Raw genomic sequence first — 288,358 nt, 5'->3', positions numbered from 1 at the left:
TTTTTTGCCTTGGCCTATAGTACCACCTCCGAAAGTTGCATACTCTACATTCTTAGCCACAACAGTACCGTTACATGTATTCCACTGCCACAATGATTTTCACTTGTAACTTTCGACTCGTCCGTTTCCAAACTAGGGACTCGAGGTCAAGTCGAAACATTTACCCTTCTCCATCATCCTAGAAAGTTCGTAACATCGTCACAGAATCACGCTGTTTATACACTACGGGCCATTAAAATTGCTACAGCACGAAGATGGCGTGCTACAGAGGCGAAATTAACCGACAGGAAGAAGATGCTGTGATATGCAAATGATTTTTTGGAGTATTCACACAAGGTTGGCGCCGGTGGCGACACCTACAACGTGCAGACATGAGGAAAGTTTCCAACCGATTTCTCATACATAAACAGCAGTTGACCGGCGTTGCCAGGTTAAACGTTGTTGTCATGCCTCGTGTAAGGAGGAGAAATGCGTACCATCACTTTTCCGACTTTGATAAAGGTCGGATTGTAGCCTATCGCCATTGCGGTTTATCGTATCGCGACATTGCTGCTCACGTTTTTCGAGATCCAATGACTGTTAGCAGAATATGGAATCGGTGTGTTCAAGAGGGTAATACGGAACGCCGTGCTGGATCCCAACGGCCTCGTATCACTAGCAGTCGAGATGACAGGCATCTTATCCGCATGGCTGTAACGGATCGTGCAGTCACGTCTCGATCCCTGAGTCAACAGATGGGGACGTTTTCAAGACAAAAATCATCTGCACGAACAGTTCGACGTCGTCTGCAGCAGCATGGACTATCAGCTCGGAGACCATTGCTGCGGTTACCCTTGACCCTGCATCACAGAGAGGAGCGCCTGCGATGGTGTACTCAACGACGAACCTGGGTGCACGAATGGCAAAACGTCATTTTTTCGGATGGGTACAGGTTACGTTTACAGCATCACGATGGTCGCATTCGTGTTTGGCGACTTCGCGGTGAACGCACATTGGAAGCGTGTATTCGTCATCGCCATACTGTTGTATCACCCGGCGTGATGGTGTGGGGTGCCATTGGTTACACGTCTCGGTCACCTCTTGTTCGCATTGACGACACTTTGAACAGTGGACGTTCAATTTCAGATGTGTTACGACCCGTGGCTCTACCCTTCATTCGATCCCTGCAAAACGCTACATTTCAGCAGGATAATGCACGACCGCATGTTGCAGGTCGTGTACGGGCCTTTCTGGATACAGAAAATGATCGACCGCTGCCTGGCCAGCACATTCTCCATATCTCTCACCAACTGAAAACGTCTGGTCAATGGTGGCCGAGCAACTGGCTCGTCACAATACGCCAGTCACTACTCTTGATGAACTGTAGTATCGTGTTGAAGCTGCATGGGCAGCTGTACCTGTACACGCCATCCAAGCTCTGTTTGACTCAATGCCCAGGCGTATCAAGGCCGTTATTACGGCCAGAGGTGGTTGTTCTGGGTACTGATTTCTCAGGATCTATACACCCAAATTGCATGAAAATGTAATCACGTGTCAGTTCTAGTATAATTTATTTGTCCAATGAATACCCGTTTATCATCTGCATTTATTCTTGGTGTAGCAATTTTAATGGCCAGCAGTGTATATTAACTGGTGCCGGCGGCTGTAATTCTGACGCTCTGCAGCGTCTTTGGATGACGTTTCCGAGCATGGGTTCCTAAGTCACCTCTTCAACCTCTAGTGTGTGACACGAATTGTGAAGCACCCTGTATCGCCCTTGCCTCCGCGACTTCTTTCGAAGGGCGGAGTTGTGGGTTCGACTCCTGCGACGGCCGGGCGCCCGCTTTTAAGGGAAGTGGAGTGTGTCGGCCATCAACAGGTAGGCCCGGCGCATGCGGAGCGCGCGTGGGCGCTTATCGGCGCGTGACGCATCTGGCGCCGCCGCCGCCGCCGCCGGCTGCTTCCGGCAGATAGCGATTACGCGTCCGCCGGCCGCATTCTCACCCGGCGAGCCGCGGCACACTACCCCGTTTTTTGCTCCGCCTCCTGCCTCACCCGTGATGACATTAACCAAAAAAAGCGCAGATAAACAGAAAGCGTACAGAATGCTCCACTAAGCGCCCACTCTGCTCTGCGGCTGCTTTCACGCTCTCCTCCCTTCAGCTCTGCTGACGACTGTTCCAACTCTGCAAACTGTTATCTTCCGTTGCCCTCCTCTCTTTTTCGTTTTCGCTCTTCTTCCTTATCACTTTCACTTCAGCCTTATTCTTTTCTTCCTTCTTGACCTCCGAGTTATCGTCTTTCTTTTCCGCCCGTTGTTACTGTACCTTCTCAGTGTCCACCTCTTCTTCTTATTAATTTTCCTCGTCCTCTCCTCCACTATTTCCATCAAACCGGAGAATCCACTTTCCATCTGTTGTCATAGCATGAGCCCTGTGGTGCCTAAACAGACTCCCATTTTATTCTGAGTTTTCCAGCCAGATAATTTTCATTTACTTTCCTCCCCCTCCATTCGTAATATATGCGACATGTTTCTATTGTGACATGATACACTAGGGCCTCAGCTAGCAAACACTCATCAAACTTCCTGACAGATTAAAACTGTGTGCCGGACCGAGACTCGAACTCGGGACGTTTGCCTTCCGCGGGCTAGTGCTCTGCCAACTGAGCTACCCAAGCACGACTCACGACCCGTCCTCACAGCTTCAATTCTGCTAGTACCTCGTCTCCTACCTTCCAAACTTCACAGAAGCTCTTCTGCCTTTCCCGAGAAAATGCTCTGCTGACAGACACATGCAAGCACACAAACTGACCCTTTACAGAAGTTCTTCTCCAACCTCACGGGCACTTGGAAGAAAGGATATTACGGAGAAACGGCTTGTTTCAGAATCAGTTTTCAGTCAGTAGTGGAGTGTGCACTAATTTGAAACTTCGATCTAATTCCACTGCCACAGAGAACGGTTAGTATGCGCTTATTTTCAATTACACGAAAAGAAGATATTCGCCACTCGATAGATTACGCAGATAAATCTCTTCAGTGTGAATAATCTAGAGGCTCTAACAAAGCTACAGTCTTTTTACCGCTATTTTGTCGAAAGTCGACATGTTGAGAAACGTGGCTGTTGTACTTAAGGTTTATAATTTATATAAAAAACAGCTACCAGCCACATGTATGGTTTAGAAAGGTTTATTATCTTCAGACCATGACCGGTTTCGGATTTATCTTTACAAATCCATCTTCAGATGGCAGATTACAAGCGTTCTTAGTTGGACCCAGTTTTGTTTATGTTATTCATTTGCTGCAGAGCTGTGTAGTTCTGCCTGACGAAATATTCGTGCGTTTATGTTTTCGAACGCAAGCTTGATAAACTTTTCAATATGCACTATGTGAGTGCTATTCCAGTCTATGGATGTCACTTTTAACCTCATCATCTTAATTGACACGCAGCACACACGAATAACGTTTACAAAACGTGGCCCATCTTCACATTACAAACGAAGAATAGCACTCACATAGTGCATATTGAAAAGTTTATCAAGCTTGCGTTCGAAAACATAAACGCACGAATATTTCGTCAGGCAGAACTACACAGCTCTGCAGCAAATGAATAACATAAACAAAACTGGGTCCAACTAAGAACGCTTGTAATCTGCCATCTGAAGATGGATTTGTAAAGATAAATCCGAAACCGGTCATGGTCTGAAGATAATAAACCTTTCTAAACCATACATGTGGCTGGTAGCTGTTTTTTATATAAATTATAAACCTACAGTCTTTTTATTTGAACTTGATTTATTGCATCCTTTGGACGCTATTGAACAAAACGCCTGTAAAACTGATCTACACTGATACGTATTTATGTGAAGAGCAATTACTTTACAACTCAGTTTTTCACGATGGAACAACTACGTTTTCACGATTGTCGAATGCTGTGATGATCACGTTTCAGTTTCCCCGTATCAGATTGGAGCATTGTCGGAATGTTATTGATGTCTAGGGAAATGTAACGCGTTAGAATTCACAAGGAACGTTTAAGAAAAAATAATCTGAGCTCAGACGAAACGCAATCTACATAGAGACAGTACCGTAGCAAGGGATCAGTCAATAGATCAGCATGTGTTCAGACTACTTTTGGGTTTCATTATCAGTGGTCTTGCTAATTTTAATAAACAAACGGAACTAAGCCTGTTTTAGAAACAACTAAAAATAAAAGATGTTGCTTGTAACGATAACCATATTCTACGATTGTCTGTGTCTATTAAGCAACATTTTCTGAAATGTGACAAAATATGAGCCATCTAATCGATAACGGTAATAACTGTTCCTCTTGCCTTCTCCCCTGTTTTCTCTGAACAGTGCCGAACGAAGTAGCGTAGTGTTTAGAACACTGGACTCGCATTCGGGAGGACGACGGTTCAAATCCGCGTCTAGCCATCCTGATTTAGGTTTTCGTGATTTCCGTAAATCGCATAAGGCAAATGACGGGATGGTTCCTTCGACAGGGCACAGTCGCTTTCCTTCTCCAACCTTCCCCAATCCTAGCTTCTGCTCCGTCTCTAATGACCTCGTTGTCAACGGGACGTTAAACACTAATCTCCTCCTCCTCTCTCGGATTAGCGTTTATTCGGCTCTCATTCCTTGGGAAGGAATAAAATCTATAAAAATTTCGTACTGTCTTTCTCTCAGACATCACGACGTATTCTATCAGCCTACGATCTTTCAACTGAAGCCAGGTCCTACTAATGATACTCTTTCTCTCACACAAACACTATTATCCTGACTTAATAAAATAAGCGTACAGATAAGGAGATACGACGCTCACCCGGGCCAAAAACAAGATTTTTCAATTGCAGAAACAATAGGTAAAACTTATAAAACGATACATTTTTCCCTTGCCGGAATACAGTTTAGAATTTTGGAGTTGTTCTACATCCGCCTTCGCTGAGCAAAATATTTCAAAAGATCAATTTCAGCACTACGATTTTGCGCCTTCCTGCTAGTTGAATGATATTGCGGTTTAACAGATTCACACGTCTTCTGTATCAGCTTCCACAATCTAGCAACGAAAAAATTTATCGTACGTATATAGATGCAGTATTTCAAGTGGAATACCCTCAGTCATGAGACAAAATATCCGTTATTACGGAAACATTTATTTTCGAAAGCACAGATGGGAAGCACCTAATCAAAGGAACTAAATTTGTGTCAGTAATACCAACATACAACTGTTCTATTTACTACCGTTGTTTAAAAAAGACATCAGAATTTTTATCCTGATTGCCAAATGCTTTGTGTAGATCGATGGAGAGTACAACACCACACTTGTATGGGAACATTTGAGACAAATGTGTATTCAAACTGAAATCCCAAGAAACAGTTCAGGCAACTGTGTACACATATAAGATCGCTTGGTATTGCAGTAGACTATGCCAGATTATAGTTTCAAATCGAACGTAAATCTTCGACAATACTAACCACTTGTCCCGGTCAGATATCAGAAAGGCTACTAAATATTATCCGAAGGTGCAGCAGGTAACATGAAATAAATTCAAACGGATCAAATGTATTCCCTCATGATCACTAGCATTTTTGTGCGGCTTAACATGATCTGCCTCTCTGGCAGGGCTTTATTTACATGAAAAATGGGCAGCTGAGCCGGAGTTCAGATTGTGTATTAAACTGTGGATTCTTCCCACATCTCTCTCATAACTGGCCTAGCGGCCCTGTTCCAAGGTAGGAGAAAGGAAAAGCTACACCTCCTCCAAAAGACCACCCTTAATTAAGCACAGTCATAGTCATTTCTTACTCTTGGACATTAAGACCAAGCTCAAAAGAAAGTGACAAGATCCCCAACAGTACTGTCGTAGGACAGCACCAGAAAATACCGTCGAATCTCGAAAGTATTACCATACAGAGCGTTCTCCAGCTGTCGCAGATGCAGCCTTCTACGAATCATGCTCGTAGTCATTCCCTGCATGAAATTTCCCTTGTCAGTGTTTTAACATATATTAATTGGCGCGAATTTTTCAATATAACAGTAATGTTTTGTTTTCGAAACATAGTGAGAAACGGACAAAACTAAATCAATGATTGAACATCTACTTTAAATAGCTCTTTTGTGGTTTTATGTTTAAGATATTGGTTTTCTGTGTGTATTCAGGATCTGGTAATTTTATTCTAGAGGATGTAACGGGTGTAAGTGTAGGTATTTTAATATGTGGTATCTTAATATGTACACTCATCAATGTATTGTTTATTTTTTTTGTCGACCAGTCTTCCCACAAACACGTCACAAATTTTAATACCTATTGTTTCGTGCACAGCTGTAATTGCACAACTAAGTGGACAAAGGCTGTCAGTGTAGACTGACCGATTTGCGTCCACACTTCAACACCTGACGTGCTGCCCAGGGAAAAATAAGCATTAATGGCTTGCTCTTGCCACATGTAGGCTACTTGGAGATACTAACCAGTTTAAAAACATACGACTCCTAACAGCTACAATTATTAGTTTGCAAGTGGAGTAAGTGGTGGCGCAATGTTGTTCAGTACACCGTCCTCAGCCACCAATACAAATATCTGCACTTATACCCTGTATATTGGCGTAATGCGTTCAAAATAAAAAATAATGTTGCCCAGAGCGCTAACTTTGTCGTAATTCTGAAATTGGCTCAAATTCAAAAGTGAGTTTCCTGGCAAGGTAAACAGAAACTCATTGGGTGCAATATTTTCGATCTGCACTGCAGGAATGAAGTCAGTAGCGCAAATCTCGTTCAGGCCTTCAGAACTAGTTAACATATGCATTCGGTATTTTAATCTCTTTGAGAACGATACATTCGTCTGTGTACACGAAACTGCACAGGTGTAATGGTCACACTATGAAAAGCCATCATAGAAATAGTAAACGGCAGGATGTAAGTTTTACCCGAAACTTTCCTAGGTAGTGGAAATGTGAAACCGTTCCTCGAGGACTTTGCAAAGAACCTTGCTTTCTACGGGAGTGAAATGCACGTTTCGCCAAATTTACGTGATTTATCTCGACTCGACAACCGCTCCGTTACTCGCACGCTGCCTGTCATCAGTACATCTGTCCTAGCAACGCTCGTAGGCTCCGCATCACACGGCCATTTTCATAAGTAACGAAGCGTCCCGGCGCTGGCCATTTATACCTGCCGCAGCTTATGGTGATTAATTGGCCGACCTCATTCCATACCTTGAAACGCCAGGCACGGAGGACTGCTACGCAGCGTTTCTCCTCCCTCGTTTCACTGAAATTTCAAGCAGTCTGAATCTAAATAGTCGATCACGCCTTGTGGAGGTATTGCGCGCTACTCGACTGGCATCGGTCACTGATTAAGCGGTCGGCTTCTGTTGCATAACATGATTCATTTACGTGACATCTGACAATGAAGCTCAAACGACGCGCGTTCTCCACCTGTCAATACAAGATGTTTTACGTGCGTTCAAAAAATAATTTTTGTACACTGATTTTCTAATCACGAATATCATTGATTCTTACATGTCATCCGATTTATCGCAAGTGGTTCACAATGGTTCTCCTGAAAATAGCGTGGAAAGAAAAGGGAGACTATTTTGTAGTACATAATTTCTGAGTTCCTTTGATACATATTTAGGAAAAATTACTCCACATAATCACACCAGTGTCCATACACTCTTGTGAACTTTGGACACGATCTGCTCTACGCCAACGATTTCCTTTATTTTCAGCTACGTTACAACTCCAGCATTACGAAACTCTTTTGGTATTAGCACACTCCGCCGACATTTATTATCCGGGAACTACTATAGTTTCTAAAGGCGTGAAAGCGTAAAACACCCCCACCCTCCTTCCCTCCTCCCGGCTCTTTTCAAACTTTTCACAGTGATTGACTACCAGTCTTTTCCTGTTTCCATGAATTACATTTTTCTACCAGAAACATGTGCATCGTTCTTCTCATCAGTAATTTTCACCTTTCGAAATGTGTCAATTTTTATGAGAAAGTCAACGGTACTTCTGCCAAAGTGACTGCGACAGAATCAGTCTCTAACAATCACATAAGCCACTGACCCTGAATCACCTCGTCGGATTTAAACTTGGAAATGAACTGAAGCTAGTGTTACAGCATCACATTTTATACGCCAGTTACGCCTTGATCACATTGTTCATTATTGTATCGGCTATTTCTTTCGATTGCTGCACTGTTTGACGACTGAATGTACCGAAAAATTCACAATGATTGTATTAGTAGTTGCAATACATTAAGTTTGGAATTTTACAGTCCACAAACAGATACATCCATCTGGTAATTATGAATATAGAATCAGTCTGTTGTTCCAGATATTAAATATCGAATTCCTGAGTCTTTCATGGACTGTCATCTTGCTGGTAACTTTATACCTGTGAAATCTGCCCAGTATTAAGAGAATTTCCTTTCTTAACCGATTATTGGCTAGTGAACCACAATTGAGTAGTAGCGATATTCACGCATTTCTGCAAAAATCAGGTAAATTCGAGCTCGTACGCAGTCTTGCAGACAGTCGGTTCTCCCATATACATTGGCGAATGGAGCTTGAAAGGGGGAAAAATATACTAATACCATAAGTATTCTCCGTAACCCACCGTAAAGTGGCTTTTGGAGTATTGTAATAGATGTATGCCAGTAGTATCGTAATAAGCTGCACAACGGGGACTCATCGATGGAAGAGCCGTTATCCTCAATATTAGTTTTTCTTTGGCACCGCCACCTAATTTAACGCTACACTCTACATGCAGTCATCACAGACATCTACATGCGAAAAATATAGAACCTGCATGAGACATGGCGAAGGGAAGACGTCAATATGCTTAAAATTCTTTCTCGGTGGCCGAACAACGCTTTGAGGCATCCCATTCAACACTGCCACAACACTGCTTTTTTTCCCTCCCTTTCAGTTTCCTTAATTCACCTCAGACGTGTATCTGGGTGACACCTTGAACAGAGACTCTTTTGAGCAGAAGGTCAAACTGGAGCACTCGTCCGCCTTTTGCCACTAGGGATTCGTTAGCTAACCCCATCGACGATTGTCGCCCACGACGCCATGGATGTGACCTTGCGCCGGCGTAGGTGTCTGGTTTCCGGCGCCGTCTGGTACCAATTATGTTGCTAGGCGACTGGTTCAGCTGCTGCTGCGCGGCATCTGCACAGCACGTAGTTTCTTGCGAAAGTCTGTTCGCTACCCCGGCTTTCAAGATAACCTAGAAAAATTTTTCAACTGACAACTGAAAGGCCTTGATGTTCCGCACAGCAAATTGCTGGTGATAGTCACAGTTTCGCCCCTGCCTTCGATAACGTTCTTATTGCAGCCTTTAACGCCAATTAAATCTTTTTCATACAAGCGCAAACAGCTATGTAATCCGGCAGATATTTTCTAAATTTTGAAGGCTAACTTCTGAAATCTATTCTGTGCTGGAAGCTCGAGAACGTCTATTTCCGTCGTGATTTGCCAGCTTGCCTGTCCATGCAATGCTCGTGGTCGTCGCTATGATGTAAGCTACGACACCCAACACTTGTGAAACATCAATGTCGATGAAATATACTAGTTTATGGAAGAGCGGATTTTATTAATACAATAAAATGAAGGTTTTTCACATCGAAACCACTATGTCTGTCGACAAACTCCAACAGAGCACGACGAAATCACTGACGACGGATTTTATCTAATAATGACGACAAAATATTTCGTTACAGAAAGTATTCTATGCATAACTTGCGGGAAAGTGGGAACCACATCGAACAAATGCTACATGCAGTTTACTGGTACGATGCTCTAGAATTTATGATTACGCATTTTTCACTATTCGTCATATGTCACTTCAGCCAAACTGAAACAAGCATCAGTTGTGTTCTTCTACGAAAGAAGAAAAGGAAAAAGCCTCTTGGTGCAGACTTACAACTCAGGTTCTTTAACGGCCTGCAACACGTATCTTACGGAAACGTTCTATTGCTGGAAAATTTTATGAGTTTTCTTCTGTTCTGCGTGAATGTAATTTTATTATAAACGAGAGACAGACCAACAGAGAGAGAACGGGAAAGCGAGAGAAAAAAAAAACTGTACTTGGGGCATGTGAATACCGTCGTGTCTAGCTCAGTCAGTGTACGACGTCGTAACTTCCATTCCTCCACCACCACCAAAATTAGTGCCTAACTGAACTTTAGAATAAAAAGAAAGCATTTTCTTTGAACACTTTTTAAAATGGCGAAAAATAATAGTTTTTTAAGTGTTTCATTATCACTGGGACGATTTGTAGCACTTGTTACAGAACATACTTTCCCTGCATCATTCTTCTCCCTAGCAACACTTGCTTCACGCACGCCATGCAACACCATTTAAAAGCAACCAAATTAAAATGTTTACACTATTCTTTAACCTTTTGTTTTGTAATTCACTTGATTGCTGAATTCCTTATTTCTGAACTGGCAGGAATAGAAAGACTTCAAGATGCCAGTCTTTTGTGTCTAACCGTTGCCAATAACAATAATAATAATAATAATTCTGTATAGGTCCCACAACAATGTAGTAGATATTACATAATTACGGTTGTGTTGTGCTGTCAATTAGTTCGTTCATTGTTGCAAAGAGTATAATGAAGCTATTTCTCGTCTATCGCGCGAAGTACCTACAACTTGGAGAAGGAATTTTCATGAGAAATTTCAGCTTATGTGATGTATATGACTCAGTGTTGCTGTCATTAACGCTTGGTACAAAGTGCAAAGTACGTGTGTAGTGGGTGGACAACGGGAGGAAGATCTTCTTCATACATTAGTCTCAATAGCTGTAACCTACACAACATTGTGTCACCTGTTAATGCTAGTATTTGAAAAAAAATTAATTATTGTTAACTTTTTCAGCATTACAATCTTGCGAAGCAGTGAAAATATTAATAATCTTTTAAAAATAATTTAGTTTCCAGATCGAAATAGAGCTGAATTTTCACACTTCAGAAAATTATATTTTATCCATCATGGGGTAGTTACCCCAGGTTCGGAAGCACTGTTGTATACGAATTGAACCTGGCGACGAGACCTAAAGTAACGACCTTATAATTGGCACTTACATTAACGTATTTCACTTAGTTTTAGGTTTCATTGCGTATTGATTACAACTAAATCCTGTACATTTCCGACTACTTCAGAGTTACGAATTACACCATTCTTTATACCGTCATAGAAGGAATTAAAAAATAAAGGAACAGTATGACAGTATAGCATACTTAGAATTATAATATTCTTCCCGGTAGCTTCGGAAAGAGACCAGATGATACTCAAAAATGTTCAAATGTGTGTGAAATCTTACGGGACTTAACTGCTAAGGTCATCAGTCCCTAAGCTTACACACTAATTAACCGAAATTATCCTAAAGACAAACACACACACCCATGCCCGAGGGAGGACTCGAACCTCCGCCGGGACCAGCCGCACAGTCCATGACTGCAGCGCCTCAGACCGCTCGGCTAATCCCGCGAGGCACCAGATGATACAAATTCAAAAATTTATCATTTCATTTTCTGAAATAGATAGCAAACCTGTATTTACTCAAAGGTCCCTTCCTTTTAGAAGATAAAATAGTTTGGGGTGAAAACCTGTCACGTCATACGTAGTGAAAGGTGATGTTTCTTCTTTTTCGGAAGAGGTCGCCACTTGTCTTGAAGCAGCGTCCTATTCTTAATTGTGTTTCGAGCTACTGCTTTCCGTCAGAGTGGCTGGAGGTACATCCGCTGTGGCAGAATAGTTGGCTTAAGCTGTAGTGCCTCATTCTTATTCCTAAGCTGTGAAGCAGTCTATTGTTATTCGTGGGCCTCGAGCTCGTTTCATCTTTATCTGCTGAAGTTTCATCATTTTAAGTGGAAAAGCGTAACAACCCGTGATGTACCAGAGAATGGCACCAAACGAAAAGAATTTTTAACATAGGTCCCGTCTAGTCTTTTCTGTTGCTCTATCGAGTTACTTCATCTAAGTTTATGAACCAAACCACTGTACAGTGCATGGCGGAGGGTACATTGTAAAAATTTTATCAATTATTTTGTTCTATTCTGTTCGTGTATTGAGCGCGGGAAAAAATAACTGTGGCCTCTGCGCGCGCCCTGATGTCTCTCGTCTTATTCCCAAGCGCTTTTGCGAGACGTACGATGGTGGCTTCATAGAGGACACACAGTCTTCTTCGAATACAGATTCTCTAAATTTGTCCAGTACGGTTTCGCGGGAACGGCGTCGTATTTCTGGCAAAGATTCGTGTTTAAGTTCCCGCACTTACACATCCGTAGGGGCTATACCGACCTGTACGGTGTTACGAGCACGCTCGTTTCTGGGAAAAGGCAGAGGCCCGCAGCTCCTAGAATAGAGCAGAGTGTCACAACTGCGTGGCTGCCTCGCTGGCCGCTGGCCGTGATAAAGACGCTGGGAGCTGGGAGCCGGCGCCTCGGCAGCGGAGGAGACGAGTCGGTCGTTAGGTGCGGTCAGCGACCCGCGAGGGCCCACCCGGCCCGGCCCGGGCCAGCGACCAGCGACCAGCGGACAGACTCCTTGCCGCTGCCGGCGCTGCACCGCACGCCCCTGGTTGCGCCCACTCCGGCCGGTCAGCTGCCGCAGTGCCCTTCGTGTAAATTACGACGTGCAATAAAAGTAATCGCAAAAAGGGCATACGGCATACATCATAAGTGAATTCCAGAATTTTACGTGACTGTTACGTGAGATAGAGCCCTAACTTCATACTTGTTAATACTAAAATATTGACGACTTGTTACTACTTCAGTATTGACGACATGGCGAAAAAAGCTTACATGTACCAAACATAATGCGATACTCAGTTTTGGAGAGATCCACTGTCGAATGAGGTATTTTGATAATCAAAGACCAAAAAGCACAACAGTGAGTCCCAATAGTTTTGTGCGTGAGACGCGATCAATTTCAAACTGGTCCTAATTATAATGAAAAAACAAATTGAAATGCGTACGGGCATTCTACGGTGGAGAGTTTCCTCCGTATATTGTACCGATTCCTAATTCTTAAAAAAAATGTGTGTGAAATCTTATGGGACTGCTTAGGTCATCAGTCCCTAAGCTTACACACTACTTAACCTAAACTATCCTAAGGACAACAAACACACACACCCATGCCCGAGGGAGGACTCGAATCTCCGCCGGGACCAGCCGCACAGTCCATGACTGCAGCGCCTTAGACCGCTCTTTTTTTTTTTTTTAATCTCGAAAAAATGGTTCAAGTGGCTCTGAGCACTATGGGACTTAACTTCTGAGGTCATCAGTCCCCTAGAACTTAGGACTACTTAAACCTAACTAACCTAAAGACATCACACACATCCATACCCGAGGCAGGATTCGAACCTGCGACCGTAGCGGTCGCGCGGTTCCAGATTGTAGCGCCTAGAACCGCTCGGCCACTACGACCGGCTTTTAATCTCATTTTGTTCATTTTCGTTCGTTGCATCTGCTCGGTGTGGACGTCGCAAGACACCAGTTTCAGTTCGTCGTTGATCCATTAACTCAGTTTTTTATTTATTTATTTTTTATTACAGAGGGCAGCTAATCCTCTGACCGAACACGCTGAGTTACCGTGCCGGCTAGCTCGGCTTATCCCGCGCGGCCCTAATTCTTACCACCACCATAAAATTCGTATCTCTTGTACTATGCGACAGTTAGTAAGTCAAGGTGAACTACGTGCTTCGTGAAGCCACATTGTCAGCTATTAGTTTCTGTGTGTTGAGGAAATAGCGCTGATTTTTTTCCAGTTTTTATCTTTTGTGTCCGCAGTGAAGATAATTACTGTACTAAGGTAAGTTGCAGCAATAACATTTTATTTATTTACGGTGGGCAAGTTATCACTGCCTTAGGAGGAGGTTACGGGACACAAGAGAAAAACATAAGCTGTACATATTCAACTGACGTGAGGCTAGCTTGCACGACAGCAGTAGAGTTTACCTCAGTGGTGTATTTGGGAAGTCCCTCAAACTACGTACCTAGGTATAGCGAATTAATTTTTTGTTAAAATTCATTTACCCTCACGTCCATCCCGGTCATCCACTGTTCCGTTGCTTCGTGTCTTGTAAAAACAAGGCAATCACGTACCACTGTTGCCTTATGTCAACCATAAAATCCTCAGCGGCGTTCTTTCAATATTCTCACCAGTCCCCTAATTGCTAACCAACCAAGCAATTACGTCCAGTTGCACGTGATCCGGGTAACCTCAATACTGCGATTAGAGTTGTATTGCACCACCATGTTCGCAATTCCTGCTTTGGTAACTATTTAATTTTCAGTTGAAAACTGATGGAATTTAATTGTATAAATAATGAATAATTACTAGAACTTAGAACTACTTAAACCTAACTAACCTAAGATCATCACACACCTACCCGAGGCAGGATTCGAACCTGCGACGTGGCGGTCGCGCGGTTCCAGCCTGTAGCGCCTAGAACCGCTCGGCCGCGCCGGCCGGCTAGGTTGGGCACTTGGTCTCTAATATGGCCAAACAGAATAATTATTAACAGAATTCAGTAGAATAGTAAACACATTCGAGGTGATAATAAGACTCTGACCAACGTACTGTGAGCAGGATACCAATACAGAAAGCACATTTATAAAATTTAATATTTTTTATCAGGAAACATATTTCTGGAGAAAACTCAAGAGTGGAACAAAAGTTAGTTTCATACTCCACACGCATTTATTCCACATTCACATCTTCTACGACGTATCCCAAAATTGTAGTCAAGGTTAAATCCAGGTAGTAATTAAAAATATAGGACAACCGTGGCTTCGAATTTCTACATCTACTCTTCCAGCCGGTAAAAAGTGCTTGGCAGTCGTGCAGTTGTACACCGACCCATATCTTAGAAAGGAGCTGAGTTCTTTGTTATACGTATTAAAGACAGTAATATGCCAAGTTGGCTCTAAGTTGAAAATTTAAAAAATAAAATTTTTGGTTACACAAAAATAAAAATTTGTGAGAAATAGCAAACGTTCCCTACAATTCGTAACTTCCTACAAACTTGTATAGCCTTAATTAAAAAGGGCAGTGGAAAAGCCGTCTAGACCCTTTAGTATATTATCAGATCTATAATTAAGATTAAAAGAACATAAAAGTGAGAGGTTTTAATTATACATTACCAGGCGACAAAACAAAAATTATAAAAAGTTAAAAAAATGCACTCACCAAAACTTTGAAATCGCAAAACAAAGTTCAGTGACAGGTGCAATAAAACCTACGCTTAGGAAGAGGCATCGCTGCCAGCTCGGTTTAAATTATTATCTGATGGTGGCGGTATCCGAAGCACCGTAACAAATAAATAAACGTATTAAGCCATCTAGATGGCTCTGTTATCAAACATTCACAGTGATTGCAGACTCATCTGGCGATTTTATTTCCTTTATTGACAAGTTAAAGACTGCGGGGTGCATCAGACGTAAGTCGTGTCTTCTCAAGCGGAGGAACCCCCTGTCAGTGGCGGGGCGTAATGACGTTGTCCACGTGGAGACGCGCCTGCGACCGTTGGGCCCCCTGCTCGCTCGCCTGCGAGTGCGCGGCGCGGCGCAGCTCCATTTGCCAGCGGGTCAGATGGCGGATACCATCTAGACTGCCAGCTAACTCAGATTTATCCCCTCCGCTTTAATAAGCTCCGCGCCAGCCCGCGTTAAATTGGTGCAGAAGGCTTTCTGGAAACTCCGCTCCGTGAACAACAAAGCAGCGCGGCAAGGCGCACGTCCGAGCTCGAGCCGTAGTTCGAACCGACTGCGTTCTTACAGCGTAGTCGTGTTCTATCACCAGTTTGGAAAAATCCTGCCAACAATATGATAGCTTCACAATCACCGGCACGACTACAGCAACCTGAAAAGTACATCGATATCTGCTGCGGTTCACCTTCACTTGCTTCATCCAAAGTGCTGCACGTTGCTGTGACGAGATACGGAATGGGTATTTCGGCAAGTCTAGCGAGACGCCCACACTATGACGTCTTTACCAATCACTAATCTTGTGGAATTTCTAAGTATCCTGAAATTCCATTTTCACTGATCAAACTTAGTTACGTAGGTAGAAAAATACGGCAAATCTCCCCTACTTTCTCTCAACAATTTCCGAATAAACAGGGGTGTCGCGACCATAACCATTTATTTTTTAGTTGCAGTTAAAATAACTAACGATAAATATTTTTCCCGAAACTTTCTAGCATATCAAATCTGTGTGCTGAACCGAAACTCGAACTCGGGACCTTTCCAAGGTTCGCAGGAGAGCTTCTGTGAAGTTTGGAAGACAGAGATGAAGTACTGGCAGAATTAAAGTTGTGAGGACGAGTCGTGAGTCGTGCTTGGATAGAGCACTTTTCCGCGAAAGGCAGAAGTCCCTAGTTCGAGTCTCGATCCAGAGCACAGTTTTGATCTGCCAGGAATTTTCATATCAGCGCACCCACTCCGCTGCAGAGTGAAAATTTCATTCTGTATTTACATTTTTTGGTAACCCAACTGTACATCAAATAAAATTTTCGTTCCCCATTTGTGCCTACCTGTCCATAAATTTTCTTCAATATTTCTTCTTCTAATGAACGTCTGAATTTCTTGTACCCATGTTGCCAGAGGCCACCCTTTTTCCTTCCTTCCTGGAGGTTCCCATTACGTGATCCGACGTGGGAGTATGTCCTCTGGCTTTCTTTTTCGTATGACCATGTCGTACGAGTTATTTTTCTTCAACAAAATCTATACTCGAACTTGCGACATCCATGTCCTTCTTGATGACTTCATTTCTGGCCCTTTCCCGCCTAGATATTCCTGCTGATCGCCTCGAAAGTCCATTTCAGTTGCCATCAATCTTTTCTATTAATTGGGATTTAATTGCTCATATTTCCGATCCATGTCATAATCCTTCTAACATCATTGTTTTGAAAATTTTGTCTTTTGTTGTATTCCTAATCTGTTTATCTCATAAAATACCATTTAATGACCCACTAGTGAACAAAAGTTAAAAATATCCGTGCAAAAAAGTCGTTATTAATCACACGTTATTGACACATGTCACTTAGACCAATGAACTGTATCTAAATTGTAAACTTGGCAGAGAAAATGCGTTATTATGGTAATTGTCATATTATATTGAAGAAACGGGAGCATTTTAAACGTGGTGCTATGGACGAATGTTAAAACCACGTGGACAGATGACGTTGAAAATGAAATAATACTGGAACGAAACAATGAGTAAACGCGTCTATGGAAGATTCTTACCCAAAGAAAAGGCAAGTTACTGGGGCGTCTGCTACGTTATGGAGGAAAACATCGGAAGGGAGAATTGGAGAGTAGACAAAGACTAGAAAAAGCAGAACTGGTTATAGAGGATGCAGGGTATAATAGTTACGTAGAGGTGAAAAGATAAGCACAAGTCAGTGGCAAATCTGACGACTTAAATGAGAGAATAAATACTAAATAAACTTTCGTTATTATTTCGTAGAATCGGACAGTACCACACACACCATTATGACGAAGACTACAATATTGAGATGACCAAATCATTCATGGCATGTGAAATTTGTTTTACACAACCATGGCTTGCTCGCTAACGGTGGCGTTGACAAAGTTGTGTTGGACCACTCGATAAATCATAGGCTGTAAAGTGCTAACAGACGCCAAATGAAAGGGTCTCTAGCGACGCGTAATCGTAAAAACTCTTTGTTAGTGCATAGTTTTTACTGTCGTAAAAACGACGTCTCGTAAGGTACGAAAGTTAAGAGATTTGTGTCGAAGCTTAATGAAATAAATTCCGCGTCATATGTGCGACACTACTTGTTCAGTGGTTATTTGTGTTGGTAACGACACTGGAAGTACCGTTGGTTTAATCTTCAGAGTCGCGAAGGATAGCGTTCTGTCAGAAAACATGTTTACATGACGACGTACAGGTAGTAAACGACTAGTTGGTCTTGGAGGTGTCCTGGTCATAGCCGCATTAATCTCGCCTAACAGCTGCGTAAACAAACACGGATCCACGCTGAAAGCTGGGCGCGGGTCAGCTTGACGCTTTACGGGAACACAGCATGAGAGCACGCTTCCGGTAGTGGCAACTTCGCTCCATCACCCACAACACGCCTCCGTTTGCACGGTTTAGCTGCAGTCCTCCGTGATTAGATTGCAGCAAAATAACTATACCACAGTCTCAAAATAATATTTATAAGTATTATTATTATTCGTGTGGCTGACGGCCTTGTATTAATCGTCTTACGTGTAACTATTTAGTGTAGCTGACAGTGGTGTATCCGTGTGTAACGTAAAGTCGTAATTGTGTCGATGACGAAGAGACAGAAGGATAAAAGGGTAAAGACGATGCATTTTTCTCTCCGTGCAGCACCAACCGGCGCGTGTATCACCATCAAGAGTGTCAAATGTAGCCCTGTGGCACTTTGTAGGGGGCAGGGGGTTGAGTTTACTCGTGGACACTGGTACAATGTCTGTTGATCATTAACTACATTACCACTTCTACCGCCGGCCGGAGCGGCCGAGCGGTTCTAGGCGCTACAGTCTGGAACCGCGCGACCGCTACGGTCGCAGGTTCGAATCCTGCCTCGGGCATGGATGTGCGTGATGTCCGTAGGTTAGTTAGGTTTAAGTGGTTCTACGTTCTACGGGACTGATGACCTCAGAAGTTAAGTCCCATAGTGCTCAGAGCCATTTGTACCATTTTGAACCACTTCTACTTACGTTGCCGGCCAAATACTGACGATGAAAATTTATTCCACCTCCAGGATTCAAATTGGAGAGCCCTGAGCAGTGCGGAGTCGAGTATATCAACAAATTACAGGAGTCGATTTTTATGCAGCCCATTAATGTCTTCTATAGCTTTCATGCTGGATACTGCATTAATGCAAAAGCCACAGTGCAATTTACGGAACAATATTGGCGCCAAGTGACAGCAACGTTAGTCACTGCGGGAAAAGAAATAGACAGAACTTGAATTTATAAAGTCTCATTAACATCACCATGGCTACTTGAGTGCCTTCGTTAATCTCGTGTAGAATTCTTTGTAATTTGTTTCGCTGGTTGACAAATTACATTTTAGGCAACTAATTCTTTTCGCAGTTCGCATCCTAGCAATTTGTTCGCCTTAATTCCTTTCGAGTACCCAACAGAGGCTCTGTTTGATCGTCTTATTTAATTGATAAATCTCATGAGTTTTTTAAATTAAGACTTCTGATTTGCCGTGTAGGAGCTCTTTATTGCATATTGTCAGCTTTATGCGACAGGAAACAGCGAATTACCCAAATGGGAAGCTGCACCCACAAAGAGAATAATTCGAACGCATCCCGGTCTAGATTTTCAATAGTTTCCCTAAATCGCTGGAGCAGAATAGAGTAAAAATCGGAAAAAATTGAAGTTTTTAAGAAGAAAACAAATAATCCCCATACACTCAGAAAACTAAGAACAATCGTGATAACAGTGTATGACTAACAACACTCTCTCTGCTCAGAACTTCATCATCATTAAACTGCTAACATTATGATTTAACCGTGGTCGCGCCCCTTTAGGATGGGATTCTATCTCCAGCTGATTTCTGATAATACTATTGTATGTCAATAATTATCGAGGTGTCACAGAAATACTGTGGGATTTTTTCCTTCTTCAGAGGGGCTAGTACGTCACTGATTAATGAGTGCGTAAACAAAAGCCACGCGGCGCCGGCTTACACTGCGCATGCTCTGAACGGGGGATGCGCGCGCATCTGCCCACGTGTCACCCTCTACAGCTGAGTCTCGTCCGTCACGCGCTCACGCACAAACGCTTTAATCGAGCTCGCTTCTTAAGTCTGATATAATGCTCGTCAAATCTATAGAACCATCTGTTACTTTCTCAATACTCCATGGCTTAGATTGGGGACAATAATTATTTCAGCTCGGTCTCTACGGGGGTAGGAACTCCAATAGTGGCAACTCGTTACTTATAGCTTATACAAAACAGATACACGTTTCCAAGTTTTACTGTCGTTCAGAGTAGTCACCAGCATTGTGTATAATCCGCTGCAAGCGAAGTGAAAGTCTTAGGACACCCTTATCAGCGCCATTTGTGTTGATAGTGCGAATGGAGCGATCTATTGCCCGACGAATCTTTTAACAGTTCTGAAGCGAATGCATGAAGTGTTTTCTTCATCCTAGGAATCAAGGTGAAGTCACAGGGGCTCAAGCTCGGGGGTGTGTTAGGTGGTGGTACACGCCGGCCGGAGTGGCTTAGCGGTTCTAGGCGCTTCAGTCTGGAACCGCGCGACCGCTACGGTGGTACAGCACTTCTCAGCTCCGTCGAGAGAACAAATCAGTCATAACTTCCGCCACACACGCCCGAGCATTGCCCCGCAAAATGATGGACGGATATTGCAGGAAGTGTCGCCACGTCTTTCTCTATGCTGTTCATTTTTGGGCCGCAGCCCGTGACCAGGTTAGAGAAAGAAGCACCGATACCTGTTGCAGGATCCGTACATCATTGTGTAGGACAGTGCTCGGGGGCACATGGCGCAATTTGAGACTGATTTGTTCGCTCCATGGGGATGGGAAGTGCTGTACCACCCACGACATTCCCCTGGCTTAATCCCACGTGATTCCTAAGACGAACAACACGCTATTCGCTTCACAACTGTTACAGAGATCCGTCGGGCAACAGATCGCTCCGCTTGCACTGTCTGTACAACCGGCGCTGCTAAGCATATCCCTCAATTTCCACACTGCTGGCAACGGGTTTTACCCAATGCTGGTGACTACTTTGAAGGACAGTAAAACTTTGAAATATGTATCTACTTTGTATAAGGTGTAGGCTAAATAAATAGTTGCCACTATTAAAGTTCCAACCCTTGAATGTGTTCTAAATTACGCCGTTTTCTGTAATCAAGACTGTGTAATTGCTAGATTCGAATAATATATGTTTTATTGGAGTTATTAAGCTAGAATCTGGAGCCGGGCTCAGACAAAAAGGAACCACAATTCACCATCTGCGATGTAGAGAAATCAATGGAATTGTGCGTCAGAATGACCGGAAAAAGGTTTGAGAACTTGTTCCTTCCGTATAACGAGGCAGTCTCAAAAAAAGCCAAGCCACATTTAGTGAGCAATATTGTATTATGTACCCATCTTTCCACGTCTCTGTATGCTTTTGAGTTACGCAGTCCTGTTGTTTTAAAGTATATGTAAGAAATCAGAATTAAAGCATTAAGCATGGTACATCGTAACCTTCCTCCGACTTTTGAATCGGTAAGCACAGCCAATTATAGGAAGAGTAATAAAAGTGGAGAAAAGCAATCTGATAATAATTTCAGAGCAAGGTAGTGGGCGTCGAGTCGACCAAAATTTTCAAAATAAATGCACCGTTGCGAAGCTGCGGCCATAAAACGACAGCCAATTAGCGTGGAGTGCACAGTAGTTCGTCCGGTGAGCGAACATGTTAGGGAGGGTGTAGCAACGTCGTTTTGTCCGACTAAACTGCTGCCGTGTTATGCTATTGACGATGTCAACTCGGTATTGTTACTGAAGGCAGGAATTCTGAGTATTTGCTGTAAATAACGTGATTTTTTTCCATTGACTTAAGTCACGAATGTGATCCACTGTACTTAGAAGTTCATTCATTCTCTCTGTGCATTACCAAAAACTGAAACATGAGGCCTCTAGATTTCAGTAATAACAACACTGCACCTTATAGTATCATGTATCGTCTATTTTACTGCTACGCTGTTTCTGCAATGCGACTTATCATCTTTAACAAAGCAATGGCGTTGGGATATTTTTAGCGTAGTTATTTTAATAGTCTAGTTTTAGCGAGTAAACGTCAAGGAAAAGTCGGGTCTAACAATCCTTAGATAGAAGTATGAATTTTGTTTAGCTTTGATTGTTCGAACGAAACCATTATCTTCAGCTGTATGCAAATCACGTATTTTTCAGCTAATTTACTTATTAACTGTGCTCTTTAGCAGAGCAGTTACTACTTGTAGCTGGGGAAAGTTTCGTTTACATACAGACGCTTCTGCCCGATCTTTGCTGATTGGCTGTCGTTTTACGGCTGCAGCTCCGCAGTGGTGCTCATTTCCAACCTATGGTTACCTGGAAATTTTTTTTCGCTTCGACGGCCTATTCTTTGTTCTTACCTTAACGTGTTTTTCTCCACACTGTAGTGTAACGGGAATAGAAACCAAAGCGCAACGTAGGCTGTAAACAGTGGCAAGGGACAGTCGATGAGAAACAGATTTACTGCATGTATAACGTTGTATTTTATGTTTTTTTAATTCATATAAGTTGATTGTTCCATGATAAACCGAGAAATAGTTTCAGATTCTCACTAACGGGAGCTTTGTAACGATGTGCGCATGTAAATAGTGGCAAGTGCTAAAAACATGGTTGCTAGTAGTAGTAACGTGTGCGGTTTTCGTGCCAGGAAAATGCTATTCAGGGGTGATTTGGAAAAAACCGAGGATGGTGAGGATAAATATGATTCAGATATCAGTCCTGAACGCAAATGCGCTTCAGAAGTTGTTGCTGATCAGGTAAATGTGAATAATTCTTTAAACAAGCGAACAATGTTGTCTCCTACCATTGTTTGCGTGAATTTACGTGGCAGTTTAATGACAGAAATGTTTTAAGGCCCATGCTTAGTATCATAGACTACTTCTTGAGATTGTTATACTTCATTAATTAAAAACGCGGGACTACAAATCTTAGCACCATAAACTGAGGCAATTCAGCCATTTTAAATTTGCTTTTGTGAGAGGTTTCACAGTAAATCTTCGTTAATTCGCCCAGCAAGTAGACAGTAGGAAGTCAATGGTATCTCACGTGAAGTGCACACAGTTTTGCTAGTAAACTATAATAAGTACCCATCGACGTGTTTTTAAGATTAAAATTTTGGGCAGAGTTACGATTTTAAAGATATGTGAAATTCCTGAAAACACTGGTTTACCTAAATAAAAAAAATCACAATTGATGTAGTTGAAATATCTTATTTATGAGATTTTATAGAAACTTTACTGTATAGCATGAATACACGACAGCCAACCAGTTGCAAAAAATGGTGGTTTTCAAATAACCTTGACCACGAGTCGGCACGTAGCTACTAACATAGTCTGTTATTCTAAGTGATTGGTTTTACTGATGTGACAAGCCCTTAATACTAGGGACCTTAACTTTTACGTATGGACATACAGACCGTAGCCGATAAATGTCATGTGGAGACAGCTTTTACTGAGTGCATTGCTAATGTGAAGTTTGTCTGTAATTCTGAAGAAGACGGGTTCAGATCCGTCGAAACCGTGGTCAAGGTGATTTGAGAACCACCATTTTTTGCAACTAGTTGGCGGTCATTTATTCTTGCCGTTCTGTAAACGTTGCTGTAGTGCAGTCATGTTCAAAAATTAACTTTACTGTATAATTTTTCAAGCGAACGGCTTGACTCTTACCATTGCTTACAGCCGAGATTTTCACACAAAAACAACTGGTGCACGTGAAATTGAGAAATAGGTGGACTGAATGGGTGTCGAATACAGAACAGTAGTTTGGTTGCCTGAGGCTTATCGGCACAGCCACCAATCACAATATGCAATCTTTAGGAAGCTTTCCGCTTCACACCGAATCTTCAGTATTCGTCGCGCTGCTCAGACAGTACGAGTACCGTCAAGTTTTAGATGAACAGTATTCGGAGTCTTCGCTCTCTGCCCCTACACATTAACCGTCGCCTTTTTCGAGCCACTAAGCAATGGTGCGGCTGCGCTCGCTTAGTGACCTATCTGAATTCTGTAAAAGCCACTGCTGGTAAGAGCTGGTACGGCCATGGCCCCAGGCTGCATACCAGACCTCTCCGCAGTGTCGTGCAGAGTGGGAGAAGCAACAAAATCCTATAACTTTGCCATTTGCATTCGACTTTTCCAACTGAAACATGGCAAGGAGAAGCAGCCAAGTGGATTTTTTTCTACGCACTGAAGCCAAAGTGTATCCACCTAAAAAATCTACGTATCGTATATGCGACTTCGCACTGTTTGCTTGATTTTCTCGCATATTTGCTGACATCCAAAGTGATTTTTTTCTGTGTTTATTTAAGCGTCTTACAGGAAAGATGTTTCGTGCCTGGAAGTCTTCACGAAAAAAAGAACCTGTATGTGCGCGCTCCTTGCCAAGGATTATGCTGGCTCTTTCCTCTACTGATTTCTGGGAAATCTTAGGTAAATCAGCATCAGACATTTCAGAAGAATAATCGCACACCGAGCCTCTTGGAAGCGTGTCCGACATCTCGCCGATAAGATTAAACGACAATATCGTAGTGCAATCCGAGTAGATGCTGGCAACGCTAAAAGAATACTAGAACCGAACTGTAACACGCCGTTGCTTCCTTCACAATATATCCTTCGGCAGAGAAAAAAAGTATAGCGTTTCGTGGATAACGAGGTCAGTATTGACGGAGAGAGACGTTCTGACAAGAGTATAACAAAAAGTTCTCAAGTTTCGTGGATGATTCATTAAGGCATTCAAATGTAATGTTTGCGGATACTGAGGTAGCCATATTAGGGTGGCAGGATCGGGGTTAGAACTGGGCTCTTCTTGAGCGATTTAACATTCTGACAGCAATTTTCGGTTAGGGATTAATATTTTAACCTGATCCTACAGTTAGTAATTGACATTCGACGCTACGAACTAGTCTACTTTGTAGTGGAATTGGATTAAACTATAATCGCTTTACACATGCAGGTAGACACACATATTCTATATAGATGTCATTCTTTAATGTGTGAGACACCAGTAGACGATTGGAGAGCTCATATAATAATCATTATATTTACAGCGTCGGACTCTCTTTTTCACATATCTAGAGCATTCGGGAGATTTCCGCCTAATTCTCATCGGCAGTACAGTGCCTCCACTGGATGTGAGAGCGTCTGTTAGAACAAATTTTGTAAGGTCAAGCACAGATATGTATCTTGCGAATAAGAAATGGTGTACTGTTCTTGCTGTGGTGATGCAACTTTCCAAGCTAGTCTATCATGTGTAAGTCTGTTTACCTCACCATAACTATGGCAGCCTACATCCATCTTAAATCTTCTACATCTACATGGATACTCTGCAAATCACATTTAAGGGCCTGACAGAGGGTTCATCGAACCACCTTCACAATTCTCTATTATTCCAATCTCGTATAGCGCGTGGAAAGAATGAACACCTATATCTTTCCGTACGAGCTCTGATTTCCCTTATTTCCGATTCATTATTTTAAGCAAGTTTTGGATTAAATTTCTTTTTTTCCCCAATTTGATTCTCTGCTTCCTAACTAGCTTTTCGCACTACTCAGCTTATCTTCAAAAATGTTCAAATGTGTGTGAAATCTTATGGGACTTAACTGCTAAGGTCATCAGTCCCTAAGCTTACACACTACATGACTGTAGCGCCTCAGACCGCTCGGCTAATACCGCGCGGCAGTTTATCTTCAGCATTCTTCTATAGCATCAATTTCAAAGGCCTCTATTCTCTTCTTGTCTGAATTGCTTATCGCCCATGTCTAACTTTTACTGCCAGTCTATATTTTATCCTCTCTACTTCGGTCTTCATAAGTTATTTTGCGGCCCAAATAGGAAAAGTTAACTACTACTTTCTGTACTTCATTTCCTAGTCTAATTTCCTGAACAATGCCTTATTTCATTCGACTAGTTTCCATAAACCTTTTTTACTTTTGTTAACTGTCTGTTCGTCTTATAATCTCTTTACAAGACGCTACCCATTCCGTTGAGCAACTTCTCGAAGTTCCGTGGCATCGCAGACAGAATGACAATCTCATCGGCAAACCTCAAAGTTCTTATTTCTTCTCCATGAAGTTTAGCTCTGTTTCCAGAGTTCTCGATGGTTTTCTTCAGAGCTCTGTGCAAAATTCTCCCAGGTAAAATATTCCTGAAGTAAAATAATTCCACATTCGGATCTCAGGGCGGGCACTACTCAGGAGGCAGTTATCAGCAAACAAAACTGCCATTCCACCGGTCGGATCGTGGAATGTAAGATCCCTTAATACGGTATGTAGGTTAGAAAATTTAACTACCTACAGAATTTCGTTCGTATGCGGACAAATAATTTGCCTAGGTGCAATCGGCGGTATACTATAGCGGCCTTGGATCGTGTTAGACAGCATACGTTTCAGCTGTGCTCCTTCCTGTTTGTCAGTAACATTTTGGAAGGCCCTATACCAAGACAATAGTGAAGATAGAGCGGCAGGCTGTCTTTCACATTCTCGCGGGATGCGTCAGGTTACGACTCTACCATCTCTTAGATTACAACACTTGCGCACTCGTGCAGCAGAGCTCCTTCGTGAGCGCTGAGATACCCGGACGTGTCGTGGCCACATTGTCTGAGAAGAACATGCATGACTACTACCAGCTTGCTTGCCGCTCCAAGGTCTACCACTCGATGACGGCGCCAGTTAAGCCGACGATAGTGAGAACTCATTTGCATCCCCAAGTGTTGCAGAGTTTGCCTGTTGTTGCGCAGACAAGCTGTGCAAGATGCTCCGCTGCGCCGACTCTCCCCGTGAACTCTTGGGATTTACCCGACAAAGAATTTATAAAATTTTCATATTCAGACACCATATAAAGGAGATGCGGCCCCAGGTCCTTTTGCTCTTTTATGCAGGATCTTAACTTCCTGCTGACTCCGAGGGCATTAGAGACGGACTGGGGGCTAAAGTTTGACTGAACGTTAAGTTACGAGTAAGAAACGCGTATCAGCCATTTCTCCAGAACACTAATGCGGACTGGTTAAATGGAGCAGTTAGAAGGATAGCTCTACGTCTGCTACAAGCCAACAGCGACTATACAGTGCGTGGCAGAGGGTATTTGGCACCAATATTTGCAAGTTTCTGGTCTGTTCCATTCGCATGTTGAGCCAGAGCTAGTTGACTACCTACACACCTTTTTACGAGCTCTGATCTCTCATTTTATTTTCGTGATCCCTAAGCAGAGCGGTCCCATAGCCTTTCTCGAAGCAGGTTCGTTAAATTTATAACACATAGTTTCGCGAGAAGAACGTTCTTTCTTTTAAAAGTTCTCAATTACGAGGGTTGGAACTTTAATAGTGGCAACTAATTATTTACAACTCGTACAAAATAGATACGTGTTTCAAAGTTTTACTGACCTTGAAAGTAATTACCAGCATTATGTATAGCCGCGCGGGATTAGCCGAGCGGTCTGAGGCGCTGCACTCATGGACTGCGCGGCTGGTCCCGGCAGAGGTTCGAGTCCTCCCTCGGGCACGGATGTGAGTGTTTGTCCTTAGGATAATTTACGTTAAGTAGTATGTAAGCTTAGGGCTGATGACCTTAGCAGCTAAGTCCCATAAGATTTCACACACATTTTTTGAGCCTTATGTATAACCCGTTGCCAGTGATGTGGAAGACGTAGGATACTCTTAACAGTGCCAGCTGTGTTGACAGTTTGAGAGGCGCGGTCTATTGCCCGATGAATTTGTAGCAGTTCTGAAGCGAATGCCGTGAAGTGTTTCCTTCAGTTTAGAAACTGAGCTGAACTTACGGGGGCTTAAGTCAGAGGAGTGCATTAGGTGATACAGCACTTAGCAGCCCCACCAGTCAAACAAATCAGTGACAGCTTGCACTGTACGTGCTTGAACATTGTCCTGCAAAATGATGGCCAGGTCCTGTAGAAAGTGTCACCAGGTCTGTCTCTATGCTGTTGATTTTGCCCAGTTTAGAGACAGAAGTGATGACACTTTCTGCAGTAACTGACCATTATTTTGCAGTTTAACCTACGACCTACAAATTTGTGGTATTTATTGTGTAACCTGAATTCAATGGAAATTTTTTAGTACTCATGTAGAGAACCTTACAATTCTCAGCGTTTAGTATCAATTGCTACTTTTCGCCCCAAGCAAACGACTTCTCTAAAACATTTTGCAATTCGTTTTCGCCTTCTGATGACATTACTAGAAAGTTAACGAGAGCATCATCTGCAAACAATCTTAGAGGGCTGCTCAGATTGCCTCCTAAATCGTTTGTATAGAAGATGAACAGCAGAGGGCCTACAATATTTACAGTTAACATGACGGTAGCAAAAAGAAATTACCGTGCAAACTCTGGTCAGTTTATTACTAGCGGCAATCAGCTCATTGAGAGTCTTCTTAAATTCAGGGCGAAAATTAATTCAGCTGTATGTCTTCGTGAACACCACAAGAAGCTCGGCAACTGGCCATAACCCTGAGATGAAGTCAACCCCGGCGGAGCGGCAGTGAAATTTCATGCTGGGCCGACGAGCGAGCCGGAAACGTTGCCTGCAAAGAGGAGCAGCTTTCTCGCGGTTTTTTGGAGCGAAAACTTGTCAACCGGCTCCGGGCGATTTATGTGCTGGATGGTTGCTCCAGTTCATTTGCTGTGTTCCCGCTCGTTCCGACCAGCAGCCGTGTTTTTCTATCCTTTCTTTAAGATGCCCACTGGCCCATATCAGACGAACCGAGCGAGTAACTGTGAACTTGATGTCGTACGACGTCGCCTGAACTGCTTGCTAGTCGGCAAATGCTAAGAAGTATCCTTCGTAGTTCTTCTATACTGGCGATGTTTTGAAATCGATTCTTGAAAAATTGATGAGTCTGTTTTCGGAAAACGCACTGGTGCCACAACTGTGTGCTGCGGTTGGGTACTGTGGAAGCTGTAATGGAACCTAAATTACCGATTCAAACGATGTTAATCAATAAATAAGAATGCTATTTTCTAAAGTCTCTTCCGTATTTGAATTTAGGCGAAGTCCGTTCAAATCTTAATATTTCTTTTGTTTCTCCAGTGCCTCAGATAATGGCTCGTTTTAAAGCGCAAGACATAGTTATCTTTCAATTCTGCAACAGTTTTATTCCGTTAATAGCGTTCTAAAGTTCACTGAAGTTCAGAAACCCACATGTGTTTTAATTGTATAGATATAACCAGTTCTAATACACGTAGCGCTTCGGTACAGTAGGTCATTAGATGCAGTAACTTAGGGGGAAGAACACTTCCACTCCATTCCGTGCTTTACCAACTCAGTGGAAGAGTATTATCTGGTAGAAGCTGTACCACAAAATTCGATGCATGGGGCAAAAAAAAGAAACCTCTTACTTTTTGCAGTTCCAGCGCAGTCTCAGTCCTGTCTTGCGATGTTTACTTTCCAATGGAAGTGAACTACTCTCCGCGAACAGCCTTCGTCCTCATATATAACACATTTAGCGGATATTTTTGCGAAGAATTCGGAAGCATGTATATTTACAAGCATTGCATCACTGTCAATCCAAGAGTTCTCGAATGTCGTTAAGAGACGTACGTCGTTCCGTGAAAATAAATAGTGATTTAACATCTCGATTTATAAAAAACTGACACGGAAGAAGATCATACGCATACTCCGTAATCTCTGCATAGTGTATGACGCAGGGTACCTGATGATGGTTCAAATGGCTCTGAGCACTATGGGACTTAGCATCTGAGGTCATCAGTCCCCTAGAACTTAAAACTACTTAAACCTAACTAACCTAAGGACAGCACACACATCCATGCCCGAGGCAGGATTCGAACCTGCGACCGTAGCCGTCGCGCCGTTCGAGACAGAAGCGCCTAGAACCGCTCGGCCACTCTGGCCGGCGCACCTGATGACACCTGTATTGACCACCCCTTATATTCCGTTCGTATGTCGACTTTCCCAGTCATGCCGACATTTGTTCTTCTTTTTTTTTAATTTTCAGTTTCAGTCTAACACAATGAATATACGAATTCATTACATATATGAATATTTTCTAGATCTATTTCATAACTCGTTGGATACCCTAAATTTAATCATGTGATAATGTCATTTCATATAGCTGAATTAACAAAGGTGCCATCAATAGTCAAATCAGTAACGCAATAAGACGGCATTTGCTTATACTATTGATTTATGCTTTCCGTTTGGATACCAAAGTAATTTTCCGTCGGTTCTTGGCCGAACGCAACAATATTACATGGAAAACACTTTCCTAATGTTCTGTAAAATATATTAATTATCTGGTCACAAAACAGCCGTCGGCTTCTTACGCCATCGTCAGGTGACAAGTGAATGTCGCAAACACAGATAAAACGGGATGCGACTTAACAGGTATTACTAACACAGAAGATACAAGAGATACTAAAAACTATGACATATAGAGTGTAATACTTTCCTTTATAAACACTCTGTATGTCCTCAGTTTTGTATCTTCTGCTTCTTGTATATAGGTAATATCAGTGAAAGTCGCACGCCGTTTTATCTGTGCTTGTGACATTCAGTTGTCAGACGACGATAACCCAAGAAGCCGAAAACCCGTTCGTTACCTAATACATGATATATTTTGTAGAACATTAGTAAAGTGTTTATTTGCACCACAGTAACGTAACTTAAAAATAATTAAGTCGTTTAAGGTACACTAAGTTCTGCGTTCTTTTCGTCGAAGTTAGCTCTTTAGGGCACGACATCTTTTCAAATTCACCGGATAATTTATGTCAAGTGTGTTTTTAAATTACGGGCAACCGCAGCCAAATTTCCACATTTGGAAAAAACGATCCGCACTTGTAGAAACTCACGACTGTTTCCGCACCACCAGAAGACACATTTACATCTACATCTACATGGATACTCTGCAAATCACATTTAAGTGCCTGGCAGAGGGTTCATCGAACCAGCTTCACAATGATTCTCTATTGTTCCAATCTCGTATAACGCGCGGGAAGAATGAACGAGCTCTGATTTCCCTTATTTTATCGTGGTGCTCCTTCCGTCGTATGTAGGTCGGTGTCATCCTCAAGCGATCTGTACGAACAATGAGGAAAATTTCTTTTATAAAGAATCCTTACCGATGGTGTAAACAATAAAGGGATAGCTACTGAAAAGCAGTATTATAGAGTTGTGCTTGAAGAGTACTCACAAAGATACTCTTTAACAAGTCGTCGCCGAAAGGTAACTGCCTTATAGCCACTCCCCATCGTTCACGTCAAATCGTAAACAAACAGCGTGCTAGAAGCGGTAGTGCATATTAATATTTTACATTTTAACTATCCACTTCTAGTATTATTATAAACTGTGTATGTGGAAGAGGGAATTTCTTGTATCATCACTCAGATTGATTGATATGTTGCGTTTTATTGTCCACTTTCAGTATTTTTACAAATGGGATTCTATCTTTTCACATGTATTTATTAAACAGTTTAGCACGTCTATAGCCGCCACGCACTCTTCACACCCTCTACAGGGACGGATTTGTTTCCGCCGCCTCTGACGTCACAGTACTGCCTTGCCTGCTGCCACTCAGCCACCATCCTGCTAGTGACGCTGTAAAGCTCTTCCCATTTCCTGGGTGCATATTTCGAAACAGTCTCGGTGCACTACTAGTCTACAGCTTGGGTTTGGCCCGTTTAATTTTTATCCAGATTTTATTTTTATAGGTTTTCCTACCAATCCCCTTCTAACAGCCGTTACTGCAAGTCTCTAGAGGAACGGAAGGTTCCAAATGATTAGTAAAGAGCACAAGTAGTTCCAGGTTTCAAGAAGGGTCGTCGAGCAGATGCACAAAACTATAAGCCTATATCTATGACATCGATCTGTTGTAGAATTTTAGAACATGTTTTTTGCTCGCGTATCATGTCATTTCTGGAAACCCAGAATCTACTCCGTAGGAATCAACATGGATTCCGGAAACAGAGATCGTGTGAGACCCAACTCGCTTTATTTGTTCATGAGACCCAGAAAATATTAGATACAGTCTCCGAGGTAGATGCCATTTTCCTTGACTTCCGGAAGGCGTTCGATACAGTTCCGCACTGTCGCCTGATAAACAAAGTAAGAGCCTACGGAATATCAGACCAGCTGTGTGGCTGGATTGAAGAATTTTTTTTAGCAAACAGAACACAGCATGTTGTTGTCAATGGAGAGACGTCTATAAACGTTAAAGTAACCTCTGGCGTGCTACAGGGGAGTGATATGGGACCATTGCTTTTCACAATATATATAAATGACCTAGTAGATAGTGTCGGAAGTTCCATGCGGCTTTTCGCGGATGATGCTGTAGTATACAGAGAAGTTGCGGCATTAGAAAATTGCAGCAAAATGCAGGAAGATCTGCAGCGGATAGGCACTTGGTGCAGGGAGTGGCAACTGACCCTTAACGTAGAGAAATGTAATGTGTTGCGAATATATAGAAAGAAGGATCCTTTATTGTATGATTATATGACAGCAGTTACTTCTGTAAAATATGTGGGAGTATGCACACGGAACGATTTGAAGTGGAATAATCATATAAAAATAATTGTTGGTAAGGTGGGCCCCAGGTTGAGATTATTTGGGAGAGTCCTTATAAAATGTAGTCCAAGAACAAAGGAGGTGGCTTACAAAACACTCGTTCGGCCTATACTTGAGTATTGCTCATCGGTGTGGGATCCGTACCAGGTCGGGTTGACAGAGGAGATAGAGAAGATCCAAAGAAGAGCGGCGCGTTTCGTCACAGAGTTATTTGGTAAGCGTGATAGCGTTACGGAGATGTTTAGCAAACTCAAGTGGCAGACTCTGCAAGAGAGGCGCTCTGCATCGCAGTGTAGATTGCTGTCCAGGTTTCGAGAGGGTGTGTTTCTGGATGAGGTATCGAATATATTGCTTCCCCCTATTTATACCTCCCGTGGAGATCACGATTGTAAAATTAGAGATATTCGAGCTCGCACGGAGGCTTTCTTCCCGCGAACCATACGCGAATGGAACAGGAAAGGGAGGTAATGGCAGTGGCACGTAAAGTGCCCTCCGCCACACACCGTTGGGTGGCTTGCGGAGTATAAATGTAGATGTAGAAATATGGACTACCGCTTTTGGCGCGCTATTTGTTTACAACTTGACGTGAATAATGGAGAGTGGCTCTAACGCAGTAACGTTTCGGCGATGACTTGTTAAAACAATATCAGTGAGTACTCCTCAAACACAACTCTATAATATTACTTTTCAGTACCCCTTTATTCTTTACACCATTGTTAAGGATTCTTTGTAAAAGGATTTTTCCTTATTATTTGTACAGATCATCAGAGGACGCTTCTTATAGTGGTGCGAGACCGGTCGTGACTTTTAATAAAGAGTATTCTATAGCGAGTGCAGACGCCCATGCGGCTGGCCGGTACGTCATTGGTCCTGACGGAGGCGGTGTTGTGGTTGCTGTTGCAGCAGGCGGCTTCCAGCAGTCGCCGTCGCCGAGCGGCGGCGCGGGCGCCGGCGGAATGCTGGGCGCGCCCCCGGGCTCGCCGTTCCGCGCCGGGCACCGCGCGCCATGGCCGCCGCCCTCCGTGCCCACAGCCCAGCAGGCCGACGGTGAGTGGCCAGCTTTAAAAAACTCATATGTACACACTCATGCTCATAAATTAAGGATAATGCTGATACATGGTGAAACAACGCTCTAGTGGGCTGTTTGTGGGTTTAAATCACCTCGGGGTATGACCGTGCGGTGCATTTGACCTTCGGTCGTCGCACGGTGGCGCTGGTAGCAGTCCACATACGCAGAGGTGTGTTGGTGCGTGTCAGAGTACGGTGCAGCGAGTAAATGTGCAGACGGTTTCAGACGTGCTAATGGTGACTGTGCGTTGAAAATGGCTCAAAGAACACATATTGATGACGTTACGAGGGGTAGAATACTAGGGCGGCTGGAGGCTGGTTAAACACAGTAGGTCGTAGCACAAGCCCTCCGTGTGCCACGAAGTGTGATCTCAATATTATGGCAACGATTTCAGCAGACAGGAAACGTGTCCAGGCGCTACAGTACGGGATGAACACAGTGTACAACACCACATGAAGACCGATATTTCACCACCCGTGCCCGCAGACGGCCACGTAGTACTGCAGGTAGCCTTGCTCGGGACCTAACCGCAGCCACTGGAACAGTTGTCTCCAGACACACGGTCTACAGACGACTGAGCAGACATGGTTTATTCGTCCGGAGGCCTGAAAGGTGCATTTCACTGACCCCTGGTCACAGGAGAGCCCGTAAAGCCTAGTGTCAAGGATACCAGTACATGGTCATTGGAACAGTGGTCCCAGGTTATGTTCACGGACGAGTCCAGGTATAGACTGAACAGTGATTCTCGGTGGGTTTTCATCTGGTGTGAACCAGGAACCAGATACCATTCCCTTAACGACCTTGAAAGTCCCCTGTATGGAGGTCGTGGTTTGATGGTGTGAAATGGGATTATAATTGGTGCACGTACACCCCTGCATGTCTTTGACAGAGGAACTGTAACAGGTCAGGTGTATCGGGACGTCATTTTGCACCAGTATGTCCGCCTTTTCAGGGGTGCAGTGGGTCCCACGTTCCTTCTGATGGATGATAACTCGCGGCCCGCCTGTTCTCCAGACCTAAACCCCATCGAGCACGTCTGTGATGCTCTCGGTCGACGTATTGCCGCACGTCTTCAAACCCCTACGAGACTTCGGGACCTCTGACAGGCACTGGTGCAGGAATGGGAGGCCATACCCCAGTAGCCGCTCGACCACCTGATCCAGAATATGCCAACCCTTTGTGCGGCATGTGTACGTGTGCATGGTGATCATATCCCATACTGATGTCGGGGTACATGCGCAGGAAACAGTGGCGTTTTGTAGCACGTGTGTTTCGGGACGGTTTTCCGAACTTTCCACCAAAATCGTGGACTTACAGATCTGGTCATGTGTGTTCACTATGTGCCTATGCCATTAGCGCCAGTTTTATGTAGTGCCACGTTGTGTGGCACCACATTCTGCAATTATCCTTAATTTATGACCATGAGTATATATATATATATATATATATATATATATATATATATATATATACGGACGCTTACATAGAGACTAAGGTGACAAAAGGCATGGGATAACGATATGCACATACACAGATGGCGGTAGCATCGCGTACACACGGTAAACGAGGGCATTGCATTAGTGGAGCTGTCATTTGCACTCAGGTGATAGATGTGAAGAGGTTTCTGACGTGATTATGACGGCATGACGGGGAATGGTAGTTGGTAGTTGGACATTCCACTTCGGAGATCGTGAGGGAACTCCGTATTACGAGGTCCACAGTGTGAAGAGTGGGCCGAGAATTTAGGGCATTACGTCCCACCACGGACAACGCAGTGCCCGACGGCCTTCACTCTGTGTGTTTAAGTAGTCACCGCTAACAGACAAGCAACACTGCGTGAAATAAGCCCAGAAATCAATGTGTATCCGTTAGCACAGTGCGGCGAAATTTGGTGTTAATAGACTATGGCTGCATGCGACCGACGAGTGTGTTTTTACTAACAATACGACATCGCCTGCAGCGTCTTTCCTGTGCTCGGCACCATAACGGTTGGATCCTAGACGAATGGAAGATCGTGGCCTGGTCAGATGAGTCTGTTTCAGTTCTTAACAACTGATGGCAGAGTACGAGTGTGGCGCAGACCCCACGAAGCATGGATTCAAATTGTCTTCAAGGCACTGTGCAAGCTAGTGGTGGAATGGGCTGAGGCCTCTGGTCCAACTGAACCGATCATAGTCAGGGAACGTTTATGTTCGGCTACTTGAAGGCTATTTGTAGCCATTCATAGATTTCATGTTCCCAAACAACGATGGAATTTTTATGGGTGATAATGCGCCATGTTACCGCGCTACAGTTGGTTTGAAGAACATTCGGGACGATTGGAGTCAATGATTTGGCCACCCAGACCGCCCGACATGATCCCATCGAACATTTATGCGGCACAGTGAAAAGGTCAGTTCGTGCACAAAAGCCTCCACCGGCAACACTTTTGCAATTATGGAAGGCTACAGAGGCACAATATTTCTGCAGGGGAGTTCCAACGACTTGTCGAGTCCATGCCACTTTGAGTTGCTGCACTACGCCGGAGAAAGGTCCGACACGATATTACGAAGTATCCCACGACTTTTTTCACTTCAGTGTACCTACAGGTCCAGTTTGACCATGGTGGGACAGGTAGTCGGCCATGGCGTTATAGCAGAAACCACCCACCATTTTAATTTAGGAAAACCTAAATCATGGTTGCTGGATGGAGACTTGAGCCTCCATTCTCCCCAATAAACGTCCAGTCTGTTTAAAATAGTGCATTTTCATTCAGTTTATCCCTAGTGAACTGTACTGTTTCCCAAAGAAGGTATTTAATAATGTATTAAGCTAGCGGTATACTGTTACACTGTTCATTTATCTCAGCCCCCCCCCCCCCGCCCTCCGGTGTGGTATGGTCCCAAACTACTGCTAGATTCCCAGGCGTAGCTTCAGTCGCCCAAGAGACTGCAAAACAACGTGTCATCTCTGTAATTTGGATCTTGTTGTTGTGGTAATAAGTCAGTTAAACCTTCCAGTATTTCACGGGTTTCGTACAGGGGACTTCCCAGTCTCCTCTCAAACGCCTCAATAGTCTGATCCTTGCAGTCACAACTGCTTAGCGACAAGTTTCAAGAACGCTTTACGAGCCATATTTTTCATCTCGTGTCAACAGCGTGTCTCGCCACGAAACCTTCGTACGCTCTGCAGTTTTCCAGGAATAAAGTCCACACTGAACTTTTTAAATTTTTTTCATGGAGAAATATCATTTACATGCTTTTATCAACACAAATACAAAATTACAGGGAAAGGACACTTGCCAACGTTTGACAACACTCGATACTTGATATAGTATTTACAAAATGCACCGTCGTTTCAACGACACATTTCGTATCTCGCGACAGTTTTCCTATATTCACTTCAACAGTACATTCCTAGTTACTGCAGCTTTCCCTAAAACCTACGAAAACCTCTCACTTAAGTGTTTCGATAATTAGACCACTATATTGGTTGTCCAAAACCACAGTCTTTAAATTAGAGAAAATGACCATTTCTTTGGTGCAGTCTCCAAGCAGTCAGCACAATAACATTAAAACATACGACGTGCCATACCGAGTCTGTAACCGGACGTCAGGCCTAGTCGCAATTATGCATGAGCCGGTTCTGAGGTCTGTTGCTGTAAATTCGTTTTGTTGTAATGTGTTTTCGTCACACTGTACCATGTGTTATATGTTTATCAATAGTGAAAAGGATAGTCACCAGATAGCAACAGAAGGACGGTTCCTGCTTGTTGCTTGAGGTTATTGGTATGAGAACCTACCTGTTTTATCCATGTTCAAGACTGCAAAAGGCAGTAGAGGAAAAGACGACGCCTTCTACAGTTCTTACGTAGACGAACGGAGACGACAGTAGTCGTTCGTAACAGTGCGCACCTGATCTCGCAATAAAATCACAGCAGAATTAAGTGGACAGCGACATACAACACACATGTATAGGTTGTTTGCAGAAATCATTTAAATTATTTCCGTTTGCCATTCTATTTTAAAACTAGAGCACTAGTTAAGGTTACGATAGATCAACAACAGTGAAAAACCTGACAATTTCGTCAGTACGCGAGAGGGTCGTAATTCTCCGTTGCGAAATCTAGACATTTGAAAAATAGTTTGATATATCTGAAGGATAACTCTAATCAAAAAATCCTAACTTAAGAATAGTTATTACTCTGACTGGGATATTTACATAAGCGTTCTTTGATGTTAGGTAATTGAGTGTGTCCCCTTGCTAGGCATGGTGGCTCAAGAGATAATGGCATCTCCCATCCTCCACACAAGTACCCTGTTGTAAACCTCCTGCAGCTGTTCAATACGTCAGTGTATGTGTGGTGAAATAGGCCTCAAAATTTTTCTACGTAGTGTTCGAGCAGCATGGGAACTCGCCGTCCGATACAGCACAAAAGGTATGGCGAAAACACACAATAAACATATATTTTTCATAGGTAAAAATGAGAATAGAAAGAAAAGAGTCGACCGAGAAATTATCTTGCAAACGAGTCTATTATTGCAAGTGTCATGTGCTTCAAGGCTGCATCCAAGGCTTTCGAACTAATGTCACTTCGTCGACCTTTCATTCCAACACGATTAGATTATACCTCACATTACAGAAAAATCAAATATGACTTGGAAACTACTTAGTCAAAAGCTGAACCAAGTTCTTAAGGCGCTTAAGACCCAAAGTGCTGTATGCATCGTCTACATTAAAAAGGCGATACGTTTCAAACTATCATTTATTATTATTATTTAATTTAATGAGGCATATTTAATGTAGTAATGCTGTACTATACATTTCACACCAGACTAACACCCATACAAGTATTATTATTATTATTATTATTATTATTATTATTATTATTATTATTATTATTGACAAACACACTACAGTACTCATATGGGTTCACGCTCTCTTTAGACTGCAAAACGTCATAAGTTCAATAAGCGTAAAAATAAATACAGGAAGTAGGAACTTCGAATTGTTACTGCACAACGAGGCCTCAACAGCGAATCTGACAAAGGCTAGATAAATGACGGTATCACAGAATTTCATTCAGTGAGAAGATAATTTTCGTTATTAAAGGGTTGTTTATCAAACACAAGAAAAAATGCACCGGCACGATGCCATGTTCTGTTAATGCTTTCTCTTTCTGTGGACGACAATCGCTCTGAAAAACCAATTCCAGCGCCTATCATTCGGTAAATTCAGTAACAACATATTCTACAGAACATAACGGATATAACGTTAAGGACACCTGAGAACTGATACATGGTAACTGACGACACTCAGCGCTATTAAAGCGAAATCAAGTAATACTGAAGTGCATCCTGGTCGTTTACTAAGTAACAAAGAATCCGAGCCAGTACAAGAAAACAAATGCCTCAATAGCTGCTGCTTGTCTAGGGGAAAAACAGCTACGAAACCAGGACAACCTCCACGACTCGGAAGCGTTGCCAACGTTACACTACAGAGACGACGCTTTCCCAACGAGTAGCCAAGAAGTACATACGGAGCCTGCAAATGAGCAAGTCGTAGTAACGAGTACGAAGACATGTCCCCCACACTTTCTTACCCAATTGTCTCTCTGTCCAATCATCTGACTTCATTGCTACTGTTTCACTCGGTTGACTCCTCGATTCCTGTCTTAATTTATTCATCGAGAATCTTTAATCCAACTAAGCAGATTTTCACGCCTCAGAAAACACAATAAGGAAAAATAAAATCATAACATCTAGAAACAATTAACGCAGAGTAATGAAATTTCAGGAATACATTTGTCTAGATAACACATTTAAGTGATTAATGTTGCAAGCTCACAAGTTACTGTGAGCACAGGTTACTGTGAGCGCAAGAAAAGCCATTCCAAACGTGAAATGCTGGTATATAAATAGCCGGTGTAGCCGCCAGAATGTTGACTGCAAGCATGCAAACGTACATGCATTGTGTCGTGCAGGTGACGCAGCTGCGAACCTGTTGTACTTGGTCCGTCAATATAGGGATGGTTAATACTGGTTATGCCGCGCGGGATTAGCCGAGCGGTCTTAGGCGCTGCAGTCATGGACTGTGCGGCTGATCCCGGCGAAGGTTCGAGTCCTCCCTCGGGCATGGGTGTGTGTTTGTCCTTAGGATAATTTCGGTTAATTAGTGTGTAAGCTTAGGGACTGATGACCTTAGCAGTTAAGTCCCGTAAGATTTCACACACATTTGAACAATACTGGTTATGATATCGCTGGAGTTATCGTCCAATGATGTCCCACATATGCTCGATCACAGACAGATCTGGTGATCGAGCAGACCAGTGCAACATGTCGACAATATGCAGAACATGTTGAATTACAACAGCGGTATGTGGGCGAGCATTATCCTGTTGGAAAACCCCCCCTTCGAATGTTATTCACGAATGACAGCGGAATAGGTCACGAACAAATTTGCAGTGAGGGTGCGAAGAGTAACCACGAAAGTGCTCCTGCTGTCATGCGAAATCGCGCCCCAGACCATAATCCGAGGTCCAGTGTGTCTAGTGGGGAGACAAGTTGGTTGCAGGCGTTCACCTGGCCTCCTCCTAAACAACACCGGCCATCACTGGTACAGAGGCAGAACTGGCTTCCATCAGAAAACACAACAGACCTCGACCCTGCTCTTAATGAGCTCAGGCTCTAGACCACTAAAGTCGCAAACGGCGGTGGATTGGGGCCATTGGAACGCACGCTACAGAGCATCTGGCTCAGAGCAGTCTTTGAAGTAACCGATTTGCAACAGTTCGTTGTGTCACTGTGGTGCCAACTGCCGCTCAAATTGCTGCTGCAGATGCAGTACGGTCCGACAGAGCCATACGCCGAACATGATGGTCTTCATCTCGATAGTGCCACGTGGCCGTCCGGAGCCTGGTCTTCTTGGGATCGCACCTTCCCGTGACCGCCGTTGCCAGCAATCATCTACAGAGGCTACATTCCTTCCAAGTCTTTCTGCAGTACTGCGGAAGGAACATCCAGCTTCTCGTGGCCCTCGTTCAAACACGATGAGCTGTTGATAATGGCGTCTTTGTCGCCTTAAAGGCATTCTGGATTAACATCGGCTCACTACGTACTATCTCGAACGGTACACCGCGTATTTAAAGCAAACGTGAATTGTTTACTCATAGTGGCGCTACTAGCGCCATTCTTATGCGACTGGTGCGAAATATGAACTGACGTCATCTTTCACATTTAGAAACACGTCTACCAACTTTCGTTATTTTGCACAAACCTTCTTGGTGCTGGAATTTTTTTTTTTCCTTTAGTGTATTAACTTCCTGACTTGTGCACGTAGCGTAAGGCTCTGAGCACTATGGGACTTAACTGCTGAGGTCATCAGTCCCCCAGAATTCAGAACTACTTAAACCTAACTAACCTAAGGACATCACACACATCCATGCCCGAGGCAGGATTCGAACCTGCGACCGTAGAGGTCGCGCGGATCCAGACTGTAGCGCCTAGAACCGCTCGGTCACCCCGGCCGGCACGTACCGTAAGGGTTTAAGGCATTGGACCACCGCTCGTGAGTAGCAGGGATGAAATCAGCGGTCCAGAGTGAGGATTTTTATTGTTTCCCTAGATAAATCAAGGCAAAAGGCGGGATGGATAGTGTGCCTTACCCATTCATGTCCTGTCTGCAGATGTGCTCTGACTATGATAACTGCGTAGGTGACGAGAAGTTAAACCCTGATCTTCCTACCTCCAAACTTTTTGCTGTGATTCATAGGAGGTAGATGCAGGTCAAAGCCTCATTTTTTTAAATAAAAACTTCGAATAACACAACACTATCTTATTTCTTGATTATACCAGAAATTACATAACTAATGTTAGTTGCATCAGAGAACACATGCGCTTACTCCGTCATTATTACGTAAGTGGAAATCTGTAACAAATAGCGAAAGTTGCATTTTAGTGTAAACCAGTGACGGTGTGACCGTAGAAGAAAGTTGGGTTTGGAGGTATAATCGCCTGTTCCTCGTCAGACAATCTGAGCTGTGAATCGAGGGAACATTACAGTAATCGAAACTGATGTGAAGCAAAACCGACAGTATCAATGAACAGGACTGAAGCAAATTTGGATATTAACCACAATTTCGTACACCACATTATATAGAAGACACATTGCGATTTGACAAGGTTCTATGTAAATGTACCTCTCAGAGAGTACATTTGGGGACACTGGGTATGGTGCTTTAAACGAGAAGGTCATAGCATCTTAGGAAAACTCCTTGCAAGTAGCGAAACCTGTATGCGTTACCATTAATCCGAAACGACAGAGGCTACATATCGTCGCCATTCTTCTAAACCAGAGAATAGTCGTTTGCAGACGATACATGTAGAATCTCTCTCGGGATGACAGAAGTGAATATTGTAGCATTCCACATGAGAGATAATATTGGTGCCTATACACCATAGATTTTTTTTAAATAATTTTCCGCGTGAAGTCAGTTCCGAGCGACGCTGCTTTCCCTAGCAAGATACGTAACGGTATCAGCTTTAAATAACACGAAGTTAAACTAGAATACATAAATGTATTTTCAGATGATTATGATCTACAAATCTGAAGCATTGTAGGCCTGAGTATCTTATAGTCGTGCGGTCGTTCCTTATCCAAGTCGAAGCTGCGTTTCTGTACCAGGTTCTTAGGGGTTTGTTCCACGCCATATCAACTCTGTCCACAGGGTTCGTTGAATACAAGACTAAAGCAGAGACTGAGAGGTTGTTCCCTACCATAGCTTGACGAGACCAACTCACTGCGTACGGCAACCCACAGCACTATGGAACAACATGAGACAACATCAACATCGAAGAGCTGGGATGGTATTAGTTTCTCCCGCTTCTACTAGTTTGATGAGCACAGTTTGAACAGTTATCAAGTGAACACAGATACACCTTCAGTTTTTCAGATACACCCATTACGCATTTCGTGCTATATAAAAGGAAACGCAATGTTTCAAAACAATTTTTCACTGACCCGTCGAACGTGACTGAAATAAAATGAGTACGATTCTGCTGTAAACCTATCAACCTCAGAAATAGATTAAACATGTAAAAATGAAAAGAACAAGATAGCTGTCATGTAATCATCAACTGTTTAACACAGAAATACGCCATCTCCCCTGTTGTACCGGTCTTTGGTGCCGTAAAACTGCGAGCTCGAACATCAGCCATTACAACGACACTAAAATGAAGATAACTAATAAAAGAGCCAGAGGAGTTCTGTTGCGGATGCGTACGGTATTGTGGGGCAAGAATAAAAGCTCGTCAGTCAGGGAAAATAACTAGTCCACTACATTTTGAATCACTCTCGGCAAATCACTCGAGTAAGATCTTCATTTCGGGCATATATTTCGACAAGTTTCCTGCTTGTCATCTCCGCCAGAGAAAAACATATCACTACAATTCGCTGAGAAAGCCTACATTCGCACTTATTCTACTACTTGGCTTCTTTTTTCACATATTCGTTCGAATTTCTAATCGCATTGCAGCTATGACGTAGACACAATTACATACTGGTACTGTTATCAGCGAGTAAGGCAATAACGACCTTCTAAATGACTTGGAGCGCAACACTGGTAAACTACATGCAAAAATCAATATTGCAAGTGAATGTAACCACATACGAAGCAAAACTAATTACTAATGTGACTTTTTACTTCTTCAGTCATAAGATAAAGACAAGATAACATAAAAAATTATCGGTTTTGTGCAGATTTCTAGATTTTGTGTAAGGCAGACGAGAAGATATTTTGCCACAATTCAGTAGAAGCTAATAGTTTTCAACTTTAATAATATACCGCAGGAAGGTGCGCTGGGATTTCATTTCGTACATTATTCTTGGCCGTATTCAGCATTCACTTGTCAAAGATATGACCACCGGGAAGCTGGAATATTACTTTTCTTTATTCAACGACAAGTCCCGATAGCATTATCATAATCTTGTAGAACGCAACTGAGCAAACTGGCTAACTATGACGAGTCAAGACACATTACGACAACGGCTCGCCGTTTAGTCGGGACCAGGAAACTCCTACCACCGATTCTTAAAGAATCGAACTCCCGCGTTTAAAACGTCAATCCCCAACTAAGTGTGGTAAAACTGTGTGCGGATACTGTCTGAAAAATATGTTACGAATAGAGGTAACTGTAAAAAAGAAATAAATCAAAATGTAATGCGTGATTCTGCAATTTTACTGCATGAACAACGAAAATTAAGTAAGCGATAAACGCTTGTCCTCTCATCACCGTCATCTTGGGGGAGTAGGGGGGGGGGGCGGAGCTGACAGCGAGAAAAAGGTTGTGGAGGGTTGAAATTATGTATCAAGTTTGTTAGAAGTCCCTGTCTCCTCTCATTCTCAAATACTGGATGAATACAATCTGGGTAATTTGTGCGCCACGAGTTATGCTGCCGGAAGACACACAGTTTCTAACAGTTATACTTGACTTACTGTGTTAAACTTGTAACATAGGTAAGGTAATAGGTACTACTGAGTAGATTATAACAGCATTTTAACTCTTTAAATTCGATCAATAACTGCGTGAAATAGTGAAAATCAAATTTTTGGTGCCCCTGGAAGCTGATAGTTAGGCAACCTGTAACTGAAACTGAATGACTGTGCCCCGGGTTAACCATTTACTAATATACTGGGTGCCACTCTTACGGCTCTCAGTTACATTTTCTCTGGTGTGATTTGAGACTTTCTCGGCGTATTCCATTCGTGAAATCTTCTCGGGTGATCAGCCGAGTAAAGGCGTCGTCTTCTCGCAACGTTTCGAAGGGTTTCGTACCCATCACCTTCAAGCGAAGTGATGAAGATGAAGTTTTAACAAACGTTGCATTGACAACTAAAAAGCGTAGACGACTGAACGGCAACAACGCACTACAATATACTGATTTGGCGACTTGTGAAGACGTACAACGCAGCTTAAAACACACAAGTACTGGAAACTGTAGCGTTACAGGGGGACGCGAGGACAGAGGCCACCGCGGGCTAAGGCGAGCTGAGGGCGCCGCTAATAACGCGACAAGTCCCGCGGAGGGCAAGACGCGGTGCCCTCATTATGCGAGCCGCCCGTGGGCGCACAGTCGTGGAAAAAGGGCGCAGAAAGATTCGTCTGAATAATGCAGCGCCAACCACCAACATTATTCTTCCCCCGTCTAAATAGTCAATAGCAGTTTCGCCGATCCTCTGGCGTGTTCTAGAACCGTGATTGGAATAAGGGTCGCACAGCCGCATACTCTGCGTAGCCTCGCTTGGCGACTGTGCCTTTCTTGCCATCTGTTCTGGCATCAGAAGGCACGTTCATTACGAATCCCTCTGTGACGTTTCGGTGTAATGGAATGTAATAAAGGCTTCGCTATTTATTTAAATCTCTCCTCTGTAATACGTTGTGGGACATGTTTGCAAGAGGTAATATTCTGCAGTGTGTGTCAATGGAGTTCATCTTACAGAGATTTTAATTGTATACGTACCATGTAGTTGCAAAAGCACAACTGAATAATTCTGGTATCCTATACAAATCCAAACAGATTCATCCCTACGATGAATGGACACACAGAATTTGTGCAATCACCTCCGTGCAAGAACCACTGTTCATCGGAAGAAAAAAAAAACGGAGAGCTCTATTCCACGAGACGTTGAGGGCTGCTCGGAAAGTAAGGTCCGATTGGTAGCGGAATGGAAAACACTCTGAAAATAAAAAAAATAAAAATGCGACAGTTCTCTACACTTTCCAGCTACTTCTCTACATAGTCGCCTCTCCGACTAAATGTCACAGCAGGCACCCATACTTAGATGGAGACACCATTGTTTTAGGCATTTTTACGTGCTCACTGTGCGATCAGAAGTGAAACGAGCGACGTGACACGATCAATGAGCATACTAGAGACTGCCCAACACATCTGCGCAAAGATTCATCGGATTTTCACAGAGATTTCCATTTCGCGCCCGATCAGACCTTACTTTCCAAATAGCCCTCGTATAAAATCAGAGTTTGAGGAGGTGCCCAAAATCTGTTGTTATTGACGTGAGTTATGGAGGTTATGGATTTGATCCTGATGCCCATAACAATGGAAGGGGCGAGATGGAGCTCGGTAAAGGAGTCTGTGCATTCTCGTAAGACCAAATGAGAAGCCTCTTGAAAACATGGCAGTGAAACTGAAATGCAAGACGCCGAATAGTGGCCAAGTAGTGCTTTACTAAAAAACGATAAGCATCTAGAGAACAAGACAGACTGGTAATCACAAAAAAGTTCTCTACCAAGTCATCTTCGACATTGTTTAGTCCTACAAGCTCCTGTTTACACATGAATAACACTCAAAGAAAACTTTCCTCGATGGAAACGAATCTTAAGAAGTTTCCTTTTAAAAGAACATTGCCGGTTTCTTCCTTTATCGTTGTTCAGCCCGGGCTTATGCTCCATCTTTGACGACCTGCTCTTCGACGGGATAGAGAATATAAATCTCCCTTCTTTCATAGGTCGCTTTCACGCTTTATTGATCACCAATATCTGCTGCGGGTAACAGATCTACCGGCGAATACAATTTAGTGATGAATCGCATACGAGAAGTAACTACAACATTTCAAAGAAACGTTGTACAACGTTTTTCTTCCGCCGAATGACGTCTCGCCATTACAAGATTTCAAACTCACTGTATATGCGAATACCAAGCAAACGCTGAAGTTTGGGTAAATTGTTGCGTAACGTTTCATCCAAGTGTTCTAAGTTCATTTTATTCGTAGTTTTCCAGTACATTGTATTTTGGTTACAGATTTGATGATGGCTGCAAGCGGTGACTAGTAACGTATTGAAAAAGTGAAAGAGACTGCTAAGTAATAATGTTTAATAGAGATCGCTCTCTATCAGTTCCATTTTATCCCAACATTTGAATATCCCTAGAGTTGAATAAGGAGCGCTGCGGTGCACTGGTTAAGATACTGATTTAATATTCGGGAAGAGTGGGGTACAAACTCCCCTCTCGTCATCGTGGTTGATGTTACCCATGACTTTCCCAAACCGTGTGACGCGAATACGAGATGGTTCCTTCAATAAAACAAACGACTGAACCTTCCTCCATCATTCTTCAGAGTCAATCCTCTGTCTCTAATGACTTCGAGCGATGGGATTTTAATTCTAACCTTACTTACTTTCCTAGAGTAAATATCAAGATGCATTTGGCGTAATTTTGGAGTCTACTCTCTTATTAAAACTCTTATTGCTATCGATTCTAAGAAATGAAGGTTGGAAAAGTGAAGACAGCGCAGTGCTGTTCAACAAGGCTGCGGAAAGAAATCTTCCATGGTATTTTTTTCACAAATTTCGTGTCAATCAGCTAAAGTAATTCAGGCAAGCAGCAGAAACCTCATTCATTCAGATAGACGGAGAGGATCTGCCGAATACGTGCTTAGTATGATAACCATTGCAACACGTCGCTCTTTAAACATTTTAACGAACTACAAACGTCATCGCCTATACGTTTCTCATACAATTAGTTGTTGGTTTTAGGCAAATTACTGTTGTCATTTAAGTATTTCCAGTGATAACGCATTTTCTCAACTTCTAGTCATTTACACATTCATCTGTGTCGCCCGAATGAGGTGGTGCAGTGATTAGCTCATTGGACTCGCATTCGGGAGGACGACGGTTAAAATCTGCGTCCGGCCATCCAGATTTGAGGCATGCCTTGATTTCCCTAAATCGCTCCAGGCAAATACCGAGATGGTTCCTTTGAAAGGGCATGGACGATTACCTTCCCCTTCATGAGCATCCCGAATCTGTGCTCCGTCTCTTCACCCCGGTGTCGACGGGACGTTAAACCCTAATATTCCTTTCTTCCTTAATCTATGTCGACAAGGTTTTTATTCAGATGAACTCTAATTCCATCGAAAACATTCGGAAGCTGTTTAGAAATATTTTCTGAGTATTTTGGTATAAGGAACCAATGGTTTCCGGCGACTCGTTACAGAGGAACATTGTAATTATGATTTATTGTGTTTGTTACCGAAGTCACCTTCCTTTCTGTGAAAATCCCTTCATAACAGTGAAAAAGCCTGTCATATGACAGAATCTTCCACTCTAAAACGGTAAAGTTGTGTTTTCCGTAGACGCCTATGTACAGTTGAAAAAGAACCATGATGTGGTTTCTGTCGAAGCGTATCGCTATTCTACCGCTCTCATTGCATTCTGTGAACCCACACACGAGGCGCATATCGGTCAAATCTTCATACTTAAACGCATCCATACTGATGCGTATCACAATTAACGTAAAACTAACACTGCCGAGACAGAACCGAGTAGTTCTAAATGCAAGCTTGAGGGCCGGAGAAAAGTCAGCGTTACCGCGCATAACTGCAGCGTGAATGGAACAACTGTGTTTCCAAACATACACGCAGTATGTTCGATCTACATTTGCACTCTTGCGCAGATATTTTCAGTGCAATGCAGATATAAAGAAGAACGAGCCTAAAAATTAAACGAGATTTACTTTGTACTACGGTTCCCTTACACTAAAACACTCAGAAAATATCCCTGAACATCCCCCAAAAGTTTATCGGTGCAGTTCGGATTCACGCAGTATATTACGCTGGCATCCGACGCCGGAGCTATCACCTACCCAGAGCATTAGGGAGAAGAATTCTCGAAGGACCACATCGTCAAGTTTTGAAACAGGCCTTTGACTACGAAATGCGAACACATTAACGGCGTCGTATACCAAAAACAGAGAATGATGCTGACACATTTGTGCAGGAACGTTAGAGCGGGCTGAAGACTTCACTCTGTATGCGCGAAGTATGTAATACAACTGATTTATGTTTCACGAGGTAACACACTTCTGTGCAGCTTAACGCAGTATAAACCGCCAAATATTTGCGAGTAATTTACCGTCTCGAAGCGAGCAATAGTAAGAAGCGCTCATTACTTCCGCGCCGACTATATCTTCGTCAATGTAACATCAAACAGCAGGATTTGTGGCACGCCATTAATCTACACACACATACACACACCACGGTAACGTGCACGCAACATCCCACAAAAGAAAGGTGGAAGCTCCGGGGCCGGTAATTGTGTCCCGTGTACGCCTAGGACTGACGTCGCAGCACTGAATAGGGCACGTGCATTTCAGGTACCTCAGCAACTATCATTACACGACAACGGATTCCACCCGCTGAATAGGCCATTAAAATGTAATTAAAGACACCAGAAGGAGGAGTAATTAACGGGAGAGAGAGAGAGAGAGGAGGGGAGAGAGAGATGGAGAGAATTGGGGGGGGGGGGGGTGCTAGAAAACAGTACTGGACGGGCGGTGGGTGCCCGGCTGCACGCAATACGGGCCACGTGCCTGTCGTAGAGACATCATACGCGGTAGCGCCACGGCGATGGCTGTTATCTGCGCGGTAAGGATACACATTTCTGGTCGCCCTATCCCGGGCCCGCGGCGGCCAGGTCGCTGCGCCTTTTTCTTCTTCCGCAGGAGCTTTTCCGATCCTTTTTTTGCCGCCGCCTCCCGGCTTGCCTTCAATCTCTTTCTCCCGCAGGGAGGTCCCCCGCGGAGTCGCTGCCCCCCCCCTCCCTCCCTCGCGACCCTTCTCCTCTTTCGCCTAACCTCGTTCCTCTCCCTCCTGCGCTTCCTCCTCCTCCGCCGGCGGTGCTTTCTCATTTCCTCCCGGTTCCCTCGCCCTTCGCCTTTCACAGCGTGTTTACGAGCTCGCTGCGCCACTCCATCTTCGTCCGCCCCGGCGGAACTCTGCCCCAAGAACGCGTTCTTCATCTAATTAGCTGTTAAACATGTACCTCCGCTGGACCGCGACGGCGGGACAGACCCAATGCACACTGTACCATCCCAATAAGTAAACGTGCGATGTACAAGCAAAGGACCAACAGCCGTATCGAATCCAGGATCACGAAACGGAGGTTTTAAATCTGCTATATTTGGTGTTGCTCTCAGGCGGATATTGAAACGGTGTGAGGAGCAAGGGGATCGAGAACCCAAAAAAGTATTTTAGTAAAATAGTATGCAACCTAGATGGGTTCTTTGCCTTGCTCTTTAACCGCGTCCTTGATAAGGTGGTTGGGGAATGGCGATAAGAAATGAATGAAGTGGCCGGAATATGCCTGGTATGCATGAACAAAGGAACACAGGTAGACTGTTTGGTTAGTTAGTTATATGTTCCACGGAGCATTTGAACGATTTATTTATCGAAACGATGTAGAACGAGTCAGTTTACAGGCTACGTATGCTTGATTAGTCCTAACATTAGTGAACACATTATTTTATTCCTACTCATTCTACCACATTTAAAAACGGATTTTTTTTTTTACTGGTTACCTGTTTTTGAATAGAAATTCCTCAATGGAATAGGAGGAGTTGTCCAAGAGAAATGATTTTAAATTAGATTTAAAACTTGTTCCGCTACCTTTCAGACAAAATGGTTCAAATGGCTCTAAGCACTATGGGACTCAACTTCTGAGGTCATTAGTCCCCTAGAACGTAGAACTAGTTAAACCTAATCAACCTAAGGACATCACACACATCCATGCCCGAGGCAGGATTCGAACCTGCGACCGTTGCGGTCTCACGGTTCCAGACATCAGCGCCTAGAACCGCACGGCGACTTCGGCCGGCCCTTTCAGACATTTTATGTTATTGGGCAAACGATCAAAAATGTTTCTGCTGCATATTGAACTCCTCTCTGACCCACTGACAGCATTAACTATGCGTAATAAAGGTCATTTTTCTCCTCTCGTTTTATAGGTACGTACTTCACTGTTCTTCTCAAATCGTGATGGATTATTTACGACGAATTTCAGTAACGAAAATACGTATTGTGACGGCGCAGTTAAAATGTCTAGCTCCCTGAAGAGGTACGTACATGACGTTGCAGATGATTATGTGATACTGTCGTAATCATTATAAGAGGCGGCTAATCAAACCACACAACAACAGAGACAAGCGGCTAAAGCACGACTACAGATTATCGAGAAGTTACAGAATACGACGAACATAAGACCGCTCCTAAGTGGATGGCAATAGAAGGAAGTAAAATACAGAAGGCGGAGAAATTTAAATACCCAAGACAATTGATAAATACGGGTTAGAGAGAAAAAGAAGCAACGAGAGCATAAAGAGACAAGATGAATTTGGCATACAAAAGTAATGGCACTGGGAGAAAAAAAATGAATAAATAAAGCTGAATGGAAAAGTGTTAGTACAAGTGCAAAGCTTTAAATACCTCGGAAGCAGGATTGAAACCGACTGGAAGAGTAGGGAAGAAATGAAAACCACAATAGCAATGGCGAAAGAGACATTTCATAAGAAAAGGAGGATTTTTTATAGCAATGTGGATGGAGATTTGAGGAAAAGGCCAATAAAATATTTTGTATGAAGAGTCGTTCTATATGGTACGGAACTGTGGAGACTGAGGAAGAAACGTAGAGCAAGGATAGAGGCTTTTGAAACGTAGACATGGCGGAGGATGGAAAGAATAAAGTTGGATGGACAGAATGAAAAATGAAGAGGACTGAGAAGAGTGGGAGAGCAAAGGCAGTTATTGTACGAATAGAAGGAAACGAAACTAAAAAATGGTTCAAATGGCTCTGGGCACTATGGGACTTGACATCTATGGTCATCAGGCCCCTAGAACTTAGAACTACTTAAACCTAACTAACCTAAGGACATCACACAACACCCAGTCATCACGAGGCAGAGAAAAATCCCTGACCCCGCCGGGAATCGAACCCGGGAACCCGGGCGTGGGAAGCGAGAACGCTACCGCACGACCACGAGCTGCGGACTGAAACGAAACTAGTTTGGACATGTATTGAGGAGGAGTGTATAAAAACAGTCTTCGAAGAGTATGTGGAGGAAAAGAAGAGGCGAGAAAGAAAAGTCTTGGATAATGTGATGGGCGGCAGCACATACAGCAGCAATGGAAGCAATAGATTGCATGAAATGGAGACGCAAAGAATATGCTAGTAGAGCAGAAAAATGATGATGATGAACAACTACAATAAGGAGAATCTTTCGACCACTGCAAACTTTAGACGTTACCAGACAGTGATCTTCCCAGAAGCCTTATGAGGAGCAAAACGTCAGAACCAGTAAGAATAGGATTACTTACGAGGCTAGAAACTGTGGAATGAAGAATTCTCTTGAACACATTGTGATGTCGAAGAATAGGAGTTGGTCAGTATAGAAGACGAGCGAACCGTTTACCCATATGTGGCATCGTCCTGAAATGGCATAAAGACCAAAGCAAGACGAAACGCCTTCCACTGGAACGAATGTAAGTGTACGCAACTATTTCATTTTATATCTTCTTAAATGCAGGAGCATTATATCTACACAACATATAAAGTGACGTTAAATATCCAAATATTGTTGTGTGGGACAGGGGCGGACCGTATGCAAGTGACGAATACATAACTGTAATTGGAAAAGTTCGGCATCTGAAGATGAGCATCGTAACTCGAAACACGTAATGGGAAAAAAATAAAGCTTTTTACAAGTCTCTGTGGCTGGTTGCGTTCTTCACCAACAAAAGCGTCAGAATTTTTGCAGGTATCAGTTTGGAAATTTCTCAGTTGTCGGAAAATAAAACAGTAAGAAAACTAATGCCTAGTCACTCTAAAGTTTACGAGCTATATTTAACAATAAATACTTTTGAGTTGCTTGTGTGAGGGCTTGCCCACATGGATGCGCTTTCAGCGTGCCCTCCTGCGGAGAACATTCTTGACAGGAAAAGGGCTGTCAACAACTCTCACACGGTCCTTGAGTCCACAGGTAGAAAGGGGTCGGAACACGTGTGGATACTTCTGTGAAGCCTGGGGCTGTTGCTGGGATAAGCGGCTTTTCGCAGGTAGCGTACAGGCACACACACAAGAATTTGTTTCCTGTCCAGCGTACTGCACTCTGCAACATGCGTTAGTAGCAATTAGTTTCAACATACGTTTACGATAGTTTATTTTGCCTTTACTAGTATCAGGTTGGTGTGCCCTTATTCGGACAAAGTGTAGGTTAGGCCGGAATCTTAAGTTGGTGAAGCCGATCAATGTGAAAGCAAAAAACGTGGTTGTGGTGACAAAGTGATCTGTAGCTTAGCCCAAAGTCTAGGTTAGGTTGGAAGATGACGTTCTGTATGTGAGCTGCCTTCGTTGGTCTGTTTGTGCGTTGGTGAAACCAACAAATGCGAAAGCAAAAAACTGCCTGAAGTGTTTTATGCTCCACAGAAATGTCAACACTTTCCATCTCTGCACAAGGGTGGCAAGCTCCAGAGATAACCGCCAAACCACAGGCAGTAGAGTAAGCCAGGCCAGAAAGGGAAGTACTCAATAATAAGAAAAAAATTACAGGAACACTGACTTCCAAACGTAGGCAAAAACACTTACACACCTGCCTCGCAAGCCATCGCAGGGTGCATGGCGGAGGAAAGTTTGTGCCACAACTAATCATTTCATTTTCTGTTTCACTCGCATATGGAACGAGAGAAAAAAACTGTCTATATGCCTCCGTAAGAGCCCTAATTTCTCTTATTTTACCCTCGTAGTCTGCGGCAATAAAATCGTCCTGCAGTCAGCTTTCAAAAGCCGGCCCTTTACATTTTCTCAGTAGTGTTTTGAAAAAGAACGTCGTCTTGCCATTTGGGTTCCTGAGGCGTCTCCGTAAGCGATCGAACGTGGCGGTAACAGAGCAGCCTCTCTGCTTCATTTATTCCTTTAATCCGACCCGGTGGGGATCCCAAACACTCGAGCAATAGTCCAGAATGAATCGCACTAGTGTTATACAGATATATGCGATCTCCTTTACGGATGACGGACGCTTCTCTAAAATTCTACCAATAAAGCGAAGTCGTCCGTTTGCCTTCCTACTGCCTTCCTCACGCGCCCGTTCCATTTCACATCGCTTTGCAACGTTGCGCCTGGCTATTTAATCGACGTGACTGTGTCGAGCAGCACACTACTAATGCTGTATCCGAACACCACAGGATTGCTTTTCCTACTCACCTGCATTAACTTACGATTTTCTACATTTAGGGCTAGCTGCGATTCATCACACCAACTAGAAACTTTGTCTAAAGTCATCTTGTTTCCTCTTAAAGCCACCCAGCGACGACACCCTCCCGTACTCCACAGCATCATCAGCAAACAGCCACTAACTGCTACTCACGCTGTCCATCAGATCATTTATGTAGACAGTGACTGAAAGAACCTGCATTCCTCGTACTGGCACGCTCGCGTAGCACCACCTGCGGGCCTCTGTTCGCAATCGTAGTTCTAAGCGAAATGCTAGTAATGGTGTGCGTACACTAGGAGTTTATGATGCATAAAATATTACGATGACAAAATTGTTGGAGATTGTTGCTTAAATCAAATGCGTGACAAATGTATTTCGCAGATTCTTAGACGAATAATTTCCAAATGCTGTATTGCTCTTAACGGCAATTTCTTTGAAATTTTGCTTAAGTGATGCACTAAGCACGGTGTACACGAGTAATAATAATTATTATTATATTAACAGCGTTAAAGTGCCAGACTGCAAAACGTCTCGTATTCGATCCCCCGGTCAAACCTGAAATTTTTATTTGTCATTTACCACTTCTTTCAACTCTGGCAACGTTTGTTGATGTGAAAAATGCCGAGTTGCACCGTAGTTCGAACCCAGGTTGAAGTGTAGGTCCGCCTATAACTGTCTGGGTCAGTCAGTTCAGAACTTCGGAGGAAGGCATAGGCACAGCACCTCCTGCAGCATCTTGCCTAGCAAAGCACTGTGTTGTTCAAAACAACCTTCGGACTGAAGACTGCTTTACTTTACTCATTATGTTACAAGTTGAAAATTTTAGGCAGAAAATTCGCAACTTGTCATTCGGACGGGCCGAAAGCCCAAAGAAGACAGGAACAATTCTGCCTGACGAACGTAAGAGAGCCCGTTCTGAGAAAATAAAAGTATTATGAGTAGAAAGAAAATCCAAACCAAAACTTTGGAAATGCCTCTTGCTGTACAGTCCAGTAGGGCCAAAACATGAATAATAATAATAATAATAAAAGTTTCGTATATATTTACTGTAATTAAACAATTTATCAATGTAATATTAAAACAAATTAAGTATATAATGATATTAAAATGCGACACGTTAAAAGTGTGGGTGACAGATGGTTATATTTTTTTTATGGAGGTGGCAGTAACAACCTGATAACATTTGTGCACAAAGCTAAGTTTCTCATACGTCAAGCCTATGTGCAGGTGTGAAAATGCCTCTTGCTTTCGTGCCCGCATCTCGTGGTCGTGCGGTAGCGTTCTCGCTTCCCACGCCCGGGTTCCCGGGTTCGATTCCCGGCGGGGTCAGGGATTTTCTCTGCCTCGTGATGGCTGGGTGTTGTGTGCTGTCCTTAGGTTAGTTAGATTTAAGTAGTTCTAAGTTCTAGGGGACTGATGACCATAGATGTTAAGTCCCATAGTGCTCAGAGCCATTTGAACCATTTCGAGCTTTCGAATCCAAGGCGAAATGTAAGTACCATGTAATCGTGTGGTGGATGTTGAATTATATGGGGTGTATCATAATTTCATTATTAATAGAGGCAAGTGGCATGGATGAAAATGTTCGATAACACAAGGAGAAATATTCCACTAAGCTTTTCTCTGCAAAAAGAACCGTTTGGGGGATGATTGCTAATGCGCGGTCACGAGCTACCGCCGACTTCAGCATCAAATATTGTCCTAGTTAGTACAAATGCATTTGAAGCCTGCTCTTTTCTATTATTTCCTGTCTAATTGGGCTCAAATTTCGTCCATTTCATATACAGAAGGCCGATCAGTAAAACTGCAAATGAAGTATTGTTACTGGCAAAGAGCATAATTGTATGCGTCGAATCACCACTCTGCAACGTTCAGATGTACTGTAGTTACGACTGGTTGTAGCTTATCTACATCTACATCAATACTTCTCAAACTACTCTTCAGTTGACGGCGAAGAATACTTCGTGCTGTTATTTGCCACTCCCTCTCGCGATCACAATGCAAGAAAAATAATGCTCTGGTCTAATTGCCATGTCCTAATTTGTCTTTGCCTTATTCTTGTGGTTCTTGCGTGAAATATGGGGAAGAGGAAGTAGAATCGTTTCGTACGTATTTCTCAAAGAAAATAATTTTGTTAACTTGCCCAACCGCCTTTCTCGTGACGTACGTCGTCCTTCTTCCAGAGTTTCCCGTACATCTTCCATGGAATATTACAGCAATCTTCTTGTACAGCACCGAATATGTACGAATAGAGTCGTCAGCAAGACCCAATGAGATTTTTCCTCAAAGCTCGACTGTATGGTACACGTACGATGTGAATGACGGAACAGGGTGTGAACTTTCAACCAAGTGCAGTGCTATTCGTAATGGCCCTGTTTCTGTTGAAAAGGAGCGTTGTAGAGGCATTCATCAAGGTCCTTACGGAAAGAAGGTCACATATGGAAACGTAAAGGCGGTAATTTTCTAGAAAAGAATAAAGAAAAATGTTGATAGCATACAGCGTCATGTCGATTACAGATGCAGTGCTGTTGGTAAAGATGGTCGTGGTCTTCTGGAGGGAACCAACCTACCTTTCGTGTTAATGATTTGGAAAAACTACGCGAAATCTAAACCATGCAATGGTGAGGCATGATGGGAGGGAGAGGAATAATTCCAGGCCTTCCGTACGTATCTTAACTACACCAGAACAGGCGGGCGCCCGTTAAAATCCTTACCTCATCAAACAAGTGCAGCGCTTCGACCATCGCGCCACCTGGATCAGCAGTTTCTTTCATGTAGCATCCCTGAATGGAACAGGTGGGCAAATAACACTGCTGCAAGGTGCGGCAGCTAGCGGGGGACAGTTAATCGCTAAATTCGCTCACGATGCAGACTGCGTGACAAACTGCGCTAACGTCGATGACGATGCAGCTTCGTAGTTTTGTGGGGGGCTAACGGGATTCGGGGTCTGTGCACGTTAACTCAAAAAGTAGCTGCTCCCCTTTCAATTATCTGGGGCTTGTTGCTAAAAAAGTAAACACACCATTTTGGAAGTACTGCAGCCAGATGAAGTATACCACTATTCCAGAATGGTCTTTAGTGAGGGTTTTTTTTTGTTGTACTTAAAACTGTCTGATATAAATGGGTGCCTGGATTGAGGTTCGAACGACGGATCGATCTTTCCCGATTGGGCCGTCACAGAGAGGTCGAAAGACCCATCTCAGAACTTCTAGGCTGAAGTACCTCTCTCTGACCGAGTAAGGTGGCGCAGTTGTGCGACACTGGGGAGGGCGACGGTTGAAACTCCGTCCGGCTATGTAGATTTAAGTTTTCCGTGGTTTCCCAAAACCAATTACGGCAAATGCTGGCATGGTTCTTTCCCAATTCAAGTTTGTGCTCCGGCTCTGATGACGCCTCGTCGAAGGAACCTCAAACCCTAGCCCGGAAATTTTAAGTAATGTCAGTACCGGCCATGAAAGTTACACTGTATGACCTAATCTTCCTTCCTTTTAACTCCCTCTGAGTTTTTCATAGTCTATAGGACCTCCTGCGTATCTCACTGAACTAACATCACTTTAAATCTCATCCTCTGGGTAGTTTAAATTGTTCGTTGTAGCCATATGTGTCTTATTTCAGAAACATCAGGAGCATGTGTGTTCAAATGTGTGTGAAATCTTATGGGACTTAACTGCTAGGGACATCAGTCCCGAGGCTTACACACTACTTAACCTAAATTATCCGAAGGACAAACACACACACCCATGCCCGAGGGAGGACTCGAACCTCCGCCGGGACCAGCCACACAGTCCATGACTGCAGCGCCGAGACCGCTCGGCTAATCCCGCGCGGCTCTGCGGGTGAAAATTGCAGAGGGAGACCAAGGCTTAAATGCAGCAAGCAGATTCAGTTAGACGTAGGTTGTAGCAGTTATGCAAAGGCCACGAGGCTTGCACAGTACAAATTATCATGGAGAGCTACATCAAACCAGTCTTCGTACTCAAGATGACAATAAAACAACAGATTTGGTGAAAGAGTGTTTTATAGCATCTGCTCAGAACAGTTTACCACCATCGGTACTTTACACACCAGGACAGATTAAATTACGGTGAGGAACGTACAGAGTTTACTCAAACAGACGCAGAAAAGAAGGCATTTGAAGCTTACTTAATTGTGCACGCAAGAAGTTCCCCAGGCAGATTAATTCACCGCGCTGGAAAGTTTCTAACAACCGGAGGTGAATAACGCGTTGTTTCCTACGAAAACAATCTCGAAGAGAACAATTTGCTCAACGTAGGATACAGATTAACTTATTTTCTCTACATACTTCCCCCGAGTCGATTTGTTTTGGTCGGAAGTGTATGCAGGAAAAATATATCTTGGTACGATCATGGACCAGAAGACGTAAGTTACTGTAGAAGCTCCCAAACTGCTGGATACGCAAGGGCATTTTTCTCACTCTGCTTTACTCTCCTTTCCTTCCAATATTGTATTGCTTACAGAATCTTTTAGCCGGCCTCGTGGCCGAGCGGTTCTAGGCGATTCAGTCTGGAATCGCGCGACCGCGACGGTCGCAGGTTCGAATCCTGCCTCGGGCATGGATGCGTGTGATGTCCTAAGGTTAGTTAGGTTTAAGTAGTTCTATCTTCTAGGGGACTGATGACCTCAGATGTTAAGTCCCATAGTGCTCAGAGCCATTTGACCCACAGAATCTTTTACACTCATTTCGTCAAAATAATAAAAATACGAACTTGGTAGCTACTTCTATAGTAAAGTCATTAGTTCACGACCATTACTTTCCCAGTGACGCAGGAAAGGGCAACTGTGAATGAAAAATCTTCCTATAGCGTTAAGCTGAGGTGGAGGTAACTTTGGTAGATTAAGAACTCGCCAAAACGATATGTAACTTTGATAGATTAAGAACTCGCCAAAACTATATGTCACTAACATTCCAACCACAAAGATGCATTTTTATAACAGTTACATGAATACACTTGCGTTAGCATTATTTCTAAGACAGTGCTCCACTGACGATGGTGGACGTGTGTCAATGGCAGTAGTAGCTGCTGCGCTTTAAATCCATTGAGAGTTTGAGAGTGAGGGAAACGGAGAGGTAGATAGAGTGAGAGAGAGTTGGAGACTGCGAGGGGGGGGGGGGGGGAGCGAGGGGGTGGGTGAGATGCAACGAGCAACAGGTCTTCGGTAGCCCGGCACGTCTTAATACGAGGTGCAGTTTGCTGGCCGGCCACCTGTTAACGCGCCGCTTGTTTTGGTCGTTGGTTCAGGTTTCGGCCGCTACGGAGTGAGCAGCGGGCTGTATTCGCTGTTTCCGGGCGCGTCCGAGGCGAGTGCTGCCATCTACTCGCAGGCAACCAGCACCTCGACGCGCTTCAACACCTTCCACAGCTTCATCGGCGCCCACAAAGGTCAGTACCGCCGCAGTCGCAACCTCGCGCATGCTCAAACTCTACCTATTGTCTCTTCTCCGTTCACCACTCTTTTCATGCATGCAGTAAAAGCAATCTATGACTCTCATACATTGCCAGAAGTGCCGGAGTAATAAATATATCTGAAAAACTGGCTTCCTTTTATGCGTAATGGCTTGAGGACTCTTCGGCTACACAGGGTGTTTTGAAATGCCTGTTACAAACTTTTAGGACTTATAGATGGGAAAGAGTACATAAGTTTTTGAATAGGAACCAATGCCCGGAAACGTACCGTTCCCGTTCAATGACGGATTAAATTCAGATGTTTGACGCATCCATTTCTGCTTGCGGAATTGGATAAGGCATGACGCAGTACAATTATTACGTAATAATTCGAAAGGAAACATCACTTAAGGACTTTTTTGTATTAACACTTAACCATTACGTGTTTACATTATTCCAAAAACTAAAAAGAATCCAGCACTCATCTCATTAGAAACGGTACGTTTCCGGACATGGGTTCCTATCCAAAATCTTATGTACTCATTCTCTTCAATAAGTCCTAGAAGTTTGCAACGGGGAATTCCCGAAAACCCTGTATATAAATGTAACCAACTTTAAAACTCCTATCTGAATAGCATGGTAGAAATACTCGTTTTCAACAAAGCAAGATCCTCTCCATATTACATATCACAGCCTTATTCTTAAAATTTATCTCTGAATCGGGAACACTACTCTGGAACGATATTCGCCTAGAAATCGGAGAAATTACGCCCCTTTCCAACAATCTGCAGGCCAATATCGTCAAAATCTTCTCTTCCAGCCCCCACCTTCCGTCACTTCTTCCTCCTCCTTTGTCTACCCTACTGAAACAGTCTACTTACCCTTTCTTAACAGTTACTATCATTACAGCCTTCTCTACCGTCATTAACCCTCCTGTTTTAATCTTAATGCCAGCTGTTAAAAATTACATATAAAAATTAGAAGCTTTGCTAAAAAAAGGTTCTATAGTGGTTTTTGATATGTACAGATCCTCCTCGTATGTAACAGATGGCCTGAAGGCCCCAACCTGTTTAGTGTAAGTAAAAGAATAAATAAGTATATAGTACAACAACAATAACAACAAAAAAGGCTAAAAAATTTAAGTATCTAGGTGAAATAATCTAAACTTATTCTATGGAAAATGAAGATAATTCGACGAGGGCAAGGAAATTGGAAATAGGTCTATAAAAGGAATTCTTTAGCCTTAAATGCAAAATTCCGACACCACAACTCCGTAGTTAGACGAGAATGCCTTTATGCTTAAGAATGCCGTCCGTTAAATACATCCACACAATAGGATGAAATATAAAACAAGGAAGGGAAAATCTTGGAACAAAAATATGACAATGGCAAATGAAAATTCAGGAGTAATAAGGAATTTTTTGGAGGAATATTAGACACAATGAGAAAGAGTTTTATTCTATAGACTTATCAAAAAACTAGATGAAAAAATACGAAAAACAATTTTTAATTTTTTTGACAGAGACCCGAAAACGTCAATGACATGGATCAAAGAAGTTAAAGCAGACCTGACGTAAATGGAAATAACAGAGCAAGAAATAGGAGAAATAGAAAAATTGAGAGCAAAAGTAAAAAAATTCAAGGGCTTCCGAGAGAAAGGAAAGCAAAAGACGGGCGCAGTATGAACTGGAGAAGGAAGAGAACTACATAGAGATACAGTGAAAAACTTTTCGAAAGAAAGAAAGAAAGAGAGAAATAAGTTATTTCAAGTGATTTACGATGGGCCAAATAAATAACAAATAACAATAAGAATCCATTATTGTAACAAGTCATAAATAAGTGACACAATCGTTTCATTTATCCATAACTAGTTTCACTGCCAAGCCTATTTTCAGAGAGCGGCCTAGCAAGTTTAGGCAAGTCCGAATTTTTTTTTTTTTTTTTTTCGCCAGCCGATAGCCTACTCGGAACAGCTAGTTTCAAGTACAAAGAGACGGCGTTTTACCCCACAATGGAATTAGTTTGCACATTCTTTCAAAGTTAGGTGAATTCACTTCGAGATTCCTAATTACTGTCACTTGAACCCAAGTACAAGATTTTTCCCCAGTTTACATAGTGAGACACTTCCGTTCGGCATATTTACGTGAAACACTTTTTTTAATAAACTTATAGAAACTGTTTTGCCCGTTTTTGTAGGGACGTACTGTAGAGGGCCGACCGCGGTGGTCTAGCGGTTCTAGGCGCTCAGTCCGGAGCCGCGCGACTGCTACGGTCGCAGGTTCGAATCCTGCCTCGGGCATGGATGTGTGTGATGTCCTTAGGTTAGTTAGGTTTAAGTAGTTCTAAGTTCTAGGGGACTGATGACCATAGATGTTAAGTCCCATAGTGCTCAGAGCCATTTGAACCATTTTTTTGTACTGTAGAGGAAACGCAAGTTTTGCTCGACACCGCCAAACGTTTAACGTTCATAGTGCGTAGGCTACACAGGGTAGCGCAAGAATACCCAAGACATTTATGTGGCCGCAGCGTCATTGTCCTAAACTTGCACTGTTGGCCCCGCAGAGTAGTGAAATACACGTTTATTACCCTCTGCTGGTCGTAAACGAGATAAAATATATTACTCGCTGCAACAGAACACGCGAGTTACTGTAATTATCCCTACGCGACGACGATGCCTGCAGTAATCTCGCATCGCGACTGAAGGCAGCAAAGTACGTTTTCAATTTGAAGTTTTATGCGCAGAAAGTATATTGCCATGACCTTAAAAATGTTGATTTGAGAGAACTATTCAGTCATGTCATGCCACAGCTTAACCATTTTCTGCGAATCCTAAAAGAATAACTGTGCTTGTACGTGATCTACTAGAATCCTCAACGCTTTGCAAGCACTGTTTCTGTACCAACAGTTCGTACCTTGAGCATACTATAATCACAGAATGATATATTAGTGTTTTTAAACTCCGCCTTCCGCAAAACATAATGTATTTGTTTTTTCTGTTCATCCATACATGTTTCTACCTATGTGTCAGCTTCTGTGAATTCGCGTTTTTTTGTGTAAAAAATATACCTTTTTCATGGCTGTTTTCTATTTTAGGCGTAAAAACTATAACATGTGCGTATTTTTGTTTTCTTCTGATTGCTCACTTGACACTACAATAATTGTGGAGATGAATTTGTATGAGTTCAACTTTCTTTTATATCTTATCGTGGCTTGACAGTATGTCATCTGCAATGTAGTCTAAAAATTATTATTTTTTAAAATTTTTTTGTGAGGGTATTAGTGGTTTTTTGTACTTGAATGCTTTCAAGGCATAGAAAGATATGAAAGCAAGCTAACTTGTACAAATCCATATCAAAAGTAATACAGTTTCAAATGGGTAATAAAAAGGAAAATAAAAAATGCACATTTTGTATTTTTTGTATAATACAGAAAAACAACGATGAACACTGCACAGTATTTTTACAGAAAGTAATGGAGAACCCATAGAAGGTGAGAAATAGGTGTCGAAATGTGAGTGGGTAAGTAGCAAAAGAAATGTATTGTTTTGTAGAAGGCAGAGTTTAAAAATCCTAATTTAATTCGCGAGCAGGATAAAACATCAGTGGGAGTTACCAGACCCAGAAACATGACATGAAGACAATTGCCACTTCATAAGACCGATGCAATTATGTGTGCCACTGGCAAAACTTTTAATTGTGGGCTTAAAGGTACAGAAGAATTGGAAACTATTAGGAAAGAGCTACAATAATTGGCACAGCCTAGGCATACTGCATTAGAGGAACAATCGCGTAAACGAATTAATATATTTTTACACCTCGGGTCTTATTGTGGTATCATAACCGCTTTGAAGTCTTAGTAAGTCATCACCAGGTAATTTGTTTAAAATGCAAGAAAGAAAGATAGTAAAATACTGTGAAATCAAGTGACAAAATCAAACGTCTAAACACAGCACGATATTTAATATATGGCGTTGTACGTTGTACTTATTCAAGTACGTTGTATTTGACGAGTTACAATGCAACGTATTCAAGTCCGTGTAGTTCTCTTATGACTTAGCCTGATTTGGTGGTTTAGTTTCCTTGCTTTTATTATCCCTCCTCTGCTTACTTTTTAAACAGATCACCTGGTGATCACCTAATAATACGTCGCAACCGATTAAAAAATCACAAGAGTATCTCGCTTACGTGGCCGAGCTGCCTCAGCGTCTGCCAGTAATGAGCAATTTCTGCCTTCACAGCTAAGGCGAACGGGAATATTCGGCTCTTCTGCGTGCTACACACGTAAAACCGGTATTAAACTTCGTTGGGAAAACGTTCCTAATTCATTTTACTCGTCGAAATTAATACACTGAAATAATAAGCGGATCAGGGAGGCGACTGAAGGAAATAACCTGTTTCAGAAGTGCAACCTGTGTAGGAAGCACACATATTTTGACTGAGTGTATTACCTACAGCAATACAATCGTAGTTCCTTCACACTGAAGACACGAAATGAAAAGAATGACCTTTGGAAAATTGTCAATGTAAATTTGGTAGGAAAACTGAGGAGACGGATAATCCAGTAAGGCCATGACATCTATCATTTTGTGGATGGCGAATGGCGCACAGAATATGGCAAAGAAGTGGAGCTAGGTTTCGTCATCGTGATTTTGTTGTAATGTCAAGGACGCATATTTGTTGCTGAGTTGGAGGGTGTTGCCGGGACCTGGCAGTAGCTCGACAGAGAACCTGGGTCGCCGTCTTCAAGTCTGAAGTCTGCCAAAATACTGTACAGTTTCAGCGACGTCACTCGATGCCGCTCCCTAGAGCCTCAGCAGAATGTACTGCGTCAGCGAAGCACTATCGGAACGCAACTCATCCCCGATACTTTAATATCTGTGCCGATGGATCAAGGGTAAACGTTTTCTGCGTATGGTCTTACCGTTAATTACAAACAAAATTTGCTGAAAGTTCCATTGTTCGAGAGAAAGTATGCCGCTAGTTTAACTGAAATATAGTTGCCAGGAATTACGACTCGACATCGTTGGCCTATAAAAGGAAAGTGACAGCTTTTAACGAGCATGGGCCGGCCTCTGGCAAAATCGCAACGACCGAATAGAGCAGCCCGATATTCGTGAAAAAGGAAAGTAGGAGAGATGAAACAGAAGCAGTAAACGGACTGAACTGGATCAGTGGAAGGCATTGCGGATTTCTCACTGTAAATGAAGCGTCGATAATGACATCTGCATAGATTTTGGGGAGAACGGGGGGACGTAAAACACCCCGGACACGAAACAAGGCATAGTAACTATCCAGTAATTGTTATATTTTCATTCAAAGCGGTCTAAATATATTGAAGAGGAGGTGAAAAGGCAAGGAAAGGTAATAGAAACTAACAGAAGTATAAAGCACGGAGAAAAAGAACTTGACGTGGTCAGAGTAGAAAGGTGTATGTCGCACTGAGCGAAATTTTCCCAGTAATCGTAAGTCGGAGGTGCACGACTTCCAATGACCGACGAGCCGGCGTAAGTTTGCCCAGTAAACGAACGTGTGTTTGAGTGTGGCTAGCAGTGCCGATCTGTCCGACTAAGCTGCTGCTTTTACGGTATGCTCTGGTTCTTGTTTTTCTTCAGTGGTAACTTCGCAGCGATGTTGGAGGCAACATTTCGCTTTTTGATGTGTGTACCGTGAAGCGGGAAAATTGAAAGCGACCTTATCTTCAGTCTTCTTTTACATTCAAAAGGTACATTTCCAGACAATGGTTACTTTCAAAAATTTATCTACTACGTTCGCTCTACATCCATGAAGCGTCTAACGGGAATTGTGAAAGAGCCTGTTTATATAGTGACACTATTATTCACTCTAAGTAGTGTCGCCATTCAAGTGTGAAGTTGCCTACGTAGCACTAACCACTATACTAAATTAGTTGCCGCTTGGTATCACAAGGGGCAGCAGAAAATACACTACTGGCCATTAAAATTGCTACACCACGAAGATGACGTGCTACAGACGCGAAATTTAACTGACAGGAAGAAGATGCTGTGATATGCAAATGATTAGCTTTTCAGAGCATTCACACAAGGATGGTGCCGGTGGCGACACCTACAACGTGTTGACATGAGAAAAGTTTCCAACCGATTACTTATACACAAACAGCACTTGACCAGCGTTGCCTGGTGAAACGTTGTCGTGATGCCTCCAGTAAGGAGGAGAAATGTGTACCATCACGTTTCCGACTTTGATAAAGGTCGGATTGTAGCCTATCGCGATTGCGGTTTATCGTATCGCGACATTGCTGCTCGCGTTGGTCGAGATCCAATGACTGTTAGCAGAATATGGAATCGGTGGGTTCAGGAGGGTAATATGGAACGCCATGCTGGATCCCAACGGCCTCGTATCACTAACAGTCGAGATGACAGGCATCTTATCCGCATGGCTGTAATGGATCGTGCAGTCACGTCTCGATCCCTGAATCAACAGATGGGGACGTTTGCAAGACAACAACCATCTGCACGAACAGTTCGACGACGTTTGCAGCAGCATGGACTATCAGCTCGGAGACCTTGGCTGCGGTTACCCTTGGCGCTGCATCACAGACAGGAGCGCCTGCGATGGTGTACTCAACGACGACCCTGGGTGCACGAATGCCAAAACGTCATTTTTTCGGATGAATCCAGTTTCTGTTTACAGCATCATGATGGTCGCATCCGTGTTTGGCGACATCTCGGTGAACGCACATTGGAAGCGTGTATTCGTCATCGCCAAACTGGCGTATCACCCGGCGTGATGGTATGGTGTGCCAGTGGTTACACATCTCGGTCACCTCTTGTTCGCATTGACGACACTTTGAACAGTGGACGTTACATTTCAGATGTGTTACGACCTGTGGCTCTACCCTTCATTCGATCCCTGCGAAACTCTACATTTCAGCAGGATAATGCACGACCGCGTGTTGCAGGTACTGTACGGGCCTTCCTGGATATAGAAACAGTTCGACTGCTGCCCTGGCCAGCACATTCTCCAGATCTCTCACCAATTGAAAACGTCTGGTCAATGGTGGCCGAGCAACTGGCTCGTCACAATACGCCAGTCATTACTTTTGATGAACTGTGGTATCGTGTTGAAGCTGCATGGGCAGCTGTACCTGTACATGTCATCCAAGCTCTGTTTGACTCAATGCCCAGGCGTATCAAGGCCGTTATTATGGCCAGAGGTGGTTGTTCTGGGTACTGATTTCTCAGGATCTAAGCACCCAAATTGCGTGGAAATGTCAGTTCTAGTATGGTATATTTGTCCAATGAATACCCGTTTATCATCTGCATTTCTTCTTGGTGTAGCAATTTTAATGGCCAGTAGTGTAGTGTAGTGTGGTGGAGTCCTCCGCGCCACAGTCACATAGGGGTGAATGAATCAGCTGTAGTAGTAGGAACCGTCCGCGGCTACAACTTAGGCGGAACATGGTGATCAGAAACTTTCCGTGGGCAAGAGCTGGACACGTGAAGAAGCATTGGACGATTGTGTGAGTGCCGGCAGAGAGAGGTACGTACTCTGCCGCCTGGCGTGCGGTACCCGCGCTGGACGCAGGCACGAGCGCGTTGTTGCGCAACGAGTGGGGGTGCAGCTAGCAGACGAGCGAGTATAATTTCCAGCGTTTACTGGGGATTAGGCTGGGCAGTAATGGCCCCTCCCCAGCCCGGCAGCTGGCTTCCCGTGACACCTGGCCGCCTCTCCTCTGTACTCGCCTATGCATTTCGGACGGCTAGTCGCCGATAAGCAGGCACGTCAACAGATTTTTTTCAAAATTCCGCGCCGGGGACTTAATAACCGGTTTTGTTTCACTAATTAAGGTCCTTCCGGCGCAGCTGACCGGCAGATACAATCTAACCATTAGAGTCGACTTCCTGTAACATTACGAAAAGAGTTGCCGGTGGAAGTATGTGTACGGAAAATGAGCAACGCATCTCGATACGCGACCAGTTGACACATGTTCACGTACACTACGCCCGATCTTGTCATTTCACCACGAATATGCATGTTTCCTGTATCAGCCACCGGAACGGCTAAAGAACCTGTGAGTATTAGGTGTCCAGTTTTTCGGAAGTAGCAGCCCTTCTTTTTTACTACCGATAGTGTTTAGTGTCTACTTTTGTACTAAATTTTACTCATTTTTATCAGCTTACGTGAGGAAACAAACTTGCCACAGCGAGCAAGACTTGTATTTCTTAAAATACCGACATCTCGACTAGAGAAACCTGAGGATATAAACTCTAAAGTGTAATAGATAAATAAGGAACGTGTTAGAAAGACGCAGTAACAAGGTAAAAAGGCTTTCTGTGAAAATCGTGTTTGGTGGCTCTGTGGCCCACTCTTAACTGTGTCATAGATTTAAGAACATGTTAAAACTGTACACATAAAAGTAAGAACATGAAATATGTAATATTTCCCTTTAATGTAATATATTAATATATAAATACTTTATAGAGCAGTTTCCGTTAAGCCTATTAACCATATCCGTGACAAACGTCAAAGAAGTGCAGTTGAAATCAGAGACTGCATTTCAAATTAGAGCTGTTTTTGTACATACAATTTGCATACATATATACTGTGTGGATTATAATGGTAAAGTGACAAACTAAAAATCCAAAGGTCTCTTGTTCGATCACCGGTAAGTCTTATAATTTTTATCTTACCACTTATCATTTCTTTCATCTCTGCAATGTTGTTTGTTAATGTGAAAAATGCCTAGTATCATCGATGTTTGGTCTCCACGTTAGACTACAGGTTCCCATCCAACTGGCTGTGTAGGTCAGTTCAAAGCTCAGAGGGAGCCAACGGCATGTCACCTCCAGTAGGATTATGCGGTGTTCAAGTCAACCCTCGGTTTGCCTACAGATTTTGTACAAAAAACAGCTACTATCATCCAAAAATATAAGCCTAGGAACCAGAAAAACTATGTTTGGAGCATATATCTCAGTTGGTGTGAAACGAGGACAATGGGGAAGACAGAAAACGATTAGAGACATGTGAAATTTAGTTCACGAGACTGTCGAAGACCAAATGATGAAGAATTACTCCAACGAATCAACGAAATGAAGCCTAATGAAGACCATAATAAATCGACGAGGTAGGATGGTAGAGCACATACCACAGGAGTTACTGCTGGAAACTGATGTTTAAGAGATGATGGAAAGAATGAACCTGAGGGACGGGCTTAGATATGAGCATATATGGCAAATGGTTGATGACGTAATATGCACCAAGACAGTATGAAGTGGATAGCCGGCAAGCTACAGGAAAGGAAAACTGCACAAACCAACGTGAGGGTTTCTAGCAGAGAGAAAAATAATGCGAACACTCACAACAGCTTTTTTCTGTCTTCAAAATCTTCTTTAATCCCTAAGTGTTCACCGACAATAGGTGACTGGATCAACTTTTCGCATAGCCATTAAGGAGGACAACAAAGGAGCGACTGACAGATGCATTAAAATTCACTGGCAGGACGATGTTGAGTTGTCACACGAACATCTATAGACCGAATATTTGGCTAACACAGACGACCGGGACTGCTAATCACGGGAAGTTAATAACAAATTTTGTTATAAATAACACTGAAAAGTGCGCTTCCCGCCCATTCGAAAGCAGTTTAGTTAGCACTTTTCCTCTAAAATCGGTTCCTAGCTGACAATGATGGCTCTTTTCTCGCAGATTGTGAGAGGCACGAGAAGTATCAGGGCCGATTATGTCTAGGACGCTTTCTGAAATCCACTTTACCTTCATGTGTTATTTTCATTATTGGATCTGTCTAACCTGTCCTGGAGACCCTCTGTACAGGTCCAAAGCGGCATCTAAAGAAGTTTGTTGTAACGAAAGAGTTAGTATGAAACTTCTTGGTGGATTAAAACTGTGTGCCAGACCGGGACTCGAACTTGGGACCCTTGCCTTTCGCCGGCAAGTGCTATATCGACTGAATTATCCGAGCACGACTTACAACCCACAATCACAGCTACACTTCTGCCAGTACCTCTGCTCCTACCTCACAAAGTTACTTATTGGAATATAGCTCACTCGTAGAGCATTTGTCCGTGACATGCAAAATCCTGAAATTCGAGTCCCGGTCTGGTATTCAGTTTTACTCGCCGCTGCAGAGTGAACATTCATTCTGTTAGTATATTCTTTAGATGGAATATATACAGGGCGAGCCCAGGTCGACCTATGAGGCCGTCAGCCAGTCGAGGTGGTCGTCAAAAAGGTGCTTTTAGTACCGGAACAAAGTCAGAGAAATAAGGAGAACAGGACAGATCTCACGTCACTGTTAACTGAAACCCGGTCCCAGAGACGGCTTGTGCACGAAGCCGACGCGCTTCGGCGGCGGCCAACAGCCAACTGTTAACACGTGACTTCTCTCCCACGCTTCCTACTGGCTACCGAGAATGGGTGAACAGTGAGCATGTTCTCTCCCACGCTTCCTACTGGCTACCGAGAATCGGTGAACACTGAGCAAGTTGTCAAGAAGCTGAAGCGACGATCCCAGACGTAACGTAGGCCACAACGAACTGTACTTGAACATTTCTTGAGAATCTGAAGGTGAAAAATTACAAACAAAATAAAAATTTGAAGTATCAATTAAACTGATTAGGAGGTCTGCACATCTCTCTCGTAAGTATGGCTTCGCCGTCGGTAGATACGAATGTCAATGAATTCATTACTTCACGCTGAGTCCTTTCAACTTCACCACAGCGTCTAGATCAATTGCTCAAAAAGAGTTTTGCGTCACCTTCATATCTGCAAACATATGGGGGCTTAGATTCAATGATAACAGGCATGAAACTAAAAAAGAACACTGTGAAAGAAATACAAAAATATGTTCAAAATAAAAGCAGTCTTTCGAAAGTGGACATTTGTGAAATCAAAATCTTCTGCTGGGTAACATTCAGTACCGTGTTTCTCCACCCACAGCATTGTAACATTCTTCGATCGTTCTTGGCTTGGTGTCCGCACGGTAGTCGTGCTGCTGCCCCCACGCCTGGCTCACTCTTCGACGGCGTCCCTGTTGATGTCGTCCAGTATGTGATGAGGTTTCTTGTGAGATATTCCCAAAGTTTCAGCTAGTCGCAAGCATGCTTAATCGTGTTCACGTCAACAGATAACTCAGACATACCGTTTGGTTGATTCGTGCCACCTGAGCGCGAACCCGCCACCAAAACTGTGTGTTGGACAGGAGGATAGGTTTTTGGATCCTGTTCCAATACTACGCAGCCCTACGATTGCCTTCGATAATGGTGGGCCTCTCAGTTAGTGATATAATAAATATGACTGGTTACGGCAGTTTGTAATTTTCAACTGATATTGTTAGGCTCACAGCAATGTACACCTCTAAAATTACTGTATTTATTGATGGCCTTGTATAAGAGATTATCATTTTGCTTTAATGTGGAGTTGCGTCGCTTGACGCCGGCGGGACGCGGTGCTTACGCGCATGTACCGGTATGTGGCGCCGACTGCGTTCCAATATTGTCCTTATCGCTTGGGCTCCCGTAGTGTTGAGCGAGGTTTCTTTTCGGTGGCGTTGTTTTGGCTCATATTTGCTCTTCCTTCTCCATTGTATGTGGCGGTGGTTCTTTGTGGATGGAACTCTTGCTTCTGTACGCTGAGTTTGTGTGCGGTATTGCACTGTGGGCAGGTGTACTAGTGGTTTTGTACGTGATGTGTGCCTGTGGCTCTGTTGCATTATTGGTGGTGTTGTGGAAGAGATTTTCATTGTTGGTTTGGTGTGGAACACTGTTGCTTGGCTCGGGTAGGGCGTGGTTCTTGCCGCCTATGGGTTTGGTGCCTTCTGCGTCCCGACTTTCCTTGTCGCTTGGGCCTTTACCTTTTGGACAGTTGGCCTAAGCCACGGCATATGATGTTTCTGGTACTTTTATGTCAGTTTAGTGTGACAAGAGCCGCTTGGCTTCAGCTAGTGTGGTTTGCCACGTGTGATGTGGAAAGTTACTACGCTTGCCACACACATGTTTTTCTGTTGTTAACGATTGGTTATGATTGTGAGGGTGGCTTGTTACCGTTTGTGTATATTTTTGGGGCTCACCCCTTTTGAAGGAGATATTTTTATAACATCGAAACCTAGATCAAAGGCTAAATAAACATTTGGTTTGCGACTGGTTGGCTTATTTTTCTTCATCCTCTTGAAATTTGTACAGTTGCTGAACCGCAGCCATATTTCACATTCTGTTGAGGAAATTTAGAAAACCGGCATCTGAGGCTGACTGCTGAAAAATTCTTCTGCCGCCAACATACATTCCGCGTAAGGACCACGAAGATAAGATTATACAAATTAGGGCTTAATGGAGGCATGTAGACAATCGTTTTTCCCTCGCTCTGTTTGCGAGTGGAACAGGAAAGGAAATGACTAACAGTGGTACAGGGTACCCTCCACCATGCACCGTACGGTGGCTTGTGGAGTATCTACGTAGATGTAGATGTAGATGAACCACAAAGTTTCGCCTTTCAAGGCAGAACAGAGTACATACACAGCAATATCCCATTCATGACTGGAGACACAGCACAGTCTATCAGGACTCTTCTTACTTCCATTACACATCTGACTGTACGGAGCAATTTCCTCTGTTCAAGAAAGAATTAGAGGAAGGGGTTTCCATTCTTTCGCAATTTATAATAAGAATGTAGTTGTACACAGCCCGCTGTTGAGCTGGGACCCGTTGCTGTGCAGTTGCCGACTCGCTGTTCTCGTCCAACTACTCGTTCGGCGGGCCGGGCGGTGGCGGCGCGGGGGCGGCGGGCCCGTTCTCTCCCGCCGCCGGGGGCGGCCCGGTGCCGCTGGTGGAGCGCGGGCTGGCCGGGCTCGAGCTGATGGCCAAGGGCTTCGCCACGTCGCAGCCCGCCGCCATCGCCAGCCTCGCCTCCCCCGGCTCGGTGACCGCCGCCACCGCCGGCGCCGCCCCCGCGTCCGCGACGCCGTCCGGGTCGCGCAAGCAGCGGCGCGCCAACGCAGCCTCCGCCGCCGCCTGGGACCGCCACGAAGTGAAGACCGAGTCCAGGCCCAGCTGCGGCTGCCGCCGGCAGCAAGCCGCCTCAGGTAAGCAGCCGAGCCGCACCTCGCAGTCAATAGTTTCCTCGTATGGGACCGTCAGTTTGGTAACATGCTTCCAAGAAACTTCCTGGCAGATTAAAACTGTGTGCCGGACCGAGACTCGAACTCGGGACATTTAGCTTTCGCGGGCAAGTGCTCTACCAACTGAGCTACCCAAGCATGACTCACGCCCTGTCCTCACACCTTTACTTCTCCCAGTACCTCGTCTCCTACCTTACGAACCTTGCTGCGAACCTTGCAGAACTAGCACTCCTGAAAGAAAGGATATTGCGGAGACATGGCTTAGCCACAGCCTAGGGGATGTTTCCAGAATGAGATTTTCACTCTGCAGCGGAGTGGACGCTGATATGAAACTTCCTGGCAGATTAAAACTGTGTGCCGGAACGCGAAAGGCAAAGGTCCCGAGTTCGAGTCTCGGTCGGGCACACAGTTTTAATCTGCCAGGAAGTTTCATATCAGCGCCCACTCCGCTGCAGAGTGAAAATCTCATGCTTCCAATATCTTGACCTCTATCGTTCTGAGGAGGGTCGAAGGCAGGATGGATGCAATGACCAGGGTCGATCTAGGCGCTCAGTCCGGAACCGCGGGACTGCTACGGTCGCAGGTTCGAATCCTGCCTCGGGCATGGATGTGTGTGATGTCCTTAGGTTAGTTAGGTTTAAGTAGTTCTAAGTTCTAGGGGACTGATGACCACAGATGTTAAGTCCCATAGTGCTCAGAGCCATTTGAGCCAACCAGGGTCGATCAGTTTGACTTTAGAAGAGTTGAGGGTGCACGAGAAGCAGTAGTCAGCTTGCGATTAATTCTTGAGAAAAGACTAGACAAGGCTCAAGATACGGGTGATGGATTCGTCGACCTAAAAAGGGTTGACTGGCGGCAGCTTTTTCAGATGCTTAGAGAAAAAAAATGAAGATTAGAGCTTAACGTCCCGTCGACAGGGTCATTAGAGATGGAACACAAACTCGGATTGTTTTCAGGATGGGGTAGGAAATTGGCCGTGCCGTTTCAAAGGAACCATCCCGGCATTTGCCTGGAGCGATTTAGGGAAATCACACAATGCTAGGCCAATATGTTGACCATTCCACTACCTTGCTCTGTAGGCGCTAAAAGAGAGTCTCATAAAGTATAAGAACACAGTTCTAGTGCAGAGATTGTATAGCGAAGAGTTGGCTATGATAAGATGTGGAGATCCTCAGGGAGAAACTGCCATTAAACACGGTGTACGACAAGGTTGCTCACTCTCTCCTGTCTTGGACAATAGATACCTTCAGAAGGCATCAGATGCATTCAGATGGAAATTTGGAGTTGTAGGAGGTATTATGGTCCACGATGAAAAAATAAACACCTTGAGACTCGATGATGAAACCGCAGTGTTAAGCGAAGATGCGGAACAACCAGAAGCGATGCTGGTGCAGATGGTAACCACCCTCAGATCTTTCTGTAACATGAAAATTAATAAAGCTAAAAAAGTGTCAGTGGTGAGCAGACTGAATACCATTGCTCAGTGCTCACTTACGAGTGACTGAAGACAGTCGAGTCCTTCGCCTTCGGAGGAGCAACATTACATCAGATGAAAGGTCAAAGAAGGACGCTGAAAGCTGAATCTATTAGGCAAAGGCGGCTTGTAACAAGAGAAGAAACTTTTCGTTTCCAGCTGCATAGACAAACATCTCATGAAAGACTTCATAAAGACGGTTTGTTTTGTGTGTGCTGCTATTCAGAAGTGAAACATGGACACTCAGAGAAGCACCTTTAAGATGTGGTGCTGCGGCAGAGTGCTAAAGATTGCCTGGGCACACAAAGTATCAAATAAAGAGATGCCCCACCGAGTGAAGGAAAAGAAGACATGTCTTTGGAAGATCTTGCAACACAGAAGAGCGGCACTGGTCGGCCATCTGCTGAGACATGGTGGTCTCATTAAAAGCGTAATTGAAGGGCAGTAGAGCGGAAGAACACAAAAAGCACGCAGAGACTGGAATACATCAATCAAATCGTGGAAGCCTACACCACTCTCAAGAGGACGACTGAAGACAGAAAATGACGGCGAGCTACTGTCAATCAAACTGATGTTTGAATACCTAGGAGTGAGAGAGGGGGAGATTAACTTAAAACATCTTCCGGGAATGCGTGAGAATAGCCAGGGCGCTAATGTACCAATAGCATAAACAGTTTCTAAGGTTGGTACCGAATTTGAACGGTATTCCACTATTTTAGGACGTAGCACACATTATGCCCAAAAGAAGAGGGAATACACAGGATTGGCCGAATAAGAAAAACTACTGAGAACGTGCTAAATGTCTTCCTTTTCATGAGAGCGGAAAGACAGGAGTTTAGTGTATGTGTTTGCCACATCCCAGTGGGCACTTGAGGGCTAAGGCACCAGTGCGGCTGGGATTCAGTCATTAACTCTGAGAAACACCAACTTCAGAAGACGCGGAACAGGTAACATATTTCGAAAACACAGCAATCTAAATCTCATTTTAATAAAACATTCAGGCCTGATGGGAAATTTTCTATTAATTTATGGTGACCCGTTTCAGTCTTGACAGACCATCTTCACACCATAGGGAAACACCAACGGTGACTCGTGTAGATGCTGAGCAGACCTGTATTTTGTGGTTGGAAGGCGCAGTTGTCAACATTTGCAAACACTACAGCTCTGCTCAGCGTTTACACAGGTCGCAAGAGGTGACTGTCGTCTGCAACTCAAACCGTCACCCGTCTGATTATTTTATCAACGCGCAGATTCCTGTACGGTAAGTTGCTGCTTTGTTTGGGTTCAACCACTCCTCTCTCTTCCTTATGTTAGCATGAAGAAACAGTTTATCGTCACCAGTAACGATATAGCGATACACGATAGGAATGGCCGGTGTTCTTCAAGAGCAAGCAGAGATGCATCTAGAGCCAAAAGCTGTTTTTTGTGATTTCGACTTAGAGCATTCGGTATTTTTGAGCCTTCCCCTTTTCATGCAAATGTCACACGATGGTGGGATGAGCACAGGTCATTTGACAGCTCTTGAATACATCATGGATTAATGCGTTTAAAGGATCTTCGTCAAACCCCGAAGTTCTTCCTGAACATGGAGAGTCACTAATGTCGAAACGATCCTCCTTAAAAAGAAAAAAAACCATTTTCTTGCCGTGCAGTGCCCAGTAGCAGTACCCCATATACAGCGCAAATGTTTGTGGCTGTCTTCGGTGTTGTCACCACCCTCCTCCCCACTGAAGTCAAAGAGAAGAATATGTCGGAAATGCTCCGATTTCTCGACGTGGCACTCAATTTTCTAGCGTTCACAATTGCACTTACTATCTCCAAACGACAAAACTCGGATAGCAACAGCGAACTACAAATAAAAATGACAATCGATAAATAAACAGCCGGCCGGAGTGGCTGTGCGGTTCTAGGCGCTACCGTCGCAGGTTCGAATCCTGCCTCGGGCATGGATGTGTGTGATGTCCTTAGGTTAGTTAGGTTTAAGTAGTTCTAAGTTCTAGGCGACTGATGACCTCAGAAGTTAACTCGCATAGTGCTCAGAGCAAAAAATGTTCAAATGTGTGTGAAATCCAATGAGACTTAACTGCTAAGGTTATCAGTCCCTAAGCTTACACACTACTTAACCTAAATTATCCTAAGGACAAACACACACACCCATGCCCGAGAGAGGACTCGAACCTCCGCCGAGGCCAGCCGCACAGTCCATGACTGCAGCGCCTCAGACCGCTCGGCTAATCCCGCGCGGCGTGCTCAGAGCCATTTGATAAATAAACCCACAACAAACGGAACACGAACATGCAAAACAATAACGATACGAACTTATGCGCCAGCCTGATCAATGTACGAGGGCTATCCACAAAGTACATTACGTTTTGGAATTAAAAATAAATAAAGTATCGGAAATTTTTTTTATTATATACAGATGAAAGCCACACTTAAATACTACTTTTCTACATAGTTTCCATTTAAATTAAGGCACTTATCGTAGCGATGGACGAGCTTGGAAATTCCTTCGTCGTAAAATTCGGCCGCCTGCGCCTTCAACCACATGGTTACCTCTTCTTGAAGCTGTGCGTCGTCATCAAAACGCTGCATAGCCCACCACTTCTTCATTGCTGGGAATAAGTGGAAGTCGCTCGGTGCCAGGTCGGGACTGTACGGCGGATGAGGAAACAACTCCTACGTAAAAGATTCGAGAACTTCACGAGTGGCATTTGCCGTGTGGGCCCGGGCGTTGTCGTGAATCAGCAAGATCTTTGAGCCCAACTTTCCCCTCCGCTTGTTTTGTATTGCTCTTCTGAGGTTGTGCAGAGTTTGGCAATACCTTCGAGAGTTTGTTGCAGTGCCTCTTTCCAGGAAATCCACAAAAATCACACCTTTTCTGTCCCAAAAGCAGAGGTAACCACGTGATTGAAGGCGCAGGCGGCCGAATTTTACGACGAAGAAATTTCCAAGCTCGTCCATCGCTACGATAAGTGCCTTAATTTAAATGGCAACTATGTAGAAAAGTAGCAGTTAAGTGTGGCTTTCATCTGCATATAATAAAAAAAATTTCCAATACTTTCTTTACTTTTAATTCCAAAACGTAATGTACTTTGAGGATAGCCCTCGTAACTGAAATGATACAGAATCATGTAGCGCTCTGTACCAGTCACGTTAAGCGACACTTAGCCATATAGCATTTCAGAGTTGCACACCTGTGTACTGAGGCCACGGCCAAACGCAGGTGGCGCTGAGGACGAGCGCCGCGTGCCCGCGACGCAGCACCAGCAGCAGCACCAGCAGCTGCAGCTGCAGCACCAGCACCAGCACCAGCAGGTGCTGCAGCCGCCCCCGCAGCCGCAGCAGCAGGCGCCCCAGGTGCAGCCGCCGCCGCCGCAGCAGCAGCAGCAGCAGTCGCTGCAGCTGGCGGCGCCGCAGCAGCTGCAGGCGGGCGGTCTGCTGGTGGCGGCGGACGGCTGCAGCCGCACCACGTGGCCGCCGCCCATCAAGAAGGAGCCGGGCACCACGGCGGCCAGCACGCCCTGCCAGGTGGCCGAGGTCACCACCAGCATCTCGCCCATCGCCACCATCAAGGTGGAGGCGGCGTCGCCCGCGCCCGTCCACCACCACGCCGCCTGCAAGAAGGACGTCACCAATGGTCAGTCCCCAATGTGATGCTCGTTTCACACGATTTAAATACTGAAACTAAACGTCGTGGCCAAAAATCACGAGAACAGGTTGGGTATGATGTCGGCAGTCGGCTGCTGAAGCTCGTGTCGTGAATTTTTGTCCGTACAGTCCTGACACGAACGAGTTCCTGCCACCCCACATTCAAAGTGGTACCCAGTACGTTGTCCTCGATGGTGAGTGTTCATCGGAGGTGAGGGTATCATCTGGAGTGCCCCAGGAAGGTGTGGTAGGTCCGCTGTTGTTTTCTATCTACATAACATCTACATCTACATCCATACTCCGCAAGCCACCTGACGGTGTGTGGCGGAGGGTACCTTGAGTACCTCTATCGGTTCTCCCTCCTATTCCAGTCTCGTATTGTTCGAGGAAAGAATGAATGTCGGTATGCTTCTGTGTGGGCTCTAATCTCTCCGATTTTATCCTCATGGTCTCTTCGCGAGGTATACGTAGGAGGGAGCAATATACTGCTTGACTCTTCGGTGAAGGTATGTTCTCGAAACTTCAACAAAAGCCCGTACCGAGCTACTGAGCGTCTCTCCTGCAGTCTTCCACTGGAGTTTATCTATCATCTCCGTAACGCTTTCGTGTTTACTAAATGATCCTGTAACGAAGCGCGCTGCTCTCCGTTGGATCTTCTCTATCTCTTCTACCAACCCTATCTGGTACGGATCCCACACTGCTGAGCAGTATTCAAGCAGTGGGCGAACAAGCATACTGTAACCTACTTCCTTTATTTTCGGATTGCATTTCCTTAGGATTCTTCCAATGAATCTGTCTGGAATCTGCTTTACCGACGATCAACTTTATATGATAATTCCATTTTAAATCACTCCTAATGCGTACTCCCAAATAATTTATGGAATTAACTGCTTCCAGTTGCTGACCTGCTATATTGTAGCTAAATGATAAGGGATCTTTCTTTATATGTGTTCGCAGCACATTACACTTGTCTACATTGAGATTCAATTGCCATTCCCTCCCTGCAGATCCTCCTGCATTTCAGTACAATTTTCCATTGTTACAACTTCTCGATATACCACAGCATCATCCGCAAAAAGCCTCAGTGAACTTCCGATGTCATCCACAAGGTCATTTATGTATATTGTGAACAGCAACGGTCCTACGACACTCCCCTGCGGCACACCTGAAATCACCCTTACTTCGGAAGACTTCTCTCCATTGAGAATGACATGCTGCGTTATGTTATCTAGGAACTCTTCAATCCAATCACACAATTGGTCTGATAGTCCATATGCTCTTACTTTGTTCATTAAACGACTGTGGGGAACTGTATCGAACGCCTTGCGGAAGTCAAGAAACACGGCATCTACCTGGGAACCCGTGTCTATAGCCCTCTGAGTCTCGTGGACGAATAGCGCGAGCTGGGTTTCACACGACCGTCTTTTTCGAAACCCATGCTGATTCCTACAGAGTAGATTTCTAGTCTCCAGAAAAGTCATTATACTCGAACATAACACGTGTTCCAGAATTCTACAACTCATCTACGTTAGAGATATAGAGGCATATAGGCAGTCATAAATGATCTTTTGGATAGGGTGAATAGCAATGTGCGGCTGTTTGCTGATGATGCTGTGGTGTACGGGAAGGTGTCGTCGTTCAGTGACTGTAGGAGCATACAAGATGACTTGGACAGGATTTGTGATTGGTGTAAAGAATGGCAGCTAACTCTAAATATAGATAAATGTAAATTAATGCAGATGAATAGGAAAAAGAATCCTGTAATATTTGAATACTCCTTTAGTAGTGTAGCGCTTGACACAGTCACGTCGATTAAATATTTGGGGGTAACATTGCATAGCGATATGAAGTGGGACATGCGTGTAATGGGCAGTTGTGGGGAAGGCGGATAGTCGTCCTCGGTTCATTGGTAGAATTTTGGGAACATGTGGTTCATCTGCAAAGGAGACTGCTTATAAAACACAAATACGACCTATTCTTGAGTACTGCTCGAGCGTTTGGTATCCCTATCAGGTCAGATTGAGGGAGGACATAGAAGCAATTCAGAGGCGGGCTGCTAGATTTGTTACTAGTAGGTTTGATCATCACGCGAGTGTTACGGAAATGATTCAGGAACTCGGGTGGGAGTCTCTAGGGGAAAGGAGGCGTTCTTTTCGTGAATCGCTACTAAGGAAATTTAGAGAACCATCATTTGAGGCTGACTGCAGTACAATTTTACTGCATCCAACTTACATTTCGCGGAAAGACCACAAAGATAAGAGAGATTAGGGCTCGTACAGAGGCATATAGGCAGTCATTTTTCCCTCGTTCTGTTTGGGAGTAGAACAGGGAGAGAAGATGCTAGTTGTGGTACGAGGTACCCTCCGCCACGCACCGTATGGTGGATTGCGGAGTATGTATGTAGATGTAGATGTAGAAAGAGGCGGAGGCAGTCTGACTCACAGTAGATCGTCGATCGCCCCATATGACTCTGCAGAAGTGACACGAGTCCGTTCGTCAGACAAGTGCGGTTTACTCCTGTGAATTCAGTCCGGAACCGCGCTGCTGCTACGGTCGAAGGTTCGAATCCTGCCTCGGGCACGGATGTGTGTAATTTCCTTACGTTAGTTAGGTTTAAGTAGTTCTAAGTCTAGGGGACTGATGACCTCAGTCCCATAACGCTTAGAGCCATCTGAACCATTTTTGAACTCCTGTGAAAACATCGTCTCTGTGGTACCGAAGATCCACCCAAGACAGCGTTGATACCGGAAGCCCGTATTTTTGTGCAATCTCCGGTATGTTGCAACCCACGCGTCGTGCGCCGATTATCATTCCATGTTCGAAGTCAGTTAACTCGCTACGGGCTGGCATGTTCATTGCATATCAGTCTGTAACCGTCAATTGAGCACTGTGTCTACACTCACACAATACGCCGCATCAAGCCGCAACATTCGGGCCTCATACACGACAGATGTCTGAATCTGACAGCGATTCCCGTGACTTTTGGGCCACTAAGTTTAATGGTAGTAAGTAATTCGCAATGCATGAGGGTAGTTGGAAAAGTTCTCGGAATGGAATTGTAAGAAACGACTTACTTCAGTGAGACTTTTGTATTTTTCAATGTAATCTCCCTTGTACACTAATGCGCTTGGTCCAGCGACGTTACAATGAATGTTGGCTCGTTTTATGTGCTCATGTTGGAATTATCTAACCACATGTGTACCTGGGCGACTGTGTTTTTGACGTGTGTTTGTAAGCAACAGCTTATGTTTCTCATTTACTTATTACCAGATACTGTTGGTCATCAGCAGCATTCAACACTTCGCCCTTAGGAGCCTGCGAGTAGAATATATAATCACCTCTGGTTTCCAATTTCGGCCTGATGATAAAGGAACATTATCCTCTGATGGAGTCAACGAGACACCAGAGTGACGAAAACGCATACTAATCTGCAAACAAATGCTCACAACTCACGAGGACTGGTCATAAATGAACACACCGCCATTTGACTGTATTGTTGTTTATTTAATAAAGACCCAGGTGTCGTCCTTCTATGCCATTTTCAAGTGATTGAGTTGGGTCGTAATTAAACAAACAATGTTGTTGTTGTGGTCTTCAGTCCTGAGACTGGTTTGATGCAGCTCTCCATGCTACTCTATCCTGTGCAAGCTTCTTCATCTCCCACAGTCAAATGTCGGTGCGTTCATTTAAAAATTATTGTATGACTGTTGCTCAGCAACTTCAAAAATAGCCGGCTGCTGTGACCGAGCGGTTCTAGGCGCTTCAGTCTGGAAACACGCGACCGCTACGGTCGTAGTTTCGAATCCTGTCTCGGGGATGGATGTGTGTGATGTCCTTAGGTTAATTAGCTTTAAGTAGTTCTAATTTCTAGGGGACTGATGACCTCAGCAGTTAAGTCCCATAGTGCTCAGAGCCATTTGAACCATTTGTTTATAATAGCATCCAATATGTGTTTTTGTTACTGAAAGCAATTAACCTTGACCGCCAGAGTTGTATATTCCCGAACTTGGCGAGTTTTCCGAAACAGGGTGACAGATTTGGGGAGCGTTGAGGTGGTACAAGCGATGAGGTGCACTGCCTGGCACTAAATACAAGTCTGCAGCAATACGATGTGGGTGCGTTTCAGTATGTATTAAGACAGCAGATTCAGCATTTCCAACCGTCCACTAGCGGTGTCACTTTTTACGTGTTACACTCTGAGAAGCTTTAAGTACCTGGACATAAAGGAGTTGAGCAATAACTGAAACATTTCGAAAGCCATCCTCTGTATTGACGGAAGAAGATAACTGTGGAAGCGAGTCGCGAGAGTAGCTGATGAGAGGCACTATCCGTACACAGGACGACAGATTTACAGTTTCTTTTCAGTCTGTGGGTTACACTGAAGAACAGACTGAATTCTGTACATCAAATTTTATTCTGTTTGTGTTAGAAGTATAGATAAAAAGAACTACAAAAATGCATAAAACAATAGCTAAAAGTAAACATTTCCGGCTATATGTGCATGAAAGGCTACACCATGGATGACAAAAAACGGAGCACGCCTTCCTCAGTGTTGGACACGGGGCAGAGCCGTCAGCACAGCAAGTGGTCCATAGTTTGCAGTTCTCCACAACCGCAGTTGGTACTGACGACTGGAAAATCCCATTTTTGGAGATTACATCTGGATTTTCTGACTCCACAGCGTACACGACTGAGAGATTCTTGGTGACCAGGGGAGAGATTTCAGACAGTTGCCATCAATAAGAATCGTTTACTACTTGTGCTTTGTACATTTCCGTTCTTACTTCGAATCGACTGATTTGCAAATGTTGCTGGTTTTCATGAGACCCTAGTCTCTGGACGATTAGCATATAACATGTAAAGGATGGCTAGGCTTGATGACTGTGTTTGTTCTTTCCGCCCTGGCAGCAACTTCACGGTGGGTCTCTGAGGAGCAGAACCTGACAGATGATATAGCTTGGCAAGTGGTGAAGGCCTGAGGCATCCAATAATAAACGTGCACGTCCTATTTTGTGCCTTGCTTGCTTATTTGCTTTTACTCTAAGACCAGATAATGTTAATAAAGTAAGAATGTGCAAAATGTGTGCAATTATCATGAGGTTTAACTTTTCTCAAATTTTATGAAGAAAAAATATTATTAAGGTTGTGTTGCCAGATTTGAGGTGTTCAACTGGATAACAAGTTATCATAAAGCGAATAGTGATCTTCGTTGATTACGTATACACCATGAAGAGCTGAGTTATTCATTGACAGTTATCTTATACAGCACTTGTACGACTTGGTTCTGAAGATGTTTCTCTCGTATAAACCACTGCACAGCAGTTCAAGCGAAGAATTCATAATTCGCTTTCTGCCGTGAATGCGGAAAGCGTGGGAGTGCGAGAGAGCAGCGGGGGAGCGCAGAGTGCCGAGCTGTGAGTGCCGCGTCGTGTTTCAGCAGCGTCCGCGGCGGCCAGCATTCCAGTGGGCATCGCCGTGGCGCGCCAGCGGCAGCAGCACGAGCTCAAGGCCATCGCCGCCCCCGCGCCGCCCCCGCAGCAGGCCGCGGCGCCCGCCCCCGCGCCTCCGGACCAGGCCAGCGCGCTCTCCGCCATGGGTGAGTGTCTCGCAAAGCGCCCCGGCGACAGCGTCGCAAACGCCCGCAGCCGTGGCCGACGCACTGCCGTCTGCCGGCTCGAATGAGGCGAGAGCCCCACCACGAGTTCAGTCAACGTCCTTAGCGCTGGAAGCGACCTCTAATAACAAAAGAGCTCGTCTGTTCTCCGTTTGAGAGATGCTGACTGCTGATGCGGACAGCGAATGCACCAAGTTTTAAGGAGGAGGATAAAGCGCGGGGCTCCAATAGCGATAAGATTCACGAAGAAGGACGTCAGAGCTTCGCGTCCCGACGGTATAAAGGTCAAGAGCGATGGGGCGCTAACTCCACTGGACAAGGCTCGAGAGAATTAACCTTAGTGGCTTTTGTGAAAGGAATTATCCGAGCATTCCCTCGAAGTGCGATAGCGTGCTGAAAAGTAATGTCTCCGAATGTTTTATGTGAAAACGCTTAAAAGCTTCTTAAACAAAACAAACGTTATTAACACTCTACATCTTTATTCTTCATCTCTACACATTTATTTCTCAACATGGACACCTTGGTGACGAACGCATTTCTCGCAACGAGAGATCAGTTTCTGACATCGTCAATGTACTGTGTTTTTGTTGGAAGAGCCACAACCTCACCTCTGCCTACCCCGCTTCAGCTTTATCAAAATGAAGTCTTCTAAGATGCTCTTCAAGTTTTGGAAACAGATGAAAAGCGGATGGGGTCAAGTTGGGACTGAATGGAAGATGATGGATGACTATGACCCTAAGGTGTCAGACTGTTGCAGATGTCGCAGCGCTCGTGTGTGGTCTGGCATTTTTATGCTGTAGCAGGGGGTCCTCAAAGTGTGGACGAACTCTTCGAATTCGAAACTCGATTACTGCACGTTGCTTCTCACGCACCGCCAAAGTTAGGTTACACGTTGTGCTGTTACATGCTACAATTCTGAGCCATCCAGCAGTAGAGGGCTGCAAGTATGTGGATAAGAAGAACAGAAATGGAGAATGTTAATAACGCTTGTTTTATTTAAAGAGCTTAGAGAGTTTTCACATAAAAAATGCGGGGACATTACCTTTCAGCGCGCCGTCGTGTTTAGGAAACCACGACATGGTTCAATCTGGTCAACAAACACAAAAGGATGGAGAGAGATGTCGGCCGTGGCTTCGTTGAAGGAATCATTCCAGCATTTGGTTAAAGTATTTAGGAAAGCCATGGAATACCTAAATCTCGATGTGGGTGAACCCCTTAAAATTCTTTTAGTTCCAATGTTTTTACAAGAATCATTACTTAAATCATGTTTGCATTTTACAGAACTGCGCAGAAGGACCCACTGCCGAAACGTATTTGGATGTTAAGAAGAACGTTGTTTCCATAATAAGCAGACGTCAATTTCCATAAATTGGAGTTTCAAACCAAATGATTACAGCGTCCTAAGCTCTTTAATAGTATAAGGAAAGTGAATTAACCTCTGACATCAACCAGCAGTCGAGGTCGCTAGCTCACCCTTCTCCAGCGGCACTCGTGTTCGTGATAGTCTCTTCGAATCCTGGTGGTGGAAGACATTTTTCCGTCCAGTATTTGGCCGGAAAGAGGAAAGGTGGGGGCGTAAATGTTATCATCATCAGACTCTAGGTGCGCCCCTTAACTGTCGTGCGGTTGGCATCCCGCAACACACTGGTTAATTGTACTTGCGCGATCACTGCAAACAAGACGTTCCTGTTTACGTGCAGGTTGGCAGTTCCCGTCGTAAACTTCCATCATTACTTCAAATAAGATAATGAGACCGCTCGCCTACCCGATGTAAACGTCTACCCCATCCTGATATCTTTCCAATATTACGCCTGGTAAACCGCCACTGGCCTGGTAAGGGCGCCGAACCGGAAACACTCAGAAGATGGTCCTACGCAGACCGTGCGCAAGTAGAATCACTTGTCCTCTGTCGCTGATCAAAAAGTTAGTAGTAAGAAGAAAGACCAAAATCATGACGCGCTGCAATGTCATTGCTCGACTCTTCTCACCTGTTTCCATCCTAATTTAACCCGCTAAGTTTCCGCTTTTTAGTTAACGCTACGAAATTAATAATGCGTTCGAGATGTAATTGAAATAATGAGTAAAAAGGTAGCCATTTCATTCGGAGTGAGAGCTTTATATCTTTTTTTTTGAGCGGTCGGCAGTGTTTTGTTGAGAGGGACAATGGGCGTCGCAGACAATGGCGATAGGGGAAGCTGACCGGCATCCTCGCTGGGGAACGGCCGATGCGCGCCACTCTTCAACCAGCCGGGGTTTCCGTATTGTTCCACTCGTCTGGCGACTCTCACCAGCCCTGCTAAAAATTGGGATACGCTCTTCGTCGGAGACATCTAATTAAATTAAACCCGCAATCGACAATAGCATTTAATTTCAATTCATCGAACAAAAACTCATTCTTATACCCAAGCAGGATATATTCTACGGGCAGTGCATCAGGCTGCAGTAATATAAAGGTAGCTTATTGTTTCTGAACAAAATGCCAATAGTCAACCGCTGAGCCGACTGGTACGGCCTTCAGATACAGATATCACTGAGACTGTAGCCAGTGGATTCTACCGGCGACTTCTTCGCAAGTTTCAAGAGACAACAAATCGAACTTCGCCTGATAATAGGGCTGAGTCAGTGAGCGAGATGGAACCGTGATGAAGACACTGCTGCAGCACTCCAGAGATAGCGGCTTATTTAGGGAATGGCAGCCAGGACGCAGACCGTGCGTGTCATTTCCCTGACAGCGCTGTGCGAAATGCATGAGGAAGAGGAAGGGGTAGGTCGAGACAGGAGGAAGAAGAAGAAGATGGTAAAGCTGAAGGGCACTAAAATGGGAATGGAGATGGGGAGGAGATGAACGGAAGGGAACAATGAGGATATTAATGTCGGACTGTGTTGTGCTACAAATGGTTCAAATGGCTCTGAGCACTATGGGACTCAACATCTTAGGTCATAAGTCCCCTAGAACTTAGAACTACTTAAACCTAACTAACCTAAGGACATCACACACACCCATGCCCGACGCAGGATTCGAACCTGCGACCGCAGCAGTCCCGCGGTTCCGGACTGCAGCGCCAGAACCGCTAGACCACCGCGGCCGGTGTTGTGCTACAGTTTCATAAGACTTCGCACTGGGTGGGAAGGGCTTGTATATCACTACTAGACGGCGCCATTCTTGTTATACCATGTCGGCCGACGTAGCGAAAGAGTCAAGAGTATATACGGTGTCCCAAAAAAAACCCTTTACGAACATGTTTCGTACACCAAAACAAGAAAAAAAAATAGTAACGAAGGATTCTAAAGCTCATACCTTAAGATATGCGAGAACGTCCTCATCTTTGATTCTATGAAACACATCTCCTCTTCTGCAAGCTCTTTGGTTTTCATACTTTGGGAGGAGGTAGTATGGACCAAAATTGCGGTGTTGGCCGCCATTCGGTCGGCTGCACTTCCAAATTTGGGTGCCGCCAGTTACGCCGCCGCAACACGAGGGCGCCGCCAAGAACTATAACTCCGCTGCCAATGAGATGCAAGCATCTTCTCTGCGGAGATCCTGTGGCGGCTGTACCTAAGTTCCAACATTCACGCACTGACCCAATTTTGTGTGCTTGCCAGTTGAATAACATTTATGGATTTCCATAGTGCCCAGGACTCGTGATCAACTGAAAGTTATTGTATTGAAGATTGATCCGTAAATCTGCGGTATCTGTATATGTTTCAGCATTCAAAGCTACTGTCAGTAACTGACGCTACAACTATAGCAACGAAGTTATGTATTATTTTTACTGTTTTATGTTAGACGCAGAATAAATTAATATCTGAATTCTCTGTTCATGAACAGCATCTGTTCCTCCCTCCAGTATCCACTACCACACAGAGTGCAAGGAAGTTACGACAAAAACATGAAAAAATGTCGAGCAAACATGGGCTCTAAACTGCATACCCCGAGTTATGCGCATTGCTTCAGTAGAAGACATGTTTTACACTTGCAAAGATACACAAGTGCTCTTAGCTTTTAAAGTGTGCATTTTAGACCCCATGTTTACCAGAATTTTTTTCTTGTTTTGGTCAATACTTACTAATCTCAAAACAACGAAAGCAAAGACCTTGCAGTAGACGATATGTTTCATAGTATCGAAGATAAACAGGTGTTCATACATAAGATATATGTGTTCATGCATAAGATATGCATTTTAGAGCCCATGTTTACTACGCATATTTTACTTCTTTTTGTGTAAGGAACATGTCCATAAAGTTTGTCGGTCTCTCTCTCTCTCTCTCTCTCTCTCTCTCTCTCTCTCTCTCTCTCTCTCTCTTAAGGGACTTCCTGTATATTGCGTCTGTCGTTTTGTTTGTTAGGGCTCTGCATTGATCGGCAAGAAGTGATGAAAAAGGGAAACGTGCTGATGTTTGCAAACAATGTTACCTTGGACAGTTTGTTTTCCATATTTTGTATTATATCGTACAAAAAGCAATTCGCCCTTCTCCGGGCCAAGTCCAGAAGTGGGAACAAACGATAGATATGGCTCTCTTACAGGAAATAGTGACAACTTTATTTGAGCTATAGAGTATAATCCTGTGTCGGGAGATAAGATCTTTGAGAGTGACTCCGGTATCAGCACCAGGCAGATGGCTCATCAGCATGGGGTAAGGCAGACGACCGTGTAGAACATTCTTCACGACAGCTGTCTTCATCCGAATCACGTACAACTCGTGTAGGCCTTCTTACATACGAACTTGCCTCCACGGTGATGGTTTTGCCGCTGGTTCGTCGCACAGGCAACCATGTGTTGTGATTTCGGTCATCCGTTCTATTCGCAGGTTGTACCTTTAAGAGGGTCGGTATCGTCAGCCTTCAGAGCATCCACCTGCGGGCTCCGTAGACTCTCAATTGGTTTGATGGCAGCGAACCATCCGTGCCCGTTCAGCCTCAATGAGTGGGCGGCGATTATTGGTGACCGCCTCGTGGTACCAATCATCCATAACGCCTCACAGGCGAGGTATGTCTGCGGGTGACTCAGCTTTCCTTGCTGGAGGACGTGTCTCTGGTGTTGCGAAGGGTAATGTGGCTACTACATGATAGTGTTCCACCTCACTGCCCTCTTGAATGGAACTAAAACACTAGTGCACACACAACGTACCCACTTGCCTGGTGTTTTCTCATGTGTTCTTCCAATCATTGGAACAACATTGTCAAAGATCTTTAATCTCCACCTTCTCTGCCACTGTAATCTTGGTGTCCGCTGACTTATACGCCATCCGCGGAAGCAAGTCAGCGAGCAAGCCTGCCGGAGTTTAGCGACTCGCTGAAGTCTTTGTTGTTAGATACAAAGCATTCACTCACAGGAAAAAGAACCAGTCACATGTCTATATAGTTTTCCTCCTTTCCTGCAGTTTGCTTGCATTAGAAGAAATCACCCTGTACAAATGTCTCCGGTTACAGTGTGGAAACTGGACTTCAAATCTTCTCGAAGAAGAACGAATTATTGCAGTGTCTATTTTTACTTTATTGTAAAATAATGATCTTAATAAACGAATGAACAGGCTAAGCGGCGATATAAAGGTTACAAAAAAATGGGGAAATGTTGGCAGTGAACGTGCAGGGGGAGTGAAGGCGTGAGATTGGGGGAACGGTGCAAATCAGTGGTTTCCTTGGGCAGCACTGTTCAGATTGTGTAGCTCAAGTACCCATACTGCCTTTCTGACTTGCATTTTCCGCAGTTTCCCTATAAATCACTTGAGGTGAATGCCAGAATGATTCCTTAGACAAGTAATGGCTGGTTGTTTTCCCTCTGAATGAGTGCTTGTACCTAACACAAAGACATCATTGAGTCGCTAAACTCCTTCCGACAGGGTAGTTCTGTGGCAGATTCCTTGGATGGCGTATCAGGCAGCAGAAATCAAGACTGCAGTGGCAGAGGATGATGGTTCAAATGGCTCTGAGCACTATGGGAGTTGACATCTCAGGTCATCAGTCCCCTAGAACTTAGAACTATTTAAACCTAATTAACCTAAGGACATTACACACATCCATGCCCGAGGCAGGATTCGATCCTGCGACTGTAGCAGTCTCGCGGTTCCGGACTGAAACGCCTAGAACCGCACGGCCACCGCGGCCGGCGTGGCAGAGGAGACCACAGGAGTTGCAGAGTACAAAGATACCTAAGGGACGGGGAGGCTAAGCTCCGAGCCACGATCTGGATCACAGGCTTGATATGGTAGCAATCGTATAGCCACATTTCCGCAAACAACTGGCTTCTCTGGGGAGACCTGTTACTGAAGCCGACGACATACCTGGAAGGACTAAGTAGGACGAGTAGTGAATCCCAAAAAGGGAAACTACTTACAGATACCACGTTTCCTAATGATGTCGGAGTCGATTTAAGCTATTACGGCAGTTTAGATAAGAAACTGCATACATGAGCTTAATGTAGTAATAACGTCCGTTTTAGATCCGACTCTCATATCATGTATGCAGAAGAATCAACTACGTTGACAGGCTGAAAACTCGTTGTTATTCTATGTTTCACAAAAAATAAAAATAAAAAAAAAGTCAAAACCCGAAGTGCAGATACGGAATGATATTCGTCTTTCCTATGAAGGCTTTAAGCAACAAGAAGTCCCTTTTGCTACCTGGTCGACAGCTCGTGGTCTTGTGGTTAATGTGCTGACTCTCGATCTCGGGGCCTGGGTTTGATTCCCGGCCGCGTCGAGAATTGTCTCCTCTCGGGACTGGGTGTGTGTTGTCCTCGTCATCATCTCATCATCGACGCATGGCGTAACATAAGACTTGCACCAGGCGGACCAACACTCCAGATGGGGACTCGGGGCCAACAATTCCTTACCCACTTCTTTGTTACGTGGCCAGGAAAGAACGTTCTTTGTAAAATGAACACATGTTATTAACATCTGAAACATAGGAGAGGAGGGTGACTGGCATAGGGAGATGAAGCACAGAAGAGGTAAATATAGGACGAGAAACGGCGTTATTGTTAAGGTAAAGTGACAAGAAGGTGCGCCTAATCCTGCCCTCGCTCTCAGATCTGTTTTGGCTGTGTTTGAATTATTTAGGTTTGAAACAACCTGAGCAGCAAGCCATTGACATCCGTCGTTGTTCAACCATTGTCTTTAATGATGGCAGCAGATGGGAGGTAACTAGGTACGTCATGTAAATGCTCTCATGTTTGCTGCAGCCACACATTCATCTGTAAGCTGAAGCAGTCTTCTGTGCTCGTGAAAATGCATGCATGAACATTAGGTCTAATGATGTCAGTAATACGTAAAGGGTCAGCCGGCCGAAGTGGCCACGCGGTTCTAGGCGCTGCAGTCTGGAACCGCGAGACCGCTACGGTCGCAGGTTCGAATCCTGCCTCGGGCATGGATGTGTGTGATGTCCTTAGGTTAGTTAGGTTTAACTAGTTCTAAGTTCTAGGGGACTAATGACCTCAGAAGTTGAGTCCCATAGTGCTCAGAGCCATTTGAACCATTGGTTACACGTGTATGAATATTACTGGCGCCAGAAAGACATAAACGTGATAATGAGATCATCAAACACTTAAACTAATAGCTACCTATACTTGAAATGACTTAATCGCCGTGCTAGTCATCTTTTTTGTTGTTGCTACACGGGAGGATTCCGACGCGCAGTACATTTGCGTAATCGACAGACACTCAGCATGTGCAAAGTCCAAAGTTCCAATGGTGAGAGGCTGGACAGACGGTGACCAACTACCGATGCCCTAGCTCCTGGATAAGGGCGGACACTACAGCTTTATAATCAGAGATGAACACAGCAATCAGTCGCATATAAATCTGTGTTATATTGCAGATGTAGCTAGAGTCGAGCTACACTACAGCCATCGTCAGTGCACTAATGATAGCTACAGACCTACTGTAGCTCAAATATTGCCAGATCTGCGGTACAGACTTATGTGCGACTGATTGTTGTGTTCACGCCTGATTATAACACTCTCACAGTCGCGGAGCACAACAGCTCCTGATGGAATCCAACCACTACAGCTTTGCTTTCATGGAACATAATTAGTAACTACGGTTCGCAGACTAAACCGAACCCACTGACTTCGTGAAACATCTGAGTCACAACCAGTGTTTAAGACCATATTACTTTCGCATACTGTAGTTCATTCAGAACTGACAAGAAGAGAGTCGCGTAAAGGCAATCAGGGGTTAATGGATTTTTCCATCGGTACCTGACAGAGCAGGATAATAATGTTAAAAAGGAAAAAACATTCTAATTTTCTGAAAAATTTTGCAGAATATTAGGAAGCATTTTCCTTTTTAATATTGCAGTCACGGATTTCCACGTACACATGCCTTCACAGCAGAAGAGAACACGAATCAGGATGCCTTCCACATACTGAATTCATCATCAGTAAAAAACATCTAGAACGAAAAATTTTGAGTTGCTATTTCTTGAAAGCGAAGCAAATAGAGCTACTAAGGCTACATGTATTACAGGATTGTGCAGTTAGATCTCAAAGAAAGAAAGAAGCTGGGGAATTACTTCATAAGATCAGATTTGGTATGGCCGTTGCTAGCATCAAGGTAGTCAGAGAAGGTGACCAACCATCTAGGTGGTCAGAGAAGATTACCATCCTGAGCTAATAACGAGAAAGGTAAGTGTGAAGAAGCAGTTTGATGTGAAATGTACGGCGACAGAACAAATATAGTTCATAAGACAAACTTTACCTGCAACTACCACTTACTTTTCAGCGGCTACTTTCTCTATGGGAAAAAACTTATGGCTCTTAACTGAAGATAAGCAGGTGGGGACTTCAGAACGCTACGGAAACTGCACACGGTGTTCGAAGTTAAGTAAGCGCTGAAATGGTTTGCTCATCAAGGGTGCAAGACGCAATTCCTCTAACCTATATTTCCGGCGACGGGATAATAAATCACAGCCATCGATTTTTACATCCTCTTTGGACTACAGAACTCTTTATCCATCTTTGCTGAACTACATCTGCATTCACACTTCGCAAGTACTGTACAGTGCATGGCTTTGGGTACCTTGTATCACAACCAGTCGCCAGTTTCCAGCTGCAGGGGAAATGAATTTTTGTTTGGCGTCCGAAACGGGCTGTGGGTAGCCGAAGCCATCATGGCTGGCTTACAGGCTGAATAATATTCCCACGACGGTCGGTGTTTCCAACATTCGTTGCAGTAAGAGTTGACAGGAAGCAGCACGTTACAGAAGCGCTGCAGTCCGGAGCAGGAAATGACCAATGATAAGGCCTACATTCTGCTCCTGATTCTGATTGGCTGAAAGATCTGTATGTTAAATAATTTCGTGGAGCAGCCTGGAGCTCATGAAACCGGAGAATCAGTCGACAGTCCTCATGGGCTGACGTGGCAAGTCGTGAGTCGTCTGGGGCAGTGTTTGTGTTTTAATGTGATGCTCATTTCGGAAGTCTGGAGATAGTGATCCTTCGAGATCAACGAGGTTACCTTCCCGGGAACAGAAACCCTACAGAGCATTTGGAAACGTTTTCCCGAAAGCGGGCTGGAACTCATCACAGGCATTTTTCTTCTTTTCTTGGAGTGAGTGGCGGACTAGTGAGCGTGTACTTGTTCGGTAGAAACAGACCTCAGAGCAGACCATGGGACCACTAGTTAGCTGGGGGTGGTGGTGTATAAAAGTGATGGACTTGACTAGGATTAATTCATGCCAATTAATTTCGTTTCCGTGCAAATCTTAGAGTGATGTTTTTGTCTTACTTTGTCTCAGTTGATTTTAAACTGTATTACTGTATTGTTGTTGTTGTTGTTGTGATAGTTATCGGCGATAACTGCTAACAGCCAGATGGGATGGTATACGGAACTTTTAGCGGTGTAGACATCTCAGTCCAGTGGTCGCACATCCGAACCTTCGTGAATGTAGTTAGGTAGCTACAAGGCTTTCAATTACAGACTTCGGAGTTGTGAGGAAGTTAACCTGTCTCGCGAGTCAAGAGTGAGGCTGGTGACCCTTATTCAGAGTGACTGACAGCGTAACAGAGCAGAAACTTAATCCGAATCCGCCAAGCGTAACAGAGCAGAGACTTAATCCGGATCCGCCAATAAAAGTTCCCGACATACTCCGCGGAGCAGTGCGTCGCGTAGTTCTCGTCTAGCGCGCCGCACATCGCCTAGAGTTTGTGGATTTTGGCAGCGACAGCGACTGTGTTTCCGCGCAACGTCACAGAAGCTCCGAGGTACGTACGAAAGGAATGTTTCACAGTGAAGGACGAATCATTGCGTGTATACCTTTGTACTAGTATGACAACTGAGGAAAACTCGACAAGACAAGCATTTTATTGGATGACCGGTTTCTACAGAACTACACTGTCGTCATCGGATCCGGTCGTCCAATAAAATGCTTTTTTTAGCGATCTTGGCTTGTCGAGTTTTCTTCAATTATCACAGGCCCTACGTTGCAGATCGGCCTCGGACTGACAATGTCAGGAATATATATATACACGAGTCTTAATGGTGCCTGCAGACGTCAGCTAGTCGTAATGATGCCTGCACACGTCACATCCGCATTGTAAGCAAGAAAAGGTCGAGGAAATCCTTTCACTGTCAATTTTTTGTAGAAGCGAAACGTGTATACCGACGAAAACACGGGTTTCAGTGGTGGATGCGTATAAAGTATCATTATTAACAAACAGGAGCTACTGGTACCAAACACGCGCAAAATGACAATTTCACCGATATTAGCCAGTTTCTGAAAGATCTGTGCACTCTGTACGTGAGACAATTTAATGTACTTACGGCCCTAGTCTTCGACGCCAGGAGCGCAAACGAACTATCTTGCCTGTTCGTAAACGATGGCTTAAATGGCTCTGAGCACTATGGGACTTAACATCTGATGTCATCAGCCCCGTAGAGCTTAGAACTACTTAAATCTAACTAACCTAAGGACATCTCACACATTCATGCCCGAGGCAGGATTCGAACCTGCGACCGTAGCGGTCGCGCGGTTCCAGACTGAAGCGCCTAGAACCGCTCGGCCACAACGGCCGGCTCGTAAGCGATGACCCGCTTCAGTTTCGAAACACCGTCGAGTGTTCGACACGCCGCGGAAATTTCAAGATTTAACTCAGTAATAGCTCTAATAGTGACGGTAACTGCATTCGTGAAAATGTCTTCAGAATTGTATTTACTGCTGCGTTCTAAACGAGTCGCTGCCTCATTCCTATTGCGCGCATTCTTCTGTGCAATCTAGAGTACCCGCGAATAACCGCCTTCTCCAACTTTTCGATGCTTTGCGATCTTCAACTACATGTAGTCTAATGTCATCCACCAACCCTCCATTCCGTCATCACCTCAGTCTTTCCATATCACTAGCAATGCAACTAAGCACGAGGGCTTTTTTCAAGGCCCGATCGGTCGCGAAGTGGAAACTACAACGAAAATAAAAAAAATTTATTTGCTGTATTTAGCTACATCCTCCAGCTACTTCTCTACATAGGCGCCGCTCCGATTTCAAGCATCTGTCCCAGCGTGGTACTAACTTTCCAAAAGGGCCTATCCTCGTCGTAGGAGGAAGCCGCCCGTTCTTTCCGCCAATTCTCTACGCTGGTCTGCCGGTCGTTGGCTGTGGAAAAATGCTGTCCTTATACCAGTAATGAGGTGAAAACCAAATGGAGCCAAGCCCGGGCTGTTGGTAGGCGATCGAACACTTCCCATCGAAAACGGAGATCTCTGCTGCAGCTGCAGTGTGTGGCCGAAGGCCGTCATGAGGGACAGCACTGCATCTTCGCTAGATCCACTCGCTGAACAAGATCATCAGGTGGCATTCGAATTCTTCCACCCTTTGCTATCAAGCATGAAAGTTACGTTACGTGGGCTGCATGAAATCAGCCGGAACCCCTCAGCATGAAGAAGTTGAATGACAGCACGCACTTCATACTTGGGGGGAGACTCTATTGTCCTAGGCAACCTTACGTGCTCACTGAGCGCTCACAAACGAAAAGTGCGTCGTGATGCGATCGACGGGCATACTAGACACTGCTGCGCAACACATCTGCGGTAAGCTTCATCGGATTTCATCTTAGTTTTAATTTGGCAACTGATCGGACCTTTTTTTTTTTAAAAAAATCCCTCTTACTTCCTTGGTTTGTCTAGCCACGCTAGATACTGCAGAGACCTGCCCACCTTTACAACATTAAAAACTAAAATCTTACTGTCTCATTATTACTATAGACTACGCAGTGCGCATGCAATTTTGGCACATGAACTGGACACTATAAGCTGTCACAGTCCCAACTGTAAAACAGTCTCGTCGACACTACGATGATTAATTACGAAACATGTATGGCGGAAAGAATGGCCATGTTTTGTAGGAAGCTGCTCAACAGAACCACGGGAAACACAAGCCTGGGCCGTCGAGTTAAGACTTCTCGAACACGGGCACACCGTCTTAAGCACTGCACCTCACCCTCAGACTGACCATGTAAGAGAAGGCCTGCCGTAAATAAGTGTGTAAGACCAGGACTCAAGCCCAGAAGCTTGTCTTTCGCAGGCAGTGGTCTTGTCCATTTTTCCGGGAGTCTCAAGATGGTTCAAATGTCTCTGAGCACTATGGGACTCTACGCCAGTAAGAGTTGTCCCCTAGAACTTAAAACTACTTAAACCTAACTAACCTAAGGACATCACACACATCCATGCCCGAGGCAGGTTTCGAACCTGAGACCGTAGCGATCGCGCGGTTCCAGACTGTAGCGCCTAGAAACGCTCGGCCACTCTGGCCGGCAGTCTCAAGATATGCGGGAAAAAAGTCTGAGAAGTTTGGAAGGTAGACGAGAGCTACTGGAGTCGCGTCTAGATTGCTCAGACGGCACAGGCGAGGTACCGGTTCGAGTCGCGGTCCGATATGAAGTTTTCCTTCTCCAGGAAGCTTCATACTCCGCTCAAAAGTGAAAAATTCAATCTGGTAACAAGGAGTTACTGATGGGATACATATTAGTGATCTCTGACGAAACATGCCCTGTTTGAAGCCGTAGACTCGTGGACACGAGACAGCAAAACATAGTAGCCTACGCCATCATATAAGCTACAGAGAGCACGAAGGGCCGGAATGAATAATTCTGCACGTTTACTTGGTGAAACCTGCCACGACGGCAGTTGCTGACAATGTATGGCGGGCAACCAAACGAAAACCGAACATCCGCCAGAAAAATGGTTCAAATGGCTCTGAGCACTATGGGACTTAACATTTGAGGTCATCAGTCCCCTAGACTTAGAACTACTTAAGCCTAACTAACCTAAGGACATGACACACATCCATGCCCGAGGCAGGATCCGAACCCGCGACCGTAGCAGCAGCGCGGTTCCGGACTGACGCGCCTAGAACCGCTCGGTCACAGCGGCCGGCCATCCGCCACAAGGGGACGAACCATGGAATGGTTCCATTCAAAAGTAATCACCAAACGCGCTAAGACACCTGTCCCATTGGGAGACGAGACGATGATCGTTTCCTTCCTGTTTCGTAAAACGCAGCCTGCCTCTCACGGATCCACAACCGCACGCACTCTTGCACTTCCTAGTCCGACTGAAACCGACGCCCACGCATGTGTTTCTTCTGGTCACCGCCATTTTGAGCCCGAGGGTAAACGGCAGAACAAACAGAGGAAACAGCCAACTTTAGTAACTTCCTGGCTGGTTAAAACTGTATGCCAGACCGAGACTCGAACTCGGGACCTTGGTTCGCAGAAGAGCTTCTGTGAAGTTTGGGGGGTAAGAGACGAGGTAGTGGCAAAATTGAAGCTGAGGAGGGGTCGCGAGTCGTGCTTGGGTAGCTCAGTCTGTAGAGCACTTGCCCGCGAAAGGCAAAGTTCCCGGCTTCGAGTCTCGGTCTGGCTCGCAGTGCTAACCTGGCAGCAACTTTCATATCAGCGCACACTCCGCTGCAGAGTGAAAATCTCATTCAGCCCACATCTCCCCCATCCCTGTTCGCACAAGTTCCGGTAAGGTCATGATGACCTCCTCCACCTTCAGCAACCCTCTGCTCGTCGAGTTCCGCGAACGTGGAATCAGAATCAACGCACTCTGCAGAAACTGCTCCATGAAATCAAAACGCCCAGGAATGCTGTCGGACGCAATCATCCTGTTGTACGATAACACCTGCCTCCACGCTGCCATTCCGACGAAGGCTACGCTACGCTTCAGCGATGTGATTGGAGAACACTGCAGCATCCCCCACACAGCCCGGATCTTTCACCGTGTGATTGTCACTTCTTTGGCGATCTTAACAAAGACGTGCATGGAGGTCGGATTCAGTCGGACGAGGAAGTGTAAGAGGGTGCGGTTGCTCATCCGACAGCGGCCGACCGCATTCTACGAAACAGGAACTCGTCGTCTCTCTCCCAATGAGACAAGTGTCTTGACGTGGTGATTACTTTTGAATGGAGGTATGCCACGGTCGTGTGGTGGCGGGTATTCGGTTTTCATTTGAGTGCCCCTTATACCTTCTGTGTGACCTCCTTTCTTTGTGACGTCCTTCTGCTATCAACGTTTATGTTCTTAATTACTGTTCGCCATACATTTTCCGCCCGTCTCTGTCTGGCTTCTACTGTGTATTGTAGCACTTCTCTGATCTGGGGTCTCGAGCTTGCAGATAAGCAATAAAATAGACCTACTGCGAGGTAGGCTACCCAGAAAACTGGTCACATACGGTAAGGAAACATCTGTAACAATGTAAGCCATGTTGCATTGTTGTCGCATTTTTTTCAGATAGTTCAGAGCTAAAGTACCACACCACCAATTGTAAGGTCTGCGTTTCGATTCCTTGCCTGCCCGAGAATTTTTATCTGTCTCTTATCGCTTCATTCACCTCTACCAACGGTTGTTAATGTGAAAAATGGGGAGCTGCGCAGTAGTTCGTATTCCACGTTAACTTGTAGGTCCCTCTGTATCTGTTTCCATAAGTCACTTCTAAGGTTGGAGGATGGCAAGAACAAACCAACAAGACCACGACGAATAAAACTCTGCGTTGTTCGAACAAACCTTTGGGTTGATGAAAGCATTGTCAACAATTCTTCTTTCAACTTTAACATTGTTGTCTTATAGCCCCCCGTTACAAATAGCACGACGCGGTTGTATTTATTACATTGTACCCAGTTTCGTGTTTACCTTGCTTAACTTCCCTGACTGTCGCAATGTGAATGAACCACAGTTTCCTCTTCAGAACCATTACTTCCTCAGAAAGACTACCTCCTTACAGGAACCACACATCTACGCTCACACACAGGCAACAAAGTCTGCATGCATCAAAGGAGATATCTTTCACTAATCTCGCTCCTTGAGTTAAGGCCAAGATAAACTTCCAGAAGTTGGTGGGTCAGTGGCGTTGCAGACGCTGTGATACATGAGAAGCGCCCAAGTTGTTCACCAAGTCACTGTCGCTCTAATATTCCCCGAAACGCGCTTCCTAGTTGTGTAGGCCTACTTATCAGAAGGGAATGACAAAAGCTTCAGACGACTTTGCATTTGTTGTATTTTTTATCCTCCTAAGCAATTATTTTTCCAGAAAACAACAGTACAGGCACAACCGAAATTCTCTTACAAATAAAGCAATCCCCGGCTGAAGATTGCCTTATTGCGACATTCACGCGCTTGATAGCAGCCCCAAATATCAGGAGTATCTCAGTCTTTTTGCAATTTTGAAAACTGCATACAGTCGTCTGACATCAAAACTATGATGTATTTTCTGACTAGACGCTTGCGGCAGCCAGCAGTGTAGTTTCGCGTTACGCGGCAGCGAACTACCGCCCGACGTTGCAGCAGCGTGACGCCGTTTACTGAGGAGCCTTCTCCATCTTGGTGGTGTTTCAGCGGCCGTGCTGCAAGCCCCGCCTTGCGACGACCGGACGGCCAATGGCGTGGCGCCGTGGGCGGCGGCAGCGCCGCACGGCTCCACCCTGACTCCGCCCTCGCTGTGGCAGTACCCAGGTAAGAAATGGCCGCCACGCCGCGCCGCCACGCCGCGCAGCGCAGCGCCGCACGCGCCCGATACTTATCGGGCGGCCTGCGTATCTCCAGCCGGTTCTGCCGCCGCTGATAACTCTGCCCACTGGAAAAACTTGCCGTTTCTCTCCCGCGCAACCAGTCCCGCGACGGAATACTTCCTACTCCATTATTTTAGTGCCGAAAGTTGCGTTACCGCTCTAACTAGTCGCATTTTGCGTCACGTCTTGCGCTCCGCAAACCTGCTCCGCCGACTTCGTTTCCTGATCGTTAATCACAGTTCCTAGCATCAGCAAAAACTGACTCCGTCCATTTATCACTCAGGTATCGTAACACATGACCATCAGATGTTTTCTTATGCCATCTACTCATCAGCACTTGCCACTCACATCACTGTCGCCACATAAGCGAAGAGAAAAATTGGAAAATCATCAGCGGAAAACATAATGTGTATCATGTTCGGTATAATAGAGATACATCATTCGTATTAAATACAAGGCGCATGTAGAAAACTGGTGCATCAATACCGTAAAATTAGGCTAATGCATAAGTTCGTAGCGTTTTAGTTTCGTATATTAGTAATCCGGTTGCTATAGGTTTATTTATCCAGTATCATTTTTTATTCCTAGTTCACAGTTGCTATTTGAGTTTACATATTGTCATTTTGTCATTTGGAGATAATGAGTGGAGCTTTGGACGCTAGAAAATGGCAAGTCAGCTAGAGAAATCGGAACATTTCCGACATATTCTTCTGTTTGAGTCCTATACAGGGGTGACGGCAGCTAGAAACACTTGCGCCGTATATAGTGATAATGCTACTGGGCAGAGAATGGCAAAAAAATGGTTTTCCCGCATTAAGGGGGATCGGTTTTGACCTAGTGACTCTCCACGTTCGGGAAGACCTTCGATGTTTGAAGATCGTTTAAACGCATTAGTCCAGAATGACCCACGTCATTGTAGGTCTACTCGAGAACTGGCACATGTGGTGAACTGTGGTCATTCCACCATCGTGCGACATTTGCATGCAATGAGGAAGGCTCAAAAATCGGGTGTGTAGGTACCGCCAGCTCTACGGCAGAATCACAAAAATCAGCCGGTGGTCATGTTTGCATCTCTGCTTACTCATCATCAATTGGCTAGTGAACAAGACCAACCATTGCTATCCTCTACCGTTACTTGTGTATGTATGCTAACATAAGGATAAGAACGGATTGGGTGAGCCTAAGCAAAGCAGCATCCAATGTTCTGCATCTGGTGGAAGAGCGACGGTATGGCGTACAACGAAATGCTTCCCCGAATGTAACCATCACTACTGACATTTATTGTCAACAACTGAGACGCCTTGTAGAGGCAATCCAAGAACAACGACCAGGAAGACTGCGCGAAGTGAAGCTAATCCATAATACCGGCCGCCTGTATTCTGATAGAATGACAAAAACACTATAAAAGAGTTGGGTCGAGAAGTCATTCCGCACCCATCTTATTCACCTGACCTTGCGCTCTCAGATTTTTACCTCTTCCGCTCTCTATCGATTAACCGTCTGGGAACTTCCTTTCCTGGTGAAAATTCGCTCTGAACATGTCTCGACGAGTTTATCGTCTCAAAGCCACGTGATTTCTACAGTCGCGCAATCGAAAAGTTACCCCATCGTTGGCAAACTGCCGTAAATAGTGAAGAAGAAAATATTATTGACTAATAAAGTCTCCGTTACGTGTATCTCTTGTGTTTATTGAACTTATGGAGCAACACTACGAACTTATGCACCACCTCAATACAAAGAAAAGATATAGTAACTTGCGTAAAACCTTGCAGAAGTTCGAGGTTTGGCTCGGGGGATGACATTACACGTTCGACAGAAACATATGTAAAGTATTGTTCATAAATGGTCGGAAGTACCAGTTATTGGATGATTACCCGTTTGCCGAACAATCACTGGAAGCAGTCACATCCATTAAATTGCTGGGGCTACGTTTACGGAGTGGTTTAACATGGAACGATCACATGAAACTAATCACAGGAAAGAAAGATGCCACAGCGAGAATCACAGGAAAAATCCTCTAGAAGTGTAGTCCAATGACGAACCTGGTGGCTCACCCTTCGACCGGTACTTGAGTACTGGCTAGTCAGCCTCGAACTTTTACCGTAAGTATAGGATTGATAGAGGAAGTTGAGAAAATCCATAGAAGAGTAGTGTGTTTCGTCACAGATTCGTTTAGAAAGCGCGGTAGCGTCAAGTAAATGCTCATCCAACTCAAGGACAGACGCTACAAGAGAGGCGCTGTGCAGCACGGTGTGGATTACTCTTGAAACTGCGAGCGCACTCGGTCCCAGAAGAGCCAGTCAGTTTCGCGAAAACACAATGAAGGTAAAATTAGAGGGATTCGAGCTCATACGGAGCAATACCAACACTCGCTCTTCTCGTTCAACATACACGAGTGGTACAGGAAGAAGGGGAGGGGTGGAGTGACTCTGGTACAAATTGTTTGCTGAATATGGATGGAGATGCTGATTCTTACTCATATAGTAAGCAGTTTCCATTGGCAGTGATCCACTTTAAGCAACGCGTACAGAGTTTCTGGAAACTATTAACGGAATCTTCTTTTGGAACTGCCCGAAATATTGGTATTACACGCCTTGGAACGTGAATCGAAATGTGATACAAGCAACTGTGCACAGCAACCGTGGTGGTTGACAACCCTTTCCCCCAATTGAACTTCCATACCGCCAGGTCTCTTCTCCTGTAATGGTGGTTCACAGAAAACATGGATCTCTCACATGAGTCAGAGAAGTCTCCAGCAGTTATTATTCGTGTTCCTTTCTTTTCACCAATCGATTTATGCGGCCACTTGTCCCAATCTTTGTAAATGATGACGTTAAGACTGTTCTTACTAACCCTCAGTTATTCCGATAGAGTTTCATAAAATCACCAACAGTTTCACAAGGGTCTGATACACACATTTTCTGTTAAAGACCAACCGTATTTACAGCAAGGGGCGGAGAGGCTCCCCCCCCCCCCCAAATTTGTCCAAACAAGTCTTAGGAAGTCGAACTCCCGTCCTTCTAGCCAGACACGGGAGAAAGCCAGAGCGTATATTGGGTACTGAATATTAAGATGTGTACCCAGAGCTATTTGTCGTGAAATCTCACAACTATTTCGTCGAAACTTCCTGGCAGATTAAAACTGTGTGCCCGACCGAGACTCGAACTCGGGACCTTTGCCTTTCGCGGGCAAGTTCTCTACCATCTGAGCTACCGAAGCACGACTCACGCCCGGTCTCACAGCTTTACTTCTGCCAGTATCTCGTCTCCTACCTTCCAAACTTATGCAGAAGCTCTCCTGCGAACCTTACAGAACTAGCACTCCTGCAAGAAAGGATACTGCGGAGACATGGCTTAGCCACAGCCTGGGGGATGTTTCCAGAATGAGATTTTCACTCTGCAGCGGAGTGTGCGCTGCCCCCAGGCTGTGGCTAAGCCATGTCTCCGTAGTATTCTTTCTTTCAGGAGTGCTAGTTCTGCAACGTTCGCAGGAGAGCTTCTGTAAAGTTTGGAAGGTAGGAGACGAGATACTGGCAGAAGTAAAGCTGTGAGCCCGGGCGTGAGTCGTGCTTCGGTAGCTCACAAGGGAACCTCCCCATCGCATCCCCCTCAGATTTAGTTATAAGTTGGTACAGTGGATTGGCCCTGAAAAACTGAACACAGATCAATCGAGAAAACAGGAAGAAGTTGTGTGGAACTATGAAAAAAATAATCAAAATATACAAACTGAGTAGTCCATGTGCATGATAGGCAACATCAATGACAGTTAAGCTCAGGAGAGGCGTGGTCCCGTGGTTAGCGTGAGCAGCTGCGGAACGAGAGATCCTTGGTTCGAATCTACCCTCGAGTGAAAAGTTTAATTTTTTATTTTCAGTTTATGTGACAAACTCTTATGTTTTCATCACTTTTTTGGGAATGATTATCACATCCACAAGAAAACCTAAATCGGGCAAGGTAGAAAAACCTTTTTACCCATTCGCCAAGTGTACAAGTTAGGTGGGTCAACAACATATTACTCTCATGTTACGCACATGCCGTCACCAGTGTCGTGTAGAATATAACAGACGTGCTTTCCTGTGGAGGAATCGGTTGACCTATGACCTTGCGATCAAATGTTTTCGGTTCCCATTGGAGAGGCACATCCTTTCGTCTACTAATCGGCGGTTTTGCGGTGCGGTCGCAAAACACAGACACTAAACTTATTACAGTGAACAGAGACGTCAATAAACGAACGGACAGATCATAACTTTGCGAAAGTAAACTTTTCACTCGAGGGAAGACTTGAACCAAGGACCTCTCGTTCCGCAACTGCTCACGCTGACGACGGGACCACGGCGATCTTGAGTTCACAGTCTCCTTGATCTAGCCTATCTTCCGCATGGACTACACAGTTTGTATATTTTGATTATTTTTTTCATAGTTCCACACAACTTCTTCCTGTTTTCTCGCTAGATCTATGTTCAGTTTTTCAAGGCCTATCCACTGTGCCAACTTATAACTAAATCTGAGGGGGGTGCGATGGGGAGGTTGCCTTGTCAGATGGTAGAGCACTTGCCCGCGAAAGGCAAAGGTCCCGAGTTCGAGTCTCGGTCGGGCACGCAGTTTTAATCTGCCAGGAAGTTTCATATCAGCGCACACTCCGCAGCAGAGTGAAAACCTCATTCTGGAACTATTTCGTCACCCACCGCGAGACTAGCAGAGTCCGACCGCTTACCTCACGTCCATGACACACTCTTGCTCAAGACTTCTGTTCCACACAACTGCTTCCACATAGCTTGCATTTATGCCGTGTTTTTTCACTATTTGAGACGAAACTGGATATTTACGCAGTATGACAGGTCTTCATACAGAGGCAAACCGGCTACAGTTTAATGTCCTTGACGCTACGTAGCGATCCCCAACATGTCCGTTTCGCGCATGTGCATGCAACATTCTTAATATAAGTTGCTGTTCAGATACTCGTCTGTTTACTGGACTTTTTAGACGCAAATTGTCAAACGTAATTTGCACAAACTGTTTATGGCCATGATTGGCTGACGGTTTTGCGTCGATTCCTCACAAATTTTCCTCCCTCTGCTGAAGGTAAGTATTGGTGTTTTAACCTGGGAGTGCCTAAGGCTAAGCACACATCCAGTGGAAAGTGACTGCCTGTGAAAGCTTCACTATGCGACGTCTCTTCATATCGAGGTAAGTGCAGACGAAAAGCCTTTCTTTTCACCGTAGACGTCAAAGAATCTGAAAAGACGCTTGCCTCACGATGGAGAAGTAGACAATTGTGGTGCAGATAGCGTATAGCTGTGACTGGATTTGAAGTGGCTCTCTCGACCAGGATAACGACTCAAACAATAAATATAGGACGTAGTTATAACAGGCACAGCCAAGTACGCAAATGCAAGGAAATAAAAGTTAGCCCGCATACAACCTGCTACGGCAGAGAGAGCTAAAATACTACTCTGAAGGACAAAGAGTCTGTCATAACTGTCCACGACTCTCATTCCAAAAGATACACCGGCGAACTTTCGGAAATAGCTTAGAATGAGGAAAGGATGTGGTGGACAAAAAGTTGGAAACACGAAAAACGCATTACTATTCTTAGTACGGCGTAGGAAAACTGCTGGCGTTCAAAACAGCTTCTTGTCGTCTCGGAATAGATACAGGTCCTGTATGGTTTTCAAGGCATTCTTATACCGTTCTTCCTACAAAATAGTGGCAAGATCAGGTGAATGAAGGTAGCGATCACACACCCTTCTCTCCAAAGCAGACCACAAAGGCTGTATAGTATTGAGATCTGGTAACTCTGGTGGCCAGGGGAGATTGGACAATTTATCCTGGTGCCCACAAACAAGTTCTGGACGACGCAAACTGTGTGATCAGAGGCCCTGTCGTCTTGGGTAAAAAACATTTTACCATGGGATGGACCTGATCAGCCAGAATGATCATATAGTCTTTGGTAGTAAAGCAGCCTTGAAAAGTAATTATGGGGCCCACGGAATACCACGGTATGGCTGTCCAAATCATCACTGAACCCCCACCATGTTTCTCTGTTGGCAGCAAACAGTCTGCATCGTAGGCTTGGGACGGCGTACTGCAGACGTAAGTTCGGCCAGAAGATGGAAATATTGTGAAATAAGACTCATCCTATCATATGACATTCTTCCATTTCGTAGTCCAAGTTTTATGGCTTCGGGACCATATTTTTCTGTTACCGGCATTTGCATCACTGATTAGTAGTTTTGGAAAATCCAGTTCGCCCTCCAGTTTCCAGCTTATGGAGCTTCCTTCGTGTCTTTTTTGTGCTAACAGGGTTCGGGAGGGCGCCATTCGGTTCAGCAGTGACTTTTGCAGCGGTCGCCCTATTTTTCGTCACACCCCTCTTCAACAACCATCTATCACGATCACTCAACACACACTTTCGTCCGTGTTGTGACTCAGTGGATGATGGTTATCCGCTTTCCCTATATGCGCTATAACCTTCGATACGCCGTCTCGAGCAATACCAAACATTTCGGCTACCTAGGTTACGGAACCTACAATTTGCTCGCGTACGAATTCACTTTCCTCCGACATGCTGTACTCACAGCTACACAGAACAACCTTTTGACCACGACTGAAACTGGCAACGCATTGAGGGCATTGCTCAGTGCCGTTCGTGGTCAAATACGACAGAAGGGTTGGCTACTATCTGCGTTTGTGTTGAAGCATACATTCCTCGCGTTGGTTCCACGTTTTTGTCCTACCCTTGTATGTCCCCTAAACTGCAGACCATCATAAGCTCAGTAAAAGTTCACCACGGCCCGAAAGTCGGTTGTTATAGTCTTTAACGAAACACGTGAAATGTAAAGTTCACGCTTAACGCGAATGATAGCTACTGTGAGAACGGATTTCAGATATAGCCAGCGCCATCTGACCATTACCCCATATGCTGTGGTACCACAGTCTCCTTGAAAAAATAAGCAAGATTTTAGATTAACGTTTCGTAGAAGATGAGGTCACTAGAGAGGGAGCAGAAGCTCGGGTTGGAAGAAAATGGGGGAGGAAATCTGCCGTGCCCTCCCAAAAGAACAACCCAACCAATTGCCTTAGATTTTGGGAAGGCACGTAAAAGATAAATTAGGGTGGCTAGACGGGGATTCGAAACTCGGCGCTCCCGAGTGGGCCTGTCAGAGGCTCGCACTCGATGACGTTCAGAGACTCATACTGTCGTGCTAGATTTAAAACATAAAAAGAAGTAAAGGCGGAAAAGAGACGTGTTCAGTGTACGTTATCGTTCTCGTTTTTGTCACTTCTCGCGCGTCATGAAAGGAGAACTCGGTGTGTGAGATGAGGCAGGCGGTTGAGTGATCCCGTAATCCGAGATGTGAAGCCGCGAGACCGACATCAGAGACCGCCGACGTGGAGGGAAGTAGCAGCCAGGTAAGAAGAGGCGCTGTAATGTTCGAGTATAATAAGCTGCGGCGGCAACCAGCCTTGTGGCAAGTCTAACGCAGAGCTAGCCATTAGATTGTGAGTGGGCGAAGAGTCAGTGACAACTCCTTCTATGAAAAGTCCTTCCATCACCGGCGCTTTAGTCGGGTAACGTCGTTCCCAGCCGTTTAGCAACATCATCTACAAATATGAACTAATCGCTGTCCATACTCATACTCGTTTGCGCCATTTACACGATTCGCATATTGTTACGTAAGAATATAGTGCTAAAGATAAATTTTTAGCCAAGCCATTTTATCAGTTTTTAGTGATATGTGCAACTACACAAAACAAAATGGACAGTCTGACGAAGACATAGTTTCCAGCATGCTGTCAGTTAAAATGAATACCCTTTTCAGTACTACTAACTAGCGTCGAACGTCTGCTATTCTCCAGTGCTCAATACACGTGAACACATTATCCTCCAAAGTAGTATAAAATAGGAATCATATGTCAAGCATTGTTACGGACGACCATACCATGCGTAACTGTGCGTACTACGCGATACCGCTTTAGTACTACTTACGAGGATGATCCACCCATATCCAAGTAGAAAGCGTCCTATGCTCCTTAAGATTGTTCGCAGATGATGCGGTTGTCTACAACAAAGTAGCAACGCCAGAGGACAGTACCGATTTGCAGAACGAGCTTCCGGAGGACTGATGGTCATTGACTCTGACAATAGATAAATGTAGTCTACCTCCTTAGCTGAGTCGTAGAAAAAAAAAAAAAGTCTCAGCGCTTCTGCCTGCTATGCAGCGTGCCCGGGTTCGGTTCCGGGCCGGGTCTAATTTTTTCCCCGATCGGGGTCCTGCGTGTTGTGTTGTCCTTACTTCATTTGATCATTGTCGACACGCAAGTCGCCCAATCAAGATCCACCTTAAGTGGAAAGACCACATGAAACAAATAGGAAAAGCAGATGCCAGACTAGGATTCGTAGGAAAAATATTAAAGAAATGTAACCCATCTACGAAGGAATTGGCTTACAAAGCGCTTGTACGATCGATTTTTTAATATTGTTCATCAACATGAGATCTTTACCAGACAGGACTGATAGAAGATATAGAGAAAGTCCAACGAAAAGCGGAGCGTTTCGCCATGTGATGGTTTAGTCGGTGCGAGAGCATTACCGAGATACGCAACAGACGTTACAAGAGAGGCGTCGTGCATCGAGGAAAGGTTTACTATTGAAATTTCGAGAGAGCACTTTCCGGGAAGAGTCGGGCTACACACGTAATGACCACGACGGAGAAATTCGAGAAAACACAGAGGCTTAGCGACAATCATTGTTCCCTTGCACCATCCGTGAGTGGAACAGTTAGGGCGGACCAGTTGGAGGCACCAGAAGTACCCTCTGCCACACATCATTAGGTGGCTTGCGGAGTGTTATATAGCTTTAGATATATAACTTGCACTTGAGAATGAACACACGTTCGAAACTAGCTAGCAGTGCTAAATAAAGGACTCGTTTCAACTGACAGCGTGGTGGAAACGATGTAGCCGTAGCCCTTAAAATGTATCAGTACTTTTGTGGATAGCCACAAGAAGTCAGTCGAAAGACAATTTATTTGAAACTATGGTCGGGACGGGGAGGAATATGGAGACCTGGAATTGTGGCTTTTTGTATCATACCAGCTTTTTTAATGAGACCTTAGAGGAGAGGTCCTCCGTAAAGATCTGATTCCTTAAGCTATACCTATCAGGATAAAGGAATTGAACCATTTCTCTTAGGTAACGCCTTTGTGCGGACGGAAATTAGCTTAAGCGTTTTTCAAGTCTGTAACAGGTTTGTAAAATATGGTACAGTTCTAAAAACAATAAAAATATATTACTAAAAAAATAGGAAGGAGGACGGGAGATAAGGGTCATCAGAGACAGAGGTTTAGCAACGGATAGGGTAATAAGGGGAAGGAAACTGACCGTGTTTTTACAAAGGAACCATTCCGGCATTTGATTTAATCGGCTTAGAGAAGCTATGGAGAACCTAATGGAGATTGGAATCCCTCCCTTCACGACTGTCACCGAACGTGAAGTCATCTCTGTAAGGGTCTTACAACGTTGAATACATGAAATTTTCTGGCCTTTTAGTAACCATTACAGTGATGCTACAGACGAACAGATCTCCGGATTGTAAATCGTTTCTGCATGCACTCAGATTTTATTCTCTGACAATGATACTGCGTGTCGGAGGAACAGTACTTCTCAGCATGCTTGGGAAAGCCAAGCACTAATGTACCGCAACGCTGTCACCAGCACGGAGCACAACGAAACACCCAGATCAGTTGTTTCTCCGAGCCAAAAAAACGTTATCTGCGGTGGGGAGGTGATGATCAGCTGGAGAGAAGTAAGTCAAAGATGAGATGCAAGGTATCAGTGCCTAAGTGAGTTGCTACCTTCCTACCCCCAGGGACGCAGCGTGGAAGCAGTGTCATGTTCAGATATGAAAGCTGTGAAATATTCCTGTGCTGTCCCGGGCTCTGTCATGAAAATATTTTTCAGTGTTTTGTCACGACCTTCCGTCACGTTGCCTACTCAAGAGCGACTCTACTACGGCCGAAGTCGAATCAGCCTGCGAGGAACGAAGCATCTGGAAACTCATAAAGTATCCTTTCACTCTGCAGCGAAATATGCTCTGTTGTGGAACTTCCTGATAGATTAAAACTTTCTGTCGGACCGAGAGTCGAACCCAGAACCACAGAGTCGTGCCCGCGTAGCTCAGTTGATAACATTGCCCGCTTTTGGCAAGGTTCCACATTCGAGTCCGATCAGACACAGTTTTAATCTCCCAGGAAGTTTCTCAACTTAAACGCCTTTTCAAGAAATATAATGCCTCGATAAATCGTGTTAGGCAACAGACTGGGACGGTGTGCAGCACGCTCTGCGCACTGCTCGTACAGCCGGCGATGCGTGTCCGGCAGCCCGGGCCAGCGCCGGCGCGGCCAGCGACCTCAGCAAACCGGTGTAACCAACGCACTATAGCCAGCCGAGGGAACGCATGGGCGATTCTCTCGGAAATAGTCAGCACGCGCTTATCGCTATCTTGCCACACCCGTGCTCCAGACCTGCAGCGCGTTCGGCTAAGAACCTTTAAATTGTCGAGTATCGAGCGAATTTTAGCACCCAGAATAAGCACCATTCGAAACAATGAAGTTCTGCTGAATAGTTATTAAAACTCTTCTGGGCGAAAAAATGTTTTTAACATCAGTATCGTTGGCTGAATCAGAAGAACTACAATTCATCACGGAGAGGATCGTAAAAGCTGAAAAAAGAGTACGCAATGACAAACATATGACAGATGAAAACGACGAGAATAAGCCAACTTGAAGGTTCCGTCAAAATATAAACAGCAAAAAGCCAAAATGTCAGAGGAAGAAAAGACTTCGGCACAAACAAAATCTTTTAGGTTTTTGGAACAAACAGTTGAAGCTGTGTTGAAGAAATAAGAGGAATGTCTATGAGTAAATAAGATTTTGACATGATGACAGCAAAAAGGATTCCAACAGTGTCAAGAAAAATATTCGCCTTGAGTTTTTCCTAGAGTGTACTATGGTATGGCAGCGATCATAGACAGTAAAAAGAGGGTTGTTTGGGGGAAGAGACCAAACAGCGAGGTCATCGGTCTCATCGGATTAGGGAAGGATGGGGAAGGATGTCGGCCGTGCCATTTCAAAGGAACCATCCCGGCATTTGCCTGGAGCGATTAAGGGAAATCACGGAAAACCTAAATCAGGATGGCCGGACGCGGGATTGAACCGTCGTCCTCCCGAATGCGAGTCCAGTGTGCTAGCCACTGCGCCACCTCGCTCGGCGACAGTAAAAAGAAAGAGGAAAAATACTAGGGTGGGTTTGAAATGTGGCAGGGGAAGAAAATTCTACGAGTGGAAAGTGCTGACATAATGACGAATAAGGAAGAACTTCTAAGAATAGGAGAGGAAAGAAAACCACTGGAAATTTTGGGACTACACATTGTCTGGGACATACAGGGTTTTAAAAAAGTGCATTTGTTTTTATTTATGACCGAGATGATTTTGTACTAATACTATTACATCAGCATGTACTTCATTTGCAGACTTATAATTACAGTCATTATGAGCAGTATGGGCTTCAGGTTGGTTAGTACCTCCATGTACGCAAGGCACAAGTAAGCTATTAATTTTTATTTTAACCTGGGCAGCAGGTCAGTTTTCACGGCGCCGATACGTGGACGCAAAACGAAAGTCTACACTGACTGGTGTAGTCCACTTAGTGGTGCTTTTATGACCCTGAAGAAAACATCAGGTAGTAGATTATGTGAAGTGTTTGCGAGAGGAGTGTAAGGCACAGAGCAAAAACAACACACTAAAAAAATGGTTCAAATGGCTTTGGGCACTATGGGACTTAACATTTGAGGTCATCAGTCCCCTGGAACTTTGAACTACTTAAACCTAATGAACCTAAGAACATTACACACATCCACGCCCGAGGCAGGACTCGAACCTGCAACCGTGGCGGTCGCGCGGTTCCAGACTGAAGCGCTTAGAACCGCTCGGCCACACCGGCCGGCCAACACACTAAAGTGGGAACATATCCAAGTACCAATAATCACAATATCTCTATTTGTGCCCCCAACATCTTGTATATTCCGAAGAAATTATCTGCAACGAAGAGTCAGTGAAAGAAAGATTGGGAGGAGGAGAAAAAGAGGAAGAAGCACAGGGCAGATAAATAAGAACAGCATTCAACAGATGTCTATCACAAGACAGGTACACCAAAGAAGATCATTTATGAACCAACTCCCTACCAAAACATCGTTGAGATATATGAAAAAGGACTTTTGAGTACTTACAGTGGTCTTATATAGTGGCTGAATAACGGTCCCAAGGTACAAAGTTCGTAGTTTTGTAACGTTCTTGCTACTTGGAACTTGGAAGGCTTTTGAACCACATTTGTCTTCATACGTTCGTACGCGATGAGATGGTGTGCAAATATCCGAGAAGAGTGCATCAAAATTTTGTTTGTAGTATTGCTGAAGTTTTTTCAGCGTTAAACCTACCCACAGAACATATTATAGGACAATGCCAATGCTTGTACACCAACAGAATATTTCTCAACAAAGCGACTGCGACCCAGGCCAAGAGTTCCCCGACACGCCTGTCGTGTTACATAACCATTAAACAGCAGTGAGTCAACCTGAAGGAACTTTCCTCTGTTTTTTAAAAACACTAAAGACGAATATCAAGACGGTTCACTCGGCTGCCATTCGTTCCGCCACGCCTGTGCAACTGAACTAATGCTCAATGAAAGCCACTGCAACCATTAACATCATGCGTCTCGGTTCGAGATAGGTACTGTATTTCAATCAGCAAGGAAGACCGGCAATTAGTTGTTATCATTTGTGTCTGGAAGGAAGAGTACTGTTCAGTGAAAGGCTATTACCAAAACCTGATTACAACTTTACAAAGGCGACGCCATTTCTTGGGAATATAATTTAGCGCTGGACCAGGTAGAGCACGCTCTGCCCTTAGTTGGACGCTCCAGCAAATCGCCCTGACATCACTTCCTCTGTGCCTAATCTGGCAGAACACATCTTAATTAGGTTTAATTGACAAGCCACTGAATCACAAAACCACACGAAACACATAGGTAACAAGTACAGCATTCCTTCTTTCTTCGACACCTGACGAGTGTAATGACATTATTGAATGCTGCAGTAGTGACGCAATCAGCGCAGAAAACTTTCACCGCTGTTTGCCCTTCAGTCCTTCATTCGGTCTAGTTTGTTATGAAAGTAAGCCGATTCGCTGTGCATAACTTGTAGTCACGTTCTCTCCATCACTGTAGTGAGACCAGGTCTTTGCTTCCGTAATGATGTCGCACGTGACTTTACTCTTTGGTGGCTAGAAAGTAAGACTTCGCCTGCGCCGCCTAAGCTGCTATCACTAAGCGAGTTGAGATGCGGCAGTGTGCGGATTTATCTACGTAATATACAGCAGGATAACGGATTTTCCTCCCACACTCTGCCTACACAAGGCGGGCAGAATGGAAAGTAAGGACAAACTTTCACATTTCGTCGATAGTGGGAACATTACACATGAAGCGTTAACTCATTTGGTCGAGGATGAAGAACTAATCGGTTGTTGCTTTGCCAAAGCAACTGTTCTAGCATTGGTGAAACCAAGGAAAAAGTATATTCGGCTATCCAGACCGGACAAATGAAAGTGTAGTACACTATCTGCAATGCTAATTCACTTAGTCACAAAGAGAATTCCACCTATTTTTATATAGTTTAGAGCTTTAATTTACCCCATTAAAACTGTATCTGTCTCTGTACCTTCTTAATCTGTCTGACTAATGCATTTTGGTCATGTATCTAAGCTTCTACACCCTTTTGGGGAATGCATTTTATCTGCCATCCACTGGATTAGACAGGAGAGATCGTAAAATTAATCTCCTCTCTTATATAAATTACGCTATACAGGATGTCCCAGAAGTGTTGCGACAAACTTCGAGGGGCTGTGGAGGGTGTCCTGTACACCGAAAAACGTTGAAGAGTTCAGAGGGTTCCACAACAAAAGTAAACTTTGGATGGAAACCCGTGTCCGAAACAGTGATCCATCGATACATCTTCTCCACTGGAGATAGTGGCTATCACTGAACAATGAACGACATTGCGAGACTATCCACCTACATTCCGTCGGAGTACAAAGTAACGTTAGCTGCCGAAGAGGGGGGCGGGGGGGGGGGGGGGCTAGCAGCAGGCGCCAGGCCTATCACTTCGACGCTCCGTAGCGTTGTTGGATGACGTTTCTGGACAAGGGCTCCTATCCTCAATTTGTTCCTCAAATACCTTCTACAACCCCTCGAAGTTTGTCGCAACATTTCTGGTGCTACCTATACAACATTACTTAGAAAGTTCTGTGCCCGCTGCACTGGGTTAACTTCCGTATTACTGATGCTATCATTCAGACATCACAGTCGCCGTACTTACAAAACACAACACAAATACAACGTTTGTACTTGCTGGCTTTAAAGTGACCCAAATTATAACTTTCTTTGGGCGATCACTTACAAATGAGTATGGTGTCTAAGTATAAGGGAAATTATAGGTGAACACTCAGCCCAGATCGTGATGTTATTAATATTCTACCACTATGTTCGCAAGTAAATACGTGGAGGCAAATATTATTTACCCTTTCCCTTGTGCTATTTTCCGCTGCTGCAAGCTACGTTTATTCTTTCAAGATTCCTGTTCGTTAAGTGGTTCTTCTCAAGATTGGGTGATTACTAAGGCATGTTTTCCATTTCTCAACAACGTTGCTACAGTGCTTTAGGTTACCTTACCTCTATTTTCGATCTCCAATATGGCAACTGGCGCAAAGCATCTGCGTGCTTATGGACTATTTTACGAGGGTCACTCCAAAAGAAATGCACATTTTTTTAAAATCCATTTATATTCTACATGTTTGCAAGTTTTACAGTGTGTAGATACATCCTTTAGGAACAATATTTTCATTTCTCCACATAATTTCCATCCCTCTCAACTGCCTTACACCATATTGGAATCTGCGCCTGTATATCCCAACGGTAAAATTCTGGACCAACCTGTTGGAGCCACTGTTTGGCAGCGTGCACAAGGGAGTCATCATCTTCAAACCTTGTTCCACGAAGAGAGTCTTTCAGTTTCCCAAAGAGATGATACTCACATGGAGCCAGGTCAGAACTGTAAGGCGGGTGTTTCAGTGTTGTCCATCCGAGTTTTGTGATCCTGGTAACCCACCTGGCACAAACCTTTTTTAACGCCAACACTTCCAGTATTCTGCAAACACTTCCTTCCCCTATCCCAACGTAGCGTGACAAATCGTTCACTGTGATGCGTCTGTCAGCAGTCACCAATTCGTTAGCTCTCTGCACATTGTCTGGAATGTGTGCAGTACGAGGCTGCGAGGACAATTCTCAATATTGCCGTGCCCGCTTTCATCACGTAACCTGCTTGCCCACTGACTATCTGTACTGCGATCGACAGCAGCATCTCCATACACCTTTTTCAACCTCTTGTGGATGTTTCCCACTGTCTCGTTTTCACAGCACAGGAATTCTATGAAAGCACGTTGCTTCTGACGAACGTCAAGTGTAGCAGCCATCTTGAAGACATGCTGTGACGGCGCCACTCACGGGAACAGGTTGAACCAAGTTTGAAAACAAGCGGGAAGGATGTATCTACGCACTGTAAAACTTTCACACATGCAGAAAGAAAACTGTATTTTTACAAAAATAGTGTACATTTCTTTTGGAGTGACCCTCGTATATACCAGGTATAGCACGTACGGGATCCGATCGCTCCTTCTCTCCTTTCTGCATCGTGCGAAACATGCTTTACGCTCAGTTTTCTCATATTTTGCTTCACATTGACTCCAAAGACTTTCCTAGATCTTTTCTGCACGTATCAGAGCCGCCCGGTGTGGCCGAGCGGTTCTAGGCGCTTCAGTCTGGAACCGCGCGACCGCTACGGTCGCAGGTTCTCTTCCTGCCTCGGGCATGGATGCTTGTGATGTCCTTAGGTTAGTTAGGTTTAAGTAGTTCTAAGTTCTAGGGGACTGATGACCTCAGATGTTAAGTCCCATAGTGCTCAGAGCCATTTGAACCATTTTTTTGCAGTTATCATCAGCAGTTTGCGGACTCCTGGCCGACATGTAACTCCACTTCATACGCATTCAGATCTCCAATGGTAACACAGTGGTAAGTCAAGACTTCTTTTGACAGTACTTTACACCAGCCTGTGGATGGTGTACAACGGACTGTTCACTGGAGACCACCGAACGACTAAACTCATTAACTCGACAAAAATCCAAGCGACAAAACCGCACTGTAGAAAGCTATGAATCTAAAATTAACAGGTGATTCTTCGGTTTATCTCGGCGTACTGTTTGGTCGGGTTGTGCTGCTGGTTCATAGTCCCCAGCGGGCCTACTGGACACTATAAGGAGGCAGTACAGTCGTGGACATTGTAATTGAAGAAACTTTGTCACATTTTCCTTCTCTAACCAATATGGCAAATTAATTATATAAACACATGAAAACAGAATGAAAGAAAGAAAGAAGTCATGAAAACAAGAGTTCACGAAGGATTGCGACGGTAGCAAATGAAATGTAAGTTGCCTAAGAGGACCATTAGCTGGACACATACGGTGTTGCTGTAAAATGAGTAGTATCGCTCCCCACTCGGTGGAAATGGAGCCCTGGGTGCACCTGTTTGCATGTGCATCGTTAGCCGAGAGGCACGCAACTGCGCAGTTCTCCAGAAGCCTTGACCTACACGGAGAATGGCGGTACGGAGTGAAGATCGATGGTGCTGTCACAAGAACCTGCACCGTGGTGCTCGATACGGGCGAGGTCAGTGCCGCCTGCACCGACTAGAAAGCACAGATGGACCCACGGTATAATGAAGGACGGGAGAAAAATTTGTGCTTAAGTCCTGCCTACGACAAGGCCATTAGAAACGGAGCGCAAGCTTGGATTGGAGAAGAATAGGGAAGGCAACTGGCGATGTCCTTTCTAAGGAAAGCATCCCGGAACTTGCATTGAGGTCTTTAGGGAAACAACAGAAAATCTAAATCTGGATGGCCAAACGAAGATTTGAGCCGCCGTCTTTGCGAAAGCGAGTCCAGTGTCTTACCACTGCGCCGCTTCGCTCGGTACGGTAGAACAGTACCTGCCTTCCGTTTACTTTTCTCGTCAACAGCTGCGTCTCCTGTGTACAGACTGCATGAAAAAGTAGTGGGAGGCGAGGGATAGAGTAGAAAAAGTTACCATCTCATTTATATAAACTCTAGTTAACACCGGGGTTTGTTTATTCCAATCTTCTGTTAGTCAGTCTTATCCTTCCCCATCTCTCTCTGTCCCTCTGATACTCCCCATCTCTTTGTCCATCTCCTATTCCCTCTATCTGTCTTTCACCTTCTCCCTGCCTCTCTGTCCATCACCTTCTCCCTGCCTCTCTGTCCATCACCTTCTCCCTGCCTCTCTGTCCATCTCCTTCTTCCCCTCCTTCTGTCCATCTCTTCCTCCCCCCCCCCTCTCTCTCTCCATCTCCTCTTTCGGCAATCCGTGTCTATTTCCTTCTTTCCCTTCTCTGTCTGTCCTTCTCCTCCTCCTCCACTCCTTTTTTTCTATCGCCACGATACCTTCCTCTCCCCTCCCCTTCACTTAAGAGGCTGGTGGTTCTTACCCTCACAGTATTTCTTTCCACATATTAAGTAATATGTGTACCAAGTTTGGTTGAAATCGACCCAGGCGTGTAGGAAGACTTTTTTACCCACGTTTTTGCCCGCATACGCACGTCACATATATTTCACAGACATTTGTAGACATATTCCACCTGTATCCCTGGGGAATTTCGCTCTGCAGCTTCGTTTTCACGCAGTTCAATATTTATGACGTCATATCTCCGGAACTATGCCTCGTACAATGATATAATTCTGCAGGTATATTCAGTGGTATATGTGAATACTGTCTGCAATTGTGCTGCGCACACAGTTTGTAGTAAATAAGTAACAAATTAAAACGTCATACCTCATGCGGCAGATTCAATGGACGAACAGGAAAAATGTAGTAACCGAAAAACTCTTTTCCTTTCATCACAATGTTGAGGGCGTAAGCTAAGAGAAGTTTCTTAAAGGTTTGAAATTATGTGCTAAGTTTGTTGCAAGTTATTAAGTGTTCTCATTCTCAAATACTGGATGAGTATAATCTGGGTATATGCATGTCGTGAGCTACTCTTCTTTATCCAGAACCCCCTCCACACTTTGAGAGGTAGGTAATTCTTATACCCACAGTGCTTCTTTCCGGGCAACAAGTGACATGTGAACCATGTTTGGTTGGAATTGATGCAGTGGTTTGGGAGGAGATGTGGAACTTATATTTTTTATAATATGTATGATGATGATGATGATGATGATGATTGATTTGTGAGGCGCTCAACTGCGCGGTCATCAGCGCCCGTGCGAAGTCTCAGTTTTTATCCGGTCCAGTTTTTACACAGTCTAATCTAGCCATTGTCACGAACGATGATGATGATGAAATGATGAGGACAACACAAATACCCAGCCCCGGGCAGAGAAAATCCCCATTCCTGCCTGGAATCTTACCAGGGACCCCGTGATCCAGAGGTAATACGAGTAATATGTATGGATTTCATCATTCGCTCTTTCTTTGTTTTCTTTCTTTTTTATCAACAACCCAGTGAAAAATAAAAAATGACCAAGCGGGGACATTAATCTCATGTGTCCCGGACACAAGTTTACTTATGACAGACCGATAGGTGGAATGAAGGAAATTTCTTTTGTTGCGATGTATTTACGTATTAGTGTACGACAGATTGTAGTATTTTCTGGCCGGACTTGGCTTAAGTTTATCCGTCAGGTAAAAGTCTATAATTCAGATACGAGTTAAACACTTTTTTTTTTTCAAATTTCAGTGACAGACCTTCAGTCCGCAACAAGTTCTGAGACTGCAGTAAATTCCGTATCTGTCTAGCTTTTCTGTTCGAATTAATACTAGGCAGTTCGCCGCTTTTCTCTCACCCTGATTCCTCATCCTCTTCGTGACACACGGTTTGTGCGTCGGAGAAACAAACAGACGCCCATTACCATTAATGACATCCGTATAAGCGGAGAGTAAAATAATTCTTGTTGTCAGGTTACCTTCCATCAGGAACATGGGTGCACTCAGCGACTGTGACCTGATTTATAAATTATAGAGCGCAGCAATCAGTCGTCCTTTTTATCTGCAGGTTTTGTTTGACAAATCCAGTTTTCGGCTAGTGCCTAGCCATTATCAGTGCACTATTTTCTAGTCTCAATGCATGTCAGTTCCCTATTGTTCGAGCGTCAGTCACAGCTCTTTCTAGTACTGTTCAAAGAACTATGACTAGCGCCCGAACAACAGGGAACTGACATGCATTGAGACTAGAAAATAGTGCATTGATGATGGCTAGGCACTAGCCGAAATATGGATTTGCCAAATAAAACCTGCAAAAAAAAGGACGACTGATTGCTGCGCTCTGTAATTTATAATTCTTGTTACTCATTTGTGAAATACACTGACTGTGTTATACCTGGACATATATTCGTTTCATAGCAGTGTTCATTAGCGTGCGCTAACCTACAGTCAGGATATATCGTCCAAAGGAAAAGTTTGGAAGTCACGTGCGTGAACGGAGCTTACACGTCATATACAAAAGCATGGTAACACAGTGAGAAATGCATGCTCGAAAATACACTCCTGGAAATTGAAATAAGAACACCGTGAATTCATTGTCCCAGGAAGGGGAAACTTTATTGACACATTCCTGGGGTCAGATACATCACATGATCACACTGACAGAACCACAGGCACATAGACACAGGCAACAGAGCATGCACAATGTCGGCACTAGTACAGTGTATATCCACCTTTCGCAGCAATGCAGGCTGCTATTCTCCCATGGAGACGATCGTAGAGATGCTGGATGTAGTCCTGTGGAACGGCTTGCCATGCCATTTCCACCTGGCGCCTCAGTTGGACCAGCGTTCGTGCTGGACGTGCAGACCGCGTGAGACGACGCTTCATCCAGTCCCAAACATGCTCAATGGGGGACAGATCCGGAGATCTTGCTGGCCAGGGTAGTTGACTTACACCTTCTAGAGCACGTTGGGTGGCACGGGATACATGCGGACGTGGATTGTCCTGTTGGAACAGCAAGTTCCCTTGCCGGTCTAGGAATGGTAGAACGATGGGTTCGATGACGGTTTGGATGTACCGTGCACTATTCAGTGTCCCCTCGACGATCACCAGTGGTGTACGGCCAGTGTAGGAGATCGCTCCCCACACCATGATGCCGGGTGTTGGCCCTGTGTGCCTCGGTCGTATGCAGTCCTGATTGTGGCGCTCACCTGCACGGCGCCAAACACGCATACGACCATCACTGGCACCAAGGCAGAAGCGACTCTCATCGCTGAAGACGACACGTCTCCATTCGTCCCTCCATTCACGCCTGTCGCGACACCACTGGAGGCGGGTTGCACGATGTTGGGGCGTGAGCGGAAGACGGCCTAACGGTGTGCGGGACCGTAGCCCAGCTTCATGGAGACGGTTGCGAATGGTCCTCGCCGATACCCCAGGAGCAACAGTGTCCATAATTTGCTGGGAAGTGGCGGTGCGGTCCCCTACGGCACTGCGTAGGATCCTACGGTCTTGGCGTGCATCCGTGCGTCGCTGCGGTCCGGTCCCAGGTCGACGGGCACGTGCACCTTCCGCCGACCACTGGCGACAACATCGATGTACTGTGGAGACCTCACGCCCCACGTGTTGAGCAATTCGGCGGTACGTCCACCCGGCCTCCCGCATGCCCACTATACGCCCTCGCTCAAAGTCCGTCAACTGCACATACGGTTCACGTCCACGCTGTCGCGGCATGCTACCAGTGTTAAAGACTGCGATGGAGCTCCGTATGCCACGGCAAACTAGCTGACACTGACGGCGGCGGTGCACAAATGCTGCGCAGCTAGCGCCATTCGACGGCCAACACCGCGGTTCTTGGTGTATCCGCTGTGCCGTGCGTGTGATCATTGCTTGTACAGCCCTCTCGCAGTGTCCGGAGCAAGTATGGTGGGTCTGACACACCGGTGTCAATGTGTTCTTTTTTCCATTTCCAGGAGTGTAGATGCAGATGCCTGCAGGTGGTGCTGTTGTATTTGATGTCGAAGGGCACCTGAGCAATGTCCTCAATATTTCGCAAGTTTCAGTTGTGATCAGAAGGTTGTTCTGTGTAGCTCAATTCTTCAGGAATAACGGTATAAAATTCCCTCGAAAACCTTATAGGACCGGTATTTATCCACACCGAGAAGGTGTGTTATAAAATTTTTGTTCAACCCCTGTATGCCTGTTGTAGTAGCAGGACACCAGCATGTAGAACATTTCAACACTAACCAGCTTAAAAGTAGTAGCCAGAATAGAAGGCATATCGCAGAGATTTACGTATTACATGTGCATTATTTATTATACATACTCCGCCAGCCACTGTATAGTGTGTGACACAGGGCACTTCGGGCCACTATTAGCCATTCCATTTGTTTCGTTCTTGAGAGAGAAATATGTATCTGTATGTCTCCGCACTCTCTTTACTTTGGTACACGATGGTGGCAAAGGAATCGTTTTACAGTCTATCGAAGAATGATACTTTATCAGTTACCTTTTTGTGATAAAAATGTTTTCGTTTTCCAGTGTTTGCATTAACGTTTTACAAGCATCTCAGTGGCATTACCATTTTGACTAAACCGTTTGATTACAACCCTGGCAGCATGTCTCTTAATTTATCCAGTATCTTCGTTCAGCCCGATTTGGTGGCGATGTCCAATACGTGATACTGAAGTAGGCTTTTTTCTTTTAATTTATTGTTCTTCGGGCATAACCCATACAGGCAGTTACTATGTCTTTTAACTAAGCATTGTGCTGTGTGCGTCTAGTATAATATATTATGTAGTTGAAACTTCGTCTATATCTTTGACGCTCTACTAGACAGTCTGCATGGGGTTATACCGTTTGTTGCTCATAAGGTTTCCATGTTCGATGGTAGTTCCACTTCCTGCAATAATTTACTGGCCTTATGCTGTCTTCAGGGGCAACCGAAGAAAATGTGATTGAGGACTTCTTCGAGACCGCTGTAACATTAGGTAGACAGGACCACATTGAGACGATGCCGATGCTGGCGGTTCTTCAGTGACTGAATATAAGGGGAAGAGGGGAGTATTGTCACAGTAAAGTTCCTACTGCAATTAATCTTTTTTATATCTAAGATGTTTTGGCAGTTTAGGGACCACTCGTGCATAATCTCTTCACTTACTACCGTCTGACAGGTGTAGCTTGTCATCCCACTGATACGTAATTCAAGTCCTGGTGGTACAGAAGAAGCGGTAACGTGGAGTTTGTCATATTTCACTGATCCGGAGTACACTGTTTCCCTAGTCGTTGACTTTTTCATTCCCCTTTTTCATTCCCTATGAGCCTTCACTCGGATTGTGATGATTCCGTTTTGGTTTGTGAGTTCCAGCGTCCTGTGCTGCTTCTAAGACGCGGTTCACAAGATAATCGTTTCTGTTGTTCTCCCGGTGATATTTCAACAGTATCAGCGCCAATCGTTATTCTGACTATATTATAGTCATCTCCTCCGACAGTCATTTTGTGTGACTGAGGCGCTTCAGGATTGCTGATTGTTCAGCAGTAAGGTTAGATGCTACTGCTGGAAGCTTAAATCTGCCTTCCCGAAGCGTCACAATATCGAGGCATGCTCTACCTATCCCGTCGGACGGAAACCTCCCGAGATCATATTTTGCTGCAGACTATTGCATCATTAGAAACAAACCGAGAGTGTTTACTCCTGTATGTGAACGGTCCTTTCATGTTTCTCTGGGGCACTTAAAACGTTATCTTAACGTACGACATTCACCGCACGATATAAAGTATTGGGTGCTCCACGGGAATGATTCTCGTGCTGCTTCTCAGGGAAAACTGCACTACGGTTCTATGCCACTCCAGTTCTCTACCGGATACTACTCACTTATCTACCTGCAGAGAGCGTTTTGAACGTTAAGAGGGTGGACGCGTATTATGTGACAGTCTTTTCAGATCCTGGGACTTATGATGTTCGTAAATATGCTAAATACCTTTTCGCTAGGTGCTAATTGAATATTTTTCAATGGAAATCAACTCACAAAAGCTGCACAGTCAAATCTTGACAAAAAATTTCAGAGTGGGGCAGTGTCGAGTTGTTCATGGTTTCCAATTTTTTTTTTTTAATTCTTGTGAATTTCACCTCTGATCAAGTTTTGAATCTGTGAAGAATACTAAATTACTCCGTTGTTTGGATTCTATAGCACAGAGTGACAGTTATTGAACAATATGAAAAATAACATAAATTAGTTACAAATTATGACGTGCACACACTTTATTCAACATGTTAATGTCACTTCAGATATGCATGTCATCACTGGTGAAGATGTGGCGCAGACGAATGGCGAAATTCTGCATGACCCACTGAAGTGTCGTAACACCGATGCCGTCGATGACCCCATGAATGGCTGTTTTCAGCTCAGCAACGGTTTTTGGGTTACTGTTGTACACCTTGTCTTTAATATAGCCCCACAAAAAGATTCGCATCTGGTCTGATCCGGAGAATATGGCTGCCAATCGAGGCCCATGCCTGTGGTCTCTGGTTTGCCAGAACCAGAATGCGGTCCCAAAAGTGCTCCTCCAGGACATCAGACACTATCCTGCTTCGATGAGGTCGAGCTCTGTATTGCATGAACCACATCTTATCGAAATAAGGGTCACTTTGGATAATGGGGATGAAATCACCTTTCAAAATCTTCACGTACCGTTCAGAGACTTCTCGATTGCGAAACGCGGATTCTCAGAACCCAAATGTGCCAATTTGCTTCTTGCCGAAGCTTCTTGCCAAGCCATTCAAGCACAACAATTCACATCATGCCCCGCAGCCAACAGTGCAGTTTGAACGTCCTAAAGCAAACCGTCCAGAAGTTATGACGATTTTATGTCATATAGTCCAATAATTGTCACCCTGTAAATAGCAGATTCCTCTGCAGCCAGATAAATAGCGGAAATAGGAGCGATACATTTTTGCGGACTACGTAGTTGAGAAACTAATTACTCGCGATGTGCGCCTCACATTCGAAATTCTGTCAGTCCGATCTGTTATTCCACAAACTGTAAAAACTTTCAAATGCGTAAAAAGTAACGTTGTTACTGTACAGTGCAGCGCAACCGTAAGAAACTTCTCGAAATTAATATATAAAGATGATCCCTTGGCATGTATTTGCGATTGAATAAGTTTTTGTATAGACTCTTGTCGTACGAGTCATTCTAACGGGATAGCTGGGAAGACTTTGTGATAGATGAAAGGAACGTTGGGAAAACGACAGTTTGTTACGTCAGGTAACATGATGCAACCGGGCGCTGCTGCTGGTCATAATTATCTTACATGATCTTGGCGCAAAGGTTAAAAAGTAGCTCGTAATACAGAGAAATATAAACTAAAAATATATAGTAGCCTTTGACTATAAGATTAGTGACTTACAACTAAAATCAATCGTGTCGCATAAAACCCTGTGAGTAACAACTCGTCGGGATGTGATGTGAATCTGTTTACGTTCTAGATCTCCTGCATCTCCTCAATAGAGACTGTGAAGATGCAAGTTAAACTAATGCCAACTTACATTGAGACCAGTGACTAATCATTCCATCGACATATTATTCGTAAATGAAGAAGGAACAAATTCATGATAGAAAGAAGAGTGTCCTTTTCTTACGCTTACTACGATTTAGTTACTACGGATGCTCATGCAGAACTCATCTTCAGGGCTTTTTTATCTTACGCAGACAATAAACGTATACGTTTCAGTTGTTTACTTGTGTTGCGCATTTGGCGGTAAAAGAGGCAAGAGCCGATGCCAAGTAGTTATTGCCGTAGGCGAGAGGTAGCGCTTGAGTCGGCTGTCGGCAGAGGCATCTAGGAGGTGACGTAGAAACTTCGTATCGATTCCCCCACCTCCACCCCCTTCCTTGTGACCACCCGGGCGCTCAGAGCAGCAGTGTTTGAGTGGCAGTGAGGGAGAAAGCATTGGTGTACGCTTCAACAGTCTGTTCACCTGCGCCAGTTGTTATGACCCGCTGCAGTTGTGTGATACATCAAGACAAGAAATTTCGTCCGCACGCGAAACATAGGAGCATCTCAGTAAGGCACTTTCTGCAACCGTATTTGCTGTATAACGCGATAAGCGCGCTTGTTAGTGCTTCCGAAAAATGTCCGCCGGAAAATATTTCTTTGTTTGTAAAAGGGGATTTTTACCTGTGATGTTCTTGTAGATTAATTTCATTGTGATAAAAAAATCCAGGGAGACAAAAGGAGATATTGTATTCGATTTATTTCTTATGGATAGGAATCATCCCACCTGCTTCATCAAGAAATTGCAATGAAACGTTGTAGCCTTTACTTTGTCGTTAGCTTTAAGACCCGCGATTATATGTAAGAAAATGAACAAAATAATTGTGACGTAGTTTGCCGACTGGACATATGGGAATTCGGGGTTTCTTATGAGATCATAAGTTGTTTGTGTTGGATTTGTTGAAAATTAGAGCGTGTGAGAGGTAATGCTGTTCAAAGGACGATTCCTGTTTGTCATAGATGTATTCGACGCTACGTTAAATAGCACTCAAATGCCCCAACAATAAAATCGTAGTGGATATTAACTTTGATGTCGCAGTTGCATTCCGGGCCTGCGCAGGACGAACAGATAGTGCCGGTTGGAAAATACCCGGCTCTCGGAAAGAAGTGAGCTTATTTTTCAAGTGCTATACATTCGCTTACAAAAATAACATTTATTGAAGTACTACGCTCGATGACAGTGTATAAAGTTATAGGATTACTAACAATGACGTTAGTGAGGTATGTTATATGGTAACTACTACTTACAGCCATAAGCGGTAATTTCCGTGTTTAATTTTCTAATCCGTTGTTTTATGTTTGGCGTAACAATCGATACTTAAGAAGGGTGTGAAATTCACGCTCTTTTTTTTAATAAGGGTGCAATACGAATGTAGATTTATTAGTTGATGTAACAGTTTAAAAGTGCAATGAAGAGAAGCTAAATAGCCCAAGAATAAATTACTTGATATCGAGGAAGCATCTGGCCGGTTTGATAGTTTGAACTACTCAACTGCGTAGCAGAAAGCTATCTATAACGTAAAATTTCACAACAAGGTATCTGGAAAATTTCTATACTGCGGCTCACATTCAACAAAGTTACTGTTATAATTTAATGCTTATCTATGTTCAAAGCTTACTAAGTATTCTACGCAGTAGCTAGGCACAACAGACGTATCAAAACAATGTACACTACATTATAATAAAACTGAAAGCTCCTATCACGCCCAAACTAAAAATATTAAAGAAAAACAAAACAAAATATCCTTGACTGAACCCTGGACACGAAGCAAAACCAGTGTTTCGACCGCTCATTAATGCACTATTTGTAAGTTTTCAATAAAGTATTCCTCTTTCCTACGAGAATAAAATGAATAGTTTCACGAGTTGCGAGATAGTCGCAGCAAGTTCATATCATCCAGCAGGATATTTACATGTTTTTTTTTTTATTCCAGTTACGGATCACAACATATTATAAATCAGATTATTAATTTCAATCGCTCATGGGCGTCTTCAGACCTAAGTAGACTCAGTACGCTAATCATGTCAACTCGGCATATGTAAAAATGGTACGCTTCTTAAAAAAAATTAAGTACCACATTCATAGTTGTTACATACATACTGCCACTGAAGAAACTATAGACACTGCTGGGCGATGCAGCCGTGAGTCGTCTTCAGAGTACAGCACGTTACAACTATGTATGTGGTACTAATAATAACACGACGAAACTAGTTTGCCTACTGGTTGTACCATTTTTACATAAGGCGGCTTGATATGATGAGCATACTGTCTACTCGAGCCTGAAGACGGTCATTACTGACTGAAATTAATTACCTGATCTATAAACTCACTTTTTCGACAATGCGCAGTAATTTCGATGGTGCATTCTGCCTTGATCACAACTGACCTAGTACTGTGTGCTTTGCTAGTGAAGTCGAAGAACTATTGTGTGATGTTAGCGCCTTCGAATTAATAAAGAAATTGGCGGTCTCCCAAAACACATTTCCTAGCAATCAGTAAAAGGATACACATCAAATACACTGTATTAATGGAAGTTTTTTTAGACATACCCAGATTATGATATGAGGAAACGTTGTTAAATCTCCCACAAAGACTAGAACTTACGACAATTGTCGATCCTACATTTGTATAAAAAACTAACATGAATCTCCTGCCCGTAAATTTGTGGCCTATTACAAATCAAGTAAGGTTGTCGATCATGCATTGAAAATGACCAAGCGAGTCGTAAAACACCTACAGATCCCTTGACTCACGATCAAGACGGAACGGAACGGCTTAAGTGTATCATAAAAGTACACGACTTACAGTTGCAGATCAACGAAAGGCCCTTACGTTGACACCAACGTGCAGGCAATTGTCGGACTTTCATAGGCTTCCTTCCATTCCCAGAAAGGTTTCCACTCACAACATATGTTGTATAGAATACATTTCCGAGTTGCACCATGTTTGCCAGAAAGTCTGAGTTCTGAAAGAAAACAGTTAAATATCGGTTACAAGATAAATAGTCCAAATCTGAAGGCTGTCAGTTTAACTAAATACCTAGGATTTACAAATACTTAAATTGGAACGATCACACAGATAATGTGCGGATGCCAAACCAAGATTTCATTTTATTGCAAAACAGCTGGAAGATACAACAGGTCTACTAAAGAAACTGCCTACACTTCGCTTGTTTGTCCACTACACGAGTTTGCAGTGCGGCGCAGTATGGGTTTTCAACAGATGTGATTGGCAGTGGACATCGAAGAAGGGTAGCCCGTCTGTATTATCGCTAAATATTGGAGAGAATGTCACTGATATGATAAACGATTTGATGTGACAATCATTAAAACAAAGGCGTCTTTCGTTGCGGCGAGATCTTTTCACGAACTATAATCACCAACTTTCTCCTCTGCGAAAATATTTTACTGACGCCACCCAACATTGAACTGTGTGTCATTTCATAGTTCACATTCGGGGCACTTTGCGCTACAGAATGTTTGGAAGACGATATTTATACTTTCTTTTCTCGTGGATGTGAGGCTCCCGAGAATTTTCTGGTGCTTGATGGTGTTTGTGAAAGAAGATTGTGTGTGGATGAATGAGATCTAGACACGACCGGTTACAGTCGACATGGCAAAGAAATAGAACGTGAAGAAGCGCCGATTCGCTAGGAACTAATAGCGCAGGAGTTGCTAAGCAGTTCGTGTATAGAAAACTCGTGAAACGAAATGAGTCCAAACGCTCTAATCACGCGTGGGAGAAGCTAGGTGTAAACTCTACTGTGAACTTTTTATTCATGTCCTATGGTCTACCAGCCCCCCCAAAGCAAATTTCGAAATATTTACAAAGCAAACCCATACATAGAACACACAATGTATGAAGATCGAAAATTCTCAGCTCGTGCGTATGTTGTCACCACATTTTTGAAGAGTGTGTGGCTAATGTCAGGTATTACGTAACCATTCACCATGCTAGCTAGCGACGAAGACCACTGTGAAACAGCTTTTGTTGGCACCACTGACACTTTCACGATTTTTATTGTCGTAAACAACTTGCTAATGAATTGCTACATAGTAATTATAAACTCAAAACTATTTACCACACGGTCAAGAACATCCGAAACACTATTACATGCCACATACACCAGGCAGATCTGATTATATCAAGTTTGGAATGTTCTCTCGTGTAATGAAACAAGACAAATATTTGTTGGGCTATGTGCGATTCTTGATGTCTTCATTTAGATTTTACGCCAGACGTTTTATCGATTGTCATACGTCTTTAGTGACATGCTAAATTATGTTCCCTCTCTTTCCTTCATTAGAAACTTAGGAGTAAAAGTGTTTAGTCCCTCTGCGTCAACAGTGAAACAAACGTGCCATTGTTCATTGTTAGAACGCATTGTAGAAAATCAAGAAAAGCAAGGCAGTATCGAAATATTTGTTATTGCACCAAGTAGATGCTATGCATGCTGTAGTCCATTAGCGTCTTTTTTTAAAAATATATCCACTGGCAATATTCTCTGGAACGAATCTTGCCGTCACTGAAGCGAAAGATAAAACTTAATTTTCCCCCGCTCAGAGTGTATAAGGTACTTTTTCAGTTCCTCTGAGACACTACCTATAACGCAATTGAGTTCACAGAATTGCTCCTTTATAACGACAAGGGGAGTATAATGAAATATACATTCCATTCTACTGTAAGCAGTGTTACTCTTACGTAAGTCAGTGCTTCCAGATGAACTAGCAACTTGGAAACCAGAGTGGAATAGTTATTTGTTAACGGATATTTCTTCCAGCAATATGCAATGTGACGCCAATCCTAAAACGAATTACCAATATTAACAATAAATTAAAAGTTATCTATGAGCGTGTATTACCTCATTTAAACGCTGTCGGAGTCGTCTCGTGTACCGTCGACAAAAGTAACTGATTTTCAGCTAAACTGAATTGAGCGATTAAGTCATAACAGCCTCGCATCGCTATTAAGCCACCAGAGAGATTAGCTAATATGCGTCGCAAACGATATATCTCACTGCCCTCGTGATTAAGATTTCTTCATAGCATATTTTATCTTTTCGTCGGTGTGTACGGCGACGGCTGAAATATTTTTTTATTTTCAGTTGTTGGCGTCGACAGTCGTTTGGCCATTCTATTGACTGCAGCTGCACTGTTGTAATCGGCTTCTTGGAAATAGTACACCGGCCGATGGTTTCCTCACATATTACTACTAACACTAAGTTTCTTCACGTGTATTGCGAATAGGTGGGTTTCCTCTCATAATCTGAACATTAAAATTCTGTTCTTCCTTGATCAAATTGATGGATTGTTGACCTTTCAGTAAATATTCCCGTTATGTCTTGTACAGTTTGTATATGGTCTTCGCAGTTGTCTGCAATAGTGAATTATTTAAAAGGTTTTTTTTAGAAGCTTCACAACATTTACCAGTCTTGTTGCAAAAGTGAAGGTGGAACACACATGTGGAGAGACATTTCCGAGGAGCTTGGGACTCTAGGCTTGGATAAGCAGCTTTTTGCCCGAAGCTTATAGGAACACTAAGAATTTGTTTCCTGTCGCATATCCAGCGTGCTGTAGAGTCCGACGTGTTGCTAGGAATTAGTTGTAATATCTGTTGAAAGGTTAAAAAAAGTCCAACCAGTCACTCTTTTATGATAACTTATTTTGGCTTTGCCAATTTCACGCTGGTATGCCAATCTTCAGATAAAATCCAGGTTCAGTTGGAATGTAACAGTTTGTGAGTTGCCGAAGCCAAAGAATGGAAAACAAAAAAAAAAACCTGGTTGAGGTGAGAGATTGATGTGTAGAGTAGCCCGAGGTCTAGGTAGGTTGGTATGTAATAGTTTGGGTGTGAGCTGGTGAAACCAGCAAATGTGAGAGTAAAGAAAACTTCCTGAAGTGGTCTAGGTCCCGCGGAAATGTCGACACCTTCCATCTTTGCACAGGTGTCACTCCACACAACTGTAACAAATACGTAAAAAGTGATTCCCTTCTCCGTTGCCGCGAATTTTGGCAGAAGCTGCTGGTCGCATGCGCTAACTAACGCAGTATTCGCCATATTGCCTACGTTCTCATTTATCTAAGGCATGAAATTTAAATTATTATGCGCCATGTGCGTGTTTTTAAGTTTCTTTGTATTTTCTATGTTAATATCGTCTACCAAAGAAATCTACTGCTTATCGTTTCACAGTTATTGGCTATTTACGAGTTACGTGATGTTTGCGATGTGTTCTGGTGATGACTTTACAAACACGTCGCAAACATCACACCCAAAAATGTTAGAAAAACGCGATTGATAATGGAAATTATTCCCCGAAACGCGTCGTGCGATAAATAAAGTGAAATACGTGAAATGTATTCGCAGTATGGTCTACCATCGGTTGTATAATTTACAAACGACAATGAAAATTTGTGTCGGACCGGGATTCGAACCCAATTTCCTTCTTATCACAGGCGGTCGCTTTACCACTTCTACATGCCTTCAGCCATGTGTCTGCAATCTGTACTCCTACATCCATTATGTGTATTCCCATACAGGGGAGACATTTTACTTCAAAGTCGCATGCCCGGCGTCGGCGGATTAATACAATATTTCAGTGCCTGTATTGTTCCGAACACGCTTCTTGTCAAAAGGAACTTCGCGTCGTAATTCGGAATAATGCAGTGCTCTGTCAAACTCTTCACGCAGTATCGTATCTCCCATTTAATCTTCATGTACATTCTCTTCCATTTCCATAATATTGTCCTCAAGTACATCGCCCTTGTACAGACCCTCTATATACTCCTTCCACCTTTCTGCTTTCCTTTCTTTGCTTAGAACTGGGTTTCCATCTGAGCTCTTGATATTCATACAAGTGGCTCTCTTTTCTTCAAAGGTCTCTTTAATTTTCCTGTAGGCAGTATCTATCTTACCCCTAGTGAGATAAGCCTCTACATCCTTACATTTGTCCTCTAGCCATCCCTGCTTAGCCATTTTGTGCTTCCTGTCGATCTCATTTTTGAGACGTTTGTATTCCTTTTTGCCTGCTTCATTTATTGCATTATTATATTTTCTCCTTTCATCAATTAAATTCAATATTTCTTCTGTTACGGAAGGATTTCTACTAGCGTCGTAATTCGCATAAAGCGAAATCGTGAATGGCAGCAGGAAATGATATTTTATGGCGAATACCGTTTTAGGGAAACTTTTAAATCCTGATTAGTCTGTGAGAGCAGAAGGGAAGCGATACGCTAGTTTGTCGTAGTGAAAGAAGACAGTTTTTATACCAGATCTCGCCACAAACATGGTGCTTTGTGCGAATTCGAGAGGAAAGTGATACGGATAGGAGTAGGGAGAGCAACTGTTGATGGGTGAGTGGCTCGCTCGAGAAGCGGAGAGGCGGGGTCACGTGACTGATGCGTGCTCGCCCACTTGTTGGGCGGCTGCTGCTGCTACTGCGATAAGGCCCCACGAGGCTCAGCCGGATGCGGCATGCGGCAGCTTCCGGCGGGGAGCGCCCGTGGCTGCGAACGCGGCTGGATCTGCGCCTTACCTGCCTTGCCGGCACACACGAAAGCTCTCCTGCACAGAACGCGCCGCCTCCAGATCACTTCCTGCGATGCGTGCAGATAACGTTCTTTCCTGCAGATGCAGGAACCTAGACTGAGGTGATAAAGTCATGAGGTAGCGATAGGCACATACAGGGTGTTACAAAAAGGTACGGCCAAACTTTCAGGAAATATTCCTCACACACAAATAAAGACATGTGTCCGGAAACGCTTAATTTCCATGTTAGAGCTCGTTTTAGTTTCGTCAATATGTACTTTACTTCCTCGATTCACCGCCAATTGGTCCAATTGAAGGAAGGTAATGTTGACTTCGGTGCTTGTGTTGACATGCGACTCATTGCTCTACAGTACTAGCATCAAGCACATCAGTACGTAGCATCAACAGGTTAGTGTTCATAACGAACGTGGTTTTGCAGTCAGTGCAATGTTTACAAATGCGGAGTTGGCAGATGCCTATTTGATGTATGGATTAGCACGGGGCAATAGCAGTGGCGCGGTACGTTTGTATCGAGACAGATTTCCAGAACGGTGTCTCGACAAGAAGACGTTCGAAGCAATTGATCGGCGTCTTAGGGAGCACGGAACATTCCAGCCTATGAATCGCGAGTGGGGAAGACCTAGAACGACGAGGACACCTGCAATGGACGAGGCAATTCTTCGTGCAGTTGACGATAACCCTAATGTCAGCGCCAGAGAAGTTGCTGCTGTACAAGGTAACGTTGACCACGTCACTGTATGGAGAGTGCTACGGGAGAACCAGTTGTTTCCGTACAATGTACAGCGTGTGCAGGCACTATCAGCAGCTGATTGGCCTCCACGGGTACACTTCTGCGAATGGTTCATCCAACAATGTGTCAATCCTCATTTCAGTGCAAATGTTCTCTTTACGGATGAGGCTTCATTCCAACGTGATCAAATTGTAAATTTTCACAGTCAACATGTGTGGGCTGACGAGAATCCGCACGCAATTGTGCAATCACGTCATCAACACAGAAATCGTTAGGGAATTCAATATTCCGCGATCCACGTTGTCGATCGAGATCAGCAGCGTTGGCTTAGAGTTGTCAGGAAATAAATGTCGTGTGACTAGGGCCTCCCGTCGGGTAGACCATTCGCCGGGTGCGAGTCTTTCGATTTGACGCCACTTCGGCGACTTGCGCGTCGATGCGGATGAAATGATGATGATTAGGACAACACAACACCCAGTCCCTGAGCGGAGAAAATCTCCGAGCAGCCGGGAATCGAAACCGGGCCCTTAGGATTGAGGTTCTGTCACGCTGACCACTCAGCTACTGGGGGCGGACAGAGTTGTCAGTGCTAACGGACAAGCAACACTGCGTGAAATAATCGCAGAAATCAGTGCGGATCGGACGAGGTGTGGCGAAATTTTGCATTAATGGGCTGTGGCAGCAGACGACCGACGCGAGTGCCTTTGTTCAACACGACATCGTCAGCAGCGGCTCTCCAGGGCTCGTGACCATATCGTTGGACCCTACACGGATGGAGTAACGTGGCCTGGTCAGATGACTCCCGAGTTCAGTTGGTGAGAATTGATGGCATGGCTCAGTTGGCGCAGATCCCACGAAGCCATGGACCCCAATTGTTAAGGCAATATGCAAGCTGGTAGTGCGTCCATAATGGTGTGGTCTGGGGTTACATGCAATGGACTGGGTCCTCAAGATGTTCGATTACTTGAAGACTACTTGCAGCCATTCGTGGACGTCATACTACCAGATAACGATGGAATTTTTGTTGATTACAAAGCGCCATGTTACCGGGCCACAATTTTTCGTGATTGGTTTGAAGAAGATTCTGGAAAATTTCGAGCACCCAGATCGCCCGACATGAATCCCATCCAACATTTGTGGGACATAATCGAGAGAGCAATTATGGATTTCTGTAGAAGCAGTGTGGCTCAGTATTTCTGCAGAGGCTTCCAAATACTTCTTCAGTCCAGGTCACGGCGAATTGCAGCTCTACGGCGGGCAGGTGGTGGCTTGACACGATATTAGAAGGTATCCCATGACTTTTGTTATCTCAGTGCATATAGTGCGGACACTAAAACGTGGCAGTCGCCTACAAGCGTAAACAAACGAGAACTCACACCGCCCGAGCGAGTGTTGTTAGATAGTGATGCCAGATGTCCCAATTTTTGCGGGATGCTGAGATTTTTAGGGGTGTCGAGATACGTAACGCGCAAGTCTTACGCGAGACGCCAAAAGTTCCCACGTTTGGACCCGGCTTACAATTCAAAATATCTGGTAAAAATGTCGTGTGACAAGGGCTTTCCGTCGGGTAGACCGTTCGCCAAGTGCAAGTCTTTAGATCTGACGCCACTTTGGCGACTTGCGCGTCCTTGGGGATGAAATGATGATAGATAGGACAACAACACCCAGTCCCTGAACGGAGAAAATCTTCTATCAGCCGGGAATCGAACCCGGGCCCTTGGGATTGACATTCTGTCGCGATGACCACTCAGCTACCGCGGTCAGACAGAATATCTGGTGATGCAAGAAGAAGGAATAGATTTCAGTTGTTTATTACTAGACAAACTAAGAAAGTACAAAACATATTGCATTGGCACTGCATAAAAGAAGTTTCAAAGTTTTGACGCAGTTACGCTGTTGTTAGTATATAGCAACATGACGGTTGCACCAAGAGAGAAATCATTTTGTGTGTTAAAATTTGCGCAGTCAGTCCATTGTTCAAGTGCTACGTGCGTTCCGCCGTCGATTCAACAACGGCAGATTTATGACAGCTGTGAAAAAACTCTTGGAAATTGATTGCATGTGCAAAGGGAGGACCCCTGATGTGACGAAAACGTCGAGCGTATTCAAGATGCGTTCACACGGAGCCCTCGGAAGTCCACAAGACTGACAGGCCGGGAACTTCATTTTCCTCAGACAACGGTGTGGCATGTTCTGAAACGAATGCTGCATATGAAGCCCTTACAAGTTGCAGTTACTGCAGCAGTTGCGTCCCAGTGACCATGACAGAAGGTACTAATTTTGCCTTTTATTTCTCCAGAATATGGCTGAGGACAATTTTTCCGAACGACATATTTTCGGACGAATCCCCGTTTCATCTGTTGGCTAAAGTCAACTGCCATAATGTAGGAATTTTGGGGTCACGTTATCCTTGCGACGTCATCGAACGTGAGACACTCGCCGAAACGAAGCGTTTTGTGCCGTTACTGTTCACTAAACTTACATTTTGTGGAGGAAACGGAGACAGGAATGTCATGCTTGGACATGTTGCAAAATTGGTTGTTTCCTCAGATTCATGAAGATGCTACTGGTTTCAGTTTCAAGCATGACTGCGCCCACGCCTCACATTAACTTTGAGGTGGGGTGTTATCTTAACAACGCCACCCTCAATGTTGAATTGGAAGAGGTGGACAACAAGATCTTGTTCATTGATTTTGGCCTCCCCGGTCATCAGACCTCTCACCTTGTCGTACATAAGACAGTCTTTGGCCGACCTACTCTTCAAGAGCTGAGAAATCTAAATTTGAAGCTGTCGATTCAATAAACAGGAACCTGTTTATTCGTATGTGGAATGAAATGAAGTACCGTTTCGATGTTTCTCGAGCAACGCTTGGTGCAGATGAGTGGATTGTCAGTTCGAGCATAAAACTTTGAACCTTCCTCTATCCAATTACTTGCGCAACGGTTTTTCTTTCTTTCGTAGTTTGTAATAAAGAAGTGAAATCTTTCTTTTTGAATCACTCTGTAGTGTGCGCATTCGCTCAAAACTGGTCTATTACGTGAATGTTCCAGAATGTGTTTTTCTGAACGCGTCGATGGCGGTAACCAAGGAAGTTATAATACGGTGCGCCAGGCGCTCGCGATCAACTGATCAAACTGAGAGACGCTTCAGCGCATGCCGGCACTGCACGTTTCCAAAAAGGTCAGCCGCGTGGCTTCCATTGTTGTACGGTTATCGCCACACCGGTGTTCCCTGCGCCGTGTTTCTCCCCGCTGGCCCACTGGCTGGCAGTGACTTCTCTACCATGGCGGTGGTCGCCCCTCGGGCTGCACTACACTTTACCAGAATCCATTCTTTTGGAGTGCGACGTGTGTGCTCTCGACCAGAGGGAGACAGGAATAACTCGACAAAGACGAGTCTACATCTCCGTGTGTACTACACAAGTATCTGTAGGTATGTGTGGAGAACAGTGCTTGTAAAGATATTATCGATTTTCTGCTCTATACTCTGAGCGAGATATATGACGATGCCTGCAGAATGGTTGCACAGTCATCTTCAATACAGATTCCCTAAATTCACCCAATGTGGCATCGCGTCAGTTACGTCGACTTTCAAAGATTCCCGAGCATTTCTGTTTATGGCCAATTTTGAGCGTAATGTCCTGCAATATGTGTTAATGGCATAAACTCAATCACTTGAAAATGGCATAAAAGGCCGAAACCTGGGCCGTAATTAAATAAACAACAGTCAAATGACAGTGTGTTCATTTAAAAATTATTGTATGATTCTTGCTCAGCAACGTCAAAACCTCATTTGTGTTACACTTGTATTGCCGATGCCGACCTACGATCCTAGCAGCGCGTCTCTGAATTCGTTCGACTTCAGTTGTCGTACCTGCTTGACATTGCGGAGCTCTAGAACAGGTCGCACTAGTGCCTCGTATGTGATTTCCTTTGTAGCTGCACTACACTTTACCAGAATCCTTTCAACGAAAAAAAAACCTTCCATTTGCTGCATTAATACTGATTTTATGTGATCGTCCCATTTCATATTGGTGCTTAGTTTTAGTCGTAAACACTTAGACGTTGAAGTGACAGATGTCTTGGGGTAGCTACAGCCTAATATCGTGTCGAACTTCCTTTTGCCCGGCGTAGTGCAACAATTCGACGTGGCATGGATTCAACAAGTCGTTGGAAGTCCCCTGCAGAAATGTATTTAGCCATGCTGCCTCTATAGCTGTCCATAATTGCGAAAGTAGTGCCGGTGCAGAATTTTGTGCACGAACTGACCTCTCGGTTATGTCCTATAACTGTTGGACGGGATTCATGTCGAGCTATCTGGGCGGCCGAATCATTCGCTCGAACTGTTGAGAATGATCTTCAAACCAATCACAACTGCGGCCCAGTGGCATGTCGGATTGTCATCCGTAACATGAAGTCCATCAGTGGCTGCAGATGGTCTCCAAGTAGCGTAACATAACCATTCCCAGTCAGTGGTCGGTTAGGTTGGACAGAGGATCCAGTCCATTCCATGTAAACACGGCCCACACCATTATGCAGCCGCCAGCAGCCTGCAGAGTGTCTTGTTCACTCGCGGCTTCGTGAGGTCTGCGCCTCAGTCGAATCCTACCATCAACTCTTACCAACTGAAATTGGGAGTCAAGTGACCAGACCACGGTTTTTCACTCGTCTAGGGTCCACCCGATATAGTCATGATCCCAGGAGAGGCGCTGCAGGCGATGTGCTAGCTGTTAGGAAAGGCACTCGCGTTGGTCATCTGCTGCCACAGCCCATTAACGCCAGATTTGGCCGCACTGTCGTAACGGATACGTTCGTCGTGAGTCCCAAAATATTTCTGCGATCGTCTCACGCAGTCTTGCTTGTTTGTTAGCACTAACAACTATACGCAAACGCCGCTGCTCTCTGCTGTTAAGTGAGGGCCTTTGGCCACTGCGTTGCCCGTGGTGAGAGCTAATGCCTGAAATTTTGTATTCTCGGCATACTCTTGACACTGTGGATCTCGGAATATCAAATTCACTAACGATTTCGAAATGTAATGTACTATGCGCTTAGCTCCATTAACCATCGGCGTCCAAAGTCTGTTAAATCTCCTCGTACGGCCGTAACATGTCGGAAACCTTTTCACATGAATTACCTGAGTACAAATGAGAGCTCCACCAGTGCACTGCCCTTTTATACCTTGTGTACGCAATACTGCCGCCATCTGTATATGTGCATATTGCTATCCCATGACTTTTTGTCACCTCAGTGTATGATAACACAGACCCAACATGTTCACCAGTAGTCGTGTACCCAGATTCTTTCTCTCTTATAGGCATTAGCTTACATTTATCCACATTAAAAGGGAGCTGCCATTCATTAAAAACTCAAAAGAAACATTGTTATTCTGTACTTAAAAATCCAAATATAGCAACTTAAAGCTTTGCAGTGCGGCGAAGATAAAACCTAATAATTCATCACGGTAGAGGACCAGCTGGAGCTTTTGCAGTTCCTACATCACATTCAACTGTATTACGTTCCAGGCGAACGTTTGCTTCAGTAAATATTGCCGCTTAGTTTCCTCCAACTAGTCCTAATTCTTCTTCAACGACAATTTTGGCGATCTTTCTTACTTCGTCGGCTCAGTAGCATCACAAAGTTCTTTGAGTTTCGCGTTGTTAATGTCACCATAGGCCAAACGATAGTGATTTAGCCATTAGTTACTATATTGACACCCGTTGTCATTGTGGCAATTCCGTCTTTATAATAACCCTATTTTAATTATTTGTTTCAAGTTTCTGCTACCAGTCACTTTCTATTTTATGCTTAATCTAACATAATGCAACGCATTTCGAACAGATTCTGTTCATCTTCAAGCGTTTATACATTCATACACACATAGAGAAATGTTACTTAAAAATAAACGGTGTTAAACTAGATTAATCTAGAACACTTTGTTTTTTTTTTTTTTTTTTTACTGTAGCTGCTGGGTGTGGCATTTGGGGGAAAGGAGGGCGTGCAGTGTATATCTAGAAATCGAAGTCAGTGAGCCGACCGCGGTGCCCATGCGGTTCTAGGCGCTGCAGTTCGGAACCGCGCGACTGCTACGGTCGCAGGTTCGAATCTGCCTCGGGCATGGATGTGTGTGATGTCCTTAGGTTAGTTTAGGTCTAAGTTCTAGGGGCTGATGACCTCAGATGTTAAGTCCCATAGTGCTCAGAGCCATTTGAACCATTTTTTTTCCCTCGAAGTCAGTGATGTCTTCTGTTGGTTTTCTTCTTCGTTGTTGACTATGCACATCACAGCCTGTATCGGATGCAGATAGACTTGCATCAGTTATGTGTTACGAAAATAGTGTGAAAGGATTTTATATGACAATTGGACCACTCACAATTACATCATCTGTCATATAAAATCCTTTCACACTATTTTCGTAACACATAACTGATGCAAGTCTATCTGCATCCGATACAGGCTGTGATATACACAGTCAACAACAAAGAAGAAAACCAGCAGAAGACATCACTGACTTCGATTTCTAGATATACATTGCCCCCCTCATTCCCCCCAAAGTATGTATGTATGTATGTGTAAACGCTTGAAGATGAACAGAACATGTTCGAAACACGTTGTATTATGTTAGATTAAGCATAAAATAAAAAGTGACTGGTAGCAGAAATTTGAAACAAATAATTATCCCACACAGTCACGGTCCACAAACATAGCCATTATGGCTGAAAGCCGAAAATTGTCACTGCACTAAATAGGTATGTAAATGTCAAATAACAACTAAGAAATTAGAGATTTTTCTGAACGCCTCTACGAATTTAGTTTCGGTAAAAAAATCTGCAAATGACTAGTTAATTGATTAGAGCATCCGGCGGTTATTTATGATAATTGAAGGACTAATCTTTCAGTTCTTACGTACAGCTGCGTTCTCGCACATCCTAAACACCCTTCCTCAGGTGCCATTCGCTTGGCAGTTGCAAGAGTTTCCTCAGTATTGCGCTCTTCCGCTACGTCAGAACTAAGACGTATCGCTTTCCTTGCCAAAGCTTCCGCCCAGACAAAGCCTTCCATGTCGCCCTGATAATATGCTCTGTGCAGGCTTCTCCTCTCCTACTTGATGAAACAGTTTCGCAGAGAAAGAAGTGCATTGAGAAGATCAAAGCTGAACTGCGGAAAGCACTCAGCAATATCGAAATCGCAGAGATTAAGATACCCAAAAGGGAATAGCCGTGACCGTTGCCTATAATTTTAATACTTGAAATATTACCGCTAAACTGTCTCCCACTGATGTTTAACCAAGTCTTACGTCTATACTGGAGGTAAATAAAACTATTGGTTGAAGTTTTAATGTGACTTAATTTTCCTGTTGTTGAAAGTGTAGTAGTATTACGATTTACTTGTTGACAAAGTCATCGTAGCAGACAAAAAGAATGAGTACTATTAAAAAGGCAATTTGTGTTGATGGACACGTTCGTATAGGAAGTAATAAACTTGAATGCTTTGTAGAAACTAGCGTGAGGTGTTTCCGATTGTAAAATGTGTTGAGAATCACATGTCTTGGGTTAACTGTGCACCCAGCGATACTCTGGAAAAAATGTATTCAAACCTGCCGTTGTTCAGAAGGGCCGGGAAAACTTTTGCTGGCTGTCACAGCCTTAGGTGGCTCATATCTTCAGCCACAAAGTACGGAGCCTCATTATCGTAGCTTTCGGGAAAAACAGGTTTTTTCGTGTATTTTCTGAAGTTAACATAGGAGCATTATGCCAGCCACTGGCTAAGTTCAGTGCCGGCACCTTTAGTGCTGCATACGGGCTGTTGCGTGTCAACTTCACTGTTGTAATCAGGCAACTTTTTTTTTCGGTCTCACTATGCTGAATCATGGATGCGGTCAAATTCCGCGTGTCTCGCAACCTGACGCATAATACTATTAACATCGTGCAGCTAATAGTTTTGCGCAAGCGTTTTGACTTGCCCCGCCTTGGCGCCTTGCTGGTGAAGGCCGCTGTTTATTAATTCAAACAACTTGGCCCTGGGTCAGAGTAAACACCCATCCACACGTCTTGAAATATCGATTGCATGGAGTAAGTCGTACAATGATTAAAGTGATGATTGATGCCGCGTTTAACTCTTAAATACTAACTTAAAACGTGTGGGGTAAACCAACTGCTGTCCGCTAGGCGTATAGAAACTGTAAAGAAACAGTTAAATGTTTCAAGTAGAGTAATAAGTGATAAACGAGGAAATTGTCATTAAACTAGCAGCACTAGAAACAAACTCCTTATGGCTGGGTTGAGGTTTTCTGGTTACGGAGGCTGCAGCATGTTTATCTTGGACGGAGATGCATTGACGGATGTAGAAGTGCCGTTAAGTCGTGTCCCACGGAAGTGTGTTGCACCCTTGCTGTTCATGTTGTCTATTAATGACCTGGCAGACAATTTCAATAAGTAAACTCAGAAAAGTTGCTGATGATGCAATTATCTGTAGTGAAGTAGTGTCCGAGAAGAGCCGCAAAGATATTAGTCAGACCTTGACAAGATTCCAGAGTGATGCAAAAATTGGCAACCTTTTTTTTAAATTTTCAGAAACGTAAAATTGTGCACGTCACAAAACGGCCACATTGAGTCATAACGGAAATCAGACAATTCTTATAGCTCAGTGTAACAGTTCAGGGAGATATGACACGGAATGATTACATAGGCTCTGATATAGGTACAGCAGGTGGTTAAACTGCGGTTAATTGGTAGGATACTGGGTTAATGCGATCAGTCTGCAAAAAATAGTACTTACAAAACGCTCGGGCGGCCCATCCTATTGCTCAAGTATGTGGAACCACTATCAAGTAGGATAAACAGGGGAAAATGAACATATGCTCTTACAAAGAAGGGCAGCATGAATGGTTGCAGGTTAGTCTCACCAAGAGAGAAAGTCACTGAGATGAGATGTTGGAAAACGTAAACTGGCAGGCGCCAGTATATACACGCCATTTATCCCGCGAAAGCCTATCGCGTGGTTTCATGAAACAGCATCTAGGACTTCAGTGTCTGGTCAAAAATATTAGTGGACATTGATAAGGGGTGTGTCCATCCTTTATGACGTCTCGAATTCTGTTAGGAATTCACTCAATTAGGTGTCTGAATCTCTATGGAGGAATTGTAGCCCATTCTTTCTCAAGAGCCGAAGCCGGGGAAGGTAGTGACATTGGACGCTAGAGTTTGGAGCCAAGTGGACTTTGTAATAAGTCATCCCAAAGGTATTCTAGTAGGCTTAGGTCGGGAATCAGGCAGGCCAGTCCACTTCTGCCCACAAACGATTGCCTCACAAATGCTGCTTGACGACAGGGTGCGTTATGTTGATGCAATCAGTCATTGTCACCGAACTGTTCCTATGCTGTACACAGTACAAACACTGTAAAATGTATTCAGATCCTTCTGCATTTTGTGTTTTCTTAAGCGCGATAAGGGGATCACACCCTAACCACGGAGAACACCCGCTTATCATAACATCGTCTTCTCCGTATTTCACTGTTGGCATTACGTATGACAATAGATAAAATTTTTCCAAGCATTCGCCAAACCCATACCTTTCCGTCGGATTGCCACAGAGTAGTGTGAGATTCGGCAGTGCAAAACATTCGTTCCGAGTCATCCACTCTTTACACTATCGCTTAGCAATGACTTCAGAAATGCGTGGCTTATGTACCCCATTCTCTTTAACCCGATACTCAGTTATTGTGCCAGCTGGACTGCTGGTAGCATTTTGGAACTCACGGGCGATTGATGCCGCAGATTTTATTCGGTTTTTTTTTTTTTTTTTTTTTTTTTTTTAGAGCCAGCCTCCGCAATGCCCGACGGTCCTTCATCATTTTCTTTGGGCCTTTGTCCCACTTCAACGCGGGATCGGGCTTGTTACTATGGATTTGGCGATGTTAGTATACCCCCCTTGGACAGAGTTAGTATACCCCAGCTGTCTGCGTCTAGTGTAAGCCATTAAACAGTGTGAACGTTTTCAAATGTCTGCGAGTCGTGTAACTGAGGTCGGACATGGGGACCAGCCCGGTATTCACCTAGTGGGATGTACAATAGCGCCTAGAAACCACATCCAGGCATACTGGCCCTCGTCGTTAATCCGCCGTGCGGATTCGATCCGAATGCCCGTCTGTCCCTGTCCGTTAATATGAGATGTGCATGGTCTTGTCTTAGCTGTGTGATTGTTTCTTCGTGTTTCACTTCACAAGCACAACAGTCGGCTTGGGCAGCTTTAGAAAGAAATGTCCCTAATGGACTTAAGTCACATCCAATGACTAGCCCACGTTCGAAGTTACTAAGTTCTCTTGACCGACCCATTCCACTGTTACTGCTTCCCTATTGACGACACAATACTCCCCGCCTCCTTTTACATTGGCGCCCCTCGAGACGTCTAGTGGTCAATTCCACATAACATGGGGGTGTCAGGATACTTTTGATCACATAGTCTATACAACAGACCTGTATATATCGTCCCCATAGGGACCATATGAGGGTAAAATGGAAAGCACCCTCTGCCGTGCACTTCTCAGTAATTTTTCAGAGTACAGACGTAGATAGATTAGCTGTGGGCTTTAGACTGCAACCACCAAGTCGTTGAAGGCAGAGTCTTTTGGATTTGTATCGGAATGCATTTATTCCCGAACGCCGTATCGCCGTGTCCCGTTTCAGAGATAGGCTGCGGGCTATGGGAGAATTCCGAGGAGCAGATAAAGCCGCGGCCTTTTGGCACGGCGGCGCTGGGCTTCTTCCAGCGTCTCCTGCCAGCGCCGCTCCCCCAAAGGGACCTCACCTTCTGACCACACCGCTCCCCGCCTGCTTCATTTTCGCGGACTAAATTAGTCCCAAAATCAGCAGAGATACTGGCTACAAACAGAACACGCGAACGTTTGTGAGGTCTCAGATATGCAGTAGCACGAAGTTGCTTTAACGCCAGACCCGAATCAAACGCGCCTTTTAACTTTCCTCCACAAAACCAGTATCTTGCATCGCGTAGTTCTCGTTTTTTTTTGGGTTGCACAGGCGAGACATAGTTCATTACGTAATACTTGGAAATTCTAGGGCTTCTTTTGAACTGTCTAACGTATACTTGTCGGTGTGGAGGTATTGTTATTTACTTCTTCTATCATACGGGAAAATTAAAGACTTGTTTCAGAAATATGACACTTATTGCTTGCTAGGAGTCAGGACTGTCCGCGACCAACAACGTAATCAAGGAGAATTTTGACTAAAATCACTTTACGTGAATGTTGTTCGCGAAAGAAAAAAAAAAGACGTCTTTACTTCTAACATTATACTATAGGTTCTCTCTGCGTTCAAGTGACCGCTGAAGAAGAGTTGTACTTCTTGTGTTCCTTCCTTCGCCGATTCTGCGGAGAACCTTATCAGTCGACCTGATTTTCAGTATTCTTCTGTAGCACGTCTCATACGCTTCGAATCTCTGTCATTCCGGTTTTCCCATTGTCCATTAATTACTAACATGCAGGTGCTGTGTCCCAAACCTACATTCTTTGCAGTTTCTTCCTCAAATTAAGGTCTATGTTTGGTATAAGTGGACTTTTCTTGGCCAGGAATCCCCTCTTTGCCTGTGCTAGTGGGCTTTTTATGTTCTCCTTGTTTCGTCCGTCAAAGATAATTTTGCTTTCAAGGTAGCAGAACTCCTCAACTTCATCTACTTCCTGAGCCCCTTACTTAATTTACGCGATCGGGCCTAGGGATCCATGCACAACTACAAGGCTCCTATTCACCGGATTCAGTTTCGTGTATTCCGCCGCCAGTCATTCTGTATGCTAAACTGCAGGAAGCCCTCAAGGATTCCATTGCACCACCTTTTCTTCGGTCTTAGGTAGTAGTCGTCTTCAGCTGGGAGAAAAATCAGTCGTTTTGAAGGGCCGTCGATGTTCGGCCATCCCTGTGATGTGATGTGATGTGATCTGCGTGTACAAGCAGTTTGGGTCTTAGGAGGCGTACAGTATGTAGGCTGTTGTAGATCACTTCCAGCTCTCTGTATTATGTCGGATCTTCCTTTCCCCAGTGATGCCATCTTGTCAGACCAAAGGTTTTCCTGAAATGGAAAATAGTCTTCGCTACTAGTGCCCTTTCTGCAGCTAAGAAGAAAGCTCGTGACAGGAATGTTGCTGCGAGTGGAGTGACGTAGTCTAGTGCAGGGGTTCCCAAACCTTTCATCTGTGGCACTGGTACTTTGATGGAACACTTGTTCATTTTGAGGGTTATTATTTTTTTAAAAAATGAGAAAAACTTACTTTATTCAGTGATTACTTCAATTTTAAATCATAACGAATAACACAGAAAGGAGAATAAAATTTAAAAAATAATTATTGTCGTTAAAAAAAAAAAGCTTGCTCACTTCCCGTGGAACGGCAGAGTTCTGTAGAACACAGTTTGGGAAACCCGAGTTAGTTACCATTGAAGTTAGCCAATGAGGTCGTTGCGCACATAAATTCAAGCGGCCCGCTAGATGCAACCACACTCCGCTGTTCGTTTTCATGAATATCAGTGCACTTCAACTTACGACATAACGTGGGTCAAATTCTATATCTGTGTACTGGTATCAGTAATGGCTATATTAATAATTTACTACTGAAATATGTTTTCACTTTGTCGTACACGTCTCGTTTTATTTATCAGAGCATCGCAAATTGTAGGATTTTCTCGTCAGTTTTTGTTCTTAATGTGGATGCGATATGAGTTCGTGTTTCACAAGTCTTTTCCCATTCGGCAGTTGAACAACTGTGAATAAAAAAAAGGAAACAAAGTATGAGACCTTAACCGGCGAACGATGACACTTAACAATGTTGACAATCAAGTCTTCTGGGACGGCAATATTTTTCGGACCTTTTGTACCTATCTGTGAAAGGACGAAGATATTTGGAAAAATGGTAGCTTTACCTAAAATGGGTGTGGAATATGAAAAGATCTACTGTCAAACTGAAGCACAGGAAAATTCGTGTGTAATACTTGGTTGGATTAATTAGTAGGAACCAGTACGCAGAAGTGGAATATGTAGATGTAAATGTTCATACCACGGTTTTAACGTACAAAGTAAAGGGTGGTCAGAAGCAGTCTGAGAAGCTTATAAGCGTATTGCAGGGTAGGTTGTGCTGAGAAATAATTACTAAGAAACAAATTCGATTCGTTGCCCCATTTCCGAGTTGATTAGCATTGAAGTTATCCAATCAGGTCGTTGCGCGCGTAAATTCAAGCTGCCCGCCAGATACAACTAGATTCCGCTGCTCTCATAGCGTAGATCATAGCGGACGAGACTGCTCAGCCTTTCGCTCGGGTTCGATCCTTCCCATCGTACGATGTCCAGTTTTTGTACTGCTCTCTTGTTCTGTTTTTAGTGAACCAAACGAAGAACACGTTTTGTGACACCGTCTGTGACAGGCCGCTTGAATTTGCGCGCGCCATGGCCTGATTGGCTGACTTCATTGCTAATTAATTCGGAATCGGTCCAACGTATCGAATTTTTTTCTTAAGAATTATTTCTCAGTGCAACCTACTCTACAACTCTTTTCCAAGCTTTTCAGACTCTTTATGACCACCCTGTGTAGCCGGTCATTGTGAGGACTTTATGTATGCCTGTATGCTGCTGTATTTCAATACTTATGTCAGTACTGGTGCGGATAAGCGGTAGTGTCGATAATTGTTTTTTTATTCAACAACTTTTTCTGCCGCGCAATGTAATTGACTAGACATGGTGGAATGTGCTGGCACCGGGAAAATTGCGACTCATACTCGATACACGTGATTTTAGCTATTTGAGATAGTTACGATGAACCGGGCACAGGGATCGTAGGCGAGAGCGCTGTTGCGCAATGCGATGGTGACGGCAGAAGCCCCGGCGTTGGGCTGCCAACACGGCTCCTGAAACCCGCGTAGTTGTTCGGGTCGGCCTAGCCCATTCCTGCGTGCGGGCGCTACACGCTTGACCTGTGAACCGCACTGAAAGAGCAAACATTACATTTTAAGACCCGTCGACGAAGTTGTCGAATTTACATTTTCTACTTAACTCAGCCCCAATTTCAGAAAGCGATTACCAAGACTATAATTGCAGAAGTTTAGCTTCTGCTGTGAGCAAGATAAGGCACTTACAAAAATTTTATGTCGATAGGGGTGCACCCAGAATCGAACCGTGTTACAAACTGTTACCGTCTATCCGTTGTAATCAAACTGACGTTGAGAACATTTCGTCGCATATATTGCAGCAGTTGGAACTACGTAAGCGAAGGGTGATCTCGCTGCCAAAATTGATACCAGTATGTAAATAACATTCCTGTACAGCTCAAACTTTGGTGCGTCCCAGACAAAGAGGAAGGAAGAGTAAAATTTAAGTCACGACGACGACAACAACGACAACGACGTCGACGTCGTCGTCGTCGTCATTAGAGAAGTCGAGTTCAGACTGGGGAACGAAGTCTGCCGTGACCTTTTCAGAGGTACTATTCCGGCATTTGCCTTAAGCAATTTAGGGAAACTCCAGGAACCGAAATATGAATGGGCGGGTAGGGATTTGAACTTCGTCTTTTCGGATGGAAGCCTTAGCACTGCGTCATCTCGCACAGCGCATTTTGGGTGAGAGGTGGCACATTCCATTAACGAGAATTGACTCACAGTGAGATGATATTGTTGCACAAACAAAGAAACACAACGAAACTGAAGTTTGCAGTCGCTTCGTGCGCTACCCTTCTTTTGTTTTTTCTTTCTTTATTTCTTTCTTTTAAATATGCATGCCTGTGCCAAAATGTAAACCGAGGAAATGCAGCTACCTTCGTTTACGAAGGAACTAAATGTGAATTAAAATAACAGGGCATCTGTTTTGGGGATACGGGGACACTATAGTTCACTTTCATTCCTCTTAAATTCTTTCTTCCGTATTTCCGGCGACGGAAACCTGCCCCTTAAACCAGCACGCTTACTTTATACAAATAGTATCGCTACATCTACTTGTTGATCAATTTTGATGACGCTACAAACAGTGGTTCCGTATCATATCCCAAAGAAGGGATAACTTCATTGTGATAGAAGTAGGTACACAAGAAGAGCCATATTTTTCCGCAGGTGACGTGGGCCGTAAATTTGGTGGTGGAAAATTAAGGAAAAGTATGGAGATATTTGCTGTAAATTTCTTTCCTGCGAGTGGAAAAAATTAGTACGCGGAAAGATCAGGAGGGCTGAGTAATCCGGCTAAAGAAGCAATGGAAGATGTCGCTACTGTGCTAGTCATAATGTACATTGTTGAAGCCCGAACGGTCACTTTTACAACAATATATTTTGTCGAGTTTCGTGTCCCGCATTAGGCGGCGACGGTCACGTTTAAAGCACAGTGCATGGTAGCGGCACATCATTTGCTGTTGTGCTGCGAGTGCCACTCTGCACAGGGGCAGACGACTTAATATGCAGTGATTGCTAGGTGTGTCTAGCCACCCGAAGAGGGACACAACTACTCAAAGCTAGTTACGAATTGAATTACGTGAATACATAAGGACTGCTGCTGATTCATTTCAATCCAGATATTTGTGTTTATCGTCTGCCCATATTAATAACGGGACATCAGATAATCTTTTGGTTTAGCACCGCGTGCTTTTATTTCTGGTCTTTTTAAGGGACAGAGAAAAGTTAGAATTTAGTGCCCTTTGGCGACGAAGTCACTAGAGACGAATGCCATCTCTAGTTGGACAACGGCGTGGAAGGAATCGGTCGTGTGCTTTTCAAAGGAATCTTCCGAGTATTCGCGTCAAGTTTTTTTAGGGAAACCATAAAATCCGTGAATTTGCATGATCGGACGTCGATTTGAATCGACTCTGCTGGACTGCCAGTCCAATACCTTAAGCATTGCGCGGCTTATTATGTAATATAATGTTATCGGATAACCCCTTTAGATGTCGCATGGATAGCATTGAAATCACACGATCGATTTTGAAATTACACAATTTTGTCTTCAGTCGTGTTGTGGCATTCCCACGCAGCCGAAAGACTGAAGCATATGCACTGAGGTGACAGAAGTCATGGGATAGCGAGATGCACATATCCTGATAGCGGTAGTATCGCGTACTCATGGTATAAAAGGACTGTGTAATGGCGGAGCTATCGTTTGTAATCAGGTGATTCATGTGAAAAGTTTTCCGACGTGATTATGACCGCACGACGGGAATAAACACTTTGACTGCGGGATGGTAGTTAGAGCTAGATGCATGGGACACTCCATTTCGGAAATCTTCAGGGAATTCAATATTACACGAGTCTGCAGGGAATAACAAATTTCAGACGCTACCTCTCACCGTGTACGACGCAGTAGCCGACGGCCTTCACTTAACGAGCGAGAGCAGCGGCATTTGCGTATAGTTGTCAGTGTTAACAGACAAGCAACACTGTGTGAAATAACCACAGAAATCAGTGTGGGGCGTACGACGAACGTATCTGTTAGGACAGTGCGGCGAAATTTGGGGTTAATGGCTATGGCAGCAGACATCGACCGCGTGCCTTCGCTATCAAGACGAAATCTCCTGCAGTGCCTCTCCCGGGTTCGTGACCGTATCGATTGGACCCTATACGACTGGAAAACCGTGTCCTGATCAGATGATTCCTGATTTCTGTTGGTAAGAGCTGATGGTAGGGTTCGAGTGTGACACAGACCCGACGAAGCCCTGGACGCAAGTTGTCAACAGGGCACTGCGCAAGCTGGTGGTGGATCCTTAATGGTGTGTTCTGTGCTTACATGGAATGGACTGCTTCCTGTGGTCCAACTGAACAGATCATTGACTGGAAATGTACTTCAGCTACTAGGAGACCTTTTGCAGCCATTCATGAACTTCATGTTCTCCAACAACGATGAAATTTTTATGACTGACAATGCGCCATATTACTGGGCCACAATTGTTCGCAATTAGTTTGGTTTAAATGGCTCTGAGCACTATGGGACTTAACATCTGAGGTCATCAGCCCCCTAGAACTTAGAACTACTTAAACCTAACTAACCAAAGGACATAACACACATGCCCTAGGCAGGATTCGAACCTGCGACCGTAGCAGTAACGCGGTTCCAGACTGAAGCGCCTACACCTGTTCGGCTACAGCGGCCGGCGCGATTATTTTGAAGAATATTCTGATCGCTTGGCATGAATGTCATTCAGCGTTTATTGGGTGTAATCGAAAGGTCAGTTCGTGCTCAAAATTCTGCACCGGCAACACATTCGCAGTTTTGGACGGCTGTAGAGGCAGTACGGCTTATAATTTCTGCAGGGGACTTCCAACAACTTATCGAGTCCGTGCCACGTCGATTTGCTGCATTTCGTCGGAAAAATTAGGCCCGACACATTATTAGGAGGTATTCCATAACGTTTCACCTCACTGTACAGTCATCTTCAACATAACATCGAAAATCGGCATAAACACGAAATGTAAGAATAAAATTAGCCAGTTCTCATGTGCACTGCAGAATGACTGATAAAAATATAGCAACCGAAGTTCCATACGTATCAAACTCAGTTTTCGTCTAAAGATGAAACTGTATAATTCGAACTCGATCGTTTAAGTACTATCAGTGAAACAGCTGAATGAACATCCAGTAACGGTATATTAATGAAATAGGCCCCTACGGTTTCATCTATGATGACGAATCACACCAAAATAACTGCTCTTCTGTCTTTTGGTTGAACTCCCTTGTAGAGGGACGTCATAGAAGACGGATTACTAATCGTTTATTGACAAGTAAGGCCGACGGAATTGGTTAAGGATATTTCCAGATGAAATGTTTTCACGCAGTGACGTAAGGAAAGCACGTGAAAGCTAGAGAATGATTTGTCGCCTACCAGTCTCCGTGGTTCTGGTTTTGCCGCGCTTTCCGCCGCCTCTGCGGCAGGCGGAAGCCAAGCCCCGCCAGCGCGAGTGCGCAGCGCGCAGTTCGCCTCCCAAGGCCCTGGCGGCCATCTAAAAATATGCCGCCCACTGGCCTCGAACTAGAGACCCGCCCCGCGAAGCACCCACTGGCGCACGCCAAACCCATTCCAGAGAACCAGAATGTTCCTCGGTGAATTTCCCCCCTTTGCTTATTCGGTCTCGGTCAAAGGAGCTGAAACGCCTATCCGTCTTAATGAACTTCCTAAACCGGTGAAAGGTTTAATTGCGAAGGCTTCCGCAGCCCGAGTCAGGTAACTTGAAAATCTTCTGGATATGGTACCGCGTCATATTGTAAGAAAGTGTTACTGGTGAATCCATCGTTTCGGCAGCTGTTAACAGTGGCCGAAACGTTGGTTTCATTAGTGATAATTTATCTGTTTTTAAATCGACTTATACTGCATCATCAGAGATCCAAGGCAGAAGCAAAGTTTAGTTTAGCCTAGTGTTTTGAGTGGTCCATGGATCATATTAGCAAAAACTCACCGCGATATGAAAAGCGTAGTACTTTTATAAATAGGATAAGTATAAACATGGCTACATTCTTACAATTTACATTTTAAAATCTTAACCTACAGCAAAGTTGGTAATTGTAACCCAACCACATAGTATCTACTCGGAAATTCATCTACGGAGTAGAGGGAATTTTTTAGTAGTAATGATTTCAATTTGTTTTTTAAGCTACAGTTATCAGCCAGCGACATTAATTCACAAGGGAGATGGTCAGATATTTATATGAAATTTCCCATTATCAAATGGGAGCACGCTATTTATTTTAAACAGAAAGAAATAAGCGACAAATGCACAGGCGTACCAAGGCCGGGATTCGAAACTGGGAGTCCTATCACTACGCAGACGTGCTGTAACCACTACGCCACCCTGACATAGTATATTTGTAGATTTGCGTGGACTACCCTAGCACGCCACCCTCCACGATCCCAATTCCCATTCACGCCTCAGCACTCTGTGTTTCCCCTTAATGGGAACAGCATTGCGCGGACCGTCACTGTTTTGACGTCTGGTGTACAGATTTATATTTGGGAGGTACGGCATTTAAACTTTAACATTTCCAGTCAGCCTTTGTGAACCATATTTCCTGTGATTTTACAAAGTCATTACAGACAATTTCTGAGATGATAGCCTACAGAGGCCTTCAGTCATCCTATTTTGCCCTCCGCTCATCCTTTCTCCACGCCAACGTGAGTGAGTTAACCACATCTCGTCTCAAAGATGTCGAAGGAACGCGTTATAACAGAGCAGGAAAGACGTCAAATGTCGATAACTGATAAAGGTTTGGGAAGGGGTTCGGCTCGTGAATGCGTCATTGCCAGTAGCCATAACTTGGCGCTGTGTCGCAACTTTACCTAACGACCGTCCGGAGAACCGTTCGACTATTTCTAGCGCAAGCACAACCACGGTTCCTAGAAGTTGTTTGTTTCCGAACTGGATAACCAAATTCGTTTACCTAGTAATCGTGCCAGATACCTAAACGTAATGCGAGCACCGTGGTGCTGTGGTAAGACGCTTGACTAGCCTTCAAGATATCCGCGATGCAAATCTCCGCGTGGTAAATTCGGATTTAAGTTTAGTGTGATTTTTGAAAATCGGTTACAACAGTTGCCCTTAATAGAACACGACCTATCCTTATCCAATACGCGCTTCAAAAAAATGGTTCAAATGGCTCTGAGCACTATACGACTTAACTTCTGAGGTCATCAGTCGCCTAGAACTTAGAACTAATTAAACCTAACTAACCTAAGGACATCACACACATCCATGCCCGAGGCAGGATTCGAACCTGCGACCGGAGCGGTCGCTCGGTTCCAGACTGTAGCGCCTAGAACCGCACGGCCACTCCGGCCGGCAATACGCGCTTCAGGTTCGTCTTTAATAACCTCGTTGTTGACTGCATATTAATCCCCCAGCTTACTTCCGAGTCGAAACAGTGTCTCGCCCTATTTACCGGTGTAAAGGTGACTAAAAATTTCGCCGCGCATATCTACATTACTTTGTTCAACCTAGAGTCGTGCAACCTCCTCACACCGAGCAGCGTGGCGTTGTGTTTGAGCTCGTATTAAAGACATTGACGAGGTTAAAATAGACGCCTGCACGTCTTGGTTTCTGCGGATTCTCTTTAGCCAAGAGTTGAGATAATTTCTAAAGCTTGGCGAGGTCTCATCCTTCATACATCCTTCTCCAAGTGAACTAGCTTTCCGTCTTTAACGACTTGAACGAAACGTTACACCATACGAAGTCTGTTCAAGAAATTCCCGAACATCCGTAATTTCGCGCCAATGGTATGTTGGAGCGAAATGCGATTGGCATCCCTGCACTCACCTTTGTTTAATGTTTAACTGCCGGGAGTTTCATTGTTGTAAGTCTGTTAGTTATTGTCGCACAGTTTGCGAATTTCGAGATGGCAGATATACAGAAGCAACGGGGTCTGCATTAAATTTTTGCGTGAAAATCAAGAAAACCTTTACAGGACCACACCGAATGATGCAGAAGGCCTATGTTGTTGTGTGCTTAAGCCGTACTCGGTGTTACGAATCGAAGTCTACCGACGATGCTCGTGTGAGGAACGTCAGCGAAATTGTGTGTGCCGGTGGAAGACTGACCGTCCGAGAGATTGCAGAATAATCCAACTTTTGACTTGGATCGTGTCCATGAAGTCCTGACACAGCATCTTGGAATGCATCGTGTTGCCGCCAACATCCCATGGCTCATGAGTCAAGATCAGAAACACTTTCGCTTTACCATCTGTGAACAGCTTTTAGATCGCACAAATGAGAACGAGATGTTCCTTAAGAGAACCACAGCTGGTGATGAGACATGGGTCTACGGTTATGATGTTGAGACCAGTGTTCAGTCTTCACAATGGGTCGTGAAAGGTACTCTAAGACCAAAAAATCTCGTGAGATCAGGTCAGATGTCAAAGCCATGCTGATAGTTTCCTTTGATTAGTTCATCATGAATTCGTGCCACTGGGACACACTGTTAATCGATGGTACTATCGGGACATACTGCGATGCCTGTGAGAAAATGTGAAAAGCAAACGACCTGAAAATTTGTGGCTCTTGCCTCATGATAATGCGCCCGCTCATTCATCCATGTTGGCGCGTGACTATTGCACAAAAAACGAAATCACTGTGCTGGCTCATCTTCCGTGCTCTCGAGGTCTGGCCCGGCGACTATTTTTTATTTCCCAAGTTGAAAACGCCGTTGAAAGGACTTAGATTTGCTACGATAGGCGAGATAAACAAAAATTCGCAGACGGCGCTTCGCGCGATCCGGCAGGAGGCGTATCAAGACTGCTTCCGGGATTTGAATCGGCGTTAGGAGCGCCGTATCAATTGTGGTGAAGAATATTTCGAAGGAGACCATGCACAGTAAGTAAAAGGTAGGCGTAGAAAAAATTTGTGGTCAAAGTTCCGGAGTTTTTTTTAAACAGACCTCGTATTTCTCTTTCCCTGTGGTCGCCGATCTGTGCGTCGCCTTTCATTCACGAAAACTTACCGTACCAGTGTTCATTGGAATATGAAACACAGGAAAACAGAATTGAACACGAAACTGCTCATAAATATTTTGTCACACTTCTTATACATAAGACAGAGAACAGACTACACATCCTAGTTTTAAAAAGTTCAAAAAGACTATTGAAGTAAGCATAAAGAAGCCAAAATATGTTTATGATCCAGAACTAAAACTCATTTATCGGCGCCAAATCTTGCAAAAGATTATACCAGGTATTGGACAGTGTCTCATGCTTGTTATTGTAATCACTTCAAGGCAGTGTAAAGCTTTCTCACTGGAACTCTTTCGGTTCCGATCCGATTGATTGACATTCGGATAAAGGATGCCCTGCTGTACTGATGAACGTAGTGGGAAAGGCATTATTGTAGCTTTAGTTATAATTTTTCCTCCAAATATTGTCCTTTGTGCAGTTTTTTATTGCATGCATGGCGAGAAGACTGGTGATATTGCTTGTCTAGCAGTCTTGTGAAGGAAACAATGCGTTTAGATTATGTCGTGACAAGCTGTTAAGCTTCAGCTTACATTGCGGTTGATAACGCGAACTGCTCTGTGGTCCGCCGTTTGAAAAGAACGAAACAACTTCTGCTGACATCGCAGCGGTTGTAGCAAGCACATCTCGGACGTACGTTACTGGTAGTTCGCTCTCGGAACGCCGAAAACTTAGCGGAAGTATTTTGGGAGCTACCTTATACACAAGTTGGCGAACGTAGTCTCCGGTGTTTCGCATGTCACGAACAGCGTTACCTGCCTCCATGCGCCCCGTCAAGGACACGGGCTACAATAGCTAGCAGGTCGCAGACGGTAACTCGCGTACATGAGGACTATCACGTTTCTCTGAAGCACTGTGTAGGATGGCGCGCGACTCTAGACGACTCGCCGCTTTGAGAGGATGGTGACACTACGTGCATCTTGCCGTTTCTAGAGCCGCATAACTCTCCTTCATGAATCTCGAAATTACTTTCGCATGTGACGATTCGTTGCTGTCGAGATCAACGTGCCGAAATATTATATCTTCTAGGATGCCCTCACTCAAGATTACAAAGCTAGTCTGCTAAGGGACATCGCATTACACCACGCGGTATTGGAATCAAGAATATAAGCGAAACTTTCGTTATGGAAGCCGTGTACAGCTGATTTCAGTAAGGCTAATTGGATGCAAAGTGGAAGGCATTTATTAAAACTTCGTCTCACATCTTCGACGCTTGTTCAATCACCTAGTAAGAGTTGTTCGCCTCTCTGCGTAGTTTATCTTTTAAAAACTCCCACAATCTTAACTGTATTTGCGAGTCTTTCGAATCAAAAAATAATGCCAGTCAGCAGCTCTGAGTAAAGCAGAGTTTCCGAAATGCACTTAGTTCCTGGGAGTAACAACTGTAACTGACTGGCCGACATTCCTTATGCCGATGGAAATCTGCCAACCTGTCTTTTTACTCATACCATCCTGTTTCAATTTAAATCATACCATCCTGTTTCAATTTAAATCAACTTCATGTTTTAGCGCTGATGATGACCGTCACATTAAGCACTTTTCCGTAAATGAAGTGTGTTTTGGCATCCTTTTCCTCTGAAAGGTACAGAGGGCAAAAGCGGATATCCTTATAGCTATAAAACCGAGCTTGTGCTTTCCTCACATGTCATTTTTGGGACCCATTGATCAAGGTAATTACTGCATCTAACTATTTCTTGGCCTTGGAAAAGAATTTTACCCAGTACCACCTTAATATGTGGTACAATGGGAAGTATCCTATACCATGCACTTCACAGTGGTGTGCCGAATGTAGATGTACGAGGGGCGTCTGAAAAGTAGGTGCAAAAATGAAAACTACTTACGTGTTTGGGGTAAACCTTTTTTATTTTTCGACATAGTCTCCTTTTGGAGTTATATACTTCGTCCAACGGTGTTCTAATTTGTTGATCCATTCCGAATAATAGGAATTGTCCAAGTCTGCAAAATAGCTATTAGTTGCTGCACTCACTCCCTCGTTTGAATAAAATCTTTGTCCCGCCAGCCATTTCTTCAAATTGGGGAACAAATAATAGTCCGAGGGAGCCAAGGCTGGAGAATAGGGGGGGGGGGGATGTGAAACGAGTTGCAATCCTACTTCCATTAATTTTGCGACCACAACTGCTGAAGTGTGTGCTGGTGCATTGTTGTGATGCAAAAGGACTTTTTTGCCGTCCAATCGCCGGCGTTTTTCTTGCAGCTCGGTTTTCAAACGGTACAATAACGATGAATAATATTCACCTGTAATAGTTTTACCCTTTTCCAGATAGTCGATGAGGATTATCCCTTGCGAATTCCAAAAGGTCGCCATAACCTTTCCGGCTGAAGGAATGGTCTCGCCTTTTTTGGTGCAGATCCTCTCTTGGTAACCCATTGTTTACATTGTTGTTTGGTCTCAGGAGTATAGTAATGTATCCATGTTTCATACACAGTGATGAAATGATGCTTAAAGTCCTGCGGATTCTTCCTGAACAGCTGCAAACCGTCCTTGGAACACTTCACACGATTCCGTTTTTGGTCAAGCATGAACAATCGCGGTACCCATCTCTCGGACAGCTTTCTCATGTCCAAATGTTTATGCAAAATATTATGTACCCATTCATTCGAGACGCCCACAGCACTAGCAATCTCACGCACCTTAAGTCTTCTGTCATCCATTACCACATCATGGATTTTATCAATGATTTCTGAAGTTTAACCTCCGCAGGGCGTCCAGAATGTTCAGCATCACTTGTGCCTTTATAGCCACTCCGAAAATTTTGAAACCACTTTAAACTGTTCGAATCGAAGGTGCAGTCACCGTAATGTTTATCAAGTTTCTCTTTAGTCTACTAAGGCGTTTTGACTTTCATAAAGTAATGTTTAATCACCACACGAAATTCTTTTTCGTCCATTTTTTGACAATCACTCGACTTCCTTGATTCACACGAATTCCAAACACGAACAAATTGACCAATATAGCTGTAACTTTGTGTGCTTTCTTTCCAAAGATGCTACTAACTGAATATGACCTTGATACGCGCCGGTGGTGCCATCTCTCGGACTTTGCGTGGACTTTTCAAACGCCCCTCGTAGATAAGTTTCTGAGGATCAGAAAATTTTCTCAGGGAAATTCTGCGACCTTTGAGGCTAGTAGAGCGACAGAGCTTGTTAGGTGACGGCCGCTGCGAGGTGAACCGCCTCTTCTGTGATGTATGGCTCGCTTTATTGCCGTCGCAGCGGACGTACGTGCATTGGCAAGATCCTGGTCCTCGGCCATCGAACAGCTTTACTCGTGCTCCGTGGACGACTGGCGGGCCAGAAGCACCGTACAAGGGATCCGTTGAGTCCCTCGCCCACTGCTTCCATCTTGTTGTCATCTTTGTTTCCTACTTCTCTCACCAATAGCGCTGTAGTTGCGTGTCTATTGTCTGAGCGAAAACAGTATCCATCGCATTTGTTCAAAATTTGCGGTCGTAGATATAGCCTTCTATTTTGTATGTTGTGTACAACAGTACAGAAATGGACAAACGAGAGAAATTTGAATTTCGTAAATACGACTAATCTACAACCAGAGTGATGGGATGTCGATAGTAATTTATACGAAGATGGCTTGTCTACAAAACGACAATTGTCAATCTGTTGCCAATGACCCCGAAATCAGGCTTGATTAAGCATATAAAAAATTCCGAAGTCTTCGAACCTATGCCAAATGCGAGGCAATAAGTTGCGCAGGAAGAGAGGAAGCGCAAATGACTCCTCATCCACAAGATTCCATGAGTTTAAGATACTATCTCGACACATGCTGAAGCAGGAGCTGATAGCGAAAACAGTGGTGTCTGCTGATAAACAAAAATAAACAATAAATCAAAACTGTATTCGTATTTCAAACTTACCCTAATGAAACCCTCCAGTCCTTCTGCCAAAGGATTGCATACGTAAATTGTTGTCACTTTTTGCTCGTTTCACTCACGACCAAAGAGATTGTAGAGTGGTTCACTCCGGAGACATGAAAAGATCGGTCGCAAGGGAGCCAGACTTCATGTCTTGCATCGTAACAGGTGACGAGTGGTTTCATCAAGAGCCACTAACAAAGCGCTAAAGCTCGGAATGAGAAGACTCTCAATCTCAACAGAAAGTACACTTACAGAGATCCCATATCAAGACACTGCTCACTGTTTGCTTTGATTCAGAAGGAGTGATTGATAAAGAATTCGCTCCAGAAGGTCAAATGGTGAGTGCAGATTCTTATATGGGTGTTTAAATCGTTTATGGGCTAAGATTGTTTGGGTTGGACGTGAATGTCTGAATCAAGGAATACAGTGTTTGTTGCCTGACTATGCTCTGGCACACACAACCAAGATCCTACATGATTTCTTGGTACTTGAACACCCTCATTACGCAGCTGATTTGTCGCAGTGCGACTTCTGGTTATTTACATAGCAGAAAAAGGCAAGGAAAGGAAAACGTTTCGACTCGATCTGAGCCTACGACCGTACTGTTGCAGGCAATTGATGCTTATTTCGTGAGATATTTGGCCAGTCACTATCAGTGGACCACCCTGTATACATACAGTCTACGGCTGTTTGCTGATGACGCTGTGGTTTACGGGAAGGTGTTATAGTTGAATGGTTGTAGGAGTATATAATATGACTTGGACAAAATTTATGTTGGTGTGGCGAATGGCAAGACGAGACGACAGACGAAAAAGAAGAAAAGGAACGTGTCACTTTCTTCTGTATATTATTCTTGTCAGCAGTGTGGATGCATGAGCGGCAGATTGTGCGATAGTTGTCGCACGTATCTGCCTTTACCGTCTCCGAATTGTCAATTTGGGCCATAACGATTGCTTCCGCAGTAGTAAATCTTAGGGGCCAGATTCGACTTGTGCCTCAGTTTTACGTAGGAGCAGAACAGCACCAGCCATGGCAACCGAAGGCGGTCGATTTGTGGACGGCCCGCGTGACGTGCTAGCAGCACGCCACAACCTCGTGGCGCGGTCATGAAAATGAGATGATGTCACGACCTGCGTGCAGCGCCCACTATTATTTCCACCGCGTCATTCCCAATGCACATGACCTCGCCAGCGATAGATATTGACGACTTAGGCTTTCCTCTATGCGCTAGATTATGAAAGTAGTGCAGTACTCGTTCTATTTTATAGTATTACATTCCTCTTGCCTTTATTTTGCACTGACATACTACTGTACAAACTTGCAATTCTGAAAGAACAGACATTGATGATGACCCACAGGCGTATGAAATACTTCGAAATATATTCACTGACTGTGAATTTCTTGGCATCAACTATGTTAGGTGTAGGTATATTGTCCATCAGTGTCATGTGATAATGTGTGTCGCACCAAGGCTCGAAGCCGGCACAAATTTTCATGTCTCCCTAATGGGTAGTATGTCTATATCTAATACGGCTGATGCCAAGGAATTCGCAGTCAGCGCATATATTTCGAAGTACCGTAAAAGTGTTCGTAATAACGGTTTTAACATACAGAAGTGGGTATTTTTCGTGTACATTCCTCTTCCTCTACTTCCACATATCGGTGAGTAATTTCCGACAGTACTGGCTGGAGCAGTCACAACATCACATCCCTTGCTCTCTGATAAAAACTTTTCTTTGTTGGTTTTAGTGTACAGAACAAAACTAAAGTGGCTCAGGGAACCGTGATGGGCCGGCCGGTGTGGCCGGGCGGTTCTAGGCGCTTCTGTCTGGAATCGCGCGACCGCTACGGTCGCAGGTTCGAATTCTGCCTCGGGCATGGATGTATGTGATGTCCTTAGGTTAGTTACGTTTAAATAGTTCTAAGTTCTAGGGGACTGATGACCTCAGAACTTAAGTCCCATAGTGCTCAGAGCCATTTGGAAGCGTGATGGGAGCGCTAGTATTTTCCACACAGTGCTACACTGCTGCCATGACCGTTGGGTTTTATGCAAACTGCAACGCCTTTAAATATCACACACACGATTTTCATATTCTCTCGCTCACTCACAACACACAAATTGTCATTGCTAGAGAAAAAATAAACAGGATAATTTTAAAGGAATTTTACTGCATTTAAATTTTGTCCTGGGATACGTTTTCGCTAGAGGCCTTAGTTTTCGAAGTAGTCAAGAAAAAGGGACAAAAATCACCTGGAAACGCGTTTTCCTTGAATAACTCGATAATCTTGGCCTCCAGCGGAAAAGTATCCAAGTACAAATTTTAACTGCATTAAATCTCTTACAAATACGTCTTGTTGGTTTTTTTTTTTTTTTTCTTCTCTACGGCTAATAGTTTGCACATGGCGAGCGAGAATCTCGCACATGGTCTCTGAAGGCGTTGCGGGTTGCATGAAACCAATCGGCAGGGGCAACTGAATCACTGAATTGGCGGACAGGGTGGGCAGTGATCTGCGGTTGCTTGCTGATAATGCTATGGTGTACGGAAAGGTGTCGAAATTGAGTTACTGTGAGAGGATACAAGATGACTTAGTCAAATTTTGTCGTTGGTATGATGAGTGGCAGCTAGTTCTAAATGTAGAAACATGTGGGTAATGTGTATGAGTAGGAAAAACAAACCTGTAATGTTCGGATACAAATGGTTCAAATGGCTCTGAGCACTATGGGACTTAACATCTGAGGTCATCAGTCCCCTAGAACTTAGAACTACTTAAACCTAACTAACCTAAGGACATCACACACATCTATGCCCGAGGCAGGATTGAACCTGCGACCGTAGTGGTCACGCGGTTCCAGATTGAAGCGCCTAGAACCGCTTGGCTGTTCGGATACAGCAGTACCAGTGTTTTTCATGACAGTCACGTTGTTTAAGTATTTGGGTCCAACGTTGCAAGGCGATGTGAAATGGAATGATCATATGAAGATTGTGGTTAGGGAAGGTGAATGGTCGACTTCGGTTTATTGTGAGGATTTTGGGAAAGTGTAGATGGGTTTAGGTTGCGGGCTGTGGCGCAGATCTAGTGACTACGATTCACACACTTCCTTCGCCGGCCGCGGTGGTCTAGCGGTTCTAGGCACGCAGTCCGGAACCGCGCGGCTGCTACGGTCGCAGGTTCGAATCCTGCCTCGGGCATGGATGTGTGTGATGTCCTTAGGTTAGTTAGGTTTAAGTAGTTCTAAGTTCTAGGGGACTGATGACCACAGATGTTAAGTCCCATAGTGCTCAGAGCCATTTGAACCATTTTGAACACTTCCTTCCTCGAAGCCGACATACTTGCGTGCTCTAAGTGTGTCTCCAGCCACGAAATGGGTGCCACCTTTCCTCGTTGTTGGGAATGGGCACGTACTTTAGTCTTATTTATGTTAAGGCTTCAAATACCTCGTAAGAAGGGCCACGCATGTCCTTTAAACGTATTCTCAAACTTTTAGAAACTCCACCCTGTAACACAGATGGCGCTCTCGCCTGCTCCACTGTGATGCGCTTTTGAAAGATAGAGGGCGAAAGGACTCTGCCGTAAGGCATACCATTGTCTTGATTTCTCGCTTCTTGCCTTGAACAACGTCGAATCGTCGACACCTGGTGTAGTAAAAGTCAATCGAGACATTTTTATAAGCATCCTATCATTCCCATCCTCTACATGCGCGATATACAGAAGTTAATCGTATTTAAATTTCTGGGCATCTTTGTCCCTTAAACTATTTCCTTTAACATTCGCATTTGGGAGGACGACGATTCAAATCCCCGTCTAGCCAACCAGATTTAGATTTTCCGTAATTTCCCCAAATCGTCTAAGGTAACTGTCGGGATGGTTCCCTTTTGAAAGGACACGGCCCATCTTCTTCCCAGTCATTCCCTAATCCGAGCTTGTGTTCTGTCTCTGATGACCACGTTGTCTGCGGGACGTTAAATTCTAAATCTTCCTTCTTCCTTTACAGACACTCAGGACCTTCGCAGAACCCTTCCAACAAATATATGTTCTTATTTGCTTTCGCTAATACCAATTTTGCGTATTCGTCCCATTTCATTTCGTTTCAAAGGAAGTCATAATTTAAAGGTTGCACTAATTAATTAGAATTATTAGATCTCCACTGGTACCTTACATACAAAATAAGTACAAAATGTGTTTTATTCACTATGACAGGTTTAGCTGTTGATCAAAATGTTACTGGAAAATAAGTCATAATTTATGTTAAACGCAGTACTTGCAAGTTATTATAACTCCAAGATTATTTTACACACAAAATGAGTAGACAGACTTATGCTTTACACACTGCTATTATAATCTAAGCAAGACATAGCTCAGTGTTCTGCACAAATTCCTCTTGAGCAGCGGTTACAAAATTTCGTCATCATTCTTCGTTTTCTCGAAGGACAAAATGAGCCTACCTTTCTTCCTTGAAGTTCCTCTTCACTGCATTCTCCGTTGTCTGTTTCAGCTTCTTCAGGCAAATCATCTAGTACTTTAGTGTCAAAATCAGACTCCTCACCATCCCTATTGCGCTCATTTCAGCAGCCAAAGACGAGATTAGCATTGAAGGAGGACACTGTGTTGCAAACTAACATTCTTGTTACTTTAACTGCTTGATATTTCACCTAAGACGCCACACGAAAATAAAGCCTAAGCGACAAAACAAATATGTCGACTGTTAGGAAACAGGCACAACGTTACCAAACATTTGTAATATTTACGACAAGAGCACCAGGATCAGCAAAACTCCGGAGTCAGGCAATAAATAATTCAGCCACTGTTAACAACAATGTTTGTCATGAAATTCTTGAAGAGCACTTGTCGCACGCCATGAAGTTAACCAAGAGCATCTGACGCACATGTGTCCAGATTAGTGGCAACCGCAAATCGTAAGTTTTACGAGTGTTGAGTAATGTGGCGTGCTCCACTTGTCCGCCACTAATCTTGATTCTGTTTGTTGTAGATTTTACGAGGTGACTTTTCCGTAAGATATATTACAAGGTGGGGGGCGCCGGGACCACTATGTTTAAACTGAGATTTAAGGCACAAATCATTTGAAATTTTTAATTTATGTTATATAAAGTTTACTTTTACAATTGTTTAAGTGTCGTTGAAATGTTCCTTGTTTATTTTATTGTCTGCAGGATTTTACAATTTATCACAAAAAATCACGTTCTTTTGTGTGGTTTTTAAAATAGTACACATAAGTGGACTGTTAGAGAACCGAATTTTATATTCTGGAAAAATACTATCTCTGCAGCAAGTAAATTTCCACCTTAGACTGTATTCCAGGGTTTAAAATTCCAATCGATAGGTACAAGAAAAAAGTCTGGAAAAAAATTGACATTCAGTCTTGGGATCTACAGTTCTGATTTTAACTAACACTTTTCAAATATTTTACTGGGGAAACAGGTAGATCCCCATCACAACTGTCCCGAAGTTCTTCCTCTGAATGATGCTCTTGTTCGATAGTAGAACTGTGATCACTGATTGTTGTAAAACCGTTGTCTTTTTCGTGTGGCCGGTCGGGGTGGCCGAGCGGTTCTAGGCGCTACAGTCTGAAACCGCGCGACCGCTACGTCGCAGGTTCGAATCCTGCCTCGGGCATGGATGTGTGTGATGTCCTTAGGTTAGTTAGGTTTAAGTAGTTCTAAGTCTAGGGGACTGATGACCTTAGAAGTTAAATCCCATAGTGCTCAGAGCCATTTGAACCATTTTTTTCCGTGTGTGTCTTGATATATGTCACTAACTCCCTCCTCAATCCATCGAGTAATAGTTTCATCGAACTCGGGACAGCTAAAACAGACATGTTCGTGCGAACACATTTTGTGCTGTGTGGTAATACACTGAAGAAAACAGTAGTCCACGAGGCGCGGAATGGGAGACCCTAACACCTGTCAATAACGCTTGTCAACAATAAACAAAGAGGGCTATAGCGCAACCGACAACAAAACATTTTAGGATCGGGACAATTTAAGGAGGGTAGGGGAAGTGTGGAAGCGTTCTACCACAACTGACCTTGGAGAGCCAGTTCGAAAATTTTCGCGCGGGCTGAGAGACCACATCTCGTGAGTTACGGGTTACTTGATTAGATTAGTTTTTTCGTTCCATAGATCCGTGCTGAGGAGATCCTTGTGGATGTGGAACATGTCAATATTTTTTTTAAGCTGAAATAACAATACTAGTAGTATGACTATATACAATACATCATTTGTTTCTATTAAAAAATTCGTCACTGGAGTAGGAGGAGTAAGTCTTTCAGGCTCCTTTTAAACTGATCTTTATTTGTAAAATAAATTTTTTATGTTTGCTGGCAAATTATTGAAGATGAGTGTTCCTGAGTAGTGGACTCCTTTTTGAGCTAAAGTAAGTTCTTTGTAAGTCCTTGTGCAGATCATTTTTGTTCCTGGTATTGTATGTATGAACTGAGCTGTTTGTTGTAAAAAGATATATTATTTAGGACAAATTTCATTAAGGAGTAAATATACTGAGAGGCAGTCGTTAGTATACACAGTTCTTTGAAGAGGTTTGTACAGGACGTCCGTGAATTTACTCCACAAATAATACGTATTACACGCTTTTGGACTCTGAAAACTTTTGTTTGACTTGAAGAGTTACCCCAAAATATTATACTATGACATTATGGAACGAAAGTATGCAAGCTTTTTCATTTTTATGTCGCCTATGTCAGCTAACACTCGAATTGCATATACAGATTTGTTAAGGCGTTTCTGCAGTCTGTGTTGTGCTCCTCCCGACTGAATTTATTATCAAGTTGTAATCCCAGTAATTTAAGACTGCCAACCTCTTCTTTGTGCTCCTCTTCATACTTTATGCATATGCTGGGTGGAAACCTCTTACAGGTTCTGAATTGCATATAGTGAGTCTTTTCGAAGTTTAATGTCAGCGAGTTGGCTTTAAACCATTTATTAATATCCTTGAAAAATCATTAACAGATATTTCTAGAACTACACTCTACATACTATTTATTGCAATATTTGTCCCATCTGCAAACAAAACGAACTCACCACCGAGCGAGGTGGCGCAGTGGTAGCACACTGGACTCGCATTCGGGAGGACGACGGTTCAATCCCGTCTCCGGCCATCCTGATTTAGGTTTTCCGTGATTTCCCTAAATCACTCCAGGCAAATACCGGGATGGTTCCTCTGAAAGGGCACGGCCGATTTCCTTCCCCATCCTTCCCTCACCCGAGCTTGCGCTCCGTCTCTAATGACCTCGTTGTCGACGGGACGTTAAACACTAATATCCTCCTCCTCCTCCAAAACGAACTCTGCTTCTGACAGTGTAACCGATGAGAGATCATTAATGTACACAAGAAAAAGCAATGGCCCTAAGATGGATCCTTGTGGGACACCACATTTTTATTTCTTCCCATTCTGATGATGACTGATGACCTAATTCACTAGTCCCTTGCACTGACACCCTTTGTTTCCTGTTAGCGAGGTATGTCTTGAACCACTTTGCAGCACTGCCCGTGACACCATAGACTTATATTTGTCAACATTTAAATCAAGCGGCAATTCTCCATACCCTTACGATCGTCTAAAGATGGTACTTCAGCGCAGACAGCACCACTGTCAGCGAACATTCTGATTGTGCAGTTGGTCCCTCCTGCTAAGAAAACGATTGCATTGTTTGCACGCCTACGCCGTAGCTTTCGCGGCACAAGCGCCGGGTGGCTGGGTACGGCTTCCCTCGCCGGCCTGTGGCGCGTGACTCATGCCAGACCGGGACAGGGCTCCGCGTGATGCAGCGTCATCGCGCGGGCCCAGCGCACGGCCCTCGCACAACGCATTCCTCCCTGCTGACGGCTCCGCTTCCAGCAGTCGATGCCACGTTTCCGTCTCCAACACTGCTGCGCGAGAACACGCCGTGTTGCGTTATAGGGATGAGAAAAACCGATACCGGTATTTTCGTTCTGGATAACCGGTATTTTCCAGGAGGAGATGGCAGACGAGTGGAGAACTAGTGCACTGATCCCAATATTTAAGGGGCAAGGTGATGTGCAGGACTGCAGTAACTATAGAGCTATAAAACTGATGGCACACACCATGGAAATTTGGGAAAGAGTTATAGAAGCAAGATTACGCAAGGACACTGTGGTGTGTGAAGAACAGTTTGGGTTCATGCCTGGAAGAGGAACGACTGATGCAATACATGCTTTAGGGTGGATAGGGGGGGAGACACGGGGAGCTGCAAGCAGATCTACATACGGCTTTCATTGATTTGGAGAAAGCATATGACGGAGTCCCAAGGGACGAAATATGGAGAAGCATAAGAGAGCAGTGCGTGCCAGAGAAGTAGGGTTCAAATGGCTCTGAGCACTATGGGACTTAACTTCTGAGGTCATCAGTCCCCTAGAATTTAGAACTACTTAAACCTAACTAACCTAAGGACATCACACACACCCATGCCCGAGGCAGGATTCGAACATGCGACCGTAGCGGTCGCGTAGCTCCAGACTGTAGCGCCTAGAACCACTCGGCCGGAAACGTGCAACAAACACGTGGCGTAAGAATTAGTACAGCATTGCTTAGACAATAGTGTACGTGCTGCCGTGTGGCGTGGCCTATTAGATGATGCGCGTTCATATGTATTGTGCAAGAGTTGCTCCCAACTGATCTATAAGATAGCTTCTCGCTGTCGTCTACGAACATTTGTTGTTTTGCAGAACAACACCAACCCTAGTCTGGAAGTATTTTACGAAGCGCAGTAGCGATGAAGTAGAATGCTCTATTTGCTTTCGAATTGTAAGATTTTATGCCATTTCTACGAAATAAAATAAGAGAAAGGAAATTGTGGCAATAGAACTTAACAGTTCACTCATAGTTTATTATAAAAATAGAAAGTAGCTGATTTGCTGCTTGTGTGTACATAAGCCTTTATCTGCTTGTAACTATCAGTAACGGATAGTTTAACACGAAAAATAGAGTTCTCCCAACTTCAGTTTTCACCTTTTAGCACAGAGTAGTCGTAATCTTGAAATGTACACTGCAAAAGTCTGAGGGAGTCTGAGAATTTTTCAGTTTTTGATGTCTACGTTATTACTGCTAATAATACCAATTAAAAAGTCTGTCATTTTGACGGTTTTAACACCAATTAAAATATTGATGGAAAAAGTCGCTGTAACCGAAAACCGGTTGTTTTAGCGATAACGCCCATTCCTGTTGCGTCATAACGCAGCTGTTCGTATATTGGCACTACAACAGAGTGCTATTCAAAAAGCAGCGAAATTTTTGGTGAATTGATTTTGTTTACTCGTCTACATCAGTGTTATCCCCTTGGAAGTAGTCACCATTACATATTATATACTTATCCCAGCGCTTTTTCCAACCCCCCCCCCCCCAAAAAAAAGCTTCTGGAGCTTGATCTTCAGGGATCAGGCACGATAGCTATCAAATGCCAACTGCTTTAAATCGGATTATACGTACTAACAACAAACGCTAACCACGGGGATAGGCAAGGTGTAGTATCCACTAACGTGTCAGGGACCTTTTAAGCTCTCGCGGTGATGCCTCTTTAATCATACCTATACTTCAATATTTTCTGTGCTTTAGGAACAGAAAAAAGTAACGCGGGATCGTATTCAGCGAATATGGAAACTGGGGCATCCTTCCAGTATCATTTTTGGCCAAAAATTCTCGGACAAGCAACGAAGTGTGAGCAAGTGCATTTTATTGGTGCAAAAGCCACAATCGTCTGTCTTCCTAGTTGAGTGGCCAGCGTAGAAGGCTGCCATGCAGAGGTCCCGGGTTTGGTTCCCTGTATTGCTAAGGATTTTTCCTTTTTTGTAGGACTAGTGCGGGAAGCACTCGGGCTAGTAATGCTAATCGAGGAGCGACTTGGCCGAATAGTAGCGGCTCCAAGATCAGGAAAGTCGGCAGATCGGCCGGGAGAGCGGTGTGCTGACCACATGCCCCTCCATACCGCATACGCATGACGCCGCAAAGCAGAGGATGAACGGCGGCTGGTCGATATACCTTGGGCCTTCAAGGACTAGACGGGGTGCTCTGTATAAAAGCCTCAAAATCAGGACATCTTTTTTCCTGTTGCTAAACGGGGTTGAGGGGTTGAACTTTCGATTCTCCTTTTTGATCGTCCGACTTTTATGCAAGAATTCGTGGTGCACTGTGCCATTAAAATCGAAGAATACGTAGGGCACAGCCTTCACATTTGACCGCACTATCTGAGCTTCTTTCGGTATTAGCGATCCAGATTGCTTCCACTGCGACGATTGAGCCTTGCTTTTGATGTTACATCCGTGTTCCATCACATGTAGTGACATGTTTCAGTAGTTTTGCATCGTTAATGATGTCATCTATCAAATCGTGAACAACGTGCATTCGTCGTTGTTTTTGTTCGAACTCGAACAGTTCCGGAGCAAATTTTGCTGTCACACGTTTCATACCCGAAACATAAAAAAAAGACATTTCGTGACACTAGCTAATCCATTTGCCATCTTACCAGTTTTTCCACGATTTCATCCGTTGATGATATGTTGGGGCATCCAGAGAGCTCGTCATCTTCAGCATTTTCGCGGTCTCCGTCAAATCGCTTATACCAATCGTAAATCCTTATTTCGCACGTTGGAGACTCAGCAGAAGCAATATATATTATTTTTAAAACTTGCATACGCTTTATTCTGTTCTTAAAGTCAAATTTTATTCTGTTCTTATAGTAAAATTTTATACAAATTCTCTGATCCATTTTCGTATAAAATAAATAATCGCCCGTACTACCAAAACAAATGCAACCTTTGAGGCAGCTGACAACGGTCTAAATATTTGGCTAGGCTGACTAAAATCTGACAAAATACAGCTGCTGCTTCACTTTCATTTGCCTGGAGTTAAACTATTTAAACTGCTCGTGGGTTTCAGTTGAGGTCGTCAGAATTACGTAAGATTACTGGTATGCTTTGTAATGGCGAAATATTGCGCCATTCGGACATCTCTGAGATGAATAATCAAGAACAGTTCAAAATCGTTGCTCATCTGGAGATTTCAAGTCCCAATATACTGTCTGAGAAGCAGGTGTTGCGTCAGCGTACTTCCGAGATGCTACATCGAAAGTTTCCTTTTTGTAACTATTTTAAAGAAGCATAATGCCTTGGAGATCTGTGTAATCCAGATGAAATGACTCAGCCTGCGATACATAAATCTTATCTGCAAGGGAACGCTGCTCGAAATGCGTATACGTTCAACTGATTGACTGACACACACTCCCACACTACCTGCTTTGTCTGATACTTGTATCGTCAGTTTAGACAACATATCTGTATGGAGCGAAAATGAAAAGTGGCAACTGACGCTAAATAATGTAAAGTGTGATGTCATCTATTACATTTCAACTACACGATGAATCACACAAATCGAAGGCTGTCAGTTCAACTAAATACGTAGGAATTAACAGTTGCGGACAACTTAAATCGCAATGATCAGGTAGATAATGTTGTGGGGAAGGGAAACCAAAGATTGCGTTTCATTGGCAGAACCTTTACAGGATGCAACAGTTCAGTTAGGCTTGACAGGACATCGAAGCAGCTGACGTAGGGGAGAGAGTGTCACGGGTATGATACGCGAGTCGACGTGACAACATAAAAACTAAGATGATTTTCGTTGCAGCGACATCTTTTCATGAAATTTCAATCAACAGCGTTCTCCTACGAATGTGAAAATATATCTTTGACACAAAAATAATACAAATCAGAGTGCGAACAGAAAGATTTGTGTCCGTTTTTCCCGCGCTTTGTTGCCGGCCGGAGTGGCCAAGCGGTTCTGGGTGCTTAAGTCTGGAACTGCGCGACCGCTGCGGTCGCAGGTTCGAATCCTGCCTCGGGCATGGATGTGTGTGATGTCCTTAGGTTGGTTAGGTTTAAGTAGTTCTAAGTTCTAGGGGACTGATGACCTCGGATGTTAAGTCCCATAGTGCTCAGAGCCAGCCCGCGCTTTGTTAGAGAGTGGCGCAATAGAGAAATATAGTCTGTAAATGTTCTGTAGATTTAGGTATTTCCGTGCAGTCACGTAATCAGCCCAATGTTTTTAAGGCTTTGTTAATATTGTGACGATATTTGTCGACACTTAATTCGTCTCTTGTATAATAATTATAATTGGACCTTTGTGGTGCGCACCTGTGAAAGTAACTACTCCTGCTTTGACTTATTCCGATTGTGAGGTGTATTCAAAAGAAAAGGTAGGGATCTACTCTGTGGGTATAGTTGGTGTCATTATTCATAAGTAATCACAACTGTCCTACTGTTTCACGACCTGACCCCAGAATTCCTGCGCTGTAGCAGGAGACAGTTCTCCACTACGCCCTTCAGTTTGTCGTCCGACTTGAAGCTCTTCTTTATAAGATGTTTTATTAGCAGACCAAACACGTGGAAGTCGCAGGGCGACATGTCCTGGTTGTAGGGCGGATGTTCAAGCTGCTTCCATTCGAAACTGGCCGTTACACTTGGTGTGACCTTGGAGAAGCGTCGATGCACATTCTCGTGGAGCAAAATCACTCCCTCCGTGAGCCGTTTGCTCTTGATGGACTTTCTGAGCGTAGACTGCGAAGTGTCTCACAGTACACGTCATTGTTAATGGTTTTTCCGTGCTTGAGGAATTCCACGTGTATCGGAACTCGGAAAGAACCTAGTCTGCTGAGGGCTCAGCTTCGAATTTTGTAGGGGGAGGTGGCGATGCATGCTTCCATTGCATTCGTCCGTAGATGTCTCAATATATTATCCAAAAACGGCATATGCAAATTTCAACCGGCTTGGTTGTTACGACATTTCGTACCTTTTCATTTGAATACTTATAAAATAGAAATGAGCTCTGCGAAAATCGGTTAACTCTCGATGTTAGCAGATGACGCTACCGTCTCCTGTTCTGGGCATGCGCTGTCTGCAACATACTGAAGATGATGCCACACGCGGAACCCTCAATTGATAATTGACGTCACTGACCAACTCGCGACTGTTTTGGCGGCTGATTTACACGCGGACACGTTACGCGCACCCACGAGTAGTCGATTTTGACCGGAAAGTCGATCGTGTAAAACGGGCGCGTGAACTCGCAGCCGACTGCCACGTTAACGTGTCGTTAATGTTGGCGACAAGGGCAGTACACTATGCTCGCTCCGTAGATATTCGGAATCCGAAAGATATGAGGATGGTTTAATAAGTCTAGTAAATTTTCATGAAAGAAAGGGGCGTTTTTGTTGCGCCTTTGTGGTTGGTAATCTTGATTATTCCAAGGATCGTATGAAGATCCCAACATGTTCAGCGTACAAATCTCAATTGGTCCGTGTGTCGAATGAGGTTGAAAATCGGGTTGGACTCCTGCACACATTAGAACAGAACTGGATGAAATTCACGTGGACTCTGCACCATCCTTCGACGATGATTTACTTTTGGATTAATGAATGTAAACGTGGTCTGACAAGCATCGAAGGCGAAACGTGTTCACACCGTCCATCTGAGGTCCCACAAAGGAACCATTTACTGAAGCCGTCATATAATAATGCAAGGCCGCCGAATAAAAATTCGTGAGATTACTGAGACTGTAGGCGTCTCAACTGAGCGATCGTACAGTTTTCCGCACGGAGAATTGGCTGTTTAGAAATGTGAGACAGTTGGGTGCTGCGATTGCTTACAGTCGACCAAAAGCACATCTGACACAACATATCAGCACAATGTCTGGCGAAGTTTAATGGAAGTCCGCAAGACCTTTTAGGCCGATTTGTGATTTTTTGCAGAAACATGGATCCATCGTAACACACCAGAGTCCAAATAGCAGTCAAAACAATGGACAAATGATGGTGAGAGTACTCCGAGGAAGGTAAAGACAATTTTGTCATCTGATCAGTTGATGGTCAGTTTATTTTTATTTTTATTTTTTTTTTTTACCCCCAAGGAATAGTCCTCATAGATTACGTGGAAAAAGGCAGAACCGTAACAGGACCCTATTACGCTACGTTGTTGGATCGCTTGAAAGATGCGTTGTCTAAAAAAAACTCAGGGTTGGCACGAAAAAAGTGCCCTTCACCAGAACAGTGCACCATCCCAACATTGGCGAAAGTGTACGAACTGGCCTTCGAATTGGTCAAATGAGGACGTGATAGTTGCAGTCAACGAGTATTTTGCAGTTTTTGACTGAGCCTATTTTCCGATGGGATAAAAAAGCTGGAGGATCGCTGGACCAAGTGTACATCCCTCAAAGGAGACAATGTGACTTTGTTGCTTTCTTATTTACGTGCTTATCAGACCACCCTCGTACTGTAATGTTTCACCATCTCGCCGAGCATTACCAAAGCGGCGACTACCGGTATCTGTGAGGTGACGTGCGCTTCGCCGACAGACGGGTGTCGAGTACCAGGGTGAGGGCAAGTTAGGCGAGACTCGCTGCGCTGTGACCTTGGGTGAGACGGCGTCGCCCTCCGCAGTAGGGGCAGAGCCTGTGTACGGCAGATGTGGAGGCGCCAGGCTAGCAGCTAGTAAGAGTCGAGAAGCCAGCGCCGCGTATTTTTAACTGCCGCCCGACAAGCAGGGACGTCTCTATTGCTGCATCTGCACGCTGTCTACCTTCTTCCTATGCGCTTGCGCAAAAGGAAAGCTCTACGAGATGTAGCATTCCCAGCCCTGCATCAAGGTACTGTTGTTGTACTTGTTTTCCGTTCTCACACTGGCTCGATGCAACTCTCCACGCTAATATAATCTGCGCAAACCTCATCATAACTACTGCAATCCGCATTCACTTTCACCTGCTTGGCCGGCCGGGGTGACCGAGCGGTTCTAGGTGCTACAGTCTGGAACCGCGCGACTGCTACGGCCTCAAGTTCGAATCCTGCCTCGGGCATGGATGTGTGTCATGTCCTTAGGTTAGTTCGGTTTAAGTAGTTCTAAGTTCTAGGGGACTGATGACCTTAGAAGTTTAAGTCCCATAGTGCTCAGTGCCATTAGAACCATTTTCAACCTGCTTATTGTAGTCAAGCCTCTTTGTCTCTCTCTCTCTCTCTCTCTCTCTAATTTTTACAGTTTTAGAACACCCTGTTCCCCCGTCTAACAACCCTACCACAACAAAGGTCAAAAATTAATTATGATTGTAGTGTTGCTCACATTGCTAAATATTGCATTTTCGGGCAACAACAAAGTTATATTACGTGGCAGGTGTCATTAGAGCACAGTTAATAAAGTCATTTCATGAAATAATGGATAAACTAGGCACTCATCTTTTCGTGTTTCCCACGCTGGTCTCGTTGTGAACTCATGGCCCAATCGTCGAAAATCTAGGTAGTGATGATTCCAAGCTCGGATGCAAAGAGGCCTAGGTGTTATTCTGCGATATTCAAAAGTTTTATAGATGTGTTTCATAAACCATTCTTGAAGATTAAACTTTTGCAAGTTAGGACAATGGTGATGTAAAAAAGTAATCAGCACTCCGAATTTAAGCTACACATCTTTATTACTTTTGTTGCAGTATCACGTAACTCGTTCCAAAACATCACTTCACAATATAAAACATCCTTGAAAATATCTTCCTCACTGTTAAAGTTCACATTTCATAAACTGACTACAATTTGCGTCTTTTTAACATGACGACCAAAGCTTGACTCTCTAATAACCGCTTACGCGCCCAAAAAACAGAGTTACAAGTACGTCAAAGATCATAGTGACAAAAGAAAGAATACACATAAGAATAATATCATCGCAATATATACATATCGTTGTATCGAAGTACCTCAACATTAATGAAATCTAACCTGAATGTTGTAACAGAAATATGTTACCTATTTTATAGAAACACAGTAGAATATTGCTGGTATCGAGAGGTTGAGGTGAGGTCCCGTAGTGGTTACGTAATTCAAGTACCATTACACCCGCCACCCATAAACACACTTCCCATTTACCTCGCTAGTCCAATTGACCAATGCTTGAAGGTACTACCCTACATAAAAATCAAATGACTTGTAATAGCTATAATTATTAGTCTGCAGATGATAGCAATAATGATGTAATTTTGTTCTCTACACCGTCCTCAGTCACCAATAGAAATATCTACACCTGTACCCGTTACGCGCTTTATTTCCGGACACAAAAATTTATATTCGAACTTATCAAATTGCTCGTTTTCTGAAACACAATTCGTGCCATTACAAGTGTTCATTTTTAAACAATCGAACTCCCATGTATAAATTAGCTACATATATCTGGGTCAAATGAGATAAAAAGAGACGTGACATTAAGCGTGTAAGAGAAAAAAAGTTTAGAAAAAGTTTGAAAGAATGCTTAAAGTGTGTTGGAATTCGCTTATTGCTCAAATTATGAAACACTGGGTGAATATAATGTGGTTAATTTGCGCTCCATTTTAAGCAAACGTTTTTGGCGCATCGCCTGCCGTTGTGATCGAGCGGTTCTAGGCGCTTCAGTCCGGAACCGCGCTGCTGCTACGGTCGCAGGTTCGAATCCTGCCTAGGGCATGGCTGTGTGTGATGTCCTTAGATTGGTTAGGTTTACGTAGTTCTAAGTCTAGGGGACTGATGACCCCAGATGTTATGTCCCATAGTGCTTACAGCCATTTGAACCTTTTTTTTTACGCAGCTCAACGTTTATGACGTCTTATTACCTGAACTACATGTTAACAGTGATTTAATTTCGCAGTACATTCACTGATATATGTTGGTACTGGCTGCGAGGTATGTTACGAACAGCGTTAGTAATAAAAAAGTATAAAATTAATACGCCATGCCTGATGTTGACGTTTTACTGCGCGCGGTTTTAAGCAGTAGCTAGTTTTTCTCGCATCTAAATGTCAAAGGCGTCATATATCCTGAACTTTGTGTCGTACAATGATATAATTTTGCAGCTAGGTTCAGTGGTATATGTGGATACTGTGTGCAAACTGTGTTGCGAATAGAGCCGATAGTCAAGAACTAATAAATCCATGATGAAGTTTTACTACATGAACAGCGAACATGTACAAGCGATAAACCATTTGCCTTTCTACATTTTGTGCGGGGTGCCAGCGAGAAAATGTTTCGTAAAGTTTGTTTGAAGCCGCTAAGTGGTCTCATTCTGAAATACTGCATGAATGAAGGCCGGCTATTGTGCCACGTCTGTTATGCTACCTGTACTTGGTTCCTGAGTGCAATACTTTCCATTTTGTGTTAAACTCCTAACTTAAGTTTATATCTCTTAATGAGTGGATTAAGATAGTGTTTAAATTTTTAAATTCTATAATATAGAGAAATACTGAAAATCAAAAATTTGTTGAAACTGATACCAAGTTCGGAGTAGTCGCTTAGTAATAATACAGATTATCTCTACTTCTGCCACCATCATCTATTTTGCTGGCCGGATAACAAAACTCATCTACAACTTTGTGTCTGATTTTCTAATCTAATTCTCCCATGTCGCATTTGAGTGAATTCCATTATCCTTATTGTTGATGTTCATATTACAACATCTTTTCAAAATATTTTCCGTTGCGCTAAACTGCTCTTCCGAAGTCCTTTGAATTCTCTGACAAAAACGCAATGTTATCGACAAACCTGGAAGTTTTTCTTTCTTCTTCCTGAACGTTATTCCCTTTCCACATTTTTCCCAAATTTCTGTCACTGCTGGCTCAATGATCGAATAACACGGAATAGGCTACAACCCTGTCTCTTTCCCTTATCTGTTACGGCCTGTTTACATGTCCTTTGATCCGTAACTGCAGTCTGGTTTGCATACAAGTTGTTACCTTTCGCTCTCTGTATTTTACGCCCAATAACTTCAGAATTCCAATTAGTGTAATCCAGACCACAATGAAAGAATTTTTTTAAATCTAAAAATGCTATAATACTAGCTTTTCCTTTTATCAATATTAATGTATGTTTATCTGTCAACGGTATTCGGAAATGGCTGAGTTTTTGGCGTGATTTTCAAAATGTTTTCCCGTTGGCGTCTGTGTTGGAAGGGGTGGGGGGAGGGGAGGGTTGTTGTTGTTGATCGGTATGTTGGCTGCTTTCAGTGTAGATTCTTCTTGTGAACAAGCACTGCATCCCTACCTCCAGAAAATAAGCTGCCCTTAGTCTCTGTTTTAAGGTGCCACGACTTTAAAAGATTTTAATAATAACAATAACGATCGGAGATTTCCCTGGCGAATTCGTAATTTAAATTCATCTTAGCTGTTGAGCGGCTTGTAGTCACTGATTTTGAACTAATATTGGGCAACGATTAGGTAAGGCGCTAAGACGCGTTATGGAAAACTAGTGACTGTATACTGCTCACCAGCCGACAAGAATTGAAATTAACACAATAACGACAACATAATGGAAAATATGCATTATAAGAAAACAAATGTGCCACTAATGATGGAGTGGGACTATGCTACAAGCATCCTCACCTCCTTCAAATACCTAGGAGCGATCATAGGTAACAGGGTTTGACAGTAGTTCAAACTTCAAAAGGCACTCAGAATCACATGGAAGCAATCTGACGAAAAAGTAAGATCGTACAATGCAAAACTGTGGCATCACAGAACACTTTTGTTACTTTTGTGACCCCTCCTTCAGATAACTTGGGCGACTACAGGTACCCGAGTTTGACGGTAGTGCAAACTTAGTCATGTAACTTCAACAGGCACTCAGAATCACGTGGCAACACTATGTCGAAAAAAAGTAATATCGTACAATGCAAAACTGGCGTCACAAGACAGTTCTTTTATCACGGTGTCACTGAAAATATTGTTTATATAGCGTCGCTTGGTAAATAAAGTACATTCTTCTCAAGTACTCGGTCGAGAATCTACTAGCAGACAGCGCTCGGCTGGGGATAAGTCATCAGAAGGGAATGTTGGATCTCACGCGCTTTCGAGAAGTGTGATGTAACCGTTTGCTCTCACGATATGACGGATGACTCAGTACACAGTGCTGCTATCTCCCTGCAAAAACGTATCGAACGGCACTGTGTTCATAAACCACTGGCCGAGGCCTAGCTGTGGCTGAAACACAAGGCCTGTATATTGAAGGGGGCCGGATTTCCATCTCGCCATCGTGGTTCAAGTGTCATATTATCTGTCGCGACCATTCAAAGGATCCATCCTGTTATTTACCTATAGCGATTTAGGGAAATCGCGGAAAACATAAACCTGGATGGCTGGACAGGAATTTGATCTGCGATCCTACCGAATGCGATAAATTCTTTGGAAGAAATCTGAGGAGACGAATCTCATGTATCGAGGAGCTCACTTAAAAGATTCTCATCCTTTACAGTATTGAGTATTCTGTGTATCTCCATGTGCACATCGCCATTATTGACAGAACAAATAGGGAACGTTTTAAGTATGAGAGTGACATACAAACCCGCAACAAAGTTGTGAGTCATGAGAACGATTACTCGTAAAACTCTTGGAACCAGCCTTCTGAAGGAAATAGAAATTATTACGCCCCCCCCCCCCCATATTTTTGATATGAAGACCATGGCGGACAAATGATGGTAGCTCACCATTGATGTTTACCTCTCACAGTTCATAATGTGGGTTGGGAGCAAGTAGGCTACTTCCCAGTGTCTTAGATAATGTAAATAAAAGTTTGATAGCATAAATGGAGCATCAAAAATAGATCGCGGGCTAAGAGGCCCAGAAGAGAAAGTGGAGGATAAGAGTCCGTAGAACTGAAAAGCCTCTGTCGTTTTTTGCTGATGCAGTTCGTAAAGGCAGCTGAAATCAGTTCACTCTGTTATCTGTAGAAGGCGGTGTGATTAGATTTCGCCGGCGGAAGCGCAGTTGTGTTAAACTGCTATTGCCAGTACAAGCGTTCTGTAGGCTTTTTTTCTCACAGTCCAGCGACGCACGACGCGACATTTCAGCGGACAGCCATTAAGTTAAAGTTACGGCATAAGAGAAAGGGCACACTGAAACGGCAAGCTCGCGGTGCTAAATTTCTATATTAATTAGGCGGCGAAGCTAAAACCAAACAGTCTGTGGGAGGTGACCAATACGTATAAAATTATCTGCTTGTGTATTATTAACACGGGGATATTGTTAACGTCACTAATGCATGATCAATTCCGTTTCCAAGATTCTAGTTGTTGTATTTTTTCATCCTAGTGATTTAAATCATACTATGCGCGCCTTTCAATTCATGTTCGTCTCCGACGCCAAATGCAAAATAATTTACTTCCGGCAGTAACCGTTGACGGCCTGATTTAACTACCTGTGAGGTGTAGTGTTGCCCTACATCCTGCAAAAAAAAAAAGCCGCTTGCGTATCATGTACCCTCTTAAAGACATGTAAGCGATACGCTTTGTTACTCTGTGCCTTCACAAGTTTCCTGTGGCACACTTATGGTCCTCCACCGCTGAAACCATGATAGTACAGAAGGCGGGTGAGATGTCATGGAATGTACAGCATATGTTTAGGGACTGGATGTTATACAGCATGTTCAGAAACAGTGTAAAGCTTACAAGGGTGCTGCCTGCATCTTAGGTTGTGCTGAGAACAAATTGTTGAGAAAAAAATTCGATACCTTGCTCCGTTTCCAAGTCAATTAGCATTAAAGTTAGTCAATCAGGCCGTTGCACACGCAAATTCAAGTGCCCCTCCCCCCAGAGACGGTGCCAAAACGTGTTCTTCGTTTGGTTTCCTAAAACCGAACAGGATAGCGATACAAAAACTGGGCGTGGGACGGTAGTAAAGCCGTCGGCACACGGACCGTGCTGTCGAACGTTAACGTTGAGCGTGCCAAGTTCAACGTGCTGCTGAACGATCAGGAACGAAGCGACTTGTGCATACGGTACGTGGGCCCCAACGTGGTATACGCGATCGCAACGCACTCCAGCGGCAGCTGAGGGATGTTTCTAGTTCTTAAATCACACTGTTTACTCTACGGGCGCGCGTAAAATTAGCTCTATTAAAACGCACATTTCCTCCATGGTCCACGAAAAGGAAAGTACCATGTTCAGTCAGTAAGGACACAGGCTTGTAAAAGTTCCATTACAAACACTGCGGTACAAATTTGGAATACTTCTCCGCATAAGATAAACATTATTTCATCATTCCTTCACCGAAAAGTCAAGCAGTATATTGCTCCCTCCTACCTATATCTCGCGAAGAGACCATGAGAGTAAAATCAGAGAGATTAGAGCCCACACAGAGGCATACCGACAATCCTTCTTTCCACGAACAATACGAGACTGGAATAGAAGGGAGAACCGATAGAGGTACTCAAGGTACCCTCCGCCAGGTGGCTTGCGGAGTATGGATGTAGATGTAGATTCCCACATTTTAGTAAAACCCTAAGGTCATTCTTACTTGATCACTGTTCCTACCCAGTAGCAGAATCTTTGCAACATGTGAATTACGAAGAGTAAAAGAAAAAGGAGCAAAATATCTTTATACAAGTAGCGCAAGCTGTCCTGTAGATTAAGCCAATCGAACACACCCCTCAAAAAAAAGGTGAACTTATATTTACATAACATCAAATATTATAGTATATACTTATATTAAACCAATAAGAAAGTATCAAAACTTAATAAAAACGCGAATGTAAGGAAAAAAATTGATTGTGTCAAGACGCGAACCATCGCCCCATCAAACAATTAAATTTGGGCACATGATGCTACTCGTTACGCTAAACCAATCACGCAACTTTTCCTCCTAATCATAGTATGTTACACCTTGCTGAGAACCTTAATCGTAGATATGTTACTAACTAAAATTTAATTATAACAAAATGCGTTTTATGTGGATCTTAGCCTACTCTCATAATGCCTACTCTCATAATGCGCAAGTTGCAATAATTCTTTTGCCACGAATATGATGTTTCTCATTATTTTATTGCAACGAATCACGCAGTTAACAAAGGGTTTTCCAGTTATTGCCAATTTGCTGGTGCTCAGAAAGGCATATATAGGCTTGAAATGAATACCAATATGGCTCACAACTCTGTACTGACGGGAGACGGCGTGCGTGTGACGTAGGTGGCGTTGTGCCATCTCATTGGTCAACGCTCAGACGCACGCTCAGAATATCTGACAAGCCAGATGTTGCTCTGCACGTTCGGAAAGGCTCCTGAACGTGCTATTCCACGCTATGACGTCAGAAACTCGGCACGCTCAACGTTCGGATGCACGGTCCGTGTGCCGACGGCTTAAGGATGGAACCCGAGCTAAAATGGCTGAGTGGTTTGGTGCGCTATCATCTACGCTATGAGAACAACTGAATATCTGACTGGCCGTTTGAATTTGCGCGCGCAGCGACCTGGTTGGCTAACTTACGTAGTAATTAACTCGGAAACGGCTCAACTCACCGAACTTTTTTTCTTAACACTTATCTGCTACAACACGCTACCCTGCAACACCCTTGCAAGCTTTTCAGACTTTTTCTGACCATCCTGCATATATTGTGTGTCATATCGTCTTTTATTTAAGTATGATTATGGATACACATCCAGCCTTGTGATGGCCACTGATCCACATTATAAATGTATTCGGGATCGGATGTGTCAATTTACGTTGGTAAAGGATCTGTGTCAGTGGGGTCAGCGCATCAACCACGCTGAGGTAATATGAGGAGGAACAACAGTTCTGTTGGAGTAGAATGGCAGGAAGTAGTATGCTGTATCTTTCTTGGAGTGACTACGACGTTCGACCTTCGTCAGTTTTCTTTAAGTGAAGATCTGGACAGATTACTCGCTAACACGAGTACTGTAGTGCATGAAACACTGCAACATGGGATCCTCAGAATATTCTGAGCTGCTTCAGCGACTATGTAACACATCCTGTGGATTTACCAATTTCCAAAAATTGCGTCATTCGAGCTTCCCACAACCTTTCGTCAGCAACTCTGGTATGTATACTCTCAGTCGGCAAAAAATTAGCTAAGAACTTTACGTTACGAATTTCCACAATAAGGCTACAAGATCCGAGTCTTAGCGTAGCGCTTGTGTTATAGATGTGCTCATTGTGCTCTGATTGCAACCCAGGAAAAAAATCGGCGCAAGCGAATGCGCATTCTACAAAAAAGGTAGATTGGACTTGAACGCCCCCTTGAGCCCATTTTAAACGCGGTACTTTCTGGTCAAAATCGACTACTCGAACCCGTACGCCTGACGTGCTCTCTATAAACCAGTAGCCAACTGCGACACGGGTGTGTCCGTGACGTCAGTGATCTGTAGGTTGTGCCGAGTGAAGAGTTAATTTCCGAGTGTGCTGCGCATGCGCAGAGGCAAGGGATTTTGGCGGCTTTTCCTAACGACTGAAGTGAGAAAATATTGTGGGCGAGCTCGCTCCTATTATAGAAACTTCTTAATCTTCATGTCGTTTGCATTGTTCTCGTGGCACATCGAAAAGTTGCACAAGGTCCTGATATTTTTTCCTACCTGCTAGTGCTCTACTACAAGGGAGACGACATATCTGGAAGCAAAAACAATTTACTTTTTACCAAAAAAAAACCTACACTATGCATAAATAAGAGCGTAAATAGATAAACATGTTTCAGCGGAAGTCATTTAAACAGCAAAAGAAGTCATAGAAGGATGTTGTTGTTGTTGTGGTCTTCAGTCCTGAGACTGGTTTGATGCAGCTCTCCATGCTACTCTATCCTGTGCAAGCTTCTTCATCTCCCAGTATCTACTGCAACCTACATCCTTCTGAATCTGCTTAGTGTATTCATCTCTTGGTCTCCCTCTACGATTTTTACCCTCCACACTGCCCTCCAATGCTAAATTTGTGATCCCTTGATGCCTCAAAACATGTCCTACCAACCGATCCCTTCTTCTAGTCAAGTTGTGCCACAAACTTCTCTTCTCCCCAATCCTATTCAATACCTCCTCATTAGTTACGTGATCTACCCACCTTATCTTCAGCATTCTTCTGTAGCACCACATTTCGAAAGCTTCTATTCTCTTCTTGTCCAAACTAGTTATCGTCCATGTTTCACTTCCATACATGGCTACACTCCATACAAATACTTTCAGAAACGACTTCCTGACACTTAAATCTATACTCGATGTTAACAAATTCCTCTTCTTGAGAAACGCTTTCCTTGCCATTGCCAGTCTACATTTTATATCCTCTCTACTTCGACCATCATCGGTTATTTTACTCCCTAAATAGCAAAACTCCTTTACTACTTTAAGTGTCTCATTTCCTAATCTAATTCCCTCAGCATCACCCGACTTAATTTGACTACATTCCATTATCCTCGTTTTGCTTTTGTTGATGTTCATCTTATATCCTCCTTTCAAGACAATGTCCATTCCGTTCAACTGCTCTTCCAAGTCCTTTGCTATCTCTGACAGAATTACAATGTCATCGGCGAACCTCAAAGTTTTTACTTCTTCTCCATGAATTTTAATACCTACTCCGAATTTTTCTTTTGTTTCCTTTACTGCTTGCTCAATATACAGATTGAATAACATCGGGGAGAGGCTACAACCCTGTCTTACTCCTTTCCCAACCACTGCTTCCCTTTCATGCCCCTCGACTCTTATAATTGCCATCTGGTTTCTGTACAAACTGTAAATAGCCTTTCGCTCCCTGTATTTTACCCCTGCCACCTTCAGAATTTGAAAGAGAGTATTCCAGTTAACATTGTCAAAAGCTTTCTCTAAGTCTACAAATGCTAGAAACGTAGGTTTGCCTTTTCTTAATCTTTCTTCTAAGATAAGTCGTAAGGTCAGTATTGCCTCACGTGTTCCAACATTTCTACGGAATCCAAACTGATCTTCCCCGAGGTCGGCTTCTACCAGTTTTTCCATTCGTCTGTAAAGAATTCGCGTTAGTATTTTGCAGCTGTGACATAGAAGGATAACAAGACAAAAAGGAGAAAGCAAAAGGGCGCTATCTGCTGCATTCTGCATATTGTCTGATATGTCTGCAAGTATACATTTTCTTGAGCAAATAAATGTATATGTTCTGCAATGTTTGTATGAAACTTTCCCTATTCTTTCAGTTCTCAGGAATGCAGAGAATGTATCACACGACTTTTGCCAAGAACTTCCACTATGAATTCTGCTTTGGTCATTAATAAACTCTATTGTCATTGTTTATTCCCGTATTTTATTATATTTCGTTTTTTTCCGTAAAAAGAATAGTCCCTCATAACCTCACTTTCACCACTCAGACGCCAAGCCGCACAGCAGACAGCTATTACAACGAAACTGACCCCTCAAAACAGACGAGAGCCGGTACGTGAATAAAATGCCGGGGGCGCTACAGTACACGCACGTGTCAAGAGTATCCATCCGAGATAACAAAGTCGATCGTGTAAAAGAGGCTTTAGCGTACACGGCAAAGAAGAGAAAGGAAAATAATCCACGCAGGAGAAACAATCTCGTCATCGGCCTTGCTGATACAGGGAAATCACAGGAAAATTATATCCATATGGCCGGACAGTGATTTGATTGCACATGAAAATCCAGTGTCCTGACCACTGGAGAAGCCCGCTCGGTCCCTCACTTTGAGCACCATGTAGTGCCGAGATAGCTGTGAACGGACCTGCCACAAGGAAGTTCCGACCCCCGCTCCGACGAGGAAACGTCTCTTTGCAGGCAGCATTCAAGTTTTCCTCGTTTCTCAAGCTGCCGGCCACTGCAAACCCACAGTGAGAACAAACAGCAGCGTTTTCATTACCGTGTGGTGCAATTACATATCAATCATTTGAAGCATTTTAGCTTTCTTATGACATTACAGTCAATTATAACCATTAGAGTTAAGTTACACATCTGTACCAGAATGTAAAATTCCATCGTGGAACGCTCGTTCTTAAATCAGTTCTCAGACTATACAGGGTGTTGCAAAAAGGTACGGCCAAACTTTCAGGAAACATTCCTTATACACAAAGAAAGAAAATGTTATGTGGACATGTGTCCGGAAACGCTTACTTTCCATGTTAGAGCTCATTTTATTACTTCTCTTCAAATCACATTAATCATGGAATGGAAACACACAGCAACAGAACGTACCAGCGTGACTTCAAACACATTTGTTACAGGAAATGTTCAAAATGTCCTCCGTTAGCGAGGATACATGCATCCACCCTCCGTCGCATGGAATCCCTGATGCGCTGATGCAGCCCTGGAGAATGGCGTATTGTATCACAGCCGTGCACAATACGAGCACGAAGAGTCTCTACATTTGGTACCGGGGTTGCGTAGACAAGAGCTTTCAAATGCCCCCATAACTGAAAGTCAAGAGGGTTGAGGTCAGGAGAGCGTGGAGGGCATGGAATTGGTCCGCCTCTACCAATCCATCGGTCACCGAATCTGTTGTCGAGAAGCGTACGAACACTTCGACTGAAATGTGCAGAAGCTCCATCATGCATGAACCACATGTTGTGTCGTACTTGTAAAGGCACGTGTTCTAGCAGCACATGTAGAGTATCCCATGATACGTGCTCCATTGAGCGTAGGTGGAAGAACATGGGGCCCAATCAAGACATCACCAACAATGCCTGCCCAAACGTTCACAGAAAATCTGTGTTTATGACGTGATTGCACAATTGCGTGCGGATTCTCGTCAGCCCACACATGTTGATTGTGAAAATTTACAATTTGATCACGTTGGAATGAAGCCTAATCCGTAAGGAGAACATTTGCACTGAAATGAGGATTGACACATTGTTGGATGAACCATTCGCAGAAGTGTACCCGTGGAGGCCAATCAGCTGCTGATAGTGCCTGCACACGCTGTACATTGTACGGAAACAACTGGTTCTCCCGTAGCACTCTCCATACAGTGACGTGGTCAACGTTACCTTGTACAGCAGCAACTTCTCTGACGCTGACATTAGGGTTAGCGTCAACTGCACGAAGAATTGCCTCGTCCATTGCAGGTGTCCTCGTCGTTCTAGGTCTTCCCCAGTCGCGAGTCATAGGCTGGAATGTTCCGTGCTCCCTAAGACGCCGATCAATTGCTTCGAACGTCTTCCTGTCGGGACACCTTCGTTCTGGAAATCTGTCTCGATACAAACGTACCGCCCCACGGCTATTGCCCCTTACTAATCCATACATCAAATGGGCATCTGCCAACTCCGCATTTGTAAACATTGCATTGACTGCAAAACCACGTTCGTGTTGAACACTAACCTGTTGATGCTACGTACTGATGTGCTTGATGCTAGTACTGTAAAGCAATGAGTCTCATGTCAACACAAGCACCGAAGTCAACATTACCTTCCTTCCATTGGGCCAACTGGCGGTGAATCGAGGAAGTAAAGTACATACTGACGAAACTAAAATGAGCTCTAACATGGAAATTAAGCGTTTCTGGACACATGTCCACATTACATCTTTTCTTTATTTGTGTGTGAGGAATGTTTTCTGAAAGTTTGGCCGTACCTTTTTGTAACACCCTGTATATGATATGATCTTTTCAGCCTCTGTGTAGATGGCCATGTCTTCAGTAGCCATTTCCTTGATGCTGAATCGAGTAACTGAAATCTGGTAATTCGACCCTGAAGACTCACCTGCAAAGTTTTCCTAAAGCGACACACAGGAACGGAAATAAACCACGAAAATGGAAGGAATCCTACACTTCGCTATACTAATATCATTCACTGGTAAAGTTTGGAATATTAAAGGAAATCTCGCAGTTCCAAATCAGTCTTCACAATAATAACGGTAGTCCAAATGTCGGATGAAAGATCGGATGTGTGTGAAATCGACAAGTCGCTGTTAAAGGACGCATTTCTGCAAAATGCTAACGAAACTGATTTTTTACTGATCATAAATGTTTGTTTCTGTGATCGTGATGTACCGAAGATCTAAAAAATATAAAAGTGACGCACTAACTTTCAGAAAGAGGCAATGGCTTAAAGTGGTGTATTTACAAAAAAAAAAAGAATAAATAAAGTAAGTAGCTGAGATATTTAAAATACGTCGGCACATTCATAGAGAAACAATAGTCCACTAGTCTTAAAGAGAGAAGATAAAGGCGCCGCACGGGGCAGCCTTCCCTGTCACTGGAGAAGAGCGGAAGTTGTTCGATAAATTCGGAGGATGTCCTCCACGTACGTGATCGAAACGTGGTTAGGAAGTAGCATATTTCTTGTGCCACATCCTCTCTGGAATGAGGTTATCTTTTCTTGGAAAATAAACACTACCTCTTAAAGCTGGCTTTGTTTTGTGAAGTCGGGAAAAGCTCTATCCGATTGGAAGATGCCCGCACTGGGTGCTATCGTGCAGTGGTGTTTGGTCATTGGAGTACACTGCACTTCATACTTGAGCTCAGCATACTAATTAGCTAGTTGCATTTCATCATAACGCTGCCGCCCGAAGGGGCAATAGATAATGGCAGCAGGAGTACCGCCCCACACACCCCTTACTGTGTCTTACGGAGCAGGTCAGCAACTGGAAGCAGTTAATTCCATAAATTATCTGGGGGTAAGCATTAGGAGTGATTTAAAATGGAATTATCATGTAAAGTTGATCGTCGGTAAAGCATATGCCAGACTGAGATTCATTGGAAGAATCCTAAGGAAATGCAATCTGAAAACAAAGGAAGGAGGTTACAGTACGCTTGTTCGCCCAATGCTTGAATACTGCTCAGCAGTGTGGGATCCGTACCAGATAGGATTGATCGAAGAGATAGAGAAGATCCAACGGAGAGCAGCGCGCTTCGTTACAGGATCATTTAGTAATCACGAAAGCGTTACGGAGATGATAGATAAACTCCAGTGGAAAACTCTGCAGGAGAGACGCTCAGTAGCTCGTTACGGGCTTTTGCTGAAGTTTCGAGAACATACCTTCACCGAGGAGTCAAGCAGTATATTGCTCCCTCCTACGTATATCTCGCGAAGAGACCATGAGGATAAAATCAGAGAGATTAGAGCCCACACAGAGGCATACTGACAATCCTTCTTTCCACGAACAATACGAGACTGGAATAGAAGGGAGAACCGATAGAGGTACTCAAGGTACCCTCCGCCACACACCGTCAGGTGGCTTGCGGAGTATGGATGTAGATATATAGGAGTTGAACAAAAACGTGGAACCGCCAAAAACATAAAACATTACCATGCCTAATAAGGCGTAGGAAAACCGTTGGAATACTAAACAGCTTCCAGTCATCTAGTAACGAATAAATACACGTCCCGTATGGTCTTCAAGGGAATCGTTCCCATTCTACCTGCAAAATTGTGGCAAGAACAGTTAACGAAGATACAGTTGGGAAGCGGTCACACACACCCTTCTCTCCAGAGTAGACCATAAAGACTCAGTGACATTCAGATCTGAGACTGTAGTGATCAGGGGAGATGCGAGAACTCGTCCTCGAGCTCACAAGCAGTGGACGGGGGCCATGTTGCCTCGAACACAGCATCACCGTTGGGCAAAAAAATGGACTGAACCACATCAGCCAAAATGGTCGCTTAATTCTTGGCAGTAACCATTATCTTGCAAAGAACCCATAAAGCCAATGGAATACCACGATATGCGTGCCCAAATCATCACCGAACCTCTGCCATCTTTCGTTCTTGAGACGTAAACTCGACCAGAAGTTGGAAAGAGTGTGAAACAAGACTCATCCGACCAAATTACTTTCTGTTGAAGTCCAGGTTTTATGGCTTACGCGCCACGTTTTCCTGTCACTGGCATTTGCATCACTGATGAATAGTTTTGGAATTCCAGCTCGTCTGCTAATCCTGTGCTTATGGAGCTCCACTCGTGTTGTTTTGATACAGACAGGGTTCCAAGTGCAACATTCAGTTCGGCAGGATGACTTTTGCACCTGACGTTCCTTATTTTCCGTTACAATCCTATTGTCGCAGGGAAATGCGTTCGAATGCGTGCTGTCTTTGCTGTATACACTGTGAATGCCATCGAAGACAGTATTAATAGTAAGATGTGAGTTTTGTAAATAATTTAGTTATTTATGATGAGGTGTTGTATGGAAAAAACTGCACAAAAACCCAGTAACATCTTGGTAAGATTTCGAAGACGATAAGCTCCATTTTAAGTGGCGCAGAAATCTAAATATTCAGACATGTAAAGTTATTCATTTCGCAAAACACACAAAGATAGTATCATACAACTGCCAATATCACAGTTGGAGTTAGCTAAATCAAACAAACATCTGGGTGTAGCTAAAACAAACAAACATCTGGGTGTAAGAATTTGTGGCGATATGAAATGAAATGATCACATAGGTCGAATCGCAGGTAAAGCAGGTGGCAGATTTCGGTTCATTTGTAGGATACTGGAGAAAACAGTCACTGGTCAGTGGTTACCAAACAACTGTGCGCTACCGATAACATTGGTTAAGTATGTGGGATCCGTACCAAACAGAACAAACAGGGAATAGTGAACTGTACAAAGACGACCAGCACGAATGGTCACAGCGTTGTTGCTTGACCTACAGGAGAGAGTAACTGAAGTGGCGAAAAACATGGAGTGATAGACGACTGAAGATAGACGTCAGCTTCCCCGCGAAAACCTGCTTCCAGAGTTACGAGAATTAGTGTTAAGTGAGGAGTTTAGTGTACTACAACCGCTTACGCATCTCTGCTGTAGGAACCACTAAGAGAAAATGAGACTAATTATAACTCGCACAGAGGGTTTTAGGAAGTCGTCCACCCCCTTCTCCACCTACATCTACACCTACATGGGTATTCTAAAAATCACACTTAAGTGCCTGGCAGAGGGTTCATCGAACAACCTTCGCAATTATTCTCTATTATTCCACTCTGGAACAGCGCGCGGGAAAAACACCTATATCTTTCCGTGCGAGCTCTAATTTTCCTTATTTTATTATGATAATCGTTTTTCCCTATGTAATATTTTCACATTCAAAGGAAAAAGCTAGTGATTGAAATTTCGTGTGAAGATCCCGCCGCAACGAGAAACGCCTTTATTTTAATGATGTCCACTCCTGATCCTGTATCATGTCCGTGACACTCTCTTCCCTATTTCACGATAATAGGAAACGTGCTGCCCTTCTATGAATCTTCTCGATGTACTCCGTTAATCCTATTTGGTAAGGATCCCGCACGGCGCAATAGTATTCAAAGAGAGGACGGACAAGCGTAGTGTAGGCATTCCGTTTAGTAGATCTGTTGCATATTCTAATTGTTCTGCCAATAAATCTCAATATTTGGTTCCCCTCAACATTTGTAAGTGTTCTTTCAAACTTAAGTTGTTCATAGTTGTAATTCCTAGTTATTTAGTTTAATTTATGGCCTTTACATTTGATTTATAGTGTAACCGAAGTTTAACGGATTCCTTTTAGCACTCATGTGGATGACCTCACACTCTTCTTTATTCAGGGTCAATTGCCATTTTTCGCACCATACAGAATCGTATCCAAATCGCTTTACAATTTGTTTTGATCTACTGATGACATTACTAGACGATAAGGGACAGCATCAATTGCACAAACGTAAGATGGCTGATATATATATATATGCAAAAAGCCCTAGTATTTCATACAATGGGAGGTACCCTCTGTCGTCAAGCTGTTTGCAAAGTATTAATGTAGATGTACCTTACTCCATTTTACACATTATTTTTCTCCTTACTGTATAATTTAAAATCATAGTTAAGCTATCATTGCTGCACCTGGTGCCGAATTTTCCTACCGACATGCTGGTCGCTAGTTGCAATTGTCCCCAGTTATTAATTACCTCTTCTCCAACCTGCATTTCCTGCCGCTAATGATGGAGCCCGAAACAGCTCGCCAACGAAGCGAGCCCGTTATGGAATAACGGCACAACTGCGCCGTCGCGTGTTCGGTGGACAGAGGAGGGTTCCCGAATACGCTGTTGCACCGGCGACGGCCGTGGTCAGCTCGCGAGGAGATTACTGTTTCCGCTTAATTAGGTCGGGCGAGTCGATATATCGATTGCATTGCTAGGTCCTCCAGAGCCAGCAAGACGAATGCAGTTTTAACTGGCATCACACGACGCCTAACTGATCGCAAGTTCTCTCTCCCAAGAATTCCGGAGGCTCGATTCTTGGTGATTGCCAGTTTTTGTCAGTGGCGAGGTGCTGGGAACCATCTCTACAAATACTGGAAAGACCACATGTGCAACTGATTATCTGAATATGAAATGTTCTAAACACACGCATCGGAAGTGGCATCATATTAATACGTAAGTGTTGTCTAACTTTCTGAACGGCTTTAAGTTGTAAGAGCACCACTTCTTGTTCCATGTTAATTTTAAGTCACATTCATCACGACGAAAAAGGAAGATTGTTCCCAAAGTTAATACTTTCCACTGACGCGTGTACTAGGCCGCGGAGTTGAAAATTCATTGAGGATACACTGTAACCCCTCTCCGTCATAAACTTTCTCCCAGGAATGTTAGACTATCGAGGGCTCAGCGAGTTTGTAAATTGGGACATAATTACTGATCGTCGGAAAGGCAAAAGGATAAGTCTGGATTTCAACCCCAGCCCAGCATGAAGTTTGTTCTAGGCAGAAGTACCTAAGTGAAAACGTTCGTTGCCATACTCTAATCATTACTAAAATTGTCTTGCATACAGAGATAGTAACTTTTGTTGTAATGCTTTCGTGATAAATTTGCATGATGGAATATTTCCGTGAAGGTTAAATGGAGGCCAAAAATGAAACATTTTGTGTTTCGTGTGACTGGTCATTGGAGCCTTAATTCGGAAGCCTTAGGTTTCAGATTCCTGCAATGCCGTCCTAGATTAAAAAATACTAAAAGCGGTGTTCCCATCTTCTATTCTTATACAGCAACGCTAAGTATAGGTTTCTGAAAACATCAGTAAGGTGGTCAGGATTGCATATAGCTTACAGTATTCACCGATGTATACTGTCAGATGCTTTTTTAAAAGCAAATAAGTTTAGATGCAGTGGACAGTTGTGTTCTAAGCACTGATCTGTTACGTTTCGCGCAACAAATATTTGAATATTTGTTCAGAGCAGAATCTCCCACTTCGAAAGCCAGTCTGTTGTTCTCGTACCCGACAATCTGTTGCTTCTTGTATTCTTTTTAGAAGAACGAGGCAAAAGACTTTGCGTGGCAAGCCAGAAACATCATATCTCTCCAATTTGTACATTCGGTTAGATTTCCCTTGTCCGCTAGAATGTTACTAAGGGACTGCGTTATTCCCCTGTTTCACAGGCAGTGCATTATGACAGATAGATGCAAAGCGATATGTTGGGGGAAGAATGTACATGTGTTCGTAAGTTACGCCAGTCCGACTGCTTGTCCGAGAAAGCGCGTTTCGGGCTCCTGCGGTTAGTATCTCTCTCTCTCTCCCCTTGGAAGCCCTAACGGTACCGGCCGACCGCGTGTCATCATCATCCGATAGGCGTCAGTGGGTGCGGATATGGGGGGCCACGTGGTCAGCACACCGCTCTCGCGACCGTTGTCAGCTTTCGTGGTTGGAGCCGCTACTTCTCAAGCGAGCAGCTCCAGGGCCGAGTGCCCTGCATGCCAGCAGCGCTCTGCAGACGCAGACGGTGACTCGGACAAGCGCTTAGCTGCGGTGATCCGACGGGAACCGGTGTTACCACTGCGGCAAGGCTGTTGGCGAGGTTAGTATGCTGCACCCGAATCTCGTCGCAAGGGTGGGCTTCTTGCTGCCCAGTAAGCCGTGTGTTTAACTTTGAGTCCCAATAATACGTAAAAAAGATTAATTTGATACGTGTTCACAAAATTGACCTTTATCGTCATAGTAAACAAAGAATACCGGAAGAAATTGGCAATAAGTTAGCACTCAGTTGTTCTAAGGAAGTGGTTTCACGTTGAACAACCATGACATAAAGTTTTTAACCACACATCATTTCATGTGATATGTATTGGAAAGCAAATTCTGATTTCTTCTAGACGAAAGATTAGATCTCGAACTTCCGTGAACTCATAATACCTAAAACAAATTATAGCCCTAAATAACGAGCAAAAATGGGTCTAAATTGTAATTAATAAAAGCAGAAGTACAAAGTTGAATTTACGTTACAATAACTTTAGATACTTTGTCACTGTCAATGATCTTCTCAATATGGCTACTGTAAAATATAATAATAATAATAATAATAATACAAGATGATACCACAAATGCCTGAATTGATAATTTTGCAACATGAAGTCACCCGAGCAATTAATTCTACGCACAATTGGAAAGCCCCTGGGAAAGATAAAATAGCAAATTTCTGGCTAAAGTAGTTCACCTCAACACATTCACATCTAACTAAATTATTTAACAGCTACATTGCAGACCCATACACATTCTCTGATACACTCACACATGGAATAACTTATCTGAAACCTAAAGATCAAGCAGACACAGCAAACCCAGCAAAGCCCCATAACATGCCTACCAACAATATACAAAATATTAACTTCAGTAATTACACAGAAATTAATGACACATACAACACAGAACAAAATTATAAATGAAGAACAAAAAGGCTGTTGCGAAGGAGCACGAGGATGCAAAGAGCAACTGATAATAGATGCAGAGGTGACATATCAAGCTAAAACTAAACAAAGGTCGCTGCACTACTCATACATTGATTACCAAAAACCTTTTGATAGTGTACCCCACTCATGGTTACTACAAATATTGGAAATATACAAAGTAGATCCTAAATTGATACAGTTCCTAAACATAGTAATGAAAAATTGGAAAACCACACTCAATATCCAAACAGATTCAAATAATATCACATCACAACCAATACAGATTAAGCATGGTATATACCAAGGAGACTCATTAAGTCCTTTCTGGTTCTGCCTTGCTCTGAACCCACTATTCAACATGCTAAATAATACAAATTATGGATACAATATACCCACACAAAATCACACATTTGCAATACATGGATGATCTAAAACTACTGGAAGCAACAAATAATCAACTCATCCAGTTACTAAATATAACAGAAGTATTCAGCAATGATATAAACATGGCTTTTGGAACAGACACATGTAAGAAAAATAGCATAGTCAAGGGAAAACACACTAAACAAGAAGATTACATATTGGATAGCCACAGCGACTGCATAGAAGCGATGGAAAAAACAGATGTCTATAAATATCTAGGATACAGGCAAAAAATAGGAATAGATAATACAAATATTAAAGAAGAGCTAAAAGAAAAATATAGACAAAGACTAACAAAAATACTGAAAACAGAATTGACAGCAAGAAACAAGACAAAAGCTATAAATACTTATGCTATACCAATATTGATCTACTCATTTGGAGTAGTGAAATGGAGTAACACAGCCCTAGAAGCACTCAATACACTTACACTATCACAATGCCACAAATATAGAATACATCACATACATTCAGCAACAGAAAGATTCACATTAAGCAGAAAGGAAGGAGGAAGGGGATTTATCGACAAAAAAAACTTACATTATGGACAGGTAGACAATTTAAGAAAATTCTTTCTAGAACGAGCAGAAACTAGCAAAATACACAAAGCAGTCACTCATATAAATACATCGGCTACACCATTGCAATTTCATAACCACTTCTACAACCCTTTAGATCACATAACATCAACAGATACGAAGAAAGTAAATTGGAAAAAGAAAACACTACATGGCAAGCACCCGTATCATCTAACACAGCCACACATTGATCAAGACCCATCCAACACATGGCTAAGAAAAGGCAATATATACAGTGAGACGGAAGGATTCATGATTGCAATACAGGATCAAACAATGAACACGAGACTTTGCAAACAACAAATAGAAAGAGTAGATCACATCACAAGCGAATGTACTATACTAGCAAATACAGAATACACCAGAAGACATGACAATGTAGCAAAAATAATACATCAACAACGTGCCATACAACATAAACTAATAAAACAACACGTTCCCACATACAAGTATGCATCACAAAATGTACTGGAGAATGACGAATACAAATTATACTGGAACAGAACCATTATAACAGATAAAACAACACCACACAACAAACCTGACATCATACTCACCAATAAAAAGAAGAAATTAACACAACTAATCGAAATATTCATACCCAATACAACAAATATACAGAAGAAAGCCGGCCTGGGTGGCCGAGCGGTTCTAGGCGCAACAGTTTGGAGCCGCGCGACCGCTACGGTCGCAGATTCGAATCCTGCCTCGTGCATGGATGTGCGTGATGTCCTTAGGTTAGTTAGGTTTAAGTAGTTCTAGGGGGCTGATGACTTCAGATGTTAAGTCCTATAGTGCTCAGAGCCATTTGAACTATTTTTGAACAGAAGAAAACAGGAGAAAAAATTGAAAAATACATCCAACTGGCTGAGGAAGGTAATGTGGCATCAGGATAAAGTTGACATTATACCAATTATACTACCAACTACAGGAATCATACCACACAGTATCCACCAGTACATCAACGCAATACAGCTACATCCAAACGTGTATATACAACTACAGAAATCTGTAATTATTGATACATGTTCAATTACCCGAAAGTTCCTGACTGCAATGTAACATATACCGTACAGTTAAAAGGAAGTCACGCTTGATCAAGGTCTGCGTCACTTTCCATTTTTAACCAGACATAACGTCTGAGGAAGGAAAGAAATAATAATAATAAAGAAAGCAGGTGTTTACAGGTGTGAAAAGGCAATGGCAAGGAAAGCATTTCTGAAGAAGAGAAATTTGTTAACATCGAGTATAGATTTAAGTGCCAGGAAGTCGCTTCTGAAAGTATTTGTATGGAGTGTAGCCATGTATGGAAGTGAAACATGGACGATAAATAGTTTGGACAAGAAGAGAATAGTAGCTTTTGAAATGTGGTGCTACAGAAGAATAGTGAAGATTAGATGGGTAGATCACATAACTAATGAGAACGTACTGAATAGGATTGGGGAGGAGTTTGTGGCACAACTTGACTAGAAGAAGGGATCGGTTGGTAGGAGATGTTCTGAGGCATCAAGGGATCACCAATTTAGTACTGGAGGGCAGCGTGGAAGGTAAAAATCGTAGAGGGAGACCAAGAGATGAATACACTAAACAGATTCAGAAGGATGTAGGTTGCAGTAGGTATTGGGAGATAGATGCAGCAGCTTGCACAGGATAGAGTAGCATGGAGAGCTGCAGCAAACCAGTCTCTGGACTGAAGACAACAACAACAACAACAACAACAACAACAACAAAAACACAATAACAATGTCACAACCTTACACAATCACGTTGCACGATCTCCTCACCGACTTGCCCTGAACGCTGTAAATGACCGCTACAGTGTACTGGATTCGGGGAAGTATCTCAGTGTGCCACTAGATGTCTCTGTCTTGCAACAGCATTGGTTTCATGCGAAAGAAACTGGTACTTCAGGGAAAAAAATTAATAAGGTGGTGGTTTCAGGCAGAGACTACTGGTATACAGGATGGGTTAGGCCCATACGTAAAGGAGGGGCAGGGAGCAGCTTGTCGCGAGCTTTCGACGCCCTCTGCGCCCTCGACGTCCGGGGCGGAACTCGCACTGACGTAACTGCGGGGGAGTCCTGGAGACGCGGCCGGCGCTGACGCACGGCCGGCTTTCCGCATGGCGGCCGCCGGCCTTGGCTCGCCGATAGCGCCGCACTGGCCGCGTAGGCGCGGGGCTCGTGCCCTGGCGAGGCACATTCCTCTGCGCAGCCGCTCTCCTCGCCGTCTGCATCGGCCGTATTGATTTGTACTCGGTTCGATCTAAAAAGAGACAAAAACTGAAAAGGCGGCCTTTGAATTTGTTCCTCAACATCGTTAATCATTAGTTATCAAAGCCCATGGCGAGACACTCATTTCCAACGATTAACTTGGCTGGGCAGTGCCAAACGCGAAGATACCAATTCCGCCTTCGTGCAAATGAATGACGATCTGAAACTTCCTGGCAGATTAAAACTGTGTGCCGGACCGAGACTCGAACTCGGGACCTTTGCCTTTCGCGGGCAAGTGCTCTACCAACTGAGCTACCCAAGCACGACTCACGCCCCGTCATCACAGCCTTACTTCTGCCAGTACCTCGTCTCCTACTTTCCAAACTTTACAGAAGCTCTCCTGCGAACCTTCTGTAAAGCTTGGAAAGAAGAGACGAGTTACTGGCAGAAGTAAGGCTGTGAGGACGGGGCGGGAGTCGTGCTTGGGTAGCTCAGTTGGTAGAGCACTTTCCCGCGAAAGGCAAAGGTACCGAGTTCGAGTCCCGGTCCGGCACACAGTTTTAATCTGCCAGGAAGTTTCATATCAGCGCACACTCCGCTGCAGAGTGAAAATCTCATTCTGAATGACGATCTGCCGTCAGTGGTCAGGTAGGCGCAAATCTGAGGTCTTATACTAAGTGCGAAAAAGTCGTAAATAATTCAGGTGTGTGGCCGTAGTGTGCGTTACAGTCATTGAAAGTCTTTTAAATCTGTCTGCGCAAGTACACTGTCATATCACATTAACGTGACCACCTATCAAAATCCCGAATAAGCACCTTTTGCTGCACCAGACAAGTAGCAAGAGATTATTCAAAATGACAGTCACAATCGCATTATATATTTTTGCCGCCAACCGGTTTCAACCCGCGATGGGGTCATCTTCAGGGCAGTTTACACCATTTGGTCGCTCACTGGAGTCCTCACCCTGCCTGTGCACGGTCTTCCTTTCATCCATACATGTATTTTTTCATCATTACTAACTTTTCTACAAGAGCGTGTATAGAAAGTAAATGGCATATTGCTATAAACATAACTAGGTCTACTTTGAGTCTTCGGATCTATTCCACAATGCCAGGTGTTGTAGGCGATGACATCTCAGTCGGCGAAAGATTTCAGTCCAGGAAGAGAGACGTTTTCACAACGAACAATGGCTAGGGTAAACCAAACACTACCAGAGTTTCCAGTAGCGACATCGAGGGTGAAATTTACCCTGCAGCCACGAAAGAATATCGGTCCATTCAATATAACTGCTTGAGCGGTTCCATTTCCTCAAAGTTTTTCCAACCGTGCACAGGCAGGGTGACGACTCCAGCGAGCGACCAAATGGTGTAAATTGCCCTGAAGATGACCCCATCGCGGGTTGAGACCGGTTGACGGCAAAATAAATAATGCGAGTGTGACTGTCGTTTTGAATAATTGATTATAAGTAAATTAATCGCTGTTATCTCCAAGCAACTGTATTGTCTAAAAAAAGTAGCAAGAGAGTCGGTGAGCTTCTGGAAGGTACCGACAAACATGTGGAGCCAGCTGCGCTAGGTTGGTGAGGATCCAGCGTACAGTCCGATTGAGGTGGTCCCACAGATTCTCGATTGGGTTTCAATCCGGGGAGTATGGTGGCCATGGGAGTACGGTAAACTGGTCCTGATGCTCTTCAAACCACGCACGTACACCGCGAGCTGTGTGACACGTTGCATCGTCCTACTGGTAGACGCCACCGTGCCGAGGAAAAAGAAACTGCATGTAGGGGTGCACGTGGTCCCTAATACGGAATAACAAGATCACCCAGGGAATGTCACGAAAACATTCCCCAGACCATAACGCTGCTTCCTAGATGCAGGATATCTGCTTTTAGACGTTTCATGCCGTACACGTCGGCCATCTGTCCGCTTTTGTATCCCGCCTGGAAGGCGGCGCGTGGGTAGGGGGAGGAGCAGGAAAAATACGTCGGTACTGCAGTGAGTTAAAAAATGGTTTACTTTGTACAGATGCGAGGTCTTCGACCCGTCGTGTGGAGAGCAAACTGAAGCTAAGTTTCCTGGCTGGCTGCACGCGATGAAAATGGGCAGAATCTGTAGCGGAGCTCGTAGAGCTGCACAGCACCAGCTAGAGGGCGCTGTCGTCGGTGTCTCGTTGTTGTGCCAACTTAACTGGTGCCTAAGCCGTGGCATCGTAGCTATCGATACCACATCTGCTGGAGCAAAAAACCCAATTCATCTGAAGAGGTCACCTGTCGCCACTCAATGGGCGTCTTGTCGCGCTATTGGAGTGCAAATTCCAGCCTTCGTCATCATGGGACCATGAACCAGGCTCCTGGTGCGGAGACTCTGTTGGTAGCTCATGGTTCATCTGGGCCGTCAATTGCTCGAAACCTGCACGTCTATTCGTGTGTACACATGTCCGCCGCCGTCGTTCACCGTGTCACCTGTAGCCCGTTATGCATCACAGTTGCCTTGACGCCGGTTTCAGATAGCGCCCCCTGCCGTGCGCGGTATACTTTAACCACGGTGCCACGTCAACAGTCCAGTCGTATCCGTTTCGCAAATGCTTCCACCCTAGGCCCGAAAGTCAATGATCATACCCTGTTGGCCGTCCGATAAGTGGCTCCGTTTCCGCATTACGACGACAGAGCTGGTTCTCCCCGCGACACGCTTGATATCCCCTCCAACGTTGCTGCTGCCACCTTCCGTCTGTGAGTGGTTGACATCGAACATTGGTGGTGGTCATTTTAATGTGAGTGGACTGTTTGCAAGAAAGCACGTGCTTGTCATCCTACGCTTTTCGTTTTATTAATATTAAGCATCATCAGCGATTATATTTTATGTCTGCGTGCATATTTTTGAGTTATTCCCTCATTTTGGCAGAACACTTAGAAGGTGCAACAGGTCTACCAAAGAGACTGCTTACACTAAGCTTGTCCGTCCTATTCTGGAGTACTGCTGTGCGGTGGGGGATCCGCATCAGGTGGGACTGATGGATGACATCGAAAAAGTACAAAGAAGGGCAGCACTTTTTGTATTATCGCGAAATAGGGGGGATAGTGCCACAGACATGATACGTGAATTGGAGTGGCAATCATTAAATCAAAGGCGTTTTTCGTTGCTACGGGATCTTCTCATGAAATTTCAATCGCCAGTTTTCTCCTCAGATTGCGAAAACATTCTGTTGGCACCCACCTACATAGGGAGAAATGATGATCACGATAAAATAAGAGAAATCAGGGCTCGCACGGAAAAATTTAAGTGCTCGTTTTTCCCGCGTGCCGTTCGATAGTGGAACGGTAGAGAGACAGCATGAAGGTGGTTCATTGAACCCTCTGAAAGGCACTGTATTGTGCATAGCAGAGTAATCACATATAAGTACCCTCGTATGTGGAAATTAAAATGTGTTTCTGTCAATGTTTTATACGTTATTTCTCTTCCACATGTCTTTACAAATGTTTACACGAAGTTTCATTGGCGTACGATCACTCCTTTCTCATAAGGTCCCTCTCAAGTAGCGAATCAGACCTATAGGTGATACCATGAACAGTGCGTTCCAGAGGATTGTAGTGGCCTTAAGTTCGAACGCAGGACACCTCCATTCAGTATGCGATCATAAAACTCAGTTTTAGTGCATAGTATATTTTGTCGTTGTGAATTATCTACTTCCCGAAAATGTATCTTAAGATTATTTGTAACAAAACGTTCTTCCGCATACTCTGATCTCGGTGGAGCAAATAATCTGAGAGAAAAGAATTCCATGTTTCGCTCCGCATACATTGATGTTGAAACACGTCCTTCTCTTGCTGCAGCAGGGTAGCCGACGCAGACACCAGCTTCTGCAGCACTTTCCCCCTTCTGCACGCACCGTCTACCGGAAAATGCGTCCAAGCCGTAACGACGTTCATTTCTCAGATTTGGAGCGTTTCCCCCCGTCTTTGGGGCGTTCCGTTGCTTCCGCCGAAGACTTTCCTCAACGCTCTTGGGGAAGGGTGGCAGCTCCTGGAGCAGTATCGACCTGTGAGGGGGAAAGCGTGCTTCACCACATGGCGTTGTTCTGGCCAAACATATACGCTATCTTAGTTTTGAATTCCGTACGAGTGATAACAGGTTTTAGTACAGATGAATAGAATCGAAACGGCTGCCGCACGATAAGTTTTCAACGAACAAACAGTTACTGATTCACTGACTCTAGGTGTGTGCAAATGATCGATTCTGCTCAAAGTATACCGCGGTTTCGTTAAATCGAATCAGGTGAGCAGCGACTTTCATTCAGCAATGGTACAAATGTTCCCATGCGCACCCCCCCCCCCCCTCCCCTGTCATAGTCCCTTCGTAATGTCTTAGATACCAGCGTATTTTGAATGGTATTTAGACCGTGACTATACGTTTACCCAACAACACTAATTGGACGCATTAAGAAAAGGTGCGTATGCGTTGAAGGAAACAACGTGGACGTCTTTTCAAAGAAATGTATTTTTGCGATGTGTTATGTGCTTTGAGTTTTGTGGGCGGCGCGCTGCGACAGGTAGCGGTCTGTGGCAGATTAGATACGTCACACTCCATTGGGTTCCACCTGCGCTAGCTGCCATAGTTTCTCGCCCCCCAATCCCAACACATTTTGTTTTTTTTCATTTTCTCAATGCGGCACTCATGCTTCTTCAGTTGACTATTTGTGCAAAGAGCCTTGATGTTGTGTAAGCGCAGCGTTAAGCCTAGAAGTATTTGTTACTGCAGGAATGACGCCAGAAATAAGTGGCATTACTTGCTCAGAGGTAGTGTAACTGGGATTTATTTGCAAAATTCTCAGTCGCAAACATTTCTCCATATTAGAACAAACAGTAGCGCATTCACGTAAAACTCGACATTGTCAAAAGTATCATCTTTTTCTGTGGCGCCACATTCCAGGATGAACCTTGGCCTTCCCAACGAGCTTCCACCATCCATCACGGCCACATGCTACCCCGCTCCAGTTTCTGCATCCGAGCTTTCGTAGGTCTTCTTCCACTCCATCCAGCCATCTTGCTCGAGATCGATCTCGCACTCTTTGTCTTCCTGGATTACCAAAGAGAATCTTGTTGGATGTGAGGTCCGCCAGTTATGCAAAACACCGTTTTTGTCAGTACCCAAACATGTTTCGGCACAACTTTGCCATCATCAGTGGGTTTTCGTTTTTATTTATTCAACTTGCAACCCTATGCCAGCAGTTCTCCAGTAAAGAGAGACTCTGACCGCCCAGTTACCCACGCAACCAGCACGGCCACAATGAATGAGTTGTAGCGAAGAGACATGACAGTTGTTGACGCACTTTTAATTTTCATTACCTCTAAACTCTGAGTGCCAATAAGGATTCAACAAAGGAATGCATTCCAGTTCACGTGTTCACTAGTTAGCACAAAGGCATGGTATTGCATGGTAATACCGTGCCTTTGTGCTAACTAGTGAACACGTGAACTGGAATGCATTCCTTTGTTGACGAATCCTTGTAATCAGATAGTATCTGGTTAATTCTTGGTGTTATAGGCATCATCTCGCCTTTATCCACATGTAAAGAGAGCTGTCATTATCCATGTCTTTCTACACTTCCTTACGACCGGTCAACGAGGCATGGATTCTGGGTTCGGTTCTTGGTGACTGAGGTGCAGGGGGGGGAGATAGCATTCTGTTACAGGTTACAGTCGTCTCTCCCCCCCACCCAAAAAAAAATCTAGCTACAGTAGCTATCAACCCCACTTTTAATGTTTAGGAGATGCCTATTAAATGAATATGATAGTGATAATAACAAAAATGTTTTTAATAATAGTAATTGGTTTACATCAGGGCTTAGTACATCGCTTTAGAATAATTTCCGAGAAATTTCAGTTCAGAGAGGTGGATAATATGAAAAGTATATGTCTCAAAATTTGCGAAGTACATGTCAGAAATTGCTTTTACATGTACTTACACACTCCGCAAGCCGCCATACGGTGCGTGGCGGAGGATATCTTGTACCACTTCTAGTCATTTCCATTCCTGTTCATGTCGCAAACAGGGCGAAGGAAAAGCGACTGTCTGTATGTCTCCGTGTGAGCTCTAAAGTCTCTAATTCTGATTTTTCATGGTCCTTACGCGAAGTGTACGTTGGCAATCAGCCTCAAATGCCGTTTCGATAAATTTTCTCAATAATGTTCCTGCAAAAGAACGTCGTCTTCCCTCCGGTAATTACCGTTTGAGTTCGTGAAGCATGTTGCTCGAAGCTACCGTTAGCATATCTAGCGGTCCGCTTCTTCCTTTAATCCGATCTGGTGCGAATCCCACACATTCGAACAGTACTCAGCAGTTATTCGAGCTAGTTTCTTATATGCGATCTCCTTTACAGATGAACCACACTTACCTAAAATGCTCCCAATAAACCTGAGTCGACTATTCGCCTTCCCTGCTACAGTCCTCACATACTCATTCCATTTCATATTGTTTCGCAACGTTACGCCTAGGAATATAATCGAAGTGTCAGTGTCAACCAGAACACTGCTAATACTGGTTTGGAACATCATGGGTTTAAGAATCGCAGTAGCAGCAAGGTCTCACAAGCTTGGCAAAATCAAAGCGTGCACTTAGCATTATCACTGTGGGCATCAACGAAAATTTTCGCATCGGAGGAGAAACTTCGCTGTTGTTCAGATTTCCTGAAAAGATTAGCCACAACGGAGAATACCTTTGTTTTAATGATTCCACCTCAACTCGCGTGTCACATCTGTGACACTCTCTGCCCTGTTTAGCGATAGTACGAAATGAGCTACCTTCCTTGAACTTTTTCGACGTCCCCCGTCAGTCGTATCTGAAACGGATCCCATACCAAGCTCACAACTCTCCCTACTTACATGCGCCTGTTGGTTCAGTTTACGTGTAGACATCTTTGGGCTCTGAACAATTCTTCGGCGAATGTCTGCAATAACTTCCGTTGTGCGAACTGAAGGAATTCTTTGCTGTTCTGCATTTTGCACAGATCCGTAGGTGCATCATTTTTTGTACGGGCTGTGTGTATTGATCTCTTTCCAGATTGTTGACCCCGAAAATTTCGCGAGTTTCATTAATCGAACCTGTTTCCACATATGCTTCCACAATTTAAATTCTTTCCTCTGTCGAGAAGGTCATTTTGCAGGACGCAAATAGAAACGTTAACTTCACTGATGAAATAAACTGAAATGCTGACAGAAGAATGCTAACAATCGGTTATTGAATAAAACTGCCCATTGTTGTAGCTGTTTATATTTTATTTCAGGGGTCGAAATATTGCATTCGCATTCAAAGGGGACAAGGGTTGGGTTGGGTTGGGTTGTTTGGGGGAAGAGACCAAACAGCGGGGTCATTGGTCTTATCGGATCAGGGAAGGACGGGGAAGGAAGTCGGCCGTGCCCTTTCAAAGGCTGGCCGGAGTGGACGTGCGGTTCTAGGCGCTACAGTCTGGAACCGAGCGACCGCTACGGACGCAGGTTCGAATCCTGCCTTGGGCATGGATGTCTGTGATGTCCTTAGGTTAGTTAGGTTTAATTAGTTCTAAGTTCTAGGCGACTGATGACCTCTAAAGTTAAGCCGCATAGTGCTCAGAGCCATTTGAACCCTTTCAAAGGAACCATCCCGTGCATTTGCCGGGAGCGATTTAGGGAAATCACGGAAAACCTAAATCAGGATGGCCGGACGCGGGATTGAACCGTCGTCCTGCCGAATGAAAGGGGACAAGGGCTACTTTTAACTGCGCCCCTTGTATGGGCGTAATACTAAGAAGCGGTGTGAAATAGGTCGACCACGTTACATCTGTAGCAGAGAAGGGGAATGGAAGACAATTTGTTGGAAGGGCTCTGGGAAAGGATAGTGCACAGTGCACCTCTTTCACGTGACACGAGTGGTGGACCAGTTGTAAAGCCCTTCTTTGAATGGATTCAAAGAGGCACTGCTACGGTCGTAACATGTCGGTACAGTCCATACGGAAATGTAACTGATTATCGACGTACTTGGATGGGAATTGTTGAGAAGAAGGTGATGTACTTCGTATTGTATTGTATTGTATTGTATGGTAACGGGGGACCTAGAAACGACGGAGAGGCTCCTTCCCCGCCGCAGCCGCAGTGGTCCACAACCCCACGACGACTACCGCAGTCCACTTCACCCCTCCGCCTCCCCACACCGAACCCAGGGTTATTGTGCGGTTCGGCCCCCGGTGGACCCCCCCAGGGAACGTCTCACACCAGACGAGTGTAACCCTTATGTTTGCGTGATAGAGTAATGGTGGTGTAAGCGTACGTGGAGAACTTGTTTGCGCAGCAATCGCCGACATAGTGTAACTGAGGCGGAATAAGGGGAACCAGTCGGCATTCGCCGAGGCAGATGGAAAACCGCCTAAAAACCATCCACAGACTGGCCGGTTCACCGGACCTCGACACGAATCCGCCGGGCGGATTCGTGCCGGGGAGCAGGCGCTCCTTCCCGGCCGGAAAGCCGTGCGTTAGACCGCACGGGCAACCGGGCGGGCAGGTGATGTACTTCTTACGAAACCCTGTTGGCGAAATTTAGAGAAACTGTGTAGGTAGAAAATCATTCGCTGCGCGTTGCACAGTGGCTTGCGGAGTGTATATGTGGATTAGGAATATGATAGAGTACCGTGTGCGAATGAGTGTGCGTTGTGGTTTTGAGTGTTTTGTGGGGGCGAAAACTGAAAGTTTGAGCGCGGCCTGTGGCCGTGACCGGCAGCTGTAGGCTACGGAAACCCAAGCCGGCGGCTCGCTGGGATCCTGTTTCAGGCGCCTGCTCTGCTCTGTCCTGCCCTGCTTGCAACCCCTGCCTGCCTCTGCTCGCCCCTGCCTTAACTGCCTCACGCCTGCTGCCCTTTCGTCTGCGCAGCCTCTCTGCAGCCCCAGACAGTCACGTTCCGAAGAACGTTTATTTGCCTACCTGGCGTCCAACATTGCATATGTTTCCACTGCTTGCTTGTCCTAAACTAACCCAACACTTGCCCATGGCGATTTGGCGGATTAAGAGTTCATCCCTGTTGGCCTTCCTCATCTGAAACATTTGCGTTTGCATAATTATCGTCCAATTTTCTTATTTTTTTCCAAAACATTCGAAAAAGTAATGAATCCAAATGTAGTCTTACGTTTTAGTAGAAACAGTCTGCCAGGCCGGAGTGGCCGTGCGGTTCTAGGCGCTGCAGTCTGGAGCCGAGCGACCGCTACGGTCGCAGGTTCGAATCCTGCCTCGGATGTGTGTGATGTCCTTAGGTTAGTTAGGCTTAAGTAGTTCTAAGTTCTAGGCGACTGATGACCTCAGGAGTTAAGTCGCATAGTGCTCAGAGCCAGCCAGAAACAGTTTACTGAGCGTATCACAATTTGGATTCCAGAATAGTTCCTCGACTGCTACCAATACATTTACCCACCTAGTATTATGAGCCTTAAATAATATAATATCGCCATTTGGTATTTACTGCGATCTTCCCAAAGCGTGTGATATGTAGATCATATTACGCTCTTGGCAATCAATTGGGGTCTTGTCGACGCCTGGGTCATAAAAGACGAAATGACGACATGAGGCGGATCGGAGCGCCAAGTAGTTGTAAAGCATTAATAGGTGAACTTGCTCACAGTCAGGTGGAAACGCGGTTTTCCTGATTAGGAGGATAATTCATGAAATTGCCGCGGACTCCGGAGCTCGTTGAGTCACCGTGACTTGCATCAGAGACGATCGTTCGGCCACGTAGCAAAGAGGCTGCGTGGTACCGAAGGCCGCAGGCCGAAGCCTGTCTCCTCCGATGGAGAATCAGTGGAGCGACAGCTACTGCTGCGAACATTGTTGTTTTGGAGAATCGAAATCGAAAACTGCTGTAAAAAAGAAAAAAATATCCTTCCCACTGATTGCACTGCACTGACTGAAGGAACGAGCCCCTCGTCAAACGAGAGGGATGCAGCACTGTAGTTCATATATAGTTATAAAAACTGCTAAAACAGTTATTTGTTCTCAGAACTTCCTCTTGTAACTAGTTTAGTGATCTGAAGATGAAATGGTTCCCCGTTGTTTGTCACCATCGCATTTTTTTTTACTTTTTAAAGGATTTCTTCCCCGTACAGCTATACGGATATACACAGATCAGCCAGAACATTATGACCACCGACCTACTATCGATGTAAACCCGGCCAGGCGATAGCAGCGTCACCAGGCGAGGAATGACTGCTGGTCAGACACTCTCGTGATACACGTAGTATCACAGAGCGCGCTGTCCGTGTGTAGAATGGAGAAGGTGCGCGATCTGAGTTTGGCCGGGGGCAGATTGTGATGGCCCGGAGACTCAGCACGAGCATTTCGGAAACTGCACGACTTTGAAACCACGTCCAGACATCGTGCAGTTGGCGGCCACCCCCAATTACATAAGTCGGACGTCGTAGGCTGGGCAGACTGGTAAAACAGGACAGGCGGCGAACTGTGGCGGAGCTAACATCCTTTACTGCTGGGCAGAGTAAAAGTGTGTCTGAACACACAGAGCACCGAACGCTTCTAACGGTGGGCCTCCACAGCCAACCCATGCATGTGCCTACGGTAATACCACAACTTCGGCAACTGCAACAGATATGGGCACTTGACCATCTGCACTGGACGTTGGCGCAGTGGCAAAGCGTTGCACGGTCTGACGAATCCTGATACTTTCTTCATCATGGCGGCGGGAGGGCGAGAATCCATCGTCTTCCAGGGGAACAGATCCTTGAACTTGTAGTATTGCGGGACGGAGGCAAGCTGGCGGCAGCACCATTATGCTTTGTGGAGGATTCATGTGGGCATACATGGGTCTCAAGTGGAGCTCGTGCAAGGCACCATACGGCCAACGAGTATCGTCCACGGGTTGCAGACTACGTACTCCCATTCATGACGCTCATGTTTCCCGACGGTAGTGGCATTTTTCAGCAAGATAAAGGGCCATGTCACAAGGTCAGGAGTGTGATGGAGTGGTTCGAGGAACACAATGGTGAGTTCCACTTGATGGGCTGGCCTCCCAGTCCGCCAGATCTTAAACCGATAGAACACATCTAGGGTGTGATTGAATGTGACTCATCACCTTCCTCCCGGAATTTAGGTGACTTGGGCGTGCAGATGTGGTGCCAAATCGCTCCTACGATCTACCAAGGCCGCATTGCTTCCATGCCACGACGCGTCGCCGCTGTTATCCGTGCCAAAGGTGGACCTACCGGCTGTTAAGGTGGTCTTAATGTTCTGGCCAGTGTTAGGTTGTGTAATTTTGTGAACGATGTCACCACATGGTCGACTGCCTCCCTGTCGAGAGCTGCAGATTATTCCGAGTGCAGAAACAAAATCGGTGTCAACTGTGTCGTGTTTTACACTCTTGCCATGTGCGCCTCCCCTATTTGGATTTGGCAAAAATTCTAAAAATGTTCTGTGCTTCTGAACAGAAATATTCTACAGGGAAGAAAACTCGTGATGTTGAAAATTTCTTGTTTACTCTTTATTCCAGAGAGACGGTCGCAGGTTCGAATCCTGCCTCGGGCATGGATGTGTGTGTGATGTCCTTAGGTTAGTTAGGTTTAAGTAGTTCTAAGTCTAGGGGACTGGTAACCTCAGATGTTAAGTCCCATAGTGCTTAGAGCTATTTGAACTCAATTCAGAAAACATCTACACTGTCGAAATGTTGCGCAATGTCTCTGCGGTTGCATCTCGTCACCCGTTCCAAACGTGTAACAAAAGACTGCAGCTTTTGGCCTATCAACGGCTTATGATACCACATTTCGTCTACTGACAAAGAGGAAAGGAAAATTACTATGGAAAGTTAATTAAATCTGAAACAACGAACGTTAAAAATCCGACTTTTCATCATCACATGGATTTAAAACTTTCATTCTTTTATTCCTAGTTTCAAACAGTGAACACTCGTAACGCAGGATAACCGAGGATGGTTCCGAGAATGCCGTGTGATTAATCGTGGGATGAATTCCGAAATCTTGTATGTTGGGACCTATGAAACAGGAACGCAGCATCGTATGAGAGGTCGAAATCGTACTCTGCTGAACTTCTAGTGGAGAAGGCGTCCTTCCATGTAAACACGACAGTTCTTTTTCTCCTCTCTCTCTCTCTCTCTCTCTCTCTCTCTCTCTCTCTCTGTGGAGTCGTAGTGTGAAGAGTACTGTCGTCTACACGCTTGACTCTCGGAATAAGCAACGAATAACGCCCATTCTCGACTGTTCTCGCACCGCGGCGTCTGCTGACGTCACGCGACCATTGTGTGCACCTCTTCCAGAAGCGTCCGTCTTAAGTCATCATTAACATTTCACATACTTCAAACTACCTAAGCTGGTACCTATATTTAGCAACCTCGTTAGTTTCCCAAGAGGAATGTCTAGGGCGTAACTGTACGATCTGGAAAATTGAACACGGTCCACCGATGAGTAAAATCGAATAACACTTAGCTTTCTTTAAATGAAATGCATCAGATCGGGCTTTCAGACGGTAAAATAGAGGAATCATTAACACACAGAGGGCAGGCCATAGATTACAGATTAAGTGGAATTATTGCATTTATGGCGCCTGGCTTACTTGGTGAAGACAGAAGATCAGAACAGAACTTGTATGTAGCATAATAGGAAGGAAGGAAGGAAGGAAGGTGAGATGTTTGAAAGATACTATCATGCACACTTACAGTTGTTCCTACACTTAACGCAAAAAGTGCTTCATAGTTACACTCTTTTACGAGTTAGTATGTAAGACATACACTGATAAAAGGTTTAGAGTTCGGTCATAGAAAACAGCTTACTGCCTTGCTTCTCCCGGAATCTTTTTTTTTATTTATCCATGCCTCTCCCCCTCCCTTCCCCCTATCTTACAGTAGTTTTCCTGAGTAACTTTTAAGTAGTGGATTCCACATGAAAATCTCACATCAAAATCGTTTTTTTTTCTGTTTATTTACTATTACTTCATTTAATTTCAGTTCTGATTGTCTGTAATTGACACCCTACCACTCTGCGCCAGTAAGAGCTGTTCGTTACTGTCAATACTTGCCTACTTCATTAATCCGTCTTTGCGACTACTAAAGGATTTTACCATACTCGTTTAGTTTTATTCATTCAAAAACATCGTAAGTGGTCTTCAGTAAAATATGTTTACAATTTTCGTTTCCTTCTAGATCAGTAAAAATTTTGTTTAAAAAAAATCAAGTGTGATTTTTATTGACAGCTTTTTGTCTGATTCCGTATTTGCCATCCGTATATTTCTTCTCCGTTTAGTGATGCACTTTGTACAATAGTTGGTAGATGCAGTTCTTTGTATTTTTGTTCCGATCACAAAGAAAAGCTGAGGTTCGAAATTAGTTACTTTGCTCGATTTGTCAAGCAGGTTTTGGCTTGATTTGTCGAGCTCGTTTCTCTTCCCTACGTGAGGCTTCATTAGTTCTCTAAAACACGAAAGTAGGACTGATTTGGGGGACTCCCACTGATACACACAGGGTGTCCAGCTAGAGAGATACAAAAACAAATCCTTGTAACGAAAGAACTCGACATTTAATGGTGTTGGGTAAATACATAATCGATGGAGACACTCTCAAAGATCCCCACCAGTTCCTGAACTGTGCTGAGTCACATGGTGCACGCCTGCCAGTGACGGGGCACACCTATTGTGATCTGTTGACAAACTACAGTGCAGTTACACAGATGCCTCCCGACGTCATTTTCCATCAGGATACTGGCGTCCGACTCCCTCTCCCCACTATCGTGGGAATGTTAGGCCATAACACCTGTCATGCTTATGAACATGCGGTGAGATGTGGAGTACCATTTCAATATCTGTCAACCTACAACTGGTGCTCACGCTGAACTGTACAACATGCATAAAAATGTTTGAGCTCCCAGATACAATGTTGGACAATAAGAGGTGCTACTGAGTTATGCTGTGTGTGGTGGTGGTGTTTCAGCACCAGTGCCAGTACAGCTGGGTGCCGCGGACCACTCACCCCTGCCGCCGCCAGTTGGGTACCAACTTGTGAGGGACCCCCTCTCCGGACACCTGCTTCTCATTCCTGCCGCCAACATAGGTATGTATTCCATGTATCGATGTGCGCTACTTGGGTTGCTGTCGTCTTTCCATTGTTCTCTTCAGTACTACACGTACAGTATGACTTGGCACTTTTCGCGGGGGATGCTGGGCACACCATGTGGCACTTCTGCTTTTGCAGGCGAGATAGTTGTGGGAACATGCTCTGCGTCCTGCTCACAGGTCGAGCAGCGTATTGGAATCAACAAGGCGTGTCCCATGGCTAACCCAGATCCGTCATCTGGTTGGTAACTGCATGCTATATTCTTTCCTAACCAACATAACAGGCAGGAACAGTCTATACTGGCCCGGTCACTTGACTTACAAAGTTTCTCCACTCCTAGAAAAGTGCCATGTTATATTGTCTGTATAACATTTTCTCCATTGGTGTTCTGTGTGCTTCTCTGGCCATGTCCTTGATTTTGTGCACCTTGACACAGGCCACCAATTCAGATTCGTCCTAACCCCAACTTACAGCTTTTTTAGCTCATTTAATCCATAACACACTGTTTACTCATATTGACACATGTACATTATCCCCGTCTACCCCTCTCCCCCACTTCATTCCTCGCCAGCCTACCTCTCTTGCTTCCTGCCTCCTGTTCCTTATCTCGACATCTTCACACCTTTTCTGTTCCGTGCTGGTTTGCAAAAGAAAAGATTCCATCTAGCAAGCATTCGGATACCATAACAGAGCACAGCCAATTGACATTCCTTTCCTAAAAGTTTGCACCCCTAAAAAGCTTGTGTGCATGTGTGTGTGTGTGTGTGTGTGTGTGTGTGTGTGTGTGTGTGTGTGTGTGTGTGTGTACCTATGCGGATTATGCACCAGCTTCATTAACAAAGACAAAGTGCTTTCAAGAACCCCATCTCTACCCTAGTTTTATTTCTGTGCCATTGGCATCAACATAGTATGAATTATTTTTGAGAATTTTTTAGATATGATGTCTCGTTTATGTATACTTCATTACAAACAGTCTCAGCTGTATCTGAGTACATATGGGGGTATAAACGGCAGTGGTCATTGTAAAGTACCATCCCACCAGCTCCCTTAACTATTTTATGAATAAGGTGGAAAACATATGTAAGGATGGTATAAAAGTCTGCCCCTACAAATACTAATACAATGCCGTAATCTTTGCTCCACCGAACCTGGGAAATTGTTTTCAGGAAAATTGTAATGTAATGTTTGTAAATATCTTTGTCTGGTGCATCCTAGCAGAACCACACGTAGGCTTTAAACAGTTGGCACCATTACTAATAGGTATATATTTGATTGCAGTCTCTGATCAGTAGCCAAAACATCTTGCTAGTAATGTTTTAATTTGTTATGAGGCATCCATAGAGACCAGTTGTTGCAGATCACAGTATGTCTACAAGAGAAGTAAAAATATAGTGGACAGCTGAATCGATCTGTGCTTACCTTAGTCAGGTTCCCAATACAAACAGCATTAAGAATGCAGCTCAGCAAACATGCAAAGCCAACCAAGAAGTTGCGAAATGAACTGTCAACAACAAGCGTTTAGATAATAAATGCTTGTGCAAGTGCTTCTTTGCACACTATTCTCAATCCTTCATTGTGTTGAAGACACAATTACCCTGGTGTAGCTCCTTTTGATTGTTCTTCAGGAGTTTTTATACCCTTTTTTCTGTCGGTCTTCAGCTGACTTCTAGATTTATTGTTTCCATTCATTTCATCCTACTGTTTCTATAACTCCTGTTAAGATTTACTCTGTTCAGTGTAGCAAATGTTGCTCATTGCAAAATGCACTCTTATTATTCCAACATCTATGTGTTCATCTGTCTATGGAACTTACTTATTTGTGCCAGAGTTATTTTAACAATCATTTCAGAATTATTTAACAATGATGAAAAAGAAATACAGAAAGTGTGGTACCAATTTTCTTCCGCTGGTCATTTCTTTTATTCCCAAATACATTTCCAATTTTCTTTAATCATTTCTTTGGTTTAACCACCAATTCAACCCAGTGTTTATCACCACCCACACTGCTTTTGTAGGCATTCCTCCACTATCCTCCTCTGAAATTATTCCTGTTATTGAGCATAAGTTTCTTGTTCATCTTGGTGAACTTTAAAAACCCACGCAACCTCCTCTTTTACTTATCATCTAAACATTGTGACTCTTCAAGCTTTCCTGGCAGATATGTTGTAAATAGTCTTCACGGGTTGGCCGCCACATCACGTTGTGCAAATTCCACAATATTTCCTAACCACCAACCAGGTTGAACCACCTGAAGATGTCAGATAGTTGCTCCAAGGAAATATTGTGGAATTTGCACAACATGATCCAGCGGCAAACCCGTGAAGACTATTTACAACATTTAAACTTTATTCAGAAAATCTTGTCACTTCCACTGGTCTGTTGTGCAGATCTCTGATCTATCTGCCAAATTGTTTTTTGAAAATGGAATATACCTATACTACCTTTTTTTTTTACACCAACTACTTATTAAATACTATATTTTCATAAATTCTGCCACTCATCAGACAGTGAAAAAGGTTAAACCAGGAGTTCAAATTCCATTCTGGTGGTTAGTCATATGCTCACATATCAAACGGCTTTTCATTTCCTTTCCATTTCCTCGAAACTTATCACAATCTGTGGCAGCAACCGTAGGTGGATAAATGTGAGAGTGAATGACCCATCCCTGGTGCCATTGGTGGAGGTGGCGATTCCTGTTCCCTCGCATCTTGACATAGTTCGTCGGACAGCGGGCTGCGGTCCGTGTTTTGCAGAGCACCTGCAGCGGGCCGTTCTGTGGTCTGGTAGCTCCGCTACAGCTGCGACAGGAGTGGGTGTGGGTGTGGGTGTCGGGTTTCCCACACTTCAGCCACAGCCGCAGCAGCCACAGCCTCAGCAGCATATCCAGCTGTTTGAACATCCACCGGAAACTGCACCTGCAACCGCCACAGCAGCTGCAGAGACCACCACAACAACGCGCATCCTTGTGCAACCGCAGTTTACACTGACAGCCCATGCTACCGCAGCTGCTGAACAGCCGCAGCCTGCTCACACTTCCACTAAGAAGAGGACCACTGTAATCAAGGTGAACTATGAAACATTGGAACCCTTCTAAAAGCATTATCTCTGCTCTAGAGTCTGCCATAGAGATTTCTGCAATTTTGTAGTGTCATGAGATATGTAAAACATCATATTTTTCTTTATTTGTTCCATGAAATGATCACGAAAGAGAAATCAGGGCTCGCACAGAAAAATTTAATTGCTGGTTTTTCCCATGCACCATTCGAGAGTGGAATGGTAGAGGGACAGCTTAAAGGTGGTTCATTGAACACTCTGCCAGGCACTTTGTTGTGAATAGCAGAGTAATCTGTAGATGTAGATGATGACACAATATTTCCAGTTTTTTAAAAAGTGTGGCGGGTGGTTTTACTCACATGTATAGGTACCATGTTTTAGAAAAGAGGACATGCCTACCATTCAGGAATTACGAAATACAGGAATTTCATTTAGCACCGTATTCTCTTTTGCTTTGTAACTGGGGTCCCTCATTAGCATATTTGTCCAATGGTTTACTAATATCTTAAGAACAGATTAATTCATAGGGTGTCTTACATTACTTTTGACCAGTCCAGAAATGTGATAGTCAAATTAATTCAAATCACAGCTGTCGGATTGTGTGACCACACTTCATAATGGGCTGTCATTGCTTTCGCTGCTCAAAAAAGGGAAGTAAAACTTGCAAGAATATACCTTTACATGTTCTCAAAAGTTCCAGTAAGTGATGTTAAAGTCCACAAGCAATAGGTTCCAGACTAGTGCCACTGGATTTAGCTATGGTTTATGAGGAGTAAATTGTGTGAGCAAAGTGATTTGAGTTCTTGCAAACTGTGTTGATGTCAGATATTTAACACAATTTTAGAATCTTGAAAATGCCATAATGTCATGGAGCTAACAGTATTTCAGAGACAATCTTTTTGTATATCCTAGGGTGTCAGCTTCCTTAGCGAGAAGCTGTTGTATTGACTTGAATTATTCAGATAGTTTCCTAACATGTTCACCATTAGTGTGATTTCACAATAGTCATTATTCACTGTGCAATTTTTACCAATTATTTTCTTATGATAAAAGAACACTGAACTGATGAAATATGAGTTATGAAGTACAGTATAATATATGTGTAACACTGGAGAATGCAACATGGTATTCGCATGTCAGATTATAAAGAATATATCGCCTCTCCCAACTTACATTAGCAAATGTTTTTTTCTGCTGATATTCATTAAATACTCCATTATTGTGATTTAAGATGTGTTGTGATAAAATTGAAAAGTTTTCTTCAAGCTAATGAAAACTGAACAAAGCTAAATTCTGAACTATTGATAATTGTGATGATACTTCAAATTACATTATTACTTGATTTTGCCCAAATATTTAATAAAACAAATGACTTCTTCAAAAACAAACTGATAACCAATGAATCTATTACATAGGTTGAAGCAGCAGACTGTACAGCACTGGAGGTCAAGGCGCCTACACTCACCCGCGCTGTTAGTTCTGAAGTTACTACCACAGCACCAATCTTCCCGGCAACCAACATTGCAACAACTCACTTTTTTTATGAGCAGCACCCATCAGCTGCTGCTGCCACAGCCGCAACAGCCACTGCAACAGCAGTTGTACAGTTGTCTCACACCCCTCAGCCCCCGACTCAAGTACCATCTCAACCACAGCAAGCACAGTGTCTACCCCAAATGCAGCAACAGCAGCAACCATCTGCTGCAGTGCAAACAGAGACTGGGAAGAGGTCTCAGGTAAGAATGCAAGCATATTTAAGTTTTAAAAAATCTGTTATTTTTCAAAGGGTATCACAGAAATGCAGACTACTTTAGTGAGCACAGAGTTCTTACGTGAGAAATATAAAGCATATTACATGTGAAATATTTCATGCAATGTAGAATAATAAACATTCTGCTTGGGGTAAGACAAATAATGGTGTTCCGTGGGTTAAATAATTTTGTTTTCATTTTCTTTATGTATGCCAGTGACATTTGAGGGTTTATAACAGATTACTGAAAGCCCACAATGGCAGGTGTATAACAGAACCAGTGTTTCTTTGTGTGTGTGTTGGGGGGGAGGGGGGGGGGGGCAGCTCTTGGTTGTATCACAATCACATTTTGCTGCAAATGAATATTCATCCACAAGCCATTCTGAAAAATGTCATGAGAATTCCTTGGCCACATCTGACTGATATCCACAAAGACAAAGAAGATTAAGTACTTCACTGCTAAGGTGACACAAATTTTTTGCTTTTATTATTTTGTCTAATGTTGTGTGAATGTAATACAATTTTTAGTCACTAAGATGAGCTAATATACATTTTAGGCAACATCACCAGTAAATCCTGCTGATGCCTGCCTTACACCACCACCAGAGGTAGCTGCTTCCCATGGTGAAGAGGCTGAGGATCCTGGTAGTCAACCTGGACAACCTCCACCAGGTCTGGAATCAGTTGTCACTGTTGCTGATGCCAGCAACCAGACAGATACTCCACCATGCAGTGAAGATGAAACATCAGCTCAGCAGCAGCAGCAGCAGCAGCAGCAGCAACCACCTGTCGATGTCAGTGGACTAGAACTTCTGTCAAACAGTATTGAGCAGTTTGAGAGGGAGAGGCCATCAGAGCCCAACACACCTGTGCCGAACCCACCAATACCCATCTCACCAGTTCCTACTATTGTCACTGATGCTACTCCTACTTCAACTTCTACACTGAGGTCACCAGTTCCTACAAGGGTGACAACTCTGGCTGATGAAAAAGCTGTGGAGATGTTGCAGATGCTCTCTGTGCCAAAGGTCCAGGAGACAGACAGCGACAAAGTGCAGTCTGAATTGGATGGCTGCTCTGTGCCTCTGGAAACTGCTATTGGTAAGTGTTAAAATTTCTGTTAGTTATTTGCATAATCTGTGGTTCACAGCTACCTCCTCTTGTTATGATGTAGAAAGAGGAGTCAGTTTTACAATGACAGTACACACTCGCGGAAAAAACTATGCCAGAAAGCTGAATATGCACACACTCGGAAATTCTTCTATGGAGTCTGTAGATCACAAGAATAAATGACAGTGGGGAATAAAACTTACTTCCTGCCTCTTTGTTTACTTCTGTATTTATGCACTAAACTTTTACAAGTGTATATGTTCGCAATAGCCGATAGTGTACTGTGTAAGATGTGTGTCATATTGTAACATTTACTGGCAAAGACACTTCTGTCTCTTTGCAAGTCAGGTACTGTAACATACATCTGTTTAACATAACTTTACCATTAATTTAAGCATTGTATCATGTGGTACAGGAGGAGATACACTCCATAAGAAACACTAAAGGTTTTGTCAGTATACTCTCCTTTTTACATGGTCATTGGTCATATTTCAATAGTGAGGGGCCCTCTGTGAGGTTCGAGAAGGTGAAAATGTGTAGTTGCACACTCTAGCTTTGCACTAGTGCAAGACTCTTTGTTCTACAGAAGGTCTTCATAGCTGATGGTACTTCTTTTGAAACTTCTGACCTGAAAGGCCATGGTCAGTGTCTAAAATTATTTACTGACTTTTTTTGTACATCGGTCAGTAGGCCTGAAGCTTTTACGGAAGAAATCTTGGTTTTACTGTTCAATTGCTGCACTACTTTCCAAGAAAGGGCAGAGACACTGTATAGAACTCCATTCAAGCACAAATTTAGTCTTTCACAAAAGTTTGGGCTGTTAATTATTTTCATTATTAGAACAAATCATACATCACAGCTTGAAATATTGCCAGTTGTTTGATTATGTATGTTTTTATTCTGCCTCAGTTTTTGCTGCAGCTTATCATTTTAGGGGTCTCTGTTCTAACTACAATTTTTCCAATATTCTTGTAGTATTTCACCTGAATTCTGCCTACTCTCCATCTCTTACATTCCTGATAATTTCCTTCTTGTTTCTTATTTTATGGAATATTTTGTTTTAACAATGTAAACTATGCTAATAGTAATTAAGACAAACATAGTAACCTGGCTTGCGAATGTACATTTTGATAGTGTACATTGTTTATTTAGTTATTTAGCTACATGTGAGTTATCTTCTTTTTTGTTACAAATGGGTGTAACACTGTACTGTAACTCTGAATAAAACCTCAAATGAGGAGTGGTGTAAATTAAAAACAGATTTAAAAGAATTTACTAAACTTAAATGGTTTATAATGGGGTTAGGGAAAGAGCAAGCAGAGTGACTGAAATGCATGAAGACCTCTTCAGGAACATAATTATTGAGTTTTAGCATGTAAAAATACTTGGTTTTTCATTAAAAAGAATTCAAAAAAGAATCGCCATACCTCTTCGTCTGAAAAACTGAATCCTCCACCTCTTCAATGTACTATTATATCAACATTTGTCAATAAATGTATAATTCGAAGCCACAATACATTTAGGACATGTTTTAAATGAAGAACTGTGTTTTTTTTTATTCTACTATGTGTGTTATATGGTTTTCCACATTTTCATACTTTTTTCCAGATATGCCACATATGGCATTGTGCCAGCTTGTCCTGTAGTCGTGATGAAATATATAGTAACAGTTCTTGATATATCCATCAAATGAATTGGGAAGAACAGCTAAAAGTATGGTGGACAGAGAATTGTCTTCTGTATTGACTCTAGGATTGGTTCTATATTGTGGATACAGATATAGAACACTCTCGTGATTTCTAAACAAAAATGAAGCCAGATAATTCAATTATTGCCTGACTTCTCTAGAAAGATGCTGTAAAATTTCAAAACATGTATTTGAGTACTGATATTCTGATTCTGTACAACCACTTTATAAGTTGTGTACTGCTTATGTCTGCAGTTACATCAAGCACCAGTGATCAAAACAGCAGCACCACCAGCAGTGGCAGCAGCACCTTTACAGTGAGCACAACAACCACCACCTCCACGACGACAACCACCACAACCAATATCAATAGTGATGGCAGCAGCAACAACAATGACATCAACAATGGGTGTAGCAGTGTCAGCATCGTTGCGAGCAGCAGTAGTGTTAATGGTGTTCTTGGTGGCCTGGGACTTTTGTGTGCACTTGCAGAGCAACGAATTATGGAAGAAGTAGGACACAACTTGTCAAAAGATCAAGATGTAGAACCTGATGACAACACACAGGAGCTACCGAAACCTGTCCACCAGAGGGCTTCATCTGCAGACTCAGGCGTAGATGTGAATCGTAACTACCGCACACGGAAACTGGACAGACAGTGCAAGAAATCAGCTGCTAACAAAGTAAGTCATTGTGTTTGCTGTCGGCATTTATTTTCACAATGACCGCATAAATTAAACGTTGGGGAAGCAGTAGGACAAAGATAGTATGAAAAATTCTGGACTATTCATGACGCCAAGTTGGTGATAGTAGGCTGTGATAAGGTATTGTAAGTAACAGGAGTATCTCCACTTGTAAAGAAAGATAATCTTCAATTTAAATAAAACTGTCATGGACATTTGACTGAGAAAGGCTTGAACAATACTTGATTGCAGTGCCTGATTTTGAGGGTAAAAACTGAAGTTGTGTAGTTGCTAATGGCATAAAGTGTGTAATGTGTACTAATGGACTTATACAGAGATTTTAGTGTAAATTCAAGCAGCTTTTAAGTTGTGTGTGCTGTAGTTCGATATTCCCACTTGTGGGTGTTAGTCATATTTTTAAGTTTCATCTCATAACCTAGTCTGATGGCATTTGTTGGAGTATATCATTAAATTTTATGGATCTGAAAGAGATTTTGATTTATTCAAGAGTTTGGAAAACTTTCTTATAGTCTCTTCTTACACAAAGCTGATCTCATATCTTTCTCAGCTTGTGTGATACATGTTGAAAAAGAATAAAATCCATAATTCACTATCTCTCAATCTTCCCAAAATTATGTATAAGTGCCTGTATATCATCTTAAAATTCACAAGCTACAGTTATGCCCAATATTACTTTAACATAAAATTAGTTATTTTTATGTTAAAATTGTGTTTTATTTTGGTTTTTTGTTGTTTTAATTCCTGTTGATGTATAAACACAGATATGTTAATTTCATCTGATTAAGCCTTTTGGCTTTGCTCTTGACTTTTACAGTATTATTCTTTATTTATGTATTTCTGACAAAGTTATACGTTTTCTTTAGCAGGGACCCCAGTACCAGGTATCCTCTTCTGAAGCTACCAATCCTCAAGATCAGCAGCACAACACAAACATAGCTGGAGCTGCAGCTGGTGGCTCATGTATGACTCAGTCACCAGCTACAAGCCCACAGTCCAATGAAAGCATGGGTCCCATGGAGCTTAATATGCGAATGCGACTGGCTGACTTGCAACGACGCTATAAAGAAAAACAACGTGAATTATCACGCCTCACACCAAAGAAAGCAGAAAGTACCCTATTAACTGCTGGAAACAATACTCCAGTGGCAACTACTTCTCCATCAGAAATGGGCGTGAGTCCAGCTTGTGCAGTTGCAAATAATTCCAGTGCAAATGTACAGCAAAGTCCAGTCAAGAGAGGCCCAGGAAGGCCACGGAAACGTTGCAACAGGCTCACACCAAATTCACCTCAAAGAAATACAGGCAGAGTTTCTGCTTCAAAAACAAACAGGTTTGTGACATAGCTCTTCTCTCTCTGTAGAAACACTGTTTACTATAAAATATCATCAGTTGTGGAAACTGATAACTGTTACTCAACAGTATGAATTTAAGAAAGCTGCACCCATGACAGGCATTAAGCCAGTTGTTCGCAACTTCTGTTAAAATCTAATCAGTGATTTGTCACAGTTGGACATAAAAAATAGTGCAGTTCCCCACTAAACTAACAATTTAATCTGAAATTAACTGATTATCTGTTTTTTAATTGGAGGATTTGACTGCAATGTGAAATTGTTGTTTCCTTATTTCTAAATAGTAATAGTTAACTTCGATCTCTAACCCACAGGATAAATTTTCAAGTTTTGGCTCAATATAGAAATCCAGTGAACTGGCATATGTTAGGTTCTGTTATTGGTTTTAGGCAGTTACCGTAGACAGAAGTTGTATTAATGTACATACGGACTGTTAAAATTTGGTGTCACTAGTGGCTCTGAGTTTTGATGCGATTTACACAGTTAACAGCTGTACCATATTGCTGTGCTGTATCTCCTTCCTATCAGTTCAGAGAAGAACTATGAAGCATTAGAAAATTGAGGATTCTTTTCACAATATTCAGCAACTACAAAAATTGCAAAACTTATATACATTAGTTGCGTACTGCTAAAAGAGACAAATCCGTTGTAGTGCACAGATTGTTTGAAAACTATTTCCCTTTTTAATTTAGCTCATAAAAACTATGAATTTTTTCTAACTCGCCATCTAAAAACATGAGTTTGACAGATGTGAACATCTATTGTTTGTGGTAAACATTTAAGATGGGGTCGAATGGTTTCTAGCCTAACAAATAAAGAATGACAGAAATTTCATAATACCAGTTATTTTTCAGTATAATACTCGTGTACACTAATATACTTGCAGGTACACTCATATAACTTCTGCATACCATTCAAATAAAAGGTCTTAGATTTCGAGTCCACCCAAGCTTTCAAAGCATCAATCACTGAATCATCATTGTCAAATCACCACCCTTAGAGATCTTTTTTAACTTGGAAAAGGAAAAAAGTCTGATGGAGCCAAATCTGGAGAATAATGGTGGATGACGTAACAATTTGAACCTGCAGTCACTCAGAGTTTCAAGTGTTGCAAGAGCGTTGTGTGCTGGTGCATTGTCCTGATGCAAAAGATCTCCATGCACCGATTTTCCACACCTCTTTTTCTTTATCTCTTCTCACAAATGGCACAGGAGGGTGCAATAGTATGATGCATAGATAGTTACACCCTTTTGCAAGTAGCCCCCCCCCCCCATAATTACTCCTTATGCAGCCCAGGAGACCGATGCCATCACCTTACTGGCTGGTTTTTTGCACCCGAAATTTTTTTGGGGTAGGGGATGAAAGTGTTTCCATTGTTTGGACTGTTGTTTTTCTCAGGATCAACGTGGTGAACCCACATTTTGTCCATTGCCACATACCTTGCAAGAAAGCTGTCTTCATCCACTTCAAATTGATGAACAATTTCTTCACAACACTGCACATGCTCCCATCTCTGATCTGCATTCAAGTCTTTTGGAACCCACGTAGATGAAACTTTCTGCATTCTCAAAATATCGACAACAATGTCATGAGCACACCCAAGGGAGATTTCAAATGTGGTTTCAATGTGCTGCAATGTTGTTAGACAATCCTGCAAAATCGTATTGTGAATTGTAGTCACTGTTTAATCAGTGGCAACGGTGACAGGCCTTCCACTCCTTGCCGCATCTTCTACTCTTGTTCTTCCATTTTTTATGTTGGACACAGAGTTTTTCACTGATGCGTAAGATGGAGCACTGTCCTTAAGTGTATTTCGCATGTCCTCCGCAATTTCCTTGAGCGTCATTCCCTTCACATGAAGATATTCAATCACAGCACGCTTCTTGATTCTCTCGGTATTTGCCATTTTGCTTACACTACAGTATACAATGCATCCTAGTGGCAAAACTAATGAAGCTGGAGCTGCGAAATTTGACTTGCATACCCACAAAGGGTCACCATAAAAGTAGGTGGTGTTGTATGTGCAAGACATTATGGTAACTATCCCGGGCTAGAAACTTTTTGACCACCCCTGGTATTGTTAGTTTTTGACAGTGTAACTCATTACCATGTTTTCCAATTAGGGGTCAGAGTTACATGTCCCCAGATAGGGTATTTCATACAATAAAAAAGGAATTGTGAAAATGTACCATCACCCAGTCATCAGGTTCTGTGCTATGTTTCTGGGCAAGATCTGTCACATGCACAATTTAAAGACCACTGCTACCAGTTTAATAAAAGAGAAGCTACCATTCAAAATGTCTGATGTAAAACTTAGAGTGTCTTTTAAATAGCTGATGCTGCAAAGAAATCGAAGAGAGTTTTTTGATATATCATTAGAAGAAGCTCTTAAGAGTGTTGATGAACTTGACAACAATGTAAATAATGAAGTACAGTATCTTAATGAACCAGTTTATTAAATTATTATTTGTTCACTATGTTAAAATGAACTAGAACATTGCTGCCACAAAATAATTAATCTACCAGTGTTCAGTTTTGGGAAAACATATGGTTTTTACGTATTTTTTATTTGGAAGTGAAAGCTCATATAAATGTTTTTCCTCCATTGTATTATGTATCTAGAGTTTATTTGTGAAATATAATTTTGAAAGACGTCAGCAATGTTTACTGTTAAAGTAATTTCATAAAATGTATTTCTTGGACTTTTTTTTTAGATGTTGACATTTGTGGAAACAGTCCTCAGTTATAATGTTCATTCCTTTTTGTGTTCTGTTCTGCTGTTGTACTTACTTGTACTTCAGAAATGTAACACACACATACCACTGGTTTGTTTCCACGTGTGCTATTAAATTTGTGATTGGGTTACAGAGACTTACCACCTGTATTGGAGAAAGTAACAGAACCACCTCGTTTGAAAGCATCAAAGCTTGATATTTTGAAGCCGCCAACACTCACGGCAAATCGCCCAAAACTGAGGCCAGCAGCTATATTGGCAGAAACACAGATGCCCCAATGCAATGCCAGTCTAATGAAGACAAAACCCAAAGTTAACGGTGACATTTCTGGCACAACCCCTAAACTTGATGGATTATTTGGCTCAGATGCTGAGAAACATAGTGGTAAGTACATTTTTACAACATTTTATATTTACTGTATTGAAAGGAAAATTTTTGATCTGTAAAATTAGACACTGTCAATACTGAAGGCTGTTAGAACATATGTATTCCACACACACACACACACACACACACACACACACACACACACACACACACACATGCACCACACACACATTTTTATTTAAATTGTCATTATAAACCATTAGCAAGTTTTTGTTGGTTAAATGTATTAATAAAATTTGAGAATGGTGTTCATCATTCAGCCCAGAATTGAAAATGTAAGTGTTGGAATATTTAAGATAGTTCATCTTCCATAACTGTCACTCTTCTCAGTGTTGTTCAGTTCAGAAAATAACTTCATCTTCTGTATTAATGACTCTTCATATAAAGAAAATAATTTCTTTGTTTGATAGAATAATGCTACCACAATAGCATTAATATTGTTGTTATTATCATCATTGTTATTTTTGGTTTTGAATGTATTTCATAGTGTGCATGCACTTTGACTGTTTGTCAGCCCACATTGGGACCTCCTACAAGACAGAATCGTTCCAGTTTGCTTGGGACTGGCTTGGTATTGGTGCTTTAGTTCTGTGTGCTTGATTTGCAGCCTTTTCCTTGTGCCGCCTCCCGTGTCACACATTTGGCTCGAAACCTTCCTCGCGCCTCCCCAATCCAGGTGAGTGTATTCTGGCTCGGGAAATCCGCACTTTATCCAGACCTCCACAGTAAATGCCTGCTCTTAAACTAATGTCCTTCGTTTACTTTACACTTTATCTTAAAAGTTTTGTGTTCTTAGTACAATAGTAGATTCACGTATAGCGTGTCCGTATTAATAGTGTCCAGTTAATGGAGTAACTTTTCGACTGTAAGTACAATACATTGATCAGAAGGGAATCGGAATAAAACCTTTTAGTTTATCATCATCTGATAAATGATATTTTTTAGTTTTGTGTAAGTGTGTCATAAATGAAATATTGGATTAGCAGCTTATGTGAAGCTACAGAGACAGTCATTCATAGATGTTGTTGCCATTTAGCACTAAAACAGGCATGCTAATTCCTGTTAAAGGAGCTTCTTTTTCTTTGTTTTAATCTGTTGTGTCCAGATGAGTTTGTTGTGACTTATCAAGATAGTTCAATAGTTATAGTACAATGCAGAATTAGAAGAGGACAGTCATTCATTTAGCAGTCCTGCAATAATTTTTCGGAGCTACTGAGCACAGTCTGACCTATGGAGCTAGGAAAACACTGTGGGAGTAAAAACTCATAAAATATTTGTAACTAATGTAGTAACAATTATGTGCATGCATTTTCTTTTATTATATTTTGTTTACACTGAAATAATTAAAAGTGGTTCATTATAGTTTGGGTTACATAGCATTCAGAGAAATGACTGTATGTAATCTGTATTAAAAATTATATGCTCATTAGCAGTGAATGAACATACATTGTATTGTAGGAGAAGCACTGTGTGAAGGAAATCCTAAATGTTGAGTCGTAGGAAAGTTACTAGCTTCCTCAGCTGTAAGTTAAAATTTCCAGAAGTGCGATGCTCGTGAATGGAATTTTTAATTTTAGCTTAGAGAGCCACAAGTAGAGAATTTGTGTTTGGTTCCATGAAATTTTTAATTTGAAGTACACAATCATCCATTATTTATGGATTTATTCTAGTTTATGTCAGCTGTTTCTGTTTTAATGGCTTCATATTTGAGATTACCTTCAAATATTCTACATTACACCTTGCTTAGTGATCATGTTAATTGGAATCATAAAATTTGTAAAATTATTTGAATGCCTTCATGTAGTAAACTGACCAATTGCCCTTTAACTTACATAAATCTGTTTAAAAAGTATATCTTGTGGTCCTAATATATTGCTTCTTGAAACATTTCCTCACAAATGCAACAAGGTCCAGGTAACATGAAACTTATTAATGGTTAGCTAATACCCTACAACAAACTCCTCATGTTGTTGTTCAGGTACCAATTATTTTCTTTCTGGTATGACCAGTTTAAGCAGCTACTATAACACCTTCAAAAAACACATTAAAATAATAAATATACACGAAAATTGAAATTATAAAGGGAATATTCCATCAGATTCCCCTTAATTACACATTTCAAAGATTTTTAATTTTTTATTCAGTTTCTGTTAGTTGAACTTTGTCAAGGACACAGTACGGTTGTTGAATTACGGGCCCATATCACTAACATCCATTTACAGCAGGGTTTTGGAACATACACTGTGTTTGAGCATTATGAATTACATCAAAGAAAATGATTTATTGATACATAGCACGGATTCAGAAAATATGTGTATGTAGTGGACACCTATATAATATTTTTATTTTGAAATTTTCTAACATATCTTGGTTTAGAAGAAAGTACAAAGTCTACCCTTTTATAAGTCATGGTAATAGAAAAACAAGTGCTCTTGAGTGAGCATGTTTTATCAAATATTAGGATGAAGTTCTCTGTTATTAAGTACTTACATTATCTGGTAACCAATGATTATACATAAAATTTACTTTTCATTCATCATTTATGCCTATCGGTCTGTAAATGCTTTATCAATTATGTAAAAGATAAATACGTTGGTTACTTTTTCAATACATTTACAGTCCGTTAGACAGTTACACAAATTTTAAGTTACGTAATAATTTTAGATATCTGGTCTAACTATATTTTTCATTCTTTTATATTTGTCTGAATGATGTCCAGTCACTTATGTAGGAGAGATATGTTTACTTTTTACATACATATAATTACAAAAACTTCAGGAACAGCCATTAAATTGATGCCTTAACTTTCTCAGGAGACTGTGACGTGCAGTCCTGGTTTAAGATGTCGGAAAAGCCACCTGTTGTCCTCAGACAGCAAGAAAAGGAATTGTCATCAGTTGAGGTGAGGCCCTGCTGTTCTCAAACTAGAATTGTGTAATTGAAACACTGATGGAAAAAAATAAATAAAAAGTAGTGTGTAGTTGTTAACTATTGTGATATATTGTAAGAATATTTAGTATGTTCTCCTCTATTGGACAGAAACTACATGTTTTACGTAACAAAATAATTCTCATCTTACCTTTCTCTGTAACATTTATAATCACACATTACTATTGTGAGACTGTAATATTAAGTCAGAGGTATTAAGTAAACACGTATATTTTGTGATACTATAATAAACCCTCCTCTCTCCTTCTGTCCACCTCCCTCTATTTATTAGTTTCTGTCTTTCTTTACACGTCTCTCTCCTTACATTCAATAGTTTCTTAATGGAGACAAAGTGTAAATATGTCTATAATAGTTGTAAATTGTCTTACTCATGGTAGATTATCAGTCACAGTATGACGTCTATAGCGCCAGTGATTATAAAACTATAACATTAGTTCGTATGATGGAGCAAACATCTGACATTACATTAGATTATATTTAGTTTTCATTCCATAGACCAGAAAATGAGATGATTCTTGTGGGTGTCTAACATATCAGAAAGTATAACATTAAAAAAAATAGAAAGTTCGAATATAATACTCACTTCCCAGATCATTTCTCGGGAGGTTGTCAAAATATGAGAATACGTTACAGTAAACTGGAACTGTTTATATTTGCAGAATTAATGCACTGTTAGAATGAAACAGTGTCATGCACTTTTAAAAAGTTTATCGCACACAACATACCTAATCTTGACTCTTGTGACCAATTACTGTCAAAACTGAACTCTTAAGACATATTTACCCAATCTGGTCTAACAGTATCTGTTAAGATATTCATCCGTAGAGTAGACGGTATTGCCTACCAAAAAATTTTTCAGACGCTCTTTAAACCATGCTTTATCTTAAACAGAGTACCTGTCAGAAAGCGGTGACTCTGTTCGAATACAGTTAATGTATTTTCATATGTGCAGAGTATGTATCTTCTTACAGGAAGATGATGAGCACCATGAAATTTTTATGATTTAGTTGTAGTTAGCAGTAAAACATTAAAAAAACAGTGAAATAGTATTTTATTGGATCTTAATTTTCTCTCTCAAATTGTTTTCAGGGCACAGATGCTGCAGTATTATCTATTGCTACCACTGCTACAACTACTTCAGTAGTGTCTATGGCTTCTATTACTACTTCAACTACTACTACAACTACAGCAACTACTACTCCAGTTTTATCTTCATCAAAGAAGCGAAAAGTTGGTAGACCAAAAAAACATTTGCTTGATGATGGGAAGGTTGAGACCACAGAAATGATAGTAGCAAAGAAACCAAAAACAAAGAATGGTCTTATGGGCTTTTTATTATCACACCCAAGACTTGACAGCACTTTAGTAAGTTCCCAAGAACAAAACAAAACTGCTGCACATATGATTTCAACAATCAAGAAATTGCCTATAACTGACCACAAACCAAAGATAAGACCAAAGCTGAAAGCTGAAGCTAAGGTGAGTTACAGACATTAATTTTTTAAATAGTTTGAGTACAGTACAGTTAAGTACTATGTGAATGTTGTGTTAACATATGTGTAAATTAGATCTTTCGTCATTCAGAAATAACAAAATCATTCAATAAGAAATTTTAGATCATTATAAATGGAATTATTTGTAGAAAATAATTGGATAACATAATGTGCTCAATGAACAGTGAATTTTGAAAATGTACCCCCACACTGCGTAGGCAGCCCTTTCACCTTCCTGATATGATGAGCTTTGTATATAATATGGAAGTATTAGCTATGTGGTATGACCAATAACAGCACATTTGCGTATTGTCCCATGTTGATATAAAAATTGAGGTTTTATCATGCAATCAAATGTACTGTTCCATGAGTTGCACATATGGTCAACATGATTGAGATTTCGTGTTTTTTTTTAGCCCACAAAAGATATGAAAGTCACCCACAAAAGATATGAAAGTCACTAGCCCTTCAACAATTCTTCCACAGGACATATGTTGTAGTAAGCTGCAAGTTGAAAGGTACCTTTTCATTTCAGAAAATTTGCTGAAATATCAGATATACTCAGTTCACTAGGTGATCATAATTTGGAGCACCTGCCATACTAATAGGATAAGAGAGTAATGTTTCATTAGACCAGTAGATATGTTTTCCAGTAATCAAACATCTCATTTATATATTCGTACACCAAACTAAATGTCATCAGTGTTGACTGTGATTCATGTTCGTTAGAGATATGATCTTGGTTTGATCCATTTTATATTGGGTGGTCACTGATCTACTCTGCTGCAACTGACAGAACATACAGGTCACCAAAGCAAGTACTCATGCCAACTATGAAGCTTTCGTGCTTTCCTTATCCATCAGTTTGTCATTTAGCTGTGCTGAGGCTTAAGCTATAGTTGTTCCTAAAACTCCCACAAGTGAAGTCACAAGGCCATATTAGCTGCCCTTCATGAAATAGCAAGAGAAGCAATTCTTTCCACATGACGATTAAAACCCAATTATCTGTTGACAATGGCAGAGTTTATTTACTGAAGTGGGATATAATTCAGTGATCATTTGATGTATATTTGTAATTGATCTCGGGCAACATAAAGAGTTTAATTAAAACCATTGTTCAAATTACATTTTCAGTGAGGTAAAAAATTAATGGTCACTCTTGCAGTTGGCTTGGAATAGTGTGGCTTTTGAAAACCGCTAATTCACAATCTTCCATTTCTTCATATATATCAGCTGCCCAATTCATTGCTTCTACATCTATACCCATTCTACATATATTCTCTCCAAACCACCATGCGGTGCACGGCAGAGAGTACATACCATTGTACCAGTTATTTGGGTTTCTTCCTGTTCCATTCACATATCGAGCATGGGAAGAATGATTTTTTGAATGCCTCTGTGTCTGCAGTAATTATTTCAATCTTATCCTCACGATATCTATGTGAGCAATACATAGGGGGCATTAGTATATCCCTGGAGTAATAATTTAAAGCTGTTTCTTGAAACTTTGCTAATAGACTTTCTCGAGACAGTTTGTCTGTCTTCAAGAGTCCTCCAGTTCAGTTCCTTCAGTATCTCTATGACACTCCCCCATGGATTAAACATTCCTGCGGCCATTCATGCTGCCCATTTCTGTATACGTTCAACATCCACCATTAGTCCTGTCTGGTATTGGTCCCACACACTTGAGCAGTATTCTAGAATTGAATGCATGAGTGATTTGTAACCAATCTCTTTTGTTTACTGATTGCACTCCCCTAATATTCTACCAATAAAACAAAGTCTAGCACCTGCTTTACAAATGACTGAACCTATGTGATCATGCCATTTCATATCCTTGCAAAGTGCTACACCCAGGTATTTGTACGAGTTGGTTGATTCCAACAATGGCTCATTGATAATGTAGTCATGGGATGCTATGTTTTTTTTCATTTTGTGAAGTGCAAAATTTTATATTTCTGAACATTTGGAGCAAGTCGCCAATCTTAGCACCCTGTGGAAATCTTTTCAAGGTCTCACTGAATATTTATGCAGCTTCTCTCAGATAGTAAGTCACTGTAGATAACTGCATCATCTGCAAAAAGCCTGATGTTACTATTAATATTGTCTGCAAGGTCATTAATATACAACACATGGGGCACATCCAGAGTTACTTCTACATCTGATGATGACTCTCCATTCAAAAAACATGCTGTGTCCTCCCTATCAAAAAGTCCTCAATCCAGTCACAAATTTCACTTGATACCACACATGATCATATTTTTTTAGGAAACCAAAGTACACTGCATCTACCTAAAATAGTTGGATTCTCTTCTGCAGTTGTTATTTAACCTTGGTACGTGCGCCTTTTTTTTTTTTGCTAAGCAGTTCTTCTGCTGTAACTGCAACAGACCTTCAAACATATCCTTCTTTTTGGATTGGCAGTATGTTCATGGTGCATTGATGTCACCCAACACAGTAGTAATTCAAAGCTTGTGATTGATAGTGGTTGTACTCAAAGAAATGTTTTACTTAAATAGTGAACCAATTTACTGTCTGCAGTGCACAAAATACTGAATATGAGTATAAACATGAAAAGTAGCTTAATTAGCATATTTAAATTTTTTTAATCTGCAGGTGAAAACCTGGTCTTGGGCAGATGATGATGACAATGATGAAGAGAATAATGACGATAATGATAATGAGCATGATTTAGAATGGAGATCAGAAAACATGAGGCCAGCAGTGAGCAAACAAGAAGTGAAATACATTCCATGGGTGAACAAAAGTGAGAAGGTAGCCACCAAACATTTATGGATTCAAATTTGTTTTAAATCATAGCAACAGAATTTACTGCTTGTATTACAGAAATTATATTACCTCAAGAGCACATAAATTCTCTCTCTCTCTCTCTCTCTCTCTCTCTCTCTCTCTCTCTCTCTCTCTCATTCTCACTCACTCACTCACTCACTCACACACACACACACACACACACACACACACACACACACACACACACACACTTATTTGTAATAGAAAAGGTTGATGCTGAAATAGCATCAGGTGGGTTAGGAGGCACCAAATCTCCTTCTTGAGAGAAATAGACTGATAAAACATAGGAGAATGTAGAGGATAGATGTGCAGGAGATAGAGAAAGGCAAGTTACAAAAATCATTAAACAGAAGTGAAACCAGGCTCAGGAAAGGAGGAGCAAGAATCAATTAACTAACCGCTTAGATTAAAACTCCAGCATTTGTTAGCTGGAAACACGAGAATGCAGTCATGAAAAGAGAATACAGAAATTCTGAAAAAATGTAAAGATTATGAAGGATACATGAAAAAAATGTTATTGGTTTAGGAAAAGTAAATGGAAATACTTTTAAGAAAATATCAAATGCATTTGCTGATAGATTAACTGGTAAACTCAAAATTCAGTAATAAGGATAGGGAACTCGATGATAAGAAAATTGTGTAGTTACAATGACATAAGCTATTACAAAAGTCTGATATTTGTAAATAAAGAGGAAAAAATTATGGGACTTCAAGCATTATTTCACACTTATTTTATATCTGACATTACTTAACATTTGTTTTCCATCAAACAAGTAAAATATTCCTCCAGTGATAGTAACAGATTTCAAAAACTGTGCAGAGGTTAGTAATACTGTGGTGTGAGTAATGTGTTGGATGTTGTCAGTTAAGTCAGCTGTAGAGCTAGTCTTACTGAAAAAGTCCATGTTTTGTTTGGTAATAAAGAAAGTTACAAAAGGGATCCACACTGATCTCAGATACTGTGACTGTCAGTGATCAAGATCAATACATTAAGATCAAAATGTTATGAGGAAAATTTCTGGCCAGAATACACTGTGCATTAAGTGACATTTATGGTGAGTTAATAGTGGACCAGTGCACAGTTTCACATTTTGGCTAATCACATATGTGAGTGTCATGTAAGATCAACAGTGGCTCAAGACCAGGAAGGTGGTAAACGTCACTGGATGAACAAACTGTTAAACTTGTGACAGATGGTCTTCAAGAAGTTGTCATGTAGCACATGAATAAATTTATGAAGCTACAGGGCTTCCATCAACATCAGTGTTCCGTGCTTTGACAAATCAGTTAAACAACAGAGAAATTTCATTGTAATGGGTTCTGCACTGAACAGAAGTGTAAATGGCCAGATGTTGCAACCTCAGTGGAATACAGATATAACATTGAAAGTAAAGCTTTCTTGTGTAAAATTGTTGATGAAATGTGGGTTAGAGACTTTGATCCAGAGTTGAAATCGCAGTCAAATGATCAAATAAATTTTTATTGAAGTCAAAGGTCAAACAAATGACGATCTTGGCTTATGATTCCAGTGGAGTCTTCATTATAGGCTGAGATCCTTTTGGACATTATGTAACAGGAGTATATTATCATTAATTCATTCAACGACTGAACAGAAAAATGAAAAAAAGAAAACTGATAACAGTTGCTCATGGTTTGGTCACTAACTGTTCATGACAATGCTTGCCTGCACAACACTGATGTCATAACTGCCAAACAATGCAAATGTGGTTGGTAAGTGTTACCTTGTTGGCCCTATAGTCCTGATATTAATCTGCCAAACTTTGACTTATTCCCAGCATTGGAGCAACATATGCAAGACATTACTATTCATCTCTGGAAGATCTTTCTGCCCCTTTTATCTGAGTCATTTGGCAGCTGAAAAAAAGATGGCATGTTAGATGGAACTACGAAACTCCTCCAGCATTGGGACATGGGTCATCGAGAAGCAAGGATGTTATACTGAAGGACTGTGAAGAGATAATGCCCAATAAACATGTAAATAAGGAAATAAAATATTTGCATCATATGTGAAATGACTCTCATGATGCAGTGAGACAAATAACAAGCATAAAAAAGAAAGAAAAAGAAGGAAACATTAAAGCAAAAATATTAGGATTGCTACTCACCATAAAAATCACAAATTGAGTTGCAGACAGGTACAGTGAAAAGACTGTTACACATTTAGCTTTTGGCCAAAGCATTCTTCAGAAAAGAGAAAACACATCTTTACACAAGCAAACATACCTTACACACACGGCTGACATCTATGGCAGCTTGGACCGTAATGCAGCTGTCATGCTGAGTGGAAGTCTCGAGTGGGGCAGGGAAGGTGGAGAGATAGCAGTGTACAGGTGGGGAGGAAAGAAGAGCATTCTTTGGCAGTGTGTGCAGGGACTAGATGTAGGCATGACAAGACTGCCAGATGCAGCATTGGGAGGCTGTGGGGCAGGGTGATGGGGGGGGAGGGGGAGGGTGACCGACAAAGGAGAGAGCAAGGAGGGGGAAAGAAGGGTGAGTGAGTTGGCAGAAGGCAGCACACAGTGAGGGTGAGGTGACATGAATAGGGAAGAGGTGAATGGAAAGGGGGGGGGGGTGAAGATTGTTGGGTGGAAGGTGTTGGGACAGTTGGTTACTGTAAATTCAGTCCAGGATAATTTCAGGAACAAAGAATATGCTGTATGGATAAGTCCCATCTGCACGGTTCAAAAAAGCTGGTGGTTGAGGGGAGGATCCAGATGGTCAAAGTTGTGAAGCAGCTATTGAAATCAAGCATGTTAACGTTAAGCTACATGTTGTACCACAAGTTGGTCTATGATGCTCTTGGCCACAGTTTGGCAGGAGCCGTTCATCCAGGTGGACAGCTGGTTGGTGTCATATCAATATAAAAAGCTGTACAATGATTGCAGGAGAGCTGGTATATACATTGGTGCTTTCACAGGTGGCCCAGCATCTGATGGACTAAGATAAACCTGTGACAGGACTGGAATAGGAAGTGCTGGGTTGGATGGTAGGACAAGTCTTGCACATGGGTCTTCCACAGAGATTTGATCCCTTGACAAAGGGTTATGATTGGGAGTGGCATAGGGATGTTGTGGAGGTTGAGTGGGCAATGGAACACCGCTTAAGGAGGGGTGGGGAGGATTGTGGATAGGATGTTCCTCATGTCAGGACATTATGGTAGGTAATCAAAGCCCTTTCAAAAGATGTGGTTCAGTGTTCCAGTCCAAGGCAGTAATGGGTATACAGCCTGGCCACCTGGGGATGGTGTATCTGCAGTGACAAGACAGACAGACAGACACTATCGCCCAGACATAATCAACAAACAGATCTCCCATGCCATTTCCCAACACAACCCCAGTCCTTCCACCAGCCCCAAGAATCAGCTGCAGATGAGTGCTCCCTTTGTTCACCTCTATCTAGTCTCTGCACACTCGTCCAGACAGCACTCTTCTCTCCCCACACTTGTAATGTGCTATCCCTCCCCACACCTGAAATGTGTTATCACTCACCCTTACCTGTGCCACACCAGATTGCTGCTTATTAGTGTGACAGTTGCATTCCACTCTGAGGTGCGGGAGATGGTGTGTGTGTGTGTGTGTGTGTGTGTGTGTGTGTGTGTGTGTGTGTGTGTGTGTGTGTGTGTGTTCTCTTTTCTGAAGATGACTTGGACCGAAAGCTGTCTCTTCATTTTGCTTGTCTGCATCTCAGTGTGTCATCTTTACAGTGAGTACCTTGTAAAAGTCGCAGACCGATGACAATTACTCAGAAATCAGTTGAACAAGTATTTTGAAAGTTATTTCTTTCAGGGATGAATTACAATGTTTAAGAGTCTTTAAATGTATCTCAGCCTGGCATCTGTTTTTCTACAATTAATTTTATGTGGTGATTACACTTTAGGCAGCTCCTAGGTATTTTATGGTAGTTACTGAAGTTACCTTGGCCAAGTGGTGTACCAAGGTGCTAAATATGCATTTGTTGGAATAACTGCTGTCTGTTTATTAGCCATGAACTAACTTGGTACGGCTTTAGATGAAAAAGGTCCACACAAGAGTACAACTGAATTGTCCTTGTGAGACAATACGTACCGAGTGCCCACTATGACGAAGCGTTGCGAGAGCCAGATATGATAGGGCTGGAGATTAGCAAAGAGCTGGACATGGCAGGACTGCCTGGATAGCAGACAGGACAGGCCAGCCACGACAGGACCAGTGATGACTGCACTGATGCCAAAAGTGCTGACGATGAGCTGGACGGAGTCCGGTGGTGTCTCACAGGCAAGGGCTGGACCATTACCAGAGGGACATCTGGTGTGGAATTCTGTGAACAAGAATGGAGTGCTGTATTGCACAGCAACATGGTAAACAAACTTGATGGCAGGAGGCCTGCTGTGTCACACACCAAATTTTTGGATACCGTATTTACTCGAATCTAAGCCGCACTTTTTTTCCGGTTTTTGTAATCTAAAAAGCCGCCTGAGGCTTAGAATCGAGTGCAAAGCAAGTGGAAGTTCTGAAAAATGTTGGTAGGTGCCGCCACAACTAACTTCTGCCGTCGAATATATGTAGTGCTACATAGGCATGCTTTGTAGGCACAAAGATAAATACTGGCACCAAAACCTCCGCATCAGTAAATAAATTAAAAAAAAAAAAAGGTGGAAGACGAGCTTTTTTTCTCCACCCCGAGTTTCAACCACTGCATTTTCATACATTATCCAATGAAGTAAATACAAATTCCGTATTGTTCATCTTCGAATGTAGCAGAATTTCAATGTACTACGAAAATCCGACATGCAAGACTGTTTGGGATGTTTGTCAATATGGCAAACTCTACTTTCTGAATTTTTTCCTACCTGTGAGAAGAGATGGTTGCTAATAGGAACCTGATGAAATGTGAATCACATGCAGTATTCTCTTCACCATAAGAATAATACGAATATCAACATTTTGTCATGTATTCTTTCGTGTTTGCTGCTATCTCATTTAAATCCTGCCTGCCTAATAAACTACGAAACTGGAGTGAGAAAACAGCAAACGCGGAAGAATATACGTACCGTGTCATGTTTATATTCGTATTATTCTTATGCCTAATAGTGATACAGTCAGAAATGAAGAACGGCAACTGACTAGATTTTTAATTCTAAGATGACTCTAATTTCTGTGCAGAATTTGATGTACTAAAGAAGCGGCCGCAAAGATTTTCAAACGGAGAAACATTTTCGCCTAACTCTCGTTCAGAACCTGTTCTATCATACGCAGTCTATTATTTGGTTCTTGTTGATCATTATCAAAGAAAGCAGCAGTGTAAGTAACAACAAATAGCAGTCTCTTGCCATAGTTTCGCTAATGAGACGATTACTCTCTTTTTTTTTTTTTAATTGTAAGCGGCGGTAGCGCGCACAAAAGCAATCCATGCCACGAGCGGCGACAGGCCATAAACACTCACTATCAGAATGCGACAAACAATGCGTGACACAGTAGAGTAATGCATTTTCAGCTTAGAGTGATGCAAACACCTATAACAAAGAAAACAGCACTTATCAGATCAAAGCAAAATAAGCAATCGATTCAAACCAGATGAAGCACATGAAAAAGGAAGGGTACCCGTATAAATACGGACGGAGCACCTGACGCATAGCAATGGCTACCTGGTAAAGCTTAACTGCTAAGCTTACGACTCGAACCAAACTACTGTAGCTGTATCGTCATTCATTCGACCTAAATTGTGTCTCATATTACAATGGACCAACTTTGTTTCGATTTGGAGGTGCGGCCTAAAACTTTACTCTCCCCTTGAATTTCGAGTCTCAAATTTCCGGTGCGGCTTAGATTCGGAAATTTTTTTTCCTTTATTTCGAGTCTCATTTTTCAGGTGCGGCTTAGATTCGAGTGCGGCTTAGATTCGAGTAAATACGGTACCCTGTCTGAAAACTGGAAAAAAACTGAAGAACCTAAGTGAGCTGTATGAAGCTCCTCAGGACCTGAATTGCCCAACCCCTGAATGGAAGTGCTGGAAGTAACAATTAATTGCCTGATCCCTATAATGTAGGGCAGGGGGCAACAATGGCTCCAATGATTGAGAATACATTGCAGATGAACTAGAACCTGAATGAACAGATACATGAAGAATTCACAGACCTGTAACAGAAAGTAAGAGTGTGCACATTGGAACAACACACAAACGGACCACCTGACTTACGCAGAAGAGAGGACATTTTCTAGGACTTGCCTCTGATGAGAAAGGCGAAATAGACCCGATCCTGTACCCAGTTGGGACACTCTTGTACTGTAGTAGGGATCGAACACAGAGTGACTTAATACAGTAACATGAGTATGTTGCCCCATTGAGATGATTGAACACACAAACAAAATTGAACAACTAAGAGAGAACGAAAGCCTGTTCCAGCAAAAATGAATGAAGGAACATAAGAAAACACTTGAATACATGTGAAGAAGTGGCCTCATCATCCATATCTTGTCCAGGCACCATGAACGTTGGAAACTGGCTGCATTGTCCAACTGAAATGCAACATGACATGGCAGCATCATGCTCGGTGTGGTGCCAGGTTCGGTGTGGTGGAGAGGAGGTGGCTGGGTGACCCGAATGAGACCAGGATCTGGCGCTGCAACCAGCAAACTGAGAGCAGGTGCCAGAGGAGAGCAAATCTTAAGCAGGCACTGTACTGAGAATCCACAGAAACTATGAGTGTCACATGCATCCGAGTCACCAGTCAAGGTATGGCAGACGAGGGAAGAGTACTGACTCTCAAACCATTAGCCTCATCACCAGTTGAAGCAACCTTGGCCATCTAGTGTACCAAGGTAACGACTGATATTAATGGACTGGGATAAAAATTGTTTGTTTATTAACCATGAATTAAATTAGTGCAGCTTCAGAGGATGGATGTCCATATGTGAGTACAACTGAATTGTCCTTCTGAGATGATTCCTAGATACTATGAGGAAGTCCACAATCATCAATAGTGGCAATGAGCGGGAAGGTGCTGTGGAAGTGTAGAGACATGGTCCTACAAGCTGTGAGCTTGTGGGCAGTCAAGGAACAGCTCCCGTGAAGCAGGGCCATCTGGGGTGGCTGGCAGGAAGTCCAATGGCTGTGATTCTATTGAAGGCACATGGTATCTACCAGAGCAGCTGAAAGGAGTGCAGTAGCTCTGATACTAATAAAGGCACGAGACAACTCTGTTTGATGGATAGCAGCAGCAGCAGCAGCAGCAGCAGGCATTGTGGTCTGAAACTTAGTCTCGAAGGCGGCTAGCAGTTGGTCTGCAGCCTGGAGCTGAACGCTGTCAGGGAGCAGAATGGTGACCTAAATACCTATCACCGCGACCTGTGTGCCATGTATCAGTGTGGTTTGCAACCCCAGGCACTGTTGTGGCTGCAGGAGGCTTGATGACAAACAGTCCAGTGACTCCTCTGTTGTGAAACAATCTCACAAGGTAAGGCAGGCGCAGTACCTGATCCGTGAAGTATATCTGCAAGTTTATTGGCTGAATATGCAGGGGCCAGCCTTACATATACTACACTTACTGTTTCCAGTGATTTGTTACCAATACTGTAATCCCACAGTAGTAGATTTCTTTGCCTATTTAAGCAAAATAAATAAGGTTTTTCTACATTTAGTTTCATCTTCCAGTCCCTGCACAAATTATCCATTCTCTGCTGGACTTCCTGCAGTTCACTACTGTCTTCTGGCATTGCTGCCTTCTTATAGACAACCTTTTCGTCTGCAAACAGACTTATAATGCTTCCAAGATTCTCCACCAGATCGCCTATATACACTGTAAACAGTAATGATTCTATCAGATGTGGAGTACTCCAGAAATTACCATTACATCTTTTAATTTTGTTCTGTTGAGAGTAATATGTCCAGTTCTATCTGCAGGGAATTCCCAAATCCAGGTAAAAATCTGGTCCCATACTTGGTAAGGTTGTATTTTGTGCTATAAAAAATAGTGTGGAACTGAGTCAGATACCTTCTTGGAGTCAGGGAACACAGCCTTAGCCTGGGCACTGGTGTCTTTGATGCTTTGGATCTCGTGGACAGTGAGAGCTGAGTTTTACAAAATCTCTGTTTGTGGAGGGCATGTTCAATTTTATAGAGGAGAAATTTGTTCTCAAAGAACATCATAATGCGTGAGCATGAAATACGTTCCATAATTGTATAACAGGTTGACATCAGTGATATAGGACTGTAATTATGTGCATCTGTAATACAACCATTCTCGTAAACAAAAATGACGTGCTCTTTTTTCCCCTGTTGCTAAGTATCCAGTGACCTGTGATAAACTGCTAGAAGGGGAACAACTTTGAGAACATGCTGATAACACTTGAGTTGGGTCACGTTTCTTCTGTTAACTACTGTAATTTGCTAGGAGTTCACATTTATTCATTAGGCAGTCAATAACTAATTTGTCACTTTCTACACTGAATATCTTACACAAACTTAGATATGATAAGTTTTATTGTGTGTCAAAAGAGCAAACTATTAGATAGGTCCATGAAACATTTGACAATGTGCAGTTTTATTTTTTAAGGCCCATGCTGAAGTGTGTTCCATTTTCACCACGATTTATGTATCGTAAACACAGTAGTTTATTTTTCTGGGCCAGAGCTTTTCTCTGTGTCTCTTTTCTTCACATATTTGTGCCTGTAAAGATTTTACACTAATTTTCATATTAAAGTTATTCTGATTATATTTTTCATTTTATCAGAATGACAAAGTGCCTGCCAAAGTAGCTCAAAATGAAAGTTCTGGAGGGACATCAGCCAAAAGGAAATTAAGTAGTGGTGATGCAAAGGGTACAAAAACAGCAAAAAGAGTGGCTCACTCTACTAGTCAAGATAAAAATCAACATGGACTCATTACAAAACGGCAGAAAAGGAACAGATGTTCAGCAGGAACAAAAGAGGTCAGTCGACAGGTTCCTGCTCTTCCTGCGACTAACACTGCTAGTGAGACAGAAGGAGAAGATTTACCACTCAGTGTTTACAGCAGCAGATCTTCACCACGTAAGTAACTGTCCTCACATTTTTGCTGTATCAGTAACTTTGGAGAATATCTAACCAAAAAGGAATTTTGGTTTCTTGATGTAATCCAAATAGGAGCAGCTTATTCGGCATTAGATTAAGATTTGTACAAAAGTTCTTACTTAAGTTATTAAGCATCTTCCTTAACATATATTTCAACATCATTTAGCATTCGACTTTAATCAAGTACTTACTGCCGCATACATCCTGTGCCAGCTAAACGTCTTCTTTCTCTCCATACTTGTCTTTGCTTGCTTGCACGTATAAATAATGCTGTATGTGCAGCAAGTACTAAGAGTTGCTCTTGTCTAATCCTGAACAATTATTTCTATTTTAATTGTCTTAAATATTTAAGTTAGTGCATCTGGCATGGCCTAACAATATCACTGTATTTATTTCACTGTCTCCCTTTTCCTTTATTTGATGTGATACATGATGTGTATGGCATATTGATGAAAGCTTAATGGCTGTCAGTTGTGTAATCGTTTAATTCTTCATTCTGGGACGCAATGTCAGAATATACTGTGCCATATGAAGAATCGTATAGTGACCCTTTTGTATAATTTTAAAAATGTACTGATTATTCTCTGGCATATCTAATCTGCAGTGCAAATCTAAGTACACACACATACTAGCTACCTGAATCAAAGGTTACTTCACCTGTAAAGATTAAGAAAGATGTTGGAGCATGTAAGATTAATTAGAAATGAAGTCTGAAAATAACACAAGACCTCAAATAAAACAGGCCTAGTTCAAGAGGGAGCAAGAAGTAAAACCGATGAAGGAAAGAATTAAAATTCAGGAGACAAAAGTCAAAGATTATGTGCAACATACATAGATGGACATGTATTTTCTTTTGTCTTTATGAATGTCTTAACATGATGCCTTTGTAATAGATTTGCTTCACAAATTTGTCTGTCTTTACAGACTCCTTGTATTGTGCTAATTTTGTAAAAAGTGATCTACACACACACACACACACATACACACACACACACACACACACACACACACACACACACACAGTCTATTTATGACAAGAGATATGTACACAAGATGCTACCAGGAACAGTGCAAGCTACCTTAAGTCTGTATTCCGAAACAAAATCCAGTCCAAGCCTTATCAGAGTTTGATCTATTACAAACAGTCAACCAGAACACCATCATAAATCAGTATTAACATTGATGACGTACACTTCACTGCTCATACCAGTAATGATGTAGACCAGCTTATATTCCAGAGTTTGGTGTAATCCTGTCTGAGGATGCATCTAGAGGATCGGTACCATCACAGTAATAATACATCATCTGTCAGTAGTAATGTTCTGCCAGATACTCAGTTTCCAAGGTGACATGATATGACACTGCAACATTGGTTTTGCCAGTGTTGGTTTCATTACAATATGATATGGTACCACACCCCAAAAATCTTCCCAGGGAACGTACACAACCATAAGATGCAGGTGTGAATGGACCGGAGGAGCTGCTCCTGGAAAAGGCAGTAGGCCAATGTCCATGGACACCACTATGGAAGGCCGAGGCAGGAAAAGGCTCATTGAGAGATAGTAGTCATCATGAGACTGTAGAGTCTGTCGGGGGCAGAGAATCAAATGGCTGCTGACGAAGATAGTGGAGGCAAAGTTGACCTTGATGGTGCCATAGAAGTCTGTGGCAGAGGCCATGGTACGGCAGGCAGAGATCACCCTGCATATCCAGTTTGAGTGGCACCCTAACTGATAGACCTTACAGAAGGACAAGGCTCCAGCAATGATGTAAACCAGTAGTGGTCACAGCATATCCAAAAGGATGTGGTGAGGGTGACCACAAAGCCACTCCATTGGGTTGCATCCCTTGATCAGAGTGGACCTGTAAGTTTCTAGAAAGCTACACAGGGCATTAAATGTGTGTGACATCATTAACTTAGGAAACTGTGTTTTAAAGGTACGCATAAAGCATTCTGCATGACAGTTGAAGGCCAGCTGAGAAGATTTGGTGGGAGGGTGTTGAATTCCATTAGTCACAAAACTGCATGAAGTCATAGGAAGTAAATTCCATCCAATTATCAAACACAAAGATGTGTGTGATGCCTTCAAGTGCAAAGACTTTTCTCAAGGCCATGATAGTAGTGGCAGTAATGACCTAAGACATGCAGAACCCAAAAGGGAAGTGAGGAAAAGAGTCAATCATGACAAGGCATGTGGATTCCAAAAATGGGCCAGAAAAATCTAAATTGGTATGCTTCCATAATTCACAGCATCAGTTCAGGAAGAGAACCACTCAAGAGATGCAGCTTGATGGACCTGACAGACCATGCCCACAATGTATGAGTCAGTATTTGGTCAGAATACAAGTCATACCAAACTTTTCATTCAGGAGCAGGAGAAATCAGGATGTGGCATTGGTCCTCATCTGAAAACAACATAACTCCCCTTGATGTAAGTGTAGTTGATGTTGTCATGGCCAAGGGATGAAATTTTTGCCTGGAAGGCATGTCCAGCCATTATGTTGTACAGAGTGAAGAAGACAGCGTAACATCAGGTTCTTGCGGCTGGTAGCTGCAACAATGCACTTTGTTAAGGGAAAGGTGGAAATGGCTGAATTCAGATCTGAACTGAGGTGGAAACACATCAATGTATGTTGGTCAAAGGTTGAATCAAGTCCCCCGGGAATTGGGACTGTGCATCTGCATTTGTGTATAACATCATAGCACAATACTTGATCGAATAATGAACATAAGGCAGTTAAAGCACCCAGCACTGTAGGGGGAGGGTGGTCTGGTCTGATGCTTGTGGTCACAGATGGTGAGCAGTGGGTGATAACAATATGAAATTTCTATTCATAAAAGAATAATTTATGAATAAATTATAGTGAGTGCCTCCCACTGTGTTTGAGAATAGTGTTTTTGAGAAGCAGGTAAAGTCTTAGAAGTGTATGTGATAGGGCGCTCAGGGCATATATATATATATATATATATATATATATATATATATATATATATATATATATATATATATATATATATGGGAGGGCTATGGCATTACTATGCAGGAGGGAAGGGGGGCACGTCACTTGCAATTATGAGAAGTAAACCAGGGGTGTACACTGCCAAACACAATGCCTGCTTAAGGGAATTTTTTTGAAACATGGTGATCCTCAGGAATTGTGACCATAATATTGTCAAAGTATGCGGCACATTTGGGATGCAGTAATTGGAAACTTCCGTAACAAAGGCACTTGATGATGTCCATAGGTCCAAAGATTTGTCTCTGCTGCCTACAGTGGAAGTGACTCTAAACTTAAGTGAGTTAATTGGTTTAGCAAAGACACAGAAGCACTGGTGTTCAAAATTAACCTCACAGGATGTTTGCCAGTGTAAGTACATTTTCTGGGCTGCGTTTTGAGAAGTTAGCACTTCCATAGATTGCTCACTCACGTGGTCCTATTCTTTAGGTTGGCCTGTGTTGCAGCGGAAATGCTAAAACATACCTCTTTCCAGTATCTTGTTTTGCCATGATAAGTTGCTTGCTGATGGGGGTACATTCTGCATGCATGGCAAAGAAAAAAAAAGTGACACCTCTTCCTGTGTAGCCAACCACCACTGGTGTTGTTATTTACGTGACTGCCTTGGCCATAGTGCAGGTAAAGGGTATTCCAGAGGTAAAGTGATGTTCCATACAACCAGTGCTGGAGAGCTGACTGCTGCAACATCATCTTCCTTCATGGATACAGTTTGGGCTGCTGGGCTGTTTCACAGATTATTAATGGCTCTAGTTTTTGTATTAGATGAAACAGTCCAGGATTGACATATAAGAATGTGGGCTTTTGTCCTTCCATATCAGAAATTTGACAAGCTGAAAAATGTAACTACAGCAGTAAGCATTCTGCTCATCACATTGTTTGTTGAGTGGTGAAAAGGCTGTAAACATAGCTGGCCTGGGAGACATTCTGCTACAGTCACTAATGCTTACACTGCCTGTAATATAGCCATAATCAGCACCTGATAGACTTATGTGATTGGTGTTAGGAGATGCCATAGTTTCCTCTAAGGTTGAAAAACCCGTGCTCTCAAATAACTACAAAAATTTTAAAAGTGTAATCTACATCCATTACAGTTCCTGTCCTTGTTGCCACTTCTGTAAAAGGTGATATACACACAGAGTTAATGGAGTTACTCACAACAAGTTATATACATTGTCTGTCCTAAAAGTTCTGAGACTGATTTTACTTGTGACATGTAAGTGACATCAGTATAGTAAGTACAATGGCAGCTTAAAGTAATCACTGTAGACAACAGATATGCACTCAGCCGGTCAGTTGTGAGTAGGCAGAGTCCAGAAGTGAGCATGTGACCATCGCATGTCAACATCACAGTGTTGCAGAAATCTTAAATTGTGTGTTCAAGACATTCTACAGAATGGTGTGAAGAAAAGGAAAGTGCATGTAAAGTTTTTTCTGCAGACCTTGAATGCTCGAACAAAAAACGCCACCACTTGTATGTCTGCTGAGACTTGATTGAAGTGAAAAATGCAGACAATTCTTTTGTGGGAAAAAATCACAATGAGTGGTGAGGCCTGGTTTTATCAATATGAATAAAAAGACATAAAGTGTAGAACTGGTCTGCATTGTTTCACAAAGACCAAAGGAGGTACGAAAGTGACATGCAACGTGATCAACATCCCAAAGATGGATTTCTCTGAACATTTTATGTGGTCGTATGAACAATCTGTCCATTTTATTCAAGTGGGTGGAGACTATGTAAAAGACCTGAAGAATTAAAACCACCGATCTTTTGTCTACTTTTTATTGTGTAGTCTCAAAACTTTTGGAACTGATGCTGTATATACAGCTAGGAACAGTGCAAGCCATCTTAAGTTCACATTCTCAAACAAAGCTGTATCAGTGTTCTGTCTGCTAGAAATAGTCCACCAGAGCAACATTGTAGCACATTCAGTAACATTTGTGGTGCGCTCTCCACTACTTAGGGTGGTGTTGGACCTTCCTATATGCTAGAGTCTGGCTGTCTTGGAGAGCAGCATCATCCATGTAGTGGCATCACAGTGGTTAATAGAAATGTTGTGCCAGTTATTCAGTTTCCGTGGTAAAATCAGGAGGCACTACTACAGCTATATTAGTTGGAGAAAATCACACCTGACAACTTCACGATATATGCTTTAGAGATTTCATATTTTTGATCATAGTGTTGTCTTTATCTGGTGATATATCTCATATAACTATACATTGCCATTCTAAGAAATCATCATACATTCTGCTGGCTATGACATATAAAATAGCTCTCCTCGAAAATAATTCTGTCTGCACTGGCAGCCAGAATGCATGAGGCACTAGACAGCTGTAGGTTCAGTTACAGAAGATGTATTATGGGAATCAAAAGGTACACTCCCCTTGTGTTATAAATATCTTTGTTGTATTTTATTATTTATTTTATTTAAAAACTCAAATTTTGTTAGTAATTATTTAAATTTCACCATGATTGGATACATTTTAGTATTTTCATAATTTCTGTTTCTTTTTTTTTTTTTTAATTGTGTAATATTCAGGATTTTCTAAACAAAAGTTTTTGTTTTGTTTTTTGCAGCATCCTGTTTGCTGACAGCTTCACACTTAAATACAGACAAGCAGCGTGTTCTGACTGCATCAGGAGGTTTGTTTTATGCTGGCACTTTGAGTGCAATCCGTCCACCTGATGTATACGGTGTGACTTTGGATGGAGAACGTGGGAACCGTCAGCATATCTATAGCCGGGAGGAAGTGCTGAAGGATGCGGTGAGTTGCAAGAGCATCCTACTGCTCAGCAAAACTATTTATTTAAATAGACACTTCACAATGCTGCCTTTGTGAAACTATTTCACCCTGTTAAATGAGTATGCAGCACAGTCAGTGATACATCATCATCAGATATTCATCACGTTTTCATCTAATTATTAAAGGACATTAATTTGCAGCCTTTAATTTGTGTTTTAAGTAAATAATTTCATTCAGCTCTTTTTTCCATTATCTTGATAGTACAACAAAAGAATTGGTAGTGATACTGTATTGTTTCATGATGTAATGACTCATTCATAAAGTTTACATAAAATTTCATTCAGCCATTAATACAGCATCGAAAACTGGAATATTTCTGATGAGCTTTTGGTTAAATATTTAACATAAAAAACATGAAATGCTGCCCTTGATGATTTAAAATATGTATTATGTAGCAGTAATTGTCACACTGTATGTTGGACTCTGAAAGTTCAAGTGAGCTATGGCATGACTATTCCCCAGAAAATTCAAAATTGTTCATTATAAATATAAGGGGTCCATCAGTGTCCAAAATATGAGGTGACAATGTGTTTGCACTGACTCACTCATGTATCAAAATTAGAAAATCCCATTTTCCTTAAAATGTGTCTGTATACTAGAAAGATAGGTATTTTCCTCTGAAATCTCAGTGTTTATCAGGCTTCTCATGTTAGGCTAAGATTTAGTGTGATTGATTGAACAGCATGCCAAGTACATTAAAGGACTTCGTTGTTGTCAAAAAATTGTAGCAGGGCTATTTGAAATTAGTGAAATTAGTTTCTTTTTAAGTCCAGGTTATTTACTGTTGTTTTTCTTCAGTACTTGAAAATAGACAGGAGTTTTTCAGTAATTAACTAGTTTATCCGTGAGGGTATGTAGTTGTTACATTGAATTTTCCTGTTGGTTTCTTTCTGTGGTTTCTTAGCCTTTCGTGGACCTTATCATATTCTTTTCAGAGCAGAGAGAGAGAGAGAGGGAGAGAGAGAGAAAGAAAGAATGTGAAATATGTGCATTTTGAAAGATTATTGTTTTTAATAATGTGCTTTCTACTCTCTTTTATGGGCTGTTGGTTGTCACTTCTTGTTTGCTGTTACTACAACTATTACTGCTACTACTGTTACTGTTACCACAACTATCACTTTATTGCAAATGATTGTGTTTTTTCCCCAGTTAAGTGTACAGTTTGCAGTAAAGATAGGAAGGAAATGTAATAAAGAATTTTTTTACCAAAATTGACTGTTTTCGATGTTGTTACTACCATACATTTCACTGACAGTACAAGTTCATAAGTTATGAACTGATATTATATTCATTGCATTTAATTTTCACTACATTCAATCATAAAATGCTGCTTACCATTTTACTATGTAGCTGAGCATAATGTATTGTTTGTTTTATGTAGCTGAAGTAGTATAGTCGCACAAATAGTATAAGATGCACAGGTGGCAAATTAATGTTATACCTTACCTTCGAAACTAGAGTGCAATTTTTGTTCTTCATTGTTGTTTTCAGATCTTCAAAATTGATGTAGTACTTCCAATGTTCCAATTGTATATGTGTGAAAATTTTCAAATTAATTTGCTTGAAAATTCAGGTTCTTTCAGAAAAATAAGTGAATATGGTAAACTAAAATTTGTCACCATGCAAAAACTTTTTTTTATATAATGGTAAGTACATACAGTTTTCTGTTAAGATCAATTACAAAATTAAATTAGATTATGTATTAAAAACACAGCAATGCTATTAGCAGAAATAATTTGAAGAAATATTAGTTTTAAAAGTAATGTGAACAGTGGATTTTAGCCAAAATGAAATTAGTTCACACGGAAATTCTGCATTTACTTATCTTGGAAGTTCATAATTTATTTGGAAAGAACTGTAACTGCCATAAATAGTACTTAAAATTGAGTTTTCACTTAAGTTTGTACAAAAGCTATTGATTCTTCACAAATGTTACAGAAGAAACATTTATTTCCCCAGCTGCCTTCTTTTGTTGCCATTGTCTTGTATTCTAGTATGCAGATTTCCGTTGTGTCTCTGATCTTCCTGTTCAGCAAAGGAAAATTACAATTTGTGCCATTCTTGTAAAACTTTTCTTCAATGTAGTACAAAAAACAGCCTCAACAGTTGAATATTATATTATCAGTATTTGTTGCAACTGTACTGTTTGTTCATGGCTGAGGGGGAGATTGCTATTAACCTTGAGGCTGATCTCAAAATATTTTTTTTCCCAAAGTAAAGGGATTACCCTTGTCATAACATGAAATGTCTGTCATCTGTTTGTGTTCCCACTGTTTTCCCAGATACTCTTTACTTTTTTAAAATTAAGTCACTACTATTCAATCATAACACATAAACAACATGAATTGATTCTACCAAAATTTCCAGAATGAAATTTTCACTCTGCAGCGGAGTGAACACTGATATGAAACTTCCTAACAAATTAAAACTGTGTGCCTGACCGAGACTCGAAGGTCCCGAGTTCGAGTCTCGGTCTGGCACACAGTTTTAATCTGCCAGGAAGTTTCCTACCAAAATTCCTAATTAAAAATTTGACTGCTGTTTCTGCTGCCTTGTAGTATGTGATTAGTCTCTTTTTACAAAATTCAAAACTGGGTAGCATGACTTATACTTCTGTTTGATAGGATAATTCTAATTGTTTTCTTTGTAAGTGATAGAAAATGTCTGCTGCAGATCCTAGAGGTGCGGCTGTCCAGCACGGCGGACCTTCCTCCTGGTACTCGATTGTGTGCCTATTGGAGCCAACAGTATCGTTGTCTCTACCCAGGCACTGTGGCACAACCATCCAGTCCAGACCCTGAGCTCGATCGACAATTTGTCAGCGTTGAATTTGACGATGGTGACAATGGTCGTATCAACATAGATGATATAAGATTGCTGCCACCTGACTATCCCGTTGTTGGTGAGTTCCACTAAAAGAATAAAATGCATTTGTTCTTATTCTTATACCTTTTCCTTCCAAGAAGTGTGGATAACGGATTTCATAAAAAGGAAGAAACTAATGAAAGATGCATTAAAAATAATATTACCTATTTAGAATTGGCACAGAGTATTTTGTATTCACTGTGGTGAAAGTTGTTGCACCAAGTTTCTCATGTCATAATGATTCTTGCACGACAATAGTTGACAGAGAAACCGTTTCTGGAAGTTGGGTACCAAACAGTTTTGTAAAAACCTGCTACTGGAACTCGTAGGGTAATAGTAGTGTCACCCACAATGACCAACTTATACAGACTAAAGATCAGTTTTTACTGACAAACTTCAAGGTTTACTCACATTGTTGAGAGAGCATTTAGTTAACCAGTAGATTGTAAAGACTTTAATTTCTTGAAGCTTTTTGAAACTGTTGTACCGCTCACGCACACACACACGCACACGCACTCACAAGAACATGCTGAAAAGTAATGCCTCCAAATTTTTTATGTGAAAACTTTTAAAGCTTTATAAGTGAAAGAAATGTTATTGACATTCTAAAAGCTTTATAAGTATAAAATAAATGTTATTAACATTCTACATCTTTATTTTTTCATGTCTACATATTTATTTCTCACAGTCACCTCACCAATGAACACATTTCTCCCAACGAGAGACCAGATTTTTGAGACCATCAGTGTAGAATGTTTGTCTTTGTTGACGGAGCCACATCACTGCAGCTTGCACCACTTTTTATCACTATCAAAGTGCAGTCCTTGAAGGTGTTCCTTCAGTTTTGTAAACAAATGAAAATTAGATGGGGCCAAGACAGGACTTCATGAAGGATGATCAATGACTGTGAACTCAATGCATTGGATTGTTTCACATGTCACTGCACTCGTGCCTGGTCTGCTGAAGGAGAGGGCACTCCATTATGGACGAACTCTTAGAGTTTGAAACTCTATTACAGCATGCTCTTTCTCATTCACCAACATAGTTACGTTAGACACTTCCATGCTACAGGCTGCAATTAGCTCTCTAGTGGCAGATGGCTTCAAGTATGTAGACCTGATGAATAAAGATGCAGATTGTTAATAACATTGTTTTATTTGAAAAGCTTTAATAGTTTTCAGCATAAAAATTTTGGAGGCATTACTGTAAAGTATGCCCCCACATTTAGATGGTTTTCTTTTCTTTTTTTTAAAAAAAATTATTTGCTGATTATCATAACTTCTGATTTTACTTGAGATGATTCCTATTATTTAGTTACTTCAGAAGTTATCAGGTTGAAGTTAAATTAAAGATGACAACAGCACTATCATGAGATTTTGTGTGCTGCTTTGTAAACATGCAATGATCGCAAGTCGTGAGATTCCAATTGATACTGCCCTTACAGGGTTGCAAAATTCTCGGTAACCACTGAAGATTTTCTCTAATCCCATGAGGTGCTAGAGCATATAAAACAGGGACAGACATAATTCTGCATATACATGGTGCTCTTGTTCACGAGCAGGTTTCTGTCACCTGGCTGTACAAGTCACTTACTATTAAGCGGCACTGTCTGTGTGGGAAGAGGGAGAAACTGCAATCGTACCACATTTAGATGGCAATACAATCACACAAGGAACCTGAATGTCCAGACTGTGACTTGGTTTTGTATTTCATAACAACATAGGTCACGAACAAAAAAAGTTCAGTATTATTTGTTTCTGGCTCACTGAAGACATAATAAAATTTATTCTCATGCAAACTGCCAGCATATGGGCAGATGCAGACAATTTCACATATTTTAATCACTTGGGCTACCACATAATTGTGACTCAATTTGTTTCATAATAAAAAAAAGTCTTTAGCGCACATATATTGATGAAAGGTTTATCTCGTGTTTGCAACCTCATTATGGAGGTGTGGAAACTCTTCTGGAGTAAAACAGTGTAGAATTCCTGGATGGTTTTTTCAAAGAACAATTTGTCTTTTGAACTGGAATTTAATCACGGATAGTTGATTCCATTTGGAGATGCACAGGAGTTCTTTAAACTGAAACAACAGTCAGTCTCAAAAACAGATGTAAGGTTGGCTGTGTCCTCAAAATATGTAGAAAATTATTTATGTAATTCTTTCAGTGCCACAATGAATTCTTCAGGATTTGTTTTCTTTAACGCCAGTGATTTCAGGAAAATGGATAGCATTTTTGTCAGCCATGCTTCTTCCACAATGCAATTTTCTTTATAAATGCATCCCCAACAAATCAGTAATACGTTAATTCCACTTAATGAGAGAGGTCTGTAATCCATTTTGGATGTTATAATTTTGTTTCCTGCTTTCCTTTTCCCTCCAGAAACTCAACAGTGGCATGTCTTAAATAAAAAAATTGTTCCAGGCATATCCTTGACTTAACAAAAGTTCTCAGCCGTAAAATATAATGTCTCCATACTCTTTGTTCAGTTCCAACAAAAACTGTATGCAACTGACGATTTAATAATCGATACAACTTATGAATATTTACTTTTCATACCACCAGTTCCATGACATGCTTCATGCGTGCTAATTTAGCACCAATTCGCTCTTTCACTGTCAACTAAATCTTCAAATTATTTTTGCATTGTTCTGTAATGCCATTCCATAGTAAATGTGCAGTACTCATTGATTATGTGACTGTATAATATATATTAAGAATTCCCATCCTTCCCTTCTGTAATTCCCGTTCATTTTTAAAGGTTGGGACCATAGATCACTTGACTGGCTCTTCTTGTGCTAATGACCACTGGATCTATGAACTTCCTTTATACCACAAACAAATAGCAAAGGAGAAAAAGCTCTGATACTGCAATACTGCAGAACTGAAATAGTCGTGTCAAGCGAAAAATGTCACACTAAATGCCTGAAGAAAGAGTGTCGCATCACACTGTTAAATGAAATAATGTGCTGTACTGAGTAGTTCAGAGAAGGACTGAACAAATCAAAGACTGCTGAGACAGGACGAGGACGAGTGAATTCTGTATGCCACGGTCAACCATGATTTAAAACATCGATGTACAGTTTATTAAAATTGCAGGAGTCAGAATTCTAAAAAGCAACACTCAAAACCCCCAGGATACTAAAGATTTTATGTGATGCAGTAGTGCAACCTGTCTTTGGTTGAAGTGTATTGTGGCACCACTATACCTGTCTGTTGCTGATCATCTTAGATGTCTTCACGAATTTCTTTCAGTTTTATTTCATTTGTGCTAACCTATATGCTACTTGACTTGCTGCGGTAACTTTTCAGTTTCATTTTAGGGCAGCTGCATTGTTCTATCACAAAAAAGAAATAATAAAGTTGCATAATACATTTTTGTTTGTTTGCAGGTACATGTTTACATGCCTAATACATGTTGAAGTGCTCGTGATACAATACGATAGCACATTCCTAGAAGAGCCAAAACATAATGGCTTCACCTATTGATAAAATGGAAAGTTGTGCAGTAATTCAGTTTTGGCAGCAGCAGAGATATTGCAGCTGTTACGGCATATCCAAATGACTTCTTTAGCCATGTGGATTGGGTTGTTTTAACTGCCACATATTCATTGCTGCCGAAAATGAATCTCTCAATGATACTCCACCTTATCAATGGGCGTGCCATTACATTTTAGCTCCTCTGGTACTGCTGCACAAGAATTTCAATGTGTGCCAGGGCTGCAGAAATACACAGAGGTGTCGGAAGTCATGGGATATCTCCTAATATCATGTCGGACCTCTTTTTTTTCCTGGCATAGTGCAGCACCTCGACGTGGCTTGGAAGTCTCCTGCAGAAATATTGAACCATGTCCATAATTGTGAAAGTGTTGCCAGTGCAGAATTTTGTGCATGAACTGACCTCTCAATTATGCCCCATAAATGTTCAATGGGATCACGTTGGGTGACCTGGGTGGCCAAATCATTCATTCAAATTGTCCAGAATTTTCTTGAAACCAATTGTGAACAATTATGGCCCGCTGACATGGTTTATTCTCATCCATAAAAATTCCATCATTGTTTGGGAACATGAAGTCCATGAATGGCTCCAAATGATTCCCAAATAGCCAAATATAACCATTTCCAGCCAGTGATCATTTCAGTTGGACCAGAGGACCCAGTCCATTCAACGTAAACGTAGCCCACGCTATTATGGAACCACCACCAGCTTGCACAGATTTGTTGACAGCTTGGGTCTATTGCTTCATGGGGTCTGCACCATACTCAAACCCTACCATCAGCTCTTACCAACTGAAATTGAGATTCATCTGACCATGCCATGGTTTTCCAATCAGCTAGGGTCCAACCAGTACGCTCGAAAGCTCAGGAGAGGTGCTGCAGATGATGTTGTGCTGTTCGCAAAGACACTCACCTCGAACATCAGTTTTGTCACACTCTCCTAATAGATATGTTCAGCGTTCTGCGGTTATTTCACGCAGTGTTGCTTGTCTGTTAGCACTGACAAATCTATGCAAACACTACTGCTCTCGGTCGTTAAATGGAGGCTATCAACCACTGAGTTGTCCATAGTGACAGGTAACACCTGAAATTTAACATTCTTGCCACACTCTTGCACTGAGGATCTTGGAATACTGAATTCCCTAATAATTTCTGAAATGGAATGTTCCATGCTTCTAGCTCCAATTACTGTTCCATGTTCAGAGTCTGTTAATTCCTGTCATGTGATTGTAATCACATCAGAAACCTTTTCACATGAATCACCTGAGTACAAATGACAACTCCACCAGTGCACTGTCCTTTTATACCTTGTGTACACGATACCACCGCCATATATACATATTAAAAACAAAGATTCCATGACTTACCAAATGGGAAAGCGCTGGTAGATAGGCACAATAAAAAAACACACAAACACATACACAAAATTTCGAGCTTTCGCAACCCACGGTTGCTTCGTCAGGAAAGAGAGAAAGAGAGGGAAAGAGGAAAGGATGTGGGTTTTAAGGGAGAGGGTAAGGAGTCATTCCAATCCCGGGAGCAGAAAGACTTACCTTAGGGGGAAAAATGGACAGGTATACACTCTCTGCAGTGCGCGCGCAAGCACACATACACATACACACAGGCCTCCCTTAAAACCCACATCCTTTCATCTTTCCCTCTCCTTCCCTCTTTCCTGACAAAGCAGCCGTGGGTTGACTTACCTTAGGGGTAAGTCTTTCCGCTCCCAGGATTGGAATGACTCCTTACCCTCTCCCTTAAAACCCACATTTTGTCACTTTAGTTCCATGCACTGGCAAAGCATAGTTACTGTGCATGTCAGTAACAACATGAAAATGTTCTTAAGTAAATTTGCGTACATTTTGCATAAGGGCTACTAAGATACAATATGATTAGGATTCATACAGAGGCATAGACTCTCTTTCCTTGCTCTTTCTGCAAGTGGAACAGGAATGGGAATGACAAGTAGTGGTACAGGATATCCTGCATCATACGTCGTGTGGTGGCTTGTGGAGTATGTATGTAGATGGAGACTAATACCAATTCTGAGTGCTTTTTCACATTTGTGAACTACTAACAGTTGTACAGATTTACCTTCCCACTATCTAAATTTCCATTGTTTGTCAATGATAACTAAGAGCTTGAGTTCAGCACGAGTGTGTGTGATGGAAAGAGCGGTAGTAACTGTGATATAAAAAATTATTCCTTTTATAATAACATACAGTATAATGCACAGAGGACTTAACAATAATAAAAAGAGACAAACAAAGAAGTTGATCTTTTAATTTTATAGGCGTGTTGCTTTCGTAATCACACTAAACTATTGAGAATGAAACAAATACTAAAGACTTCCTCGTATTGTTCTGTACTTTGAAAGTTTTGGTGATGCTACTGAAAAATTAAATTTCTAGTTAGTTGTCTTTGTGATAGAGCATATTATATTCTATTAAACAGTATATTTCATTTTAAAAAATGACAACTTACTGTACAACAAATTACTGTTGCTGTTACAGGAATAGGTTGTTTGAGGTCTGGTACTTTCCTTTCCTCATCTCTGTTCTTAAAACATTGTCACTAAGTCATTTTTGGACGATCATAGTAAAACATTTTCATTTGCTTGTGATATAATGTCACATGAAGATTCAAACTGCTAACCTGTGTGAAAATTATTACAGGAGAAAGCTATATTTGTGTAATTAAACCTCACAGATTGTTTTTTAATTATAAGAAATGAGATACTCTATTGTGGGTGCACATGGCATACATCTGAACTACTCCTGTTATGCCATTTTTTGTAATTACAATAAACAAATAATATATTTCTTTGTTTGATATAAAAAATACTTCAATTCTAGAAAGCTTTTTTGTGCTGTAAAGATGCTTCCAAAGTGCACAAGAAAATGTCATCACATAATAAACTTTGCTTCCATGTGGGTACACACATAAGTACATATGTAATGTGGTATTTTTTAATGCTGCTATACATTTTGAACCAATGTTTCTGTGGTGGGAAAAACTTTCAGGGAAGGTGGGGAACTCTAAAGTAGCAAAATAAAATAACTCTCAGTCCAGAATTCCGCAGCAAAATTATATAAACCAGACTAGCTGCCAACAGCTAATGGAATGTAATTATACCCATCAAGCAATTGACAATGTTTATTCAACCCTTCTGATACGTGAGTGGTAAGTGATTATGGTTGGTGGCAGCTAAAATGGTTTACCAATGTAACACTCCCCTTCCTTCTGTAACTAAAAAAAGCAGTTGAATTGCAAATGCTTCTACAAAACAACGAAGTGTAGTGCAATAACAGTAATTCTGGCCTGTCTGTTGGACTTAGCTACCAATGGATGTAAAGTTGTAACAATAAGAACCTTACAACGGTATTTTAACTAATTTATAATTACAAAAATTGATTACACAGAGAAACATACCATGGAATACTTAATAAATAAAATATAAACACAAATTTTCTAGTCAGAATTAAGTAATATACATCATTTCAGCTTCACTTTTGCTACACATTTGTTTTCAACAATTGGATATTATCAGATTTTAACTAAACATATAATTACTTTACCAAATATGTTACTAATATTTGTGGTAGAACATTGCATTGTATAGACACACATCATCTTTTTACTTATATTTGGAATTATGAAAATAGTAGGATTATAACTGTGTTTAAATGGCAAAAAAACACATCTTTTACATAATTAAATGACAGTTATGTTGAATATGCTAGCAGATTGTGAAATGAATAGTAATCAGTGATAGTGAAAAACGAAAGCTGTAATGGTAAACATTTGCATATCTAGTGATAGGTGGATCTGCAAGATTGCTAAAGAAGAGTATTGTATTCTTCAGTAGTTTGTCAGGCTCTGTTACAGTACACCAAACACACCACCAGATTGTGACACATGGACTTTTATTAACCTCTCATGACCAACTTCTTTCTTCTGCCTTACAGCCTCAGCTGTGTAACTCTCATGTGTCACACATGAGAGTGCTTCATCATGTCCACTTGTCCACTCTATAAATGTTTAACTAATAAACTGCTCAAAACTACTGAACAAGAGAATGAATACAGAAAACTGTGCAGATTTATTGGTGTGACTATATCCTCTATTATTGCTCATAAAAATGCAGTTCAAGTTAATGGAACTACATTAACAGAATTACATTATTTGTAAAACATGATCTCTTAATACTCTTGGAGGAAAAATGATGATTACTTTTTTTCCAATCAGATGAATGCACACTCAACATTCTTTAGATAACTTTAAAAACTCTTACTTTTTCAGTTTCCATCAGAACTCACAGGGGTGTGTCAGTAGCTATGTACAGTTTTCGAATTAGTGTGCATGCATACTAGCAGAAAAATGTTCCTAAGAAATTTGAATACGTGCTAAACAGAGGAAAAGTTTGTCACTACATTAGTTTCGCTCATAAGTTCGTAGCATTTTTCTTTTGCATTGTTGATATTTCTGTTGGTATGGGTTTACTTATCTATTGTCATTTATGATTTGTAGTTTGCTGTTGCTATTTAAGTTTACATATTGCCATTTTGTGATTTGGAGGTAGTAAGTGCAACTGTGAACACTAGAAAATGGAGTGCCAAATGGAGAAATCGCAACATTTCCAGTATATTCTTCCGTTTAAGTTCAGTTGGAGGTTACAGCAACTGTGGCAGCTTGAAACATTTGTGCTGTGTATGGGGATAATGCCATTGGACAGTGTGTGGCAAGAAAATGGTTTTCTTGTTTAAGGAGAATCATTTTGACCTTAGTGGCTCTCCACATTAAGGAAGACCTTTGGGGTTCGTTGAAGGTGATTTAAACACATTGATTCACAATGATCCATGTCAGTGTACTTAAGAACTGGCAAATGTGATGAAGTGTGATCAACATTCAATGGGAAGGTTTCAAAAATCGGATGTATAGATATCACGTGCTCTAAGCCAAAATCGCAAAAACCAGCAGGAGGCCATATGTGCACCTCTGCTTGCTCATCATTGATTGCCTCCTGAACAACATTGGCCATTTCTATCTTGTATCATTACAGGTGATGAGAAATGGTGTTTTTATGCTACCATAAGGACAGATAAGAGTGGCTGAGCCCAAACAAAGCAGCAACTCCCGTACAGAGACCTGCACACATCCACAAATACTGATGTTAGGCATACGGTGGAACAGCAATGATGTGATGTACTATGAATTGCTTCGGTGAAGTGTAACCATCACAGCTGACATTTACTGTCAACACCTGAGATGTCTTACAGACAGTCCACGAACATCAACCAGGCAGATTGCATGAAGTGATGCTACTCCAAACAAATGCCCACCGGCATTCTGATAGAATGACAAAAAACCCTATACAGTAATTGGGTTGGGAGGTTATTCCACACCCATCTCATTCACTCAATCTTGTGCCCTCAGATTTTCATCTTCTCTGCTTTATATTGAACAACTGTCAAGGAACTTCCTCTCTGGGTGAAAATGCACTCCAAACGTGGCTTGACGAGATCTTCATCTCAAAACCATGTGATTTCTACAGTTGTGGAACCAAAAAGATACCCCAGCTGTCTGTCTGTTGTAAATAGTAAAGGATAAAATATTATTGTGTTTATTAAACTTACAGAAAAATGCTACGAACTTGTGCACCAACATAATGCAAATGACGAATACATATCATCCTGCCATCTGGCAGCTGTCTCACTAACAATATCAGAAACTATAAAAAATACATTTGAATAGTGTGATAGTGTATTCCATTACACATGCTTGTGGGATCAATCTATTTTTGCACATCATTAATCAGAGATCTGGTATTTGACTACTAAATAACTGTACCTGCAGTATCTCACTTTTGAGTGAGACATGCATATATATGTAACAAAATAAAAACAGTATGGGATATAGTGAAGACAGTCAGGGTGGGCCAAAGAGGAAGAGGAACAAATAGATGAGACACTGGTAACAAGTGCATGTAGTGTTGCAAATCTTTTAAACAAGTACATTATTTCTACTCATCATATAGCAGACATGCCGAATCATAGATAAACACAAGAAAAAGACTGTCACAAATAAAGCTTTGTGTAATTGATCTCTTAACAGTGGAACATTTCCAGAATGGCTAAAATATGCTGAAGATAAGCCTTTTAACAAGAAGGGGGACAAAGAGATACCATCAAACTATTGACCAATTTCACTTTTGCTGGCGTTTTCAAACATGTTTGAGAAGGTTGTGTTCAAGCATTTCCTTAAGCATCTGACTGCAAATAATATATTTTTCAAGTCACAGTTTAGGTTTTGAAAGGGTTGTGATATAGAGAACACTAGTTACATTAGCAGGGAGAATGTACTTCATTCATTAGATAATAAATTAGAGGCTAGTGGCACTTTCTGTTACCTGACAAAAGCCTTTGACTGTCTGAACCACAGCATTCTCTTAAGTAAATTAGAATATTATGGAGTCATCAGCAATGCTACGAAATGGTTTGAGTCATATCTAACTAATAGGAAACAAAGGGTGTCTTTGTGAAATACCTGTGCAGTAAGCAGATCAGTCTCCATCTGATGGGGAATTAATTACTTGTGGTGTTCCTCAAGGTTCCTTCAAGGGGACGTTGCTTTTTCTTGTGTACCTTAATGGCCGCTCATCTGTTACATTGCCAGATGCTAACTTCGTTTTGTTTGCAGATGATACAAACATTGCAATAACAAATAAAATAATCAGTTATTGATAATATAATGTAAACATATCTAAAAACAAAGATTCTGTAACTTACCAAACGAAAGCGTTGGTACGTTGATAGAAACAATAACACACACACACACACACACACACACACACACACACACACACACACACACACAAATTTCAAGCTTTCGCAACCCAAGGTTGCTTCATCAGGAAAGAGGGAAGGAGAGGGAAAGACGAAAGGATGTGGGTTTTAAGGGAGAGGGTAAGGAGTCATTCCAATCCCGGGAGCAGAAAGACTTACCTTAGGGGGAAAAATGGACAGGTATACACTCTCTGCGGTGCGCGCGCACGCACACATACACAAACACATACACACAGGCCTCCTTTAAAACCCACATTCTTTCGTCTTTCCCTCTCCTTCCCTCGTTCCTGATGAAGCAACCTTGGGTTGTGAAAGCTTGAAATTTGTGTGTGTGTTTGTGTTTGTTATTGTTTCAATCAACGGACCAACACTTTCGTTTGGTAAGTTACAGAATCTTTGCTTTTAGATATATTTTTCCCACCTGGAATGTTTCCCTCTATTATATTCATATAATGTAAACAGATAGATAAGAAATCTACTCACCAAGCAGCAGCAGGGGAAAACACACACAAAAGGATTTAACTTTTACAAGCTTTCAGAGCCAGTGGCTCCTTCTGGCAGAAGAGTTAAAGGGGAAAGAACAGGGTAAAGGAAATGGACTGGATAGGTTTAGAGAAAAGGGGCACAGTTTAGCAAAGTCACCTAGAACCCTGGGCCAGGCGAGAGTTACCAATGAGATAAGAAGAAAAGACTGAGTCTTTCCTTTTCATCCTCTCTGGTAAGTCTTTCCTGACATGGGGATGACTTTCCTGAATTGTACCCCTTTCCTTAAACCTCTCCAGTCCTTTTCCTTCATCCATGTTATTTCACCTTCAACTCTTCTCCCAGAAGAAGGAACCACTGGTTCCGATAGCTTGTATAAGTTAAATCCTTTTGTGTGTGTGTGTGTGTGTGTGTGTGTGTGTGTGTGTGTGTGTGTGTGTGTGTTCCTCTGCCACCACTTGGTGAGTAGTTTTTTAACTATCCGTTTATATTAAAAATTGTAATAAGAAGCAAACATGATAAGAGCAGCAGGTCCAGTGGGAATGTAGTGGCTCTATAGAGTATTATCAAGCGTGTGGAGAAATAGTAAATACCTGACGACTGGAGAACAGGAGACATTGTTCCCATCTTCAAGAAAGGCAATAAAAGACTTTGTAAAAACTACAGAGGAATAACCCTCATGAGTCATACAGCCAAGATTTTTGAAAGAATTTTACTAAATCGAATAAGTGAAAAGATAGAAAAGGAGCTGAGTGAAGAACAGCATGGGTTTAGGAAAGGAAGGAGCACGATCGACCTGATATTTTCTATCCGTCAACTGATGGAAAAAAGTTGGGAGTATAACAAAAGGGTGTAATGGTTTTTATAGACATAGACAAGGCATATGACTCAGTTGACAGGGAAAGACTCTGGGAAGAACTGAAGAAGATAGATATAGAAGATGGATACATTAATGTTATAAAGACAATGTACAGAGGCCACAATTGTAGAATTAGAACACCATTGGGGAACTCTGAATACTTCGAAATAAGACAAGGACTTAAGCAAGGAAGTATTCTATCTCCTGCGCTTTTTAATGTTGTGATGGAGGGAATGAATAGGGCAGTTAAAGATATAGTAAAAGAAAAAGACAAAAAGATGATTTTTGCAGATGATATGGTAATATGGGGTGATAAAGAGGTAGATGTACAGTTACAGCTTGATGCGTGGAAGGAAATAATGAAAAGGTATGGATTAAAAATAAAGATAAGAGTGAAGTAATGGTATTTGGAAGGGAGAAAGGAATCAACAGAAATATTACCTTGAATGGAGAACCCCTCAAAGTGGTAGAAAGTTTCACTTATTTAGGGAGTGAAATATCTAGGGATGGAAGAATAACTAATGAAATTAATAGGAGGTTACAGAAGGGAGGCAATTTCTACCAAACAATAAAACATCTGATTTGGAACAATGAAGTTTCAGAAAGAGCAAAACTCCTTATGTATAAGAATTATTACATCCCTATTGTCACCTATGGTGGAGAAACATGGACAATGACAGAAAGGGACTGGAGCAGACTGCAAGCAGGGGAAATGAAATTTCTCAGAGCAGTTAAGGGAAAAAACAAGAATGGACAGAGCAAGGAATGTAGAGATTAGAAAGGACCTCAAACAAAAAAGTATGAGAGAAGAAATTGAAAGAAAGAGATTAAGATGGTATGGGCATGTTAAGAGGATGCATGGGCAGAGACTCCCCAAAATTATGGAAGAACTAAAGATGGATGGGAAAAGACCTAGAGGGTGCCCAAGAACACGGTGGAAAATGGGAGTGAGAATATCTGTTGAAAGAAGAGGTGGCAGGAAGTGAAGGAAGAAAAGTGGTGGGAGGACCGAGCCAAATGGAGAGGACTCGTCAGCACCCAGACCCGGCAGTAGCTGGAGCGGGATTCGGATATAGTTAGTTAGATAGATAGATAGATAGATAGATAGATAGAATAAGTAGCAAACCAAGTACAGATTTAGAAATAACTGCTTATCAAATTTTCGCTGTCATTAAACTCTGAAAAGACCCACTACATGCAGTTCAGAACCTGTAAGAGATTTCCTTCCAGCATGTGTATAACATATAAAGACATGAAGATCAAGAGGTTGGCAGTGTTAAATTTCTGGATTACAGCTCAATAATAAATTCAGTTGGGAAGGGTATACCATAAAATTGCTGAAGTGCATCAACAAGTCTGTATTTGCAGTGAGAAGATGCCAGATGTAGCAAACATGCATATAAAAAAAAAACTTTCTTACTTTGCTTACTTTCATTTGAGTGTCACACAGGATCATGTGTTAGCGTGACAAAAGCCTGTAATAGGAATCGTTTGTGGTGTAAGTTGAAGAACATCGTGTAGAAACCTGTTCAAGGAATTTGTGTTCTAACCACTGCTTCTCAGTATATTTATTCCTTAATGAAATTTGTTGTGAGTAATATATCTCTATTTCCAACCAATAGCTCAATACATAGTATCAGTACTAGGAATAAGACCAATATACATAAAGACATAAAATCACTTACCTTGGTTCAAAAAGGGACCAGTAATCAGGAACACACATTTTCAATACATTGCCAGCAACCATTAGAAACTTACTTGGTTTCAGATAAAGCATGGTTTAGACTTTTTGATAGGCAGCTCCTTCTACTCTATAGATGAGTATCTTAACAGGGATTGTTAGACCAGCTTAAGTTAAAATGTCTGTTAGATTTCAATCATGGCAGCACTTGGTCACAACAGTCAAGATTAGGTATTCCAGTTTACCATAATTCATTCACCTATTTTGACAATCTCCTGACAAATGATCGGGGCAGTAAGAGTTGTATTCACATGTTTTATGTTATTCCTTGTGACATATTCCACATCCACAAGAATCATCTCATTTTTGGGTCTATGGAACGTAAACTGAATCTATAATCTATCAATCTACATATCTATCTGTCTATTTGTAATCCATCTGCTGCTTGTATTTAATTCCCTTCCATATTTGAGTAAAGTCTTTCATGTAATGACTGTTCATCTTACTGTATCTTTGTAGAATGACAGAACTTCGTGAGGATGAACTGTTTTTATAAATAAAATTCTGTGATGTAATATCACAATGACTTATCAATGTACAAATTCAGTTCTTCAAGTCAAGCTGAAATTGTGTTATTTAACCTGTTCTGAAATGTGCTCACACAATCAAGTGCACTTAAACAAGTGATTTTGAATGTTACAGAGTATGATCCAAACCCTCTTCTGAGCTTAGGAAAAAGACGTCGACGTAATTCTGGAACAAGCTGTGAGAGCCATTCAAAAGACCGCCGAATAAGTAATGATACAACAGGTGTTACTGGTACAAATACGGTAACTACAGTCACACCAAAACCTGATCTGTCTAGCAGCATTACTGAAACTGCTAAAGGAAAATGCTCCTCTCCTGTGGACACTGAGAGTAGGTCAACAGCACAGTTGCAGGTATATCTTTCTTCTTACATTTGTGCATACCTGCTTTACAAGAATGATATACATTTAAACATGTTGTATTTGTGAAATGTTGCTTAAGCCTCATCTTCAGTTGTTTTCTGATTGGTCTGTTTTCTGCTTTTATGGAAGTAGCGATGATGTTCATTTTGTTAATGTAGTTGTATCCTCCTGTGCACATTGTTTTTGCCACTGATAGCTTTTGAGATACAATTTGTAAGGAATTGGTTAAAAACTTTATAATGAAAATCTAAGACACATGCTTGGGTGGGGGGATTAAAAAAGAACAGTACACGTTAACAGAATAATCAGTGTACTGATTTATAGTTACTAGCATAGACTTCTTCAGGTAATGTTTCCTCAAGCCACCCACTTTGTGATACTAGTTAACCAGCATTTTGTCAGAAGCAAATATGTTGAATGATTTGGCAAAACACTTAAATGTTTTGGGAATCAGCACTGTTATTGTTCCTTTGATCATCAGTTGTCTACCTTAAAGAAGTCAACAAAACTGCAATAAGGGTTATGAATATCTTTCAGCTGAATAGTTAAAAGCAAAGGAATTCATGAACTACAAAACTATACATCCTTTTCTTGTTACGACAGATGAAGACTTATAAGAGTGTTATGTATCTCTTTCTGGGTGCTAACTTCATAATTATTAAAGTATTATTGCTTCTTATAAGTTATGTTTGCTTACATGGTTGAGAAGTAGGTATCTTTAAACTGCAACATAGAGGTTTTGGGCTCAATCCAAGTGCCACCAGAGATTGTTCATTAATGTGAGAGTGAAAACATGGTCCACACATCCTTATTGTAGATAACTGAAGGATAAGTAGTGGCTTCAAGCCCAAAAGCAATTAATAATGCCCAATAGTGTGGCAATTAACAATGTCCAATAGTGTGTTGTACTGAGCAAACTTACTGCCAGGAAGTTTGGTTTTCTGCTGCAATATACATTTTGTTTCAGGTAATGCCATTCATTTCAAATTGATAACCAAGGAATATAATGTCTAATTTTTTTATTAGCTCTGCTCTCCCCCCCCCCCCTTCCCCCCCCCCCCCCCCAAAAAAAAAAAATATCGATTACCCTCCCCCAAAAATCCCGTATCTGTCTAACACCCGCAACCCTTGTGATTTTCACCATTATTTTAAACTTTTGTTTCTTCCTTTCCTTTTGAAGAAAAGTGGGTTGTCATCTGTCTTAATAACTGTTTAAAGTTCATAAAACAAGATTAGGAAAGTAGATTTATTACAGATAATTTTCTCTTTTGAGTTGTAAGTACAGTTTTCTCCTAGCAGAATACGTGTAGTTCTTCTTGCATTTGACATAATTAAATTTATTCCCCTTTCAGAAACAAAGGTAAGAAATTGTAGTAATGAGTAGTAAGGCCAATCTCTTTCAGCATTTTAAGCAGTCTAGACCCAGATTGTCAAGCAGATGAAAATAGACATCACGTCTATTTTCAAAACCTTTTTGAAATTCTTTATAGATATCTGTTGTGTTTGGTATTAACAGCATTTTTGATGTTTCAGTAATTTGTGGAAAACCTTATCCATCCCTTCCTTAGATATTTAATTTTGTTACAAGAGTGAGTCAGTGATAACTAATTGCTACATAATACACATTAAGCATTTCATGTTATTTGACTAACACTTATTAACACTTTTTCACTGAAATTGACTAACTTTTTGTTAATAACTTTCATACAGGAGCAGTCAGAAACTGCATCACAGCATCGTGATGGTCTAACTACTACAGATGAAACAACCTCTGCTCAACAATCATCTGGGTCCACATTACTTGATGTCGGGGACAACAGCAGTCTTAGGGAACGCCGTAGGCTGAAGAAAAGACGCCGTGATAAATTGAAGCGCTTATTATCATGCAGTGCTGGTGTTCTTATGGCAGAAGGAGTTGCACTGAAGAAGAAACGGAGGAAGCATCATTGCTGCGAAGAACATTGTCGACATAAGAGACATCACCGCCGACATAGACGGAGAAGACACCGACATAGAAGGGACTCTGGCAGTGATTCCACTTCAAAATCAGGCAAGGAAATTAACACCTTCACCAATAATTCAACTGATAGTCATAATTTTTAGCAAATGGTTTTGATTTCAACACATACATCAAAAATACAAGATGTGTAGAGCAACTGCCTGTGTTCTTATAAATACTTGAATATGCATAAACTGTATGATGAAATATTGTTTGCCAGTTATTTTCATAATTTTCTCTCTCTCTCTCTCTCTCTCTCTCTCTCTCTCTCTCTCTCTCTCTCTCACACACACACACACACACACACACACACACACACACACACACACACACACACACAGAGAGAGAGAGAGAGAGAGAGAGAGAGAGAGAGAGAGAGAGAGAGAGAGAGTTGGTTGGTTGGTTGGTTTGGGGAAGGAGACCAGACAGCGTGGTCATCGGTCTCATCGGATTAGGGAAGGATTGGGGATTAGGGAAGGATTGGGAAGGAAGTCGGCCGTGCCCTTTCAGAGGAACCATCCCGGCATTTGCCTGGAGTGATTTAGGGAAATCACGGAAAACCTAAATCAGGATGGCTGACGCGGGATTGAACCGTCGTCCTCCCGAATGCGAGTCCAGTGTCTAACCACTGCACCACCCCGCTCGGTCGAGAGAGAAAGAGAGAGAGAGAGAGAGAGAGAGAGAGAGAGAGACCGGTGGAGGGGGGGGGGAGGAGAGACTGGTTTCATATGAGACTAGATGACATAAATCCAACGTGTCACATAATAAACAATATAGGTAACTGTGGAGAGCACAAGCCATAACACAAATCCCTGTATGTTCTACAGTAACCAATATTGTTTATTACATGACACTTTGAACTAATGTCGCCTGTTGTGTGCATTGAAGATGACTATGTAATAGTTGAAATCTACATCTGCTCCCGCGCCCGAGTTCCCGGGTTCGATACCCGGCGGGGTCAGGGATTTTCTCTGCCTCGTGATGACTGGGTGTTGTGTGATGTCCTTAGGTTAGTTAGGTTTAAATAGTTCTCAGTTCTAGGGGACTGATGACCGTAGATGTTAAGTCCCATAGTGCTCAGAGCCAGCCATCTACATCTGCTATAATGAAGCAGCAGATTTTATGATCAATTGTTGTTCTTTTCTTCATTGTCTGCATCTAGTACATTCCCCTTCAGAATGTTTTGACCTATCAGTATAAAGATAAATGAAATCTGGCATCTTTTCAGTAATGGAAGAGTGAAAGTTCAGTTTATTAATAGTGTAATCCCAAGCAATCCATTTAAAATACTATACTAGTACTTGAAAGCTGAGTACATTTAGATCATACTCCAACATTAATAATAGATTGGTATACTTAATGTCCATGGATGTCTGTCACTCAGTGCCTCCTCTGTATTGTTATAAAGCAAAAAAAAAAAAAAAAAAAAACCAGTTTCAGCACAGATTCATTACCAAGTGATGTCATATATTTTAATTATAAGCATGGCAACATGCTGGATGCTGGGAAACAAAACATGATTTACTGGTGCACTAATAATAATTTTCTGAAGAAGTCAAATGAATTCAGGCTTATTCTTAGCGGAAAAAGCTTACATGAAATAAATATATGTATGTTATTGCAGACTGAAAAGAAGTATTTACAACACATTTGTGTCCTCAAGTATGGAGTAATGTTTTTTCTCATAAGCCTAAAATTTGTTATAAAATAGTCGCAATAGTTGTTGGTTTCTGATTTTGTGAGATTGTGTTCCACATACAGCATTTTGCTGTATGTGTAATTGCATTATACGAACATAAATGCGTGCATGGGCTGTACTTTTTTTTGCTGTCATTTTGGCCTGCTACGGACCACGGAGATTTTTACCTCTTCCCAGATTGGTTTTTCCTCTTTTGCCAGTATATTTTCATTTTGGCTGACTGTGCTTCTTTTCTCTGTTTTGACCATTTGCAGGCAGAACGTGGAACTGGCGTAGTAAGCAAAATAAGGATTTTAGTAATTTTGACTTTTTCTCTGAAAACTTCTCGATCCTGAATGTCATCAAATGAAATTACAGCTTCCTGAAAATCCTTTTTAACTTGGCTTGGCCATTTTGAATACGATTTTGTTTTGAAATTGATGAATGCATGCGATGACCAAAAACATCATTCTCCACTTCCTCATGCTGGTAACAATATCTTCTGTATGTTCATATAATTCACAGTTATGTCTTCGGCAGAATTATGCGTTTTCTTTGATAGGGCCAAGGATTTTCTCAAAATTTTCCAGTCTTTTATTTCAGGTTTATGTAGTGGTCCTTTCTTCATCATGTTTAAACATTCTAATGCATACAAAGCTGACGGTCTAATTGCGATGTTATAATGACAGAGTTTTAGGTTTAAAGACAGGCTTTTGCTTTTGTATAAATCTTTGCACAGATGAAAAGCACCTTCTAGTTTAGAACACCTGCTTTCTACAGCTGCATTTTCTGAACTGTCAGGCGTAATTATTTCTCAAAGGTATTTAAATTTCTTTGACTGCTTGGGTAATAATGTACTTTAACATTTAACTGTTCATTGTATTATTTAAAACCTGTTTTAAAAAAATAATTGTAATTAAATCATATTTACTTAAGAATGTAAATTTCCTGGATGTCAAACAGTTGCATTTGTATTACAAAGATTGTGCAAGAAAGCCAGTAAGTCTGAAGTGTCTAATCGCATAACCACCGCCAATACCTTTTACCTAACTTTTTCTGTTGTTCCAAATCTGTACTCAAGAGTTTCTCTGTGGTGCAGAGTCCTGTGTGTTTTAATGCAGAGGAGACAAGCAGAACTGGCAATTGGTAGGAGACACTTGTTTCTCATATGTTTTGTTCACTTTGACTTGTTCATAAACAAATACATACACTATGTAATCAAAAGTATCCGGGCACCTGACTGAAAATGACTTAAAAGTTCGTGGCACCCTCCATTCGTAATGCTGGAATTCAGTATGGTGTTGGCCTTGATGACAGCTTCCCCTCTCGTAGGCATATGTTCAATCAGGTACTGGAAGGTTTCATGGGGAATGGCAGGCCGATTCTTCACAGAGTGCTGCATTGAGGAGAGGTATCGATGTCAGTTGGTGAGGCCTGGCATGTAGTTGGCGTTCCAAAACATCCCAAAAGTGTTCTGTAGGATTCAGGTCAGGACTCTGTGTGAGTCAGTCCATTACAAGGATGTTATTGTCATGTAACAACCCCGCCAAAGGCCGTACATTATGAACAGGTGCTTGATCATGTTGAAAGATGCTATCGTCATCCCCAAATTGCTCTTCAACAGTGGAAGCAAGAAGGTGCTTAAAACATTAATGTAGGCCTGTGTTCTGATAGTGCCATGCAAAACAACAAGGAGTGCAAGCACCTTCCATGTAAAATACGACCACACCATAACGCCACTGCCTCCAAACTTTACTGCTGGCATTACATACACTGGCAGATGACATTCACCGGGAATTCGCCTTACCCACACCCTGCCATTGGATCGCTACATTGTGTACTGCGATTCGTCACTCCACACGACGTTTTTCCAAAGTTCAATCATCCAATGTTTATGCTCCTTACACTGAGTGAAGCATCATTTGGCATTTACCAGTGTTAAGTGTGGCTTATGAGTAGCCCCTCGACCATGAAATCTATGTTTCCTCACCTCCTGCCTAACTGTCATAGTACTTGCAGTGGATCCTGATACAGTTTGGAATTCTTGTGTGATGGGCTGGATAGATGTCTGCCTCTTACACATTCAACTGTCAGCAGTCTCCGTCACTCAAGGTCACCTTGTATGCTTTTGTGCTGTATGTGTCCCTTCAAGTTTCCATTTCACTGTCACATTGGAAACAGTGGACCTAGGGATGTTTTGGAGTGTGGAACTCTCGCGTACAGACGTATGACACAAGTGACGCCCAATCACCTGACCACATTCGAAGTCCGTGAGTTCTGCGGAGCGCCCCATTCTTCCCTCTCGCAGTGTCTAATGACTACTGAGGTTGCTGATATGTAGTACCTCGCAGTAGGTGGCAGCACAATGCACTTTATATGAAAAATGTATGTCTTTGGTGGTGTCCAGATCACTTAGTGTATATCGTAACTGTATTCGGCCAGTGCTCTAAGGAAAACTGTTTGTGTGAAGGTGAAAGTAATCCCAATGCATATAAAATGTATTGAGAGGAAAACTGAAAGCAGAAAGTTAAAATTAATATACGTTAATAAGAAGTAGTGTGACAGTGTACTCATTTCAAAAGTATAAAAGACCTATTCGTATATGTATCTTGTGACTATTTACAAAAACATATTTCACTAGTATGCAGTTTTTAAGTTGTCATTAAAATGGTAATTAAAACAATTTGAGGACGAAGAAAGGCTGCGACTCATCTAAAGCTGAGTGTGGGATAGAATAGTGTTGCCAAATAACATGCCGTAGACAATAACAACACATTCTCTAGGTTCAGGGTATCACAGTGCAGTGATTATCCCAAGATTCAAAGAGCAGGAACTGGAGTTATTGTTCTTCAGTTTCACACTCTCTGCTACAGAGTAATTTTAAGAGAACATAGCTATGTAGTTACACTACAGACTTTATCTTTTGATTACTTTTTAAAAGATTGTGGTAGTCATCATACATTTTTGTGTACTGAAAGGTTAAATGCATTTATACCCTTAGCTTAACATTTTCATTTCTGCACTTACAGGCCACACCAGTACAGATGGTGCATCTCAGGCCTCACCTGCTGATGGGATTGTGCATGTATCTGGTGGCCAGTATCCAGATAAATGTCAAGAAACAGATGTTGCTACATCTGGTGATGCATGTGCAAGTGGTGTTGGAACGAGCAGTGGCAGTACCACTGGTGACAGCATCAGTGGCAGTACAAGTGAGGTAGATGAAGACCTTGCTCAGCCTGCTACAAAGACAAAGGTAATTTCTGGAATTACATCTTATTATAGTGGGGCAGGTATATTGGATTCTTGACTCTAAACTGAAAGAAAATAATTTAAATATGCAGTGAATTATTGATTCTTTCTGCTTAACTGACAGCCACAGTGTCATTTGCCAAGATTTTCTTTAAGTCTCACAAGAAGATAGTTAAAAAATATATCTGTCACAATATTAATTCAAAATGTGAGAAATGTGAAGGGGAAAGTTTGATCTAAAGTCTCCAAGTTATAAAACAGCATATTTGTAGGAGAACTTCCATAAAGTTTGGAAAGTAGGAGAAGAGCTATGAGGACTGGTTTTGAGTCGTGCTTGGATAGTTCAGCAAGTAGAGCACTTGTCAGTATTAAGGCAAAAGTGTCAGTTTTGGGTCCTGGTCCAGCACAATTTTAATTTTGCCAGAAAGTTTAATGGTTTCAATTTGCTGGTGAAATGCCTCTCTCACCATGATGCATAACTAGCAAAATAATTTACCTGATTACAATAAAGGTAATTTAGGGTAATCAGTACATGGTAACAAAATGTTTCATGGGTGCTATAAAGGAAGCTGACTGGAGGAATCTGTATCATGTGGCACGTCATTCCGAAATTTAATGTAGTTGTATCTAATTTAATCCCCCTCCCCCATGCTCACACCCAGACAAAAAGAAAATTAAGTAGGTCTGATTTCATATTACAAGAAATATTGTGTTGTAGGAAAATTATTAACAGTTTAAAAAGCCTCTGTATAATGTCTGAAATTAATAATCCAGATATTTAAATTAAATCCATATGGCTAACAGTTAAAAGAGAAACTGGGAAATCTGTTAAGGAATATTAGGAATTTGTTATAAAAGAAAGCAGCCAAGTAATAAATGATAGCAGTGTACTAGCCAATGTGTGGCATGGACAGGTAATAGAATACATGTAAGAAAAACTGTCACATATGTAGAGGTGTATCACAACTAGACCATGATCTGCCCAACACATTAAGAATGTAATTTATTTTCTCAAAAGCAAAAACTCTCTCAAAATTTCAAGTAAATTAGTAAAATCCTCATTTTCACATATGCACAGTGTATTCAGTTACATCACAGTGTGTGTTTCCAGATGGACTGAAAATGCTATTACCAGGCCCCTTTAGAAGAAAGGTAGTATGACAGATATTAATAATTACTGATCAGTCTCCCTAATTCCTTCCTCTCTGAAGGTACTGAAAAGATTGTGTTCGAGGACCACAACACATCTCTCTCAAAAATAAGGTATTTAATCAGTCTTAATATAGATTTCAAAAGAACAAGCCATTTTCAATTCATGAAGTGGACTACACAAAATTTTCATGAAAAAATGTTCCTGATTAGTGTTCAATAAGTCACATAAAATCCATTGATTGTGCAAGTCATAGTATTCTACTAGAAAATCAGAAATGTTGTGGTATCAGAGACGGCTTAGGAAAAAATTGTTGGCAACTACTGTTTTTATTTTGTTTGCTTATCTTTACTTCTTGCTAACATTTTCAGGGCCATAGACCCATTTTCAAGCAATCAGGCCTGCCATCACTCATGCTGTCAGACTGGGATCTGGTACCATCACCAGTCACAGCCAAATTCACTATTCGGTAACAAGAGATACTTGTCAGAAAAGATTATCTGAAACTTATGTTGGTCACTTTGGTGTTGGTATTCCAGAGCCTCTGTTGATTCAATTGAATACTTGCATTGTTACTTTTACAATACAACACTGGAGTCCTCCTTGAATGATTGTGCAGATAGGCTAATACTCAATCTCTAGTGAACTCAGTTTTGAGTTTTAACATGGAAAAGAAGGAGGAGGGGGGGGGGGGGGGGTGTTGAGAAAGAAGCCAGAAGGTGAAAAGTTGCACCTACACTTAATAGATATTTATAACCTACATTTTAAGTAGTTATGAACCAGATGTGGAACATTTTTAAACTTTCATATGATATTACTCCCCTTTTTTATTTTGTCTGAGTGGTTTTCTATTCTAGTGCTCTTTCCCTTTCCCCATAGTGATGAATCACACATTTTATCTAATGGGAGGCAGTGACTATTTGAAAAAGGTTCATCCTGTGTGTGGCTTCTCCCTCTGTGTCACTTCAGATGAGTAGGAGGAACAAATCTGTAAGGTTTGGATACATCACTAGTGTCCTGCTTGACACAGTAAAGTCTTTTAAATTTCCGAGTGTAACATTGCGAAGGGATATGAAATGGAATGACAGTTTGAGAACTGTGGTAGGGAAGGCAAATGGTCAACTTGGGTTTATTGGGAAAATTTGAGGGAAGAGTGGTTCACCTGTAAAGGAGACTGCATATAGGGCGCTGGTGGGATGTATTCTTGAGTACTGCTTGGGTGTCTGGGATCTGTACAAGGTCAGATTGAAGAAAGACATCGAAGCAGTTCAGAGGTGGGCTGTTAGATTCATTAACAGTAGGTTCGAACAACACGTAAGTGTTACAGAGGTGCTTCAGGAACTCAAATTGAAATCCCTGGAGGGGAGAAGACGTTCTTTTCTAGAAACAGTATGAAAAATTTAGAGAACCAGCATTTGAAGCTGTTTGCCAAATGATTCTACTGCCACCAACATACATTGCTCATAAAGACCACACTGGAAAAAAGCGCGGGTGATGCCTGTATATAAGAAGGGTAGAAGGACGGATCCTCAAAATTACAGACCAATATCCTTAACATCGGGCTGTTGTAGGATTCTCGAACATATTCTTAGTTCGAATATAATGAATTTCCTTGAGACAGAGAAGTTGCTGTCCATGTATCAGCACAGCTTTAGAAAGCATCGCTCCTGCGAAATGCAACTCGCCCTTTTTTCACATGATATCTTGTGAACCATGGATGAAGGGTATCAGATAGATGCCATATTCCTTGACTTCCGGAAAGCATTTGACTCGGTGCCCCACTGCAGACTCCTAACTAAGGTACGAGCATATGGCATTGGTTCCCAAGTATATGAGTAGCTCGAAGACTTCTTAAGTAATAGAACCCAGTATATTGTCCTCGATGGTGAGTGTTCATCGGAGGTGAGGGTATCATCTGGAGTGCCCCAGGCAAGTGTGGTAGGTCCGCTGTTGTTTTCTATCTATATAAATGATGTTTTGGATAGGGTGGATAGCAATGTGCGGCTGTTTGCTGATGATGCTGTGGTGTACGGGGAGGTGTCATCATTGAGAGACTGTAGGAGGATACAAGATGACTTGGACAGGATTTGTGATTGATGTACAGAATGGCAGCTAACTCTAAATATAGATACACGTAAATTAATGCAGATGGATAGGAAATAGAATCCTGTAATGTTTGAATACTCCATTAGTAGTGTAGCGCTTGACACAAGTCATGTTGATTAAATATTTGGGCGTAACATTGCAGAGCAATATGAAATGGAACCAGCATGTAATGGCAGTTGTGGGGAAGGCGGATAGTCGTCTTCGGTAGAATTCTGGGAAGATGTGGTTCATCTGTAAAGGAGACCGCTTATAAAACAGTAATACGACCTATTCTTGAGTACTGCTTGAGTGTTTGGGATCCCTATCAGGTCGGATTGAGGGAGGACATAGAAGCAATTCATAGGCGGGTTGCTAGATTTGTTACTGGTAGGTTTGATCATCACACGAGTGTTACGGAAATGCTTCAGGAACTCGGGTGGGAGTCTCTAGAGGAAAGGAGGCGTTCTTTTCGTGAATCGCTACTGCGGAGTATGTATGTAGATGTAGATGTAGATGTAGAAGATAAGATACGAGAAATTGTGGCTCACACAGAGGCATAAAGACAGTCGTTTTTCCCTTGCTTGATTTGAGTGGAACACGAAAGGAAATGTCTAGTACAAGTACAGGGCACCTTCTGCCGTGCACCGCATGGTGGCTTGCAGAGTATCGATGTAGATGTAGATCATCAGCAAAACCTTAAAGATGGTCTTTACTTCTTGTCATGTCTATTGTATTTTGTGTAATGTTCACACTATTATAGACTGTGTAGGTAACCATGAAAATGCTGTCCATTTTAATGTGACTGCTCTTGTGTAGAACCATCAGTTCCATCACTTCCCTTAAAATGGCAGCGAGTGTGTGTGTGTGTGTGTGTGTGTGTGTGTGTGTGTGTGTGTGTGTGTAAGGCTCCTCCTTCTCCCTTTCTCCCAACACACAGTAAAACAATATTTTATCCATACCAGAATGGGTCTCATGTGTTCATGGTAATGGAGGAAAATAAACTATGATGTGGTGATGGTAATGGATGTTGTGTATGAAAATAAAACGTGGCCTTTCACTGCTGTTTTAATATGTGGGTAATTTTACTGATTTAAGAACTTTGTTGTCTAATGTTTACAGAAGGAGAAAGAGATTGTGAAGCCTAAGAAGTGTCGTGACAGACAGCCATCGGTCGAGAGTCGAAGCAAAATGGCAGCATTCCTACCAGCTAGACAGTTATGGGGTTGGTCAGGAAGAGGTTTCAAGCGACCTGGAGCTAAGGGACGAGGACGTAAAGAGTTCTACAAAGCTATCCAACGGGGCAAAGAGAGTATCAGGGTGAGTCTCTCCTGACAATTTCTTATGTTGTGTTCTCATCGGCTAGTCAGATACGGTTGCACATAATTGTTTGGCAAAAAGTGCTGTAGCCATTCAAAACTCTGCTTGAACAACTATTCTCAAAATCATAGACGAGAAACTTGTTACAATGCTGCAATATTTACTAAAGGCATTCCACATAGCAACAGAGAAACTTCACTGTACAATAATGAATGCAAAATGGACGAAATATCCTGGTGGATATTCAAAATATCCTTCTGTGGGAGAAGTGTCCACAGTTACATTAAAAAAGTTAATTGTGATTTTTACTGCTGTTCTTGTCAGTCATAGGTAGTGTAGGAAAATTCATAGTATTCTTACAATGAAAGAAAAGTAAGAGTTCATTGTTGTGTCAACAATGGAGTCATCAGAGATGAAGTACAGTTGTAGATAAGACAAGGATACGGAAAGAATCATAGTACCGATGAAGGGAAACTGCAATAACCCAAATCTGGTTGCCATGATGGGCGTGTTTCTCCCAAATGCAAGTTGAATGCTTTAACAGCTGTACCATCTGACAGTGGGTCATGATTTTAATCATTGAGAACTGACTATCTTAAGTAAAGATGAAAGTATAATTTCTTGTCTACATCAATTATATACACCCATCAAGAGAAGTATAAAGGTAGTAGACAGTACTCTAGATCTCATTAGAAAGAACAGGCATTGACCAGTAAAGGCACATTTGGATGCTGACTGTTGTGAAAAAGTGACAATGGTGTAAGGAGTTTTGGGTTTTGTACATTGATTAAGTAAAGTTATACAGTGAAGTGAAAAACATTTATCACCTTACACTGCAGTGATTATGCTGTAAAAACTCAGAATCCTCATATGCCAAATAGTAATCACATTTATTTATTCCACAACACCATTGTGGACTATCTACACATTATTTATAATGCATATAAAAGTTTAATGATTTATTTGTGTATGTTATATGATGCCAGTTTTTGATGAGTGTATTTACATATGGTTCTGTTCAGTGATTGAGTCTTTGCCAAAAGTGCACTTTTAATGGATTTTGTGGGATTTTTACTAATGCTACTGCTTGCAAGTTGAGGAACAAAAATGTGGTTGATTACATGTGGTCATTGTTGTCAGGACCTTTTGAAAATCATATTATGTGTATTTGTGATGTGCACCTGTAAGGTCACTTAAAAATAGTTTCACTGTCAATAATGGCCAGAGGTTTGACATGAATAAACAGTATTATCTGTAATTACACATTTTTGGTGAAACTTTGTGTCATTCAAGAAAGAAGGCTCATAACTTCATTCAAACAGATGAGAAGCATTTAGGTAATGAACACAAAAAAGAAATGTCAGATTTCTGTGTTTAAAGAATGTATTGTCAAAGCAAAAGTTACTAATTGTCATTTGTTGTTACTGATACTGTTAACAGAACAGAATGGAGAAGCTTTTATTGCTTGTAGATTTGCCTTGTAAATTTGTCACTGCAAACTGAATTGTTATTTTCCTTTACCTGAACAGAAATTTACATAACAGTATGTCAGTGCAGAATATAAAATAGTTGAAATAAATATGAAACTGGTATAAGTATAATAAAATTTTGTTACAGGTTGGTGACTGTGCAGTTTTTCTGTCAACTGGAAGACCTGATCGTCCATACATTGGTCGCATAGAATCGATGTGGGAAGCTTGGGGTACTAATATGGTAGTACGTGTCAAATGGTTTTACCATCCAGAAGAGACTAATGGATGTGCACCTCTAAAATATCCCGTGAGTTTTAATTAATAATTTTTTCATTGGCCTACATTAATAAACACTTCTACAGAATTTTTCATACTCAAAATCCATACTTTAAAAAATACCACATAGTAGCAAAGGAAAGTGTGTGTGGATGGGAAAGGGTGGGGGATGGAGGGGTGGGAATGAATGTTATCTTCTGTACAAATGAAAGGTGTTTATGGTGAGGATATGGACTGATAAAATGTGTAAATCCTTAACGCCCCAGAAGTGTTCAAAGGCGTTCCAATCTACCATACATTGGGATATTTGCGGGCTACTCAAGATGACAGTGCTACACTGTAGGCTGTACATTGGCAAAGTGAGGGTTTTTTTTTTTTTTTTTTTTTTCCTCCAGAGTAATACTATCACTGTTAAGGCAAAATTATGATGTTGCTGATTGCATTCAACCCACAAGGAGACTGTTATAGTAAACATAAAATGCACGCTCTATAAACACTAGAGGAAAAACCACTAGATTGTTCTGTCATTATTGTTAGCAAGTGGCTACTGATCGTTCATGAAAACGTGCACATCTCCGTTTGTAAAGTGTAATATAAACTGTAATACACATCTGGTGCTGTGGGGTTCTGCTGGCTCTTTCATGCATAGTCACCAGATGTTACATAGTATTTTCATCCGCATGTTTTGATATCAAACTTTTACTACCCTTGACAGTTCGTCCAGTGGTTTTTCATTACCGTAAAATTCTCCCCTTTCAAAGAATGTGCAGAAAAAATTATCTCTATTTTAATTAGGAATTCAGGACTGATTTCAGTCCTGTGTGTTCTTTGTATGCCGTACCCATAAAATAACTTGTTTTGTGATTCCGACTCCTACATGTGGAACAGATAGTAGTATCTAAAGACCAGATCACAACACACAGAGATAAAATAACTGCCTCATTGTAAGGTCTCTTGTGGCTTCTATAAATACTCAGTGCTTTCTGTGATTTAATCATTTTAAGCCAAATTTAAATAGTGCACAAGTCAGCCTGTTCCATCTTAAGATGGTGGAGGTGTGATAAGCTTTAAATGAGCCATGATGAGGTGAATGACTTCAGTGCTGACGAACTGTGAAGCATGTTGGAGTAATGATGGGTATCATTATGACTTTCAAACTTCAGTTATAAATAATAGAGGGGTTGTCTGTACTACAATTAGACCAACAGGACACTCGGTTGTAGGATATGATGAGAAGATATATTTTTCCTCAGAACTTCAATCTTCACCATTTGTCTATATTCTGCGAGTCATACTATTGTCACAAACAAAAACAATACACTTGTCCATTTGGTATGTAGTCCAATGCATAAATCCACCAGCAAGAAAGTAACTGAATTCAGAGTCTGTACACAAACTGGTTCCAAACAAAGTTCACAAATGATTCACAATATTGACATGATGGTAAGTAAGTAGCTCTGATAACATCCAGTTGGAAAAGGCTGATGTGAGTCCACATAAATCCTGGCATATAGCATGACGCACGCCTCTGGTGATGCAGCTGTGATGCAATATATGTACCGTATTTACTCGAATCTAAGCCGCACTTTTTTTCCAGTTTTTGTAATCCAAAAAACCGCCTGCGGCTTAGAATCGAGTGCAGAGTACGCGGAAGTTCTGCAAAATGTTGGTTGGTGCCGCCACAACTAACTTCTGCCGTCGAATATATAGCGCTACCAACGAGTTAAAAACTCGTTGAGTGCTACACAAGCATGCTTTGCAGGCACAAAGATAAATACTGGCGCCAAAACCTCTGACGGATGGAAGACGAGCTTTTTTCTCCGCCCCGAGTTTCGACCACTGCATTTCCTACATTATCCAACGAAGTAAATACAAATTCCGTATTGTAAATCTTTGAATGTAGCAGCATTTCAATGAACAATGAAAATCCTACAGGCAAGACTGTTTAGGATGTTAGTCAATATGGCCAACTCTACATTCTGAATTTTTTCCTACCTGTGAAGAAGAGATGGTTGCTAGTAGGAACTTTTATGAATTGTGAATCACATGCAGTATTATCTTCACCATAGGAATAATGTGAATATAAACATTTTGCCGTGTATTCTTTCGTGTTTGCTGCTATCTCATTTAAATCCTGTCTGCCTAATAAACTATGAAAGTAGAGTGAGACAACAGCAAACGCGGAAGGATATTTATATCCTTGTTTCATGTTTATATTCGTATTATTCTTATGCCTAATAGTGATACAGTCACAAATGAAGCACGGCAATTGACTAGATTTTTAAATCTAAGATGACTCTTAATTTCTGTGCAGAATGTAATGAACTAAAGAGGCATCTACAAAGATTTTCAAACGGAGAAAATTTTTCGCTAGACTCTTGTTTAGAACATCATCTATCATCCGCAGTCTATTATTTGGTTCTTGTTGATCATTATCAAAGAAAGCAGCAGTGTAAGTAACAACAAATAGCAGTCTCTTGTCATTGTTTCGCTAATGAGACGATTCCTCTCTCTCTCTCTCTCTTTTTTTAATAGTAAGTGGCGGTAGCGCGCACAAAAGCAAGCCATGCTGCGAGCGGCGACAGGCCGTAAACACCCATTATCAGAATGCGAAAACAATGCATGACGCAGTACAGTAACGCATTTTCAGCTTAGAGTGACGTAAACACCTATAACAAAGAGAACGGCACTTATCAGATCAAAGAAAAATAAGTTATCAATTCAAACAAGACGAAGCACGTGGAAAAGGAAGGGTATCCGTATAAATACGTAAGGAGCGCCTGACTCAGCAATGGCTACCTGGTAAAGCTTAACTGCTAAGCTTACGACTCGAACCAAACTACTGTAGCTGTATCGTCATTCATTCAGCCCAAATTGTGTTTCATATTGCAATGGACCAACTTTGTTTCGATTTGGAGGTGCGGTCTAAAACTTTTCTCTCCCCTTGAATTTCGAGTCTCAAATTTCAGGTGCGGCTTAGATTCGGGAATTTTTTTTTTTTTTTTCCTTGATTTCGAGTCTCATTTTTCAGGTGCAGCTTAGATTTGAGTGCGGCTTAGATTCGAGTAAATACGGTACTTGGCAGAGGTGCTATCTTAAAGTGTTTACCAAGTTTTCAGCTGATAATATCGTAACATCAGGAGGAAATACAAGATAATTCCCCTCCTTCAGATGGTCTGTAGGGGCAGCATTGACAATTTTTTTATGTGGCCAGTGAGGTAAGGTAGAGAAGTTAATTGTGGGATGCTTGCTTGTGTCTCCCTGATGATGATTGACTTGCCTTCTACTGCAAATTGGACTGGTGGAGATGCTGTCTCTTTAGATGGTGAGGGAATCTTGGGCTTGTTGTAGTGTATGGTGTTCATTTATTGCAAACTTGTGCCCTTTGGCTTCTCTAAGCATGAGGTGAACTGTTGTCCCAAGAAGGGAAAATTTGGACACTCTCCCTATCAGAAAACTTGTGGCAAGTGGAAACAAGCGTGTTTTGGCTACAGTTGCTGTGTGGTGGTGCCAGCAGACAATAGGAGTATTGTCTCATCCAAGGCTTGGACCACTTATTGTACCAGCTGAGCTCAAAGAAAGAAATTTCAGTAGCTGCATACAAGGTTATTAAGTTATATTTATGTATTTCTGTACTCTTGAAGAGAATGAAACTTCACACTTAGCAAACAATCAGGTTTCTGTGAAAACAGGAGTAAAGGAAACAGAGAAAGTGTCATAGATCAAAGGACTGAAAATGATCTCTAGTTGTGATGTTCAGGAATCACACAAAAAGACATTGGAAATACAGATTTACTATAGTCAAAATTCACCAATTGATAAATGACAATGAGGAAAACTCTGTTTATTGCATGAAATGTACCCTTTTTTCTATAGTAATGTTAATTATAAACAATATGTGCATTGTTCGAACCATCTTCATAGTCAGTCCCCAAATTTTGTAACTCGGTGGCCTTAAATACACCATTGTAGGTGAGTGAACATTTTCAAATGCTTCATTTACATTTTTCGTTTTGCATAGGAGCATTTTTTAAAGGAAGGACTATATCCTCGTCCTTCTTTAGTTTTCATTACTGCCATAATTTGAGAGCCATGTTATTCTCACATTAAAACTGTTTGATCACCTTAGTCATTCAGTGAAGAACATTTCCAGTCTTTCACTGCATAATCAGTGTGATTATAATTAAACTACTCATGGAGGCAGTGTGTGCTGTACTTATCATATGGTAGCAAAACTTGGTAGATATTCATTGACTTCGATCCAAGACAGAAAGTGAAGAGAAAATTCAGAATGTTGCTGCAGATCATGATGTTTTGGTTGCTGCACCGTCTGCATCTTATATGGGTACCATTGTAAAACAGACCACTAAACTTTGCGTACAGTTGGCCATGGGATGGACAATTTTTGTGACACTGCACGGACAGTAGCACTACATGAGGTATGTGGTGCATGGTCATTACAGCAACAGCAACCTTGTCAATAAGTGTCATTAGGTAAGGACGCCTTCCTATTTCAGGTGCCACACCAAGCTCACCCATGTTTTCTAATTTTACTATTTAATGACATTCCACCTCTCCTCAAACCTTTCAGATGGTGATACTCTCTCAATGCAGCACTGTAATAGCTGCCGTTCACATAAAACAGTTTCACTAATAACACACAGTGTCTCTCCTCAATAGCCATACTGTTGACTCATGTTATTGCTTGTCAAGTGACAGTATGGATGTCACATCATCATGCAAACTGCATACAGAACCAGGTTTACACCTAGTAGCCATGACTGGAACTAATTTGTTTTCCAGCGTAAATTGGTTCTGCATTAATGTGTTACCATATCTACCAAGTTTCACTGCCATGCAATAATTACAGCCCACACTCAACCTCCGTGAGTAGTTGCACCACAATTATAACCTCCCAATATTATAATATTTTACACAGTTTGTCTTGCTGGCCTCTACTTCACTTTTATTGTTCCTAGCAGATGTCTCATGCTTTGTCTGAATGTAAATATCAAGGATTTCTATGCCTCGTTATATGCCACAAATGATCTGCTCATATTGTTCTGCCCCTTTCAGGGCATAGTACTTCAAACTTGCAGTGAGTTTTAAGAAAGGAGCACTATATTGTGGAGATTATCAACTACAGAACAGTTTAAAAAAATCTGTCTTTACTCATATTTGAGAATATTGAAAAGGATAGATTGCTACCCATCATATTGCGGAAAAGTTGAGTTGCAGACAGGCACGAGAAAAGACTGCTATACAAGTAAGCTTTTGGCTGAAACACGTTCTTCTGAATTAGATCGCAGAGCACGCATGTGCGCGCACGCACACACACACACACACACACACACACACACACAAATGCAACTCTCACACACATGACCACTGTTTCTGGATGCATGGATTTCCCATTTGAGCATTTTATGTTAATGATATTGTGCATATCCAGCATCATTGTGAGATAATCCCTGGGTGAATAAATTAATAAAAGGCAAACTGATAATGCACATACATAAAAAAAGGGGCAGTAAAAGTAATAAGACATTGCTTCTCCTGAATGAATAACATATAAAATGTTTAGGAAATTCTGTAGTTCCTAATAAGGATAAAAAACAAGACTGACCCCCAAATGCTCTTCTATGAAACATTTTTAATTTATATTTACTACATCCATTATGGACTACGGTGTGAGGACTGTGACTGTTAATTATAATGAAACATTATATAATTCTGTGTCTGTCCTGTAGTTTTATTGTATGGATAAAATAAAACTTTGTACTTGGTAGTCTTTTGGTGAATGTTCTGAGGAAATAATGCAGTATTAAAATTTGTGGGCTTATGCTCATAATTTTCCCATATCATAGGATGTGTGCTGCATTTATTAGTTTTTCTGATCTGTGTAATTTGAGATTTTTGTGAAAAATAAGCTGAGCGGTTTTTACAAGTATGCTTATTGTTTTATTTCAGGGTGCATTGTTTGAGTCGCCACACAGTGATGAAAATGATGTTCAAACAATCTCTCATAAATGTGAAGTGCTACCACTAGAAACATACATTCAACGCCTGGGTGCTGAACCTCATAGATTCTCCACTATTTATGATAATAATGATATATACTACTTAGCAGGCTATTATGATCCCACAAGCAAACAACTTACAATGGAACCAGGTGTTATGTGAACAATTTAGTCGTAATCTCTTTCAGAATATCTCATCTGTGTTGTTTTGTTAAATACTTTCCATGAACATTTAGCAGCATATTTGTAAATCCAGACTGTGTGCTCAAAATTTAAAATTTTGCATACAAAGAAACTTTTCAAATGTATTTATTGTTCTGGGATGGCTCTGTGTTATTAGTATTCAAAGCTGAGGGTGGGTATGCAAACAGAGAATGTAAATATTAAAATGTTGTTGTGCATACTGTTGGTACAGTCATAGTTAACATCATGTGCAAGATGATCAGAATGTAGAATAAGTGCAATGCTGTTTCGTGTATTTATATCAGATTATACCTGTCAGCCTTCTGCATATATAAATAGTATTTATTTTTATTGACCACAGAAGATTCTTGTATATAATGGAACAAGCCAGTGAACGATTGCATGTGCCTGGAATCACGTAGTGATTCACTTGTTTAAAGACTGCACACTAGTAAAGTCTAGATTGATGGGATTTATTTACTACATTCTGTTACAGAGTTGAGAATGAAAGATTGAGGTGTCAATAAGCTAAAGACTGGCAAGCGTCTTAAAGAAAGATATTGTATATTTAAAGATTGATGATGTATATTTTTTTCCTCTCATTGTTAATGTATAGTAGATTTCCTGCATCAGTCTCTGATGCGCCTTCGCTATCACAAGTTAACAATCGGAGATATTGATACATATATAATTTTTCATTCAAAAAGGAACCAGCTAGTAGTGCAAATTATGTACAGTACTAATTCTCACTGAATGCCTGTAGTGTGTATACTGTTTAAATTACTGTGGGCTGTTGCTGTAGTATGTTAATGATTTTCAAAAAATCTGCAGACTGCATTTCAGACAACTGTTTCCATAGATAAAAAGAATGAAAAAAAAGAAAGAAATTAATAAAATACTTTTAAGGGCACTTTAGTTTTATAAAAATGAGATCTAGTAAGTTGAACTATTTTTCTAAGTTACTTTTTCTTCTGATTTCTTAGGGAGCTGGACCACTTTCCTTACTTTTTTAAATTATTTCCAATCACAAGTTGTGGATTATAGCTTAACTGGTAACATAGGAATGGTCTTCATTTTATTACATATCCCTTAAAAATATGGGATGAATGATTTAAGAGCAGGTGCCATTTCAAATGTTTGTTCCATTTTGAGACTGCTTTTCTTGCAAGCAGACTCATCCTGTGCATTTGTGTTTGTTTCACTCTTAGTACTCTTTTGGTGTCAAATAAATGAGGTAGTACTCTCGATAATCAAAAATCATTTGTCAAATGAATCGGTAAGGAACCACAACTAGTCAAAATTTATTTGCAGATAAACGGAAGAATAATAAAGTCAGAAAGTAGGTTGTATGCAGCCAATTGCCACCCATCTTTTAAATTGGTTGTGTAATTTTTCTGCTTTCCAGATTACGGTATAGAGTGCTTAATATTTTTAATTTTTACTGAAAAGCATTGGCAAACTGTTCTGTGGATTTGTAAGGAGTTGTAAAAATTAGCATCATTATGTAATAGTTTCATAATAGTCATGAAAAACTAAATTACTCTAATTACATTCAGAATATTAAAAATAAATTTCCAAATGTACCCATGTGCATTGGTTTCATCCCATAGTCAACTTATTTTACTAATGTGAGGGAAATAAAATATGTTATGAAGCTCAAGATCCCTTCATATGTTCTTATATATATTAACATCAGCATATGAAATGTCCAGTTCTAATGTGTCATTTCATGTGCTATGGTTCTAGCATTGTTAATATAATTTCCTTACAAAGCTCCGCCCTTGTGCTAGGAGGACAAAACATTCTCTAGTTGTCAGGGACAATTGAACGCATCTTATGTTACCAGGTGAAGGACTATGCAGTTTGACTCTCATGTGTTCAGAGTATGGTGTATAAATGTGCCATATGGTATTTTCCTTAGTTCATAAGTATATTTTCTTGTGCAGATGCTTGTTAAACTAGTCCACTTCCTAGAATCAGTTGGGTGTACTGAATTTCTCTTAGTTCAATTTTTCAGACCTTTCATTGTATTAATTTCACTGTTTATTGCAACGTACTTGTGGGAAGAATGTGTGTTTATGTTGTATATTGTCTGTGACCTGGACATATAATGGAGGTGTTGCAGCAGCAGGTAATTCTTTACGTGAGAGTTATCAGTCTGCAGGATGAGTTTTTATAGATTGTACAGTTAAGCTTAATTTTACTGTTACAAATTTATACAAATAAATGTATCAAATTACGCTTATACCAGAAAGAGCTACACAGTCTTATTTAGGTGCTGTTAAAATTATTTTCAAATATGTTTTATATAAAACTCAACAAGTGAAATATATTGTAAACAAAAGGTGAGGTATGAGTGTCATTTATTACCATGTTGCAAACAAGGTGCTATGTGTAAAGAGTATTTTACTGAGGAAAGCAGTTTGTTAAAGGACTTAAGTGTCTCACTATTGTGATCTTTTGGAAGATAATTACTATATTAGTATGGAAAGAAACTTCTCTTTGTTTTATAATTTTCACTTATTCTTATATGAGTGAAGTAAATAAATATTTAAATATATAAATTATATAACTATATAAAGAGACAAAGAGAAAGAAAGTTTATGTTCACAAATTAATGCAGGGTGAAAAGATAAGACATGTAATAGTATTCTCCACTTTTTGTATATAAAAAGTGTGTGTGTGTGTGTGTGTGTGTGTGTGTGTGTGTGTGTGTGTGTGTGTGTGTGTGTGTGTGATGTATATGTGGGCAGGCACAAGCATGCACTCACATGTGTGAGAGATATTGTGTGCACACTTGTGTGCATTTAGAAAGTGTAAAATAAAATTGAAAAATTTTGATGCTTTAAAATTTTGTATACATTATTATCCTTTTGCCTTTCTTACCTCAGACATATTCTAAATTGTATAAGAATCTACCAAGCAGTGCATAATTCTCTTGCCTTGCTGCCTCACAATTTAAGTAGAAACACAATTCTGTGTAACCAGAAACTACTCAGCCATGTCAGGTCAATGTTTATGATAGAAAAACAAAGTATGCAGGTTGGATGCTTGTGTATATTCATTTTAAAAGGCATTACAGCATAGGCCATAATCACAAATTGTAATAAACCATCAAATTGCTTTTCTTTCACACTGCACTGTAACTGAATAAAGTATTGGTCAATTACAAATATAAATAGATTGTAGCATTAGTTATGTGGTATAGTAATATATTTATGCAGTTCAGCTATGAAAAGAAACTGACGCGATGGTTAAACAAAAGATAATATATTTTTACAGTAATTACAAAAAAGGAACACTTGCTTAACATTCCGCAACATCATTTTATTTCTTCAATATATGATTTTTCACTATTTAAGCCACCATCATGTGAGTAATTACTGTCTCATACACTGAGATATTAATTGCAATAGATGCTACAATGATGAAAACTTTGAAGTAGCATTGTGTATAAAAAAAATAACAGGAAGAACTTGTCAGATTAGAAATGGTGTTACTGTTATGTACTTTTCTCTTAATAGGCCAATGAAACTTTGATGATTTTTTATTTATTTATTTATTTATTTATTTATTTATTTATTTTTTTTGGGGGGGTGGGGGGGAGAGTAAAATGTCTTGGTTCATTTAGCTCAATTCTGGTTTCTGCAAGCTTTCTGATTCTAAATTTCATGGGCCTTATTACATTAATAAGTGAGACCAATTCTGGGACCTTATCATGGGCACTCTTGCAGTTAACTGACACCATATTACATTTTTAAAGTTTCTGTTCTGGAAGGATGATTGTCCCTCTTCAAATTTAATGAAGCCTTTTTCAAAATATGGTATGTAATTGATCATTGGGCATGTAGAGGAGTTTCTGTAACTTATGAAACCCACATGTGTATAACACACTTCCTCATACTGTGCAATTCTAATTGGTGCATCCTGTGTGTAGTGCTCATGTGACTTATTATATGGGCATTGCAGTTTTAACAGATATCAAGGTGTAGGCTTCCAAGATTGGCAAAGTTTTATTCAAGATGTGTTTAAGCCTGTTTTCAAACCAGAGGACCTCGGTCAATTGTAGGAACAAGTCCACAACTCTCCAACAGTGCTTATGCTCTATGTGTGTTGCTAGCTCTTTTCGCCAACATAGCTAGCCATCTAAATAAGCTGTTGATGTTGGTCTTTGAACTGACTTGATAGATGTCATTTGTGCTTATGTGGGATGCAGTGTATGATCTGTTGCACCTACTGAACTCAGTAGCCACCAGCAGAGCCGTCTTCACATCTCAAATGAGACAATTTCACCAAACTTTTCAAGTATTCACAGGCTTTCCTCCTTTATCTGTCAGCTATATAACTGAAAACCTCCATTATCTCTCAATGGCCAGAATACGCACTTTCTGTACTTGTGTGGACCTTTCTCAGTGGTCAGAATACACACTTTCTGTTCTTGTCTGGACCTTTAAAGAGAATCAACCCCAGTACTAATAGATCCTATGTTGACTTGGATGTACCCTCAGCAATTGGCCTCAACTCATATCTGTTGCTAAGGTGAAAGGGAACAGCAGTGCAAGCAGTACCCATTCAAAGATTTGTGAACCTGGCACATGAATACACTGTTAAAATTGTTCAGTAAAGTGAAGTGTAATTAATAGCTGAATGTCAGCTGCAGGAAGTGCCAATAAAAAGGCTAAAATGTGTACATGTAAGTGAACACACAAAAATATTTGACTATGTTGCTTTTGTTTTATTAGACACAAAGAGAGCATGAACTGAGATTACATAGTCAACATTAATACATGCTAACTTGAACAGTGCTGCTGAGATGACACTTTATGAACTCACTACGCTCTCGAAATATTTTTCTTGGTATTGTTTGACAAAAGTAGTTGCTCAGATTTAACCAGGCTGTCCAACCCATATGAAAAAATATTATAACTGTATTCTCTGTCAGTGACTGGTAGAACCTTATACAAATTAAAAACGAAACTGTTTTGTTTATTCTTAATTGCTTTGGGGCTTCTTAGACGCTCATTTCATCACAACTGAATGTGTCATCAGTACATAAAATAACCATAGGGGACACTTAGAGATTAGGAGAAACAGATGTTATGATGCTTCATATTGTAAAGTTGCTCTTAAAAACCGTTTTTTATTATTTAAAATGGGTTACATTTCAAAAACAATATTACTCATCACAGAATATGGATGTCAAAAGCTTGCCCACTCTTGAAAGGAGGACAGGTGATCGTCTGTGTCAGATCTGACAACAGAATACAACGCTGGTGCAAGCACAAATCTTTTAGAGCACACCATTTAGTGCATATTGTTGAATGCGTAACTCAGCCAACTGCCTGTACATGTTCCCATGTTGACCCAGTGACATCATCAATAACGATTGCAGTGGGCATGAGATCATTGAGATTGGACCGTGGAAAAATGGTAACATGTTGCTTAGTTGAATAAATAACATTTCTTGTTACACCTGGTTGATTGTTGTGTTAAGATGTGCCATCCTCAAAGTGAACAGCTGCTTGAAACAAGCAGATGCAGTCCAGTGGAGGCAGTATTACGCTATGGTGGACATTCACTAGGGCTTTCGTGAGACCTGGTAATAACTGAGGGCACCACGACAGCAATGGACTGCGTAGGGTTGACAACCATCCCATATATCCCATATCAGATCCTGTGTTCCATATTATTTCAAATTTATCCCACATTTTTCTAACTTTTAAATGGTAGTTAAAATAATTTATTTTGTCTAACATACCTTTGGCTTTCGCTACAATCACTGCTTCTGTGGTGAACAAGCAAACCAGTCCTAAAAATATATAGTCACTTCTCCATTTCTGCAAAGAATGAAAAGTTTAAAGTCCTTTTTGAATTTGTAGATGTAGAATGAAATGAAATATTCTAAAATGTACCAACTGAATGGCTTTTATCAACATAACTGGTTGACAGAATCATTACATTTTGGGAGCCCATTAAAAGCTACATAAAAAGTAGTAGTGATTGTCCCAAAGCTCTAAAGACATTTTTAAAAGATTCTGACAACATTGGAAGAGAGTTAAGCCAGGAGGTTTATTTAACTTTTTTCCCATGTTGTTGCAGTTTTAAATTGTTGTAAGTTTTTAGAGTGCTCTGATGTTAGTATAATGGAAGCCTATATTATACTAGCAAAATTGAGGAAATAACGAGTGATAGATATTTTGGTAGTGGCACAAATAAAGTATTCAATAAGTTAACGTGTTCCATAAGCAGAAAACACATTGAAGATAATCTTATGTAATTTTATGTTTCATGTGAAGAATTTCAAATTTGAAGACCAATTGCTAATGCCAATCTCTTTGTCTAAAGAATGAAATTATAATGAAATCTAGACCTTTAGCTGCTTACGGCATTGATAAATATCAATGGGGGCAAAATTTCTGCGCTAAAATTTAAGTATCTTCAGGAAACAATTGAGTCAATTCAGATAGATAATTTAGATGAGAACTGTTCATGTGATGAATTTTGTAATGCAAAGGTTATTTTGAAGCAAGGCATAGCCATGGAAGGCTGTGCGAACAGAAGATGGGTTATTGCTTTGTGTATACTGAGAGCTAAAAATGTTAATGTTCCCAATTTGCTGAAAGTAATTGTGTTTGTATTAAAAATTCCTGGCTCAAATGCTGAGGCAGAAAGAATCTTTTTCCTGATAAACCATAAATGGATTGAGGAGTACAGCAAATGTGCCACTGAGCTTATAAAAGTGGAACTGCAGGTATTAGTGAATTTTAATTTTAATCGTAGATAATTCTTTACTTACATAAACTCAAACAAAAGCAAAGTCCATAAATAAGTACAAGTAATAATATAAAATAAAATATATGTGCACACTTTAAATATATTCCTGCTGTTCTTTGTTTAAAAAAAAATTGAAATGTTTATTTTGTAGGCTTTCTCCTCAATCCCTTATCTTCTCCGTAAAAAGTTGGCAGCCCTAGGACTTCATGAACATTATTGTGGACCACCTGCATCCATGCAAGCTCGATGTCTTCTCTGATGGAATTGTGCTACAGTGGTTTGAGGACCAGGACTCACATTGAACTCTTGACCACCAAATATGTCTAATCTGAATGAACCCAATGGAACACTTCTGGGATGCTGCCAGGTGTCAAATTTGTCCCCTCAAACCACTGACCCAAGCATCATAACCCATAATTTAAACAAAAAGTGTGAGTAGTGCATAGACATCTGGTGCTACAAACCTCTGGAGACCTACCAAGGACTTGCTGAATCCATGGCAGGCTGAATCACTGCAGTATTGCTTTCCAATGTGGAATCAGCTACACTACTGGCCATTAAAATTGCTACATCAAGAAGAAATGCAGATGATAAACGGGTATTCTTTGGACAAATATATTATACTAGAACTGACATGTGATTACATTTTCTTGCAATTTGGGTACATAGGTCCTGAGAAATCAGTACCCAGAACAACCACCTCTGGCCGTAATAACGGCCTTGATACGCCTGGGCATTGAGTCAAACAGAGCTTGGATGACGTGTACAGGTACAGCTGCCCATGCAGCTTCAACACGATACCACAGTTCAAGAGTAGTGACTGGCGTATTGTGATGAGCCAGTTGCTTGGCCACCATTGACCAGACGTTTTCAATTGGTGAGTGATCTGAAGACTGTGCTGGCCAGGGCAGTGATCAGAAAATTTTCTGTATCCAGAAAGGCCCATACAGGAACTGCAACATGCGGTCGTGCATTATCCTGCTGAAATGTAGGGTTTCGCAGGGATCGAATGAAGGGTAGAGCCACAGGTCGTAACACATCTGAAATGTAACGTCCACTGTTGAAAGTGCCATCAATGCAAACAAGAGGTGACAGAGACGTGTAACCAATGGCACCCCATACCATCACGCCGGGTGATATGCCAGTATGGCGATGACGAATACACACTTCCAATGTGCGTCCACCGCACCGCACAATCCAACCTTTATCAAAGTCGGAAACATGATGGTACGCATTTCTCCTCCTTACACAAGGGATCACAACATTTCACCAGGCAACACTGGTCAACTGCTGTTTGTGTATGAGAAATCGGTTGGAAACTTTCCTCGCGTCAGTACGTTGTAGGTGTCTCCACCGGTGCCAAACTTTTGTGAATGCTCTGAAAAGCTAATCATTTGCAAATCACAGCATCTTCTTCTTGTCAGTTAAATTTCGCATC

At 42.4% G+C, this 288,358-nt stretch overlaps 1 protein-coding gene across 1 annotated transcript; it reads left to right on the top strand.

The window, feature by feature from the left end:
- Positions 1 to 89,567: 89,567 nt before the first annotated feature.
- LOC126160183 (protein winged eye) lies at positions 89,568 to 282,996 on the top strand. Its single transcript, XM_049916890.1, has 22 exons — positions 89,568 to 89,583; positions 98,459 to 98,575; positions 208,511 to 208,630; positions 211,363 to 211,697; positions 213,103 to 213,423; positions 213,995 to 214,538; positions 216,490 to 216,917; positions 217,802 to 218,268; positions 221,156 to 221,406; positions 222,017 to 222,085; positions 224,223 to 224,311; positions 225,448 to 225,837; positions 228,468 to 228,626; positions 237,391 to 237,688; positions 243,303 to 243,490; positions 246,203 to 246,431; positions 260,467 to 260,705; positions 262,425 to 262,764; positions 267,421 to 267,647; positions 271,998 to 272,195; positions 273,813 to 273,974; positions 279,914 to 282,996. The coding sequence occupies exons 1-22, from the start codon at positions 89,568 to 89,570 to the stop codon at positions 280,124 to 280,126; spliced, it is 5,400 nt and encodes a 1,799-aa protein (XP_049772847.1). The 3' UTR covers positions 280,127 to 282,996.
- The last annotated feature ends 5,362 nt before the right edge of the window (positions 282,997 to 288,358 follow it).

Source organism: Schistocerca cancellata, chromosome 2, assembly GCF_023864275.1.
Source record: "Schistocerca cancellata isolate TAMUIC-IGC-003103 chromosome 2, iqSchCanc2.1, whole genome shotgun sequence".
NCBI classification, from domain to species: Eukaryota; Metazoa; Arthropoda; class Insecta; order Orthoptera; family Acrididae; genus Schistocerca; species Schistocerca cancellata.
The sequence above is the reverse complement of the archived record's forward strand: the minus strand, read 5'-3'. Positions and strand labels throughout refer to the sequence as shown.

Excerpts from the sequence above, each read along its gene's own strand:
- LOC126160183 (XM_049916890.1), top strand. Across the intron at positions 260,706-262,424 it reads GGTCAACAGCACAGTTGCAG|GAGCAGTCAGAAACTGCATC; the intron begins GTATATCTTTCT and ends ACTTTCATACAG. Across the intron at positions 272,196-273,812 it reads GGGGCAAAGAGAGTATCAGG|GTTGGTGACTGTGCAGTTTT; the intron begins GTGAGTCTCTCC and ends ATTTTGTTACAG.